The 252,212-nt window shown below is 42.4% G+C and overlaps 12 protein-coding genes across 15 annotated transcripts; 5 read left to right on the forward strand and 7 right to left on the reverse strand.

The window, feature by feature from the left end:
* Positions 1-17,795: 17,795 nt before the first annotated feature.
* gpc5a (glypican 5a) lies at positions 17,796-151,523 on the reverse strand. Its single transcript, XM_084541018.1, has 8 exons — positions 151,327-151,523; positions 127,790-128,250; positions 127,445-127,678; positions 126,644-126,774; positions 126,358-126,483; positions 85,410-85,530; positions 66,653-66,815; positions 17,796-18,693 (listed from the first exon to the last, which is right to left on the reverse strand). The coding sequence occupies exons 1-8, from the start codon at positions 151,433-151,435 to the stop codon at positions 18,536-18,538; spliced, it is 1,503 nt and encodes a 500-aa protein (XP_084397144.1). The 5' UTR covers positions 151,436-151,523; the 3' UTR covers positions 17,796-18,535.
* Positions 151,524-165,335: 13,812 nt separating this feature from the next.
* On the reverse strand, positions 165,336-174,189 carry LOC311486234 (ephrin-B2a-like; the record flags this gene model as incomplete). Its single annotated transcript, XM_084542024.1, has 5 exons — positions 173,845-174,189; positions 172,652-172,935; positions 171,578-171,670; positions 167,608-167,724; positions 165,336-165,730 (listed from the first exon to the last, which is right to left on the reverse strand). The coding sequence occupies exons 1-5, from the start codon at positions 173,949-173,951 to the stop codon at positions 165,336-165,338; spliced, it is 996 nt and encodes a 331-aa protein (XP_084398150.1). The 5' UTR covers positions 173,952-174,189.
* A 16,029-nt stretch (positions 174,190-190,218) lies between these two features.
* On the forward strand, positions 190,219-194,152 carry LOC311485843 (prostaglandin D2 receptor 2). Of its 2 annotated transcripts, XM_084541502.1 has the most exons (3): positions 190,219-190,523; positions 192,098-192,220; positions 192,778-194,152. In XM_084541502.1, the coding sequence occupies exons 2-3, from the start codon at positions 192,125-192,127 to the stop codon at positions 193,711-193,713; spliced, it is 1,032 nt and encodes a 343-aa protein (XP_084397628.1). In that variant the 5' UTR covers positions 190,219-190,523; positions 192,098-192,124; the 3' UTR covers positions 193,714-194,152. The 2 variants fall into 2 exon arrangements, with proteins under 2 accessions (XP_084397628.1, XP_084397627.1); XM_084541501.1 differs by lacking the exon at positions 190,219-190,523 and having other exon boundaries at positions 190,554-192,220.
* A 130-nt stretch (positions 194,153-194,282) lies between these two features.
* Positions 194,283-200,740, reverse strand: cenpq (centromere protein Q). Of its 2 annotated transcripts, XM_084541504.1 has the most exons (9): positions 200,684-200,740; positions 200,385-200,503; positions 200,238-200,295; positions 199,170-199,278; positions 199,000-199,068; positions 196,624-196,753; positions 196,147-196,266; positions 195,608-195,682; positions 194,283-195,306 (listed from the first exon to the last, which is right to left on the reverse strand). In XM_084541504.1, exons 2-9 carry the CDS (start codon positions 200,481-200,483, stop codon positions 195,115-195,117), a joined length of 852 nt encoding a protein of 283 aa, XP_084397630.1. In that variant the 5' UTR covers positions 200,484-200,503; positions 200,684-200,740; the 3' UTR covers positions 194,283-195,114. The 2 variants fall into 2 exon arrangements, with proteins under 2 accessions (XP_084397630.1, XP_084397629.1); XM_084541503.1 differs by lacking the exon at positions 200,684-200,740 and having other exon boundaries at positions 200,385-200,600.
* Positions 200,741-200,891: 151 nt separating this feature from the next.
* Positions 200,892-203,561, reverse strand: mrpl16 (mitochondrial ribosomal protein L16). The gene is made up of 5 exons (XM_084541505.1): positions 203,182-203,561; positions 202,828-202,899; positions 202,475-202,623; positions 202,072-202,365; positions 200,892-201,794 (listed from the first exon to the last, which is right to left on the reverse strand). Exons 1-5 carry the CDS (start codon positions 203,249-203,251, stop codon positions 201,603-201,605), a joined length of 777 nt encoding a protein of 258 aa, XP_084397631.1. The 5' UTR covers positions 203,252-203,561; the 3' UTR covers positions 200,892-201,602.
* Positions 203,562-203,837: 276 nt separating this feature from the next.
* On the reverse strand, positions 203,838-206,458 carry txnl4b (thioredoxin-like 4B). The gene is made up of 3 exons (XM_084574555.1): positions 206,183-206,458; positions 205,923-206,074; positions 203,838-205,350 (listed from the first exon to the last, which is right to left on the reverse strand). The coding sequence occupies exons 1-3, from the start codon at positions 206,312-206,314 to the stop codon at positions 205,185-205,187; spliced, it is 450 nt and encodes a 149-aa protein (XP_084430681.1). The 5' UTR covers positions 206,315-206,458; the 3' UTR covers positions 203,838-205,184.
* Positions 206,459-206,543: 85 nt separating this feature from the next.
* On the forward strand, positions 206,544-208,356 carry trmt10c (tRNA methyltransferase 10C, mitochondrial RNase P subunit). The gene has a single exon (XM_084540851.1). The coding sequence runs from the start codon at positions 206,819-206,821 to the stop codon at positions 208,352-208,354; it is 1,536 nt and encodes a 511-aa protein (XP_084396977.1). The 5' UTR covers positions 206,544-206,818; the 3' UTR covers positions 208,355-208,356.
* A 1,070-nt stretch (positions 208,357-209,426) lies between these two features.
* blzf1 (basic leucine zipper nuclear factor 1) lies at positions 209,427-212,937 on the reverse strand. The gene is made up of 7 exons (XM_084540852.1): positions 212,827-212,937; positions 212,447-212,516; positions 211,240-211,700; positions 210,832-211,031; positions 210,507-210,635; positions 209,737-209,956; positions 209,427-209,614 (listed from the first exon to the last, which is right to left on the reverse strand). The coding sequence occupies exons 2-7, from the start codon at positions 212,463-212,465 to the stop codon at positions 209,429-209,431; spliced, it is 1,215 nt and encodes a 404-aa protein (XP_084396978.1). The 5' UTR covers positions 212,466-212,516; positions 212,827-212,937; the 3' UTR covers positions 209,427-209,428.
* Positions 212,938-213,546: 609 nt separating this feature from the next.
* ercc5 (excision repair cross-complementation group 5) lies at positions 213,547-221,380 on the forward strand. The gene is made up of 15 exons (XM_084540850.1): positions 213,547-213,675; positions 213,804-213,979; positions 214,094-214,209; positions 214,380-214,481; positions 214,665-214,737; positions 214,931-215,074; positions 215,146-215,356; positions 215,677-216,558; positions 216,649-216,920; positions 217,223-217,342; positions 217,948-218,161; positions 218,731-218,875; positions 219,031-219,231; positions 219,323-219,407; positions 219,737-221,380. The coding sequence occupies exons 1-15, from the start codon at positions 213,588-213,590 to the stop codon at positions 220,280-220,282; spliced, it is 3,375 nt and encodes a 1,124-aa protein (XP_084396976.1). The 5' UTR covers positions 213,547-213,587; the 3' UTR covers positions 220,283-221,380.
* A 395-nt stretch (positions 221,381-221,775) lies between these two features.
* Positions 221,776-224,017, forward strand: mettl21e (methyltransferase like 21e). Its single transcript, XM_084541714.1, has 5 exons — positions 221,776-221,958; positions 223,001-223,167; positions 223,270-223,387; positions 223,482-223,579; positions 223,680-224,017. Exons 1-5 carry the CDS (start codon positions 221,907-221,909, stop codon positions 224,004-224,006), a joined length of 762 nt encoding a protein of 253 aa, XP_084397840.1. The 5' UTR covers positions 221,776-221,906; the 3' UTR covers positions 224,007-224,017.
* A 3,656-nt stretch (positions 224,018-227,673) lies between these two features.
* Positions 227,674-230,626, forward strand: mettl21ca (methyltransferase 21C, AARS1 lysine a; the record flags this gene model as incomplete). The annotated part of the gene is made up of 4 exons (XM_084541715.1): positions 227,674-227,875; positions 227,977-228,113; positions 230,027-230,144; positions 230,241-230,626. The coding sequence occupies exons 1-4, from the start codon at positions 227,710-227,712 to the stop codon at positions 230,624-230,626; spliced, it is 807 nt and encodes a 268-aa protein (XP_084397841.1). The 5' UTR covers positions 227,674-227,709.
* A 3,594-nt stretch (positions 230,627-234,220) lies between these two features.
* Positions 234,221-246,527, reverse strand: tpp2 (tripeptidyl peptidase 2). Of its 2 annotated transcripts, XM_084541418.1 has the most exons (29): positions 246,320-246,527; positions 245,291-245,419; positions 245,047-245,142; positions 244,605-244,709; positions 244,361-244,485; positions 244,104-244,267; positions 243,774-243,928; positions 243,599-243,675; positions 243,388-243,515; positions 242,939-243,187; positions 242,723-242,838; positions 242,469-242,640; positions 242,218-242,375; positions 242,046-242,122; positions 241,853-241,959; positions 241,510-241,664; positions 241,305-241,421; positions 241,103-241,203; positions 240,904-241,000; positions 240,676-240,813; positions 240,301-240,545; positions 239,979-240,057; positions 238,061-238,099; positions 237,456-237,607; positions 237,253-237,349; positions 237,012-237,142; positions 236,496-236,742; positions 234,984-235,103; positions 234,221-234,895 (listed from the first exon to the last, which is right to left on the reverse strand). In XM_084541418.1, exons 1-29 carry the CDS (start codon positions 246,482-246,484, stop codon positions 234,806-234,808), a joined length of 3,831 nt encoding a protein of 1,276 aa, XP_084397544.1. In that variant the 5' UTR covers positions 246,485-246,527; the 3' UTR covers positions 234,221-234,805. The 2 variants fall into 2 exon arrangements, with proteins under 2 accessions (XP_084397544.1, XP_084397545.1); XM_084541419.1 differs by lacking the exon at positions 238,061-238,099.
* Positions 246,528-252,212: the final 5,685 nt, after the last annotated feature.

Genomic DNA, 252,212 nt, shown 5'->3' on the forward strand with positions numbered 1-252,212 from the left:
TTTGGAATCACCAATGAACCTAACCAGCATGTCTTTGGACTGTGGGAGGAAGCTGGAGTACCTATAGATATATATATATATATATATATATATATAAAATAATGGGGGGGGGGGGAACAAACAAAAAAAACACGTCGCTTGCAGTTGGTGCAGAACGCTGCAGCTCGTCTTTTAATGCGAGCCTACAGTATCTCCCCGTCCTGGCCTCCCTTCGCTGGCTCCTACCACATTTTAGGATTGATTTTAAGATTTTATTGTTTGCTCATAAATCACTGAATGGTCTCTGTGATCTCCTGCAACCACACGCCCCACTGGGGTCACCCAGGTCTGCTGACCGCTGTCTTCTGGTCGTCCCAAGAACGAGGCTGAAGCACAGGGGTAGCTTGTTCTTTGTCAGCTGCAGTCCCCAAACTCTGGGACAGTTTACCTCATTAGGCAGCCAGAGACGCTGTCTGTTTTTAAATCCCTTCTCAAAACTCAATCATTTTTAATTCTTTGGCATTTAATTCAGTTTTGAGAGCTGCTCTTTATTTTATTGTGTTTTAATCTATCACTTATTATTTCTTTTTACCCTTTTCCTCTTAATTGCCTTTGTTTTAGTGTGTTTAAATATTTCATTTATTGGTACATGCCTTTACTCTGTTCAGCACTTTAGTCAACATTTGTAGTTATTAAAATGTGCTTTATACATAAATTGACACTGACACGTCACAGTAATAGTACAATTACTTTATTGCCACCCTGAAATATAACATTACTTTGAACTAATTACTCGTTAACAATACATTAGCTATCAAATCTTTAACGTTAGAATTAAGTTGGATCAAACTACATTTTTTCCCCACATATTGTTCATGTTAAAATGCTTCATCCGGCATTCCTCCGGTTTTGGAGGGACAGCCCTTGACTGGTTATACTCATGTTTTTTAGACAGAAAGTTTTATGTTACTGTGAATAATTTTAAATCATCTGTGTGTAATATGAAATATGGTGTTCCTCAGGGGTCGGTTTTAGGACCAGTTTTATTTCCTTTGTACATGCTTCCTTTGGGAGGAAGCATGGAAGTTTTTAATGTCATTATAATGACATTACTGAATGAACAACAACTTCCTGCAGACATAACGGAAATGATTATTATTGGACCTCAACCTCTACCCTTGGCTGGTTCCCTCTGCAAGAACATCAGTACTGTTGTGAAAAACCTCGGTGTCTGGATCGATTCTGAACAAAGTTTTGAGTCCAAGACATTACCCAGACAGTTCAAACTTGTTTTTACCATCTGAGGAACATTTCCAAGATCCGTCCCCAGAGACTATTTTACACACTTCTGTTTCATCACGTCTGGATTACTGCAACAGCCTTTTTACCTGTCTGAGCACCGAAGCAATTTCAGGACTCCAGACAGTCCAAAATTCAGCTGCCAGACTTTTAACCAGAACCAGGAAAAGGGATCACGTCACTCCAGTTTTAGCAGATCTCCACTGGCTCCCAGAATATTTTCGAATCGATTTTAAGGTCTTATTGATCACTTGTGAAGCTCTTCATGGCTGTGCCCCGGGCTACATCGCTGACCTTTTAGCACCACACAGGCCTTGAGATTCTTGGGCAGAGGTCTACTGTCTGTTCAGGGGATATTACTTTTATCAGAGAGTCTTTCTTGGTTTTATCTGAGTTGTAAGTGAGTTTTAATTAAGTATGGTGTTGTGTTTTATTGTTTTTCTTTTAACTTCTTCTGTTTCTAAGGCGGGTACTCCGACTTCCTCCCACCATCCAAAGACGTCCTCGTTAGGTTCATTGGTGATTCTAAATTGGCCATAGGTGTGAGTGTGAATGGTTGTCTGTCTCTCTGTGTTAGCCCTGCAATAGACTGGAGACCTGTCCATGGTGTTAGCTTTCTCCAAACAGTGTATTAAACTGTAATAGCTTTACTCTTAGCGGGACAGTGAATGACAGACGATTTAAAGCAACGCTTTTATCACACAGAGCCTAATGGGTTTTATGTATTGTTATCATTTTCTTTTTCCCCCCTACTAACGTTTAAAGAACGTTTGTTTTGCACCCACACAGTCGTCGGTGTAGCCCTCGCTTCGTTAAACAACGTATGAGCAAAAGGGATTTTCTTGGAGTCGGATGAAGCAAAACAACTGGAACACTGGTATTATTCTGTGTAAAACAATAATACTCCAATAAATAGTTTGGGAAATCATAATTGCCTCAAACAGACTGCCTAACACAACGCGCCTGGCATGTCTCTGAGACCGATGCCTTTTAATCGTCCTTCACAACTCGTAAAACTCTGCGTCGCCTCCGAAAGTAGGGTGGTGACTGTAAATATTAAGGTCTGAGGACATTGTTAATGGATTCTCTGATGACACATTTCATCAAGGCACGGATTGTAATTGCTTTTTACATGACAAGTAATAGTGCGAGGGCTTTGGAGACGCAGAAAAGGTCCCTCTGAAAGTAGAGACCTGTGAAATTAAACCTAGGTTTTCAATTTTCCCTCCCACAAGAGTTGAGCAATTAAATGGATTTAACCCAGAACTGTGCAACACGACATAAATAAGTTTTGAAATGAATCTTACGTATCACGTTTTCTCTTTTTTTTTAAAAAACAAATAAGACGCTCATAGGCTCTACTCCCACTCTCTGTGCCCACTCACCTGGATCTTCCTATGATATTCATATGACCTTGTTCTGTATTGCCTGTATTGCCTTTCATTTTACGCATGCGCTTCTGATTATTAAACTGCTGGAGTATCTTGATTGTTCAGTCCTTTGTGGAACTTATTGTCTGTGCAAAAAGAAAAAAAAAATATTCCATCTAACGTCATCTGAAAAAGTGTCCCCTCGTTGATGCCCTAAGCCCTTTGCAATCATGCAGCTGCTCTTCTTTTTTTTCTTGTTTCATACATTAGAGGTTTCAAATAAAATATCCCTCCCTCCTTCTCTCTCTCTCTCTCTCTCTCCCTCTCTCTCTCTCTCTGGATTTAGGATAAAGACTGAATTACACAGCAGAACAGTCCTGGATGGCAGAGATAGAGATTACCCTCCCTGATCTTTCTACAGACAAGAAATAGTTCAGTGCAAAACCCTCCCTCAGGGCCTCGCCACCTCAGTACTGACAGACTGCGCATTAGCATGCATCAGAGAAGAGAAAGGAGCGGTTTTATCCTTTTTGACCCACCACTTGACTCGAGAAAAGGGAGGAATCAAGTGAGCCAATGCGGCGGATGTCAGGCCTGTCACCGCGCTGATCTGTATTCTGGAAAAAAAAAAAAAAAAAGACGAAGAAACATCGTTCCGCATTCTGCCATGTCGAAGACATATGGCACCGGGGCCGAGTACAGGTGTGGCCCGCTGCACCTTTTTTAAACGACAAAAGAAACAGCTCAGCTCCCACAGCGGCCGGGATTCATTGAACACACTTTCTAAGCTTGTGTTGGATGCTTCAAGTAAAGGAATATTAGTAAAAAACAGTTAAATTAAATTAAACCTGCTGATAATTATACGCTATGTGAATTTAAATATTAATAACACTGAGCATGTAATCGTTCGGTATTTGTTATTATGAACAGTAAAAACCAGTATGCTAGAGTAAAAAACTAACAATTACGCATTTTAATTGTTCTTATATGTCTTATATGTCTTGAAGTTTCCGTCAATCCATCTGCCGTCAACCTTTAAGTCAACTTATTTTTTAATAAAAACACAGGAATGCAACAGTACATGTGCTGTATGCATCATACTCTTTTGAAGTTACTTCATTTGAGCATATACTGAACATTTTATACTGCTTTGTATATCTGTTTAAGTAGAAAAAGAGGATTTTAAAATACAAAACATTGATTAATAATAAAAAAAAAACAGTTGAGAAATTAAACTACCAATCATATAAAGTTGTTAAAAATAGCTTCAATAGCTATGACAAGCATCAATAGAACAGAGTACCAGAAAAAGAACATCACCCAAGAGCAAAGGGGAGAGAGAAAAAAAATACATAAATAAAATAAATGGATAAATAATAATAATGATAAATACAAAAATAATAAGTTAGTAGGTGAAGATAAATCAGTAAATAAAGAAAAAAGGAATAAAATAAAATATAAAGGAGGCAAAAGAGAAAAATTAATACTACTAATAATAAATAGTTACTTAAATAAAGGATGCCCAGCATGCTCACTAAAGATTTGATAAGATAAACAAATTGGATGCATCAAATTGATTCAGCTGGAGTCCAGAGACGTGAGGGTGTTTACATATGTTATGAGAGGTTGATCCATCTTTTATAAAAATTGGCTGCTGAACCCCTGAGGGAATATTTAACTTTTTCCAAAGACAGGAAAGACATTAAATCCCTTAACCAAGAAGTAGTGGGAGGAGCGTTCGGGCTTTTCCAATGTAATAGAATACGTCTACGGGCTAAGAGAGAGGCAAAAGCAACAACATCAGAGTTTTTCTTAGTGAGACTAGTTGGAGTACGAGGAACCCCAAAGATGGATATCAGTGGGCAAGGCTCTAACCTGATACTGAGGGCATTATTTAATGATTTAAAAAAACATGACCAGAAATTGGCTAATTTGGGGCAAGAAAAAAACATATGAACATGGTCTGCTGGAGATAAACCACATCTGTCACAGATATCATTTGTGCCTGGAAATAGCCTACTTAGTCTGTTTTTTGTGAAATGAATTTTGTGGAAAACCTTAAATTGGATCAAACTAAGACGAGCACAGGAAGATGTAGAATTGACCCTGATCAGTGCCTCTCTCCACCACTCATCAGTCAAATCAAAGCCAAGCTCCCTTTCCCAACTATCCCTGAGCTTCACAAGGGAGGACATATTCGAAGAAGCTATTTATATTTTCATTCGATTCCCGGAGGTCCAGGCCCCAACCTGCTGCCTGTAACAATCAACGGGGAGTGTAGAGGTGGTTCAGACCTATAAGTACCTGGGTCTACATCTGGATCACAAACTGGACTGGTCAGCTAACATAGACTCCGTATACAAGAAAGGTCAGGGTCGTCTATATTTCCTCAGGAGGCTAAGGTCGTTTAACATCTGCTGCTGGACATGTTCTACCAGACTGTACTCATTGGCTGTAATCCTCCTGTTTCTATCTATCTATCTATCTATCTATCTATCTATCTATCTATCCAGACCAGTAAGCTGTTAAGGTTTAGGAATGATGTTTGCAGCTATTTAAATCTTTGCGGAGGCCAGTGATGAACAGAAACACAACATCTGCAGAATTCAAAAAGAAATAAATACCATCTGCTCGTCTTAACGATTGTATGTTCTTTAAAAAAAAAAAAAAAAAAAAAAAAACATTTCAAACATTTTTTTCATTTGGCACCCGAGAATATCAAACATTAATTAAGCTAATGTAACCCATTTACCTTTGGTTTTGTATGTGTTCTTAAAAGTCCTGAATAATCTTAATAATGCGAGATTCGCATCGACTGCTGAGATGTTTCAAGAGCACCCTGTGCTCATTTTCACCTTCTTTAATGTTATTATAATAAAATCATTTCTCGCAGCTAAAAATACTCCCTCTTCTCCGTCACGGTGCCGTTTCTTGTCATGTTTGCTTTTGTGCATCGGCGGTGGTGGCGAAGTCGCCTTGAAAGTGCCATCCAAGACCCTGATCTGCTAAATGTCTCATTCGTATAAGCTGCTGCTTCGCTGCCTAATTAAGAGGCGTAAATAATACATCGGCTTGTTTCATAAATGGAACTGGCAAGTGCGGCCGCCCTGGATGCAGAGAGACGATGTGTCAGGCCTCAGTCAGGAGCTAAAGAGGACACCCACCTTGCAACAGGAGAACTATGGGAACGGAAAGTGAGAATTGGAAGAGGGGGGGGATGCTAGGCGGCGGTGTGCAGCAGAGGAGAAATATTAGGGAAGAGGTTTAAGCATGACTTATGTGATCTGGAAATTTGAAAATTTGAAGGTTGGCTTCTTTGGCAAATGGGTCAGCGCCCATGGGGAGTGGTGGGGATGGTCTTAGTAGTGGCAGCCATGTTTGTGTGAGCTGAGATAAGTAGGTCAGTAAATAAAATGGAACATCATTGGAAGAGATGGCAGCACGGCTAAACCTGCTGCATGGATTAAATACTACTGATAATAATAATAATAATAATAATGACTCATGTAGAAGTATTAAGGAAAATTAAGTCATGTATTGCCTGCATGGGTAGCATCTGTGTGTAATTTACATCAGGGATAAATAAAGCCCCTTAAAGAAAATGGGGCTTTATTTACCCAAAATGCAAAAAGAAGTAATTTACAAAAAATGAATTAAGGTTCTGGGCCCAGAAAAGAGGTCAAATTAACAGAGCAACTCTGATCAGAGCACATAGACAGAGCACAGAGACAAGGGGAAACAGAAACACACCACACTAACAATTAACATCTAAATAAACAAAACAAAAAAAAAAAAAAAAAGAAAAATCTTCCTTAATTATACAAAGCTATTAATAACAAAAAAGAAATACCAACATTTTATATACTATGAATAAAATAAACAAAATAGCCAAACTAAGTTAAATCCCCCTCCCCCTGAAATGTTGGGGAGTTGGTGCAGTCCAATCAGCCAAGGAGCCTATTTAGCAGGCCCCACCCTTTCCCTCAGCTTTTAAGACGTAAGACATGTTTATTAATCCCACCTATGGGAATTTACCTTGTCACAGTAGCACAGAATTTGGCAAATATATATACAAAAATGCCTTCGACAGGGGAATTTACCAAAAAACACAATACAAATTTGAAAAATATATACAAAAAAGTAACAACACTCTATATAGAGAGAAAAATAGAAATATAAAGACATTCTGTATGTACAGCATGGTGGTGGAAAAAACTAAAAACTATAAAATGGTGAGGTAGTGGTTCGTGCAAAATAAGGCAGTGCAAAAAAAGTATATTTATTTGTGCAAAAATGACAGTAAAAACCACAATGAAGCCAAGTCTAGGTTGATGTTGTACAGCCTGATGGCAGTTGGAATGAAGGACCTGCGGTACTGTTCCTTCAGCAGCGTGGATGCAGCAGTCTGCTGCTGAAGGAGCTGCTTAGGTCCCCTACAGTCTGATGCAGTGGGTGAGAGGGGTTGTCCATGATTGATGTCAGCTTGGCATCCTCCTCTCGCCCACCTCCTCGATGGAGTCCAGAGAGCAGTCCAGGACAGAGCCGGCCCTCGTCTGACCAGCTTGTTGAGTCTAATGTTGAGTCTTATGCTGCAGGCCTCCGGATGCAGCAACACAAACGGAGATTTAAACTGGTTAATCTGCACAAAAGTTAACTGCATGTGAGCACCCAGATAGAACTAATGTATGTTAACCTGCAACAAAAAATATAAACGTAATGTGTGAAACAAAACCCGTGTCATGTCTTTTATCTGTAAACTATATGGAAAGTGCAAAATGAAGAAAACCCATTTAAAGCAAACTAATCGAGAACACAAATTAACTACAAACTAAAGGTGTCGGTGCCGGGGGGTTACCGACTTTTCATTCCGTGGGTGCAGCCGTCACGGCGTGGATGAAGAGGAGACTCACAACACCTTTCCCTCACTCCTGAACCAGAGAGCGTTTACTGTCTGGCACACGTGATTTTTCACATTTGAGGATTAGCGACAATATCCTCCCTCTCGCTCTGTGTGGCAGATTAGCTCTCAGTTGTGTGCTACACCCTCCGCAATATTGCTTTGTGTGGGCAGACGCCAAACTGACCTTCCAAGAGCAGACATGGGGATAAAGACGATGAAGATAAAGAGGACAGCATCCGTCTCACCAGGCTTCAGGCGCATCACGAACAGGATCTGCCTCTAATGTTTGTTGGTTGCTCATTCTCTTCTGGAAATAAAAGGTGGAAAACACTTGTTTTGTCATTTTTAGAACCCATTTGTAAATATCTTTATACGGCTCTTGAAAAGAAATAAATGACAAAATGCCATTTACTCTTATTTGCTCTGCTGAAATCTGACACTAATTTAACACCTTTTCATTTCCCTGCAGTCTTTTTATGCTCATCCGCTGGTGTTTCTCAGCCTTTAACTGTCCTAGATTTCTTTTTTTTATTATTATTTCTTTTTTTTCCTTTTTTAAACCAGGCAGCAGGTTCTCTTGACACCTCAGCAGTACATCAAATAACATTTTCATAAACGGTAGACGGCTGCATTCATATTTCAGGCTTATCTGTGGTCATTTATCCTCACACCTGATCCCACTCCTCAGCTCACGGTGAATAAAACCAACACTCAAGCGAGGCAAATTCTGATTCCAGGTCAAAGCGGCAGACACCTGCAACTGATACGGTGGCAGAAGAGGTACATTTAACTGTATACACCGATCAGGCATATCATTATGACCACCTTCCTGATATTGTTCAGGTCTTCCCTTGTGCCTCCAAAACAGTTGTGACTCATCAAAGAATGGACATGGGCCTTCTGAGGGTGTCCTGTGGTGTTTGGAAACAGCATGTTGTTGGTGGGGGGGCCTTTGAGGGGAGGGGCCTCTGTGGATCATCCCACAGATACTTGATCAGTTTGGGATCTAGTGAATTTGGAGGCCAGGTCAACACCTTGTGCTGTTCTTCATGTTTTTTTTAGTTGTTCCTAAACCGTTTTTTGTGTGTGTGCCTGTGTCAGGCTGCATCCTGCTGGGGATGGCTGCTGCCGTCAAGGAGTGTCATTGCTATGGGGTGGGGGTGCCTGGTCTGGTCTAGGTGGGTGCTACATGTCTAAGTAACATCCACACCAATGAATGCCAGGTCCGACAGTTTCCCAGCAGAACATTGAATTGTCTCAAGATGGTTGATGTTATTTACTTCTCCTGTCAGTGATCATAATGTTGTGGCGGATCTGTGTATATTAGCTTTTATATAGTTCTTTTTGTACATTATAAGAATATCCCTGCTTGATTGTGATTAGTGTTCGTGCAGCGCTGTGCTAGGAAACTAAACTTCACCTTAATGGGAAAGTCCGCTGTGAAAGAGTGAGCGTGAGTGTCAGAGTGATGAAAAAGAAGATGAGTGAAGAGGAAAGCCAGGGAGGGAAGGGATGAGAGGATTTATTGTGAAACCTGTGCTCTAGTCCTGTCTGATAATCTGGGCGCAGTGGTGGGTAGACAGCGGGAAAACACTATATTGATGGGAGTGTTTACGCCACTCTAAGAAAAAAAAAAAGGAAAAGAGAAAGAAGGTAGAAGACAGAAAACAAGAGAGTGGGAAGGCGCAGGCTCTTTCTCCAGGAGGTGGGAGATTTGTGTCCCATTAGGCCAGCCCTTCAGTTACCATTAATACCCAAAAACACACATCAAGAAATGGAAAAATAGTACCCGTGGGGCAGCGGGGCGGCTCAGTTAGGCGCTCATTGACACCGGCTGCTCTCTTTCTGTCTGCAAATGAAATAAATAATAGAAATGAAGCACAGTCATGAATAAATGCAGGTTTTTAACCTTAACCGCTGGATCCAAGCTGTGAATGTTCAGTCAAATACACCTGCTATCATCTATAATGTCTTTGTGTTTTCACACCGTGCAGGTCAACAGCTGCACTTGACCCGAGCTCGACCCGTTGGTATCGGTGCTACTGCTCCGTACTTCAGTCTGTAACAATAAATGTGAGCTCGCGCCGCTGTGTGTACTACACGGACGAGTGTTAGGTTTGTGTAGGAGGGATTTAGCTGAGAGTTCACACAATGCTGCAGACCTCAAACCAACGAGTATGCTGAGCAGCGAGGATTAAAGCAGAGCCATGCTTGGGATTCAAACCTTCACGTCTTTGATGCTTTCTTAGGAAAATAGAGAAATACACAAAACAAGAGTGTACAGCCAGGTCAATGGTACTGTGAGGCTCTTAGGATAGAACAATGCTTTAAGCTAAATGTCTGTAAGCTGTGGTTCAGCAAGTACAATATATGTCACTGTATATATTCTTACTTTAGTGTGTTAACATGCTAATATTTGTCAGGGTTCATCCTTCGGGACCTTATTCGTGCAGCTGGAATTGCGTAAGCATCATGGGTGTATTGGAGTGTACAGTGCAGACACTGGAGATCTTCCTCATACCTTTTAGTAAAGAGCCATGCACAACAACACCCCAACTCCTGGACTCCGTCCCGATCTCGCTTTTGCCCCTCCCCCCAAAGAAACCTAAACACTGAAAGTCTCTTCTTCCCTGGAATAGGTGAAAACTTCCTGGTCTGCTTGTGGCGCTAAATGAAAAGTCAGAGGATCATCCAATTTACTGGGTTCACCTTCAGCAGTCCACGACTGTTTGCACAAACTCAGGTGACACTGTGAGACATTTCAGTCTGAAGAAACGTGAGCTTACACATCTACGGACGGAATGGGGAGATTTGGAAATGTAGCAAGCCAAGAACTTATAAAACAAAAAGTGAATTGGAGTCATTATAAAATTTGCAGTTTTGATACTGGGTGGCACAGTGGCGTGGTGGTTAGCACTGGTGCCTCACAGCAAGAAGGTTCTGGGTTTGAATCCATCGGCCGACTGGTTCCTTTCTGTGTGGAGTTTACATGTTCTCCCTGTGTCTGCGCGGGCTCTCTCCAGCTTCCTCCCACCGTCCAAAGACACGCTGGTTAGGTTCACTGGTGATTCTAAATTGGCTGTAGGTGTGAGTGTGAATGGTTGTCTGTCTCTCTGCGTTAGCCCTGAGATAGACTGGAGACCAGTGACAGCTGGGACAGGCTCCAGTCCCCCCGCGCCTCTCCAGAGGACAAGCAGTTACAGAAAATGAATGAATGAATTTTGACAACACAAGATATGAAAACAGTGCACATTAGTGCGCTAATAAGCTTCCTTTTATTAGAAATGCCCTCACCCATTCATTAATTTTCTGTAAACACTTGGCCTCTGGAGAGAACCACTGCGCCCTCACTCATATTTTGTAATATATGTATCTTCAAAGCTCCCGTGTTCGGAGTAAAGCCTCTGAAAACTCTGTATTCACCATAAACAAGCTGAAGAATGAGAGGAAGCGGTGTCTGTATCTGCACTGCGATGATTAAAGCCCTCCCATCTAAGTCGAGGCTAAACGTTAGCCGCTGTCAAGGTCACGGTAATAGTTTTGAGTGAAACAGAAACCTCAACGGGAATATGAAATTAATCTCTGTATACGTTTAGGCAGCGCTCAGCATTATTCTCCTTAGAAGGTCCCAGGAGCCCCTCCCCAGTATGCAGAGATAAAAGACTCCAAAGACAACGGTTTGTATCAGAAGCTCTACCTCAGAGTCATTTTTAAACACCAAAGTGCATTGTAATTGGACTCACTCCGGCACAAAGAAGCTACTGCAGCGAAGGCTGTTCAGAAGCACCAGTTTTCACATCTTTTAAAATGCAGCAGTTCATTAATATCTCCATTCATTTCTCGGTATGTGTGTGGGAGGAGAAGACTGTTGCATCGCTGTCCACGTTTTTTTTTGTTTTTTTTAAATCCCAATTACCAGTAACAGAACAAAATGCCAAAGGTATCTACAGGGAATAATGGGACTCTGAGAAACTGTCACAAAATGAAACATTAAATAATTGGGATTTTACTGATGCACTGTGACTTCAGTTATTAAAGTATTAAAGTCACATGACATCCAGTGTTCAGATTTGTCACACTTTAAAAAAAAATACTTCTGAAGCTTTTAAACAAGTCAAACTGTGCACACAAAATATTGCAATTGGAATACCTAAATCTTATACCAAACATTTTGTTCTGTATTTGTTCCTAACAGAAGCCATTTTCATTTTTTTTTTGTTTACTCCTGATTGGGTATAAAAGAAAAAGGCCCTTTTTCCTGCTGGAGTCTAAAACAGCTTTTTATCATAAACATGACTACTTACCTTCTGTATAGTATTGCCTTTATTGGCGACGTGCAGGGTGTTTATACACTTGTACATAAAATAACACATTAATACAGTAATAGTAAAACACAGAGAAGAAAACCCCAGAATAGAAAAAAATTATAAAATAATAATAAACAAGAAAAAGAAGTTGTAGTTTATGATCATTAGCTTGGTAGCAGTGGAATTGTGTACCACTGTGTGTTAAAATGTACAGGATAAAGAATAGTAAACTAAAACCATTGTTTAATTCATCTGAGTATACCAATCAGGCATAACATTATGACCACCTTCCTAATATTGTCTAGGTCTCCCTTGTGCCTCCAAAACTGTTGTGACTCATCAGTGAATGGACATGGGTCTTCTGAGGGTGTCCTGTGGTGTCTGGCAATAGAGTGTTGTTAGTGGGGGGCCTTTGAGGGGAGGGGCCTCTGTGGATCATCCCACAGATACTTGATCAGTTTGGGATCTAGTGAATTTGGAGGCCAGGTCAACACCTTGTGCTGTTCTTCATGTTTTTTTTTTTGTTGTTGTTGTTGTTTGTTTTTTGTGATTTGTTCCTGCTGCCATCAAGGAGTGTCATTGCTATGGGGTGGGGGTGCCTGGTCTGGTCTAGGTGGGTGCTACATGTCTAAGTAACATCCACATGGATGAATCCCAGGTCCAAAGGTTTCCCAGCAGAACGCTGAATTGTCACAAGATGGTGAATGTTATTTACTTCTCCTGTCAGTGGTCATGATGTTGTAGTGGATCGGTGTCGATATAATAATTTAATCATATAGTTCTCCACAGAACACACAGGGATTTATTGCTATTCATTTTCATCGGCTAACAGACCATTAGATAGATAGATAGATAGATAGATAGATAGATAGATAGATAGATAGATAGATAGATAGATAGATAAATAGATTAAATTGAATTAAATTACACTAGGCAAAAAATAAATAAATAAATTAAATAAAAAATGTGCAAAATGACCCAGTAACAATGAGTCCATGATGAAGTTCTTTTATAAAACTGCTGGCTGGAGACACGATCATCCCGACAGCAGCTATTAATAGGCTGATAGCATCCGGGGCAGCATCTCTGAAGTAACGAGGCAATGACTTTGAGGTGTGCATTGGAGTGGCAGATAAAGGATGATAAACTAAACAGATAACATAGACGACGCATTTGGTAGAAGAAGGACATGGCAGTCACATCCGAGAGGCACCAATCAGTCTCATCCACCCATGACTGCATAAGGATCACAAGACCAACGTCAAGATACAGACACTGGTTGTAAATGGATAGTGAGGTAGGAGCTGAGCTGTAAATCAAAAATCTAAAATGTTCTGCTCAGTCCTTGTTCCAGCTCTCACCTGTAGACATGACTGCTCCGAAAAGCGTGAGATCACGGATTTGAGGTGTCGGCGGCGTCGAGTGAAGGGCTCGGAGCGCGTACAGCTCAGACCAGCGAAACTACAAATCAGACAGAGAACCCACCAGAACTGGAAAAAGAAAAAGCTGGTCAAACGTAACCAGGAACTGTTGTTTATTACTTTATTGAAAAGTATTAACATGTGATCTGGTGTATATTTAATAATTAGTCAGAACAGAAATACACACAGTTCTCTGGTTAATTTACATATTTTAAAGTCAAGGTGCAGTGAGAACAAACAGTTTTACAACAAAAACATCATTTCATAGTCTCTAAAAAACATGAAGGCCTGCATTATATGCTCCAGCAGGACTGCGAAGATTTATGAATCCCACAGAAAAAGTCCAGGGGAGGCCTCTTGAAGCCACCAGGAGGAAGACAAAATGTCCGCTGACAACCTAAAGTCTCGGCATAGCGCTCCAAAACAAGCTTCAACCTTAATTTTTTTAATCACAATAAAAAGATTTCGAAGCACAAGGCAATGAAACCATGTTTGTTGGACTGAAATAAAAATTACCACTTAAAAAATGCTGACAAAAAAAATAAAACCGAGTGTAAAAGACGTTCAATGGAGCAACAAACACAAGCAGGTTGTAAACGTGCCCCCCATTTATTTAGAGGTAAAACCATAGACTGTATATAAATATGGACTACGTGTCCCCACTGCCTTGCATTGGTCAAACTGACGCTATTTTCCCAGGAATACGGGCGGCGCCATCTTGGGAGTTTGGAGCCAGACTATTTTACGGAGCGGTTGGCATGGCCACTGGTGGTCACATCCTATTTCTACAGCGTCAAATAACTAACTAAAATTAAACTTATCCCAAAAATTGAGACTTGAACACTCGTCAACATTATGTTAACTACCTAAAATGACAGAAACCATCCTTGAAAAAAATATACATTTGACGTGTATTTTAGTGTTTTAGTTCAGCCCAAGTCCCATCCATTAACATGGAGGGGGTAGAGCTTATGACCTATATTGCAGCCAGCCACCAGGGGGAGCTCTACTTGCTTTGACTTCACTTTTGAGGAGCTGTTCTGCCGTCCATCTTTATACAGTCTGTGGGTAAAAGGCAAAGGAAAACACTTTGCACGAATGCATGAACTGAACAGCAGATCAGAGTTGAACCAGAAAAAGTAGCCTGTTAATTGCGTGACCGTTTGGACGACACATTTCCAAAAAAAATTATTACCAGCCAGTGGAAAGGGGATCGGGGGTGGTTGTTTACAACCTCTCTGGCCGTGTTGGTTGCACCATCTGACCTATTTTAACCAGTTACTTCAGTGAGTACCACTTTATTACAGACTCAAGCGCCGACCTATAAAAATAAACCCCAAGCTGTAATACAAATTGGACCAATGAGAAAAAAAAAAGAAAAAAAAAAAGCAGAACCACATGCACTGAAGGGATTTCTTTTTCAAATCACACATTTGCTCTCCAAACAGGATATTAGAAAGTAAACATGTTAGTAAGTTGCAGTGCCGGCAGGCTGTATCATTTGACGCTGGCATCAGCATCAGGCAACTTTCCTCCCTCCTCCAGATAACCGTCTCGCTCCGTGGCGATAATAATCACACAAGACAATGAAATGAACTCCTTCTTTTAAGTACCGCACAACCAGTATAACCTGATAGTTATATTTAGCCTCAAGGCACATTTGTCTCCATGTCTGGTGCCTGACATCTAGTTGGAGATTGTTCTCTAATGGCGCCATTAACACGGTTGTTCAAATGACAATAGAAGTGACTTTGAAGGGGGGGCAACCTGTGAGATAATTGGTTCGGGGTTGCAGTCGTGACTGGTTCAGCAGTCAAGACAGCTGCATGAAGCTGGTTAAAGCGGTGACTATTGTAGTTTTAGAGTCTTAGCAAAAAACAACATTGACAACAATTAAATCCTCTGTTAGAAATAATACATGTTGTTGGCTGAGTATAATGAATTACATTTATAAACCTTATAGCTGGAAAAGCTCCGAACAACCTTGCGTGCACATCACGATAAGTCCAACCTGGTATATTAAAGATGAAAGTGACTAATGGCAACTATTACCGTGCATGGTATTTAACACAAACACAGTACGAGGAAGGTCGCAGGGTTTTAAAATATGATCATATATGATCAAACACAGCTCCTGAGGAGAAAATAACAAGCTGCAGCTGGGGGGGAGGACATAAGGTGAAGATAGAGATGAAATCCAGTTTGCTCTTTGTAGCGTTTGGTTCCACGTGAAGATGAGCAGACATCACATTAACTTTTGTAAGTACAAGTTTATAGCCATATACTTTCGTAAATTAAAATGTCACATCCTCTTAGTAGTAAGAGTGGCATTGCTACGAGTGTCTTCTGTACACTTTAACCTATATAGGAAAATGTAACTGGACTCGTACAAGTTTTTTGAGAAGACGTGTCACCACTCATCTGAGTAGCTTCTTCAGTTCTAGGGGACTGGTGGGAAGTTTGAGGTTTAAATAGGAAACTCTGTGGGTAACACATCAGAAACTTGCTTCACTTGTTTCTGTAACTGTGAGTGACAAAGGGTTGTTAGAGTACCACCACAAGTCAAGCAAGTTTCTGATGTGTTACCCACAGAGTTTCCTATTTAAACCTCAAACTCCCCAGAACTGAAGAAGCTACTCAGATGAGTGGTGAAACGTCTTCTCAAAAAACTCTACAAGTCCAGTTTGCCTTTTTAAAATCCTTTTTGGATATACCATGACCTGTATGATTGAGAACCTTCACAGACCTATACTGTATAGGAAAACTTGAACTTCTGGAATGTCTCGGCTACGCTGCAAACTATTTACAGTGGCTTAAATGTTTTGGCTGTTTTAATTATGACGCAGGGGCGGCACAGTAGTGTGGTGGTTAGCACTGATGTCTCTACTAACTGAAGGGGGGATTTGGAAATGGAGCAAGCTAAGAAATTATAAGACAAAAAGTGAATTGAAGTAAAATTTGAAATTTTAAAAATGGCCAGCACAGTGGCGTGGTGGTTCCGGATTTGAATCCATGGGCCGACTGGGGCCTTTCTGTGTGGAGTTTGCATGTTCTCCCTGTGTCTGCGTGGGTCCTCTCCAGGTACTCCGGCTTCCTCCCACCATCCAAAGACATGCTCGTTAGGCTCATTGGTGATTCTAAATTGGCTGTAGGTGTGAGTGTGAATGGTTTGTCTCTCTGTGTTAGCCCTGAGATAGACTGGAGACCTGTCCAGGGTGTACCCCTTCTCACGCCCAATGACAGGTGGGATAGGAATATTAATGAATGAATGAATTCTGACGCATGTATGTACATTTGGGAACATCAATTGTTGGAAAATAACACCGTGTTTGTTATTTTAGTAATATATTCACTGATACAATAAGCAATTAACATAATAATACATAAAATGTGAATTTCCAATACTCTGGAAACAATGGAATCACCAATGAACGCCTCTGTGATACTTTGCCAGGCCGTCACTGTCGCCGTCTTCGGTTGTTTGTGAGTCTATCTGCCTTTAGTTTTGTCTTTAAGTGAAATGTATGCTGAATCAGCCAGGTTACTGAGTGGGCCGTTGCAGAATATTCAGTTTCTTGTCCTTCAGAAGCTCCAGGATTGCTTTCACGCAACTGTATAAACTGCATAAGGCTGACAATGGAGGACTCTGCCAGTGTTAGCATGACACGAGGGCATAAAAGTGAGCATTGGTTAATGATGAGATGAGAACAGAAAGAGGCATCTGTTATCTGTACATAAGCGTAATCTGTTTACGCTCTATGCTTTGGATCACAACCTCTGTCATTATGGTACATCTGGTTGATCTTAGTTTCATCTCTACAAAGAATTGAACTTGTCTGGCTTTTTTAGGTGTTTAATCTGCACTTCGACAAGGTCTGATCAGATATTTCTATTCTTGAGGCTTGTGAACGGTTCGCGCCATCTGTATTTGCTCCTGCACTTTTGTTCCGTTGAAATAGAGGAGGGGGGGTCTCCAATAAAGAGCCCCTACACCTTTCCTCCAGCTTAGATGTGAATACCATCCAATTAAAACTGCACTTTGAGCCCAGGTTCGTTTTACAACCGTAACGTTAACATGTTTTTTGCAAACAGCAAAAACAACAAAAAAAAAGTCTGAGTGTTCAAAAACAGATGAACTGTATGTCTGCATGCTGAGTATAAGCAGTCACATTTTTAGAAATAAAAAAATGTACAATTTCAGCTCTGACAGCATCTGAAAAGATTTCTTTTTCCCTACAAATCACTCCCCCTCTACATGGGAGCCAGAGAACCAATTTTCAGTACCGCGAGTACTTTTCTCGCTCAGCCTCTGACCAGACATGCATGGCATATGTGAAACAAATAATTTTACTTTTCTCTGTACAGAAACCTGTCAGCAACACACCAGGAGCATGCAGTCAGGTAGCAAGAGGAAGCAATTGGATTCTTCCTCACCAGTGGCTCCAGGAGCTATCAGCCCCCTATCCAAGCCTACGAAGGCAGAGGAGGATTGAGTTTGAAAGATGATAATAGACTCCTGAGGAAACTAATCTATTTCTAAAGAAGAAAGGGGTATGAATCCACTCACTTGCCCCCCTCCACCCGTCCCACTTCCACCTGCCAACCCCTCTCCTTTTACTATTACTCTCAGCAGTACCATTACGGGTCAATTTTACAATTTAAATATAGCAATTAAATGAATTCTGGACAGCAAGGTAGGTGTTACAATTGAAGAGAGAAGCAGATGTTTCAAGTTCTTTTTTTTTTGTTATTTGCAAAATGTATAACCCGACGGTTTATTGTAGGATTCCTGCAATGATCTGAACGCACAATCTGAAGCACATCTGCATAAAAATGTCAACGCTGTTTCATAACAATAGAAGGCCACAAGTATTGCAACTGCAAGAGCTGTGGAGATGATTTACAGCCTGTACTGAATAATGTGATAGGCAGAAGCAAATTAATCCATATATATATTAATACAGATATAAACTGGGTGTGTAGTGATACGATAGAATTAACACCAAGCATTTACTTTTGTCCTGTTATAAATAAGTCATCGTTAGTGTTACTGAATTCCCGGTAGCAGATAAAAAATAATCAATTGCTTTTTCCAAATAGAAATTCCACACCATCATCTTAAGTGTTCGCTCCCGCACCGCGTGGAAGCGGAGGTCCGTGACAAACCGGCGCTCGCTCCGTCCGCTGGCCCCTTTAATTTCTGCATAAATAACCTCGAAATCAAGTCTTGAAAGTTTCCACGCCGCAAGAAGGCAGCTGTTACAAGGCCAGGAGCACGTGTAAACAAGGCAGCACCAGGACCCAGGTGGCTCCCGTCAGTCCGAGGCTCCCGGATCTGCCCTTTATTTCCGAGTCCTTGACAGGTGGGTGATGATAATGATGATGATGTTTGTGATCACCGGCCACATCTGGACCCACTGAGGAGAGAGAGCCAAAAAGCAACATTGCCAGTCAGAAGGATGCTCATTATCGGCGTAACATCATGGAAATACATCAAGACGTCTAGAAGGCAGGTTCACTTGACATTTTAGTCATTGGCAAATTAAAAAAGGGTCAGTGTGACTCTCAAAACTTTCCTGAGCCCTGCTACATACATATATACACATATATACCCTGTAAACATTTATATAGTTTCACCGCAAAGCAAGCAAACATGACTTAAATAGTGATTTTGTTGGGGAATATTTTCAACAGTGGATTAATATACATTTGGTCTTCTAATTGGGATTAATGGGAGCAGGATTGAGTCAACATAAACTACAGTGTCCATGTTCATTATAATGGAACAAGATGCTGTGTCATTAATTTATTCTTGGGTGTATTTATACTGCTTACACACACACCAATATGGCATAACATTAAGACCACTGACAGGAGAAGTGAACAACATTGACCATCTTGTGACAATTCAATGTTCTGCTGGGAAACTTTTGGACCTGGCATTCATTCATGTACCTAACTAGACCAGACCAGGCACCCCCACCCCAAAAATGCTTTGGGAACAACTCAAAAAAAAAAAACCAAGAAGAACAGCACAAGGTGTTGACCTAAAGGCCCACAGGACACCCTCAGAAGGCCCACGTCCATTCTCTGATGACCTACACAATATTAGGAAGGTGGTCATAATGTTATGCCTGATTGGTGTATGCTACATATACAAAACAGAGGAGACTGATGATAGATGGTGTGAATACAAAACAAGTAATTCAGTTAACTGTCCAGGGTACAAACTGAATAAAGTATAAACCGCTCTATGATTTCCTGAAATATTTACTAAATTCCCTGAACCTTTTGAACAAACCCGCATGTCTTGTGTTTTTTTCTTTTCTTTTCTTGATAATTATAAGCCGTAATGCTTCACACATGTGTAACAGCTGCAGTACAGCGCTGCTCCGACTAAGCCATTAAGGGAGTTGGTTAATTTGCCGGTACCCTATTAATAGTGAGCTGATGCAACTATGGAGCACCTTCAGCCTCGCTCTCATCCCCCCTGAGGTGCAGCAGGGAGCGTGTTAGGGCGCTCCTTTGTGTTGTTAAAAACAGAGTGTTTTCAACAAGGTGTTAAGCCTGAACGCATACATGGGCATTACAAATTAGTAAAATAAATAAATAAATAGTATTCATGATAAGAGGTAGTGCAGGAATTATTTATTTTTTTGCCGTTATTGGCATTTAGGAGGATGTGACCGTTTGCACTATTTCGTATTGTCTGCACAAGCTTGCACATGTGCACTTTACGCTCAGTCCCTTGTGTTGTACTTAGCCCTATGTAGCTCCACGGTCCTGGAGGAACGTCCTCTCATCTCTCTTTGTACTGCACCTGCTATATATGGTTGAAATGACAATAAAAACCTCTTTGACTCTTTCATTTCGACTTAAAGCCACAGTGCAGACCAAAAGGCACGTTAAAGCTGCACCAACGGTAATCTGTGTTTGTCCTCACCGTCAGTCCTGCACAAGGTGTTGACCTAGCCTCCAAATTCACTAGATCCCAAACTGATCAAGTATCTGTGGGATGATCCACAAAGGACCCTCCCCCACTAACAACATTCTGTTGCCAGACAACACAGGACACCCTCAGAAGGCCCATGTCCATTCTCTGATGAGCCACAACTGTTTTGGAGGCACAAGGGAGACCTACACAATATTATGAAGGTGGTCATAATGTTATGCCTGATTGCTGTCAGCCCATCACAGCTGGGCAGGTCTGATACATACAGTACTCTATACAAGATAACGAAAAATGGAACAACTGGCCCATGACCCAGCGCTTTTCCACCTCTAACTTTAACATTATATACCGCGAACTGCCTGAACTTGAACTCAATCACCCCCATGTGTCTACACTCTTGGAATTACACCTTAACAGATATCAATTCAGACAACTGCACTACACCAGCTGTCAACATCCATCTTCCTGTTTACATCTCTTTGGAGGCCCGAAGTGTTGAGGGGGGAAATTCAGTGTCCCTTGCCAAGTGAAATAGAGCATTCTCTTTAGCCCTGCTGATGTTACTTCAGGACACCTCAGACTGCATCCCAGTTTATCCCCGCGGGGACGGAGTGATGCTGAACCCCAACAGATGACCGGCTGCTCCAGAACTTTTCGAGTTTTTCACTTTGGCCCGAGGGTCATAATTCTGTTGCAGGCAGGACTAGACTCACCCACACCCTTTGTAAAGTCTATAAAGTCTGTCAAAGTTTATCTTACCAGCAGAATAAATAAGACCAGCTGCAGAGGCTATTTGTACTTTGTGGATTAAATTCCACTTTTACGGTGCAGCAGAAACGTTCTGTATTTCCTTTTCCCGTACATAGCAGGATCCACAAACATCCTCACTGTTGCAACAGCAACCTACAATCACACAGCTATAATTTAATGTAATATAATATAAAACTACAATTTAGACTGTAGCAGCCTAATTATATAATAATCGATTATGCTTTTGACACATGTAAGGAAACACACGTGAGCAACTGTTAGAGCATGCGATCGTGTTCTTAAGTTAACTGCTTATTGATTCACTGCTGAGGAGTCCCCAGGACACCTATTTAAAGGTATACAGCTCGCAGATAGTCTCCACACCCAAGAGGACCGCACTTCAACACCTCAATCAGTTCCTCTGACTTGAAGCTTCAAGGTTTCTAACGCGGCAACAAGCCGTTAGATAGAACGACAGGATGCGTTTCTGATGAATAAACTATCAAGCACCGAAAGCACTCGCGTACAAGGGTACAAGTCGCGAGGCACGAGAAACATTAAGGAAGCAATAAAGAGAAAATCTTTTCAAAAAAAAAAGAGAAAGAAAGAAGTAACTGAAGAGATAAAGGAATGAAATTAAGAAATTAACGTAAAACAGCTTCCTGGAATCACTTAACAGTAACCTTTAAACATATTTAAGAAACTTTAATTAATTTACATTAATCGATTAAGATTAACCTTCATAGTCAAGGTGTACACAGATCAGCCACATCATTATGACCACTGGCAGGAGAACTGGATAACATTAACCATCTTGTGACTATTCAGCGTTCTGCTGGGAAACTTGTGGACCTGGCATTCATTGGTGTGGATGTTACTTATTCATGTAGCACCCACCTAGACCAGACCAGGCACCCCCACCCCACCACATAGCAACGACACTCCTTGATGGCAGCAGCCATCCCCAGGAGGATGCAGCTAGCCAAAAACAGTTTAGGAATAACTAAAAAAAAACAAAAAAAACATGAAGAACAGCACAAGGTGTTGACCTGGACTCCAAATTCACTAGATCCCAAACTGATCAATTATCTGCGAGATGATCCACAGAGGCCCCTCCCCTCAAAGGCCCCCACTAACAACATCCTGTTGCTAGGACACCCTCAGAAGACCCATGTCCATTCTCTGATGAGTCACAACTGTTTTGGAGGCACAAGGGAGACCTACAAGATATTAGGAAGGTGGTCATAATGTTATGCCTGATCTGTGTAACAAAGAATGAAGATGCAACAGTCGCTTTACATTGCTAAGTTTTGTTTTAGGGCACTATTAGGTGCCACATGTATGCATAATCAGACGATGGAAAAGTTGAGACTTGCACAGGGAACAAAAAAAAAGGTTTTAAAATAAGACTATACACACAGCGTTTGAACTGAATTTGTCAAAACAGCACCCGGCTGTGCGTTCAAAAATAATCACTAAAATCGTAAAATAGCATTTGAGCAATGGAGGCCTCTTCTTTTGGCGCCTACACACTGTAGGTGATTACAAACACAGACATGTTACTTAATAGCTCACGTACACACACACACACACAGTATCGACTCTGACTGCTCTGAAGCTATTAATAGCTGCCATCATCTCTGCTGAATCTTCTGGCTATAAGTGGGTTCTTTTTATGAATGATAATGAAGGTCCAGGCGAAGGAGCATATTACCTCTCTAAAAGCAAAGCTGCATCACTCAATATAACAAGCCGACAGAGGAAACAGTATTTCTTGTGCAACTGAAATATTTCCGGCCATAGCAAATACAGTCTTCAACAGCTAATGGCTTTAAAGAGCTGTAATGGTCTCCCTTTTTATGGTCTCAGAGTACGAATGATTTTGGTAATTTGCTCGGAACCTGCTGATGCAATGACGTGTTTTAGTAAACCCTCAGTAGCGAGGTTAGGGGTGTTGGAAAAGGTGCTTGCCCCGAAGAGAGACATAGGTCAGAAAAAGAGGCTTACGCTTGAAGTGAAATCAATACGAGCTGATTCCTGAGGACTTGGACCAACAATGATCAATACCGCACTAACTGCACCTGGAAGAAAAGACGTAACCGCAGTGATGGAAGGAGCCTTTTGTGTGATTACAAGAGGGTCAGCCTTCGAAGTTGTGCGTTCGCGTCTGGCTGCTCGTCTGTTTGAGTAACAAGGTTATTATGAACAGCTCGGCTTTGGCAAACTTCATAACAGCTTCTTTTAGGTTAGAAGTTTTACTACTGTGGAGATTTTTTTTCCCCCCCTACATGGGAATTGTCAGCTCATTATCTATTACTGCAGCGGATTCCAGCTTGGTGCTAAAAACAGTATAACACCAATTATAAACCTGACAGCACACAAGGAAAGTAACATGATAGAGAATTTGGAGAATGAGCTATCACTCTCTGCTGTTTTAGAATTATACCTATAGTGTGGGACCTGTGTGTACCGATCAGCCACAACATTAAAACCACCGACGGGAGAAGTGAATAACATTGACCATCTTGTGACAATTCAGTGTTCTACTGGGAAACTTTTGGACCTGGCATTCATTCGTGTGGATGTTACTTAGACATGTACCAACCACCTAGATCAGACCAGACCAGGCACCTCCACCCCATAGCAATGACACTCCTTGATGGCAGCAGCCATCCCCAGCAGGATGCAGGTTTAGGAACAACTCAAACAAACATGAAGAACAGCACAAGGTGTTGACCCGGCCTCCAAATTCACTAGATCCCAAACTGATCATGTATCTGTGGGATGATCCACAGAGGCCCTTCCCTCGACTCATAGGACCCTAAGGCCTCCCACTGCAATAATATCATTACCAATACTCAGCCCTTTGCACGCATCTTTGCATCCTTTGCACACACTATGCTGCTAATCAGTCAAATGTTTACAGTCACCCTAACTCATTCTCCGTTAGTCTGCTCATTAGTTGGTGCTGCTCTCTCACTGCATTGTCTTGTATTGTTCTGTTGTCTTCGCACCGTCTCTTCGCACACCTTGGTCATAATGTTATGCCTGATCGGTGTAAGCCACAACCATACACATCTCAGGGGAGTCACAGCAGACACTCCTTTCCAAAAACTGACCATTCGTTGAAAATGCTGAAACAGTTAGCTGCGACAGAAATGGCTTTTTCCTTGTTATGAGCGGTGATAAGAACTTTACAGAGAGAATCAATCCCCCAGTAAAATGTAGTCTACAATGAAAGATTGCTGTGAGCATACTTGAAGGTGACACGGCATCTTAGGAAATCAATATTGCCAAAGTCTCAGTAAGGATTAGATTGAGATGTTGGAGTAGTACCCTAGTGAAAACTGACTGCTTCTAAAACACCCATTCAATGAACGCGATTGGACATTATTAGCCTGCTGGTGGTCAGTAAAATAAATACTTTATAACCTCACAATAATGCCCAGTTCTCTCCACCGTAACGCTATCATTCCTCCTCACAGCAGCCTTTGCGTCAGAATAAAAATTAGCCCACGAGTGGATTCTGATGAACACGTGTATTAGATAATATAAGTTTGAATACGCTTCAAGCTGAGGTTATTTTTCTTTTCAGAACGAACCAGTCCAGCTGTGAAAGGGCGAAGACCCTTCAGCTTGCTGTCGGCTCTCATCTGGGTTAGGAGCTTCACCGCCATTTAACCACATTGATTTTTTTGTGTTATTTGACAGCGTTATTAGCCTGCCTGGTGCCAGAAATAAACCTGAGAACTGAACCCGAGCGAGGCCGTGGAATTTTCTTTTCAGTCTTCAGTGAACAGGTAGAGTTAGAATTATACCAGCATGAACACGACTGTATGTTATGAAGATGAAAGAGCAAAAAAATAAGGAGAGGAAATAATAGTCCAGTATACAAATAGAGTGGAGATTTCTGTCTCGATTCTAAATAAGCATCTGACATAAATAAAATCATGCTGGATGACAAAATTAGATTAAAGCAAATGTTCTTGTACTGCATATTTTGTAAGAAATCTGGAGATCTCCCATTGTGTGAAATGGGAGTGTGAAAGTGTGTGCACATGACACTTCAGATATACGGGTAAACGTCTGCATTTTTTTAACCTTAGGTTTTCGCTAAGTGTTTCGCAAAAGTCTTATTACACCCCTTCCTTAGCCTCCTTAGCGCCATCGCTGACAGTACGTTGCGATTGCACAACTGCTAAATAGCACGCATTGCCGTTTTCGTCGAGAAAAATAATCGAGAGTTCGCAAAAAATCAGACGGCGCCTATTGTTGAGACAGAGTTAAGATGCATAACTGCAAAGTGAGAAAGAAAGTGTGACTGTGAAAAGCCTGGAAACGTTCTGACAATTGCGAGGGAGTGAAACGCAAAACGCGGTGGCGATAAACGGGCACAGATGTTTGACGAATCACGCCGCAAATCATAGACATGTCTTCGACACACATTTCTCACTGCTGTTGAGAATATGATGATGATACAATTTTTTTTTGTGTTGTAATGCTATTAATGTGTTGTTCTTTTAGGTCTAGTTATACATTTTCTATGTGGTCAGAGCTCTGGAACAAAGCCAGCACACAAAGAAAGAGATTTAAGTCAAAATATGCATAAAATGAGATAGATAATGGCATAATGGACATTCATGACATTCGTGGTGCTTAGAGGACGAGCTGAATGATCCTGTGACTATAACACTACCATTATCTTGAGGTTGATATTTGTAGCTTTTGATTTAGCATCGTCAGTTTATAATTGGCTTGCCAATCATACTGATCTCGAGCTAATACTTGAAAAAGCTGTAATTCCTTCCTGTCTCTGCTGCTTTCTGTTTAAAGTTAACTACCATTTGAATGCCGGCACGCTAAAGCTTAAACGGTCAGCGCACTGACTGTATATGCAGACGAGCAAACCCCCAGCAACGCCACCTACAGGCTGTACTCCTGGAAGCGGCATTGAAGCTCAACGTGGGTGGCACCCGCCACCGCCATCTTGGATTTAGCTCAGAGCACTGCTATGCTGTCGTTTGTTTGTTGTATTGCTCCTTGCTGAAAATTTAAACCTTAGAATAGCATCTTAGAATACAGCAGGGGGAATAGTGTATTTAATGGGCACTACTTTTGATTGATTGACCTGATTAATACCCATTTGGTGCATAGTGAGTGATTATGGGAGCAGGTGAGTGTACATGTGTGTTCGTGGTAACGATGAAGCATGACCTTGTGTAACACTGTTTCTCTGTTAAGTGTTTTGAGACATCAGGGGAGCTCTACAGAAGAGAGAAATAAGCTACAGCAGTGTTCGGTTACACCTGAAATACCTAAAAGCAGGAATTCATAGTGTGTTTTAGCGTCGGCTTTGGATTTAATAGCAATAGGCAACGTATATCCGAAATCAGCAAGCTCAACTTTAAAAGCAGACATATCTTACAAGTAATGAACCAAAAAGTAAGTAATAAAAATTGAAAAGGAACATGACCTTGTACAAGTGTTTTTCTATTATGTGTTTTGGGACGACGTCTATTGTCGAGACAAAATTAAGAGTTGAGACCGAGCGAAACGCAAAACACGACGGGGATGAACGAGTACAGATGTTTGACGAATCACGGTGTTGTAATGTGTTGTTTTTAAAGTAATAAAAAAGAATGGATGTGGAAAAATACATTATTCTGTTGTGTGTGCGAGCTGTGTATTAAAAGTGTATATCAAGGGGTGTTTTTTTTGTTATCGAAGGTCTGGTTATAAATGTTCTATATGGTCAGAGGTCCGGAACAAGGCCAGCACACAAAGAACGAGATGTAAGTCAAAATAACCATAAAAGAAAGCAGAAACAAGGGGAAGTAAACTTTCTTGAAGATGTTTCGCCAAGCATCCAGGTAGCTTCTTCAGTTCTTGACGACTAGAGGGGGTTTAATTAGGAACATCTGTGGTTGGTGCCCACTTAAACTTACTGGATAGACCTACACAAAATTAGGCAGGTGGTTTTAATGTTGTGGCTGACCTGTGTATTTCAGTCTGGAGCTCAGTGTCTGGACCTGAAAAGCTATGATGTATTCTTTTTGTCTGATGACATAAATTAAGTCCTCTCACAAACATTTCCATTAAAAAACAACTTTTCATATAGTAATATTTAAGATGCTGGTTATTTACCTGAAATAGTTTTATGTCCCTTTTGTCATGGCCATCAAGCTCGCTTAGTTTATGCTTCCCCTTCGTTTCTCAACAGTTATATTTCAGGGTAACGCCGTGTTTCTGTCACGCCTGCTTTTGAATTGTCACGTCGTGGCTCAAAAACGTGAACCGAAGTTTTCAAACGGTGTCATGTGTGACATATTGGGTTGTTGGCATCTGTCGCTGTTGCATTGGTCCTTTTTTGTGTGGGTGGAGAACCTCAGCACAGACTTCATTTAAGACTTTGCCTCACACTTTGTTGCCGTCCTTTCTGGTGTCTCCATTAATCTTGTCGGTAAAGGCTCCTTAAAATAAAAAAAATAAAAAAGGCTCCTATTTCTGGGACTCACACAAATAGAGAAAAATGCGTGTGTCAAAGAAAAAGATCCATCTGTCCCGAATCTTGTCTATCACTCCAGACAGCAAGACACAGATTTATGGTGTCATCATATCTCCAGTGAAGATGTTTATATCTTGTTTTAGCTTTTGGTGCGATTGCAGATTTCCCTCGACCGAGGACTACATCATCAGTTGTACTTAGAAGACACAACAGTTTACCCCTTCAGTGTGTTTATAGAAAAAGAATAAAGAAAAGAACGCATTGATTATCCTTTTCACACTGTAAAACCCACTTACATGCAGGTGATTCTGCATTTATATGCACCAGTTTGCAGCCTATGCAGCTAAGCTTCTTAAAATGAATTTTATTCATAACTGTATAGTTCCATCTACATGTGGCATATAGCGCATGGCGAGCTAAATAAGGGTAAATAATAGGACAAATGCATATTTCCAGCCACTTGCTTTCCCCCAGAATTGTTTTGTTTACACAAGAATGAGATCAACTGAGGAAAGAAGCTAAATGAAGAGAAACCACCTGAGACCTCTTGGTGAGAAGGCTGAGTGCTCCCATTCTCCAAGAGAACAAATGAATATAGCTCTGCGTCGGAGAAGGCATCCCCTTTCAATTAGGCTCAGACACCCACGGAAAAACGGAATAAATTAACTCTTTATCCGGAAAAAAAATCATATTATTTTGCAAAAAATTCATTCATTTACATTGTCTGCCCAATTACAGCGCTTAATGAATAGCCATTTTATGATGATTGATCCACCGTGAATTGTCCTTTCTTGTTTTCTTCTCTTTCTCGGTGGTGACACAATCAACATTTGTCACATCTGAATTTTTCAGCTGCCGTGATGTCTGTGCTCTGTGAGCAGTGCCTCATGAGTAGATTCCTTCCGCAGAATCAAATCCAAGCCAGGGGTTTGCATGCTTTAAACAAAAATATCTTTCAATATAAAATATTGAGGCTGTGTTATCATACATGCAGACTGTCCTACTTCTGTTTATCTCTTAGTTCACCACTTATAGTAGGTTAAAATGACAAATCTTCCTCTCAGATGGATTACCATGAAAATTTGGACATTCATGACATTCATGGTGCTTAGAGGACGAGCTTAATGACTTGAATGTTCCCGTGACTATCCAACTACCATCATCCTGAAGTTGATGTTTGTAGCTTTTGATGAAATGTTTTAACAGCTACTGGATAATTGACCACAACTTTGTTCATACATTTCGTTTAGCAGCGTCAGTTCAGAATCGACTTGTGAACTGTACGGATTTCAGACCAAATACTTGAAAAAGCTGTAATTCCTTTCATGTTAAATGCTGCTTTGTGTTTAAAGTTAACTACCATTCGAATGGTGGCAAATGAAAACGAAGACGATCAGCGCACTGACTGTATATATAGACAAACAAACCCTCAGCAATGCCACCTATAGGGCTCCTAAAAGCGGTATTGAAGCTCAGTGTGGGGGGCACCCGCCGTCGCCATCTTGGATTTAGCTGTTTCACAAGGCTGCTAGTACAGCCATATAGGCGGTTTAGGCTTCTGGGTCAATTTGCGGACCCCACGTAGACCCTAACGCCGTAGCCTGACATGCACCTCCACAGAAATGTAACTACACGCCGCGGTGACACAGACCGCAAGAGCTGCGATTGGTCCGCTTGGTTGTAACGTCTTTCCACTTTAGTATTTCCGACTGCTTCTCCATCTCCGCAATTGAACTGATCAGCAAAGATAAAACACATCGAGGAAAGGTTAATTGATTAGGTTCAGAGATACAAACGTTTGTTTGACTCATCTTCGACGACATTTTGGTGAAATTTCGGTGAAAGCTTCAGTCGCCATTGCTGAAAGTGAAGCAGGAAGCAGAAAAAAAGACACAGCGCCCACTGCTGTTTGGGTGGCATGCTTATAGAGCAAGCCAGACTGACGAGCAAAGTATAAATGGCTTGCACCGGCTACGTACGTAGGTCCATGTCCCGCAGTCCTCTAAATGAGCATTTAGTCTGATTTGTTTGTTGTATTGGTCCCTGCAGAATATTTAAACCTTTAAAAGCATCTTAGAATACAATAGGACAAATAGTGTACTTACTGGGCACTACTTTGGATACCTGATTAGTACCCATTTGGTGCACAGTGAGTGATTATTTGAGCAGGTGAGGGTACATGTGTATTTGTGGTAATGATGGAGCATGACCTTGTACAACAGTGTATCTCTATCACATGTTTTGAGAGATAAATAAGCTTCAGCAGTGTTCGGTTACATACCTAATAGAAGGAATTGGATTTAATAGCAATCGGCAATATATCCGATATCAGCAAGCTCAACTTTAAAAGCAGACATATCTTACAAGTAATGAACCAAAAAGTAATAACAAATTCCTAACTCCCTTTGCCTGGAGGGAACGTTGGACTCTTTGATGGGGAATTCATGGCATGTCTCGTACCCTTACTCAAACACAATCAGAGACCAGCCAGGTTGGTAAACACCAACTCACTGTGTTTACTGACCACACAACACAATGCCAGCTTGGATATTGATGACACAAACAGACGTCCACTGCTGCTTTTCTGGAGCCGTCATCATAGCGCGGTCACTTCATTGTATCTGAATAACTAGAACACAGACAACGCCGTCCTGAGTAAAACATTATCTTGCAGTCCCCTTGAATCTTGCCCACCCGTCCTTTTGTCTTATTTAATTTACCTCCTGTACTTAAAGCTAAAGTATTTGAAATGTCTGGTCCGACTCCCGATAAAACCAGCGTCCGTTCTGTTTTCACAATTACAGAGAAAAGCAGGATCAATGGCATCTAATTTAAGGCAGAGACATTATTCTAAAACACAGAGGCCAGTGCATCTCTGCATGGAGCCAACAGAATGATTAAGTGCCTTGGTTATATCCTGTATGGCTCTGCTGCACATGCCACAGAGAGAGTGTTCATGTCCAGGATCCCATCACCCCAGCCTCTATTACATCCTCAGAGCAGTCAATACTGGGCTCTGACCGCCAGTCAGTCACTCTCAGGTTGCACACACAGGCAGAATACAAATCAGCTTGGAAAACTCACAGCACTGCATCGGCTCTGTGTCCACACCTTTTCTCAGCAGAGTGCTGTTTGGACAGGCGTGTTTTCCATACATTTGGTGCCGCGGAGCAAACTGCTGAAAGTAAAATTAGGCGCAAAATCACTGGACACATGTGCTGTAAGTATTATGAAAGTAAAAATTTGGGGTGATGTACAAATATCCATGAATACATAATAAATAAATATCATTATCGTGCATGAAGTGACGTAGCAGGTTATAATTTGCCAAATGCGGGTGACGGCCAAATATACACTCATCAACCACAACATTAAAACCATCTGAATAATGCTGTTTAATTCTCCCTTTTGCCTCCCACAAAGTTCACGTGCATCGGGATATGGACACAGGCCTTCTGGGGGTGTCCTGTGGTATCTGGCACCAGGACATTAGTATAGGGGAGTCTTTGGGTCCTATAGGTTGAGGGGAGGGGTCTCTGTGGATCATCCCACAGATACTTGAGTTGTTCCTAAAGTGTTTTTGTTGTGTGGAAGGGCGCATTGTCCTGTTGGGGATGGCTGGTGCCATTAGGGAGTCCCGTTGCTATAGGGTGGGGGTGCCTGGTTAGCAACAATGTTTAGGTGGGCGGAACATATCTGAATAATATCTACATGAATACCAGGACCAGATTTCTTGGCAGAACATTGCATTACAACAAGATTGTTAATGACATTCCCTTCACCCGTCACTGGTTTAAATGCTGTGGTTGATCGGTGTAAGTCAGTCAAGACTATGAAGACTGTCGAGACGCATGAATTAGCTGACTAATGTCAGTCAAAGTTAATATTTGCGACTTCTCTGAATATCCATGTTCAAAAAAATCCTGTCACGAGAATGCCACTGGTTCCAGGTTCTCACTGATCAGGCATAACATTATGAGTGTGTGTGTGCCTGTGTCAGGCTGCATCTTGCTGGGGACGGCTGCTGCCATCAAGGAGTGTCAGTACTATGGGGTGGGGGTGCCTGGTCTGGTCTAGGTGGGTGCTACATGTCTAAGTAACATCCACATGAATGAATGCCAGGTCCAAAAGTTTCCCAGCACAACATTGTATTGCCACAAGATGGTCAATGTTATTCACTTCTCCTGTCAGCAGTCATAATGTTATGCCTGGTCAGTATCCATGAGACTTAAGTGTATATCTTTCTATCTGATTTATTATGTGAACAATTTGGAGAAAAGTGAAAAGAAAAAAAAAAACACTTCTTCTCATTTCTTGTTTTCCTTACTGACGACTGATAAACACGGGCTTGGAAACAGCCCTGTTAATATTGTATCAGATGAAGTCAGAGGGTGTTAACAGAAGGAGGGGATGTGTTCAATTTTTCATGCGCAGTTCCCTTTTTTCCCACAGAGGGAAACAAAACATACGGGCCTGATCAAATTGACATGTGCTGGTAAAGGTCTCTGCAAACCTGCCCTTCACCATCTTCCACTTTCCCGTTTTCGTTATAAGCATCGGCTCGCATCTTCAGAGCTGACCCTCGCCGAAGTTAACTTCCTGCAGCAGCGGCAGCAGCAACAGCAGCAACAAACACCTCGGCCGCTACATAAAAGGCACAAGGTCATCCGGCTATTTTATCTCCGGTTTTTAGAAATGTATGAAACTATGGCCGGAAACATGAAGGGCCTTGAAAACGTGCTTCAGTCTGCTGGCTCCTCGAAGAAGAACAGCTGGGCTAAAGTATTTCCTGCATACTTCAAAATGGCTTTGCAGCACTAAAAAGTAAAATGACGTGAGTTTAATGTTTTGAAGACGTCTGACCGTATCATTTCATTTAAGGCCCCATATTTTGTGACACGAATGAGAACCAGAGGTATTACACTCTGTTCAGGTCTTGCAGCACTGTGTACAGGTTAGATGCTGAGCTCAGCTTACTGTTAACCACATCAGCAACCAATTGGAACACGTTTGTCCCAGTTTAGATTGTGTACATAATAAAGCCGGCGCACACTCGCACAGATGAGTTAATTAAAAAAGGAAGCGACTGCTAAGCCGAGCAGCTCGCCGTCACTTCAGTGGGCTTTAATGAAACACCTTGATCAAGACTTATTTCACAGTGTGAGTAATCAGCACGTGTCAGATTCATATAAATGATGGTATTTCGTCGACAAATTGTACCTCAGAGGTGGCTCTGTTTTTACCAGCGCGGAGACGATCTGCTAATTAGTGGTACTCACATCACAGGCAGATATTACCTCTCCAGAAAACACAATTTGCATAATAAGATTTTAGAATTTGCGCCGTTCCCTCTCTTATTAACCTTCCATTAACCTTTAGATAAACACAGGCAGCTTTGAGCATTATTCCCAGGGATCACAGACACCGGAAGCCTTGGCCGAAATTCATCAGACCAGCTGTGGAATAGCTTATGGGTGATTAGGCCACTGATGGCTGCTCGCGTCACTGAAGATGAAGATCTTGTAGAAAAAGCTCGGGAGCATCAAGGCGGCGAAACAGCGAGAACACTGAATCTGCTTTTCTTCTTTTACAAGTGCAATGTAGGGAGATTGGTAAATCAACATCAGAGTAAAAACAGCTGTGACAACATGTTATTTTTTTTTTTAAAGTGATGCCTGGTACTACACACCGATCAGGCATAACATTATGACCGCCTTCCTAATATTGTGTGTGTCTCCCTTGTGCCTCCAAAACAGTTGTGACTCATCAGAGAATGGACATTTTTTGTAAAAAGGTATCCAGTAAAAATGCGTATGTTCTAGTTTAATCTAGTTCGTAGTCTTCTGAATTTTTTTTTTTTTTAAAAAAACAAGTTAGCCTCGGTTTGTCCTCTGACACAAGAATACTCACGAAAAACACGAGTTGAACCCATTTGAAAAAGAAAAAAACGTAGTAAAAGTCATCATATCTTGAGCAATTTCAGGAAAAGAAGAGAGTGCAAACTGAAGCAAATCAAAAATGACCTTGGAAACTTCTCCAGCGGCATTTATTCACCAGAAGATTCTCAGCGTTTCAAAACAAAACGAAAGCTAAAAGGCTTGTGAACAAAGAAGCCTCCTGGAACTACTGAAGTGCCTTTTTGACTTCTTAGAGGGGAAAGCTGTGGACACAGTTTTACTAAGTGAGATTCAAAAGGTTTCAATGAGTCTGCAAAACAATTTTTGATCAATATGTCAGCTTATCAAAAGAAAACGAACCAATTCCATCTGAGGCACTGACTGCAGGAAAGGAGAGAGAACATGCCCCCTGAACTAAAAGAGAGAAGGTATCAGAATCTTCTAATATGAAAACCCTCTTCCAAGACTGGTACATAGACCCATTAAACACCGACCAGCCACAACATTATGACCACTGACAGGAGAAGTGAATAACATTGACCATCTTGTGACAATTCAGTGTTCTGCTGGGAAACTTTTGGACCTGGCATTCATTCATGTAGATGTTACTTAGACATGTAGCACCCACCTAGACCAGGTCAGGCACCCCCACCCCATAGCAATGACACTCCTTGATGGCAGCAAGCGGTGTCTATTTGCTGATCAATCACAGCTGTGGATAAGTGTTATGGTATGGTAAATCACAATTTGTAAAAAAATTGCTTGGATAAGGTCAGAAATCTATCACGTTTGAAAGAAAATTACTTGGTAATGGTTAGAAAGGATCACAATTATGGCTGCAGTAAAACAACAATGACATGGGTGGGACAGTCCCGCATGAGGTTGCTTTTGCAGCGCGGACAAGACCACAGTACTTTTGCCTTTGTTCCTGAAAGACGAGAGTGGAACATTTCTTTCAACATCTACACCACGAAGTAGAAAGAAGACAAGCTGTTTGGACCTAATTTAAGAAAGTAAATAAGTAAAGTGATAACTAAACACAGAGGAGGGTACATATTCCCATGCATGTTTCCTTTTATAGAGTAACAAATGTCAGGCCCGACTGAACAGATGTGTGTCTCTTTTAAGCTACGATTGAAGCAATTATATGCAAATCCTACAGTCCTGAATATAAATAACTTGATTTTTTTTCCCGTTTCTTGTTTAGCACCTACCTACTGTTGTAACATCACAGGCCCGCAGTCTCTTGATTGCTGTGTGCATGTTCAAACTCCATGCAGCACCTACAGCTTCATTCACCACCGTATATCGATATAAGTGTGGAGTGAGTTGTACCAATAACCTGCCTCCTATTGGCTAGGTCTACATTAGCCTATATTTCACACTATAAAGTCAAGCATTACCACAGAAATGTAATTTATATGGTTTTAATTGATTTGACATTGTCCAGTACAGCAGCAGCCCTGTGATAAGTCCAGAAGTCATGAGACCCCATTGATATCCATATAGAACACATTAGTTTTTGCACCTAATGAAATTGACAATACTTGGTGTTTGCTATGGTGGCTTTAAGAAAAGTGGTGTGTGTGTGTGTCCCAGAGGACTCCCGGAGTCTAATGGTTCAACCTATTCCTCCAGTTCAGTCAGGCCCTCCCTGCGGTTGATTAACTTTGTGATCCATTAAGTGGCTCAATCCCCTCAGCAGGAAGAAAGTGCCCTCCATCCTACCCTCGGAGGATTAGGGGGAATCCCTTAGACATCATCAAAAGAACTCCAAGGTGAACAGTTCGCCGGACTTTCTATGAAGTGTCAGTGAAGGGGGCGGCAAATCCAAGGCTGGTCAAATATATACGTCTGGTCTGAGCAGGGGGGGGGGAGGGGGGGGAACAGAAAAAGGGGCAACAATGTTCCAGGATGGCACTTGTGTAGAAGTTTAACTGACTTCCAAGATCCCTTTTATTCCTACACCAACCGGCCACAACATTAAAACCACTGACGGGAGAAGTAAATAACATTGACCATCTTGAGACAATACAATGTTCTGCTGGGAAACTTTTGAAGCTGACATTCATTGGTGTGGATGTTACTTAGACATGTAGCACCCACCTAGACCAGACCAGGCACCCCCACCCTTGATGGCAGCAGCCATCCCCAGCAGGCAAAAAAAAAAAAAAAAAAAAACGCTTTAGGAACAACTAAAAAAAAAAAAACATCAAGAACAGCACAAGGTGTTGACCTGGCCTCCAAATTCACTATATCCCAAACTGATCAAGTATCTGTGGGATGATCCACAGAGGCCCCTTCCCTCAAAGGCCCCCCCCCACAAACAACATTCTGTTGCCAGACACCACAGGACACCCTCAGAAGGCCCATGTCCATTCTCTGATGAGTCACAACTGTTTGGGAGGCACAAGGGAGACCTACACAATATTAGGAAGGTGGTCATAATGTTATGCCTGATGATTGACTTCTGTACTTCCAAGGTAGCTTAGGTACTACTACTCTATGAGGTTTCATCAACAGAGCAGATGATTTTCTCAAAGATATTCTTGTTAAATACTGTTTTCTTTCTTCTCTTTTTCTTCGTTGATTTTCACAACATTCATTAATTAAAAAGAGAAAGTCTGAGGTCACTCGTTAACTAAATTTTAATACCGAGATCAATGAAACTTTTGTTTTCTCGTCACTTCGGGGGAAAAAAAAGTTTCAAATCCATCAAAGAAACCGATTTGTTGCCTTCATCTTGCACAGTTATTTTCAAGGTTGCAGCATCTAAACTAAAAAAAATAAAAAAAATTATGTGTGAGCTGACAGCACGCCGTCAAAAAGCTTTGTATTTTGTAACAAATAGTACACAAGAGCAGTCAAACCGTGAGTGACAGCTGACTTTCAGTTTGTCAGAGTGTTCTTGGATGATGAAGGGCAACTTTTACTCGCTTTTACTTTCGTTCTGTGTTTTTTAAAGGAACCGTTTCAGGCGACTTGGATCCACAAAAACAGATCAGCAGAAACACTAAATACCTGTTTGAGGTCAGGACAGAGGCAAAAACCTCTGGATCATGTATGATTACGAGGACCCTGCAGTTTATGGTTATTATGAGCATTTGATCTGATTGGGGATTTATATATCTATAGTTTTTGTAAGTACGTTTTTGCAGATACAGCTGCATCTACATAGATTTCCTTTCCACTTACCGACTTAATTACTTGAGTTGGTAAGTGAGATGTTATTTCGTTAAATATGTTTAATTTAACACATTTTCTCTTTTAAACAATGTAATGAAGCTCTAAACTAGCAATTAGCTGCAATCATTTCTGTTATTAGATTGTTCTTTCCCCCCGGTACAACATATCACTGTGTGTAAATTTACCTCCACGCTGTTTGTTTTAGTTTTTTCTTGTGCGCTCCGTGCAGAAACCCAAGCCAGAATTCACAGGACCACAACATCCGGCTGGAGCCGAGCAGCGCTGCGAATCGCATGAAGCAGCAAGGCCGCAACTTTCATTTTAACTTTCCCTCAGCAAGCCCAGACAAGGTGTGAATGTGGCATGAAATGAGGTACGGAAGCAGGGCCAATTGATATTTAATTAATGCCAGGCCTGACTGGAGGGCCCAGGCTCATCTGCTGCATGTCTCATCCAATATGCATGATTTACAAGCGGGCTTCTGGCCACAGCAAACTTCAGGAGCATCAGTGTGAAGCAGTGCACATGCAGCCGGCACACAGAGGGGGGAAAAAAGTATTCTAGAGCAACATCGCGTCGCAATATTGACAAATGCCCAGGGGGGAGCTATAAAACATGCAGGATATGTTAAAATCATGCAACAAATAAATGTAATAAACTGTCAAAGGAGCAATCTTTGTATGTCAGGACGGAGATTTGTGTCAAAAAAAAAAAAAAAGCCTTTATAGTTTCACGTGAAATATTTATTAGCAAACCACAGCAGAAACACCTTGGCTGGTTTGGTAAGAAGCAAGCTGCAGAGGACACCTTTTCTTTTTTTTTAAACCGTTTTATTAACGGCGACCTACTACCAGGGCGAATCTGGTATTCTTTCTGAATAAACGATATTTGACATTCGTAGTAATTAGGCTTCTGTCGTTATTGTGGATGGAGGACCACAACCTCGATCTCTCTTTCATGATTTTATTGACTAACGTTACTTGGCTGTAAGCGATGAAAAACTCGCATTTTACAGAGTTCTCAAAGTTAATGTCAAAGAGGACTCTGAATTATATTACGACTACTCTATTTTAGCATTTTTTAATAAAAGAAATTGATAGGTTTCCAGTATCCATTCAAACCTCGGATGACTTTTCAAGGTTCAAGCGTGCAATGAAAAAAAAAAGAAGCATTTTTTTCTGTGTAATCATGGTCTAATTGTGCATTTCTTTATATGAAAGCGTAATCGTGTTCGTACGGGCAATTAGGACTCTAATACAAAAATGATTGTACGGAAAATGCCCAGGAGGAGTCATCTGACGCTCATGATCATCATCCTCCATGCGATGATCTCAGCTGAGTGGGATGGCGAAGACGGCGGCTCGCTGTACGACACGTTTTGCTCACGAGAGTGTGGAAATGCACTTCTGCCGTGCGCTTTACAGACCGTATTTTTATGTACATATTTTATTCATGCTTTGTCTTCAAGTCTGTGTGTTTCCCCGTGATTTAGCAGCCTGGAAGAACAGCGTCCCTTTGGGAACAATGAAGTTAACGTTGAGGCTGAGGAGGGGGTGGTGGTGGTGGTGGTGGGGTTTCAGACTGCAGCAAAACAATTACGAGTAACTGAAGGAGGAAGTATGTCAATTTAAACAGAAGCCCCAGTCTCCAAAACGTAATTTAAAAACGTATTTACATATTACATTTGATTAAAATAGGGAACAAGTTAACACCAAATGCAAATGTAGATAAAAAAGTCTACATATTTAGTTTGCTTTCTTTACAATATCTGTTACTAGACATTTAAATTCGAGTAAATTCGACTGTCAAATGACCGTGTTTTGTTCACCTGACCGCGTCCGTGTGAATTCTGTGTCGTATAAGGATGTCACGCTTCAGCAGCGAATGTAATCCATGCAGTAATTATGCAGTAATTATGCCCGAGGTCCATTTGGAAGAGCCTTGTTAGAGGTATACGGTGGAACAAATTCTGGAGGACAAAGGCTTTGAGGATAGATTTTTAAGATCACTTCTAGTTCAACTGTATTCATATATCCCACCTGGATTAATGTAGGCTTCATTAAGTAAGAGCAGTGGGATTTAGACGATTTATAATCCAATAGTTTTTATTAAATTCTAAGAAATGCACACAAAGTAAAATTTCAATTTTCAAAGCCCTCATTTACATTTATATTTTAATCCCTACAGAGAGTTAAAGGCGGCAATTTCCTTCTCAGGCTTCTTTCTGTCCTACGAATTCAGCAGGCAAAGGAAACGGGACATCATTTTTCCAGCCCGGGCCATCTGTCAGCCCCCCAACATTGCCCGTGTAACATTAAATAAATGCCTGGCTTCTCTCAGGAGTCCACGGCAGTGTTATTAAACTGCCTACCTGTGTTACGATGATAGATCTCCCCCAAACTTTGGACCCCCAGCAAGCCCAGGTTACCCATAAATGCAGAACATAAAGAGATTGCTTGTGCGGACAACCGATATAAGCAATGAAATGGAGCTGCACACACCTGACTGGGCTCGTATTTGAACAGAGGGCAACTGGCCGGGATGGAAGGATAGGATTGGGTAATATGTAGGGGAAAAGTACGAAATAACACGACAGTATATAGTACGATAATAATACTAATAGTACAGCTATATACACCGATCAGCCACAACATTAAAACCAGTGACAGGAGAAATGAATAACATCTTGTGACAATTTAATGTTCTGCTGGGAAACATTTGGACCTGGCATTCATTCATGTGGATGTTACTTAGACATGTAGCACCCACCTAGACCAGACCAGACACCCCCACCCCGTAGCAATGACACTCCTTGATGGCCGCTTTAGGAACAACTCAAAAACAAAAACACAAAGAACAACACAAGGTGTTGACCTGGCCTCCAAATTCAGTCCCAAACTGATCAAGTATCTGTGGGATGATCCACAGAGGCCCCTCCCCTCATCCCATAGGACCCAAAGGCCCTCCACTGCAATAACATCATAACCTATACTCAGCCCTTTGCACACATCTTTGCATCCTTTGCACACACTATGCTGCTAATCAGTCAAACATTTACAATCACCCTAGTTCATACTCTGTTAGTCTGCTCATTAGCTGGCGCTGCTCTCTCATTGCATTGTCTCCCAAGTGTTTGGTACTGTCTGTATTGTACTGTTGTTTTTGCACTGTCTCTCGTTCTTGCACTGTTGACACTATTGGCACTGTCTGCACTGTTTGCAACACTGTTCGTACTATTTGGCACCGTTTTGTGTCGTCTGCATGAGCTTGCACACACGCACTTTATGCTCAGTCCCTTGTGTTGTACTTAGTCCTTTGTTTTCATGTAGCTCCACGTTCCTGGAGGAACGTCCTCTCATCTCACTATGTGCTGCACCTGCTCTATACGGTTGAAATGACAATAATAATAATAATAAAAAACCCTCAGTAACCTTTGAACTTTGACTAACAACATTCTGTTGCCAGACAGCGCAGGATACCCTCAGAGTCACAACTGTTTTGGAGGCACAAGGAAGACCTACACAATAGATATTAGGCAGGAGGTGATAATGTTATGTCTGATCGGTGTATATTACATCAATACATGTGTCTTGAAGTCCTAAGGGAATAAAACATATTGTAGTGAAATTAGAGGATTTGGGGAAATACATTTATTTACTGACATTTGTGATGATCAAAGTAGTTCAAAGTTGCTGAAATAATCACCAGTTTTATTCTGGTAATAGCTAGCACCGTGAAATTACTGTTTTGGCATAGTCTCCCTTTCCCGGGTTTCAATTTCGTCAAAAGGACAAAGGTTACATGTGGCAATAATGCAACATGTAATCCAGTCTTTCTTCTGCTAATCCAATATATATTATTTTCACTGTTGACGCTTTCAGAGCCATTATGCAGCTGTTTTTTCTCCGAACACTTCCTACTGCTGCTTTCAAAAGCACCTAACGGGCAAAAAACACAGGCTGGCTTTTATTGTGGAGTAGTCACACACACAATACAGTCTTTGTTTGTGTGCTTTTTGACAGTGGATCACTTTTGTTTCTGCTTAATGCATGGCTACAGGCGGCATACCTCAGATCACGCTGCTGTTTGTAATAGTATGATCAGCTGAGGCTGATAAGGGATTGACTGCTGTAGTAATTGTGTGTTTGCAAACTTGCTTTTGCGTCGTATTTCTGGTCAAGGACTGTTTGCTGTTACCAGCAGTGACCACAGGTGTCGCCAAATCAAAACAGAATGCTGCTTTAAAGGGAAACTACTGTTTTTTACAAACTTTATTTCTGGCAGAAAATACGATCGTTTACTCACCCGTATAACTTCTGAGTTATTTGGAGTCCTTCGGAAGATATTTAACTCCAGTGCAGCGCCCCGTATATCCATATAGTGGGAGTGACTGGGGCACCAAAATGCAGCCTCTACATAACACATTATCTGCCGCGAAACTTGTTCATTTCACCAATATTTTGTAATGATACACTAGTGCTATTCCCCTATTGAGTCCGGAGTTACCTGTTATCATCATCCGGGGTCTGTAGATTGACCTACTAACTTCTGACCTGGATGATGTCATCTCTGAGCGCCGCACGCACCTGCAGCGGTCGGCTTGTTTACCTGTAATTTGCTACTGCTAGTTTTTTGCAACATGGCTGAATATTTTTCCGATTCTGAGGTTGTGGACGACGACTTTGTTTATGATGGACGTCCTTACCGTTTTGAGCCAGAGTGTATGGATGAGGAGCTCGTTGAAAGGAGGATGCGGAGGCAGAGAGAGGAACAGCTGGCCAAAGAACAACAAACCGCTGCATGTCCGCGAATAGATAACAGGTAACTCCGGACTCAACAGGGAATAGCACTAGCGTATCATAACAAAATATTGGTGAAATGAATGAGTTTTGTGGCAGATAATGCGTTATTTAGAAGCTGCGCTTCGGTGCCCCAGTCACTCCCACTATATGGATATACGCGGCACTCCACTGGAGCTAAATATCTTCAGAAGGACTAAAAATGACACCAAAGTTATATGGGTGAGTAAACGATAGTATTTTATCCCAGAAATAAGGTCCAGGTTGTAAAAAACACACATTTATAACACATTTATAAAAAGTACCTTATAGATGGATTAGACTGTATTAGTCCAACACCTGTCTGGATACATGAAACGCTGTAATGCATATTGTAATGTGTGAAAAAGAGGCCGGGTGAGGGAGCAATTAGGGTGCAAATGTTTGCCCTCTGGGCCCCCCTGACAAGTTAATCCGAACTTGACCACCGCAGATCCTTATGAGTTCCCAGCACGAGGTGGATAAATATTCTAGTTAGGTTAGAGATCAGTTTTTCAACTTATATCATAAATATTCTATTAGAAACAAATCATACACAAGATACACACAAAAAAAAAACCCGCATGCAAATTTAAATCCACAATCTTAATGCACATATTCTACATAAACCCGAGGTTAACTCACACACATTTAAAAAATAAAAACAAACAAAAAACAAACACTCATACATATTCTTAGCTGCAACAAACCCATACAGTAAACCATACTATAAACTATAGTCAATTAATTATGCAAAAGCCTCCAGACAGAAACTGGAGAACCTAAATCTTTCTGCAAAGAATTTCTGCCTCACAGTCACAATCATGTCTTCTTGCCAGTTTCCCCACCAGACCTTAGTGACAAGTCCGTGGACGGCGAGCTTGATAATGAATGGTTCTAATGGTCAAGCCTGGACCACACATTAGGAATCTGGTCGATTCTCAGCATTGCACACAGGAAGTGCTGCCAGCAATCAATGCTAGGCTAATGTGCGAAAAGGAGTAAGTTGAATGTCAGTGTTGCCGATCAATAACTATTCATTTTCAGCGACCGCATTTCCTCAAATAGGACACTTAATATTGTGCGATTGGATAATTACCATGCCCAATTAAGGATGTGTGACACTAAGCGATGGATGGTGGATGGAAAACATCTGCCACAAGGCGCTAATGGAGACACGTGCCAGACTCTGATCGACAGGCGGGAGATGGATCTTGATGTCTGCAAACTGTGGGATGCCGGCTAAACCTGCAGGAGTCAGATAATCCTCTCTCTGCCTCCACAGCACCAGAGATAATGGATGTCCATCCTCTCAGATTCTGCTCAAACAGGAATACGCTTTTCCAAAGGGAACAAGACACAACCACTCCACAACCACTAATCCTACACATATATACAGTATATATATATATATTTTATTTTTTTTAGGGATTTGACAACTTTCTCCTATTGTTGACCATTTCTTAGATAAATAAAATATGGCGTCACACAATGGTCACTTTTAAAACATGTAATTTGGCCAAAAGAGTCGGAGAACATAAGTTGGGAGCGAAGCCCCAAAAGGTTAGCACAGAAAAAATTTGCAACCCCCCTGCAGTACCTTGATGGGGTCACGGGCCCCCTGTTGAAGACCTCTGACTTAAACTATACACATACTGCGTGCCTCGACAATTTAAGTAATTTCCAACATAATAATTTCAAATGCATATCCTTGACCAGTCTACAGAGACAATTGGAACAACAAAAAGTTGGCCCAGACAGTAACTGAGCCCAAAGACACAAATATGATAAATGGTAATTACCATTACACTGTCGTTATTTCCCCCTTTGGGTAATCCAACTCCTCTTTGTTACCGTCAACAGAAATGTAATAACTGGATTAGATGCACGATAATGATCCATATTTCTGTGACTGTGAGACGAGAAGCAGCTTTGCAGTGATAAAACTGTTCCCATAAATATGTTTACGACGCATTGGAAACATAAAGATTAAAATACGTTTTACATTACAGTGGGACAATAAAGTTCATGTCCAAAAAATGTGGAATAATTAAAGTTCTGTTAGGAGCAAAATCATATTTATTTTTCAACCACAACAGTCATCACTTCGCTATATACTCTATTTCCAGTGGTGGAGGACTACATTTTTTAGAAGACTTAAAGTCTTAAAGTGCTTTATTTGTCATTATACAATTGTACATGGAGGGTTAGTCCTGATCCACTGCGACCGAGTGCGCCGCCACTGTGGGCCGACCTGACCCGGCGCCTAGCACCTAGCACCCATGCTTTCTGATGATGGTGGGAGGACACCAGAGTGCCCGGAGGAAACCCACGCAAACACGGGGAGAACATGCAAACTCCACAAAAAAAGGCCCGGAAAACCGAACCCTCTCCACCCAGGGGATTCGAACCGAGGACCTTCTTGCTGTGAGGCACCAGCACTAACCACGGTGGAACAGTGGTTCTGCAACTAAGCCCATAACTTTAAGAGACACACGTTTGAAGGATTGCCTCAATATGTTTTCTTCAGCATAATATAAGCACAAGTCACTAAAATTTAAAAATAAATGTACAACTACTAGAATATCGCATTCAGCGATATACTCTAAAGTGGTTTTAAATTAAACACCAACTTTTCTTTAATACAGACTCATTTTTTGGCACACAGGGAAGCAAACGAAACCAGCAGTTACTTAGTCTTTGGGAACATTTCTTCTCAAAAAGTAAAATATTTGATTTAGTTACATCTATGAGCCATCCAAGTTAAACTCATATCCACTCAATCTTGCCTTTACCACACACAGCCTAACAGCTCAAAGCTGTAGCTGCTGATTTTCATTACTGCTTGAGTACACGGTTATTTTAATCTGACTGGAAGCTGAAAATGAGAAGAAATGCAAAATAAATAAATAAAAATATTTCACTTTTTATTTGAATGTTGCTTTTCTTGAGTATTGCAGGATATGAATCCTTCCATTCAATTCCTGTCAGAAGTACGAAATGTAATAAAAACCTCTTAAGCGTGTAGAGGTTAGGGGGAGTCTATAAGTAATAAATAATAAAGACAATGTCAAGGCTGCTTTCAACTGATTGCCTCAATACGTTTCCTTCATAAGCAACAGACATTCAAATTTAAAATGAATGTATACTAGATACTGTATACTAGAATACATTCATCATTGTATATAATCTGAAAGGGTTGTAAATTAAACAACAACTTTGCTTTAATACGGACTCATTTGGTCACACAGTGAAGCAAACTAAACCAACAGTCACTTAAGCGTGATTTATACCTCTGTGGGACGTAGATGACGTAACTTAGCCAACGCCAGTGCGAGTCATTTATACTTGTGCACTCGTCAGTCTGGCTCGCTCTGTAACAACGCCACCTAAACGCTAGTCGGTGGTGCGTCTTTTTTGCCAGTCGGGTTAGTTTTTGCTTCTACTTCCTGCTTCACTTTCAACAATGGCGACTGAAACCTTCGCCGAAGAATTTCGCCGAAGACGAGTCGTACAAATGCGTGTTCCGTCTTTATTGATCGATAAACAATCGATTCGAAAATTGCGGAGATGAATAAGCAGCCGGAAATACTAAACTGGAAATACGCTACTACGAAGTGGACCAATCACAGCTTTTGCGTAGTTACATTTCTGGGGAGGTGCACGTCAGTTACGGCGCTAGGGTCTGCGTAGCTAGGGGCGAAAAATTGACGCATATAGTCTGCAGGAAAATTTCTCTCCAATAAGATAGAAGAGTTACAAAAACAGAAAATATTTAGATTTAGTCACATCCATGAGGCTATCCCAGGTTAAACTTGTATCCACTCAACTGAAGAATTATTGTTATTCTGAATATTTCACTTTTTATTTGAATGTTGCTTTCTTGAGTGTTACAGGATGTGAATCCTTCCATTCAATTCCTGTCAGAAGTATGAAATGTAATAAAACCTCTTCAGCTTGCAGAGGTTTGGGAGTCTATAAGGAATAGATAATAAAGGCAATGTCAAGGCTGCTTTCAACTGCATAATTCAAAATGCAGTTGGAGACTTAATAGACACTTTCAACATAAGGCTTAATGGAGAATATAATTGCTCAAAACGTTATCTTTGACTTCATTTCACTGTGCACGAAAAGTGTCTCTGAATAGCAATTAAATCAATTTCAAGTTAAACGTCGAGGTCAGCGAGGCATTACTTTGACTCCTTTAAGGCGTTCTGGACTCAAACGACGAGGAACAAGTACACAGCTCCATTGTGTTCGCCCAAGGAAGCAGACCACAACAATAACTAGACAGTCACGACAGCTAGAAAGAAGATCCTGTTGGTGTATTTCCTTCATAACTGCAGCTAACAATGTGTTTATGTCAGAACATTCGGCTGTCATGTTTGATTTGACAATTACCACGGAGTAAACGTTCACCGCTCCCCGACAGAAAACGGGCTGAGGCCATTAAACAGCTTCCACAAACTGACCCTATTAGGAGGTTTTCACTAACGCCCAGAACATTTGTTTTATGGCTGCGCTGTTTCCTCTCACGCCTTTAGGCAGAGGTGGATACGAGTCGATTAATTCGGCATTCATAATTCAAGTCTTTAGGAGACAAAAAAATAAATAAATAAATAAAGTGAATTTGCTATTCCCAAAATGTGTTGCAGCCTCAAAGTTAATTGAAAATGAATAAAGAAAAACCCACTGCAAGAAAGCACAAAAAGGAAAAACCTCTTATGTGCGGCAGTCGGTCGAGGTTTGGCTTTGTGTGGCTTTTTAATGTGCAATCATTGATTCAATGGGGGCAATCAAACGAAAATATGTATTTTGACCTGAGATGGAAAACATGTTCATCACAAAAGCCAGTTAAACTGTTTGCTTTAACGAGGCTCCTACTCCGGCGGGCGGCTCGCGTTTGCTCGACGCGTTGTTTTCCCGGTGCAGGTGTCAGTGTGTTCCTCCGTTAAGGCTGAAACCTGCAGTTATTCTTCATCAAAACCTCAACAAATCAACATATTCATGACACTTTCTGATTTCGCATTGCTTCCCGTCACGACAACATGAACATGAGAGTAGAACTGAACGTATCCCCAAATATTCTGGCAATTAAATCTAGCTCGGCCTGTTGTTTACGTCCTCCGGCTGCATAACGACTTATCAGCCTTTGCTTTATTTAACCAGGTAGTAATTCTCACTAAAACGTCTTTCTTCAAGTGGGCGGCATTGAAAGAAAAATTTTAAAAAAGCAATATATTGTTTATAGCAATAAATACCCACAACAAAAAGATAAAATGTCACATAATGTAAGGTTGCATTAATGTATGCAAATATCCAGTGACTTTTAGGTGGAAAATTAGAAAGTTTTTTCATTCGGCAACCACGCAAACCATTATTCAGCTCTAATTCAAACAAAATCCTTTCATGGCAGTTTTGTACCGCCGCCTGTTTCATGTGTCAGGCGAGAGAAGATGATAACATGCAACCCAATTCTAGCATTTGAAGTTGACTGAATTAAGTAGCGCTGTGTGGACTGTATGTATGGAAAAATGAATAACGACTTCCACTGATAAAAAAAAAAAATTCTTCTTGAGTCTTTGAACAAATATGAAAGAGACAGAAGGTAGAACGGGGAAAGGTCGACTGGATGTTTTCCCTTTCTTTTTGTTTTCTTGCACATAAAGTCTTGATTTCATTTACAAATACAAAATGACAATTGTCCTTGCACTTAATGTGAAGGTAAGATTAGTGTGGCGTCAGTGAATTCATGTGCCGGCTGAGGAGGATCATATCACCTGTTGCCTTTTAAATATTCTATTGGTTGTCGTTCCCATCAGGCAATGCACTCTGCTTTCGGAGTGTTGGCTGCATTGGAAAGGATCTATAAACAAGATATATCTATTCACCGGCTCTGCAAGCTGCGTCAAGAGCGAGAGAGAAGCCTTGCATACGTAACGGACGGCAATCGTAAATCATCAATTAGTCTGACAACGTGAAATGTGAGAGCGATAAAGCGTGCACTCTCCCAGCATCTACCACTGAATTTTTATTTACTGCTGTTTGTGACACGGAAGAAGCGCTCGAGAGATTTAAAGACAAAAGGTTGTCATCCTCAAAAGTAGCCAAGACGGTCACTTTTACTGTGACTCACAACTGTTTTGGAGACATGAGGGAGTCACAGTAAAAGTGTACGAGAATGGACATGGACATGGGCCTTCTGATGGTGTCCTGTGGTGCCTGGCAACAGGATGTTGTTAGTGTGGGGGTGGGGGGCTTTTAGGGGATCATCCCACACGGGACTGGGGTGCCTGGTCTGGTCTAGGTGGGTGGTACATGTACAATTGTCACAAGATGGTCAATGTTATTCACTTCCCCTGTCGGTGGTCATAATGATGTGGCTGATCGGTGTATCTTGTACAGGAAGTAGGTGACATCTCAATCTCAGAATACACAAACTCCACACCTGTCGGCATGGATTTGAACCCTGAACCTTCTTGCTGTGAGGCATCAATGGTAACCACCACACCAGTGTGCCGCCCTATAAGTGCAACCTATTCATTTTAAATGTATTACTATAAATACAAAATTGAATCAGAACTTAACTGTACTGCTTTAAATCAGTTAATTATTACAGAATTCCCTCAATCACTGATGCATGATTGATGCATTAAATCTTAATCATTTTATTTCCCAACACTAGCCTCAACCTCTTAATCCTCAGAAAAGCTTGCAAGTCTTCCCATTTATCCTTTATTATTATTATTATTATTATTATTATTTCTTTTTTTGCAGGTGGACTGAGTGTGTGTGCCGTTGGCTGTCTCCTCGCCCATTAAACGGCTGTGATTTGAGAGAAGCCAGAGTGTTTCAGTATTTGAGAGCTGCACACAGTGTTGTGACACTCAATCACTCCGACGCTGAAAATGAGTAATTGTGGGTCTTGAGGAGGCAAACCCGGGAAAAAAAAAAAAAAAAAGAAAAAGCTGCGACTCCCACAGGGGGATCACAGATCACTGACACATATCTGCTCTCTGATATCTGACTGATACGATCGTGCGGTTGCACTACTGTTGACACGGGTACACTTTCTGTTCCAGATGGTTATCGCTGTCAGATATTCTGTCTTGTTCTCAGTTCTCGGAGCGCCATGTTGTTAATGCTTTTCTGTGGTTTTAAATTTTTTTTTTAGCACAAATACAGGAGCACAGGATGTGATTACGCCTTAACACGAGCATGTAAACAAGGCTGCCGCACTGTTCCGGTTAATCAGAAGAAAGGGAAGGATAAATGCTTTTTATTCCTTGCACATCACATTGTCTACAGTTCGCAGCAGATTGAAATGGTAAAGAGCAATATGCAGTCAGAGGCAATTTGACAGTTGAAAACATTGCATCAGTTATTGAGGTCAAGCAAACTGACAAGATTTGTCAGACAAACAGGAAGGCTACAAGTGTATGAATAAAAGTGCAGCACGACAGCAAGATACAGAAGAGCGTTCGGTGCCACATCTCGTTGAACCTTGAAAAAGCATGGGAACCAAAAGGAACTCAACTGCTTTCTGCAATTACGAAGGAAGCGAGGATACAGAGGGCGTACGCTCAACGAAACTAGACGATGGAGTCGTGGGAAAACATCTGCCGTGTACAAAACCTGTCGCAAATCGCTGCATGAGGTATTCGCTGTGCATAGCACCCTGGATGTACCTAGAGCGCGTCAAGGCAACGAGCGAGCGACGCTGGTGTAATTCCGAGCTTCTTGGCACACACCGGGCCGCTCGAAGCCAAGCGAGCATCATTTAAATGCTACACCATTCTTAGCCGCCGTCACGTTCCTCCACGGCTGCAGCCCACCCTTCTTCAAAAGGATACTTCCAGCAGGATAATGGGCTGCGTAACAAAGCATCCATTATCTCTAGAAGCTTCCAGGAAAAAAAGAAAATATAAAAGAATGACAACGGCTTCGAGTCTGCTCCACTGGTCGTCCAGTTAACGGGGTTCAAGCCAAGCAGAGCACCTTCGAGCTTTGAGCGTTGATGCGTGGCAGGACTGACTGTTTCTAGCTTTGTGGGGGCCCTAAGCAAGAAGCTGTTTGGGGGCCCTTGTGTGTCAAACTACGATGAAGAGATTCCTAACCCTTGGACTGTCCACTAAGATGCCACAATCTATTAGACTTCATGAGCAAAACAGGCTACAGTTAAAATTAAACATCTTAAGTTGAGCCACTCAGGCAAGTTAAACTGATAAAAAACTATAATACAAGGAAAACAACAATACTCTATACATCAATAAACAAAACAGATTTTGAGTATTTATAAAAATGTTTACTTTAAATAAGAAAATACAACAAATTAAAATCTATTTGGTTTGTTGTATAACATCTAGCTAACATTTATCCAAGGCTAGCTAGCCGGCTAGCAGGACAAATAAACAAACTTCACCTCCACCTATCCAGCCCACATCACCAACAAATGCCTTACTTTTATCCTTTGACCGTTTTTCTTACTCCGCGCCGCTGAGCTAACTTCTTTTTGATGCCATTACCGTGTTTGTTTTGTTTAATATTTTCGCTAACGGGAATGATGGGTAGCTAGCTGTCAGTCATTCCCATCATACACAGGGCATTTTAATTCTCCTCAGATGAGGCTGAACATGCAGCTTTAGGGCCCCCTGGTGGCTTGGGGGCCCTAAGCATTTGCCTAGTTCGCCTATAGCAAGAAACGGCCCACACCTTAGAGTTAACTAAATGTCTCATCAGAAGCTACCACCTCTGAATTAATGCCTGGTCAAAAAGAAAAGTCATGCAACAATTACCCAAAATATCAGCTGTATAGCTCTGTATTAGTATTTAGAGTATTTCCTTTGAATGATGGGGACCGTTATGACAGGACTAGTTTGTTTACGGCGTCCAACGCACAAAAAAATTCATTTAGCAATGACTTATGATATGAAAATAAATAAAGCGGCATGCAGGCGATGTTTCTGCTTCTGGTTTGAAAAATGAAGGAACCCATTATGGAACTGATTGATCGTCTAAATTTTCAGGTTTGGGTGAAAAAAAAAGCTGAGATAGTGAATGAATGAAGACTTCATGGTACTTTTGTTTTCTAAATAAACATCAATTTCAGGAATAATCTCACATGACAAAGCAATGCCTGAGTAGAACAGGTGAAATGAAGCATTTCTATAGACGACACTGATTATGGATGTATGATGCACATTTTTATCTGCATTAGGGTAATTCAATTTTTAATCTGGAATGTGTTCGCGTTCATTTGAACAACAGCAAACAGAGAACAAACAAAAACTAGGATGACACAGCTAACACGTCTGGTTTTATTCGTAATTCACTCATCTTCTGTACCCACTTATTCCTGTTAAGGGTCACGGGGGTCTGCTGCAGCCTATCCCAGCTGTCATCGGGCGAGAGGCGGGGGTACACCCCGGACAGGTCGCCAGTCTATCGCTGGTTTTATTCAGAGTATTCCTCAAAATAAAGACGAACTCTGAGCAGGTTTGAAGCTGAAAAGACGTTTCTTGTTCCAGGGCACTTCAGGACAAGGCAATCAAAAGCAGATTATTTAATCTGCATGAATCTATCCGACGCCAGACAAGAGTCCCTTCAGAATTCATGTTTTTAATGATAAATGCAGCTGCCGCGTCGCGAGAAATCACAATCACAACTTAACCCCTCTAAAATATAACCTTCCCTCTTCGCTCAGTCGTGACAAACATAAAGCTGCCGTGCCAGTGTTTTCCTCCTGGATATCAGCCTTTTCCATTATTTCTCATCCATTATCACTGAAGGTCAACACAGAACATCAGTCTGAGTAGATTCAGACACCTTGTTCCTGTTGGGCGACTCGTATTTTCACCGGTTCAAGTGACGTGTTCCTGTCTGCATGAGTGTCGGGGAGGGCGCTTGTCCGAGCACACTGGTGTAGGTGTGTAGATGTGGCTGGGGGGGGGGATTGCGCATACTGTTGAAAAAGAGGGCGAGGCGAGGGCTTTCGCAGCAGACAGAGACATTTCTTTCTGCCTGGCGAGCCGGAGAGAAGGGATGATAGGAGAGTGGTGCGTGGGCCTGCCAAGGCTGCTGATGCACATCTAAGGATGACCTTGGAGGTCTGAGGATGAAGGCTGAGGGAAATTTTCAGAGGACATGAAGAGGAAGGAGACAAAACCTGCCTGTCATATGTCACCCTGTTGACAAGTGGTGTGGGTCATCCAAAGTCTACTTTCATGTTCCCATAGGCTGCTTTACACTATTCTCTAAGAAAGAAGAGACGATTTCAGTGATATTCGATTGCAAATACCTTTTTTCTGAAAGAGAAATAACATTCCTGATTTCTTTATCTTTCTTCTTCTTTTTTTTTTTTTTGCCCAACAGAAAGAGATGATTCATATTGTTAAACCCTGGGTGAAGTGGACTTTAGAACAGATACAAGCACTTTTTGCCCACTCTCAAACATGAAATGGCCTCTGTACGGCAGAGATATTGAATCTTATTTTTTATTTTTTTACTAGAGCTGCACCGCAAATGTTTTCTGAGCCACGCTACAGTTAAATGTGGCTCAGAGGATGGCAGTATTGACTAGCACACCGCTTTGGTTCAGAAGACCCATTAGATGGAATGGATTGAATAGAATAGAATAGATTACTCATTAAAAAAAATTACAGTTAGTATTACAGTTAGTGGGCAACATATCATTAAATCATCCACTGTTATTATTTGCAAAATATAAAAAAAAAAAAAAACAATTTCATATATTTCATGTATTTTTCATTATGTTAGACCAAGAAGATTGGAGAGAAAGGAGAAAGACTTGAGAGAGAAATCTCGATGCATACTTGCAGTGAAAAGGTAGACAAGCTCGCTTTTATGAGCACAGTTTTAAACCAGCCTCCTTTTTAACACCAAGCATCGCAGTAAAACTTTATTTTCAAACCGTCTTCTCGCTGCAACTGGACTGCATTGATCGTTGGGGAAATATTCCATCAAAATGTACCAGCGCCACACTAAGACAGTTATATTTTGCAATTAACCCGCGGTTCACATGCCTGCCAAACTGTGTGCATCCGCTACGTAAACTATTAGTAATCATGTCCTTATCTTTCTTCCTCTATCTGCTTCACTCCTCTCCTCTCCTCTCCTCTCCAGTCTACTTGGCCTGAAATACGTTCGTGGTCGTGTTATGGAGTCAAGTGAAGGAGCTCGTTTTCCCTTCTTGTTGCCACGTAACACGTTATTTTCTTTTTGCGGTGTGGCTTTAATGCTCAGGTAAAAACTGAGTACTGGTCAGTATTGCAAACGATTTGAAGGGATATACTGATCATAAAGCAGCTAGCTTAGCTTTAGATACAGTAGACAGTTAAAGCATCGGGTGTGCCAACAATAAACAACAAAATATGAAAAACAACTGCAGCCTTGTCAATGATCGACACCCGAATAAGGCTTATAGTGATATGTTCTCATAAAATAAGATGTTCATTAAATCAGTCAGTATACGCTTACTTGGCAACATACAGTTAAAAAGAGATGGAGAGAGAGAGAGTGGGAACAGGGTCAAAGTCGACTGCCGGGCCACTGGAGAATAAGTTGTCTAAATGAAACATTCGGCATCTGTGCTTATTGACGGAGCAGACTTTTGGTGGATGGCGTGTGCGCCTGACACCGAGCAGATTATTAAAACAATTCGCACAATGATGTGTGCTTGCCCTTTTCATGGTTCATTAACACAATGAGATGTCCTTCCACATTCAAGCCGCAGCCCATTAAGCCAGCCATTAAATCATGCAAAGTATGAGAAAATGATTGAAAAACGGGAATGTGCTGTTGGAAGATAATGACAACTTACTGTGGTTAAAAAAAAAAGGACTTAAAAAAAAAAACTCAAACACCTGGAAGGGAAATGATAAAGAAAACGCAAGGTTTCTATTATCTTACAGTAAAAATGTCATTATGTTTACTGTGGCAAATCAAAAAGCAATTGCGTTTCATTTTCATCCAGGCATGTTTGAGTTACAGCGGGCGCTGGCGTTCAAAGCACATACACTAAGAGTGTATTTCATCTGAAACAGAATCCAATCTGAGCCGTGACCATATGTTGATACACAGCAGATATTAATCTGTGGGCTTTCATCTGCCTGCTTTGCAGCTTACTGATGTGAAACTGTGCTTTTTTTCCTCTCTATTCAAAAACAAGCAGCCACAAAAGTCTGTTTTTTAAAAAATAAAAAAAATAAAAAAATGACTACCTGTGGAAGAACATGAAAAAAACAAGGCGTCCTTGACTATTTAGAAAGTAGAAGGTAGTCTTGCCACACATATGTGTGGTGTCTGCAGGCTGTGACGCACATTCTTACCACGCAAATTTTACTTACTATTATTTAGATTAAGACTATGCAGGGCTTTATTGGTCTAACCGCAACGTGGCACAACTGTGACTCCGATCTCTGAAATGTTCACGACTGCATGAAAAGGCTTCACAGACAGAATATCTGCCTTGCCTACATTAATTCTGACAGCCAGTGTTTTGATAAGTCACACGCATCTATCTATCATTTCCAGTAGTTGAGAGCGGGCTGTTGAGAAAGGTGCACGATTATCCACATGAGTTAGATAAGCCCACAGCAAACGGGGGAGGCATTCATGATGAGTCACGGGAGACTGATTACATAAAACTAATCCCGCAGTGAAGCTAAAACCTCGAAACAATCTGCGGACGAGTAGGAGGCAGCGGGGTTAATGTGCTGTTTGAGATAGTTTGGTAATCTAGGGCATATCAAGGCAGAATAAATTTAACTGATAAGGCGGCATTAGCATAAAACTCACAACGTGTTCATATAAAATAATAATAATAATAATAATAAAAACAATACTAAAAATGAGTAAACAAAGCCACTCAGGCCCGGTTATAGCTCAGAGCAGCAGATTAAGCCTTCAATGGAGGATTGCTTTTAAGTGTTACGGAAATTTGAGAGTATATTTGCAGGCTTTTGTTATACCGTGTTTCTAAGTACGTAGGAAATTAACAAGTAGGACTAAAACCGCAGTGTTACGCACCGTTTACCAAAGAGACTGCAGTTTTTCAGCTCAAGCTACATCCATTGAAGTATGGGGAATCTTTATTTCTTCCATCAGAGTTTTATGAATCTAAATAAATTGGCTGTGCTATAAAAAAACAAAACAAAACCCTATTCCTTTACATTAGATAACCATCACTGTGATGACTGATTAAGTTTTTTTCTACAAAATTTGCCACTCTGCAGCCTACATCAGTGATGAATCACCACATTTGAGTAGTAGTAAACCCACAATACAAGCCATATTTTATATTAAAAATAATAACCGAGCGAATGTTTATCGCGTGGCATTTGTTCCACGGGGAAACCGAGACTTTCTTTCGAGGATATTTCTTATTGTATTAATAAAAATACGATCTTGTACCCATTTTACCTCCCTTTGTGAAAACACAGTTACAATACCGTCTATGAGGTAAAGTCGACGTCTCGAAAAAAAAAAAATGCTGAACGGAGAATATATCCTCCCGGTCGAATCATTTCCTGCATTAGCCCTGCGCAATGGCAGATGGTGTCTTTTCCTGGCAGTGTCTGGCAGCCACCTCATCTGTCTGCTGATGACAGGAGCCATTTTACTAATGTACTCATGAATGCTTCGTGTGCCATATAGCGCCCTTGACGCTAACCTCAACTGTCTCTAGCTGCAGTAAGTGGTGGACGTCGGATGGATAGATCTGTGCGAGGATTTTCTGTTTATGTTCTATTACTAAAATATAAAATTATATTTTACTTTGCAGCTGAACATCTGACTATTGTTTGGTGCGTACTATATGTAGGTACAGTATATAAGGTAGAAGCCACCATGTACGTTACTGCCTCTACTGATCTACTTAGCCTCCTACCGGTCGTGTGGATTAGATAGTGCAACCCCTTCACTTCTAATTATCCTCCCTCCATTTGCTTCCACCCAGCCACATGTTTCCACTCCAAATGGCTTCCTTGTGTCATTTCTGCAGATCCTCTCGTCATGCGGGTTGATGGGTCGCATGTAGACGGAGTGACTGACTGATGGTAGCCCCCATTACGAGCCTCTACCAAATGTTCGCCGTGGTCTGACTGAAACGGTTAAAGCCGATGCATCTTGGAGACGGTTGGTAAGGAGCGGCAAGCGGTGATGTGGTTATGTGATCGACTTCGAGAGCAGCTGTTATTCTTCACAATTCCTCAGGGTTTCTGATGAAGTCTCTTATAGCGCTGTGGACCTTGTATACTGTGAGACCTTTGAAGGACTCACCAAACTCCAGCTGAACTGATAAGATTTTTTTTATTTATTTGTTTTGCTATTGAACGTCACAGTATTATACAGTGAAATATTCCTTTTATTTTTACTCGCTGATATAATGGGGTGCACAAAAGAATTGTAACACCCATCGGGATGATATTCACCGGAGTGCATTTCTTTGAAAATAACCCAAGAGGTCACTGGTGAAAATAAATCACAGACCACAACTACAATTATTTCTTGAAGCTGTTTAAGTTGGATTTATAGAATAATGATGGTTTTTAATAAAATAATTGAAACTTAACTACTGCATTTGCAGGAACAGAACCTGGTAAAGTAATGAATAGTGATGTGTCATGCACAAAAGAGCCGATGCTTGGTAGTGAATCAGAAGAACCGATTCCCATCGAGTGAGAGCCGGATCCCCACAATTTATTTTTTTCCTTTTGCGTGTTCATCTCTGTTTGTGTCAGGATGGGGTAGAACTTTGTTTTGATGGGCACGCCATGTGGCCAATCACATGTGACGACTTAGGATCTTACCATTATGTGAAAGCAGAAAGGAGGACTGAGTTAAAACACACAGCAGTGAGGAAGTACGGGCATATGTAGTTATGCGTGACACCCGTAAACGAAGCAGCATCTGACTGATATTTAAAGACATTGGGGAAGACAGAGCAGAGTGTCTTCACTGCAAAATGAAAATAATATTAGGAGCAGGTCCCACCACAAACCTGCACAAAGACATTTATACTGTTTGTTTACTGAGTTTGGTTCTGTTTTCGCTTGTGTGGATTTGATTGCAGTGTTCTGTTCATTTGTTTGCGCGATTAAAGTTTCTTTTGTAGCAGAATAACTGCACAAAATTAGACTATTATTAGGCTTTTCATAAAAACATTGAATGCAAAAGGGGCTGTCAACACACAAACCATATGTATTTGTTGTGTTGGGCTAAAATATTAGGCTATAAACGATACTAAATAAAGAGCCGTTCGGGAGCCGAAAGAGCCGGCTCTTCTTGGGAAGCCGTGGCAAAAGAGTCGGCTCCCAGAAAAGAGCTGAACTGCCTATCACTAGTAATGAAATATTTCCCATCGTATGCGAAGACACGGGACACGATTATAAACACACAGAATAATAAACTAAAATTCAACGTGGCAGAATTAAATGTCAGTAATCAGTGCCATGGATAGTGCCAGCCTCGACAAAGCGCTAAGGTAAAGGAACCTAATCCCAAAATACAATAGCACCATGTTTGTTATCTTAAAATTAACAGAATATGTGTGATCTAAACCTCTAATGTCACAGAAAGCTGTACACGGGGTCAGAGTTCCCCTCCAAATCGGCAACAGTAGCTCCTGTAGCATCATTTTCAATTGTGATATTATATATATATTTTACCCTGAAGAGAGCAGGCACATTTGTCCACTTCCATGCTGATAAGAGTAATGAAAACTTGAAAAATATTCCTTCTAATAACATTAAAAATGGATAAAAGAATGTAATTGATATTGAGGAGATTTAATACAACGCGGTTTAAATTTAGGTCTCCTTCATATTCTTCCATATTTCCATTGCAGGGCTTTTATTTGTTATGGAGTCATTTTCACATTGCAGTGCCGTATAATCTGAGCACTCCTTCCACCGCTGTCTAACCCAGACTGTCTTCGGCTTCATCTGTTTTGGCTCGCAGACGTACAGTGACAGCTCTGTCTTCGCTAGCTACTGCTTTGTGCCTCTGGTGTTGTTCCCAGCCCTCAGCTGAGCTTTGGTGGTGTATTGACACGCATGTCCCTTCAGCTACAAGACTCCCGTGTCTGACAGGAAGTTTCCATGTTGGACAGGAGCTGGATGGTGCTATTCCCTTGTGTTAGGCAGCCAGACTGGGAGTCTAGTGTTGTTTAATTGTGCTGTGTAGCTTTAATGTTGCTACTGTGATGGCGACAAGCTTCTGCTTTTGACAGTTGTGATAGCCTGGTTTTTAAAATAAATTCTCCAAAACATTTATTTCAGCACATCTGCAGGCCAAGGCCTAAATTTAAACCGCGTTGTATTAAATCTCCTCAATATCAATTATATTCTTTTATCTGTTTTAAATGTTACAAGAAGGAATATTTTTCAAGTTTTCATTACTCTTATCAGCAAGAAAGTGGACAAACGTGCCTGGTCTCTTCAGGGTAAAATTATTTATGACCCGCACTTCAAATTCTGCTTGCTTTCCACAGTATAACTGCAGCTTTGATCACTTTCTGATTAAACTACGGGGCGGGCCAAGTAACAGAAGGTGCATGCTTTAATCAAATAATGAGTAAAGTTAATAGGAATTCCTCCAAATGGATTATTAATGTGTTCATTTTGACAGTCCCTCTATTCAACACAATGTGACCTACAATCTTCTGATTCACATGGATGAGCCAGAATGTTTCCATGAGCAACAAGTTGACGAAACAATGCACAAGCACATTGTACTTCATTGTTAAACGGTCAATACACACTACAGGTGGTTACACCATCACGCCTTTTGTCAGATGTAACACTACAGTCTTGCAGAGACATAAAAATATATGATGAATTACTCCATTATTAATTAGTTCAGTAGGTTAATTTAACCATGCGATAATGAGGCAACCCTCCATGCAGTGAAGCTCGATGGTCAGAAGCTTATAAGACACTCTGCTGCAAATGATTCTGATCCCATTATTACCGGTGCAGAAGAGGGCAGGAGTCACAGCGGGTGACCTAATTTGATCTCACACTGTAATGAGGATAAAGACCTTTCTAATAGACACAGCCAGGTTCAATCACTATAGGGCCTGGTAGGAAACCTCTGCACGGCTCCCTGTGATAACCCTATGATTGTATATGTCCGACAAATTGGCCTTGATGTAATTCTCCATCCTTCACAGCTCTCCGTTAGAACATATACAACACCTCATCATTTAAGGCAGACAATTGGTTTCATTAAATCCCCCATCATAGCAGTGGAGGAGTTCTACATGCTGCTGCTGCATATACCACTCATTTAGCACTCACCCGTGAGGTGGAAGCTCAGATAACATCAAATAATCCCCTGCTGCGACACTTTTAGTTAATAAGAGTCATGGTAAAGGAGCCTTTCACCTTCCCCTCTCTGTGCTTAGTTGCTAGAAATCGATTTGTGTCTCTCCTGCTGCCACTGTGTCTGACAGATGTCGCTCTGCCATACAGTGCCCACAGTGCACGCAGTCACAGAGTCTGCAGCTAAAATCGTGCCAGGCCAGAGAAGAGGCCTCTAGCTGCTTGCCGGGGTTGGATGTTCTCCACTGCAGGCAATGTTAATGGGTCACAAACATCCAGGATTTAGTGGTGGATAACAGAGAAGTGAGGGAAATCATAATTTATCTTCTTCTAGACTATAAGTTAGTTAGGATTGTGTAAAAGGGACCTTTTGTTAGCCTTGCTACGAGGACAGCTATACGGCTGGCAGTGTCAGTAGGTCAGTATCCAGTCCATTATCCGGAGACATACTGTATCTATGCATGTGTTGCAGGGGTCAGTGAATACCACACACAGCTATAAACCATAGATGCATGTTACAGTCATTAAAATGTACGCAGTGGTGTTAGCAGCGAGCTAATATAGCCTGCTATTAACACGCTCTCCAGCCTGACAAAGACAGCAGAAAACAGGCAGCCTGGTAGAGGGCTGAGAGCATCTTATTCTCAGGAGGGGGAACGAGAGAGCAATCGTATCTTTATTTTTTTGTAAATGACAAGTTTTATTGCAGCATTCAGCACCACTTCATCAAACTCAGTGCAGCAGGATGTGAACGGAGAAACAAAACAAGCTAAAAACAAAACCCAAACTGACAGCGAGGTCTATGCACCAAGCCAATACTAACAACAGTGTTTAAAGTCACGCAAAAGGAGCCGGGTAAAGGAGCCGATGGCTGCGGCGGCTGAAGCCTTATTCATGGACCATAAAGGCGAGGCAAAAATTTTGTGCCAAGTGGCCGTCGTCTGCCCTTTCTGCAGATGCAGCTAAGCGGGACATGACCAAGTGCAGATTGTTTTCAATTCAGTAGCTACCCACCTGGCAGCATTCTCTAACCGTTCTTACAAACCAACAGAGCAAGGTCCAGCTAAGCTCTCAACGGCATTTGCAACCGCATACATCCATATATCCATGTTTTATTTGTTTTATTCACGGTGATGTGCATCCTATTTACAATTCTCCGGAGACAATACTGACGCATAGGCTGAATGCATAATTCTCCAACCTGCCTGTAATGCCTCATATATTCAATCATTATATCAGCTGTTATAGAGCTACTGTTGTCAATAACAGTTTTATGCTCCCAGGCTCTTGTTTATATTCATTTTCAGTCTCTCATGCAACATCATCAGCTACATCTTGTACTCGTATCTCAATAAGATTCGACATGTATGCCTTAGTCAGATGCATGTATGTATGTATGAGAGACGTATGCAGGGTTGGGTAGTAATGGATTACATGTAATCTGGATTACGTAATCAGATTACAAAAATCAAGTAACTATAATCAGCCCGGATTACAATACAAAAATTGTGTAATCAGATTACAGTTACATTGTTGGGGATTACCTGATTACATTTTATCAATAAACCTTTGATTAATGAGCTTTGAAACATTAGATGTGAAAAAATCCTAATATGTTGTAAAAAGAACATGTTCACTTTTGTTCTATGATATGTTTACAGACTTATTTACAGACTTATTTTGAGATTTTGAAAGACATGTTGTGGATATGTTATGAGAAATGTTCAGAAAGAGAAATATGAGAAAAGATAGAAAAATGTTTTAGGAATGTTTTTAGTTGTAAACATTCAATATGATGTGAGAAAAGAGTTAAACAGGTTGATATGAGGATATGGTCTGAAAAACGGATATGTTCAGAGTAAAGAAAGTACTTAGTAATAAATACAAAGTTTTTAGTTAATACAGTTTTTAGTTCATTCACAAAGGAATGCTTTACTGAGAGCAAAAAGTTTTCTTAGATGTAATGAAATAATAAAGAGAAAAATAAAAAGAGAATTCATTGATCAATTCTGTGACGGTGTCTTTTACTTAAGGTGCATATTTATTGAAGTAATCTAAAAGTAATCAGATTACGTTACATGTTTTTGGTAATCCAACTGATTACGTTACTGATTACAAAAATTGCCATGTAATTTGTAGTCAGTAATGGATTACATTTCAAAGTAATCTGACCCAACCCTGGACGTATGTTTATCTCGTTCCTCATGCTGCTCTCCTCTCTCCTTTTTTTGTCTCTACCCGGCCGGCCTCAAGCAGATGGGTCCACATGAGCTGAAGGTTCTGCTCAAGGTTTCGTCTCGTTAAAAGTGCTTGCTGTGAGGGTTTCAGGTCGGGTTTTGCAAAGCGTCGAGAGACAACTTCAAATATGACTAAATACCTGAAAACAGCAACGACATTTCAATCGACTTGCGCTGCTTTTGTGTTTCAGTGTTATGTACGTAGCAAATGTTAAACTGACAGACTCGGTACCTGGTTAACAGTACACCTGCACGGAGCCGCTAGCATGGCTGTGATCGTGTTTATTGTCTTACCTCTGTGTAGTGATTAATAGCTAAATGCCCAAAATGGCAAATCTGAATTTATTACATTCAAAGCCATGTAAGGTTTTTTTGTCTTATTAAACCAGGTGTGTAATTATCTCATCAGGTGCAATCACAGAGAAGGGCTGCAGCAGTAAATCGTCTCATCCCAGCTACTTGAGACTTTTCCACTACACCTTATTTGCAGACACCTAGAATTCTCTTTCCCGTGTTATTCGCAGCACTGTCTAATTACACCGAGATTTGACTTTGCGAAACGAGGTGGTTAGCGCTGATGCCTCAGAGCAAGAGATTTCCGAGTTTGAATCCATCGGCCGACTGGGGCCTTTCTGTGTGGAGCTTGCGCGTTCTCCCTGTGTCTGCGTGGGTTCTCTCCAGGTACTCCAGCTTCCTCCCACCGTCCAAAGACATGCTCGTTAGGTTAATTGGTGATTTTAAACTGGCTGTAGGTGTGAGTGTGAATGGTTGTCTGTCTCTCTGTGTTAGCCCTGCGACAGACTGGAGACCAAACTTAAACCGCTCCGGAATACACCTGCGATACATTGGGGAGTTAATATTCCAATTATGTTTCTTATAATTAGTAATTATGGTGCCAGTTTTGATGCTTTGCAACCAGCTGCAAAACACAACGAGGTTATCTTACAGTGATTTTGACACCGAGGTGCTCATCAGTATTAAATGCTCATTTTGTTTAATGAATGAGTGTGTTGAACCAACTGGCAGGTCTGCACAAAGTGTAAAAACAGGGTCTGATGCTGATGAAAGATCCTGGACGTACACTCTGTCTTTTATGTCTTGCGTTACATTTCTTTTTTCTGTGTTTTTTTGCATTAGTCAGCGTTACCTGATGAGCTGTGCGGAGTCGGTGCACCTTCACATGGAACAGGATGAAGTGGATCAGTCTACTGTTTTCACACAGTGTGACTTTCAATAATTCACACACAAAAAAAATAACCGATCAGCCTAATTTAGTAAAAGAAAAAAAAAAAGGTTTCTTTCCAGAACAGCAGCGTAATGCAGTTGTAATGCCGTGAATACAGCTTTGCTGCAGTAGCTAAATATGATTTAAAAAAAGAGATTTTTTAAGGACGCGTCGCTCACATTGTTGCCTCGTCACATACGTAACATTTTCACACAAACGGTAATTCTGCATAATGAGGATAATCCCCTTAAATCGGGCTCGTAGCGTCAGTATTCAGCTGATCCCATCTGATCTCCTTATCGCACCGATCTATCGTCAGCATGTTCTGCTGATACATATCAAAGACACAAAGGAGAAGGATTATGAATAATTGCAGAGAAAGCAGTCAAATCTAATTATACATGGTCTTTAGGCTCCGTGTAACTGCACTCAATTCACCTTGATAGACTGCCATGCTTGTCAGAAAATGTCTGCTGGGGATATTATACAGTCTTGTGTTTCCTATACAGTCTTAGCATCTTTCTTTTTTTATTATTTTTACTGTACAAACACTGAAAAAATGATCAGAACACGAACCAACACATCACATATTCCTCTCACTTCCCTTTTGAACATACTGTAAATCTCTCTCACTCTAAATATGATTTCACTCGCCTTCAATCAACTCCACAGTGGCACGTTGTTTTTTTCCCGTTGTTTTAATCTCACCTGCGTGCATTGTTTTTTGTTTTTTTTTGTTTAGATTTTATATTTCATTGACGTCTCTGCCGGCTTCCTCTTTTGAAGTGTGGCACAGACAGAAATAAGAACCTACGGCGTTCATTAATACTGTATCTACACCACAGTGATTTAACCTCATGGCAGCCAATTTACGAACTCTGTTGCTACGAGAGGATGTGGGATCTCTGCAGAAGTCGAAACCAGCAGCAAGTAAACAACGGTTCAATTAACCTGGCAGCATTGTCCTTGCTGCTAGTTCCTTTTTTTTTGTTTTTTATCACAACAATGTGTCAAAAGATAATTACTGATGAATCTACAGAGAATTATCAGCTCAACCTGCAGCTCCCCTCGGCTTAACAGAGATTTAAATGAATCTGAGCTTTCTGTTTAGCTCCAACTTCACTCGTACAGCATTTGTAATGCAGGATTCAGCTGTTTACTATGGGTCGAGCAATAAACAGCAGAAAGACATGACTAGAAGAGAAGAATATATGACACAACTCCAAACGAATAAAAGCACTAAAGCTCTTTAGATCCTTTGGACCCTCTTCAGTTTGCGTATCAGCCTCATGTTGTTGTGGATGATGCTGTCATCTACCTGCTGCAGCGCGCCCCCCCCCCCTCACCTGGATGGTGGGAAGGGCTCTGTGAGGATCATGTTCTTTGAATTCTCCAGTGCTTTTAACACCATTCAGCCCTTTCCGATGAGTGAGTAGCTGCTCAGGATGGGTGTCAGCTCCTCCGCTGTCTCCTGGATTGCTGATTACTTGTCTGACAGGCCCCGGTCTGTGTGGCTAAGGGGGGGGGGGGCTCCGGGCTCCCTGTCTGATACTGTTGTCAGTAATGTGGGGGCACCACAGGGGTGACTGTCGTGTCTCCATTTCTGTTTACTCTTTATACCTCTGATTTCCAGGACATTTCTAGGTCCTGTCACCTGCAGAAGTTCTCTGATGACTCTGTGGTGGTTGGGTGTATTAGAGATGGACAGGAGGTGGAGTATAGGACACTGATCATAGACTTTGTGGAGTGGTCCCAGGCAAACCACCTACTCCTGAATGTGGACAAGACCAAGCAGCTGGTCAATGACTTCAGGAGGAAGAGGACACTACCGGGGGGTTTGATTCTCAGGGCCTTTCTGTGATAGATGGACAGTTTGCATGTTCTCTCCGCGTTTGCGTGGGTTCATCATCAAAAGATGGGTGCTAGGCGCCGGGGCAGGTTGGCCCACAGTGGCGGCACGCTCGGTCTCAGTGGCTCAGGACTAACCCTCCATTGGCAGTGAGCTGGAGATGTTTGTCTTAGTGAGGGACAGGAGGACACTGGACAAACTGCTCTCCATCATGGACAATCCATCTTATCCACTACACCAGACTATAGAGGGACAGCAGAGCTCATTCTCCAACAGATTGATCCAGCTCTACTCCCACAGTGAACGCTACAGGACTACTTTCATACCATTGTCAGTCCAGCTGTACAACAACTCACCTTTCTGTTACAGATAACTCCATTTTATTCATGTTAATGGACACTATTGCACCTTACAGTCATTCCTATGTATATAATATATATTCTTCCGTCTTTATTTCTTGTACATCTGTTCATAGACTAATTCTGAACATTTTTTGCTTGTACTATTTTTATTTTATTTTATTTAATCTTTCTTTTACTTGCGGTTCTTAAGAGTGTTTTTTATGTGCAACTGAGCTACTGTGACCAAGCAATTTCCCTTGTGGATCAATAAAGTTTGTCTAAATCTAAGTCTAAGTAGATAGGTGGACAGATAGACAGCAGCCTGTCACTGAATGAGCTTCTCTGTCTGACTATGGTGTCCTGCAGAGGATGGTGGACTTTGTTCATAATGGACCAGATTTTGTTCAAGGTCCTTGCATCTGCCACTGATGTCGGTAAATTATCCAAACATGAGCAGCATAAGTATAACTAATGAACCCAATGTGTGCAGTCAATGTGCATGAGATCAGGCTGAATGAGGCATTATCTGAAATCCCTAAGCAACTATCTTCTGGCATCGGTCTGGTTTTGGAATGAAAGGGTGGACATGGGTTTCTCTGATAGCTACAGGATTCTCATTTGATTACTATTCTGACTGCAACTCCAGCCGGCCCACAGAATCTGTTCTTATCGGCAAGTGTAGAGCAAACAAATGAGCTAAACGACGAAACGGATGGGTGGCGTCCGAGCAGAAAGTGTTCATACATACACCGATCAGCCACAACATTATGACCACTGACAGGAGAAGAAAATAACACCGACCATCTTGAGACAATTCAATGTTCTGCTAGGAAACTTTTGGACTTGGCATTTGTGTGGATGTTATGAAGCACCCACCTAGACCAGACCAGGCACCCCCACCCCATAGCAATGACACTCCTTGATGGCAGCAGCCATCCCCAGCAGGATGCAGCCTCTCTCTCTCACACACACACACACACACTAAAAAATGACTCAAAAATACATGAAGAACAGCACAAGGTGTTGACCTCGCCTCCAAATTCACTAGATCCCAAACTGATCAAGTATCTGTGGGATGCTCTGGAACAAGCCTGATCCACAGAGTGTGTTGCATATTTATTACTCCTACAAATTGATGAGGCGTTTTGGATGATACCTCTTGCATGAGACATTTTTCAAGTTCTGAATGAGATGTGTGATATGTGAAAAATAACAGATTTTTGTTTTTTGGAAGGTGTGTTGCGCTAATTTTTCACACAGCTGTTGCTTGCAATTGTATTAATTAATTTAATACTACACCAAACCCAAACAATACACCTGATGACAACTTTTTGTGGCTGTAACTGCAGATATCCTGTAGGGACTGGCCAGAGGTCCGCTTCAGGAGAAGAATCCTCAGGGTTTGTGCAAGGGTCAGGCTGCAGAGGACAGACACTCGACAGAGGTCACAGCAGACAGTGGGTCATAAATATGGGAGACAGGCTGATCTGGCCTATGACAAGGAAAGGGCGGCTCTACTGTAATGGGTGATAAATGTCAGAGCCTCCCTACAGCCTCAGATGAGCGATTGTTAAGCGGCTTCCCTGAGCCTGAGCTGTGGAAGCCTTGAGTCAGACTGACGAGCAGTAGAGGAAACATTTACACGGATAGAATGGCTTGTTTGGATGACCCCCCGTTCCTCGCTGTCGCCATAGGCAAAATGAGCGAGGTGATTAATCAGGTTGTTAGCATGTTTGATGGAGAGGAGAGGAGAGAGGAGAGGAGGAATGCATGTGCTGAGGGGAGAGTGTGAAAGGTAACAAAATGAAGAGGAGAGCTCTGCCGCTATGATTCATCAGGGGTTACTGATTCACTGAGGAGCGATAATTTTTAAAGTAACAGGCCTTGATTGCAATAATGTCCCCATAGCAACTATTATCTTTAATGACTATTATAACTGCTGTCATAAAATGGAGACTGGAGCAACTCTTATTAAAATATAGCACAGCAACTGGAGATCTATTTGAAATTCTGCAACCTCTAAGAGATGCTTTGTACAAGCTCCTAGCTACTTTCAATCTGCAGACACTATGCATCAAAAAGCAAGAAACACAATCATGCATCCAAGGACAGTAATTTAAATTGTTATACCTCATGCTATGTAATAACAGTAACTCAAATGCTGTATTGTTGCTTTTGCATTTCTTAGAGAAAAGTATGTGTCCTTGTGTAATGAGTGGCTTTGCATACTCAATTGGATGACTGATCAATAAAATCACAAAAGGACGAGACTTACGCTTGGAGACTCTGGAGACTTTCCTCTTGACCTCGCCCCCGCCCGAACCACCGCAACCGTCCTCGTCGTCACAGTCCCCGCTGTAGCGTCCCTCCGCATCCCCGCTTCCCGTTTCAATCTGGTCCAGTGAGCCCAATTTAGGGAAGGATTTTCCTTGCAACAGCTGGTTGCGAAAAACAGAAAACAAAATACGCTTTTAGAGAAAAAGAAAAACATCACCCATTTTTTTTTCCTCTCAAATTTGTATGAATTCGTTTTTTCACTCTGACTTTCTGCATTATGTGTGTCATATTTAAATTCAATAATGACAGCAGAATACGGCGACCAAGGCCCTCTCAGGCAAAGGATGTTATATAATCTGTTTTCCAAAGATGAGATTGAATAAAGACGACAAAATGTGTCAGAGCTGGTCATTGTGTTGCCAATCAGTCACCGTGATCTACTGCACTGCAACAGGTTATTTAAGCAGACATTAGTGCCCTGACATTTGTTGCATCCCATATTTTTATTTTAATTGGATTTTCTAAAAATGCTTTAAATACAAATAAATAAATAAGTTTCTTTTTCTTTTTTTTTGGAATAATTCAACTAAATAATAAAATACACCACCTATGAGGATTAACATTTATCCTGGACATTATCAGTTACTTAAATAAATCCATAGTCTGAGTGACGTGACACATCCCTCCTGGCCACAGCAGCCTGCAGGGCAGCTAAACTTTCCGCTGCATTGCTGTGCAGCAGAATCTCAATCAAAGACTCTGTGAACTCGACACCAGGGGAAATGGATAAGCTAATTGTCTCATTTAAATTCATGGCACGTCACTGGAAACAAGAGAGACTGCTTGGTGTTGATCAGAAAGGTAGTGTCTATGCTAATAAGTTAGCGCTCTGGTTGACTGCAGGGGAGGGGAAAGTTTCGTGGCTGCTGCTGTGGTTGAGCTGGGATAGATCTGAGATGAGCCTGCTAAACGGTGTCATGTTAGAAGCAAAGAATTCCTTCTTTCCATTTCTCATGAATCTGACCAGATGTTTAAAATGCGATGTAGCATAATCATAGCTGTGGTGCCTTAGATTGTCCAGGACTAAATTTGAACGTTGTTCTTCAAGGCGCAGGTGGCAGTGCACTGCTATTGTGCTCAGTATCTCCCAATTTTAAAGGAAACAGCAATATAATAATATAGTTTGCACATGGGAAACAATATGCATCCTGAAATGAATTCACTTATTCACCATCTGGATGAAGTTGAAAGGTTAGGATGCACCCGAGCCCCTTCTTCTTTAAGCACCTTCCACAAGGCTTTTTTTCTACAACTGCCTCCCGTTGATATTTATTGTTATTTATTACCCATACTACCTCTACAATAACATAAATAGATAATCCCATATAGGTAATTCCTGTTTACATTAGGGGTTGTACTGAATAGTCGACTAGTCGACTTTACTGCTGCGCCGTGACACTTTAAGCAGGAAGACGACTAGTCGCTGATCACATGACAATAACAACACGGATGCCTCCTAGAAGACAGGTGAGGAGCCCAGTGGGTCATTTCAGCAAACTAGCAGCGGATCATCATGAGTCTGGAAATACTTCACTAAAGATTAAACCCATTCTACCATGACAAGCAGAATATGTCAGTCAGTTTTGTTGAAATACAGCAAATATACTACTACAATGCACACTCATCTGAAAAAGCATCCGCTAACGCTAGCAGAGGAACGGTCCAAATCCTCTGGACAGCAGTCAGTTAACAACTTCACCAAACGTCGTGCGATAACAGAGAGAAGGAGGCTGCACGTCAACAATTTGCTGGTGAATTTCATTGACTAAAGTTATTAGACAGTTATTAGTTTTATCCCAGCTACATTATCCTATCTTACAACACGCTATGAAGTATTAATAAATGGTATTGACGGTGCTGATATATATGCTACACATATCTGCAGCGCACAGTATTGATAAGCTCATGTAGTTCTGTTGTGTTCTGTTAGTTGTTACTGTTGTTGTGGTTGTAGTGCGTGTTTTTGTTGTCCTTGATGTCAGTGAATGCACCACGCGAGAGCCTTGTGTTTATGGTGCTGATGTGGGCTACGGCCGACAGTAGCCCGTGTTCAGGCTTCAGTAAACTTTCCTCCGTAGCTTATTTTGTGTGAAATGCTACAGTATGTATTCAGGTCAAGAATATAGATTTCATTGGTGTAGTCATGGACTAGTCGACGTTGTCTTGACTTTCACCGCATATTAGTCGACTTTAAAGAAATCCAAAGTCGTTCAACTCCAAGTATACATTTGCACTTTATTCACTTCACTCATACAGTTATGTTTACATCCTCCACAGACGTTTCAAACATTTATAGGATAGTTTTTTTGAACATATTGTGTATTGTTCTATGTTTTGTTCCTTAAATGTGTCTTGTTCTTGCACGTCATGCTGCTCACATGTACCTTAAACTGCCTCAAAGTTTTCTGAATCTGAATCTGTACCGTGTGTCTAAATGAGCCCTTGCTTCTTATTCACAGATGACCGACCATTATTACGTGACCTACAGTCGAGGTCTAAAGCCCTAACTTTTTTCTCTATAAACTTTGGAGGAGGAGAATCACTGGTGACTTGACATGACCTCTTCTTTCTGTGTGAAACTTTAATCTCCTGAAACATTTTCTGTCTTGTTGGGTCTCGGAACTGGGGTGGTTTGACCAAATTTCACTCCTACAACGGTTTGTCTTTGGAGGAAGAGGAAGGTAAGTCGGGATATTTTCCATTTTTCATACTGTCTGCAAGAAAAAAAAAAGAGTGAACCAAAACTTTATGTATGTTCCTAACAAACTTTATAGCCAAAACCTAGTGTGTTGCGTTTCTCTGTGCAGATGTGTTATATGCTACAAACTACAGCTCCCAACTATTCCATTAAATTATTTCACCTTTTCTTAACTGATAGTATATATTCATAACCATTTTTTCCCCCTAGGCTCCAATATATTTCAAAATGAGCCAATGGCTTGAGAGTGGAGTGGAGTGTGGAGTCAGAAAGTATTGGTTCTTATTGGTTTCGGTCTTTTTTCGTGTGGTTTGTGGTCAGTAAATACGGCTATATATTACCATCCTGAAAAATATTACCCCCATAAACATTGAAAAGACTCAAATGGAAGCAGCACATAAAAATGAGTTAAAAAACCAAAATGGCTTCATTCATATTGTGGCTGATGGTTGGTTCTGTGTGATGTTCGGCTGTCCAGCACCTTTTAAATTTTAATATCAAGAATAGCGAGTGCTTTTGGTTTGGTCCCTGGCAGATTATTTAATTTGCATCTAACAGTAGTAATTTTATTAATCATGTCTTATTAGCTAATTATATCTCAAAGCAAACTCACTTGTACCAAAGCTGAGAAAACATTCATCACGTTTCACTGAGCACGTCCGTCAGCGGGGTGCTCAATTCTTTAGCTTTCCTGGGCCAGGAGAGTAGCAGCTCTCCGTTTGATTGTATTGAACGCCGTAGCGCTCCTTCTGACACACAATGAAGCGAGCCTGAACCGCCTAACTGTGTTATTAGCCTCTCTTCAGTGAGTGACATGGGGTTTTGTCTAACAGCGGCAGGAAGACAGGTGCTTTGATTCATTCAAACTCTGGCAAGACCCCCTTGGGCAGGCCTCTGGCTGTTACTGCAGTGTGTGGAGAGTCGGTGACGGCCAAATAAGATCAATTACCCCCCCATCCACCCACCACCACAAACAAAATGTGCTAATAAACTCCACTGCCGCACACTTTGTATGCCCCTCAACTAACTGGGCATCTTCTTCTTCTCTTTTAAAATTGCTGTGACAATTTAGAGCTAATGCTACTCCAGATAATGATGAATACATTATCTGCTAATTTGTGCACTGGCTATATTTCATTAACTTAACAAATAGAAAAACATTGGGTGGTGATTGTTGTAGCATGCACAAGTTTGGGCAACTTGGTGCGTTTTAAATGCCCAGACTGGCAGATACCACAGATTCATTCATTCATTTTGTGCAACTGCTTGTCCTCTGGAGGGTAGCAGCGGGGCTGGGGCTTATCAGAGAGGTGTGGAACACCCTGGACAGGTCTCCAGCCACTGTAATTTGAATACAAAATGTTTTTACCTGAATCAACAGCAAACCTGGAAAGATTTATTTAACAGAGAAGGACATTTACTTCTGATTAATAGATATATTGCTGTTCCGTTTTCTCGGTTAATTTTCCGTGGCTGCACTTCATTGAAAATTCAAATAGCTTTGACCATCTGTTTCATTAAAACACATCTAATTAGAACTAATTAATCAAGGACTAGCCGAAGTTACCGTTTAAGAATTTAGAAAGAGAAACACAGGGAATAGGAACTAATTGCGGCAATCTTATTTCTGTTCCCCCAGTTGCTCTCCTGTTGAAATTCTTTTATTATAGTAAATGTGAGAGGTGACCATCCCTCTGGCACTGGCCAACTCTGGATTACCACCATGCTTGAATGTTATGGATGGTTACAATGCAGGGCTTCCTTAACATAAGCACAGGACTAACGCTGTATAGAAAAAGGATATTATTTCCCCTTTGGGCAGAGATGTGTCCAGACCGACTGCATCCAATGGGATTCCCACTGACGAGAGGCAGCGAGTTCTTTTTGTGCAACACTGAACTACTGGAGTTCACTACAAAAATCTCAAGCAGGGCAGAAAATATCAAAGGACGAGGACAGAAAGACAAAAAAAAAAGAAATGCATACTGTGATTAATCTACTCTGAATCCTTGTCAGTTTATTTGAAGGATTTTGTGCTGTTAGTGACTCTATCGGGTGGTTTTGCAACCACGCTTGAAGCCATTTAGAAATGATTAAGCGACAAATAAAGTCCAGTTAAACTAGTTTATGCTTGTTTTCTTTTCCTTTTTTTTTGGATATAAATCTCATGATGATGAGATGAGGTTTTGAGCGACGTGACACATCCTCCTTGCGGCCATAGTCGCTTGAACTGTGAATTTAATTAAGTTTATAGTTGATAATGTTCAGGATAAATGTTAATCCACACAGTTGGTTACAAATTTATTTATTTGTACTTTTGAGCATTTTTAGAAAATCCAATTAAAATAAAAATTTGGGATGCAATTCAGGGCATGTCAGAGCACTAATGTCTGCTTAAATAGCCCGTTGCAGAGCAGAACGGTGGCGGCTTTATCCATTTTCATTCATTCATTTTGTGTAACTGCTTCTCCTGTGATGGGTCGGGGGGGGGCTGTCATTGGACAAGAGGCGGGTTACACCCTGGACAGGTCTTCAGTCTATCGCAGGGCTAACAGTGCTAACCACCGCGCCAGTGTGCCACCTTTATTAATTTTCATTTTCAGATAGCAGATTATACAACGTCCTCGGCATGAGAGGACCTTGGTCACTGTGTTCTGCTGTCATTATTGAATGTGAATATGACACACTTACAGATGCAGATGTAATGTTTCTTGCAGCGTGGGCTCAGAAAGTCAGAGTGGAAACTAATTCACACCAAGTTTTTTGACAAAATAATCAGTAATAAAAAAATAAAAAAATAACAAAAAAGATTTTAACTGTTACAAAATACTGTAGCTCAGGCTCAACTCTTGTGCTTCTTCTTGCGCTCACATCCAGTATATTTCACCATAACAACCACCAAGACAAAGAATAAAGGTCACTGATGACTGGGTTTCACTACACACTGAAACTCACAGCACTGCCGAGTGCTACCTCCTCTACTGCCAGGACGATTTATAAAAGCTTAAGTTGAGATATGATTTTTCCTTGTCATGCTAACCTTACTGACCTCCGTGATGATAATCATCATTTGTCAGTCCTTCCATTATGCCGGTCTAGACAGATTTTCATTAAATATGGTACAAATATCCATTCTGCCCCGAGGATGAATTTTAATGACTGTGTTGATCCCCGGGCCTCTTCTCCCGAGTCATCGTCAGGTTAAGATGTCACATTGTTCGATGCTTTGGTTTATGATATGAGAGCACACCTGCAAAACACACCCTCCGGTCTTAGCTGTGCTGCATCTTTAGTGCTAATTAGAAGATGTCATCGTACCTGCTGAACATCAGTATCTTTGTAAGAGTTAAAGCTCTACTGCAGGGGGTGTCAAACATACGGCCCGTGGGCCAAAACCGGGCCCCCTGGAGGTTCCAATCTGGCCCGCGAGATGTATTAGCATGAAGTAGCCAAGTGAGAAAATGACATAGAAGACAGTATCTGCAATTTATTTCAGTAAAAATAATTGCTAATCGTAATTTGTCCACAGTTTTAGTAAGAGTTGCGGACATGACACGACACTGAAAGACAGAACTAAACAGTTCTGCAGAAAGAAATTTCAGGCTGATTATAAAATATTTTGTAAAGGATATTTCATTAAATGTTCATATTTTCATAATGTACTTAGAGATGTTGTTATTCACAGGTTATTGTGCTGTTACGTTACCAGTCTGGCCCCCTTGGGATTAAACTGGCACTGTATGTGACCCCTGAACTAAAGTGAGTTTGACACCCCTGCTCTACTGTATCCAAGTGAAGCCACACAGATGTCTCACTGTGATGCATACTGTATAAACAATGATTGATTGTGACATATTTATTGTCTGCATATATTCTGGCCTTCCCTGTTTTTTTGCCAACACTCAATCCCCACCCTAAAAAACAGCCCTTACGTATTTTATAAACTTCTAAACTCACCGCTGTGCACATCACAAACTTCATAATGCCAGCTGCTTCCTCCACCAGCTCAGAAAATCACAACAAAGACTGCAGTTTGTGAGGCGTCTCAAAAGATTTGGCTTGGGAACCGAGGCTAGGCTTAACTTTCATCAATGCACCACAGAGAGTGTACTCTGACAGGCTGCGTTCACAGTATATGGTTAGGCAGTTCCGACTGTACAGGACCGGAATCTGCAGCAAAACACAGTAAAGCCCGCATCAAAAATTTACTGGCACAGACCCACTATGGCTCTGTGATATCTTCATAACCTGCTGCATAAGGAAGCCCAGAGCATCATCAAGGACACCAGTCATCCAGCCCCCACACTTTCCTCACCGCTGCCATCTGGAAAACGTTACCGGAGCATTAAATCACACGCCACCCATTTCAGAGGCAGTTCCTCCCCACAGGTAGCCGGAATAATGAATATTGCCCTCAAACATGCACAGGCAGACCCACTACAACTGTGCCCGGGAAGTGGGAAGTCTAGAGTTTATTTCTCGAGGCTCAGAGCTCCAAAGCGCAGAAGTCTTACTTTAACACACATACTGACATCTTCTTCTGAAGTAACAAAAAAAAAAGAGAAAGTGAAGGTAAAACTGAAATTATTGTATTTTCATCTGTAAATGCACGTGATTAGCGTCCATATTAAAAACAGGAAATCATACCGCTGTTTCAGCATGCAAAACACGGAAAAGGTCATTGTGCTGCTGCTGTCTAATGCATAAAATTTACACTTAGCTGTCAACTCCAATTTGTGACCTCACGCCATTAAGGTACGTACTTTTGCTACAGATACAGTAATGGAGCAAAGTGACTGCCATGTTACTGCATCTTATAAATGTAAGGTCATTATTATTATTATATTTATCCTGCCTACACAACCACATCCAGTCTATATTACCCTCCTCCTCCTCCTCCGTCGACTAAAGTAGATTTAGTCTCAGAAACACTGCAAAGTATCAGAAGAACAGGCGGTGACAAGTAAAAGATTACATTCACCGTCAGATTACATATACAGTATTTGTACACGGTACATACCATAAAGAGGAGCCGGGTGTCATGTGGCAAAGTGAATCACGCTTTCAACGATCCAAGGGCTGAATCAAGCTGTGTGTGGATTTTAAGCCCATTAGTATTCTCTTTGAACACGTTCTACTATCTGTAAATAGTGGGTGGGGGAGAGATCTTACAGTGATCATATTTGCCAGTCACAGAGAAGAAAGTGTCAGGATGTGAGTTGGCTCCTGAGACACACACTGTCTTTTCCAATTTCCCTCTCTAGCAGCACTAGCAGTGTGTTTATCCGGACCAAGTGCAGCAGCAGCAGCAGCAGCAGCAGCAGCAGCAAAGAGGTACCAGGTCAGTGGAAGTAGAAATTAAAATACTGATCATTTAAATGAACAACCTATGACTCAAACTCAATCAGCATTTGTTTTGTTTACGCCGGCAAATCAGGTGAAAACCCAACAATAAAGTGATTTTACTGTCACATTAAAACTAATTCTGCGCTTTCATTTGCAACAGGCCTCTATTCTTGTCAAAACACTATTAAAATTAAATACATCTGGTTGACATGGACCTTCATAACAACATTGTTATTTATCGTGAGACAATTTGCGCATATATCACCGCGCTGCCTTAATTATTAATCTGCCGCTGGAAAAAATAAAAAGCCCCAGACTGATACACTTTTTACCGCTGCTTCTTTTACTGTTGGCATCATTTTTCTACAACTACAGTGCCCAGTTGCTACAGGAAATGGCTTTCCTTTAAAAAGAAAAAAAAAGAAGCTGTTTTTAAAGAGTTACATATATCTTCAGAGCCATTGCCTTGAGGCCGAGTCCTAAACAAGATCAGGAAGTACTGACAGATGGGATTTTAAAAGGAGGTTCTTGAGAGCAAAAAAATGTAGAGTAATGTCAGACTTATCATTTAACCATGGTCACTGTGTTCCTGAAAATCTTCAATTATCTATTTAAATCCATTTTACTCATATATATATATATATATATATATATATATATATATATATATATATATACAGCATCAAGCCAGAACACAACCATGTTAATACACAGCTGGAAACTGACCCTTATTTTGTTACTGACGCATAAGTGACAGTTTTATAACAAATACAGTTTTTAAGTGCAGGATGTCCACTTTAATTTGAGGATATTCACATCCAGTTTGGAGGAAAGGTTTAGGACTGAGAGTAACTGAACAACTGACATAAAAGCAGTTTAAAGAAATGAACATTAAGACAGATGGTGCAGCCAGTAACCAAGACGAGAAACCGATCTAACCATGTCTTAGCTTTAGCAAGGCAGCTATGATAAGAAAAAAATAAACACACATAACAGTGAACATTGTAGGGGTTGAACGATTTTTTAAAGTCGACTAATGTGATGAAAGTCCACGTCGACTAGTCGATGACGTTAAACACATAAAAACACAGTAGAAAGTAATGCTTTACACCAATGAAATCTACATTCTTGACCTGAATATGTAGTTTCTCACACAAAATAAGCTACGGAGGCTTTTCTGCAAGGTAACTGAAGCTTGAACACGAGCTACTGACGGCCGCAGCCAGCGTCAACACCATAAACATCGTCAGTCTGACACTTCTGATATGTGGCTCTCGCTCTGCAAACTCTCAGCTCTTGCATCTCTCTCGTGGTGCATTAACTGACATCAAGGACAAAAAAACACACTCTACAACCGCAGCAACAATGTCAACTAATGGAACATAACAGAACTGAACATAAACACATGAGTTTGTGAATACTGTGCGCTGCAGATATGTTTAGAACATATAAACTGGCACCATTAATAGCATTTAATAGTACTTCACAGCGTGTTGTAAGATAGGATAATGTAGACGGGATTAGCGGCTAATGGTCTAATAACCTTGACAATGAAATTCACAAACAAATGGTTGGTATTTGGTGAAGTTGTTAACTGACTATGCAGAGGATTTGGTTCCTCTGCTCTGCCTTTTCAGATGAGTGTGCATTGCAGTAGTACTTTTGTTGTATTTCAGGACTGACTTATGATGGTAGTATGGGCTTCATCTTTAGTGAAGTATTTCCACACACTTGATGAACAGCTGCAAGTTTGCTGCAACCACCCACTGGGCTCCTCACCTGTCTTCTCAGAGGCGTTGTGTTGTTATCTGTTGTTATCTCTAACGTATATTGAGTTGAGTTGTATGTTGCAGTATGTTGTGGAATGGCTTTATTAAAGAGAGAGGATTATTCTGCTGTGTCTCAAGCTCTACAGTTAGCACATGTAATCACTTGAGATAAAGTTATCTACAGGTACGCAGCTTAGCTCTATTTGTCGTGGAATGTTTTTACTTACTGTAATTACTTTGTGATTATAATGACGGACACAATGAGCGTGTGCTAAAAACACAAATTGTCACGCTGCAGGCTTTGGGATTCATCTCCAATTACTTGCAGAGTCTCGACATTCCTGTGTTTACATATTCCTTGCAGGACACCAAGAGGAATTAATGAAACAAACTGAATTTTGCATGCCACGTTCAGCGAGTATGTTGTGTTCACATCTGGATCCCCGGACTTAACGAGACTTTTAGTCAGATGCCACACTGTGGAATGCAAATCCAGGAGCACAACAAATAAAATGTGAATATATTCTCAGTGTTAATCCTTTAGACTTAAAGGAGAGGGGGCATGAATTATTCACAAGCAAAACTGCTGGTCAACCACCACATCAATGACTGGTAAATAATTCAGCCTGTAGACTGGGCGAGGAGCTGCTTGCCCCTGATTTTGATTGAGAGACACAGGGACAGGGCCTACTTATAGATTCTTGATGGGTTTTACCACATCAAGAGGAGAGGACAGGCAAGGAGGAGAGCAGCCAACAAATAATTCATGGGACAGAGCTGCTGATGAGCAAGATGATGAAATCTAGAGTTTGTACGCGCAGATTGCATGATGAATTTGTCAATAGCTGCATTGCCGTTATGTGTTTTCCTGGCAGTCTTGGCTGCGGAATAAGTAATCACACATTTCCATTTGGTCCTAGGAAAAGGCGTTTCTGCGCTGTGGTTAGTCAAGGTTAGGGGCGAATATATGGAAATGGTGAAGACCGTCTGATATGTAGATGTAAAACCTGGAAATCGGCATTTGCATGGACAAGTCATTCTTGTCCTCATAAAAATGTCCAACAGTGGCGTCTTTAAATATAATAGAATTTCACCTCTTGCCTTCATCCATATTTCAGTGAACACTTCCATCTTTCTCTTGGCATTCATGCACGGATGCGCGTGTTCTTTGAGGCGAGGTTCGTCATGTTAATAAGGTGCACCAACGCCATCATGATTTACAGGAGGAATATATATACAGTGTGGTTTACACACAGATGTGCACACTCACTCATGTGTACAAAGGAATGTGTGTGTGCACTGGTATGTGTAATTGATGCTTTTGCTGATCATAAAATGAGGTGCTACTGACCTCCAACCACAGACACACACACTGTACGTCCTCTTCCTGCAGCCAGTGCACCTCCCACCTCCGCCACACGTTATTTTAATAAAATGAGATTTCAAAGAATCAACGTTCAACGCGAACGCGACAACCAAGCGGCCAGTGAATTACCAGTGCCAGTTCCTGGGACTCCATGCTGTGTAAAGCTATGCCGTAGGCCTCACAACAGGTGCCATCAACACCTTTAAAACAGCAGCGGAATAAAACATCAGTTTGAAATTGATGTTAAATGACAATTCGGGTCAAACACGCCGGCTGACACTCGTGCCGCACTTCGGCGGCTTAATGAGATGCCAATCAGAACAATTTGCAAATCAAAGTCCCAGCGAGACGGTAATGCAAACTAGACTCGAGGACTGTGAAAACACAAGCTGCTAAATGAATCGTAGCAGATGTATGATACAAAGGTCTGCAGCTCGTACACACAGCGACGTCTGCACGGTTTCACCTACCTCCACGAGCTGCAAGTCGGCTCGGCTTTTGTATTTCTTCTGACAGATGCTGTGTAAACTAATTTGCTCTTTTACAAACACTTACTGATTCAGAAATGCCTCAACGCTCTCGGGAGCTGTTTAATTATGATTTCATGCACACTTTCAAACAAATGCAAATAAATACACCCCATTTATTTCTACTAAGTACTAAATTTATGAAATATCTGATGTACAAATCGAAGAAAGGGGCACCTCCTACTGTTAAGACATCTAAAACATAGAGACCAGTTAAATAATTCAGTATTATCTTATTGAAAACAACAACATCATTTCAAATTATACAGCCATCGGTACATGTACAATTTAATGATATATACAAATTACATGTTTCTAGTAAACTCCATGTACTGTGGAGAGGATATTACACTTAGCAATTACAATTAGTCGGACTCAATCTTTTGGTGGAATAACATGCTATGTATGTATATAATAATAATAATCACTGCAGCAGTTCTTTCAATTAAATCCCTTACAAGTCATGCTGTATCTTAGTACTTCCTAATCCATCTTGTTTTCCACCAAACCTCTCCTCTCAAATGGATTTTGGAGGAGAGATTTTAACACTCCACAACTGCTGATGATGTGATTCTGCTCGGGGTGATAATTGCCCTTTTTGCATCAGATTGGCTGTCGCTGATTGGCCACATTTACATGGCTACGCCAACGATGGCTCCCCCGCTGCACTAACAATGTTCCTATTGCCACCAGAAGGGATGCTCAGGAACAGGAAACGTATTTAGTGACAATTTTCCCAAACTACAAGTGGAATATGTTGCGTTTTTTCAACACCAGAAATTCTAAACATATCAAAGGTTTATTTAGAGGAAAAAAAAAAAACATCAATTGATAAAGGAGGCGACACCCCAGTGGCCTCTATTGGTCCCTGGTTGCAAGTTATTGCCTCATAAAAGACTTCATGGCTTCCCGGGGGTAATTTGAGTTTATAGAAGTGTTTCTTTTTCTGCTTTCAGACACATGTGTGCGTTTTCCAAATTATGGAAGCTGACAAACAGCTGGTTTATAGGACAGCAGCAATCAATACAGCAACACCACCACACACGTTGTGCCTTTGCTGGGCCGAGACAATCTGCATGTTAGTGTAGCACTTTCACAAACAATCTCTACAAGTCAAGTTGTCTTTTTTTAAACGCTTTTTTGGATATACCATGACCTGGATGATTGAGAACCTTCACAGACATAGCACTAAATACCACAGCTGGGGTTCTGTGTTTTAATCGAATTAAATCGTAGTGGTGCTATGCCTTATCAGGACAAAGCCCGCAATGTTTTTGAGTACTGTTAGAGTCCATTGTGGAACAGCAATTTGCAGAAAACCTGTTATTTTGCAAGTATGTGCATTGGTAACATGCATGAGGCTTACAAGTCTCACGACAAACCACTTCCATTTGAGAATCATTTTGACCCAGTGATGGAAAGTAATTTGGCTCCCGTGCTCCGCAGATGTTGTACAATTAAGTTTTGGTTATTTGCATCTTGGAATTCCCATGAACCCAAACAAAACCTCACAGCAAGGAAGCGCTCATTGAACACTGATGTGGATGGCTACCATCATGACCACATACAAAACAGGCATGGTTCATTATTTACGCTCCTGCATCTGCACAGTATCTTTAGTTTTATTCCATCTGCGTGCGCTGGAGGCGGTTCTGGCACGGACTACGAAGATTTGGCAAACAGTACTTGTGCAGAGGGGCAAATGTTGTATTTCAGCACAAGTAGGCCTTAACTGCAAAATCACACTGCTGAGGGCTCTCTCTTCCATCTAAAACTGCCTTTTGACCACCCATCGCATTTCAACCAGACACTTCTGGACGAGATTTTAAATTGACTCCACTGGCAAAGAAAATTGAAAAGAATGGCTGTCGTTACCAGCGTCTCCAGAGTTTATACGGAATCATGGTTCACTATAAAACATCCAGTTATTACAATTAGAAATTATTAGGTGAGGTTTGGCTTTATCCATCAAACATAAATGACTCAGTGAAAGTTTTATTCTATTTATGTTTGGTTTCTGTGCCTTTGTTGGACAGAAAGAGGAAGTAATGGGCCAGGAGGAACATAGCCTCAGTTTATGGGCAGACCAGTCGACCCGGTGAGCTACGGGGGCGCCCCAGTCGATGAAACTTTTAAAAGTACAAACTTACTTACTTTCTTACTTGTGTTCATGTGGCTGTTTATGTCTCATTCAAGTATCATTGGAAAACGTTATGGCTTAGAGCGATGATATGTTTCTGAAGATTTACTAAATTAACAATATTGTCACAGTAATGGCCATAGACTGTACATAAATATGGACTACGTGTCCCCACTTCCTTGTATTGGCACTCACTCTCAGCACTCTGTTCTCCCGCCAATAGTTCCTAAGAAACGTTGGATTATACACTGTACTTATTCATTCACTTATTTTTTTGTTGTTCTCACAGTCCTACTGACCGCTTCACAGAGCGGTTGGCATGGCAACTTGTAGTCATCATGATGTCACATCCTGTTTCTATAGCGTCAAGTAACTAAAAGGAACCTTATCAGAAAAATGGGCATTTGAATATGCATCAGTAGTATATTAAGTATCTAAAAAAAATATTTGACATGTATTTTAGTGTTTTAGTTTTGCCCACTAACATGGAGGAGGCGGAGTTTATGACATATACTGCAGCCAGCCACCAGGGGGAGCTCTACTTTTTTTAGCTTCCTGTTTGAGGAGCTGTTCTGCCATTCATCTTTACACTGTCTACGGTTAAGACATACACTCAGTTAAAGGTTATTTTACAGCTAAAACTACATTACTAATTACACAGCCTGCCCACTGTGTTAATCTGTTTAATGAAAAGAAATACAGTCATCCTCTATTTTATCTGGATTCTTTATTCCCCGGGGCTAATTAGCACTATCTTCTGTATGCTGTTGTTTGGGTGATTATTATTATTTTTTTTAAACAGTGTTTGTTATTCTTATTCACCTTTGTGGAAAAGTCTCAAAGAGGATGAATAAAGGAGCCTTATTTGTGTTTTTAACCTCCGCGAAACATGGTTTAACACACCTGCCTCGACAATTTATAATGATGTTATCGCATCCACGCTGACCCCCAGGTCTAAACGAGACTAAAGCCTGTTCACACGTAAACATTGCTGTTCAAATGATCTGTTGCACTTACATCAGATGAGAATAGACACATTTTAATCAGTCAGGTGGCTTGACACATTTTGCTGCACCTGTAAACACAATCAGAAGCTTATTTTTACATGCGTTTTCTCCTGTGTTGATTGTGTGTTGGGCTATGAACACTTCTGTGCCAGCATGCATCTGTGCATCTGTGACTGAGACATCACTACCAGAGCTGATTGGTGTTCTCCTAACATGTTGCTAACGCGTATAAAAGAGTCTAAAAAGCTTAAATGTCTACATGCTGGCAGCAGGCTCACAGAGACAATGCTAACAAGCTGATGTTAGTTCCCACATGCCCACGTGTTTTCATCTTAATTTATGCACTAACATGGTATTTGCTAACAAGTTTGCAACTATTTGATCAGACACCAAAGTGAAACTTAGGTAAAAGTTCAATAAGGAAAATCTGTTAACAAGTCTCGTCTCTATTCCACCATGGTCAATTTAGGCTTTTTCAGCAGCTCCATTCTCCAAATCACTTTTTCTTTCCCACGCTGTCCTGCAGCCCTCCTCCTCCTCATTTTTAGCTGATCCTGGTTGTCCAGGGGGTCTCAACTGAAGCCTCCAACAGCCTTCTACTCCACCACCACCACCACCATCATCTAGACTCAAGAGGCTCCTGCCCCTATCTGCTCCCTATTATCTGAGGCTCACCTTATTAAACTATTAAACTGTTAACATTAGTCCAATTTATCCCGTAGTGGACAAGAACGTGTAGCATATTTCATAACACCGCGTGCAATGGTTGTCAAAACACTTCATTTAAAAGAACAAATTGCAACCTCACTGCGGGGCTGGAGTTAAATGAGAACACAAAAGTCATTAGGAGTCTTCCTCGGGGGCCGTAAAGCCCGTATAAAATAACATGGTGATCGATACGATAGCTGATATTTCAGCGTGGATCAAAGCAGTGGAACGGCTGGCGAACTCGCTAACCTACAAAAAGGCTGACACTGCCATGAGCTACTGCACTGGAGTGACGGAAAACACGTGTTAAAACATGTTTTAACAGCCTGTTGAGCCAGCCACTAGTTCTTCGAAGTAAAAATACAGTGTTAAAGACAATGTCATTGGGTCTTGTTACATTGCAACAGTCGCTGGTTTGTTTTCAGACGTACAGACGTGTTGAAAACAGGGACTCTGACAGACATTTGACATGATAGGTAGAAAAAAAAACATGTTGTTAACCAGCTTTGGTTTCAGTTGCTATGTCTTTTCATTTCATGCAGCCTTTGAAGACAAAATTCTGTAAAAACATTCACATTTTAGTGAGCTGATCTTTAAGGACAACTGAATGGCAGCAAGTCAGTGTCACACATGTCTTTGTTCAGTTCGTTCCACACATTCCTCGTTATCATGCATATTGATAAAATACAAAATTTTATTTCCAAGTTAACTCAGAAGAATTGTTCCTGGTAAAAATTAGGCAGAAATTGTCACGGTCTCTGTGTGCTGTTCCTGGAATTTTAGACGTTGCCATTAACAGAATGTGATTTCAACCCTGAAACACTGAAGAAGAAGAAGAAGAAGAAGAAGAAGAGGAAGAAGGAGAAGGAGAAAACATATTTCTGTGCAGCAGAAATGTTTGCACAAGCCGTGAATGTGAAATGAAATGTCAAACTGTGAGTGTTTTTTGCGAGTCAGGCCTTCCTCTGCGAGTCTCTTCACACGCCAGAGACTTGCCGCTCAGGTGAGAGAGTAAACTGATAACGAGCTTCATATCATATGCGGTGCCCGAGTGTCACTTTTCAACACCTGCAATGCCACAAACAAGCTCACGGAATTTTATTTTTTCCTTTTAACTTTAGAAACACAGCACAGGTGATGCAAAGATGAAAATGAAACTTTGAAAGGGAATAAAGAAGCGACAAGATTAGTTTTGTTCTTCAGCACGGAGAGTTCACACAGATAAACATCTAAATCTATATATTGTGTTGCTACTGATGCAAATGTCTCAAATGTTTTTTTTGAACATCTGCTCTAATCAGTATTTTTTAATTCAGTCAATATTGAATTTTGAACAGCGGATCAGATACCTATTTGTACTGTGCAAGCACTCACACCTTTTGGACCTAAAGAAAACCTAGACAGTCTAAATCTGTAGTCTAGACTGTAGTGGAGCGTTTAGCAGCTAAGGAGTCAAAAATACAACTAATCATCTTAAATTTCAATTTCAGCAAGTGTCAGTGTTGTTTCTACAGTGTGTGGCCAAAATATGAGAATTTGCAAAGGATCTTATTTGATCTTAACTTATTCATCATATGAACCGATCAGGCATAACATTATGATCCTAATATTGTGTATTGTCTCCCTTGTGCCTCCAAAGGGTGTCCGGTGGTGTCTGGCGACAGAATGTTGTTAGTGGGGGGGCCTTTGAGGAGAGGGGCCTCTGTGGATCATCCTACAGATACTTGATCAGTTTGGGATCTAGTGAATTTGGAGGCCAGGTCAACACCTTGTGCTGTTCTTCATGTTTTTTTGAGTTGGTCCTAAAGTGTTTTTGTGTGTGTGTCTGTGTCATTGCTATGGGGTGGGGGTTCCTGGTCTGGTCTAGGTGGGTGCTACATGTCTAAGTAACATCCTCATGAATGAATGCCAGGTCCAAAAGTTTCCCAGCAGAAGACAGAATTGTCACAAGATGGTCGATGTTATTCATGTCGGTGGTTTTAATGTTGTGGCTGATCGGTGTATAAATAAAAAGTAAAAAAGGTCATCTGTTGAAGCTGATGATGGTGTTAATGCATTGAAATCTTGCTAATTAACGGAGATGCCGTCTACAGAGTGTAATTGTAGAGTGTAGTTGTAAGTGAATCACTGATCAATTAGATTAATGAAAATGAGTTAATTATTAAAATAACAGGAAAGAGAACAGAAAATGTGGAGTAAAATAGGTGAGTATGTTCATAATTGTCGTTACAGTAAATCATATGCAGCAGATAAACTATTTCAGGGTACTGAGCTCATGAAACTATCTCTATCACACAGAATGACATTTAAAAAAAACAAAAAACAGCACATTTAACATACAAACAGCAAGAAGACAACACACAGTGAATGTCAGCGAGGCAGATCAGTGGCTTTCAAATGCTTATGATATAGATTTATGTGTTCTGACACCCTGCAGATGGTGCGAATTAGTCAGGGAGGGGGTTGCCAGCATGAGGTCAAGAGAGATGACCTGGCCTTCAGCCTGCCACTTGGGAAACCAAAGCAACCGACAAGCTGCCTCTGCTGCTGCTGCTGCACAGCAACAACCCCAAGGCGGCTACAGCAGCGGCTACTGAAGCTACAGAAGAGAGAGTGTTCCCGTAAATTGCTCTAATCTCATCATCCTGAGAAATAAACAGCACTGAGAGGAGGCACGGCACCACAAACGTGCATTAAAGCAGGCCGGGCGATAGAACAGCTACATTGATTTCAACAAAGAGCGGAAAAAGAATTTTGTAAATATGAATGCACACAAACCAGATCAAATGGGTTTCTAAATGCGTAACCATTGATTTGTTTTTCATTCATTGCCCAGAAATGATTTTGCATTTCAGACTAGTTCTCTGTGACTCAGTGTTTACCAGTAATATGACGGAAGACGTAAGTGAATTATATTGTTGGGAATTAAAGGTAAAGGGATTCAGCTTTGGCATCGGCCGACGAGAAACACCTTTATGTTCCATAAACCAACAAAGAAGAACAAATCAGCTGATCGCCTGAGGAGACACTTACTATATGTTTGACAGGTGCAAATATGGACCCTTAAGAAAGTGAAAAATCCAGTAAAAGGAGGAAATCATGTACAGTAACCCTGTAGGATGCGAGGGTCTCACCTGATTGATGTGTTTCAGTTTGTCAATGATCTGGTTTATAACCGGGTCGTCTCCCTTCACTTTGACTTCGGGGTTGGCGCTCTGAGCTTTGATCCCGTTGCCGACCACGCGGAGGGTGTAGCTGTGAACGAAATGCAGAGGAGAGAGGGCTCCGTAAGTCATAGATCACCCACTCGTCATTTAAACAAACAGAGCCAGAGTAGTATTTTAGTCAAGCATTTCCATTTTATGGCACGTATGGTACATTTCAGAAGAAATATTGTACCTTTTATTCCACTTTATCTGTTTGCCAGCTGTAATCACTGAGCTAGAAGTGATTTCATCTATTTGAAAGCAGGACTAAAGCGATATATTGAAGCGTTAAGGTTTTTTATTTAAATACTTGAGGTCCAATGACATCAGACTTTGAAATTTTTATAAAAAGCAAAGATTAGAGACACTTATAAAGACATCTTTGGCTTTTCTAGCCCATCTCACTTCTCCACACATTCATCTTATGGTCCCATACAGGCATTGAAATCCACTACTAGACTGTAGTAATGAAGGAGTAATTTGACACTAAAGTGCATTTTTACCTTTAATACTTTTACGGTATTAAGTGCTTGGAGTATGAGGCTCAAGTAAAGAATACTTCTTCCACCACAGAGGAATATACTGGTGATGAAAAGCAGACTCGAAACACTCGGGCTGAATTAAATCTAATCTATTATCTCTTCTTCTTCTTCTCGTGGGGGAGCAGTGCTAAAAGATGATAAATATTCTGGACCCATACAAAGGTGACGGCATAATTCATTTGTCGGCGTGGCGTTCCCTGGGGTTAAAGTGGGATTTGTGATGTAGGGGAAACATGATTCACTGCACACGCGTGCACGATTGTGTGCCTCTGCTGCAGTGCAATGGTTGCTATGGCATCTACGGTTTATAAAAGGCGATATAGCAAAGCCCTTTATGTTACGTTCTGAGAAATTAAACTAAGAACACGGTGAGTACGGCGCATTAATCTTTGTTTTGAAGCAGTTCATTGTTGTTATAGCTTGGTAATAGGATCAGTTCACCTCAAGGACTCCTCACTCTTTAGCTTCAATGCAGTCTGTCAGCGGTAATGCCTCTGACCATGGCGGCAATTCACTCGCATCTCAATCCCCGGCATATCATTTAATCAAACCAGTGGATCAAGGCAAAGTCACTTATTGTTGAACGACCCGGACCTCTTAGTGCACGCGTGTTCACGGCGGCTCTGACAAAGCGCAGATGGCGCCATGTCCCTTTGAACCTGATTATAAGAATTTGAGAATTTAAAAAATAAAAACACAAGAACACATTCGACGGCTATAACGAGGTGGTTTGAGGCAGCTGGCCCAAATTGGATGTGTGATCATCAAGCAACGCAAGGTCAGAGAGAGAGAGAAAAAAAAAGTATGAATAAATAAAATGCAGAAGCAGGGAAGCCTAATTTATTTAAAAGGAAAGGTGGGTGGCGGAATTCATATTCAGTCAAGATGTCTGGGTCCTTGAGAGGTAATTTTGATGTTAATTTCCAGCAAATCAAAGCTAAGAGTTTGATTAGTTTGAGGAAAATGCAGCTGCCATTCAACACGTTTTCTTTTCTTTTTACTTTTTATCAGTAGTGAGTCAGTTATCGCCACTAATTTTCCTATTAAGCTCCCTCCTTTCTTTATGTGGCCTCCGTGCTCTCTGTCTCTGCCGTGGCCGCTGTCTGTCTACGAGCAGCTGCGTAAAATTAAATATTAAAGGCGACATTTAAAATCAGTCTGCAGCGGCGGTGCTTTGCTAATTTAGAGAGCAGACACAGATGGCGCAGAAGTATATTTGTAAATGTGACTTTGTTCTGCAGATTTATGTAACAGATTTATATGGTTTATTATCTGTTTCATGTAGGCTCAAATATGCGCGCTTTCCTTGAGATTTAATTTTAACATCAGATCTAAAAAGAAGTGATTAAACTTAGGGCTGTGACACGCTAAGACAGTGTCTGTGGCGTATCCCCACACTGTTGCCTCCAGTCAGTCCCCTGACGGCGGCCTTTTAGCCAATTCAGCATTTTTAAAATGCAGCGACGCACATTGGTAACAAAGATCACTCTGACTGGCTGGTCAGCTTAATGAACCAGTGTCCGAGAAGAGAAACAGATGTGATGAGATGTGTGTGTCGGGGAGTCACACACAGAAGGCTCTTCTTGATTCAGAAGCTGCCAGCTCTGTACATTGGTTTGTGACTCTTCCTCGCCTCCGAGCCTGCTAACGTCTACTTGCCACTTTGAATGGCAAATTCAAACAGACCACTGCCACCTGCTGGTAGAGAAAGTTATTTCCTCTCATGCGTGTGCCCAACCTGTGCCATAGTTGTGCTGCTTTATGGTGTATTCAAGTATCATTTTCTGGTTCAGCCAAAGCAAGTAGAGCTCCCCCTGGTGGCTGGCTGCAGTATAGGTCATAAGCTCCACCCCCTCCATGTTAGTGGGCGGGACTTACTAAAACACTAAAATACACGTCAAATACATGTAATCCTGTGGGATGCGAGGGTCCAGGGGTCGCGTTAACCGAATATTTTCCGTCATTTACCGTTTTTTTTAAAAACTGTGACGGAAAAATCTGAAGGCCATCTGTCATTTTGACAAATTGCAATTCACACCCCTGACCACTTGGTGGCGAGTGACATTATTAATTGGCTCTTGTCTCTAATCGCAGTTTGCATTCTAAATATCACGTAACTTTTATCAGTGCACGATTTGCTGGTACACCGATTATACTGATGCACACGTCAGAGCTCGGCTAACCATAGACATATATACAATATATATGTATGTATGTCTATGTATCTATGCAGCTAACGGCTACCAAAATGGAGATATCGGATGAAAGCACGTTGCTAGGACTGATTACTTTTTGTGCAAAATAATAATAAAAGTTTGCATACCACCGAAGCACTTCAACCGTACGGTGCCATCTAAGAGCTGTTAGCGCTGGCAGTCCCGGTCCGAGTACAGACAAGACGTGTCGGCAACTTGAAGTTAATGAAATTTTAATGAAAATGAAATGCTACTGAACTGCATTATTATCGTGTTAAAAAAATTAAAGTAACGGGTAAAAATAGATTATGACGGGATTTTTATGACCCTGTCAGTTAAAATGACATACAACGAAAAAGGTCTAGCGCAACCTCTGCGAGGGTTTCACCTGATTGTTGTGTTTCAGTTTGTCAATGATGAAAGCAATTTCTGGCAAACACTGACTAATCGACTTGAACAAAATTATATATGATGGGGTTTACCTTTCAGTTTCAGGCAAACCGTTGTATGAACATATCTGATAAAAAGCGGTTTGCATAAAAGAAGTTCATGCATCTACCAGCTGCGTGATGGATTTTAACTGGGTTATTTCAGTGCATGTCAACAAAACTCTGCCATAACACAGTATCTCTGAGTAACTTGGCTTCTTGTGTGCATCTAAACCTTCTGATCGACCGAAACATTACTGCGGTAGTCCTGTTTGTTTGACGTAGCAGGCGCCTGCGGCTGGAGACTGATGTGTTGGCACTAAGCTGCACCTGAACCGTGTACGCTGGAGCTGTGATCCACCTGCCTCCAGCTTTGTTTAATCCCTGGACACACCTGCCGAGATTGAGATTGTGGGTGTGTGTAAGAACTGGAATGAACACAGTCCTCGCTGGGCCTGGTGCTCGTATAAATTGTTAAAGGGGCTGCTGTTAAAATATAAATAAATAAATAAAAGTGAAAAATCAATTTTGAAGAAAGATTACTTGGTCCGTGTGTACTTGTAGCCTTTCATAATCTCATAAAATTGAGCTCTTCATGACCTTTGTTGCTGTCTTTTCCTTCTTTCTGACGGCATATTGAAGAGATTACATCAGAGCCATCTGTGCCCAGTTCCACCAATGATAATATGAAACTCCTCGTGTCTGCATAAAAAGCATGCACGCTACTAAAAATCGTTTTACATTGTGGAGACTACACGCATGCATGAATCTGAAGGCAGTTAAACGTGGAAGCATGTATAAAACATAATAAATAAGCACACACACACGCGCAGGCACCTCATCTTGCATGCATTCAATAGGAAACGTATTTCATTATGCCACTGGGAACCATAATCTGAAATACATACAATTTCCTGTAACATGCTGCAGGAATGGCAATGCAACGCAAAGACTCTCGGGGGGCTGCAACCCCAGAAAATAAGGGTCGGCTCCTTAAAAGGTACCAGAAATAAAAAACATTGATCATAGTCACCACATATTCTTCAAGGTGAGTGAAAAGCACAAAGAAGCATCAAGCACAAACTACAAGAGGATATCAACCAGCTGAGTGATTGCCTGTGTCTCTGTAGACCAACAGGATCCTATAATCCATATTGTTTTCCCCAAAGGGAAGCTTGGTTTGAATCTCATCTCCGCTCACACTGCTTTTCGGCCCTAGATTGAAAACTTCAATCATTTTACTCTTGGTTCTTACCCCTATCTCGCTCGACTATGCTTTACTGTAAGTGCAAACCATTCACGTCTGGGACAAAATAAAATCGTCTTTTGATGCAAAGTTATTTACTCTGATCACAGCGCAGGAGGAGCATGACTCATCTGATACCATGACCACTACAGTGTACTATAATACCATGGTTGTTCATAAAAAAATAAAAATACACAGGGCGTGCATGATTGATGTACGCCTACCCTCGATCCGTGTCTAATATGTTGATCGTATCTGTATCACTTTGATTAGGACGGCGACGAGGAAAGGATGGGAACGTGGCTCAATGTGACCGTCGGGTTTTGTGGAAAATAAAATATCTCGAGGGGGTTTCATCCCACGGCGCTGAGAGCTCAGTGCACATGCAAATGGGCAAAATGATTGACGAAAACCTCTTCTGCAGTCTTGCTGCATAAGCAGTGTAACAAAAGACGCCGCCAATATAGAAAACCAGGCCAAATACAGAAATGATGAAAGGTGCACGGAGGATGCAAAATAGAAAAACCTTCTGGAGTCCAAATACATATGGATAAGGCCAAGTTATAGCCATAGAGTTATATTTCCACCCAGTACTCTATACACCAATCAGGCATAACATTATGACCACCCTCCTAATATTGTGCAGGTCTCCCCTGTGCCTCAAACACAGTTATGACTCATCAGAGAATGGACATGGGTCTTCTGAGGGTGTCCTGTGGTGTCTGGAAACAGGATGTTGTTAGTGGGGGACCTTTGAGGGGAGGGGGCTCTGTGGATCATCCCACAGATATTTGATCAGTTTGGGATCTAGTGAATTTGGAGGCCAGGTCAACACCTTGTGCTGTTCTTCATGTTTTTTTTTTAGTTGTTCCTAACGGGTTTTTGTGTGTGTGTGTGTCTGTGTCAGGCTGCATCCTGCTGGGGATGGCTGCTGCCATCAAGGAGTGTCATTGCTATGGGGTGGGGGTCCCTGGGTGCTATGTCTAGGTAACATCTACCCGAATGAATGCCAGGTCCAAAAGCTGCTCAGCAGAACATTGAATTGTCACAAGATGGTCAATGTTATTTACTTCTCCTGTCAAATCAGTGTTTTTATTTTTCACCCTCGTGGGCGGAGGAAAGACGCTGCAAATACAACACTGACATAAAATCAAAGTTGGCAGCAGTTAACAGATCAAAATGATCATTCATACAGAGATGTGTCTGATTGCCTGGTAAACGCTCTTCGATCCAATAGTCATTCTTGTCCAGGTCTGATTCTACTCCCTAACTATTTCGGTTGCAGAGCAGGTAGTGCTACAGTACGTTCTTAAAGCAGCGCTGCCAGTAGCTGTGTGTGTGTATGTGCGTGTAAAGCTGTGAGCCGGACACAACAATAAGCTGAAATAAAGCTCTGCAAAGCCGGAGGAAGCTGTAGGTTCATCAGCATGTGACCCCTTTTCACGGTATCACACTGCGATTACTTTTTGTCGTCTTGCCACATGTTGCGTGTGTTGGTGAAGATGTTTTCCTCATATTTTTTGTCATTTCTTTTTCTTCTTAAGCCACCAGTTTTGTTAACCTCAAATTCACAGAACTTGCAGAATTGAAAGCAGCACACATGTTTTGGATACGCTGCATATTCCTCCGTTTCCGTCTTTTTGTTGTGAAGTTTTTGAGGCATTTTATTTTTTTTTTTAATGACTGCCAAACATTCACAACATCGCTTAACTAGCGGGTCACAGACTGCTCTTACTGTTTTACATCTGTTCGGATGCTTCTGCTGCCGTGTCAGTCACGAGTTACAGCTGTGCATGCGTGTGAAGAAAGCTGCATTATTGGAAGTCACACCATCTGTCTATAAATTGGGAGTTCACAAGTGTAATTACTGGAGGTGATGAATAAGATCAGTTATTTTAAGGTGAATTTGTCAGTTGTTGTTTTTTTTCTGCCTGATATGCAAAGTGAAGTTCTTAAAAAAAAATGCTGCAATAAACTACAAGCAAGAAAAAAAGGGAAAAAAACCAAAGCTGTCTAAATACAGAAATGTGTTTTTCCTGAGAGAACCTTCATCAAAATGTTATGGAGGGAGAAGCTGAGCGGCTCGGGAGAATGAAGGAGGCAGAGCATGCACACTGTTCATGGTTGGCTGAGTGAGAAACAAAGCAAGCTCGCGGTTAGTGGGCTAGAAGGCGATACCTGCCTTCCAGCTCTCACTGAGGAAACAAAAGTCCTCCTGGCTCGTTGCCGAGTGCAGAGAGGATCTGGGAGAGCCCGCCACTTCAAACCAGCCTGTTCACTTAAGCTCAAAAGGGAAAATACTTGAGGCAAGACAATGGAGCATATGCGGCTTAATGTATAAAATCAACAAGAGGCCCGCGCTTCAAACAAACATCTGCACGGTACAATAACCCTGAGCTGAATATTTTAATAGGTAAGCAGTAACCACGATGTGTTGACACATCAATGTGATTAAATAATCAAGATGTCCTTACCTAATTATTTAATATTTCAGATAGGCTTTCTGACATCTGCAGGGATATTATTTTTATTTTATTTTTGACTAAAGGATCTTTTAAAGTACTACGGGACACAAATGCCATAACCGACGTACGTAGCCTACGCTGGTGCGTGCCCGTTCTGTAAACACGGCACCCAAACACTAGGCGGCACTGTGTCTTTTTGCCAGTCGGGTTCATTTATATTTCTACTTCCCGCTTCACTTTCAACAATGGCGACTGAAACCTTCGCCGAAATTTCGCCAAAGACGAGTCGTACGAATGTTTGTATCTCCGAACTTCCTCGGTTAACGTTTCCTCGATGTGTTCCATCTTTATTGATCAAAAACAATCAATTTGAAAATTGCGGACCAATCACAGCTCTTGCGGTCTGCGTTACCTTTCTGGGGAGGTGGACGTCAGTTACGGTACTGGAGTCTGAGCAGGGTCTACGTAGGGTCTGGGCTGTCGCTGTAGTTTAAACCGCCTATAAGTCCATAAATTAACTGACAATACTTTCACAGACAGGTTCTGTTGAGGTGTTTACATGACGAGTTATTATATTCAGGATTAGAAGGTTTACTGGTTTGTGTGTGTATATATATATATATATATATATATATATATATATATATATATATATAAACTGTGTACCTTTACTGTGAGCTTTGACAGAGAGGATAATATGACAGCAGTCAGCTGTGCCTCTGGCAAAGACTTAGCTCGAAACATCACTACTGCCATGTTTGTTCCAATTACTAAGAAGCCCTGAGCCTTAAGGTTGTTCTGACTTGTGCCAGGGAGACACAATGAAATGAGCCAGACAGAGCCGTTTGAGCAATGTGGCAGCCGTAATTAATGTGTTCTGGTAGTTGGTCGCTGGGCATTTTGGGTCAGGGATCTGTACTTACACCGTTGTACCGAGATGTCGGGGCGTGCTCTTACAAAGAGACGGATTAATTAGTGATTCATGGACACAGTTGTTCAAAAGAAGAAAAAAAAATACTAGTGCACTCAGGAAATGAGTGAAGAAATCTACACTGCGCTCAGACAAGAAGGTTATGATAATGATAGTGTTTTCCTTGCAAAGCAGCTGAATGATTACAGTCCATCTAGCCATGCTTCAAGCTATGCCTTTGTGGCTTATTCACGGAAGTGCAAACCAATCAGCCTCCTGTGGGAAATGCTGTCGGCTAAGGGTATATTTAAGAAACTCCTAATACATCGTTTTTACACTAGCAGCAATGAAGGCTACCAGCGGTGACTTACTACTGAGCGTAGTAAGCGCGGTGAACTGGCCAAGTTTGGTCGTTTTGAAACTTCTGCTGCTCGCAGCATGAAAGTAGCATTAGAGTGCACAAATTTAAGAATAAGAATAAGACTAAGAAGAACCTTTATTTGTCCCTCAATGGGGAAATTGCAGTTTGCAACAGCATGCAGAAAGGGCAGAAAAAATATCAAGAGTAAAAGGAGCAGTGTATAAAAGATGAATAATGAAATAAAATAGGGTAGAAAAAATTGCACAGATGAATTGACGGATGTATAAAGTGTGTGATAGATGGGGACAACTATTTGGTTCAGTTTTTTTTAAAGTGCTATCCCTTTTCTAAACTATGCGATGACTCTGTGTAGCATATATACACCAATCAGACATGAGATTATGACCATACAATTCCTAATATTGTGTAGGTCTCCCTTGTGTCTCCAAAACAGTTGTGACTCATCAGAGAATGGACATGGGCCTTCTGAGGGTGTACTGTGGTGTCTGGCAACAGGATGTTGTTAGTGGGGGGGCCTTTGAGGGGAGGGACCTCTGTGGATCATCCCACAGATACTTGATCAGTTTGGGATCTAGTGAATTTTGAGGCCAGGTCAACACTTTGTGCGTTTTTTGTGTGCGTGCCTGTGTCAGGCTACATTCTGCTGGGGATGGCTGCTGCCATCAAGGAGTGTCATTACTATGGGGTGGGGGTGCCTGGTCTGGCCTGGTCTAGGTGGGTGCTACATGTCTAAGTAACATCTACACCAATGAATGCCAGGTCCAAAAGTTTCCCAGCAGAATGCTGAATTGTGACAAAATTGTTAAAGTTATTTCCTGTCAGTGGTTTTAATGTTGTGGTTGATCGGTGTATCTTTTATTCTGTCTTGTACTTTTCTCTCTAAAATCAGCAGTTACAGCATAATTCATGCTTTTCATTGTTATGTTTACTTAACCGCACAAAGCACAGGAAATCTCAAGGTCTTAGTCAAATACTGACTCGAAGCGTAAAGAGGTCACACTGAATTTTTTAAAAAGTTAACAAAAAATCACTTTCTTTCTTAACTTTGTTTTCTAGAGAAGTCTTTTAAAAGCCTGAACTTACCAAGACTTGGGATACACGACAGCATCCGGTGTTAAAACACTGTGTATTGTTAACATCACAACACTCACATACCACTTCTCTGCAGCACAGCAGTGTCATAGGGACAAATAAAGTATTTCTTGATTATGATGCACTGAATTTGAAATAGTGCTGCCAGTGAGTTTAACGCAGGTTGCAATTGTGCTCCCTCCATAATGTATTCAGGAGAGCAAATTAACCGTGTATACATAAACCGTAATTTGCCAAAACATTAGGTACAGTAGTAAAAACAAATGTAATCTAATATCCTGCTCTAAATCCCATCCCATCATGACTGTTCCGATGTTCAGTTTATGCTGAAACATCGTGAGAAAGGTGGTGATTCAACAGGATGATCATTCTGGAGGATGTGGTTTGGTGCCTGTATTGAATTAAACACAATAGTGTTTCTGTTTAGACTAGCCCACCGTCTAAAATGGGGTTGTCAGAAATGATGGATAGAGCATTTGTCAGCACAACACAACACGACACAACAGTACTACAAACCACAGCCTCCAAAATAAACACAGTTCTCTCTCAGCTGTTTTAAACAAATGCTGAATACCACCATAACCTTTCATGACGCTAAGATTTAGTGCAGGGCTGTTGCACTGGGATGCATTTGTGTGCATATTTTGTATGAATGTGAATCAAGCTTTAAACTGGTTTTAGGTTTTACCCATAAGCCCTATTCGCACGGGACTAGTTTTACCTGGGGACATCATGTGATTCAGAAACGGCAGCATTTAAACCAGCCTCATCTTCGTCGATGAACGCATTAATGTCTGATTTAATGATTTCATCCGTCTAAATGGGGTGAATGGGTCAACGACATCTCGATTTTGCACCCTAATATCTGTCCAAACTTTGATTTACAGCACATCCTTCATCATTCTTAAGTAACAAGAGGCAGAAAAAAAGCTGCAAGTCAAACAAAAGTCTTGAAAAAAGTAAAAACGCACCCCCAAATCACAGAGATGCCGATTCGCACTGGATTGGTATTGTCACAGGACCTCTGTGTTACGAGAAATAGGGTAGGGTAGGTAATTTGCGGTGTAATTCTTAGTTTACAAATTAAGGACATGGCCGATTTGCACAGGATTAAGATCACAGATGACCTCCGCTATTATTACAAATTACTGGAGGCCCCCAGGTAAAACCAGTCCTGTGCGAATAGGGCTACAGACTGTATAAAGATGGACGGTGGAACTGCTCCTCAAAAGTGAAGCCAAAGCAAGTAGAGCTCCCCCTGGTGTCTGGCTGCAGTATAGGTCATAAGCTCCACCCCTTCCATGTTACTGGATGGGATTGGCGCCAAACTGCCTGTATCCACGGGAAAGTTTGGCTCAAGTCCCTGGCTTTTCCCAGGGATACGGGCAGCGTGTCTTTTTCTCCAAAGCAAGGAAGTGGCGACACATTGTCCATATTTATATACAGTCTATGTATTTTATACTTGATTACACTTCTAATGCCTCACGTCCCCATTTAGTCTCTTGATCCTGTGACACCTTAGGAGTGGCATTTCCTTCACTTGGCATCTGTTTATTCATTGATGATTTAACAGCATGCAACACTTGGGGAAAAAAACACAACGCACACTGTGTTTAAAGGGCACAGAGACACAAGATCCCTGCGCAAGAGGAGCCCGCAGAACAGAGAGTTTGCACAACTCCAGGGGTCAAGTCAATACATGAATTTATTCATTCGCCGGCTCTCCTAGTAGCAATGGTACCACCACTGCACTTTGATGTCAACAGATAAACATCAATGACACATTTTGGCATTTCAAATACATGGAGAACAAAGCCAATGTGGAATTGCGGCTGGATGAATATTGACTGCCGTATGTTTAGTTTCATTGTGCCTTCTTGTTTGCAGCGCGGGGGTTGTTGCTACAAGCTCTCAGGTGCGCCAGCCTCACCTCGATGGCCATGACGATTGTATACAACCAGCAGCATCTGAACAGGGATCGGTTTTGTAACATCCACACAGAGGATTAGAAGCGAAGCAATCAAGACGTGACTGAAGCATATAATCACGCTAGTTTGTCCAATTACTTTTGAGTCTGTGATAACGGAGGGACGGCTCAAAATGGCTGTAATTCCTACACAGTTAATTCAGTGTTTTTGTCGAACCACTTGAATAAAGGCGACAGATCAGTCACATCTTGATTGCTTCATTTCAAAGTCCGAAAATACTTATGGAGCTCGCTGTATAAGCAGCATTTTAAGGATATTTACTGAAATGAGTGCCAGCACACGATGTGCCAAAACGACACCAAGCTCACATTCACAGAGATCCATTATTAGGGTTGTAAAGAGCGTGTTATATTGGGCCAATAACTTCCCCGTAAAGCTAAGTGGCTCTGCGTATATGAGCAACTGCATCATGCTCGCTGTTAATGCCAAATAGATATCAGAAGTCCTCAAACAGCAATGGAACTTTTATAACGGCTCTTAAATATTTGATTTTTATGGAAGGTAATAAGGACAAATGGAAAACCCGGCTATCTAGAAGGTACAACGGCGCCATAAAAGCAGATGGTCACCAAAAAGAGGAGCATTTTAAAGATGTTAATGCCTCATAAGGGCAATAAGGTTCAGGATTAACAGATGTTGTAAGAGCAGGAGCGGACAATAAAAAGACACATCAGAGCTTTTATGATATCAGTGATCAACATGCTCGCATCCAAAAGACTGTCCTGCCATTTCTTTTTACAATGCATCTTTTCCATCAGTTTTAATTTAAAACCCTAAATAAATATTCTGCAGAATTTAATGCGCTGATTCCTTGGTCTCAATCCAGTGCAGATTATCCAAATCATCACTCTGATGAAAAGATTTTTTGTCCTGTCTGGCACAAAACTTAAGAGGCTTAGTCGTCTGCGCCATCTTCATCCTCTGACCGGCCTTGTCCAGATCTCAACACCTGCTTCACGAAGACGCTGAGGACAAGCACCGGAAGGATTATTACAAATTTATGAAGAGTTCTGTAAACACGCATAAACAAATCAACAAGCCCACAGCAACACCCCTATTCCCGGGCTATTAAACAGTTGAGGCAGCGAGGATGTCAGGTTTAAAGTAAACACTTGAACAATGATTGGACCTCCTCTCAGACAGCCTCTGTTTCATAACAGGGCGTCTATCCAGCTGAGTAGTGGAGCCAAAGGACGAACAAAATATTGTAATAAGGCTTCAAGATGCATGCTGCAAGGACGCTTGTGTTGGGATATTTAAGCAGGGTATTAACAAGTAATACTATGCTCAGCTGTGCAGCAACTCTCACTATCTGTAACTTATCAGCACTTTACCTTGAAAGGTGGGAGCAGGTGGGGGGAAGGCACATAATCTGTGCAGAAATTTAAAATCAATGTGAGGTCTGATGTAGCTTTGTGCACTTCTTAAATAACAGCACGGTTGGGCAGTGGTTCGCACCGTCGCCTCACAGCAAGAAGGGTTTGAACCCGCCGGCCTTTAAAGTTTGGAGAGTTCTCTGGGCTTCTTCACACATTACAAAAGCTTTTTTTGTTTAAGGTTAACTGCTGATTCTAAATTAGCCATAGGTGTGGATGCGAGTGTAAATGGTTGTTTGTCTTTCATTGTTAGACCTGTGATAGATCAGCGACCCGTCCAGGGTGTCCCCCGCCTCTCGCCTGGTAACAGACAACGGACGGACGGGTAAATGGATGCCTTATAATTAATGTTTTTAACAGTTTTTTTGAAATAACGCTCAATAAAATAAAAATTTTTTGGTAGCTGTGTGTTAGGTGCATTAGTGTGAGAAATCGCTTATTTGCTGGCGTGAAAGAAGCAACACCGTAGTATAAAAGCAATCCATTAGGAGTAAAAGTCATGCAATAAAAAATATTACACAAGCAAATAACTACAAGCAACTAAATATCATAAGATCACTGCCTGCAAGTGTCACATTAGTTTAGTCTGCATAATTACTTTAGATACATTAACCTGTAAGATGTACATTAACTCGTCCATATGCTGGGTATTCTATAACCATACATGACATAGGACCTATTGTAGTATACAAATAACATGTTTTGTGTAAGACTTGAAGTTACAGTAGAGTAAAACCAACAAGATATTTCTCAGTTTGTAAAATTAAATGAAAATACTCAGGTAATATACTTTAAAATTGTTCTTTAAATACTAAATTATCTTACTATCATTTTCCATTAAGAGTACTGCCTTAGATAGATAGATTTCCTGCAGCGTTCTCTGAGACAGCGAAGTTGTCTGAGCCTTCTGGAGAAGGTGCTCCGTGGTCTGTCTGTTGTGTGGTAGAGAGGGTGGTCAGGGTTATCCATGATTGATAACAGTTTGTTGAGAGTCCTCCTCTCCACCACTGATTCAAATGTTTCCTGTCTGCCAGCCTTCCTGATCAGTTTGTTCAGTCTGTTGGCGTCACTGGCTGTAATGCTGTTCCCCCAGCAGACCACAGCAGAAAGAAAGTGTGCTGGCCACAACAGACTGGTAGAAAATGTCCAGCATCTTGCTGCACACATTGAAGGACCTCAGCTTCCTTACAAAATAGAGTCTGCTGCAGCCTTAGAGAATAAGCACAAAAGCAGTATGGCTAACCCTGAGCTTTTCAGAAATGCAACTGCACATCATAATCAGTGTTGTGCAAGTTCACACCAAACAAGAACTTCAGTCAAAGTTCAGTTCGCACAGAAGATAGACAGACAGACAGACAGACGGACAGACGTAAACTAGTTCAAGTCCATAGTTCACATTTTTTAATTTTGAATTAAGTTCATAGACTCCAAAATGAACAGTTTGCTTTCATTTTTTTTGTTTTACATGAGCAGCTTCGAGCTATTCTTGTTCAACAGAATTTCTGACTGACCTGCCCATCCATCCCCAGCCCATGGTATTTTTTCCACCAGGATCTGTACTATTTTTTGAATCACCATTGACTGCATATACTAGGAAATTACTCATATGTTTGTGTGGATCAGCTGCTTCCGCTTCTCTTTCAGCTGCACCAGCCATGCCGTAAATTGCACGTCATCTGACAGCTGATCATAGATGCACCTGGTACAGAGAAAGGTCAGCTTGAGCTGTGTGCGTCTTCTCCTAGAAGCTCCAGTGGTTTTAGAGTCTTGTTGATAGACAGCATGCCGTGGTTGAAAGAAGCCTCAGTAGTCTTCTCGCTTTCAGTAACACACATTCAGCAGAGCCACCTCCCCAGCAAACCTTTCCGCTCGCTTCAGCTGTCACGGCGGAAAAATAAAAGCCGACATTGCATGGAGCACCTCACCAGAGGTTAGACGAGGCAAACCTTCTCATCAACACTCTGTATTTATAAAGGGTATGAAAGGATGCAAAAACGAGTACAGAGAGAGAGGGAATTAAACCTCTGTGATGATGTTCGATCCATTCATGCAGTGTTGCTGCTGTGATATACAAACAGATGAGAGAAATCAGACGCTCATCTATAAATCTGCGCCAGAGGTGTCTATATTGGGACTCCACTTAAATGATGAAATGTCGCAGTCACCTAAACCAAGTAATGATCGGGGCACCGACCCACAGATGAGCAAAGGTGGTGAAGGGAGGAAATATGAAAGGTAGAAACCTGGAGAGGGACAACAAAAGGAAAACATACTACACTGATCAGCCACAACATTATGACCACTGACAAGAGAGGTGAATAACATTGTACATCTTGTGACAATTCAATGTTCTTCTGGGAAACTTTTGAGCCTTCGTGCAGATGCTACTTAGACATGTAGCACCCACCTAGACCAGATCAGACACCCCCCACCCCATAGCAATGACACTCCTTGATGGCAGCAGCCATCCCCAGCAGGATGCAGCCTGACACAGACACGCACACAAAAACACTTTAGGAACAACTGAAAAATAACAACATGAAGAACAGCACAAGGTGTTGACCTGGCCTCCAAATTCACTAGATCCCAAACTGATCAAGTATCTGTGGGATGATCCACAGAGGCCACTCCCCTCAAAGGCCCCCCACTAACATGTCCACTCTCTAATGAGTCACAATTGTTTTGGAGGCACAAGGGAGACCTGCACAATATTAAGAAGGTGGTCATAATGTTATGCCTGATCGTTGTGTAGTATTAGCGTTGTGTCCGGTAGTCGGGCCTCTGTCAGTGAGAGCTTGACAGCTTGGCGAACCAGTGCACAAAAAGAGAAGAGGAAGCGACAGAAGTAAAGAAAGCGACGAGGACATGGGGACACATACAGACTTGGGCGATGTGAAGCAGCGTCACAGTCGGCCTTTGCTGCCAGTACTTCTTTGATGTTGATTTGGCGTGTCGGGGGCCTTTAAAGGATAAGCCTTTTGAAATGTATCTCACTCTCATGCCATGTTTGCTCAGAGAGTTGTGGGTCACAATAATCATGAAGATAGTCCATGAAGAGGATCCTTACTAACACAACTTCAGTTCTATATCTGTATGTGAAAACGGAGACAACAGCTGGGTGATCGCTTGCAGAGATCAATCTATAACAGTGTTTATAGGCCGGTGTTGGTGTTACAGTTTATTGCTCAGTATGCAGTTTCTGATGCCGTACTAAATATTTAAGTTTCCACAAAGACAGCACCAGGTTCGGTTCTTAAAACTCCAGACTGCGCTGCGTGTCCGGGCTTTCGTCCTCATGTCTTTGATTATTTTACCACAGCTGGCAGGAACAAGTAGCCACACCTGCTGCACCTCCAGCCGCAGCAATTCGGATCCACCGCACTGTCTCTGCACCTCTGAGGAAAACACTGCAGATCCGCAGCGGTAAACAACACTTTGGCAAAAGGGACCGGAATACCAACAGTCTAATCACCCCTGTGAAGCTGCTTGTGGATATTTGCTCTCAGCCCCATTCTTCTTTTCGCTCACAGTTCAACAGCGGCTATATGGGCTGAAGGAAAAAAAAAAAAAAAAAAAAAACTGCTGCTAATGGCAAAGCGGCTCATAAAGCTCCAACAGCCCTCGAAAGCTCTGAGGTGAATGACAGCTACAAAGCAGAGGTCGGAGTGATATGAGTTGTCTTCAGATTAAAAAAGAGTGACAGCCATCCTTGGAATATAGAAGTGCAGCTGCACAGACGCAATGTAAATAGCAAATGGAAATGTTTTTGTACGTCAGGAATATCAGCAATGTATGAACATTTTATTATTCATTAATATGCATAGGCAAGAAGGTTCCGGGTTCAAATCCATGGTCCGACTGGGGCCTCTCTGTGTGGAGTTTGCATGTTCTCCCTGTGTCTGCATGGGTTCTCTCCGGGTACTCCCGCTTATTCCTCCCACCGTCGAAAGACATGCTCGTTAGGTTCATTGGTGATTCTAAATTGGGTGAGTGTGAGTGAGAATGGTTGTCTGTCTCTCTGTGTTAGCCCTGTGATAGACTGGAGACCTGTCTAGGGCTTGGATAGGCTTCAGCCCCCCCATGACCCTTCACAGGACAAGCGGTGACAGAAGATGAATGGATGGATGAATGAATGAATATGCATTAAATCAACTAGATTCAGAAAAAGAACCACGGCCACTGTCTTTGGACCCGAGCTTATTTAAGATGGACTGAGGCCAAGTGGGCTACTGCCCTGTGATCTGACGTCATTCTCGTCCTCGTTTGGCCCATCAACTATTCTATGATTGGTCAGAAATTGGAAGTGTGCATGGCCAATGCAGAAACAATGCCATTCTCGCCCTTTTCCGGCTGTGTAATGGCTCGTTTTGAGGATCAGCTGGCCGAGGCGGTGAGAAAATATGAGAACCTGTACGATACATCTAGTGAGGGAAAAAAAAAAAAGACACACAAACTACTTACAATTCGTGGAAAGGATTCATAACCTTCTTCCCAGGAGTTCTGCACTTGAGTTTCTCGTAAATTATAAATGACCTGGCCAGAACGAACTTTGTTTTTGCTTTTGCCACCTCGAGAAAATGAACAAATTTCTCTATTCTGTGTGTAACAGCCTTAAAGAGTGAGTGCATTCGTGCTTGTGACATGGATAACATCTTTTTCAGCTTGTTTTTATCACAACGCCGGCCGTGTTTACATGGACGCTAGTATTCCACTAATAATTACAATGATATCCCAGTCAGAATAAAAATGCCTGGTGTAACAGACCGGCCTGATCCAGCATGAAAGGAAGGAATATTTAATTAGATCGAAGGGGTTGGAGTAAACCTTTGATAATTCATTCAATAGGAAATTGTTGGCGCCTCATAACCATGAAAACAATTGATCCTATCAATTCTCTCTGGCTGGAACTAACCCCATTTAAAGGGTAGATATCCGTTGGTGTGAAATCAGCAAAATCTGTTTTTCGAACAGTGTTTGAAAAAGTGAACAAAGCTGAAATTTGTGGGCACAGCTGCTGAGAGCACGGGTCCATCTAGGTCACCTTCTGCCGCTGTTTGAGTTCAGTGTTGTTACACATATAGAGGAGGAAAAACTGTTATACTTCTATCCGATTCAACGCCCCAACGGCGAGCAGGGCCACTGTGCATGTATGTTGAACACAGAGTGTATATAAATATGGACAATGCATGCACACTTCCTCTAGACTCACTCACGTTTTTGTTTAATAAATACTTTGCTACACTGAACTTGTTTATTTTATTTTTTTTGTTTTCCTCAACTCTCATTGTCCCACGGGACCTTCTTCACGGAGCGGTTGGCATGGCAACTGGTAGTCATCATGATATCACGTCCTGTTTCTATAGTGTCAAATAACTACCAACTACTAACTACTAAACCAAACGTATCAGGAAAAGTAACACTTGAACATGCATCAGCATTGTTGTAACTACCTATTTTTTTGACGCGTATTTTAGTGTTTTAATTTGTCCCATCCACTAACATGGAGGGGGTGGGGCTTATGACCTATACTGCAGCCAGCCACCAGGGGGAGCTCTACTTGATTTGGCTTCACCTTTGAGGGCCCGTCCATCTTTATACAGTTTATGATGCTTAATGATATTTTGGGGCATGCAAACACAAACAATATATCTTAAGATAATTTCATTCAGGGTCTAGGTAAAGTTTAAGGTGGCAAGATTCTGGTTACAAAATTCTTGTCCATGTTAACGTAATTGCTGCCAAAAAACAACAAAAAACATTCTGCACGTGGCCCCAACAGCAGGAGTCCGTGTGCTCAACGGGGGGCTGCACGAGGTTCGAGCCTGTGATCCACTGGAAACATGAGGCGCGTAATAAAAATGAAAAAAGCAACAACTTAAATCCTGTATCGAGCAACAATGGGAGAATATTTCACTTCTAAAACAACAGCTACTGGTCTCGTCGATTCCCAAACGCATACAGTGGTGTCAAAAGAAGAGGTGATGCAACGCAGTAGTAAACACACATCTGTTAACTTTTTGATATGTGCTGCAGACATCATAGTCAAAAGGAGCATTTTTTTTACATATATATCTCGTCTTTGTACCATTTTCAATTGCATGTAGTTTTAACTATTTGCAAATATCTGAACTGTGTTGCATGTAAACGTGGTTGCGGACGTAAAAGTCAGTTTTATGTTTGTGTATATCACTTTTATCTGTAAGTACTGTTTCAAAGAAGGTTTATGAGATGCACTTGCTTTTTCCACACGACCGTAAGTCAAACTGTTGAGTTATGCGGCGCCGCTTTCAGCTTAAACACATTATTTCCACATCACTCAGATTCACTGCTATATTCTAAACATTGACCCACAATAAAGACCAGACCTGGTAGAACTCTTTGAATAGAGATTGCTTTTTTACAATCAGACTGAAAGGTCCATTTCCATCCATCACGGCTCTCGGGGCTGCAACAGAGTAAATGTGGTAAGCTATGGTTTACTCAGCCTCTTAATTTACTACAACAGCCCTGATTTATAGCCTTAATGAAAAAGGATTTATTGTAACAGACTGCCTTCGTTTTTAGCTCAGCGTCGCTAATAAACAGGAGACGGATAGATCTGGTGTTTATCTGGCTACACGGAAAAATGAACTGAGCAACAGAGCTGGGAGAGACTGAGTTAACACATTTTTTATGTTGTTTAACATTTTCCTTGCACGTCATACGCAAATCCTTCTTCAGAGACAGTCAATTTTACAGTTGACTGATCACACAGGGTTCTCTCTCTCGCTCTCCGTCCTCTAATGGGTTTATCTGTGTTTATGTTTCCACACAGCATCTCCAACACACTCGCAGGAGAACAATGCAACAACCCGGACACTTTAGCCCAATTGTGGCACTTTAAGACTACTCCTGTAACCTCCCCAAGGTGCATGACAACTACACCTGCCTCCTAATCACTCCCCATTTGCCTCGAAATCAGTCAATCCCCCCCGGACTGGGGTTTACAGTTTGACTTTCTTTTTGTAATTAAGAAGGAGCCACAGCTTCTTTTGGGTGCTGCGCTCAAAGCTGCATCCATTGTTTGCAAAAAAAAAAAAAAAAACAGCTTTAAAACAACTCATTTATTAAAGCCGAATAAGATTCAGAGGATTCAGAATTACCATATTCAACAAAACATTCAACAAACAGCCTGAGCGGTTTTGCATGATGCGCTCGCACAATTCTACAAAGTGCGATTAAAGTTACATGTTTATTCATTTGAAGAGCACAAACTGGGCTGATCCTTATTAGCACAAACCCTGATATGCTTTCTTTTTGGTTGACTATTCATTTTCCAACAGTCACCCTAGCTCAAACAGACCTTCTGCTAAATCTGTGGAAGATTTTCAGTTGCATTACAAGAAGCACTTAAGAAAACGTTCTGTTTATGAGCTTGAAAACACCTTCATAAATACCACTCCGTGCCCTCGGCATGGCTCGTACGCTGATGGGTTTGATGGGTTCCCTCATTTGGTGAAAAAATAAAAACGAAATATTTTACCAAATGAGTGAAACAAGCCCTCGGGTTGGCTGCAAAGTTTTGCGATTATCATCTGTCGTGTTACTGTGCTTTAACAACATGCCGTCAGAGCCGGCCGCGGCGATTATTATTCAGCCCTTTTTCAAACAGAACAATTTATCATCGCCACAAGGTTCTTACGTGACAGCACCGTGTCAGTGCAATTTAAATGTCAAAACAACGACTTCACCGTTATTTCACACTGGACGACAAAACAATTTGCTTCAGAGTGACAATTAATTCTCGCTTCACAAGCTTGACCCTAAGCGTAAACTGCATTTTAACCGTATTTTTTGTTACTCTTACATTATCGAAATCTGCTTAATTTAATAGAAGACGGACACCTTTACGACACTTTTACACTATTGGACATTGACAAGTTTGTTTTTAAAGTTATTTCAAGTGAATAACATTGACCAGCTTGTCACTATTCAATGTTCTGCTGGGAAACTTTTGGACCTGGCATTCATTCATGTGGATGTTAATTAGACATGTAGCACCCACCTAGACCAGACCAGGCACCCCAACCCTATAGCTCCTTGATGGCAGCAGTCTGACACACACACACAAAAACGCTTTAGAAACAACTCAAAAAAACATGAAGAACAGCACAAGGTGTTGACCTGGCCTCCAAATTCACTAGATCCCAAACTGATCAAGTATCTGTGGGATGATCCACAGAGGGCCCTCCCCTCAAAGGCCCCCACTAACAACATTCTGTTGCCAGACAGCACAGGACACCCTCAGAAGGCCCATGCCCATTCTCTGACGAGTCACAACTGTTTTGGAGGTACAAGGGAGACCTACACAATATTAGGAAGGTGGTCATAATGTTATGTCCCGATCAGTGTAAAAGGTCATATCAAGTCCATTTGATTACCAACAGACATACAACAGCCTCAATTCCAATTCAATGCCAGAGGGGAAACTAGTTTGGAAACCCATACTCAATGAAAAACACCAAAGGAGACACCCATCAGGAGAGGACACAGAAGACATTAAGTTTATAAATATAAACTGCTTCAGCAGCACAAAACCTACACCAAGAGGATTCTCTTGAGGTTTATGAGATCACGTGACCATCCATCTTCACGCTACGCACTTGTAGACGAGCAAAAACCCGTGAAAAACCAGGGACGTGTTTCATGTGTGACAACGTGTTACGACGAAGGCAGTGAGAGGCGATCTGATTGACGTAACAGCGGGAGACAGACGGATGATTCATATAATTTTTTTTTTCTTTCCTCCAAGGACGACCTCTCAGACGGTTCTGAGTAACACAACATGCGGTGCCTCAGGTTACGTGTATTAGTCCAGTTACATTAATGCAGCTCAAGAGACTGTGTAGAGATGTATTTAATACAGAACAAATCAAATCAACTGAGAAATTAAAACTAAAACTATTATTGAGGCTAAGATGAAACATTTAAAAAATACATTTAATTAGAAACCTTGCACAGCTAATTATCACTATAGCTTTCCAGAAGGTGTGTGTGAAACCAGTTTCCTGTTGATCATTTAATCAATTTATCAAGTAACCTTTATAAATCTAAATATGGACAATGCGTCCCCACTTCCTTGCATTGGGCAAACTGTCGCTATTTTCCCGGGGATACGGGCGGAGCCAGACTCTGCGTAGTATGGTCCAAGAGCGGAGCTGCCCACAAATTAATGACCTGTCCACACTTTCTCCAAACTCACGCGTTTTCGTTTAATTAATACTGTGCTCTGCTCTACCTCCACCAGTTATAAAGAGATGTTGGATTCTACACTGTACTTATTCATTAATTTATTTTTCCTACTCTCACGGTCCTACGGATCGCTTCACAGAGCGGTTGGCATAGCAACTGGTAGTCATCATAATGTCACTTCCTGTTTCTATTGCGTCAAATAACTAAAACGAAACTCATCAGAAAAATGGACACGAGCATGCATCACTATTATAATAACTACCTAAAATGACAGAAACCATCCCTGAAAAAAAAATGTTTGACGTGTATTTTAGTGTTTTAGTTTGGCCCAAGTCCCTCCATTAACATGGAGGGGGTGGAGCTTATGACCTATACTTCAGCCAGCCACCAGGGGGAGCTCTACTTGCTGTGTTTTGTTATGTCCGCGACTCTTACTAAAACAGTGTGGCCCCTAGTGGACAATTTAGAATAGAATAGAATAGAATATCTTTATTTGTCATTGCACAAGTACAACGAAATTTAAAGTGCCTTCTCTTAAAGTGAAAAGAGAACTAAAAAAGAGAACATAAAAGAAAGAAAGGACAAAAAAAAAAAAACATACCACATGTATACTAGCATTCACATTCACACACTCACATTTCTGCAGTATTGCACGAGTCATAAATAAATATGGCACAGCAGTTAATTTAATGCGGTTATGGCTTTTGCATAGAAACTGTTTTTTAGTCTGTTTGTCCGTGCTTGTAATGACCTGTAACGTCTGCCCGAGGGCAGCAGTTCAAAGTATGAGTGTCCCGGGTGGGATGAGTCCCTGAGAATGTTTTTAGCCCTCCTGAGACAGCGTGAGCTGTACAGGTCTTCCAGGGTGGGGAGAGTGCAGCCGATGATTTTTTGGGCCGTGTTGACAACCCTCTGGAGCGCTTTCCTGTCTGCTACTGTGCAGCTAGCAAACCACACACACAAACAGTAAGTCAAGATGCTCTCTATGGAGCAATGGTAGAAGGACACCAGCAGTTTCTGAGTGATGTTGTTATTCCTGAGTACTCTCAGGAAGTACAGTCTCTGCTGTGCCTTCTTGATGATGGTCGTGGTGTTGATGCTCCAAGTTAGGTCCTCCTCAATATGAACGCCCAGAAACCGGAAGTCTGTCACCCTCTCCACCTGTTCCCCTCCGATGAACAGGGGCTGAGTGTCCATTTTATTTTTCCTCCTAAAATCAATGACCAGCTCCTTGGTCTTGGTGGTGTTCAAGGCCAGGTTGTTGTCAGAGCACCACACTGACAGCCGCTCCACCTCGTCCCGGTAAGCGGACTCATCCCCCCCAGAGATGAGCCCCACAACAGTGGTATCATCAGCGAACTTGATGATGGCGTTGCTGGAGTATGCGGGGGTACAGTCGTGCGTATAGAGGGTGTAAAGAAGGGGGCTCAGCACACAACCCTGGGGGGAGCCGATGTTCAGGCTGAGGGCTGTGGAGATGTTGTGGCCTATCCTCACCCTCTGGGAGCGGTCTGACAGGAAGTCTTTGATCCAAAGGCAGATGGAGTTGGATATTCCCAGGTCTGACAGTTTGGTCACCAGTCTGTTGGGGAGGATGGTGTTAAACGCCGAACTGAAGTCCATGAAGAGCAGACGTGCATAGTTCCCCTGCCGCTCCAGATGGGACAGAGTAACGTGGAGAGCTGTGGCGATAGCGTCCTCTGTGGACCTATTGGTTCTGTAGGCGAACTGGTGAGGGTCAAACCTGGGTGGGAGTTTTGAAGTTATGTGTGTTCTGACCAGTTTCTCAAAGCACTTCATAATGATTGGAGTAAGTGCTACTGGACGGTAATCATTTAGGCTGGTGATGGTGGTCTTTTTTGGGAGTGGAACGATGGTTGAGGACTTGAGGCAGGGAGGGACAGCAGCCTGAGACAGTGACTGGTTAAAGATCCTGGTGAAAACCCCAGCCAGTTGATCTGCGCAGTCCCGTAGCACCTGTCCTGAGATGCCATCAGGTCCCGCAGCTTTCCTCGGGTTCACAGCCCTCAGCGTGCGTCTCACCTCGTGCTCCTCCACTGTGAGGATGTGGCTGCTGTGGGCTGGTAGGTGTAGCATGGCTGTTTCCTGTGAAGCTACCTCAAAGCGGGCGAAGAAGTGGTTCAGCTCCTCCGCCAGTGAGGTGTCACTGGCAGCAGCTGAGGTGTTGCTGGGTCTGTAGTTGGTGATGTGCTGGACCCCCTGCCACACCTGCCTGGTGTTGTTGCTCTGGAAGCAGTCCTCGATCCTTCTCTTGTAGACAGCCTTGGCCTCTCTGATGCCTCTCTTCAGGTTGGCTCTGGCAGCGCTGTACAATGCCCCATCACCAGACCTGAAGGCGGTGTTCCTCTCCCTGAGCAAGCACTGCACTTCTTTTGTCATCCACGGCTTCCTGTTCGGATAAACACAGATGCGTTTATCTACAGTGACGTTGTTCGTGCAGTAGTTGATGTAGCCCAGGACAGCTGTTGTGTACTGCTCCAAATCCTGGTGTTCAAAGACATCCCAATTTGTTGCCTCAAAGCAGTCCTGCAGCTGTTCAGAGGCACCTTCGGGCCAGGTTTTAACAGTTCTGGTTGTAATAGGAGCACTTTTCCTGAGAGGGGTGTATGCTGGAATTAGGAGCAGGGACATGTGGTCTGACTGGCCCAGGTGAGGAAGTGGTTTAGCCCTGAAGCCCTGTTTGATGTTTGAGTAAACCTTGTCCAGTGTTTTATCCCCCCTGGTAGCACATTTAACATGCTGATGGAGTTTGGGGAGTACTGCTTTAAGATCAGCATGGTTAAAGTCCCCAGCAATGATTAGAACAGCCGCAGGATACATGCTCTGCTGGTTGCAAATAGTGTCATACAAATGTCCGAGGGCCGAGTTAGCATTAGCATCTGGTGGGATATATACAGCCGTTAGCATCACAACATTGAACTCCCGAGGAAGGTAAAAGGGCCTGCACTTAACAGTTACATGCTCCAGGTCCGGGGAGCAGTAACTGCTTATGGTCTTAGTGTTGGTACACCAGCTGTTGTTCACATAAATGCAAAGTCCCCCTCCTCTGCTCTTACCGGAGTCCCTGGTCCTGTCCTGACGGTGTGCTGTATAGCCTGCTAGCTCGATTGCTGTATCTGGAATGGATGAGTGAAGCCAGGTCTCTGTGATGAGCAGAATGCAGCTGTCCCTCACACTGTTGTTAGCTGCGATCTGTAGATTCAATTCATCCATCTTGTTCACGAGCGATCTTGCGTTGGTAAGGAAAACACTCGGAAGCGGCGGTTTGTGTGGCTGCCTCCGTAGCCTTACCAGTACGCCGGCTCTGCAGCCCCGCTTTTGCCTCCTCTCCCTGCGCCGCCTCCGTCGCCTCCCCGCAAGGATGGTAATCCACGTAGAGCCGGGGCGCCTGGCAATATCCTCGGGAATGTCATGAGAGCGGAGAAACTCGGTTGAAACAGCCCGCTCGGTGCGTACGCCTATTCCCAGAAGGTCGTGTCGGCTGTAGATGTTATTCGCCAAGCAGGATGTTGTCGCGAGTAGTAACACTTCACACAAAAATTTAGGAATAGTAGTTACTTTTATTGATGTCTTCAATGTCATTTTCGCAAATTCATTCCGCGGGGCAGATTGGACAGTCTGGCGGCCCGGTTTTGGCCCCTTGCCCATATGTTTGACACCCCTAGTCTAAAGTGGAGCATCTTATGAATTCATAACTGCTCAGTCAAGATGTTGAAAAAGCCGTTAGCAGGAGGAGAAAAAAAAAATAATGAAACTCCTCAGGAAGAAGCGAGCAAACAATTCACGCAGCTTGAGTTCAGGTGTTCTGGATGTGTAGTAATGAGAATTCATCTTATTTTACAACACACACACAAAACAAAAACAAAAAAAAAAAAACATTCGCCCGCTCAATTCTGTAAAACGTCAGAGTGACGAATGGAGCAAGTGGCGTATTTGGGTTTGCTCATTTTTTGACTGAAGCAGGTCCAGGCTATGCAGCGAGCGCCAGCGCTAATCTTCACAACCTCTTCACACTTCTTCAGCTTGTGTCAACAGCACTGTGAGTCAGTTAGCCATTCATATGCTGCTACAGATGGTCCCATCCCTCTTCTTCAGCTCAGCCGCTGACATGATTCATGAGGCTCTGTGTCTTGATTTAGGGTCTCTTTCAGATTTCTACTCGCCCACAGCAGAGAAGCATTTCTCCGAGATACCCCTGAGGCAATGACCCTGGTCTGCCTGGCCTGTCTTCCTGAGAGAGAGGAAAAAAGAGCTCCGCTGGGCAAAACTGGACCCGACACAACACGCACACACAGCTGTACATAATATGCACATAGAAGCTAAAGCGAGTTTGTACGGGCAAAGGCAAAAAAGTCAAATTTCTCACAAATCAGCAACAAAATTATAAGCCAGGGATAAGTGGACAACCGAAATTGTGCAAATAAGCGTCCATTTGTCGCCGCGGCCAAGGTCCCCGCCAACTCATTAACAAAAGAGAAGATAAACACACTCTACCCTTCACTTTCTGCTGCAGCCATTACGCCGCCGTTACCTCCACTCGCGAATCCAGGCACGTCACTAAAAATTAAACCTGCAGTCGCTTGTAATTGTTTACGCACTCAATCTCAGTCTGTTGAATTTGTATAATAATAAAGCACGTTTCCCTTTCTATCTGCAGTCAGAACTCTCCTCCAATTTAGCCTCTATGGGCTTCAGATTGCCTTGTCAGAAAGGACTATAACGAAAGACTGTGCGCACCACTTCCTTATCGCTACCAGTAAATTACCTCAGGATCAGATACAGGCTGCCAACTCGCAGAAACTCCACTCACCAGACGAACAGAGAGAAAGAGAGACGGGGATAGAAAAATAGACAGAGAGAGAGAGAGAGGGGGGAAGAAAAAAAAGTGTCAAGACATGACAAGAGCAGGAGAGTAGCCCCACGGAGACTGATTTCTGCTGCTCTCAAAGGCCATCTGATGTTATCCAAAGATCATCTGCAGTCACCGACACTCTGCTTTTTACACTAAGCTCAACAGCTGGAGTCAAGCACCTGTCAATCAAAACTTCCATAACCTGCAGCCACAACAAAGTGGCTTTCTCTGCTCGGTGTAACTGACCCGGCGAAATAAAATAAGGGGCAGGATGAAGAATAAACATCACCATCAGGGGTTTGTGAAATATACCGTTTGTCATACAGATTACAGACTGAAACGAATAAATAATATTAAGCGGCTCAGCTCTTCACTTTAAATGAGAAAATGATCACCCATGAGCCAAAACAGCTGTTTGTTTTTTTTTAATCAACATTTTAATAAGACCTGCAGATGTCAGTCCTATTACATGGGGTCACTTTCATTATCAGTCAATTTAAAAAGCTGGAAGCAGTGATTTTTGCCACTTTTGATTAAAAACTGACTTAAATGATAATCTGCTGACCAATTTTTTGTTTTTTAATCGTTTAGTTCGAGATTCTGTTTGTGACCAGGAGTTGGACAAACAAACTACGTGTCTAATTTAACAACCTACACTGAGAGTCTGGCTAATCAATTACATCCTGAGTATTGTTTTTGTCAATTATCATTTGGAATCTTAAAGTTGAACTACTGTTTTTTACAACCTGGACCTTATTTCTGGCATAAAATACGATCGTTTACTCACCCATATAAGTTTTGTGTAATTTGTAGTCATTCGGGAGATATTTAGATCTGCGCATATCCATATAGTGGAAGTGACTGGGGCACCGAAACGCAGCCTCTAAATAACGCATTATCTGTCGCGAAACTCGTTAATTTCATTAATATTTCGTTATCGTACACTAGTGCTATTCCCCGTTGAATCCGGAGTTAGCTGTTATCATCATCCGGGGTCTGTAGATTGACCTTCAGACCCCGGATGATGTCTTCTGACCTGGAAGATGTCATCTCTGAGCGCCGTGCGCACCCGCGACGGCCGGCTTGTTTACCTGTAATTTGCTACTGCTATGGTTCGTCCACAACCTCAGAATCGGAAAAATATTCAGCCATGTTGCAAAAAACTAGCAGCAGAATGAACGTGTTTCACGGCAGATAATGCGTTATTTATAGGCTGCGTTTCGGTGCCCCAGTCACTACCACTATATGGATATACGCTGATCCAACTATCTCCCGAACAACTACAAATTACACAAAAGTTATATGGGTGAGTAAACGATCGTATTTTATGCCAGAAATAAGGTCCAGGAGGTTGTAAAAAAACAGTAGTTCCCCTTTAGCTTTCTAATATTTTCAGAGTGTTACAATCAAAATCGATAACAATCTGCATTTCGAGATCAAATCCGAGTGCATTTCTGTTAATTGGTAGAATTAAGCAGAATGTCCCAGCTTCTAATATGTGAGGCGTTGCTGCCTGCAGAGCAATCAAGCCAAAGATCCCACATTAGGCTCTTGGGTGTTTTTACCAATAAAATGTACTAAAAAGTACTAGTAACAAATTTAACAAATAAATGAAATAAAAAAAAAATAATTAGATGCAGCCTAATTTCACATCCAGCTTTGCTCCGGTCAAAACACTAGTCCTCTTACTTGAAACAGACTCATATTTCTTTAAATATCTCCCCGCATTAATTATTGAGTCGTCAGGATGCTGTTACTGCTTGATTCTCCAATGGGAATGAATCCAAATACATAAATACTAGAGAACATGTACTCATTTGATGTATCTGTATGTCTTTTATGAATCTCTTAAGATTCATTTCCGGTGGATCATTAGTTTCCCGTCTCTCTTAACCTTGTGTTTTTAAAACTTTATATTTTCAAGTGCGTGCGTCTGAGGATTTTCGACACGGATTTCTGAATTGCTTTTTATTTAATACTTAGAACCAGACAGGGTAACATTTATTAGCTCAATATTGGCCTTTTTTGGGGAGCTAGTAACAGGTGATGCTGCTTTAAAGTTATTGTTATACTGGTGACCACTATCATATCCGCTCAATTAGGATATATATACATATATATATAAAAAAAATAAATAAAAGGTGGTCTCAGAAACTTGTCACTTCAGTAGCTTTGCGGCGTGAAGGTATGATCAAACTTGCAGCGAGTCATCTAGATGCAGGTGGCGGTTTTTTTCACACGCGCCATGGGACACTCGCGCCGCGGTGCAGACGTGCCTCGACTCCTCTCTGCAGCATTGTGGGGAGCGGGTCCAGCGCGGTGGAACCGAGCAGATGGTGAACGTATGCGGCGCTCATGCATGTCATCATCACCTTCATTAGCTGAAGGTGACATATGACATCATCTGGCCCGCGTGCATTATGGGGGCCAGAAAGAGTTGTTTGCTCCTTTTGCTGCTGCTTCTTTTTTTTTTTTTTTTATTGCAGCGTGGTTCAAGGTTGTTGATGAGAGGTATTGTGTGTAATCACAATATACCCCCTCTCCCACACACACACAGACACACATTTCCCGCCGGCTGCTCCACCTCAAGCCTCCCCCATTCTAACCCCCCCCTCCCGGCATTAAGGTAAATAAGGGCTTCCAGCGGAGAGCCAATGAGCACGGGCCACTGAGCAGAGATGCATGTTTGTGTTGCCTTCCTCCCAGGACCTTGCTCGTTTATCTTGGCTGTCAGGTAAAGGGCAGACTCAGAGAAGGTGAAACTTTTTTCTTTTTTTTTTTTTAATAAGGCCGACTTGGTTTCCATAGAAACTGCAGGACAACATTACGGGGGACAATGATAAGAGAGCAAAGTCTGGTCTGAGGGCATCCCGCGGTGTGCCACATTGTTGCTGGAGACATTTGTGTTTACGTCAAAGAAATGAAAGAGCTATTTAGATTAATTTTCAGGGAGCCTCCAGCCCCAGACCTTTTTTCTGTGGGAGGTGAGATTAATGAGAGCATATTCACACCTAGCTTTCAGCTTAGGTCAGGAGCTAAAAGGGAGGTTTTCACTTATAAAGAGGTGCTGAGTCTTCTGTGGGTACAGACTCCCTGATAAAAGGCAGGAAAAACATCCAACGACTGCCACGCTGTTTTGTTTTTTTGACTGAGAAATTTCACTACCGAGAGTATATTTAAAATAATGCATGAACGATATGGCACAGATTTACAGGCTGTAACTTTTTCTGTGAAGTGATAAAACACGGAGCAGCATAAAGTCTGCTTCCTAAAACTGTCGATATTCCAAATGAGAGCCACCTACGCATTCAGAATAGTCTCCGGGCTAAAAGTGCATAAAGAAGAAACAAATTGCGCAGGTAATGAATACTTAATGACTACTACATTTTTCACTTTGTGCCGGTAAATGGGAAGCATGTTTAGTTAACAAATGAGAGGGAAATCAAAAAAAAAAAAAAAAAAAAAAAAAGGAACACGGGGGGTGCCACGCGCGCCGTCAAAAGCCTGCAGCCGCGAGATAAACCGAGACAATGATACGAAGATACGACGAGTCTTTGTTTCCGGCCGCAATCCTGCGAGAGAGAGAAATTAAGTCTCTTCTGGAGCAGAACTCGACATGGACATGGTCCACGTGTAGTCGAGAAGTCGATATGAAATAAGGGCGCCCTCGATAAGAGCACACAAGTCTAATTCATTTGCAGACGTGCTCGGAGCTACGGCAGGAAAACTCAGCCTTAGGTTGTGGGCTTTTGTTCTGTATTCACTCCGACATTGTGAAAGTCTCAGCAGCAGAAAAATAAAACCGGCTAACTCTTCGTACACATAGCGAGAAAGGAAGTAACAGGAGCTTTATTGTAGATGTCCATTACGGAAATTGCTCTATTAGCCTATTGTTTACCGGCCCATAGTGTAAAATTATTCCTGCTAAGAACCGCGAGAAACTGCTTTTGTTATCAAAACAATACTGCTGTGTCCTTGTGATTAAATGACTTTTTTTTTTTTTTCGATTCTTTAACAATCTTTTATGACGAGACAAATAGGGATAGCGTTATCCCACCAAAGGCGATACCTCTGCTCGCGCTTTATGAGCATTTACTTTCCTTTTTTTTTTTTTGTTCCGTGTTTTTCAGCCGCCTCTGATTTATATCGGAGCTAAAGGAAGAGCGCTCCGTGGGGAACGAGGGTGAGGGTGTGTGTGTGCGCTCTGACAGCTCATCAGTGGACAATAAGGGCCTTGGCTGTTAATGTCCCGCTACCTGGCACACCGCGGGGTCACAGCCTGCTCCAGATGCTGGAGGCAGGCGTCCAACTCGCGGTGGCAGGTGGGGCGGTGCGAGGGTGAGGAGGGCCGGTCAGTGCTCGAGCAAAAAGGAAAAGGGAGTGGGCTCGGAGAAAAAGGAATGGGAAAGGGCGGACACAGACACGACACCACCACCAACAGCCAACTCTCAGTTTACTGCCTCGTCTGCTCTCACTGGCAGTTACTGTAGCGACATCAGGGATAATATCTGAACACAAATATATGAATAAATCTCTTTTTCCCAGAGAGCTAGATTGAAAATTTATCTGTTCAGAGCAATCACACATAATTCGAGAACCAAAATGTGGGTGGATCTCGGGGAAGCGTGCATGCATGTGTGTGTGCACACGCGCACCCGCTGCTACAAGAGGGACTTATGAACTCAATTTAGTCCGCCAGACAGAGTTCTTGATTCTGTCACTTGGGATAATCGTCAGGATGTGGTACTCTGCCCGAGCCCCTGCGTCTAAACCCAGGCAGGATATAAGGTCATGTTGGAGTGGAACTCTAGCCATGCAGCACCCAGACCTCAAGTGCTCCAGTGGTTTTGTGGTTATCTGCAGTAGCCAGCTGTCGCAATACAGAGGAGCTTTTCAAGAACGTCCCCTCTCCTCTTCCTCTGCCTCTCATCTTTCTCCCCTCTCTCTCTCTCTCTCTGTCTCAATCGAAACCGCCCAATCAGCCCACCCACCTCTCCCCTTCTCCCTTTTGTCTAATTTTAGGATGTGTAAATTTGCGAATTTACGGTTTGAGTCGAAGCAGAATTACGCTTGATGTTATCAGCACGAGTACAAGAGACAGAAAGGAGAGGAGAGATATCTTAACACTGAATACAACTTCACAAACTGTCTGTAGCCTTTGAGGTGCTGGGAATTCTATACCCCATTTATTTCAAGTTGTTTTTTTCATGGGTTGGAGGGAAACAACTCTCTTACTTTCTCGCATGAGACTGACTAAGAGGACAGCTATGCATAATATATTTGACAGTGCATGTTTAAAAGGTTATTCCTTTCCGTTCGAAATTAGGTCAGTTCAACACTGCGAACGAACGCAGGAGGAGGAGGAGGAAGAGGCAGAGGAGGAGGCGACGGCGGTGAGACTTGATGTTCTGCAGCGTGTCTGTTTATCATTTAAATTTTGTTTTCTGTCTGTCACTGTCAGGGACAACATGGATAAGAACCACCATTCCATGGCATACATCATCAAAACAGATGCAGAGGAGCAGTGATCAGCAATCTGGCATGTCTCTGGTGTGTGAGCGTGAGAGTGAGTGAGGGGAACTCAAAGTGCAGAGCTCCACCTAATGGTCAAAGACAGCTACAGCAGCACCTGAAGCAGGCCTGACTGCCTGCCCCCCACCCCCCTGCACAAGCCTTTTGCATTCATGGCTATAATGACCACAGTCGCTTTACTGATTGTGACACCACAGCTTCACCAGCAGGTTTATTAATGGATGAAGAGCACCGCGTGGGCACTGAACAAAGATAACCAGCTGTGATACTGTGTTTATCTGCGGCCGTGCATCTGAAGAGCCCTCTAATGCATGCTGTATGAGTTCGACGTCGGATAATTATTTTCAACTCCGCTGTTGCTGAATGCTCCACAGGCTACCATCGTAGGAAAATTAATAACAAATAGATTTAATGTGCTCTTCTCTTGTGACTTTATCAAATCCCAGTTTGAGGAAATGAGATGAACCCTTTCCTTTTCCTTTTCTACAAATTGGACCGAGCACATATAGAAGTAACCATAAAACATTGCTAAATAGAGCAATAAACACTACACTACACTAAATAAGAAAAAAAGTAGTTAGGTTTATATGCAATAAGGGCAAAAAGATTTTATTTAATTGAGGTTTAACTTGTTGTTTAATACAAATTAGTAGTCGACTTCACTGCTGTGCCATGACGCTTTAAGCAGGAAGTCAACTAGCTGCCGATCATGGACGCCTCCGAGAAGACAGGTGAGGAGCTCAGTGGGTAGTTGAAGCAAACTAGCAGCGGTTCAACAAGTGTGTGTGGAAATACTTCACTAAAGATGAAGCCCATACTACCACGACAAGTCAGTCCTGAAATACAACTAAAGTAATGCAGCAATGCATCTGAAAAGACATCCGCTAACACTAGCAGAGGAACGGTCCAAATCCAGTTAACAACTTCACCAAACGTCCTGCGGTAGCAGAGAGAAGGAGGCTGCACATCAACAAACTGCTGGTGAATTTCATTGTCAAGGTTATTAGATCTTTAGCTGATATACACGGAAAAGGCTTCGGAGACACATTTCTTTTTAATCTCCTTTCTTACAACACGCTGTGAAGTACTATTAAACGCTATTGACGTAGGCTAAACATATCTGCAGCGCACAGTATTGATAAGCTCATGTGTTTATGTTCAGTTCTGTTGTGTTTGATTAGTTGACTTGTTGATTGCTGTAGTTGTTTTTGTTTGTCCTTGATGTCAGTGAATGCACCACGCGAGAGACAGAAATTATAGTAGAGCTGAGAGAAGTAGAGAGATATTAGAAGTGTCAGACTGACAGTGTTTATGGTGTTGTACTGTGGGCTACAGCCGACAGTAGCCCAGGCTTCAGTAAACTTAAAGAAAAGCCTCTGTAGCTTCCTTTGTGTCAAAAATACAGATTTCATTGATGCAAAGCATTATTTTTTACTGTGTTTTTATTAGTGCGACCAGTCGACTTTCACCACATAATAGTCGACTTTTAAAAATCTGAATCCTTCAAGTCCTAATACAAATAAACTAATGTGAGACTTGGGAAGGTATCACTGTGTAAAAATGGAGAATTAACAGTCGTCATTTCTTTACAAATTCATGATCAGAAGCAATTAAACTGCACAAAACATTAACAGCAGTGCTTGCCACAAAGGGGCCACACAAAGGGCTTTTATTCAGGGACCAAAGGTTAAAAGGTCAGGAAAGGGTCCGATACTTTATTATTCAACACATGCAATCCCTTGATGGAAGTTTATTTTGCAGCAAGCTTCACACAACCCTCGAATGAGGAAGTATGTTCCCAGAGCAGGCCGTGATATAAGCTCTTGATGCTTCTGCAGTGGATTCCTATTAACGGAGCTTAAACGCTGTCATTTCAGTTAATCCGGGGCAAATCACCTGAGCTTCGAACATAGTGGTGATCTGAAGTGAAAATTAGCCAAATGAAGAAATAAAGGCGAACAACGGTGATAATAGAAAATAAACGAATGGAAGCAACGCGGACCTAGATTTAGAGAATCAACGCGTTCCTCTGCAAACCGGCCACAGACTGTGAAGAAGGCTGCTGTACAACTCCACGGCTCTGATTACCATGTGATTAACCTCTTCAGGATTAACCGGGCAGCGAAGACACGGGGAAGGTGGAAGGTCAGCGTTCAGACAGCCACTCCAGCATAAGGGTGGCCTATTAAACGAAAAGGCCACGCTCAGAACTGCTCTCCGTGTCTCGGAGCATCTTTTTGATACCGACCGGCGGCATTCATCCCACAGACACTCATCGCCACGCGTTAAACTCCAGCAGCACGCAAGGTCAGTTGCCTTATTAACGAAAAAAATACCCCAAAAAAAAAGCTGTTGTAGTCAATTAGAAAAAAGGCACTTTGAAAACATAAACACGCCGCCAGACACCTGGTGTGTGTTGGCAGCCGTGAGACAGACTGCAGGTGGGGAGAAATTAAAGCGAGCCTACACCGGAGGAGGTAATCATGAATAAAACATCGCTTACTTGTTGAGGCTGGAGCTTTTTAGCACCGCTATAACTCCTGCTTGTTTTTCGCCCAACGGTGGGAAGAATGGGGACGAGGACTTGTTATAATAAAATACATCCTAATGTAGATTCGCCACCTTGCAAGGTTTTAAAATCTGGTGTCAAACTGAACCAGCAGGTGAATCTGTGAAAGGAACGAGGATGAGTGTAATCTCTTCCCGCGACTGATGTAATTTTGTTTTTGTCGGTCCGTCACTCCAAACTGGGGAAATAGAAAAAAATGGCAGCAGCGCTCGGGCCGGTGTCATTCTTACCCCAAGACTCGACTGCCACCAACAACTGCCGTATGTGTGTGTGTGTGTGAGTTTTTACAGAGCGATTAACTCACGGCAACCTGCCCTTCCTTCTATGTGTGCGTAGCCATGACAGATGGAGAAAAAGCATGTGGGAATGCTGTAACCTTTCTCCCCAGCCTGCGAGGAATGCGTCTCCAACCTGTTTGAGGGATGTTTTACTGTTTTCATTTTTATCTCCTGCTGTCCGGCGACATAAATCTCCAGATCTCTCTAATCTGTCTTGCGGTGTGACAAACATGGCGGCGGCTTAACAGTCCCTTCATATGAATATTCCAGGGGATGGTTTGCAGATCATCGTTTTTTCGTTTTTTTTTTTTAAGCACCTTCTTTACTTTAAATAGGTTTTAATCCTTGTATTATTTCACATCTACAGCAGCTACAGATATATTTTTTTACATGTGAATGAGGTCACTCGTAGAAATATCACCCATCACTGCATTTCCCCCCTCAGCTATCGGCTTTTTTTAGTATCGTAAAGCTAATTGGTTTTATAGCCCGCAGCTGTTTTGAGCATGAAAAGCTTTAAAATTTCACTGCTCAGCACTAAACAGCAGACAGAAGTTGGCAACTGGCTGATAAACATAGTGGCTAAATAGCCAGATATTTCCTCCGAGAGTCGGCGGAGTCCAGAAACAAAGTTGAAAGGGAGTGAATATTAAGAGCTGCAGGGCGGCTGTGCTCCACGACTCTGCTCGTTGTCTGCTGGCAGCTTCAAATGTTCAACCGTTTCCACTGCCCGTGATGCATTTAGGGTCTAGTGTTTTAACATAAGCAGTCGAACAAGTGAACTTGTCACAATTATGTGAGCCGGTCTAAATTATTTTTGCATTATCGTTTCCATTCTCATTTTTGACTGATGCTGTGTTTTGTTAACTCAGTTGTAATCCTGTTTGGTCTTCCTTGTGCTTCCTGTTCTGTTTCCTGCTTTACTTCCAGTGTTTCCCCTCCTCTCAATGTTTGATTGGTTTCTCCTTATGTGTTCCTCAGCCATTAGGTTCACCTTTATCTTGATAAACCCCTCAGCACATGTGTATATACATATATAAAACTAGTCCTTTGTCAGTTCATCTGTGTGTTTCTTTATTTTTCCTCACCTCGAGTATTTTGTCTATCTGTTTCCTATGTTGTTTACTTCTGTTTGGACTGTTATTTGGACTCCCTTGCCCTGAGACTTCTACACTTTTTGTTCCTGATTTTGTAAAATCCCATTTAAGTTCTTTTGTTTCCTGCTCCCGCCTCCCCTGGTGTCTGCATTTGAGTCCTGCCTCTTCACCACACAGCATAACAATATAAACTGAACAACTGTGGACCCAGCGGACACAGTTTATTATTTTTTTTTACTATGAAGCCCAAGAGAGACTCAGGCCTGAATTGGAGCCATTCTTCAGAGGTATGCAACTAGCCATGAGGACCCCAACAGGAAGGCATGGCCCTCGTGGATAGTCGCTCCCGGCCTACTAACCGCCAGCCTGCTGCAACCCGGCCTGAACTAACACATGCCAGGAAGTCCACCAACCTGAGGTTAGGGCCACTGGTTTATTGGGTTCGAATCCATCAACCAACTGGGGCCTTTCTGTGTGGAGTTTGCATGTTCTCCCTGTGTCTGCGTGGGTTCTCTCCAGGTACTCCAGCTTTCCTCCCACTGTCCAAAGAGATGCTCGTTAGGTTCACTGGGGATTCCAAATTGGCTGTAGGTGTGAGTGTGAATGGTTGTCTGTCTCTCTGTGTTAGCCCTGAGATAGACCGGAGACCTGTCCAGGGTGTACCCCGCCTCTCACCCAATGACAGCTGGGATAGGCTCCAGCCCCCCTGTGACCAGTGACCAGCGACAAGCAGTTACAGAAAGTAAATGAACGAATGTTTCTTGCTCCCACCTCCCTTGGGAGGTAGGAACTAAACGACAGTGGACCCAGCGGACACAGTTTTATTTTTGCTATGAAACCCAAGAGAGAAGACATGTGATGCTGACCTATTTAGACATAATGGTGGACTATTGGAATTGGAGTCATTCTCCAGGGGTCCGCGACTAGCCACGAGGGCCCCAACAGGAGGGCATGGTCCTCATTGGGTCCACTCCCGGCCTGCTAGCCGCCACCCTGCTGCAACCTGGCCTGCATACAACGTGCCAGCGGACCCCCGACCTGCAAGCCACCGACCTGCTAGTCCAGAGTGAGCTGACTCTGCTCCTGATTCTCCTGACCTCCCAGTGTCCCGGTCTGCTGACGCGCCCCCCCCCCCCCAATGTTCCGGCGTCAGAGACCACACAACATAAGAGACGTCATATTTCTATCACTATTTCCACATTTCCTACTGTCTGAGGCGTGACTGGCACTGCTTGGTCGAGTCCACTTTTTCTGTAATGGTTTTATGACACCTAAGTGACACCTTAAGAGAATTAACTGTTTACCTTGAGGCCCTAAACTTCTGGAGACCATGAACACAGTAGTCATTCAATACAGCTGAACAACAGGCATTTAATTGTCAGTTCAACGAGGGCATTCAATCCCAACAGAACATTGTCATGGTATACTGGCGCAAAGCACATAAAACACGAGACGGATTGTTTTGCAGGATTTGTAAAAGGGAATTAATTATTTTCTGTTGCTGTGTGCACGGTAAAACCTCAGCAGCCTGCACGCTGGGTCAGTTCCACGCAAAGATTCAATATGGAATTATTTCAGGTCAAACGCACTGTCACAGAACTGTTAATAATCCATAATACTCATTGCAAAAATTTCTTCTTCTCAAATCTCCCCCCCAGAGAGAGAGAGAGAGAGAGAGAGAGAGAGAGAGAGAGAGAGAGAGAGAGAGAGAGAGAGAGAGAGAGAGAGAGAGAGAGAGAGAGAGAGAGAGAATGTGTTTACAAATTCTCCCCTGAAGCGAGACCCCGTCATCCACATTCACAGAGACGTAGAGATGAAAGCCGCGTGTGTTCTTCCTCTATGATCTTATCTGATTGTTCTTTATCTTTTTGTTTACCAGGGACCCAGATGAGGACGTGCATCAAATCTCCCTTAAATCTCGAGCTCTCGTGTCATGTTTTCTTTCTTTTTTATTATTATTATTATTATTATTATTATTATTATTAAAAAAGACAAAGCTCTGGTGCAACTCACTGCTTCCTTAAGACCATAAAACAATCTGTGCACGCACACACAAAAAGCTGTTATAAAAGACATACACACACACACACACATCCATGTACAGTCGCACACACACACGAGCAGAGCGATTGAACCAATCGTTTAAGGTCTCCGAGGCCTCGATAAGCTTCTGTAAATCAGCCACCATCCGGCAGTGAGTTTTATTCCCCTCTCTCTCGGTGGATGTTGGGTTATGACCCGTAGGCAGGAGGTTATTTATTGCTTTTGTCTCGGCTTGTGTTGACTCCCAGCCACTCAGCTATGGTTCTGGCCTAATAGAAAGCAGCGCAGGGTTGCAGATCGGCAGGAAGCCCGCTAAGCTGCAGGGACTCTCCTCAGAGCCCTGTCTCCCTCGATTCTTAATGTCTCTCAATTCCTTTCTTCTTCTTCTTCTTCTCCTTCTTTCCTGCGACTCGGTAATGACTGAATCAAAACCAAGTCGAGTTGCGAGTCAGCCCGAGGTGAGCGAGCCCCTATCAATAAGTGTTAGTGTAAATGTGGAAAAAGAGAGAGGAGGGTTAAACAGCCGAGAGACGCCCACGGACCATAAACATTTCCCGGGGGCTGCTGCCAGAGATGATAGACAGCCTGCAGCCTTCTGGCCTGCCCCTACCCCACCCCACCCTTTTTTTTTTTCCTCCTGCACACAAGAACGATCTCTATTCTCAGAGATGGCTGCCACCTTTGTAATAGCAACTTTAGGTGTTATGGAGGAAAACAGCTAAAGATGAAGCGTAAATTGTCAATGCTTAAATGAAAGTTAACCTTGATACTCGGTCTCCATAGTAATGCCATTTTGATGAGCAACACCTACCACAAATTCTTAAGAAGTCTGTGAACGTCTCTGGTTGCTAAGAAGGCTGTGAAAGACCTTCTCCCTCCTTTTTTTTTTTTTTTTTTACCGGCAGACATCGGCGTCTGAGAAACAATCTCAACGCGGCTGTCATCCCTTACAATGGACCGTCTAACCTGAACTGGCAACTCCAGCCTCGGCGTGGTTTGAAATAAGAGGCCCACCTGCCGCGTCTATAACGCTGGCAGCGGGCTGACAGTTAAGAGGAACAACCCCGGGCCGAGGATATACGGAGGCGTCCTTGAGTGATGACAGCATAGGTAAGATCGAGAGCTGTGATGTAATGGAGACAAGGCCGCTGACGGATACTGTGAAAGGAGCCAGTTTGTCTGCTCCGGTTCACGACCATTCATAACCAAGATCTATGAACGTGGGCGCAAACAGCTGAGGAGTTCTACATCGTTGTCATCTTGTTTGTGTGCGTGGGGGGGTGGGTGCAGTTTATATGTGGGGAGGGGGGGTGGTTGACCAGGGTCAAGTGGTGTACGAACAACCTATTGATGTCAGGAAAGCACAGTGAGAAATCTCTCTGCAGCTGAAAACCTTTAACTTCACCCCATGCAAACTGAGATTTCACTACAAAGACCTGTGCAAATACACCGGTCAGCCACAACATTATGACCGTCAGGAGAAGTCAGTAACTCTGACCATCTTGTGACAATACAATGTTCTGCTGGGAACCTTTTGGACCTGGCATTCATTCCTGTGGATGCTACTTAGACATGTAGCACCCACCTAGACCAGACCAGGCACCCCCACCCCATAGCAATGACACTCCTTGATGGCAGCAGCCGTCCCCAGCAGGATGCAGCCTGACACAGACACAGGCTTTAGGAACAGCTAAAAAAAAAAAAAAAACAAACATGAAGAACAGCACAAGGTGTTGACCTGGCCTCCAAATTCACTAGATCCCAAACTGATCAAGCATCTGTGGGATGATCCACAGAGGCCCCTCCCCTCAACCCATAGGACCCAAAGGCCCCCACTAACAACATTGTGTTGCCAGACACTACATGACACCCTCAGAAGACCCATGTCCATTCTCTGGTGAGTCACAACTGTTTTGGAGGCACAAGGGAGACCTAGACAATATTAGGAAGGTGGTCATAATGTTATGCCTGATCAGTGTATATTATCCTTGTTAGCTAGTTTAACTGTTTAAGTCAGTCTTGAAGTCTTGAACCAGGAATCAGATCTCCGCCCCAATAATTTTAATGCCTATTTCATAGCAATAAATAAGAATCTAGAACCCAGTTTATTATCCTGACAGCACCGTTGCAATAAAATTATTGAATCCCCTGAGTTGCATTTTCAACCAGGACCATCCTCCAGTCTAGCTATGTTATGTTAATCTCAGATTTAAGGTGAGCACAGAGAAGCTGTCAAAGCAGCTTCCCGGTGTCAAATTCTGCACGTACATCATTCTGCACAGGGGCGCCCAAACATCCCAGCGGAGGAACAATAAGCAAAACATATTTTGAGCGAAAGGGGATTTTTGCTTCTTTCTTGTTTCATCATGTGTACCTTTAAAACAAAGAAACTCTACTCTTCAATTTCACTGTAACATCACTTTTTGGGATGTGAAAGTATATGCATTATCATCCATGTCTGTGAAATGACGATTTCAGACATCAGACACGCAAAGAAAACACCTGCACAAATTTAGAGGCTTCCACACAGGACACAAGGAATACCTTTAAGAAGAAGGTTTTCGATCGCTGATGTTGGTTTTTATTAAGTTTTTCACCCAACGATATTACTGATATCTTTAAAACTAACCTTTTTACAATACTGGTTCCGTTCCAGCAGGATGTCCCGTCACTGGAAGCAAGGTCATTCACACACAGCTGATCGGCCAGGCCGCCATAATACGTCCGGTACAGCCGCAGACTGCTGAGAAAGTCCCTGAAAAAGCAGCAGCCGCACATCGGCACATCAGCACATCAGCACAGAGTTGAACTTGCATGATGAAGTGCTTTGCATATTAATTGCACATTTGACAACTAAAGATTTGAAAGTGACACTTTTCTTTTTCTCCCCCCCACACATCTATTTCTCGATTTACCTTCTCCTGGTAGCGAACGTGTCCCCCGACACTCTGACAGGGGATTTAAGAGGGATGGATTCTCTGCTGCTGTGCTGGATGCTGACTGACTGTGCCGGCTTCCTGCTCGGTGGGCCGCACAGTTTGTCCACCTATTACCCGATGAGACAGACACAAATTAAAGTCTAAACACTGAGGGAGGAACACGCATTTTTTAAGAGCTTTGCAAATCTTGTTAAACTTCACCGGCGCATGACAAATAGGCTTTATTTTGGACGTCTGAGTGACAGATGTTTATACTGAGGCCATTTAGTGCAGCCAAGCCTATCATCTCCAATTTCTCAATGTGCTGCATGTTCAGTCTATTAAGCGGCTGCCACTCTGGTCAGCCACTAGATGGAGCTGTGGCGCCTCAATTAGCACAGTGGCATTCAGGAACAACCTGACAAACGGCATCAAAATAGAAAGAAAGACTTTATGGATGCACTTTTATGGAGGGTGATGATGGATAAGGAGCACCTATAAAAGAGGATAAACTACTGGTAGCCTGAGGAGTAGCTGTTTACTTGAGATATCGCCAGAGTCCTCCCATGTGTGGAGGTTTAAATACTTTCTGAGTGCATCAACGCGGCTCTCGTGTATTTCTGGAGAGTTTTGGCCTTCTCCAGTCTGACTGATATGTGCAATTTCAAGCAACTTATACTTGCTCTTAACACCACATGCGTCTCCGTCCCCCAAACAGATTTGGAGGCGACGCTGGCTTTCGCCTTCTGCAGAGCTCCACCACAGTCTACCGTCATAAACAATGATAATGATTTAAACCTGCGCTGTGAGGCGGGGTCCGTTTTTCTGAGCGTGTCCAATGGCATCGCGGACCAGCGCGTGAACTCCCAGGAGGACTTGCTCGAGATCTTGAGGCCCGCGCATCCTTTCGGACAGACCCTCCAGCGAGCGGACAAATTCCCTCCAGTGGGGGTCGAGCTCCGCCATGCTCGCCAAGCACCCCTTGTTCACATTGAGGCAATAGCCCATGCAGGGCTTGGCCTGGGTTAAGCCCTGCAAAAGTAAATTACTGTGAGATCTGTGCTGCCAGTAAAAAAAAAAAAAACAGATTCACTAATTCATTATTCAGATCAATACACTCGCTTCAGCTTCATGCATCCATACCTGGCAGTGAGGACAGTAGTGCATCTTGAGGAGGGCCCGCCTGCACTCGCGGCTCAGCTGTAAGTGGTCTGTGGTATTGATGACCTCGATGCCGAGGTGCAGCGCCTGAAGCAGAAGCTTCCCAGAGTGGCCCGAGCGAGCAATCTGATCGGCCAGGAGTCTGGGCGCCCCACCGAACGGCCTCACGTCGCGCCTTAATGACCTCACACACTCGCCGTAGCCTGGCGACACGTCGCCGAGGCCCGGGCTGATGAGGTGACTGTAGACCGCCGGGAAGAGGGCGTCAAAGAACCGCTGCACCAGGTCATCAACGCTGAGCTCGGAGCCCAGCAGGAAGAGGCCAATATCGGTGAAGAGCTCCCGCACGGCGCCCATAGCCTGATCGGCCGCGTGGCGGAACGACTCCTGGAGGACAGCGTTGGTGTGATTCTCCGCCTGCCTCATCAGGACCTCAAACGTATCTGTGGGACGGACAACAAGAGATCATGGAATAGACAAAGGATTGCAGAGGGATTGCAACCGTTTCAGCACATTATCATCTACAAAGTCGGGCTGCAGTGGATGTCATTTGAGAATCGAGAGAAAGAGCTGAAAGTACTTTATTGTGCATTTCAGTCCCCCTGTAGAGAAGAGAAGAGAAGAGAAGAGAAGAGAAGAGAAGAGAAGAGACTCTGAGGTTCCCAGCAGGGTTTCGCAGCTTCCTCCATCTTTCCAGAGAGACTACATGTAGGGTAGCAATTTGTTCTCTAATCAGAAGTCGAGCTGACAAAGAAAAATACGAAATAAAAGAGGTTACAGCGCGTTGGAGCAGGAACTGCTGTGATCCAATATGAACACATATATCTCTCTCTCTATATATATATATATATATATAGTCTCTTAACAAATGGACTATTTCTATCAAAGAGAGGAGCGGAGAGGAGGTTAAGAGACGGAAATGAGAGCGAACAGAGGTTAAGAGAGACGAGCGAGCTGGAGAATAGGAGCCTTACATATTAATACCTCAGAGAACCAGACATTGTGATAATTTCTTTTTGCATAAAGCTCATGTAAAATGAATCACCATTACACGAGCGTGGATACATAACTGCTCTACGAGGATAGGATGCTCAGAAGACACAATGAAAGTGGACTTCTCTCAGGCATATGGGACACTAAGTGGGCTGTCCACTCTGACAGATTATAATGCTTAGACACACAGGCATTAGAGTAAAATTCTACGTGTGTGTTTTAGGAGTGGGTGTTTGGGAAAAGTGTACAGATTATATAGGATTACGGCATCTGACAGCGACATAAGGAGGAATAAATGTGCAGGTGTGCCAAAGATGCACTTGAGGTTTACTTGTCAAACGTCTAGATTAAAGAACTGTCACAAAATACCACAATAACAGACGTTTGGACACGAATGACTAATCGCAGCACAATAGAAAATGTGCAGTGAGTTCGCCTTTATCCCTCTGTCTCTCTGTTTTCCCAGTTTTTTTTTTGTCTGAGCTAATACCTGAGCCATGGCCACATCATGTGCTTATCATGAGTTGTGAGGCAACAGTCAGGGTGCGTGGCTGGAGCCGGCCCAGGGGGGCTGAGAGTCTGAGAGGGGATAACCAGTGAGATGAGGGCTTAGACGGTCCACGGTGCCGCACAATACCCGGCGATGTGGAAAGATTGACCGAAAGCCCCCCTGGTGAGGGGCGACCGCGAGGGGGGAACGGACTGGACCGCCTACAGGCGCAGAGTCTCTTAGCGGCAGCGCTCAACACCGAGGTGACGGGAGCCGAATCCGATCTTCTGCGATAACAAGATATCAAAAGACGTCCCTTTAGACGTCGGATGAAAAGGAAAAGAAAAAAACTGCACCTCCTACACAACGAGCACTGTGGTCCAGGAACAGACAAAAAACATAAAAAGAGAGAGAGAGAGACAATGTGTAAAGATCAGCACAGACAAGAGCGGCAGCTGTGAGAGCACATGAAACAGATAGAAAAGAGAGATAGAAATATGTGCTCAAGGAAGGAGTACTGTTAGAGATTATTACAGCCCTCCTCAGGTGTGTGTGAAGCGGAGCCGGCAGAGTTATGAGGGGTCCCACAGGGATTACAACACATGCTTCAGGGATGGGGAGGGGGAGGAGGGGGGGGGGTTAACCACATTCGATTATCAAGTTAATGAATCCCACCTGTCAAAGCACATAACTGATATCTGTGCAGTAGTAGTAAACAAATGTGTCTCCGTTTCATCTCACTGCTTTTCTTCTCGTGCTTCCCAGGGATGTAAATCGTGTAGGGAGATGCTTCAAAAAGTCTGGAGTAATAATCTGATCGGTAACCTCGCCTTCCTAATCTAGTCTGCTGTAATCACGCACAAGTCGCTAACTGTCCTTGCAGCGTGAAGCGGCGTCTCTCACTCGGAGGCCTCGACCAGCAGCCAGGCTCTGGGGTAAGCCTGAGGACGGAATTAACACGAGGGGAAGGAAAAAAATGGAAAAGCTAGAGTAATATAGCGCAGTTAAGAAGAAGAGGAGGAGGAGTAGATATCTTTTGCATTTTTTAATTTTTTTCAAGGCAGAAAATATTTGAATCTTGAAACAAATCTGTTTCCTTAAAATTGCTGGAGCCGGTAAAAGGTGCCGCTCGTGATTCATTGCTTTTGGTTTTTTGCTGGGCTCAGCTATCAACGCTCTCATCTAACAGCACATGGACTATCAGCTGGAAAAGCTCTGATAAATCCACCTCCAAGCAGCGACACAGACACAGAGAGAGAAAGAGATTTCCCTAAAGAGCTGTGATTATGATTCTTTAAAATCCCATTTCCTACAGTCACACACACACCGTGTGTTTCCATCTCTTAAACAGATATAATGAAGACGCCAAAATTAGTGTGTGTGTTCTGAGTGTCAGTGACCCAGCCGATAAGAGGAGAGCAGGCATGTTGATGATGAATACGGAGGAGAGGCTGAGGCATCTTGATGGAAAACACTCTCTTTCACTGTGATTAACTTCACAGCAGCTGGACGCACGGCGGGTACCGTAGGTGATGCAAGGTGAAGAGCTGTTACTGTGTGTTCATGCGCATGTGTGACGTTCACAGAGAATCTAAAGGAGGTTTCTAACATGAAAAAATACCCAGTACACCGATCAGCCACAACATTATGACCATTATGAGAAGTAAATAACATTGACCATCTTGTGACAGTTCAATGTTCTGCTGGGAAACTTCTAGACCTGGCATTCATTGGTGTGGATGTTACTTAGACATGTAGCACCCACCTAGACCAGACCAGACCAGACCCCCACCCCATAGCAATGACACTCCTTGATGGGAGCAGCCATCCCCAGCAGGATGCAGCATGACACAGACACACACACACGAAAACACTTTAGGAACAACTTGAAGAACAGCACAAGGTGTTGACCTGGCCTCCAAATTCACTAGATCCCAAATTGATCAAGTATCTGTGGGATGATCCACAGAGGCCCCTCCCATCACAGGCCCCCACTAACAACATTCTGCTGCCAGACACCACAGGACACCCTCAGAAGGCCCATGTCCATTCTCTGATGAGTCACAACTGTTTTGGAGGCACAAGGGAGACCTACACAATATTAGGAAGGTGGTCATAATGTTATGCCTGATCGGTGTGAAGACAGGTTATGTAAAATATGAATAAAATGGATAAGAAACCCACACTTCTATTGTGACATAGGATAGTTTTTGTGGGAAAAGTAAATCTTAGGTATTAGTATTTAGTATTCCAGCACATTATATTTGTTTTTTAAGAACCAGTTTTGACTGAGGTCAAATTTCTGACTAATTCGAAATTAAAAGAGAAACTTTCAATCCACCCCGTCCTTCATTTGGAGCCTCTACAAGTAGCCATTACAGCATGCCACCAATCAAACTGCACGGATTTCTCCCTCATCTGCTGGACTGGTAAATAAATTTTGATATATGAACAATCCGTGTTTAAAAGGATCCCTGGCTATCACCCAGATATATTGGCTATTATATACCAATCACAAAGCGCCCTCATTTAAATTCCTCCGTAGCCGAGCTTTCTCCACGTCTAAAAGGCTTTTAAATTTGATCCAATTTTCTTCCTTTCTCCCGTAATTGCTGCACTTCTCATTTTCTTTAATGTAGGCTGATCGGGTTAACTGTGACAGGGGTAGCTAACCGGGTGATGAGTTACACTTGAGGTCAGGGCCTCTGGCAGTTGGCACTAGACTAGAATAAAAAAATTAAACATTTTTGCTTATTCCATTTCTCTCCCTGTGTCCCCGTGTACCTGATTGGTGCAGAAGGAAGCAGTGATATTTTGACACAGACAAATAAAATGAGAAGTGAAATGAAGATACATATATAGTTATTCATCATCATAGTTACTATAATACACAATAAAAGTGTTTGAAGAGTTTATGTACTTGAGAATTGTGGAAATGCAGTTGTTGATTCCACCGCCAGAGGGAGACATTTTTCATTTTAACATGCACGTATCAGTGCAGCCTGTTAAAGCAAACAGGCCATGTGCTGCTGCACGCTCCCAGCAGCATATTAATGTACTTTGTACTTTGCTGAGACTTTGAGGTCTAGTGATAAAAGTAATAAAAATATAAAATGTATATATAAAAACAAAAAGCTCCAGTGACAGATCTGAGTCTGAGTCTGACTCTTCTCTCGCTGCTTGTTAGTCAGCCCGATTTGCTCCGGGTGTCAATTTAACGCCTACAAATACCAAAAATGTAACTCTACCCACAGCGCATTCAAATAAATAAACCGTTATTAGATATCAAGGTCAGGACACAGACACAACGTTCTGCGCTAAGTGAGAATAATGTGCCTGTGCATTTTCTTTTATTTATTTATTTTGCAGTGATTAAAAGAACTACAACTTCAACCAAGATATCGGCTGATAAAACGGCCTGAGAAGCACTTCACTGCCAGAATAATGAGTCAACAAGCCTCTGCTTATTTGTGTGTGTGTGTATTTTGGAAAAGGATCAGTCGGCAGGATGAGACTTTTTTAGAGATGAGTCTTTTTAGTCGAGGATGCTTTTAAAACAGACAAAACACCAAAAAGCTCCTGCTCTCTATCTCTATCTCTCTCTCTATCTCTCTCAGAATAAGCAGAGGCATGGCGCACGCAGCAGACGTGCATCCCCTAAATGTGCACCGCAACGCACGAACAAGAACACATCAACATCCAGCCGTTTGTTTGAAGCCCGCCGCGTCTTCAGGTTCCCGAGCGCTCAAATGCCACCAGCCGACCTCAGCCGAGCCGCAGAGCGACGCAAAGATGGCTTTTATTAATGTGATTCATCCGCTGTGAATGGCCGCGACCACAACAGAGGAGCCCTGTGACATCTGATAGGCTGCAGAAAAGGCCACTCTCCATCTAGAGAGGGATGAGTCAGTGGCGCTGCGGGTTCAGCTCATCCCAGAGCAAGAGACACACAATGAAAGTCAACGACTTGTATACGCTGGCACAGTCGGCGCAGTCAACAGAAAACTATGTCTTCATTGTGGGATATCAGAGGGCGGGAAACAAAAGCACCCGCAGCCTTTGATGTTCCAGGATGAAGTTTGATGACAGGAGATGTTTACGGTGACTAATACATATAAAAAAAGGTCAAACGCTGGCAGTTGTACAACTCAGAAGCAACCTGGTAGAGAAACTATTGTATGGCAACAGTTTATTTTGCAGGCCCAACTTTTTCCATACATTTTCTGGAAGATTTCTGTAGAGAACTATGACTTAAATTAGAAAGAAACAGCTCTCACTTAAGATGGTTAAGTTCATTTATCATTCACTTACAACCAAAGTGTGTTTCTGTGTGTAAACTGAATTGCGAGCTCGTCTGTAGACACACTTTCACATGTTCAACTGATCTACCGCACCTCAACAACAACTTGCTATTAGCTAGAATGAACTGACTGGAGGAGTAAGGACTGAAAACACTCTCTGCTTTCTCAGAAGGCAGTAACCATATGACAGTTCTTTCTGGGAAACCACCTCACAGTCATATGCCTCCACCGACCTGTCAAGTTGCAGTTTCTGACAGTTCAGTGTTCTGCTGGGAAACTTCTGTTCCCGGCCTTCGTTGGTGTGGATGTTACTTAGACATGTAGCACCCACCTAGACCAGACCAGGCACCCCCACCCCATAGCAATGACACTCCTTGATGGCAGCAGCCATCCCCAGCAGGATGCAGCCTGACACACACACACACACAAAAAAAACAACATGTAGAACAGCACAAGGTGTTGACCTGGCCTCCAAATTGACCTTTTATGATCGTTACCAGAAAACATCATGTATATGCTAACATTCACTCAGAGCAACCACATTCAGAGGAGAAAGGGTAAACGGTGGTCAACATGAAGCCCCAGCCTTTTAGCCAGAGTATTTATTTCATTTTTGGATAATTATTTTCAGTTTGAGTCATTGTTTGGTTGCGGTTAAGTGACTAAACTACTTTCTCAGCTCAGAAAATATGATCGCTTGGGTCAAAAGAGACGTTTTCACAACATTTACTGCATGAAAACTAACATTAAAGTTTATATTTTTCCTTGTGACACAACTTTTACTGTTGAATTTCTCTTCTTTTTTTTTTTTTTTTGGCAGAGGCAACTCTACCTTGCACCACAATCAGAGCAATGTGCCCACCAAGATCCCATACTGATCCAGTATCTGTGGGATGACCCACAGAGGCCCCTCCCCTCAACCCATAGGACCCAAAACCCCCACACTATCAACATCCTGTTGCCAGACACCACAGGACACCCTCAGAAGGCCCATGTCCGTTCTCTGATGAGTCACAACTGTTTTGGAGGCACAAGGGAGACCTACACAATATTAGGAAGGTGGTGGTAATGTTATCCTTGATCGGTGCACATGTACAGAATACCTTAGGAATTTAATAAAAAGTGACAATTAGGTTAAAAAATATATAATATTTCACAATTAGCTCATTAATTCCAGACCATCATCACAGTAAGATGTGATCGACAAATTCCCATGAGTTCGTCTTTAAGTTTACAGCCAGCGCTGCTGCAGGAGGAAGGCACCTCTCTGACCCCAGCCACCCCAGCTATAGACTATTTACACCGTCTGTTTACCGTCTGGCAGGCGGCTCCATCAGTTTTTACCCACAAGCCATCAGGCGACTGAACAGCTTAACCGCCACACATGCACAATTTCACTTTATTCTGTTTCTATATATTTATCTTATTTTGGTACATGTCTTTTTTTTTTTTTTTTTTTTTTTTTTATTCTATTTCATGTTATTTATTGGGCGGCAAAGTGGCGTGGTGGTTAGCACTGACGCCTCACAGCAAGAAGGTTCTGGGTTCGAATAGATAGCCCTGCGATACACTGGCGACCTGTCCTAGCCCAATGACAGCTGGGATAGGCTCTAGTCCCCCCAACCCAGCGACCCTCCAGAGGACAAGCGGTTACAGACATTGAATGAATGTTATTTATTGTATTTTGCATCAGTGAAGTGGAGTGGGCTCCTTGCACCAAGAACTTCATTACTGGTAATGATGTTGCATTGTTGCAGAGCATTTGACAACCTTGAATCTTGCATCTTTAAGTCTAAGTTGACGTTTGCGCCAAATTTGAACAAATTCCCACAGAGCTTTTCCTGAGATACTGCCTTTATGAGAACGGAACGGACAGACGGACAACCCGGAGACATAATACCTCTGGACACGGCTGTCGCTGCAGCAGAGGCACAATAAATCAGAAATTACAGACCCATAAAAGCAACTGTTGCCACATGTGTTTCTACAGTACCTGATTATGTCAGAGTTTCCTTTTTGGCCTAAAACCAAGAGTCACTATCCCCCCCATCCTGATGATTTACCTTAATTTGTGACCTCCCTTCCTCTGAGGCTGCAAACTAAAAAAAAAAGTGGTTCGGTCTGACCGAAGCACAGTCTGTTTAAGCTGCTGGATGTAGAACGTAAAAATAAACCTGCAAGCAGTCGCTGCAAGACGTGGCGTTATAGTTTCCCAAATTTAAAAGCTCTTATTCACCAAAGTCTGCTCAGTGCAGGACTGTCTGGGTTCTGATAAGAGTTTTAAATAATCTTATTTCCGTTCTTTTCTGCCGTGACAAAATTTTCACAAAGCACGTTAGTTTGTGATGAAGAGGAAGTAGCTCCACTATCAAGAAGCACAGCGCGGAGCTTTCCAGGCTTCTGTTGACAACTCTCACCTGTCTACGTGCAGCTGGATGCTCAGAATGTAAATGAACACATGAAAACACAGAGGAGTGACAAGAACACAGATAAGACGGGTGAATCAGACTTTGCATCACGACAACAAAACAAACATGTGCACACATAGCCGGGAGGACCCAGATTTGGAAAGAGATTAAGGTGAAACACGCACAAAGTGTTATATTCAGTGTGTGTGGGTGAGCCCAGTGTACCTGCCTGCTCTGATTTACATAATTTTATGTATGCGGGTGTTTGTAGTTGCGTGTGGAATCATGTTTGTTTGAGTGTAAGTTTGGCCTATCTGCCGTCTTTTCAACTTGGAAACAGCCGCACCGCAAACAGCAACAGAGTGGCCGCTCTGACCCGCAGGCTGCAGAGAAAACGGTTCCTGAGAAAAGTTATAAAGCCCCGAGATGTTTTCTTTACCTTCCGTCTTCGGGTTTCAATAAAGGGGGCATTGTCTGAAACTGAAAACAGTCGCCTGCTCAGAGGTGTTACAGAGGTTTGCTCTGGCTCCGGGTTTCTCTCGGAGAAGGATGGAGGAGGGTGAGCTGTGATTTATTTAGCTGAAAAGTATGAAAGGAAAGAAGGAAAGGAAAGGAAGAGAAAGAAAAGGAAAGGAAAGGACAGAGAGAGGAAAGGAAAGGAAAGGACAGAGAGAAGAAAGAAAAGAGAAAGAAAATAGACAGGAAAGGAAGAGAAAAAAAGGGAAATGAAAGAAGGAAAGGACAGAGAGAGGAAAGGAAAGGAAAGGAAAGGAAAGGAAAGGAAAGGACAGGAAAGGAAAGGACAAAGAGGAGAAAGGAAGGAGATAGGAAAGGAAAGGAAAGATAAAGGAAAGGAAAGGACATAGAGAGGAAAGGAAGAGAAAGGAATGGAAAGGAAAGGACGGAGAGAGGAAAGGAAAGGAAATGAAAGAACATAAAGAAGAACGGAAAGAGGAAGAAAAGGAAAGAAGGGAAGGAAAGGACAGAGAGAGGAAAGGAAGAGAAAGAAAGGGAAAGGAAAGGAAGACAAAGAAAAGGAAAGGAAAGGAAAGGAAAACATAACAACAGGATAAATAACAAGTCATTCTATCTCCTTTCCCTGCATGGAGTCTGGCTCAGTTTACCACCATCCCTCATCTCTGTGTAATTCCTCCTCCACATCAATAAACACTTGCATCATACATTAGCAGTTGACAAACGTATATTTAGCCAAAGCAGATTCAGCCGTCTCACAACTCCCACCTGAGCTACACAACAAAAGACACTTCCCTCAGTCTGTCTGTCTGTCTGTCTATCTGTCTCCGTGTGAGCCATGCTTCTCTCCATCTCTCTCTGCTTTATCTTTCTGTGCTCCCTCTTTCCTCCAGAAGGCTTAAAAGTCAATATTTGAGGATCTGTTGCAGCCCTTGAACACTTCAAAGAGCACAGAGCTCCGCTGTGAACATAGCCTTTAATATGCCGTTCAGGAAAAGAAGCAGAGAGGGTCAATAAAGTGGGGCACAAGTGCTCCTTGTAGGGGAAGTGTGAGCGTATGTACTTCTATTACTCACGTTGTGAGGACATAAATCTGTTTACACGCTCAAAATGCGGGGATCGGCCCACGTTTTGGGCACAAAAACCAAGTCCCCATATCAAAATGGGTATATAATGAAGGCTTTGATAAATATATGGGTTAGGAAGGTAGCAGTTGTGGTGTGTCTCCCTAGAATAAGGAGTGTGAATCATTGCATTGCATGTGTGCGGTAGGTTTAGGTCAACGGCCCATTCATACGCGCTGCACGAGCAGAGACACACGTCAGGTCAGAGTCGCCGCATACGTAGAAATCCAGGCGAAATGAGAGGGCGAGAGAGCCGCCGCCGTTTTTTAAGAGCGGGAGTGAAAATAATAATATCATAATAAAGCTTTCATTAGCTTTCAAAGGTGGCTGTGTGTGTGTGAGGCTGTTGAGGGTTTCCTGTGGCTGCCCTCGGGGAGCTGTTAGACGCGAAGCGAAGGAGCCAAACAGGGCTGTCATAAGCTTGAAAAGAGGCCCTAATGCACGCAGCATGCCAGTGATTACTCTATTGAACTGGATAATTACAAAAAGATGATATGGAACATTAAGTTCAAGGGTCTGGAAAGCTGTGTAATTTCGCCCTGTTGACCGGCCAACAAAAGAAGGGGGCCATTATGTTATGGATGAACTTCTAATTACAGCAGCAGCCACTAGGGGTTGCACGACTTCAGATTTATTAAAGTCGACTGTTGTTTGATGAAAGTCAAGTCGACACTGACTAGTCTCTAATAAAAATACATATGCTGAGAACAGACAGCTCATGAGCTTCATACTGTGCATTGCAGAGATGTATAGCCTGTATAAAACAGGCAGCAACTCAGCGCCATCTTTGGATCGTTCCTCTGCTAGCGTCACGTGGCGGCCCGGAGCTCTCCAGTCTGAGAGCGGTTGCCAAGCCCATTTAAAAGTTTACAAAACTATCATGCAATGATGAATGTGAAAAGACGAGATGCTGTAATTGTCCCATTATGCCTGAATTATCTGGATCAGACAAAGGAAAACAACATTTCCACGGGACTAATCAGAGAGGGATTAAGATGTTTTTATCGGGCGGCCTTATCAGCCGCACCGAACAGCCCATCAGAAACCAGACTCCCGGCAGCGAGAAAGAGAAACACAACATTCATTTGTCACTCATGCCAGGATACTAACGATAAGCAGAACAATTATGCTCTTATTTCTGCCATGTAGGGAAGAACGAGGAGGATGAGGAGGAAGAGAAGAGCGGGGGAGAGGGGGCAGACAGTCGTCGGCTTGGTGTGTCGCTGGGTTGAGGATTTAAATGCCGAGATAACAATAACATAATCCCTAAAGGCTCCTTCCTTACTTGGGAAATACTTCCTTCCATTTGACTGACATAAAAAGAGATTTGCCTCCAAACTACTACAAGCACAACCCGGAGGAACTAGTCCTAATAAGATATTGGAGGGAAAATAAGCATAATGATGTGTTTATTAAAGCTGCAGCATGTTTGTGGTGAAATCCCAGGAGTTTCTGTTTATACCCGTAAACTGGACATGTGAATTATTTAAAGAATCCTGGTTGCGCAGTACTTCCAGAAAAAGAGCCTATTACTGCCCAAAACATTCACTTAACATACCACCAGATTAAAGTAAAATGCTTTGGGTGGAAAGTTCTTCCAGTTCGGTCTTTGCTGTACACTGTTAACTGTTTTTTTTTGGCTGCACAGTCAGCTCTCCTGCACAAACATAACACTGGCATATTACCCTGCTGGTCTCCACACCAGTCAACTCTATGTAAATGTCTAAAAGGAGAAAGAGAAAACTGTGTATATCTGTCAAAGAAAGTTCCTGTTTAGCCACATGCTGTATCGTCTAAACTAGGAAAATGGCCTTAAGACAACAGCCAGAAGCCATAAATCTCCATTTCAAACAGGCACACAGGAGACAGTGTAAAGTGCTGACAAGTGTGTGTGTATTTTTAGGGGCTCATCTCTATGCGGTGAACGGCTGCAGTGCAGTGTGTGGCGAAAATGTCTGCGTTTCAGAGAGAGAGAGAGAGAGAGGGGAAAATGTAAGACGGTGAAAGTCAGCGTGGGTGCGTGTTCACGTTGGCGAGTGTGTGCGATAGCTAGCGTCCATTTCCGACACGGAAATAGTGCAGGGACTCGAGCTCAAGTGCGCCATGCGAAGTGGATCTCGGTGAGCAGCAGTGAACTGAAAACACGTACAGTGATCGGGAGTCTGCAATTAGCTTCTCCATCTGACACCAACATCACTCAGTGGTTTCTGTAGGAATGCCAGATGAGGATCTTGGCCGTTACAAAGTTATCTATGTAAAAAAACAATATAAAAAGGCTTTAGGTTTGTGTTCTGCAAAGCATTAAAAATAAACAAAATCTCAATCTCACTCAGAAATCGGGTTACAGTCGGTGATACTGTGGAAGAGTTAGTAACTTTCTTGTCAAGGTTAAACCCTGGTCACACCCGGCACCGATGTAATTTTTGTATTCATACGATAAATACTTTTATTCATTCATTCATTCATTGTAACCGCTTGTCTTCTGGAAGTTCGCAGGGGGCAGCCTGGACAGGTCTCCAGTCTATCACAGGCCTAACACAGAGAGACAGACAACCACGCCAATTTAGAATCACTCATTTGGGCGCTGGGACGCAGACACAGGGAGAACATGCAAACTCTAAACAGAAAGGCCCCAGGCAGCCGATGGATGCAAACCCAGAACCTTGTTGCTGTGAGGCATCAGCGCTAACCACTGCACCACTGTGCCGCCCAAATGCTTTTAAAAAAGGCGAAACATATAGCTTGGGCATTTCCGTGCACCCAAAAAAGTACGCGAATACCCACCCATCACCGGAAACTGATGCCTGCTCATACCCCATCAGCTCGTACCTGGCTGGCTAAGCGTCAATCACATCAGCAGTGTTTGCAGCTCGTGTTTTTTTGCACAGCTGCATTGGCACCGCAGCAAACTTAAAAAAATAACCACGAGTTTGGACTTCTGGTAGCACAGACACGGACACCCATAGGAAAACAGTTCAGTTTCAACTGTTGAGGCAGTTCTGCATGCAGAGGGTGGTGCCGATGCTTTTATTTTGATAGTTAAGGATGGCAGCGGTGATTGTGCAAAGAGGTGCATACGATAGTTTGGGTCAAAATATGATCATTTTAAAGCGACAATACAATATTTCTTCATTCCCCATGTAGCAACACTGCCTTGCACTAAAGTGCATCTCGGGTAATCTGATCAAGTACGTCTCCTCACACCTGGCATTGTGCGTCTCAGCCACTTGTGATCGGATCTCGGCTCTCTACAAACATGTAAACATATCCATCATTTCGGGAAGCATCCACGTAACTGATGTAAAACCGAAACAGAAGTACAGTCAGTACAGACTGAATATTTTAACTTTGGTAAAGAGATCTGAACTTTACAGGAGCCTCAAATAAAAAGATATCCTGACCGCTGTTATGAAGAAAAGGAATTCAGGTATAACTTGGAGCCTACTGCTGTATGAGGCTGCAGGTATTTAAACTCTAGTCGTGTAAAAAGCCAGATGACATTAATTTCTGGTGAATTTTGTTAATCTCTTATAGAGTCTTTATCTTTATTGAAGCGGACTTGAATTTTTATAGACATTTAAACCTGTAATAGACTGAAATGTCTCCCTAAAAATGACTTAACCGGCGATATTACCCTTTGGGCTTCGATTGGACTAAACAGGTGCTAATTGGTGAGATTTAGAGGTTCTGCAGGGCACATTTCTTTTAGCCAAGGAAGAAACAGATTGATTTCCTGCTCAGCAAAGTTAACCAACTGCCGGTTGTAGCTCCAGGTGTAAGTGGCAGATATAAAAGTGGCATCAATCCTTGAGCTTTCTGCAAGAAAAACAAATAAGTGTATTTGCCAAAATGTCAAACAAATACCTGCGAGTACAGGGAATGGCAACACGATTAGAAAAGTGCAACGCTAACCAGCATGTCTGAGACAGGAGCTGACACGGGAGATGACAGAGAGGGAGAACAGCCTCGGTTAGTCTGAATACATTGTTTCTCTGCAGCGGGCCCAAACTGCAAAAGGAGGGTATTGACTCTGAATAATCCCGCTTCCCTCTAAATCCTCATCCTCTGACTTCAAACAGTGTGCAAAGACTTTCAATAGGATCTGGCGTCCTCCCAACTTTCTCTCCTTCAGTCGGTCATTCTTCTTCTTCTTCGCATTCTTTTTCAGCCTCTGTCCTCCCCTGGATCAACTGTCCAGCCTTGAATCACAAAGCCAAGCTCAAATTCTGTGGGAATCTCGAAGAGAGGCCCCTGCGATGGCTGACATGCACACACCCACACCCATACGTATACCCGCACTCACAACTCCTAAGACTGACAACAAAGAAGGGACGGCTGCAGACCTGGCGGACAAAGAGTCTGCAAAATGAAAGGTCCTACACAAAGAACCAGAGTGGAGGTTGGATTTGAAGACTAGTTGTGAGAATTAACCTATGAAATCTTCAAACAAACCCAGCCGCCAGTCATTTTATTCAGCTTATGCACACGCTTTGATCACACCTTCATCATTACACAGTCCACAAGGTTAGTTGGAATCGTTTCACTAGCAGATGTTCTCATCTTTCACTGCGCACTCACAAAGATTGATTCATACCTTTTTTACGTTTGACAAAAAGATCTTTGTGTATTCACCGAGAGTTTACAGGCGTCGTGTTGTGCTCTGTGGAGCTATTCTCAGGGACAGGAGTGCCCTGAGATAAATGCTAAACAAGAGCTAACATGCTCACTGTAAAAACACCTGCGTGATGATGTTCAGCATGTGTAATGTTCACCGTGATCACGTTAATTTAGCATGTTAGCATGCTAATGTTTGCTAATGTGAAACATACACAAAATACAGTGGAGGCAATATGTTAAGTTTTGCAGGAATTTGGTCGTAAACAAAGTACTTGGCAAACAGAGACTCTGATCCATATCTAGGGGCCGGGCTGCAGACAGCAGCCAATAAATAGCCCTCTCTATCCAAAAATGTAGGAGACCCTAGCGTGGTGGTCTGTGAAGCTAGTGTTTGTCAGTTCTGGGCTACTGTAGAAACATTGCAGAGCATCACAGTGGACTCAGAGAAAGAAGAACCAATTTCAAACTCCTGTAACCCAGTGAAAATACAATTATGACCACCTTCCTAATATTGTGTAGGTCTCCCTTGTGTCTCCAAAACAGTTGTGACTCCTCAGAGAATGGACATGGGCCTTCTGAGGGTGTCCTGTAGTGTCTGGCAACAGAATGTAGTTAGTGTGGGGGGCCCCCTTTGAGGGGAGGGGCCTCTGTGGATCATCCCACAGATACTTGATCAGTTTGGGATCTAGTGAATCTGGAGGCCAGGTCAACACCTTGTGCTGTTTCTCATGTTTTTTTTTTTTGTTGTTCCAAAAGTGTTTTTGTAGGAAAGTGTGTCTGTGTCAGGCTGCATCCTGCTGGGGATGGCTGCTGCCATCAAGGAGTGTCATTGCTATGGGGTGGCTGTGCCTGGTCTGGTCTAGGTGGGTGCTACATGTCTAAGTAACATCCACATGAATGAATGCCAGGTCCAAAAGTTTCCCAGCAGAACATTAACTTGTCACAAGATGGTCAATGTTATTCACTTCTCCTGTCAGTGGTCATAATGCTGTGGCTGATCCGTGTATATGCCAATGTAAACATCATTATAAAAACAGAGAGACAGGCAACCATTCACACTCATACCTACGGCCAATTTAGAACCCACGCAGACACAGGGAGAACATGCAAAAACCACATAGAAAGTCCCAGAACCCAGAACCTTCGTGTCAGTGATCATGAATTTCTAAATATAATTTGAGGGCAGTTCATCCAATAGTTGTTGAGATATTTCAGTCTGGACTAACGTGGTGAAGGCACTGACAGACAGATTCTAAAAAGCTCCTAACTACAGATATTTCTACCTCTAACGTTGTAGTATTAAGTACTGTTTCACAACTAGAAACCTCTTTTTTGGACACGACCAGTTTAAAAGCAGCCTGGCCGTTTCTGAGAGGAGCACGAGGAATGTTCGTTCCCGAGACAAAAGATCCTAAAATGCAGAGTCCTATAAAAAGCTGCATATTTTCCCCCGACTGAGGCGAGCGGCCAATTTGTGACCAACATAGAAACTTTACTGGAAGCAAACACTGCGTTACTGTAGTCAGTGATGCAGCGCTGGTCAGAGCTGGTCGCGCACAATATCTGTTTTTTACGGCTTTGACATTCTTGGAGGAATGTGGACTGCAGAGGAGCCGTTCGTTAAACGTGCGCGGCTGCTTCTCGGCCGTTACTTTTAGAACGCCGATCTCACATCGCATGAGTCATGTGAGTTATTAGCAAACGGGCCAGAGTCGGCATTACGCACATTAAAGAAAGACGCACGTCTCAATAGATATAAACACTCAACATACCACCAACTAAGAGGGTGCAAATATTTTAGTGAAACCTGACAAACTACAAGCAGCTTACGAAGAGCACGGTTAACACCAGTAACTGCAATGATTTAAAGAGGAATTATTGTTTTTTACAACCTGGACCTTATTTCTCGCATAAAATACGTTCTTTTACTCACCCATATAACTCTGGTGTCATTTGGAGTCCTTCGGAAGATATTTAGCGCCAGTGGAGCACCGCGTATATCCATATAGTGGGAGTGACTGGGGCACCGAAACGCAGCCTCTAAATAACGCATTATCTGCCACAAAACTCGTTCATTTCACCAATATTTTGTTATGATACGCTAGTGCTATTCCCCATTGAGTCCAGAGTTACCTGTTATCTATTCACGGACGTGCAGCGGTTTGTTGTTCTCTGGCCAGCTCTTCCTCTCTCTGCCTCCGCATCATCCTTTCAACGAGCTCCTCATCCGTACACTCTGGCTCAAAACGGTAAGGACGTCCATCATTAAAAACAAAGTCGTCGTCCACAACCTCAGAATCGGAAAAATATTCAGACATGTTGCAGAAAACTAGCAGTAGCAAATTACAGGTAAACAAGCTGACCGCCGCAGGTGCGCGCGGCGCTCAGAGATGACATCATCCAGGTGAGAAGTTAGTAGGTCAATCTACAGACCCCGGATGATGATAACAGGTAATTCCGGACTCAACAGGGAATAGCACTAGCTTATCGTAACAAAATATTGGTGAAATGAACGAGTTTCGAGGCAAATAATGCGTTATTTAGAGGCTGCGTTTCGGTGCCCCAGTCACTCCCACTATATGGATATACGTGGATGTAAATATCTGACAAACGACTCCAAATTACACCAAAGTTATATGGGTGAGTAAACAATCGTATTTTATGCCACAAATAAGGTCCAGGTTGTAAAAAACAGTAATTCCCCTTTAAGTTCTCATGCACTGGTTTCAAGACAAACTAAACTAATAAGGATAATAATGATATAACAAACACTATTATGGATTCCAGCCTTAACTGACCCTTTGGTAATAAATACAAGTTGTGTTTAGATTTTTTATGATGTTTTACACCACAACCGCTCGGGGCTCTAAAGAGAGGAGTGTCCAACACTGTGTAGTTTCATAACTGGCTCTCTGAAGGAGAAGTAGAAATATTGCAAGAACCTGCCTTAAGGCCCAAACAAACATGATGAATGATGAGGCTTCCAAAGGAAAGGAAATAAAGGCACAGATGCCTCAAAAGAATAACAGTGTGTTGCAGTATATACGCGGTTTTTGTATGACGGCAAACTGGCTTTGCATCAACCTTATTCAATATTTGTATGTGACGTACAGTATACAGTAAGTTTTGGCATTGTGCACAGTTTCCTATTCTAGTGCTTGCACACAACTGACCTCTTTCTTTGTTGTTGGTCACAATTAAAAACCTAATTCATGCTCCTCCGGCATATTTGGAACTTGCCGACTGACATCATCCATTGTGTCTGTTTTTTTAAGAGAAATCAAAAATATTCTTTTATAGGATTCAAACCCAGGATGCTGCGGTTCACATGGGCGTCAGCCAACAGTGGAGCGGTGACTTTACTGGACTTAACCAGCATTTATGCACTGAAATAGAACGTCTCAGTGGAGGCTTACATCATCTGCCTAATCGGCAGCAATCAAAAAAAAAAAAAAACTTTACATCCACCTTCTTTATCGAGAGCTCCTCGTTTGTTGGCACAGAGTGTTAGTTAAGTTAATTTGACAGCTGATTGTCGAGCTGAGGGGCCGCCGGCATTCAGCTGCACTCCTTTTCAATTTCAAGAGTAAAAGGATGTAAAAGGACGTCGCTTTAAAAGCTGGTAAACAGAAATTGGCATTTATGAGGGCAAACTGCAAGTCATGAGAACGACAGGCTGGGTTTCCACTTCAGCGATACCTGCAGTCAGCCCTGCAAGTTTAATATTTCACTCATTCATCAGCGCTGCTCGAGTCAAAACAGAAGCCTTCAATTAGAAGCGAGAGGCTTTTTGACTGACTGTGTCTGCCGGATCCTCTCGTGTTCTCTAGAAATTTTTTCCTTCCCAGGCTAGAAACCAAAATGACACACTGACTGGAAGGAAGACCTCAAGCCACAGAGTGTTAATGGTCACAACAGCTTCGTGACACACACATTAAAGGAGCAGGAGAAGTACATTTATAACAGCCAGTCTGGACGTGCTCATCAAGTGGTCATGTAGAGCTGCCGGAGGCTTTGAGATGAATTATGGGTTGTTATTTTTTTTTATTTTGTTTTATTGCTCATCCGTTTTTATTTTAACACGTCACTAAACTCTTTGCCTTTGTTCTTAGGAAACTGTGACTACATGAACACTTGTGAGTTCCCCGTAAAATGAGGCTGCACGTAAGAAGCTGATGACTTTGCATGCACGGAGGCAGGAGTTGAATAGCCTAGCTTAGCATACGCACTGAAAGCACGCAGGAACTGACAGCCTGCCTCAAATCCTACCATCAACACCGCTAAAGTCTACTAATTAAACCTTTGTATCTTTCTTTTTAAATTCAAAAATAAGCAAAGATAATCTGACAACCTCTCACAAAGCCTCCGGGAAGTAATGGCTCCGGGTAACACAATACAGCTCCCATTTCTGTCAAGATCAAATAAACTAAATATGGATTATTGTACGACTCACTGTCAGCCCCTAATCGGTATTTAATGAGTTTAGAGCAACAGTTTGTTTGAGGTTTAGAGGCGACGGCAGGTGGATATGTTTACCTTTGGACAGAGTTTTCAGAGCTAAGCTGAGTCATCTGAGAGTCGATTCAGTCTTCTGCACAGAAGTGAAGGGAAACAGTTCTTTAGAAAGATCTCAAGCAAAGATTACCGCGATTGCACATTTTATAACAACACGCGTGATGTAACTGCACGCAAACACGTAGACTGAGGATTTATTCCCAGCGAGTGTGTGCAGCAATGCGCGTTCTTCAACGTGTTGCTGGTTTCAGGTTCAATTAAAAGAATGCAAGATCTGCAGGGATGGACTTATAATGAATTCCTGAATATATTATCTACAAAAACCAGAATATCCTTCAGTTCAAGTGCTCAATTCAATGCTTTGCTCTCCAAGTAAATCCCCAAAATCAAAGCTTCTCCCAGGCAAGGGCGAAGCTTTCATCTGGTGATCTCAGAGATCACTTTGCTATGATTTGAGAAAAAAAAAACACTCTCACGGGCGTCTCAACAGCTGATTCAGAGCAGGTTTCGAGTTTTATGCGACTCCAACCCTACGGGGCGCTTTGGACTGCACAGGTCGGTTGCCATGGATGTAAGACAAACCTGCACGAGATGAAAAAGGATCTCCCCCGAAGCCCTGCTCAGCGGGCTGCATATTTGTGCGTTGTTGGGACGGAGAAGCCTCGCAACCAGCCGAATGAAAACAAGCAGTCCTGAGAGACTTACTGACAGACTAGGAGTGGGAAGGGGAAATAAAAAAAAATAAAAAAGCGCTGGAAAGCTGAAAGGCCGTCTCATGACAGCATGCCATCAACTCAGTCCTTATTTTTTTTTTTTTAACGTAACAGCTGTCGAGCTATCATTTAACTGTGAAATGACCTGAAAGACAGCAGTCGGGTTCGTTTAAGGACGAGATATTGAAACCCTGTGACACATATCTCTGAAGAACAGAGTAAGATCTAATGAGCCGTAACAGCGGGATGAGCTTTGCTTTGAAGCTCTGCTCATAATTAAAAGCTCAGTCGCTTGTTTTCACTTATTTGCGCTGCTTATTACGTTAAACTACCTTGCATTTTCTGCCTTAAAGATGCCCTTAAAGTTTTTTTTTTTTCCAACTGTGGCGCATTACAAGCAGAAAAACTCAAGCATTAAATCCCCCACGGGGACAAACAAAAACCAAAAAAAAAAAAATGCGTTTTAAATAGCATTTTATGGTCGTGCTTTATTTCTCCTTGTCTCCTGAGTGTTTCAGGCTGTTATCCAGCTACATTCCTTCAATTTTTTTCACCCCCTCTCCCCTCAGCTAAATCATATAAAAGATGCCTAATTGAAGGCTTTGCAGAAAACAAATGACCACATTAGCCTGCCCCCCTTTTAACTCGTCCTTCTTCCTGTCTGTGGTTGTAATGCATTATACACTCTGCTTGTTCTCCGTTGTCTCTCAAATTACAGTGCGGGCTGCCAATCATTTGGAGACTAAATCTATAGGGCTTGTTTTCCGCTAAGAGACACATCTTTCCTGTCCATTTTGCCTCCTACGCACCGCAAAACTGGTGAGTGTTTTGAGGGCACCCGGGCAACGCTGAAGTTTTATTTCAATTTCAAGGCGGCCTGTACGCTTGTTGGCCCCTTTCCACTTTCATTACAATCTGAAAACACCCTAAACAAAACCTGCAGTCACTCAAGATGTATAAGACGCAATTCACTCGTATTAATTCGGCGTCACTGAACACTCCCTAGATTGGAGCAACGTGTTAAATGCTTGACTTGTGATTCTTTTACGTCTGCACATGAGATCGTCTGTTGAGATCTGAGATGTTTCTGTCCCCCCCATGCTTCCCTTACACATTGTGCCGCAGCGAGTTTTGTCCGTGTGACAAAGCCTCTTAAAACATCTACAGCCAAACAGAACAATGCCACGTGGGTGGCTCCGCTTGCACGTAAACAGACTGCAGGCTGCGAGCCAAAGAGTCTGCATCGACGTCTGAACGAGTATCAGCTTTCATCAGCGCAGATTTACTCAAATGGTGAAGAGGGATACTTAGCAAGTAACTCGGTTTGCGACGTCCAAATTGGTCACTAGGCTTTAGTGATCTCTCTAAACGATCTAAACAATAACAGGAGAAGAGGTGATCTGATTACGGCTGAAAGTATAAAGTCGGTTAAGGGTGGCGTCCTGTAGATGTGGAGATGATTTCATCGGCCAAGCAAGCAAAAACATCTGCAGGGTCATCTTGCCGATCAATTCATCTGTTCGCCTGATGGACAGATGGTGGCGGTAGTGCACCAACACGCCACCAACAAGTCAGTGAAGACGCAACAAAGCATGTAAACGCAGCAGTTTTTAAAAAGAAGACAAATGAGTTAGGGTATACATTTTGACGCACCTGGTTGATCTCATGCAGCGAGAGAACTGAATGTGTCCATACACTGATCAGCCACAACATTAAAACCACTAACGGGAGAAGTGAATAACATTGACCATCTTGTGACAATTCAATGTTCTGCTGGGAAACTTTTGGACCTGGCATTCATTCATGTGGATGTGACTTAGACATGTAGCACCCACCTAGACCAGACAATGACACTCCTTGATGCAGGATGCAGCCTGACACTGGCAAACGCTTTAGGAACAACTCAAAAAAAACATGAAGAACAGCACAAGGTGTTGACCTGGCCTCCAAATTCACTAGATCCCAAACTGATCAAGTATCTGTGGGATGATCCACAGAGGCCCCCTCCCCTCAGTGGCCCCCCACTGACAACATCCTGTTTCCAGACACCACAGGACACCCTCAGAAGGCCCATGTCCATTCTCTGATGAATCACAACTGTTTTGGAGGCACAAGGGAGACCTGCGCAATATTAGGAAGGTGGTCATAATGTTATGCCTGATTGTGACAAACTGTTTTTGTTACTTAAACTCCACTATGAATCCATTTGCCCTTTGAAGCTTGCCATTTTTCAAGCAACAGTACAAAAAATTATCATGTTCATTCAGTGTTTTTGTTTCTTAGATGGTTAGACTTCAGGGGAATTGAGCATTTTTCACCATTTTCTGAGATTCAGACACCAAAAATAAATAAATAATACATGATGCAATTGTTTTCCGCAGCCCTGGTTTGGTCTGCTAAAAAAAAAGGGCATCGCAAAAACAGCTTAACGCACCATAATGATTTAACACATCTAATTTTCGGAGCAGCTCCACTGCAGCTGTGACTCTAATATGCTCCCTAAATTACTGAACGTCTGTTGCCACTTGTATTACGCAGCCTGGATGTTGGAAGCAGCCGCCTGTGTTTGTTGACTGATGGAAGCCGGTGTTGACGGGGAACTCTGTTTGGTTTGGCAGGGTCGAGGGGGGCGGGAGGAGCGGGAGGGGTGGGGGGGGGCACACTGGTTGCCATTCCACAGACGAAACCATGTGAGTGCTGCTTGTTTTGTGTGGATTTTCGAGCAGCTACCAGCTCCTGCAGCCTTGTTTGACTTGCTGCCTTGTGAGCCTGTAACCTTAAGGCAGTTTCTAGAAAAAGACCTCTTCAGATTCTCAGACTGCTTTAAACAGTGGATGCAGACGCTGTAGCTCGTTTTTAGTTTGATCCCAGAGTCACCTTCCCGTTGGCATAAATACCCGGTACATTTCCAAGCGTGCATTAAACTGCGCCTAAAAAAAATTAAAGTCACAACAAATCAATCTTCTTTAAATAATGCTTGATGAGGTTATTCCGTTAAGTGAAAATACCTGACCCACTTTAAACGGCTTGTGCGTGGACGAACGCCAAAGAAACAGTTATCACAGCTGCAGAGCCTGAACAGTCGCATGAAACACCCGACGAGGGAAGACGGGGCATTGCCCCCGCAGACTGCAGCTAAACTACTGTGATCACGCAAGACTCTCCTATAAATCATTTTAGAGTCAAGGGGGAGGATAAGAGCATGTCTTTAAACTGAGAGACGTCGTTAAAGTGAATTGGTTTAATGACATGTCTAAGGCTGTACATTGAAGTCAAAGGCTCTGTGTTTGTTGCCCACCTATTCCAGTCATCATACGACGGGATAGAGTGGAGGAGACGTCCCACACCGGGCAAGGAGAGCACAGAGAAAGAGACAGAAAGAGGCAAGTCGCTACCTGTAAGCCACTGCCGAGTGAATGGACGGTGAGGAATGGAAAACAATAGAAATGCGGGGATGGATGTCCACTTGACGATGAGATCATCCGTAAACATGAGGGTAAGATGAGGGCTTCATTTTATCGGCAGGGCACAGTTTATCGGGACAGCTTGCACAGGGAGAGAGTTTACTAGTAGAAGCCCCAGGTCTTATCCCTGACAGACGTTACCCTCGCAGACGGCCTCTAACAGGAACAGCGAAACTATCTAATCTGAAGATCAGATGGAGCCGGGAGATCTGGAAGGAGGACAGACCCGGCTCTGTTTGCTCTGAAGTGGCTCCATACACACACACACCAACTCATCCACTGTTTTTACAGCACCCACACAAACCCTCAAAGTATACTCCGGCTCGGGAGTACACACAAACACACAGGTTTTTACGATGACATCTGCACTCAGCACGCGCTTATGAACGGCGATGCATAAACAAAGCAGCCAAATGGTACCTTGAAAAGCAGCCACGTTGCGCGATATGAGCAACTTGAGGCTGGAGCTGGACGTCTGGAGGAGGTTCTGGACGTCTCTCCGGGCCGCCACCTGGTACTTTTCCTCCATCTTTTTGGTGCAGCACGTCAGGTTCTTGGTCGTGCAAATCTGAAGGTCTGAACCTGAGAGAGATGAAAAATAATCAAATGTTTACATCATGGACAGCGGCTAGGAAGACAAGAGTTACATCTTACTTTATGAGATTTCATCAAAACCAGAAAACTTTATTGATCATTCAGGGAAATCAATTTGTTACAGTTGCTCCCATAAAGTGACAGCTGCAACGAAATGGAGTAAAATACAAAAAGTGCTGACACTATCGCACAAGGATTACTGTGAAACACACACCGATCAGCCACAACATTATGACCACTGACGGGATAAGTAAATAACACCGATCAATGACAATTCAGTGTTCTGCTGGGAAACTTTTGGACCTGGCATTCATTCATGTGGATGTTACTTAGACACGTAGCACCCACCTAGACCAGACCAGGCACCCCCACCCCATAGCAATGACACTCCTTGATGGCAGCAGCCATCCCCAGCAGGATGCAGCCTGACACAGGCACACACACAAAAACGCTTTAGGAACAACTAAAAAAAAAAGCATGAAGAACAGCACAAGGTGTTGACCTGGCATCCAAATTCACTAGATCCCAAACTGATCAACCCATAGTACCCAAAGGCAACCCCAACTAAGAACATCCTGTTGCCAGACACCACAGGACACCCTCAGAAGGCCCATGTCCATTCCCTGATGAGTCACAACTGCTTTGGAGGCACAAGGGAGACCTACACAATATCAGGAAGGCGGTCATAATGTTGTGCCTGATCGGTGTAAAGCACGTATAATTAGCAGAGGATGGTTACATTCAATTATGATAAGTATATATTAGTATAATAAGTAGCAGGAGGAGTTTGTTGTGCAGCCCCAGTTTGGGTCTCTCACATATTACTATTATAAGTTGAGTTATAAGTTGAGTGAAAGATGAGTCATAGTAATATTAAACACACAGCAAAGTCATTTAGGATCAGGAACTTGTGAAATGGTTGGTAATCTCTTGGGTTTAAAAAAAAAAATAAATAAATTAATATATATATGGGAAAAAAACAAAAACAAGCGCTTACCTCTGTGACTCATATTTATTGCAGAGACATGAAAGGCATAAACTGGGTTAAGGATTTGCAAGCTGTCTTTAGGGCGCCCCACTTTCATTTACTCATTCCAAAGACAGGGTGTCAAATCAGGTGGATTCTGACACCGTAGACGGCCCGTGGCTATGAATAAGTGTCTAGTCTAACCGCCTTTCCCGGCTTTAGCTTTTACAGGCAAAGAGAACACGCTGTTAGCTAAATGCTAACACACTCATGATCATAAACGAGGCTAAGCAAGAATAAAGTCTGATTTTGTCAAGCTGTTGGTGGGAAAAGAGGAAAAGCTAGGGCATCGCTAAGGTCAGTGGGGTTTATCCACCGGGAATCATGAAAAAATACATTTCAGTTCAATAATCTACACTGGAGCAAAGAGTTGGGGCCACCTACACCCATCACAGTGGCTGCTGTATCACAGTGTGATCACATGTACGTGATGATATTTGAATGAACACTAGGCCTGCTGTTTACAGTGATAAGGTGAGGTCAAGAAATGTGTCATATCCACGTGAAACATCAGCACCTGATTCTGCTAACATGAATTACTTCAAAGTGGCAGACAGCTGAGAAAGACAAACAACGCTGGTGTTTTTCTAGCAGTGAACACGTAAGAAGAACGCCTAAGTGGAGCAGGAAAACCAAAACACACCGACGTCCCGGGGACGGGGGGCGGCAAGCTCTGATTCAAAGCCTTATCGCCTCTCTCTGGACTGATGTCTTTCAGATTTTTTTCCGCCACGAGCAAATGTAAGCAATCTGCACACATGCGGGACAATCCAAACATCTTCAGAAGCGTCCCGAAAAGCCTCAGCCTCCCCGACATGCCTGGGCAGAGCGAGGCGGGGCTGCTGCCAGTAGACGCTATCAGCCGCCTGGCGAGAAGCGAGGAGGGAGCAGAGAAGAGCAGAGCAGAGCAGGTGATGGCACACGTGGAGGAATTCAAAGTCTCCCAGATAAGACAGAGAACATGAAAGCGCCCCCGGGGGCCTTGCTTCTTTAACCCAAATCCTTCACAGAACTATTTCCACTTCCAACGCTGCAGATTTTGGCCGAGGTGACGCACCTCTGACTTGCTGGACGTGGACTGAAAGCTGGTTTGGCTCTTCTTATCAGAACGTGGAAACAGCTCTACCTTCTCTCAGATTCCTGGAATGTCTGGAGGCCATTTTTTTTCCAAGACTCAATTATAGATAAACTCCTCAAATCACATTTAAGGTCCAAACCATAGCTTTCGTTTAATCTCCCATTACGCTTAGTGATGTTAAAGAAGCACTATTCTATGTCCATCAAGAAAATGATTTACATCTTCTCATTATCAAGATGCATTTGGACTTGGAAACCCCTTTTAGGCTGCGAGAGAGCTCTGCGGTAGTTTTACACAGCAGCAGCAGCAGCAGCAAGTGTCTTCACAGGGTCTGGCGTCTTCTGAATCAGGAGCTTATCGTCGCTGAAGGAGGCCTCCGCCGCCACACAACTTATCTCGGGAGAAAGTACTTCCCCAGTTTGCAATCTTGCACTGAAACAGCACAGGGACTTAAATCAACACGGGCCCGTTTATGGGGCAGGAGCGGTGGCGATGGCATTACAGGGGTTATTTAGAGGTTTAGGAGGTATTTGAGGGTTTTCTGTCAGCTGAATCCTCGCAGCAGCAGCAGGGAAATTGGAGTTTACAGGGAGCAGTTTGTGGCAGGATGGCAGTCAACGCCATTAAGATTTACCAAGTCAATGACAGCCCTTGCGTGAAATTTCCACACCCATAATTCCCCCCCCCCCCCGAAACCCTTCCACAGAATTATCGTGGGTGGCGTTCAGAAAGTTAAGTGAGGCCCAGTTTACCTAACTTTACTCGGAATAATTCCTGTTTATCCCAGAAAGCCACTTATCTGCTGTAAACGCCCGAAAGGAGGGAGGGCTGAGTCACTTCTTCTTCACCAGGACCAGTGAGTAATCTCAGCAGCTTTAGTTTCGGGGTCAAAACAACAGGGGTTCTTACAGCGAATAAGTTTTTGGTATGTCTAGAAACTATTGCTCAGAGGGCAACAGTGATCATTTTGAGCATAAATTAAGAGCAGATATGACTTTTATTCAAAAATTGACTTTTATTCTGCACCAAAAAAAAAAGATGCATTGATCAGCATCCACTCCTCTTGTTCCACTGTCTGTATTATCATTATTATGATTATTATAAGTGCACATACATTTTTTTATAACTACAAAGAGAACCTTAAAAAGAAAGGTTAAAATCTACAAAGCAGTTAAAGATCTTAATAGGAAGGTGTTGAGTTTCTCTCAATCGTTGATTTGTTGCTATGAATAAATAAATATATGATAAAGAGAATGAATAAATAACATATCTGCATTAGTGTCCCGTTTTGAGAGGGGTTTAACTGCTCAGCCTTGGAGCAAACACTCCTAACATACCTGGTCTGGGACTCGAAGGCAGCAGCTGCATCGGTCCAATTTGCCTGAGTTGGAAAACTTTGCCCACTTCGTCGCATTTGTTTGGGATCCCGAGTCCAGATCCGAGGCAAGACGCCAGGAGGAAAAGGCAACCGGTCCACAGGACACCCATTTTAATAAAAATCCAGAGTAAGCGATCCAAGAAAGAAAAAAAAAATAAACGGATAAAAAAAAAAACACGCCTGTTTGAAAGTGAAGGTTTCTCCTAAACCCCTAGACGCCAGGTATCAGGTGAGTCCGCATGACAGGACTCAGGATTCAGGATTCAGCGTCGACCCTGGTGTGGAGTTTGTGTGAGGGGGTGGAGGAGGGGTGGAGGGGGGGACGCTCCGGTTAAAAAACCTTTAAATCCAGACTGGTTTAGAAAGTTGCTGCGGTGTGACTTGTCTGTTTGAGAGCAGCATGTTGTCCAAGTTGGTTGGACCGACAGGAGAGGCGGTACCGCAGTGTTACCTGCACTAGGAGGCTGCATCCGCTGCGCAACTGCAGTCTGACAGCGCCATCTAGCGGACAAGCCTCTGAACCGCGATGAATCATGACTGGACATTTGTGAGACGTTTATCTTATACGCTCACAAGATATAAAAAACAGTTTTTGATATTTATATTATTATATTTTGGGCATTTTTACTGGGAGTAAATTAATTAAAACGAGTAATCTGATTTTTTCTTTACATTCATACAAAAATACATAATGTAAAATCGTTTTCTCTTCATTTCCAAGCTTGGTGTTATATATTTCATTTATGTCCACCATTTAATTTATAAAAACAATGTAAGGCTTTTGAATGCGAAAATAAATTTCGTGTCCTTCAACAAATCCAAACTAATCTTAAATCAAATTCATTCAGCTTAAACAGACATTTAACTTTTAGAAAGTCTTGTTATACACCTATTGCCGCCCATTTAATAGTTTTGTATGGATCTGACATACTAAACTAAAAAAAATATTTAGTATGTAGCTGCAAAATGTATTGCATATCTTCATAAAAATTAAAAACCTTCAATATACCATTTTTTGACACCAGTCTATGCAATATTACAATTCAACCCATGCAATATTTCCATCTGATTCTATTTCATTATCTTTTATAGCTACTCTTTTTGCTCGTTTTTTTATTCTGCATTTTCTGTAAGCTGTTGTAAACTGCAATTTCCCCATTGCAGGACTAATAAAGGGTTTTCTTATTCTTATATAAGGTCTAAAGAAAACTGTCAATGACGGCACATTGGTTTGTTGTGTAGAGGTAGTATACACCTAATGTAATGTTAAAAACAATAATGCAAACCTATATTTAGTTTATTTCAAGGTTGTATTAGTCATATTATTAGACATTGGCATAATAAAGTTGACAGGAGGAAAAGAGTCAAAGTTTTTAATGAAATTTCAAGAAACATTACAATTAACCAATACACAAAAAAAAGATGCAATATATCGATGATGTAGAATAGACGAAACACTACACAGTTCAATGCGGTCCTTTTCTTTTTAAAACGAAATCTAACATGCGGGTCAAGATCCGGGTCAGCTCCGTCTCCTCGTTCCAATACAGGCCGGGACAAGTGCAATACCCTCCAGGTACACAGCATTGCTACAAATCCCCACCTGCACAGGAAGGGACATTTCCAGACATTGAAGCCACGTGCAGAAACCCACCACACGCTCCCAGAAAGAATTAAAAAAAAAAAAAAAACGAAGCCCACTTTGGTAGGAAGTAGCTCATCAACATAGTCAGTTTTGCATGGATTTGCACAGCAAACATCTGTTAAAGCTGAATGCAAACCAGCAAAACTGACCAGGCGATGATTAACAGGTCCATCCTTGTTGATTTCTTCCTTATACACATCTGGCTTTAGAAAGATGCAGTTAGAAATACTTCAAGTGCTTACATTGCAGTAGATAGGAGAAACACACTACCTGCACTATAAGCACTTTAGTACTGCTGAAACTGAGATCAACCAATGAGAGCTGGCAAACGCTCCTGTTTTTTTTTTTTTTTTTTATATATAAACATTACTGGTGTATTTTCAAATCAGATTATGTTTGATGCGACACCCAAGAAACCAAAAAAAAAAAATCTTAAAGACAGGTGGAGAGCAAGCAGGCCACCATCAGTTTTGCATAGATTTGCACAACTCATCTATTCTTGTAGTGCAACTATGCAAAACTAGCAGAGAACTGCGAGATATTAAGAGCCCAATTAGAGATTAAAAAAAAAATAATTGTCTGGTGGCGCATATCACAGCCCCTTATGCCAGAAGGAGCACTTAGGGCAGTAGGTGCTAGTCTATTTCACTATCTGCACTAGATGCACCTTAGCACAAAGACAGTACTTCAAACGACATGTAACATCAAAGCGTGCACACACACACACATCAGTGTCTGGATATTGCTGTAAGTGCCTCCACTGCAGTAGGTATTGCATAGTACTACCTGCACTGTAAGCACTTTGACAATACACAGACGGATTACAGCAGGAGAGATGGTCCCTCTGCTCCATGATGAAACTGTTTGGGGTCCTGAACCTCGTGGTGGATCTGAAATTTAAAAAAAGATAAATGATAGCTGGTTAGATAATGATTAGGTCTATTCAGCACGGCAACAAGTTACATATACATGCTGATGTGTGGGCACGTGTGATCCGTTTTTAAATCCAAAACGTGGACGTCGGGTTTCCCCACCATCAGAGCTTTTTATCACTGGTTCATTAAATAACGAAAGTACGAGATTATAATCGGGACACGAGATGTTGTGGTTTATTAGATCAACACGAGGTCACTGAAAACATGAATGAGCAGCACAACCTGCGGCCCGCGTTCCCTGCGACACGATAGCGCATGCGCACAGAACAGTGTTGTTCACCCCTCCCCCACCTTGTTTTAACATGGCGCCTCGAAGTGCGCCAACCTTAGCATAAACGACTGTTAAAAGCAACCGGGCTAAACGTAAATGTGATGTTGCACGGTGATAATACGCAAGTTTGTGTGTGGCTCACCCACGAGGGGGGCGGGAAAACATGGCTCGTGGTTTCGGGCGTGCTAGAAAAACACGGCTAGCGTCCGTGTAGGAGCAGCGGAGGCTAGCAGCTAGCAGCTAGCAGCAGCCCTTGCTTGAGCAAGGTAGCTTAGCTGCTGTTGTAGTTAGCGTCACGAAAACATTACAAATCTGCCCCCCATTTAACTACCACTAGGAATTGTGCAAGAACAGTAGAGGCTGGTTCTATTATAATCTATTAGCTCGTTTTAAATGTGCTTTATAAGCTAATAAAAACCAGAGTTTGACGACACTGATTAGCCGTTAGCCAACAACAAACGAGCCCCCACGTTTAAAAAAAAAAATAAATATACACCAACCGCACCACATGTGGCGTTAGCTTTCTTGTCCTATCCAAATCTTACAAAGACACACAACTTAATAATGATGTGTTTTGGTCCCACTCCGCTCAACAACAACTTATGCGGCTAAGCTAGCTAGGCTAAACCGCGCGGCCTGTAGCTGCCCCATGTGCTGCTGCTTTGTTCTGGGGGGCACTTTAACTCACACACCACTGCACTCGAGACCGAGCAGCAAATTGACCGCATTTACAAACTAACTTTTCAAATACGCGAGCGGCGTGTTTACTCCCGAGCCGCGTGGCGTTACCGGGAGGGCAAAATATTTCCCCCCCAACTAGTTGCTAGGAAAAAAAAATTAAAAAAAAAAGCGCAGAGGAGAGAGCTCCAGTGCAGCTTTTTCAAATCTCCCTCATTCCCTCAATGGTGGAGCCGAGGGGGCTGCCATGCGCCTCACGCTATACTGTTTTCATCGCCAACATTATCATTCCTCCCGTTAACGTTTAGATTATCCACGCAGGTGCGGTAAAGTAAAAGAAGCTGCAATGCGCCGGGGGGATTACATTCACTAAAAATTAAATAATAACCCCTTCTTTTTTAAAAAAAAATAATAATAACAAAAAAAAAAAAAAAAAAAAACGACTTCCTTGCCGATAAACATGCGCTCGGTAGACACTCACCAGCCGAAATCCACCATCTTCGCTCACTTGCTTGGGCTGCCGTGTAGTCTCTCGCCGACAAAAAGAGGCGAATAAATACGCAACTATCCCGCAAACTTTTCTAGCGGCGGACTAAAACGACACGTAAAGTGACACCCGAGCCGACCGTGGGTCCGTTTGTGGCCCAGATACGCTGCTTAAAAAGATGATTGCGGGGTTAGGAAAGTGGCGCGAAGGCGACCAGTTGGTAACCATGTGGGTGAATGAAGGGCGGCTCCCACTGAACGTAAATATCTAGCTACAACCCCCAACTCCCATATTAGCATACATAAACTACGGTACTTCCGACCCACATCTCCAACCAAACAGCCTCCACCTCTCCAGAGGAAGGAGAGGGAAACAGACGCTGCTGTTTTCACCACCCATTAATATAGAAATCAAGCGCACGCATAACGGAAAACAGACAGCTTATTTATTATACACCTTATGGCCATTTAAGTTTTTTTTTTTTGCATTGTCAAATATATAATCTTATACCATTTTATTTATTTATTTAAAAAAAAAAAAAAGATAATGTCGCTGATAGGAACTAATTAGCTAATAAAAAACATATAAATTAACCTGTTGCTGCTTGGAAATGAGCTTAAAGTATGTTATTTTAATACACATCAACGTGTAGCTCTACGATTAAAAATTAAAAAAAGAAAGCAGCTTTTATTTCTATTCTCATTCTAAAATTAAACATGTTTTTGTGTTTAACAATGCTTAACAAATTATTCTACATATACTAATATGCAAACATAAACCAAATAAATATAATAAAGACAAATCCATACATTTATTAATTACACATCATAAACATAGTTTATGTGCAGTGAGTTAAAGATAAAAGTTGCCTTTTATGACAGTGGCAGCAAAACATTTAGTTTTAAATATTTTTTCGTCTTTAAATGTCTTTATGAACATTATATAGTCAAAACAGATTAAAGTGTCCAGTTACTATTCATTTAACTAATAAATAAGTCTCTGTTTATTAGTTAACTTCACTTAGTTTTAGGAAACTCTTAAACAAAACTTGTAATTGAAATTGTAGAAACTGATTTGCACAAATTAGTTCAACTTATTCAGAATAACATATATGTAACATATAATTATGTTAGAATAATTAAAACAAACTATTGGTTACACAAACAAATTAAACAGGCAAGGATTTTGGTGACAAATTAAAGATGTTTTAAGTTAACATTAATCTGTTTGTTTGCGTTAGAAATTGTTCGAGGTAAACTGCAGCCTATCAGTACTTTTCTTGCAATAACCCGAACGATTAAAACTTCACGTATTTTGGTTTGGACAGTATAAACAATAACAGTAATTTAGAGTCGTCGACGTTCATAAAATCATTCAGGATCAGGACTGGCTCTTGTGATTTTATGAGCTCCCACGTTTTTACTGTTCACACACACTTTGCTTTCTTCTCGGGATTTAAAACAAAACAGCTGGATGTTTTAGAGACTTTACACCAATGAACATCAAACCACATCAGAGGAGCAGTGGAGTACTGCAACAAATTCAGGCCCCACAGACAGACAGGATGTAGGACTCCACACTGTTTTCCTGCATCTAGTTAAAACTTTAATCTCTGAGCACTTGAGAGGAAGATTTATTTGAATATGTGAAATTGTTAAAACAATAATTAACAACTTTTCTGCGTTTAGAGAAATCAGAATGATTTGTGGTGTGACATTTATGTGGCCTATGTCGAATAAAAGCTCCCAAACTCTGATTTTTTTTCTTGTTTTTTAATTTGTCCGTGTTGAGAATGATTAGTGTTTTAAATTTGTTCCTGCGCTAGGCACAATCTTATGGATTATTTTACCTGGTAATACGATTTAGGCCATCTCCTTTTAGTTTAGGATAAATGCAACATGCAAGTAAAAGGCCACACCTTGCTATCTCTGACCCATTTTCAGGTGGAAAAGGAATAAAACTACAAACGGAGGAGAATCATTTAGCAAAAGTACTCAAGCACCGAACAGTTTTGAGGCATTTTGAGTACTTTTACTTTGCATTACTTGCATTGCATTGCATAGGGACACAATTCTTCGTCTAATAATAATTATTTTTCTATAAAAAACAAATATTAAAAACGCAACAAGTTTATAAAAGGCAAATACAAATATCTCGTGCCACATTTCAGGTGTTTCAACCAAAGAGACATTATCACCTAGTTTCATTTTAAGTGAAATAAACCGACACATTTATTGTATTTTAAAATGTTCTGTTCGCTCAATTCGTTCTTGTGCCACTGAAAAACAGAGGTACGATTTCCCCTTGCAGCTTTAAGAGCAGGTAAAAACAACCAACGGTGATTTCTTTGTTTACAACAGAAACATGTAAACTACACGGTCAAATAAAACCACAGAAGAAGTCCTTTTCACCCAAACCAAACCCAATGCAATGGAGTTTTAATAACAAAGGAAGAAGGGAGAATCCTTTCCAAATCCGTTACCATTTTTCCCTGATTACACCCGAACCACTCAGCGGTTGAGACTACAAACATTTGAAATTTGAGAAAATGCATTAAACTGTGTTCTTTTCAGATTTTCAGAGCAAGGTGTAAGAACTGCAGCAGCTCGTTGTTAATTTGCATCTCACTTTTGAGTGACAGATGTGCGTTATGGTTTTAAAAAAAAACATGCTTTCTTCATGTCTTTCTATGATCTGTTTAAATATGTCAAGTCATTTAAACATTATGAGCACGATACAGTATAGGAGCCGGCCAGCAGAGGGAACTATAAAACTAAATACTGTACTGTAATAACTCTGCAAGAGGAAGCACTAAACACTTCCCTGTCAGTTTCTGTTGTCTAGAAAAAAAGTTGGAAGCAAACATGCACTGCAGCTTATCGTGGGTTTAACATTTCCTTGTACGTTTCCTGTGATGTTTGCCAGTGTTGGTGTATTTGAAAGTCCTCTGTGCAGCTTTTTGTCAACTTTATACATATATATATATATATATACACACATAAACATATAGCTGTTCTCCTCCACTTCTCTGAGCACACTGTGGGAGTGTTAGCGCTCAGTCATGACCCCCAACCCCCCACACAAAGAGAGTAGTTCCTCTGCATATGGAAGTGAGGTGGGGGGTGGGTGGACACAGGGAGGTTGTAGACCTCACATCGTCCCATGGGGTCAGATAAAAGCTTACGGCCCTCCTTATTAGACCTCCCCCCCTCCGCTCCATGCTCAGTGCTCTCTGCACAAATGATAGCTAAAGGTTTGTGCACCAGAGCAGGTATCACACTCAAAAGCATGTTAGGACCCTTTTGATATCATACTTTATACTGTTTGGGATGCAGATATGGGGAAAAATACTCGCTGCTAAACAGTAACACACACAGCGACGGGGCCATTTGGTTATTTTTTGCAGTGTAAAACTAGAGCTGCTAAAATGGACATCTTAAAACAGCACACTGGTCGCACTTATCCTATTCAAGCCTGTACTTGAGATCCAAAACTTCCCCTTCTGATGCAGCACCACTTGTGCCCCTTTTTTTCCCTAAGATGGCCTACCATATCTAAGCCCCTCCCACGGCAAGGGGCCATGAGCCCGGGGGTCTCTGTTTTGTTCTTCCTATAGAGGCCCGGCCACCATTGTCTCGCCGTGACCCCGGGGTCAACTGAACTCACCTCACCCGACCGTGGCCCATTCAGCTGCGGAGCTTCACACAGGACAAAAACATCTCGCAAGAGCAGGGATCACTTGGAGCGAGGGGGTGGGAGGACGTGCACGGAGACAACGAGCATGCTCTGCAGTGTTTTTCGGAGTCAGAAGCTAATTTGTGGTTTATTGTTTCTGCACGACGTTGGAGCTACGTAACGAGAGGTTCAAAGTATGAATAACATGCAGCGTGGCTTATTGTAGTGAAGTGCATTGAAAAAAGTTTGCACCGGACAAAACATGTTGAGTCTATTAGAGAAGGCAGTTATAGGAAGTAGTAATGACACATTTTTCTAACAATTCGATCCCCTAAATTTTCAATACACAGCAAAAATTACATTTTGCTGCTGTATAACAATGAGGTAAACCATGCCTGTCATCAGCAGCTCTTTACTAAAGCTTATGTATGCAACATGGAGGATATATAACCTAATCCAAGTATTCCTGCAAATTTTGTCAAACAAAACCTTTTAATTTCGCTTTAAAGAAAAAGTATTTTAGATGAGAAGTTTCCCCCGTTTGACGCACGGAGCACATGTCCTGAAGATCCTCCAGTCTTGGCATCTTGCTTTGAAAAGCAACAGTGTCCCTGGTGGAGGGGAAGCTCATGGAAGCTGACAGGTTGAAAATGTGCGGCATGATGTGGCTGAAGGAGCATGAAACACGTTCGCCCACGGATGCCTCGCACCGCGCCACAGGAGAGACTCGGGGACAATTAAATTTTTGCGTTTACAGATAGTTTGATAGCTCAGAGGCGCAGGTTTGTTGTCTTGCAGAGACAAACTGGTCTGTTCTGGGTTTTTTTTTTTTTTTTTTTTCAGGAGTGAGAGGTTCAGGGAAAATTGGAAAAGAGATGCTTGTTTTTCCCCTAATATTACTATAAACTCTGCTATTTGCAAAATATTCTCTTCACTTTCCAAGAAAATTTATCCGCTTGTCGTTATTATTTTTATCCATTCAGCCTAATAGGACATGGTTTAAAACTCACAAAGCTGTTGACTGCATGACAATGGCTATCCCTGGGGCACCATTAAAAGTGTGAGACATGCTCAGCGGGTTCCAACACCTCAAAAAAAATATCCAGAGGATCGTCTTGAACTAATTACGTTAACGTGATCTGCAGCTTCAAGTATGCATCCACATATCCAAAGACAAATCCACAAGAAAGATTTGCAGATTTTGAAGAAGCTACTTGGATGAGCAGCAAAATGTCCCGTTTGCTTTGTCTTTGGATACGCAGTGATGTTGGTGGCAGAAAGCATTCACAGACGATATTCAAAACAAATAAATGTAATATAGTGTCTAATTGGACCATAACAATATGTCTGCAACAATAAGCGTGCACATACTTGTGCTGCTGCAGACATCATGGCCTGTGCTGCTCAGTAATTCTGGCACCATAAATAACACAGAGGGAGTGTACTGTGATTTATCTGCGTCTGTTCTGATTCAAAAATGTATTTCTGTGCATTTCCGGTCCGTGTCTCTCACTTCTTTCATATTGCACTTGTTGGAAGAAGGAAAACAGACCAGTTTTACGAAGCATCATCATTTTTGAATTGATCAAAAGATCATATCTATGTAGAAATACGAACTGATCAGAGAGACTGAGTGAATCCCTTTGAAACGGTTTTACTTGAATGAACGGCACAAAAATCATGATTTTTCACTTCACAGCATTTCAAACAAACTTCACACAATTCAGTTCTGAAACCTCTACACACCGATCAGGCATAACATTATGATCACCTTCCTATTATTGTGTAGGTCTCCCTCGTGCATCCAAAACAGTTGTGACTCGTCAGAGAATGGACATGGGCCTTCTGAGGTTGTCCTGTGGTGTCTGGGAACAGGATGTTGTTAGTGGGGGGGCGTTGAGGGGAGGGGCCTCTGTGGATCATCCCACAGATACTTGATCAGTTTGGGATCTAGTGAATCTGGAGGCCAGGTCAACACCTTTCGCTGTTCTTCATGTTTTTTTGAGTTGCTCCTAAACGTTTTTTGTGTGTGCGCCTGTGTCAGGCTGCATCCTGCTGGGGATAGCTATGGGGTGGGGGTGCCTGGTCTGGTCTAGGTGGGTGCTACATGTCTGAGTAACATCCACATGAATGGATGTCAGGTCCAACAGTTTCCCAGCAGAACACTGAATTGTCACAAGATGGTCAATGTTGTTTACTTCTCCTGTTAGTGGTTTTAATGTTGTGGCTGATCGGTGTATATAAGAGGCTGTAAATGTTGTGTATTTAAGTGCAATGTCAGTGTTTTTTCACCCCAAATTATCAATAAATTAAATAAAAAACACACATTTACTGTACACCTGAAGCCGCCACATGTGGCGACGCACGCTTCCACACATATCTCACAAAAAAAGAAAAACTGAACACAGCTACTAACGATATGTCATGACACGCCACTTTCCTCTCTGAATGTCTCTTCACTGAATCAAGACAACAAATGGTGTCCTGGAGTAGCGTTGAAGAAGAATAAGACTGGCATTTGTCCGTTTAGAGTGCATGAATAGGGCAACGCAGCTCTCAGATGAGCTCCCCACATTTCTTCACACTTGTGGAAGAAGTGGACTAAGTTTGTCCACGTTGGCTGAGATTCAGGATCACCACCATGTCAGCAAAAGACTGTCATTAGACTTTATAATAGATGTTGGTAGGAGTCTGAGGTGAAATCTCCTGAACTATGTAAACAGGGGGCCCGTAGTCGCTGCTCACACGCTCATAGTGTCGACAGATCATGGTGTCAGAGGCCCGCAGAGGAAAGACGACGTCGCTGCGGTCTGAGCCCTCGTTGTCGCTGCTGATGCTGTCCCGCTTCGGCACAGCCAAAGTGTTGAGGGACATGGAGGCGGACCGCTGGCTATCTGGGACGCAGCGGCGCCGATGGTACCTCCACATCACGGCCAGCACGATCGTGATGACCAGGAGGAAGATCACGCAGCCACACGCGATCCACACGAACATCCCCGGCTCTGAGCCGCCATCGCCGCCGCCGGCGTTAGTTTGTTCGTCGACTGAGCCCACATCTGTCACGAGACACAAAAGGAGAAACTGAGATAAAAGCATGCGACATGGAGATTTAAATGCCCTGGGACAGGCTAAAAACATGCAGTCAAAGCTGGACACAGGAGAATATTCTCTAATCTTTAGTGTCATACTGGTAAACAGCCTGGTGCCTTTCTCTGGCACATGACAGCGAGACGAGAGCACTGGAGGTTTGGATCCAGATTGGAAGCAGCAACAGAGTCAAAAAATAAAGACAGTGTTTCTTGATCTAATCTATTATTACCATGAATACTATTTGTGGCTATGAATAAAGGGGCAAGTCCTTCCTTTTAAGGAGCAAAACACTTTTATGTGCATTTATTTAGGCCCACTTAACTAAACTTGCTTTAAAAGCCAATTTAAAGCACATTAAAATATGCGTTTTAACAAATTATTCTGTAGGAATATTGAGCTAACAAAAAATACATCTGGAATATGTTGAAGTCAAAGTTCCCAAACAGAATGTAATTTAATCACATGAGATTGAACACCCTTCATATAGTCCAGTGTGCAGCTTGCAGCGGAGAATGTGACTGACGACTGAGTGGAGAAAACTCATATAAAAGACAAATAATAAAAATAAATCCAAGATGAGAATTTTGAAGCCTTAGAATAATGTAGGCGTTTGTGTTAATTAGTCTCTTGTTGCTCATTAATGGTTTGGGCAAAAACAAAAAACTGTTAATAAAACACGAAAAAAACTATGTTCTTCAAAATGATGCTTTTTGTTAGTTTGTTATATAAAAAGGAAGCTAGGATTCACTGTAGAGCTTCTTCAGATTGGTGTACCTAATAAACTGGTAACTGAGTGTAAAGGTTGAGCAGTTATAGGCGGTTTAGACTTCCGCGTTAAGTTGACGCAGAAGCTACACCGACAGCGCAGACCCCTACGCAGAGTCTACGCAGATCCTAGCGCCGTAACTGAAGTGCTTCTCCCCGGAAATGTAACTACGCGTCGCGGCGACGCTGACCGCAAGAGCTGTGATTGGTCCGCTTGGTAGTAGCGTGTTTCCTCTTTAGCATTTACAGCTGTTTCTCCATCGCCGCAATTTTCAAATTGATTGTTTTGGATCAATAAAGATGGAACACATTGAGGAAAGGTTAACTGATGGGGTTCAGAGATACAAACATGGCTCGTGTTTGGCGAAATTTCGGCGACAGTTTCAGTCGCCATTGTTGAAGGTGAAGCAGGAAGTGGAAACAAAAATCAACCCAATGGGCAAAAAAGACGCTGCTCGGACCGACCTACGTACGGAGCTTACGGTGTCTACGTCCCGCAATACCCTAAAAGAGGGGTTCCCAAAATTTTCCATACCAAGGCCCCCCAAACAGCATTAGTTTCTGGCCCAGGACCCCCTTTGCAAACCCACAGACAATGCTACAAAATATGTAAAGAAACATCAACTTTTAGAATGTTTTTTCTTACTTTTATTCACTATATAATAATATAATAATGATTAAAAATAATTAAGATTACATTTTTTTATTTTTTTAAGTTTTTTTCTTATCTTCCCTCCAATTGTCTGAGGCCCCCCTAGCGCCCCCTGGCGGCCCCCACTTTGAAAACCACTGCCCTAAAAGACCTCTAAAGCAGGGGTCTTCAACGTTTTCCAGGCCACGGACCCCCAAACTGATGGAGAGATGGAGCAGGGACTCCCTACCAATGTATTTGTGTATTTAAAGACATTTAAATTTATGGAAAAAAAATCTTGCGACCCCCCTGCAGTACCTCCGCGGACCCCCTAGGGGTCGTGGGCCCCCTGTTGAAGACCTCTGTTGTAAAGGTTGTTGAGTCTACTTTAATGTTTCAAAATATCCAGCGGTACTGGTGTGCAACATTTTTAGTTTGTCTTTATACCAACTTTACTTTTTATGTCCTTTTCTTTCGCGGCGGCGTCCTTAGCATTGGACTTGGGTCGCGTTGGCGGGAATCTGGTGGGGGACTCCTGAAGCGTTGAAGATGGATCTGAAGAGTCTGCAACGTAAACACATGAAGATATAATGTCCTCAGACTCACTGCATCTGTGGGGTTATATATATCACATTAAATGCATCTACTGCAACCTTTCCTTACATCAAGCGTCTTCCTTTTCGGACTATTTGTTTCTGCACCAACAGTCATTCAGTCATTTAGGCTAAAACGCATCGCTGGAGAAGCAGGGAAACCATTCATCTCACCCAATCAGACCACAATAGGGTAATTTTTGTTTTAGTTTGAGTCACAACTGGGACTCTCGTTGCGTTTGTTTTTCTCCTCCCACACGCACTTAACGTGCAAGTGAATTAACCGGTATCAGTTTTTTCCTTTGGGTTTTTCCAAAAGGAATTATGGGAAATGCACATCACTAGATTTTACAGTTGCATATTTTTCTCTGCGGTTCTGGAGGAGTGTCATCAAGCGAGTTTTTAAGTGATTAAAAAGAGGAGACGTTTGAAAAGTAACTAAGTAAAAATACATTTTATTGAATTAAATGTTTTTATTTAAACCAGGAATAGTCGATTAACTCTTTTGCAAGAAGTCCTGACCTATAACATGATGTCAGACTAAGTGGAAATGAAATTAATGAATCAAATCATGTACAGCCATTTTAAACTTTTAATGAATTCAACGAGACCACCCTGAGATTAATTTAAGATTAAAATTTTAACACCCCTTTTACTAATTCAGTAAAAACTGAAAGGACAGAAAGTCTTTAACATATTGAAAAAACATAACTATAACTTGGAGGGAAATATTTACCAATCTCTAGAGCTGCTTTAACTACTTAGCTACTATGAGCCAATTAAGGGCAAAGAAAATATTAAAAATGAAACCATTAGTTTCCAAGCTTTTTTGACTCCTGACTGCATGCATTCAGTTCGTGCTGTAATGTTTTACATGTCTGAGTTGAAACCTGAAACTTAAATCTGAATAAGGGTGGTTTAGTAATTACTTAGTGGTTAGAGTGCATAGCACATGAGGATATGACTACTGTCAACAGCCAGTCCCTGGTTTGATTCTAAAAAAAAAAAAAAAAAAGAATTAAAAAAAAAAGAAAAGAAGGCTAAAATACCCCAAATAATGTTTAATCTAATTAACTGTTCACGGCCTACATGATTAAAAGTATTTAACCCTCGTGCTACCTTTGGGGTCTCTGGGACCCCAAGCGAATGGACAGACAGAGAGAGATTATGCAAGAGGGTAGCACGAGGGTTATAAAATAAAAAAATTGGTCCAAAGTTTAAAACATTAATACAGATTTGAGTATGATATCTTTTTACTCTTTCTCCCTTTTAATCAAGTCCGTCTGGACAACTACTATAGGTGGTTTGGACTTCTACGTTAAGTTGACGCAGAAGCTACGGTGACAGCGCAGACCCCTAAGCAGGGCCTACACAGGGCCTACGCAGGGCCTACGCAGGGTCTACACAGGGCCTAGCGCCGTAACTACCGTACATCTCCCCAGAAATGTAACTGCAGACCACAAGAGCTGTGATTGATCCGCTTGGTTGTAGTGTGTTTCCGCTTTAGTATGTCCGTCTGCTTCTCCATCTCCGCAATTTTCGATTTGATTGTTTTGGGTCAATAAAGATGGAACACATCGAGGAAAGGTTAACTGAGGAAGTTCGGAGATACAAACATTTGTACAACTCGTCTTCGACGAAATTTCAGTCGCCATTGTTGAAAATTGAGCAGGAAAGTGAAGCAGGAATAACAAACAAAAACGGACAAAAAAGACACAGCGCCAGCCAGACTGACGATCGCACAAGTATAAATGGTTCGCACCGGCGTAGGCCACGTATGTAGGTTACGGCTTCTATGTCCTGCAGTACTCTAAAAGCACCTTTAGAGTACCAAGACCCTTATATGCAGTTTATGCTTCTGCGTAAATCTGACACCGTAGATACGGCATAAGCCCAGACCCTAACGCCATAGCCTGACCAACCCAGAAATGTAACTAAGCGTTACGGGGACACAGACCGCAAGAGCTGTGATTGGTCCTCCTGCTTCTCCATCTCCGCAACTTTTAAAATTGATTGTTTTGGATCAATAAAGATGGAACACATCGAGGAAAGGTTAACTACGGAGATATGAAGATACAAACATTTGTATGACTCGTCTTAAGCGAAATTTCAGCGAAAGTTTCAGTCGCCATTGTTGAAAGTGAAGCAGGAAGTGGAAATAAAAATTAACCCGACTGGCAAATAAGACACAGCGCCGACTAGCGTTTGGGTGACGTTGTTACACCGTGAGCCAGACTGACGAGGCACAAGTATAAATGGCTCGCACCGGCGTAGGCAACGTACACAGGTTACGCCGTTTATGTCCCACACTACCTTAAAAGAGCCTTTAGTTTGGAAACCAATGGACATCATGTGATAACATAACTAAAGGAGGAATGTTTGAGGAGATGCGTTGCTAAAACTTCTTTTACCTTCGTGGAATATTCAAAGATTTTACTTGTGTTTAAAGATTAACTTAAACGTCAGTAAAGAATCTGAATGTGTCTCTGCTTTTTAAGTCTCTCAGCTCATTGAACATTTAAAACGATGTGTGCAACTAAAACTGAGCACTAAATAATATGGTATGTAAAAAATCACGTGTTCTATCAAAATAGACTCACATATACAGTATGGTCTCAGAGCAAGTGAAAAATAAACTAAAGTAAAATGTTTTCCTTACATTTATTAATTTACGAGGACGGCGCACGTTTATTAGAATTCCTCTATGCGCCAGTGTTGGTTGTGTAATTAGCTTACTTTACACTGATATCTTTTAAGTATTTTTTTTTCCCAGTGCATTATTATTCATTCATTCATTTGCATGAATTTTAAAGTACTCACTCCACATTTGCCCGCGTACAAAATAACCGCACGTTGAGAGTTTTAGAGGCAGAATCTGTAAATCCAAATCCGACACAGCCGACTCCCAAACTGATTGACAGGATTTTTAATATACGTCGGGATTAAAACAAGATTACAACCAGATCCGAGTTATTAATATTCTCTCTTGCTGTCAACGGTTTGTTTACACCAATAGTGTTGGTAAACACAGCGGGGGAAAAAAAAAACTAAAAAAAAACAGCCCCATGTTCTCAGTTCTGATCATTTGAGAAACATGCGAAATGCTGATTTATTATTATTTATTATTTTATTTCATCTCTAGCTCAAACTCATGAATAATTCAAGTTAATAATACTTCACATTTCTGAGTTTTTTTTTTTTTTAAATACATCCAGGGTCTTTCATTGATTTAGCTTTTAAGGTTTTCGGGAAACATACAGGAACACGGCATCTGTCTAATTTCTCTGATTATCTGGAGTTATAGACAAAAACCTTCATATTATATATATATATATAAGCTCATATAAAGTCTAATAAAATGAAAAATAATGATGCATTGATGGAAGATCTAATCATCTCTGTGTGATCCCCTGGACATTTAAAGTACGGGGGGGAGTGGGGGTGGGTGACAGCTTTATTAAATTTTAATATGTGTGACAGACTTTTGATGGAAATGGACTATCGGCTATTCTGATGTTAATACAGAAAAAAAAAGACACCGACTGCCCCGATCGCATGCGAGATAATGCTGATGGCTTTAAGCTGCTGCTGGTTTTGAATTAGGGATTTGAGATAATTCACGACGGCAATCTCTCTTCAAGAGAACGAGTGGGGTGATCGAGATTATCTGACCACTTAGCAAATCGAGGGAGGTGATAAAATTATTGCATTACACGTATAATACACCTCGGCGAAACTTTTTTTTTTTCCACGTACAGGAGCTGTTTGCGTGTCTCTCATCGTCACACACCAGCTTTACACGTGCACGAACACCAAGTGCTTACTCTGGCCGACTCTCAGCACCAGCTTCATGGAGTTGGTCCTGCACGCCCCTCCGTTGGTGTTATCCAGACCTTGCAGAGTGCCCGTAGATGTGGCTGATAAACAGAGACAGAGGGGGGCAAATTATTATTTTTTTTAACTTTCCAGTAATCACCTTAAGACACGTCTATCGAAGCAATCCGTGGTTTCATTAGGATTTCTTAGCAGATGGTTCAGCCAGTTGCCAAATCTTGCATCACTTGTGCAAGAAAAAAAAAACGGCACACACAGCACAAACGTGCAGCATATGGATAATCACACACATGCAACTAAGGCTGCAGAGAAAATACTTCAACAGAAAGCATCGTAAAGAGAGAATTATGACAAAACTGTTAAGTTAGGCTGCGTGTTAGCTCGGTTTTCCTCATAAACTGGAAACCGGGTGTTATATTCGTGTTGAATCGACCAACCGATGAATGAATGAATAAAATATTTTAGCCTTTTCAAGAAATAAACTAAACTCGCATTCAAAACCTCACACCAAGAACTCTGGTTCACCCCTGTCACTCTCGCACACACACACACACCCGAAGACTTGTTAGCAGCATTTAGGTCAGATAACCACATCACAGGCTACAAGCTACGTTGCCATGAAAGCCCCCATCAAATCTGCCTGATGCTGTAAAAGCCTTGTGTGATTTGGGGCATGTAAGCCCCTGGAATCACACTGGCCTGCCAGGGCAAAGTGTGCTGTCAGAGCGTGGCGAGGCGGGTGAGGCTACATGGTCAGACTTGCTCTGTATCTCATGCATCGCTTGCCACTAAGATGCTGGTTTAACCGACAGCGGTCCAATAACAAGGCCCCATTTTTTTTTTTGACTCTCACACAATCTGACAAACTGAGAGCGAGCCGAGGAGGATGATGAGGCGTCCTCTTTACCCATGAGATATAGAAACAGTTGCAGGCACTGAGCCAATTGCTGTTCCACCTGTAGGAAGCAGCAGCTTGTGTTTCTATCCTACCGGTTCTAGCGCCGCACATGCATCGCGCACTGTGACGTGCATATGAACACGTGCAGCGGCTTCACTTTACTCACAGGTGATATAATAATCCCTCCCCTTGAGGAACTCCAGACCCCAGAGGTTGGGGCTGAACTCCTGAAACTTGAACGTGAACTTCACATCCCGGTACGGCTTGTCACAGTTCAGAAGAGGCGTGTCCGTCTTGTCGATGGCGCAGCTCTCCAGCTGACCTCGAGAGACCAGGAAGACTCTGTAAAACTCCTCCTGTCCCCCAGAGGAAGCATCTGCCCGGGGACACACAATGTCCATCTTGTCTCCTATCTGAGGATACAGGATGAGCCCACGACCGGGAGTAAATCTGTGTGTAAGAGGAAAAAAAAAAAGAGGAAACAATTCTACTTAAAAAAATAAATAGCCTTAAACAATGCAATTGTTGTGTATTTGCTTTACAGTACAATATGTGCTTTTCACCAATATTTTGAGGCTTTAGATTGTGTAAAATCTTTGAGGATTATATGATAAATCAACAATTAGGAAGCATAAAATGGTGGAAAATGTCCCTCATGACATCTTAAATGGCTTTTTTTGTCTTTGAAGAACAGGGCAAAACCCAAAGATGTTCAGTTTTTAAACTTTAACATAAGGTGATTTGTTGATCAACATAAAATTATTAAGCAATTAGATTTGCTAGGGGAAAAATAAATGCCAACAATCCTGGTTTTATACTGTAGATATTGTGCTGCAGAATCTGCGCATACCCTGCTGTCAGCGGTCGTTGTGTACACTGGAACATTGTCTGTTTTAATTCAGTTTAAATCCATATACATATGTGAACATATGTGCATGCTTTGCAGGTCTGGTAATATGCTAACTGTATTTCACTGTCCTGTACTTAAACACTTGCAATGACAATAAAGCTGAATCTAATAAGAAGCTCAATATCAAACAGGACATCATTTTTGGGCTTAAGAATTTTTGACAAATGCAGATAAAATAAGTAATGATTTGGTTGATTTCTTAAGTTTAACATGGCATAAAACAGCAAATCCATGCATTTGAGAAGAATGTGAATATATTTCTTATATCTAATCCCTTTTCAAAATTGTCATTCACCAATTATCTGTCAATCACACAATTAATTAATCCAAACTAAGCTCCACTCAGTGATACTTAGATTTATACCCAAACTGTGGCTCTTCTTCAGACATAACTCGCACAAAGCAGCAACAGAGAGTTACATTCATCAGAAACTGATTTATCCACTAACTTTGCATTGGAGTTACTCCAGTGGATGGACTCCAGAGTGACGGCACGACACGAGCAAATGACGGCCAGCAGGAACCCGGCACCGCAGCTCCATGCGCTTCTCCCCATCACAGGAATCAAATCGCGGGCACACGGCGGCTCAGTATCATAAAACACAGTCAAAGCTGGGTAAGGTCTGTCGCCTCTGCATGTCTCCGGTGGCTCCGGTGGCTCCAGGTGCGCGCACGGGACACATTCCTGAGTGAAACCCCACCAAGTTGAGAGTCTTCCTCCTGCGCTTGCATGAGATTTTCCACATTGTGCGTAATTGGCCAGAAATTCATTCGTGTGACGAAACCCATGTATTGAGGACAGAGATTGTGTGGAGTATTTTAGGCATCAGCTGACTGACCGGACCGCCCATGCACAGGCTGCAAGGCTCGTGCGTAAGAGAGACCGGGGACCACACTGATTGGTAAATGTCTTCACATTAACATACTGACATAGATATGAAAATTAAAAATCACCATTTTTTTTAATGTAAATGCATAAAGTTAGTATTTATCCTCAAAAAAAAAAAAAAAAGATTTTGAAAGCACGTTTATAGAAATAAAATCATATTTTCCAATTTTTTTTTTTTTTTTTACAAATAGGCCTAAACATTTTTTTCTTAATAGAAATGTTAGTTTTTTTTTTGTTCTTATTAAATGTCTAAAGATAAAAAAAAACTAAAACAGATTTATGATATGAAGAAAGGTGAGGGATTTACACATATAAGGTGTTTTGTGCATCAAGAAATCTGCTCTTTTTCTTGCATTAAAGATGATTTCTTATTAATTATACTCCGACGTTTTCAAAAATATTTTCTTTTATTAGATGAGATTAAACTTTATTGTCATAACGTGAGATCTATACATAAAACGCCAGATTAAGTTCAGTAAATTAAGGGATTTCATTCAAATGAACAAACCATTTAAATTGAACTGAAACAGATTTCAGTCAACTAACACACAATCAACATGGGTTATTTGATCAAGATTACGTTAAGGCTACGTTAGAACCACATTTTGTATTTGTTCGCCAAACATAAAATCTTAAGGCAGCCCTTTACTTCATATTTTTATGTTCGATTCGTTCGTCTGATGACTCTGCAGTGGTTGGGTGTATTAGAGATGGACAGGAGGTGGAGTACAGGACACTGTTGAGAGTCTTCCTCCTGCGTGGAGTGGTCCCAGGCAAACCACCTACTCCTGAATGTGGACAAGACCAAGGAGCCGGTCATTGACTTCAGGAGGAGGAGGACACCAGCGGAGCCCATCACCATCCACCTTTTGTTTTGTTACAGCCTTATTCCAAAATGGATTAAATTAATCCCCCCCTCAAAACTCTACACACAACACCCCATAATGACAATGTGAAAAAAGTTTTCAGATCGCTCCAGAGATATTCAATCGGATTCAAATCTGGGCTCTGCCTGGGCCACCCAAGGACATTCACAGAGTTGTCCTGAAGTCACTCCTTTGATATCTTGTGCTGAGGGTCCTGCTAAAAGATGAACCGTCACCCCAGGTCAAGAGTGCTCTGGAGCAGGTTTTCATCCAGGATGAACCCCACAGCATGATGCTGCCACCACCATGCTTCACTGTAGGGATGCTATTGGCCTGGTGATGAGCGGTGACTGGTTCCTTCCAAACATGACGCCTAGTATTCACTCCAAAGAGTTCAATCTTTAATAATAATAATAATACATTTTATTTATAAGCGCCTTTCAAGACTCGCAAGGTCACTGTACAAAAACATAAAGACACAAAACAAGACAGAATAAACAAATGGAACAGTGCAATCAAGGTGGATAGGCTATCTGGAACAGGTGGGTTTTGAGTCTGGATTTAAAGAGAGGGAAGGAGTCAATGTTTCTGATGTCCGGTGGGAGTGAGTTCCAGAGTTGGGGAGCAGAGCAACTGAAGGCTCTGCTCCCCATGGTACTGAGGCGAGCCGAGGGGACAGAGAGGTGGATAGAGGAGGAGGATCTGAGGGAGCGGGAGGGGGTGACAATATGGAGGAGATCCGAGAGATAAGGGGGGGGCGAGGTTATGGATGGCCTTGAAGGTGTGGAGAAGGATCTTGAAGTTGATGCGGGATTTGACTGGGAGCCAGTGGAGATGCTGAAGCACAGGGGTAATGTGGTGAAATGAGGGGGTTTTGGTGATGATGCGAGCGGCTGAGTTCTGGACCATTTGGAGCTTATGGAGGGATTTGTGGGGGAGGCCGAAAAGGAGAGAGTTGCAGTAGTCGAGGCGGGAGGTGACAAGGCTGTGAATAAGGATGGAAGTGGTATGGGGGCTGAGAGAGGGGTGGAGCCGATTTATATTGCGTAGGTGGAAATATGCAGACCGGGTAACGTTATTGATGTGAGATTGAAATGACAGTGAGCTGTCGAGGATGACACCCAGACTCTTAACTAGGGGGGAGGGGGAGATTAAGGAATTGTCGATTGTGAGGGAAAAACTGTCAGCTTTGGAAAGTGTGGATTTGGTGCCTATGAGGAGGAGTTCTGTTTTATCACAATCTTTGTCTCATCAGACCAGATAATTTTGTTTCTCATGGTCTGAAAGTCCTTCAGTTGCCTTTTGGCAAACCCCAGGCTGACTGCCATGTGCCTTGTACTAAGGACTGGCTTCCATCTGGCCACTCTACCATACAGGCCTGATTGGTGGATTGCTGCAGAGATGGTTGTCCTTCTGGAAGGTTCTCCTCTCTCCACACAGGAATGCTGGAGCTCTGACAGAGTGACCATCGGGTTCTTGGTCACCTCCCTGACCAGGGCACTTCTCCCTTGATCGCTTAGTTTGGACGGCCGACCAGCTGCGGGTCGGCCGAACTTCCATTTAGGCCACTGCGCTCATTGGAACCTTTAAAGTGTTTCGGAGGTCTACAGACGATTCCTTTGACTGGTTTGTGCTCTGACATCCACATGTCAACTGTGGGACCTTACATAGACGGGTGTGTGCCTTTCCAAATCCTGTCCAGTCAACTGAATTTACCACAAGTGGACTCCAATTAAGCTATAGAAACATCTCAAGGATGGCTGTACATATATGTGTAAATGTGATTTCTTAGTTTTCATGTAGAATCATCCCAGAGTGAAAGTCTTCTGAGTCTTCTGAGAGGAAGTTATGACTACATTCAAAACAAGAGAGTACACGTTTGATTGATCACTTCCTTTGAAGTCCTGGGGGAAAGCACTGATGTGGTGACAAAACTCACTCAGTGATCACCTCAAATGACCTCCAAAACTCAGTGATCACCTCAAATGAACCTTCCCTATCCAGGACGCACAGACTATAAGGAGGTCATAAGGATGACGATAAAGTTTTACAGTAAAAGGTAGATGAGTTTGTTTCAATACGGATCATTACATTAAAAGTCTTGTATTTTCTGCATATATGTACGGAGCCCAGGCCATAATCCCCTCGTTTTCAGGGAATCTGAATTAATGACAAAGTGGTTTAAAAGATTACACAGGGCTTCTGTCACAAGACTAAAGCGCCAGAAATGTCTGCGTCTCTGTTCGGCAACAGACCGGGCTGCATGCACGCGTTCAAAGAGCTGGCAACATCTTTTCATATTTATAATTCATTTAAAACCTCGACGTGGACTACACAGAGAGAGAGAAAGAGAGAGAGAGAGCAGATGCAGAAATGTTTACTCATGTAAACACAAATTTGTACAAGTCTGAATTTTGGCTTTGCTCAAAAAAAAAAAAGAAAAAAGAAAAAGCTTCAAACACACAAGCTTCAGATGTTTGTGATTGATTTTATTTTCTCATCATGCATTCAGATCTACACGTGCACTTAACAGGCAGCGTTTAAACATAACACAAGTGGAGGCATCACCGCTTTTCAGCTGATCCGTTTACTTTAAAGGCATACAAAATAAATGGGACACGTTTCTGATTTCTCCTTTTCCTCTGCAATTTATGATACAGGCATCTCTGATGGAGGGACATTCAACAATATTAGAACTTACCTTAGTATTTGATTTATTTTTAATGCTAAAAGATTTAATTTGGGTGTCCTCTGTGTGCAGAGGCCCTGCTCTTTTTGGCTTTAATGAATCTGTCATCCTGGATCTGGCCAAAAGCAAATACAGTAACTTTTAATTCATATTAAACGCTCAGACCTCTTCTCAAGTTTACGCACTTCTTCTACAAAATGTCTTAGACCATAGAGCTGCATGTGCTGTGGTGGAAATGTAGTTAAGCAGACTTTGTATGATAAATCAAATCTTTATAGCTGGAATATCCTCAGTGGAAAGATAAAACAGAAGTTGGGGAGACGTCAATGAAGGAGGTCTGCGTAAGCCAGAGAAGATGTCTAAGTGTTTACTGTAATTCAAACACCAGATATCCTAACTTGGAATCAAAGGAAAACATTCAAGTATCACCATCTTGCAGAACAGCCTTTTGATAGCAGTGAATCAGTGTTAGTCCACTACACTCTTGGTCCGTGCAAGCGTCGTAGTATTCCACAGCTGCACGGTGAGTACATCTCTCCGGTACTGGCTCCGCCGGAGGTGGCTGCAGTCTCCCACGTTGAAGCTAATGCTAACATGTTAGGTGTCTGGTAATGAAAAACCCCTATCACGATTAGCATTAACCTCAACCCGGGACTGAAGTTGAAGGCGGTTGCGTCACTGCCATGCTTGGCTCACTGATGCTGTTGAGGACGTCCTGCAGGGGGGGACAGACACTCATCAGTGGTTGGCTTTGAGAGGGAGAGCATTTGAACAGCAGTGTTTCATTCATAACTAAAGCTACAGAGCATTAACATTATTGCAAGTGAAAGCCATGCCTCTTATTTTTTTTTTTTTTTTTTTTTAAATAAACATTTTAGTGAGAAGGGAAAACCCTGTAGGTCCTGTAGGTCTAGATTTTAAACTTGGGTTTTAAGAAGGAAAGACTCATTTTTAAAATCTTAGGTTTAGCACTTGACAGCTTTAGTAGAAAAGAAATTTACCCATTGAGTCTGTGAGGACTGTGAGTCCACAGTCTGAGTCCATGGTATATATTCAAAAAGCTAAAACCAAGGTAATTGGGTTTGTTGAGTTTTATTTAAGACACCCATCCCACTGATGTCAGTACACATGACTAATAAAAACCATTACTGCCCATTAGTCATTCAGAACTGAAGTGGCTACTTTGACAAGTGGTGAGACACCTTCAAGAAAACTCAACAAGTCAAATTCAGTTGGTTTTAACTTAGTTTTTTGGAGACAGACACTGAGCTCTTTGAATCTTCTCACCACCGTCCTTACATCTACCGTGGCGTACGAATGATTCAGTTCGGTATAAGTCGACATTTAAATCACAAGTTTCTCTGAGTTTGAATTACATTTGTGGGAAGCGATACAGAGTGCAGTTTAACCAAACACCTGGACGCGTTTCAAAAAGAGTGATAGACTCCTGGTGTGAGACCGCTGCGAATATCTGTGAGGTTTTCTGTGTCTGCTGCATCTCTCCAGAGACAATAAGAGCAATAACAGGATGTAACAGGTGGAGTTTTGTCGGCTCTGGTTAAGAGCTAAGATACAAATCTAAGTTGAGCCGTTGTCAGGAAGCAGGTCTCTCTCTCTGTGCGTTTGCTGCAATGGTAGTTAGTTTGCTACTGACCTGTCTCCACATCAAGAACACTTCCTCTTTCAGCAGCCGGTGTGTCTCTCTCTTCGGTCTCTTCTCCTTTCTCTCCACCCTCTGTTTGTCTCTCTCTTCCTCCCTCTCTCTCTCTCCCATTGAACAGTAAATCAGCATGTGGGTTTACATGTCTTTTATACACTTGGTGTGACTCATGTAAAATCCCCTTCTAACAGAATGACTATTAAATAGAAAAGAAAATCACGCAACAAATTTGCAGTAAAATGACATTTATCTTATGTAAATGCTGCCTACAGACGAAAATGTACAGATATTTCTAGGAGTTAAAATGGGTTACATAAAACATTTGTGTGCTGTGATGACGGCAGCGCGGGTTGTCAAAAAGGAAATGGCATGTTTGACAACATACATTTGAACTCAATTACGTATTCAAAAAGTTTAAACACTTTAAGAGGAAAACAGTTGTCATGCGTGACTGGGTCTGAGTGACGTGTGTTAGAAAAATAAAAAAACGAACTTCCTTCCTCGTCCCCACGCGGGTTTTAAACGTGACACTCGGAGAGATTTAATAAAGCTGGAGGTAATTTTGACTTCAAAATGGATGGAGACATTATAGTCGCACAATAAACGGATCTGGAGATAACGGCAACTTTGAGATGTACGATAGTTTTGAGCCCGTGGAACCAAACTCTATTAGCTCAAACTGCCCAAAGCTTATGTTCAGTGTTTCTTGCCTAAAATGTTCTGCTGCTTGAATAAAGAGATTGGATGGATAAGATAGAGGACTTCAAACAACATTATGTAATAATTTAACCTTTACAGAGAGAATGACGCCTCTTTCATTGTATTTTGTGCCTTGAACGCTTGTTCCGACACTATTTTAGCTGGATTCAAGTTCCTAATGAGTCCAAATTAATGGCCTTCAAACCTTTGAAATTTTCTGCATCTATCTCGAGTTGCGGCGCGTTCGCTGCCGAGGCAGAAGGTCACTTAACAAGATGAAAAGAGCCTTTTTCTTGGGTTGATATTCCCTAAGGCCCCATCCTTTCAGTCCACCTTTGCATTCACGACATTAAGCGACCAGTTCGTTTGACTTATTAAACTGTTATCCTCATAGACTGTAAGAAAAACAGGTGTACAATGCGTCTCCAGTTCCTCCCACTGGTTTAAAGTGAGGCTAGATCTACAGGGATATGGGTGGCGCTTCTCAGTCGGACATAGTGGAGGCGGCGATGAGACCAAAGAGGAGGTTTATGGAGGTTGGACAATATTAAACCTCACACTTAGTCGTTGGCCAAGCTGGGTTTCATGCTGCTTGACTAGGAAGTAGCATCTGTCAGCTAAGCAAAGTTAGCCCATGTCACCAAAGGTTTAGCTGCTGGTCTAACAGGGCCTATCGGGATGACTCATCAAGGCATCCTGGGTACCTCCCCTTGGAGTTTTTCATGGGACACAGTCAACTGGGAGGATAACCGACTATCACATATCTCAACTAGGCTGGGAAACCCATGGGACTCCTCCTGAGGAAGTAGGCTTTACTCGGAAGAGTACATGCGTGATATCATGCTTGGCCTGTCACCATCCAACCCAACTGCAGACAAGTGGAACAAGATCCATCAACATCTCACAAATTCTGCTCTATTATGTGTTTGGTTTTATTTGAGGAAACCCTTTTTTTAAGGATTCTAGCATAGCATTGAGCTAAATGCATGCATGATCAAAGTCAAGATGCGAACAATGGCAATGGCAATGGGAATGCTGGTGTTTAGCAGATGTACTGTCACAACGGAGAGAGATGAAAGCACCTTTAAGGTATTTGGTCACAAACTTATTACACACGTTAAACTCTTGACCCGATGATGGCGCTAGAATAGAAAAAGAGTTTGCATGTTCTCCCTGTGTCTGCGTGGGTTCTTTCTGCGTACTCTGGCTTCCTCCCACCGTCCAAAGACGTGCTCATTAGGTTAACTGGTGATTCCAAATTGGCCGTAGGTGTGAGTGTGAATGGTTGTCTGTCTCTCTGTGGTAGCCCTGCGGTAGACTGGAGACCTGTCCAGGATGTACCCCAGGATGTAGTCTCAAGAACTGTGACAAAACCAAAAGTTAATTGGGTAGATCATCTGGAAACCATGAAAACAAACTTTCTCCAGTCCTTCCCAGAGAGGTTAATAAGTTTCCCTGGTTGGTTAAAAAAATGCCAGTGGCTTTTGGATTCACTTTCTTTTGAGACTATGATGTATGTCACTAAAAATAACGATGTTAGAGGAAGTGTTTGGTAACATTTTAAACTTGGACAAAAAGAGACTTCTCAGGTCATTTTATTAAGGTTTCTGTCACTCATTTCATAGAAATCACTTTTATTTTCAGAATTACACTCTTACGGATATGTCTGATATTAAGTATCAATTTCTTATCAAGCCCCCCCCAAATCACTGAACATTATGACAGTGCAGGGTCATGAAATGAATTGAATGAATTTCATTTTGTCAGTTATAGGAATGTCATCAGTGGGGATTTTGAAAGACCCTGTTGCACTAAATGACTGTGACCATGAAATCCTCATTACACACTACAGATGCCACCAACAAACTGGGCCAGGTTCATAGTTCCTGCTTTGTTTGCGTGTTGTAACCCAGTAACAGGGCAAGTCATACCACTCAGTTTCTGAGAAGACAGGTGCCGTCCCATCCTAACCACGCTACGCTAACCAACCCCCCCACCCCCCCTCCACACCCATCTATACCCATCCATCTCCAGCACTGGCATCAGTGCCCCATCTGACTTAGTGTCTGCACATTTAGGCTAAATGCAATCTGCTCTACTTACATCCCTATGAGTGTGTCAAAAAGGACACACAAGCTCGAGATTAGTGATGTAGTAGTTGAAGGGAAAAGGCTGAAAGTACATGAGGAGGCGGGGGAAGGAGTTGCAGTTGCAGCAGGGGCCCCCCCCTACACATACTGGAAATTCACAATGTGTTTCAAACGCAGTCCTCACTTCTTCTGTCTGGCTTTGTGTCGCCTCCTCGCACAGATTACAAATTTAGGAAGACATAAGTTTCCCCCTTTCGTTTTTTTTTTTTGTAAAAAAAAAAAAAACATTTGCATGTTCTCTTCGTCAGAAAATATCTTATCAGGTGAAAATACAGCTCATGTTTTGAGAGACAGATGATAAGTGTGTCTGTCACATCAAAGAGAGACTATTTAGGTGTTCACTCGAGAGACTGATTCTAATCTTTCTTGAACTTTAACTAAAGGGACAATACACACGTCTTAAATATTGATCACCTTCACTCCTAAGCTCACCTAGTTTCATAAGCTGCTAACGGGGAAACCAGAAATGAAAGCCAGCGTATGCCGTTGTCCATTAGAGCAAGAGCAAAACATACTTTCTTTTTCTCTGTGCTTCTGCAGTGCAGCGCTGTGTTTCCACGTGGGCACCAAAAGTGCCTGACTTCACTGTTTTCCTGTCATGTGTGGGATATGCATATACGTACACCCGACAGACAGACGTACAGCTGATGATCTGATAACATTTCCAGTTCTTCTATGCCGTCATCCTGTCTTGGCCTGTGTATCCTCAAAGTGTGACATACAGAGCATCGCTGGGAAAATTTCAGAAAAACCACACTGATGGGAGATTCTTTATTCTTCAAAAGGCATAGATTCGATTTTCATTTCATTACAGGCATCTGTTCTAGAACAGCAATGCAAAATTATTGGATTAACCCAATGGCCAACAAAAGCCACAAAGCAGACAGATGTCGTTTATTCCTGTTCTTTCACACACTTGCACTCGGTTTCCCCCGATCAAAACCCCATGCGTCTAAAATTAGGTTTAAAGGAAGTGTAGGTGAGCTTCACAAGTGGAAAGACCGACGTTGGTTATGATTCAATTCCACAAACTGCTTTAAATATCTACATACTTCTCATTATTCTATATCAACTGGTTCCTTGAAGATCAACTTCGGTATAAGTATTATAAACGGCTTCCACTGTCAACAGAATAAAAAACACAACTTGACTCTTGACTGTTGGGGAGGTGTTCTTTTCATTCAGACCTCACCCTTCCTGCACCAGACAAACGGTAATGCTGAGAAGTGGGATTGGTCACTGGTTGGAATCCCAGAAACGATGTGTGCGGGACTTCTGCGAATAAGCAACGCTTTCCCCTAAACATTTACAAGCAAGACACCCAGCCCCCCAAACTCAAGGGGTGGTGCATGCAGCAGCCCATTGCTTAGAGCGTGCTCACTACTTTGTGTACATGTAAATCGATGGGTAAGATGCAGAGGCCAAATTTCCAAGTGTGCAAAATCACAAAGACGACGTACGATCTTCTTCTTTTAGGTCTCATCGCTCCATAAAAATCACACAGTTCTATAGGTTTATCCATCTGTTGACCTGTATGAAGGTAATATTTACATGCTATTTGTTCAGAAGGAGTACAACAAGGTTTCCAGACATGAAGTCCTTTCTTTTTTAATGCTCTTCTTGTAGTTTGTAGTGATTCTTTCATCAGATCTTTCTCCAAGTCTTTGATGTTAATACTTGTTGATATACAGTGCGGCTTAAAAGTGTGACATTTCTGCATAAGAATTACTCAAAACATCAGCAGACTTTCACACAAGTCCTCAAAGTAGGCAAAGAGAACCCGAACAAACAAACAAAACTGAAATGAGTTTGTTTATTCAAGAAAATGAATGTCTGTGAGGTGCAAAAGTAAGCGAACCCCTGTTTTCAGTATCTGCTGTGACCCCCTTGTGCAGTAACTAAACATTTTCGGTAACTGCTGATCAGTCGTCTACAGCAGCATGGAGGAACTTTAGCCCATTCCTTGGTACAGAATTGATTCAGTTCTGAGATGTTGGTGGGTTTCCTCACATGAACTGCTTAATTCAAGTCCTTCCACAACATCTCTATTGGATTAAGGTCAGGACTTTGACTTGGCCGTTCCAAAATATTAATTTTGTTCTTCTTTAACTGTTCTTTTGTAGAATGACTTGTGTTCTTGGGGTTGTTGTCTTGCTGCATGACACAGTTTCTCTTCAGATTCAGCTGTCCTGTCTTTTAAGTAGTCGTTGGTGTAATTCAAAATTCATTGGTCCATAAATGATGTCAAGCCGTTCCGGCCCAGACGCAGCAAAACAGACACAAAGAAGGACATTATGAGGTTCTGTTTCTGGAGTTCAGTGTCGTTTCGTCTCCGGACATGACGCCTCTCATTTAAACAGTTCCTCTTTGGTCTCATGCGTCCACAAAACATTGCCCCAGTAGTCTTCTGGCTTGTCCACATGATGCTGATCAAGACGGGAAGAAGGGTCTTTTTGAAGGGTAGTGTCTTTGTCCTTGCCACTCACTTTACTTGCCATCACAGCATGGTTGTTCAGTGTTCTCCTGATGGTGAATTTATGAACATTAACATTAGCTAATGCGAGAGAGGCCTTTAATTGCTTACAAGTTACCCTGGGTTCCTTTGTGACATCTCAGACTAATGCGTCTTTGTTTTGGGGTGATGTTCATCGGTGGACCACTCCTGTGGAGGGTAACAGACTTAAATCTCCATTTGTTCGCAATCTGTCCGACTGTGAATTTGTTGATTTCAAACTCTTTAGAGATGGTTTTGTAATCTTTTCTGTCCTGATGAGCAACGACCATCCCCTTTTCTGAGCTCCTCAGAAAGCTCTTTTGTCCGTACACTTTTACAAACGTGTTGTGAAGATCAAACTGAAACAAATCTTTGATTATTGTCAGCAAAACATGGCACTGACCAACAACTGAGTCTCAATAAATTGATTGGAAACACTTCTGAACAGATGGACTCTGATTCGGTCTTGAAATTAACTTGTACTCCTAGAGGGGCACTTACTGTTGCACCTCACAGATATGTAATATTGGCTAATTTCTCTGAATAAATAAACACCAAAGTGTAACATTTTTTATGTCATTTGTTTGTTTGGCTTGTCTTTGTCTACTCTCGGGACTTGCTTGGGAAAATCCACTGAAGTTTTGAGTCATGTTCATGTAGAAACTTCTGAGGGCTGCAAATACTATATTAAGTGACACCATATGCTGCTTTATCTAAGTTTAGACAAAAGTTCAATAGGGAAGATCTGTTCACAGGTTCTGTTTCTATTCTCTTCAGTTATATTTACTTTCACAAGTTCTTCCTTTACATCCAAATGATCTATATTTACTGAAACAAGTGTTGTTTTCAAATGTCTGATTGCCCTCTGAGGAATGTTTCACATTCTTCCACATTCATTAAGGTTTTCTGTTTAACAATTGGTGTCATTGACCTGTTCTTTTTAAAGCCAAGAGCTGAAGCAAATTACCTGATGACATGAAGTTCCCAAAAGCTTAATTATGTCTTGCAACAGTGACAGTAAGTGATTAAAAGATAACAATATCACTGAATCTTACATCCGTGTCACTGCCAACATAATCTACAAAAATTCAGATGTTGAATTTGCGTCAGTTGAATTGAACGAAATGGTAATCCCAAAAAGTTTGAAACAGAATGAAAGAAAACATTGTTTAATAAAAATGCATTTTATTTTATTTTTTAGCATTCTTTTAAATAATTCAGTAAAAACTATTTTAAATTGTAATTATTTAGAATGAGAGTAATGATGCTGCTGGGTTTATAGTCATTACACCTGGAAACAACTTTGATTTAAAGTCTTTTAAACTTTTGGTTTTAACAGACCAACTTGTTAAACTGTTTGGCTGTAGAGTTAACAAAAAAACTAATAAAACAAAAATAAGAAAGTATGAGGTTTTATCACGTTGATATGGTGTCGTCACGGCAAGATTCCAGCTACACCCATTTCTGTTCCATTCATCATTTCATTTATATCTCCGTTTGCCAAAATCTAATCATTACAGTTTATTAACTATACGTATGTGTGGCTGTTCCCACACATAAATATGGCTTTGCATAAATTGGAAAACTAACCCCAGCACTTTTCTCAAACATAATTTCCGTCCATCTCTCCTTAAGGGTTTTTGTCTTTTAGTTGCTTTGTAATTATTTGAACAAAAGCCGCAAAACAAACACAGAAATAGTCGTAGCTTTGTTCTTCATCTTCTTCATGTGAATTACTGAACAAAAACAAGCAGATTAATGCAACGAAAAAAGAATAAATCATCATAAAAACTCGCCAACATTTTGTCTGTATTCATATATGTATTGAACTGACTTTAAATTAACTTTATATAATACTACTTACACTAATATTGCAGCACTGATTAAATGTCATCAATGTTTAAATACAATTAAACAAGGCTCTAATGTCTTTCAGACTCTGTAAATTGTCAGATTACTCCTTAATTAACACATGAAGCCAGAAAAGACTAGCAGTTCATTCTCTCATGGTTTTAAACTTAATGAGCTGCACTGCCATCTTCTGGCGAGGACCAACTATTGCATGTTAAAATAAAAACATCAGAAGCTGCATCTATGAATGAATATTGTACAGAGCAGTCAGCTGTCATCCTTTTAATGTTAAACCACAACCACAGAAACCATCCTTAACAGACCAAATATGAGTCTGTACATAGTCTAAGATTAACTTTACTAAATCTTATTATAATCCTAAACAAGGGCAGCGTTTTGTTAATTCTGCCTAGGTCAGCTATCAAATAAAAACAGTTATCATTGACACGAGTGGCATTCCGCTAATAATCATAATAACAGCCCCATGGGAGCAAAAATTCCTCATGTAACCACCTCAGTCAGAACGGACTGGCCCATTAGGAAGGAATTTTCAATCTGAGGGCTAGTGTGAACCATTTGACGGAATGAGTAACCATGCAAACTCTTGGATCTAATCCTTTTCTGGAAAGAAAAACAAAACACGGTGGTAGGAAAACAACAAGTGTTTGAAAAGAGGGGCGAAGTTTGAATCCATGTAGGCCGCGTTCTGAATGAGTTTAATGTTGTCAATAAAGACTTCCTAATCCCTTTCTGACAGATTACATTTTTCATGTGTCAAAAAAAGTTGTATTCTGATAAATGCTTCGGGGCATGTGAACACACACTTATCCCTTCCACTGAAGCAATGACATGGTGGTAGATTTGTTACTCACCAGAGGCCTGTTAAGAAAAGATGAGACTTCAGCATCAAGTCATGAGGCGTGTTAGGTTTCCTCAAAACCAAACCCAAATGCAGACACTACACACCACCAGGGGATAGAACAGTTCATTCATTCATTCATTCACTCATTTCCTGTAACCACTTGTCCTCCCAAAGGTCACAGGGGGGACTGGAGCCTATCCCAGCAGTCATTGGGCGAGAGGTGGGGTACGCCCTGGACACGCCCTGGACAGGTCCATCGTCAGGCTAACACAGAGAGACAGACAACCTTTCACACTCACACCTACGGCCAGTTTAGAATCATCAATTAACCTAACCAGCATGTCTTTGGATGGTGGGAGGAAGCCGGAGTACCCGGAGAGAACCCACGCAGACACAGGGAGAACATGCAAACTCCACACAGAAAGGCCCCAGTCGACCAAAGGATTCGACCCCAGAACCTTCTTGCTTGTGATTCATCAGTGTTTAGAACAGTTTAACAGAAAGAAGGTAAAAAAAAGAGGTGGAAAATGGTTGGAGATTGGTAGGTGGTGGTTGCACTAGGTCTGGAGAAAGCAGGACTGAATAAAAAGGTTGGTACAGGTTGATTTAGGCTCACCCAAGTAAACTGGAGACAGAAAAAAACAAGGATCAAAAACAGGGTCAAGCAAGAGGCAGGAAGTCGAAAAATTTGGGTTGCAGGTGAGTTCAACCAACCAGGGGAGAGGGGAGGAGAGAGAGAAAGGGAGGGAGCCGCCCAGGGATTAGCTGCCAAGGAGGGGGAGCTGAAGACAGATCCCTGTCAAGCAAACTCAAGGTTTACAAGGTGGTAGTGCATGGCAACGTTAAAACACTGACAGCTCGCCCAAAGGTGCAGCTTAATGGAGACAAAATGGAGCTTCTATGTTTGGTGGACACCAAACACATCACCACAAACACCACATCCCCACTGTGAAGCATGGTGGTGGCAGTGTAAGTATAATGTTGCATGCTTCTCAGTAGAAAGCCCTGGACAGCATGTAAAAGTAGAGGGGAAAATGAATCTGACTCTTCCAGCAACATTTACAGGGAGGCATACAGGGAAATCTATAGAAAAACAAGGTGAATGTTCAGGAGTCATGTATGAGTCAAAGCCCAGACCTCAGTGGCAGGAATTGAAAAGGGCTGTTCAGAGCTTGAGCAGTTTTGCAAACAATGGAGTAAGATTGTAGTTTCCAGATGTCACAGTGCTGTGAATGTGGACAAAGGCACGTCTACTAAATACCGACTTCAAATGTTTTTAATTAATTAGTTTTCACTTTGACAGGCTTTTTTGTGTAAATTCTTGTCATAAAGTCCAATTCTAATGACCATGGAGGCGAGTACTCTTTATAGGCACTGTAAATACATCAAGTTTATTTCACCGAGAGACAGAAAAGCAACTTTATTTACAACAGAGACAAGAAGTCCTGTCAATAGAAGGACGTTGACTCAGAGGAATGAGTAGCACGAAGCCACAAGAAGTTGCTAAGACATGGCATCATTTCACAATGTATTGATAAAAGCATTTTTCACTAATGAATGAAAGTCAGATCTGTGGTGGTGCCGCACAAGAAGTACAGTGGGAACATTCGGGTCTGGGTGTGTTTTAGCAGTGGGACTCTTGTACCAGATCGACTCCCCTCGGATCAAGAAGCAGGACGATATTGCATCTTCGTGGAGAAGAGCCGACACCGCTGAAGGATAATGTGCCTAAACACACAATTGTGGAGTCCATGCAGCTTGAGTGCTGCTGTCATTAAAGATGTAGACAAGAAGAAAATGCATAACGGAAGCGGCTTAACTAGTGGTTTCAGACTTTTGGTCTTCTCTATACACAGTAACTGGGCCAGAGGGAGGTTATGTCAGCCCAAAATAAAAACCATGCCAGCCATACCAACTCTATCAGCTGGTTAGAGTTGTGTTTCAGCAGCATATACTAACCAACATTACACATTGTTACTCAAGTACAAGCTGGACTTCACATCCACAGTGCACTGTTTCCAAAAGACTAATTAGAAGTTAAAACAAACATATTACTACTAATAATGATGATTATATTAACAACAAAATGTATAAACACGTTGAAAGGAGTGAAAGAGTCGACTCAACAGTCAGTGCCACCCGATAGCTGAGGGCAACACCTTTGAAACAAAGGAAGCTTGTGGCAACTTGTTTAAAACCACATTTTATAAATTTGATTACAATTGAGCAGAAGAAAGCATGAGAAACAAATGTAAGAAGTTAAGAGGTCTAAAAAAATTTAAAAAAAACTGCGGAAATGTGAAAACTCAATAGATGCTGATAATGTCTAAGATGCTGATTATGTAAATGGAACATCCTCGGTTCAATAACAGCTACAGGACGTTCCTGTCACTTCCTTCCTGCCACATATTTCATCCTCTTCCATTTAATAAAAGTAAAAAGCAGCAAAAAAAAAAAAACATTAAAAAAAAAAATAATAATAACACTTAAAAATTAAGAATTATTATAGATTGGAGGAATTGAAGCATCAAATTCTGGGAACAAGGAATGTGAATCACTGAAGCTAGCACACAAATAAGGCTCTTTGATGCAGAAAAACAAACAAACAATAAAACCATTAATAACAGAAATCTAAAAGTGAAGTTTAAGTTTACGTCCGTTTAATGTGCATCCTTTCGTTGCCTTTACATTTTATGTCAAAAAGTGACAAAAGTGGTTAGGACACAGAGGAAACAGTATTTCACTGGTTGAAAAATAAGATGCTTGTAGAAAGGAGTGTTGCAATTACAGGAAAGTAAAAGAGAGTGGGTGAGAGGGTGTGAGAGAGAGATAGAGAGAGAGCGAGAGAGAGAGCGAGAGAGAGAGAGAGAGAGAGAGAGAGAGAGATTGCTGTTATAAGGGCTCGCAGGCACTCCCTCTATCTTTATCGGCTTCTCCACTTCTCCCACAAACAGCGCAAATAAAGGAGGTAAGAAGAAAACTCTTTAAATTTGCATCCAAATTATGCGATGTTGACTTTTAGGACATGGATTGTGAATCCTGTTTCCTAAATGCCTTGGTTACAGTAGCTGCTGGCAAACTTTAAGAGCTTTTGATCACTATGCCACATCTGCTAATCAGTAATTCTGGTTAATGCTGCTGCGCTGAGGAAATCAAATAAGGTGTGTTCATTAACGCAGGAATGTTTGCATGCAGCTCAACAGGCTTGGTCTGGGTGTACTTTCATGCAGGACCCTGGGGCTATAGTAAGACAAAAAAAAGAAAAATTCCTGTCTCTTTGCTCATCAATGGTATTACACCTGACACAACTACTGCATGTCTGTATATGACCCGAATGTGCTTTCATTAGTCATGTCATGACTACAAAACACCATCACATGGTCGTCGTTTGGTTAACCATTCAATTTTCATCAGGATAGGGTTTTGGGGTAAGCTTGCAGTGGTTACGGTTAAGGTTAGTCTCCAGCAAAAAACAAAAACAAAAATAATAAAATTCCTTGTAAAATTAATAAAAACGTGTGCGCTGATAAGATAGGACACAGGCAGGCGTGTTGCACTTGTTTTATCTCTTACTGTTAACAGTGATTCAGAGGACTTCGCAGAATAGAAAGATACTGAACAAACGCGAGGAAGGAAGTCTGTGGTGTCATGTGGATGTGTGATGTGGACATTGTCAAAAAAATAAAAGTCGCCACATGGATTTAACTCAGCAAATAGGTGCAAGCTTCCTATTGGATAATTACTGCATGGGTGATTATGTTTCAGCTGGCAACAAGTTATATAACCCCAATGAGTAGCTTCTCAGGCTCTCAAGGCTCAAATTATTGGCATGCATCAAGCAGAGAAAACATCTAAGGAGATTGTAGAAACTACTAAAACCGGGTTAAAAACTGTCTAACGTATTACTAAAAACTGGAAGGGTAGTGGAGAACCATCACATCAGGGTAAAAAGAACCTGTGGGGGCAGTGCTATGATCTGGGGTTGCTGCAGTTGCTCAGGTCTCGGTTCAGCAACATTATGTGTCCAAAGAATGAGGTCAGCTGACTACCTGAATATACTGAATGATCAGGTTATTCCATCAATGGATTTCTTCTTCCTTGATGTTCATGGGCATATTCTAAGATGACAATGCCAGGATTCATGGGGCTCAGATTGTGAAAGAGTGGTTCAGGGAGCATGAGACATCATTTTCACGCATGGATTGGCCACCACAGAGTCCAGACCTTAACCCCATTGAGAATCTTTGGGATGTGCTGGAGAAGGCTTTGTGCAGTGGTCAGACTCTCCCATCATCAATACAAGATCTTGGTGAAAAATGAATGCAACACTGGATGGAAATAAATCTGGTGACATTGCAGAAGCTTATCAAAACAATGCCACAGAGAATGTGTGCTGTAATCAAAGATAAAGGAGGTCCAACAAAATATTAGTGTCAGAAGCAAAGTGTTTTTTTGTTTTTTTTCTATTTTGTGCCAACACAACAAGGTTCTGGTGAAATTTTGCATATCTGTGACATGAGGCTGTCATCGTTTGTGTTTCAGCTCATCCCCTGCTTGACCATCGCCGCAATGGCAGGGAACCAGTCTCTAAACGGCTCCAGCAGCTCCTGGCAGGCAGACGTTTCGAAGGGAGTCCAAATCTCAGTCACTGTACTCATATTCCTGGTGAGAACCCCTCTGAAGGTTGCAGAGCCAGGCTGAGCTAGAAATAGTGGACAACACCATTGCACCCATAATGATTCAACAAAAAACAACTGGGGTTTAATGGCCACAAACACAACCCTCATTACCACCTCGGACCCTGTCAGATTAAGTGCTCTTTTATCGAGTCTTAAATAAGAAGATCAACACATCGACTTCTGTCTGAGGAGTCAATATGTTTGCTACAACCAGCAGCTGGTTAGCTTGGCTTATCAATAAGACTGGAAGCAGAGGAAAAGCTAGCCTGGCTTTGTCCAAAGGTTAAAAACAAATCCTTTGTCTGAGTTTATATGTGAGACAAGTCCTTGCCTGAGATTTCCTTCAGACTGGTCGAGAAAATGAGACGTCCTGTATTTCAGTTAGTGATCTTTAGAATAGCTGGTGGGTGGACATTTTTACCTTTGAATCAGGTTTGTTGGTGGCTCTATCTTTATACTTATTTTCACACCTCTGGACATCTGTGTGGAATCTGAAATTAACGTTGAAGTAACTGTTGCCTGTTGTTCTGTTTCTAACTCAAGGTGGGCATACCTCTGAATGGCCTGGTGGTTTGGGCGCTTGGATTTCGGAGCCACCGAATCCGGATGCGCAGGGGCAGCAATGAAGAAACGCGCGCAGCCAGCAGTTTCCGTGTCTACGTCCTGAACCTGGCCCTCGCCGACTTGGTGCTCCTCCTGCGGACCCCCCTCATGTTGGGCTTTCTCATTCACTACAGCTGGCCATTTGGAAAAGCCTTCTGCCACGTGATCATGTTCCTTCGAGTCCTGGGATTGTACGCCTCCGCTTTCCTACTCTGTGCTGTGGCTCTGGAGCGATGCTTGTGTCTGCTGAGGCCCGTGTGGGCTCGACTGCGAAGGCCTTCCTGGGCCGTTCCTCTGGCCTGTGGCCTCTTGTGGCTGGTAGCCACAGGTCTGTCTGTCCCGTACCTTTATTTTGCTGTCCTGTACGAAAGAGAAGACGGGAGGCTCCTTTGCCTGGAGAGTGGAGGGTTTAACATGGGTTTGTTTGTTACAGAAACTGTTGCAGGTTTCATGTTGCCCCTGCTTGTGTTCCTGGGAAGTAACCTGGCAGTCATGCTCACTATTAAGCAAGTAGTGCCCTCAACACCAACCTCCTCTTCCCCTTCCATTGCTCGTAAGATGAGCAGAATGTACCACGTACTCTTCATCACCATGCTCCTCTTCCTCACCTGCTGGGTACCCTATTTTGTTTGTCGGTTCGTGCAGGCCTTGACCACTGAAGGGACTCCAACACATTATTCAGCAGTTTATGGCAGATACATATCGCTGTACTTGGTGTACATAAAAAGCGCCCTCAACCCTGTGCTGTATGTGTTTGCTGCCAGAGGCTTAGGACGTGCCATCAAAGCTTCACTCGTCTCCACAGTTGAACGGCTTTTCCAAGATGACTCCTCAGAATCCATACGAAGGAAGTCACTCAAGAACTCACAAATGTAGCACAAAGATCAACGCTGTTTAAATGTTTTGAAAATGTGAACTCAAGATTTCAGCTCGCCGATTTATTTCTGTAAATTGCTCATATATGTTAGATGTGTAAATAAAATAAATGCTTTATTATAGTGACTGTAAATATGTTATGTTTTTTTATTATTTTATTTTTCTGTACAGCACTTTGGTCAGCTGTGGTTGTTTTTAAAGTGCTTAACAAATAACATTGGATTGGAATTGGATGTTCTCCAATAGGTCTGAAAGTGATAGGAAATTAAGAAGTAGGTTTCTGTTGTATTCCATACGTGTAGACATGTGATCCTGTTGACTGATTCTTGCATAAAATACCTTGATCATGAATGGAACTCAGTTTGATAGCACACATTTTTTGTGAATTGGGGCAATCTGTCCGAGGTAGCATCCTTGCCACAATAAAGTTTGCTTTAAAGACAGGACTCTCGTGATTTGTCCGTGCAAAAGGAAGAGCACACAACTCATCAAACAAGGAGTTGGGCTAAGTTTCTACATTCTACAGTGAGTCAAGAACAAAAAGATGCCTCTGTTTGGGCATGCTGAAGGCAGGGCCATAACTGTCCACAAGAATTAACTCATGAATCACCACGTCCAATGGTTCATTGGCAGCAAACACTTGGCATGGTAAATTATAAACCACAGATGACATGCCATTATTTTATTGTCAGTTTCCTGGCGTGGATTCATTCAAGATGACGCACCTTATTGCCCCATTCCAGCTAACTAGGCGACAGTCCAAACTTCTGAATTCATGCAAAAATAAATATATACAGTATCGCACCTAATCAGGCACTAAATGTTCTGCAAGTATGTACAACCTGAAGCAAACGGTAGTGAATATGTTGTAGAACTCTTATCTCATTGTGAATCTATCTAACCCCCAGGGCTGGACTTGACTTTATGCACACAGCTTCGTTGTACTTTGTCCAAGCATGACTTGTCTTTCAAAAAACTCCATCAGGTATCAAATAGCATTTCACACATTGGATTATAGTATCAGAATGGACATGTTTGCCTTTAGTTCATACTCAAAGCAAAATAAAGTTGTTGTGTTTTTATTTGCAACATCAACAGATTTTATCATTCTGGCGTTCCGGCTGAAAGGATGTTAACATCTAAACTTTCTATCAAAAGATTTGACTTATAAATAACTTTAAGGTTGCACGGAGCAACAACCAGGTGCATAGTGTGCATAGGCTTGTAAGAAACCTCAAACAGCAACCACAGAAGGGGGGGGGAGTGACTGATTTTGAGATAAAATATTGACTGTGCAATTCTAGATAATACAAGATTACAGGTGGGAACTTGCAAACTTTAGACATCCGTCAATTTTGTTTTGAAAAATATTATTTCAACCTTGTATATGGAGAGAATTGTCTACGTTCTCTCTGAACTAAGTGCACCGCTGTTGTATATTGAGCCAGGGTTGAAGAGCTGAGCAGCGTGTTTGTGTGCCTGGAGGAGCAGCACCTTGTCATCCTGGACGGCCTCAGGTTGCTGCAGGATTTTTCCCAGTTTCCGGGCAGTGGCCTCAGCGACGCTATCTGGCATAATCTCGCTCAACCGAGCCTGAGGAACGCAAGAAGTAGATTAATAAACATGTAGTATCATGGCAAAATACTCTGAAACAAAAACTTTTGTCCTGTAGTTGATACAAGCAGCGCTCACAACACTGAACCAAATCGTCATGTTCTGTCTGCGTGTTTTCGCAACAGTTTTCACAATATTAAATGGAAGTTGCACCACGGGTAAATGTTTAGACGTTCCTGTTACATTTTAGAGGAAGTGCCTGCTCTGACATTTTTATTCATAAAAATAGTTGAAACCAAACTGATGCATTCTTTTAATAGTGTGCACCACTCAGGCTCACCTCTAATGTCATTTCATCTTCTCGTGCAGGGAGAGGTGGAAGGTTTAGAACTGCTTGTTCGGGTATTTGTAAAATCTGTTTGAAGACAGGAAGAAAGGCTCTGCATGAAAATGATTTTGTATCTTTATCTCATCATCGAAGTGTTGAGGTAAATTGAAACTCTGCTAATCTCTGCTCTGATATGGTTCAAGTATGTTGTTAACATTTGCTTTACTTTCCGGTTCAGACATATTTTCTCAAGAATGTGTTGTGTCAGATCCCACACAGGAGCCACACTCCAGCCGCATTTCGCCATGCTGTTCAACAAAATCACCAAGAATGACACATATGCATGTCTGAACACTGTGTGGGGAAATGCTATCGAAACTAGTGTTTTTGGGTCACTTACACTGCAATGTCGGCATTAATGAAATGGTCTATGTGGAAGTAGAAGCTTAAGACTCAAAAGTTAAAAACTACGATTATCACTAATTCTAAAGATGATTAGAATTATAATTCTTGAGTGAGTGGGGCCGACACAAAAAGAAGAAATGTTGCACCTTTTCAGCTCTGTTCTCCTCCTCCTCTACCTGGTCTCTCAGTATACTGCACGAGTGCTGTAAGGACGCATTCTGCTCCTCTGTCCTCTCCAGAGCACTGCCAACAGCCTTGAAATCTTCCTGGAAACATAAAAACACATCACGTGATTAATTAGCTTGCCATGCGCTCTAGATTATTTTCATCACTTGTACATCCGCTGATTATTTTTGGCATCATGAATTTGTTATTTTATTCTATAAAAAGCCACAAATACAGAGAAAATGTCAGACAGGCTGCTTAAGTGTTCTGGTGAGTTTTGCAAAACTGTGGTACTGGGCTCTTGACACATACAAAGTGTGACTACAGCTTCGCCACAGCAGGCAGAATGAAGAGACCTGTGCTATAAAGCAGTGTGATGTGAGATCATTCATTGGGCCAGGAGGTGACAAATTGTGCAAGATGTTATGATAAGGGGACCAAACCACAGTGGTTATCACCTCCAGTTTACTAAGAGTCTTCTTTGCAAGCACTGACTTCTTGGTCTCTTCCTGGTGCCGGCGAGATGAATGCTCTAAATCTTTGAGTTTCTGCACTGGAACTTTGAGCTGTTCGCACTGAGCAAGGAACCTAAAAGAAAAAATATTTCATGTGAGTTAATCAGATTTCACTGGAGTCATCATCACACTCACACAACCACACCCTTATGTCAACATCATCGGGTAATCTGATCAAGTAATTGTTGCATTAAAGCTCCTGCATCAATGGAGTTTGGCCTCATTCATTCAGGAACACAGGACCGCTATTATAATTGATCACCTAAACACTGTGATGTTTGTTCATTAGTAATGAGGGCCTTTTAAAATATTCTGTCCTTGTAGCTGTCAACTTACTAAAAAAATAACTACATCTAAGTAAGAATTTACTAATTAAAGTATTTAATATGAGATTTTAAAGCAAGGTCTGAACAGGCCCATTGAGTCACAGAGGCACATTAATGTCAATTACATTAAAGCTCTTGCCCAGCAAGGTCACACTATACTTATTAAGACAACCAGTAGCAGATAAATCTACATAAATGTTGTGGTATGCAAGACTTTTAAATACGGCGTCTGTTGTGACAGTCCTACACCAGTAGCAATTCATCTTACTTCAACCAGAATATATTTGTTTGCCAGAGCTAAAGGAGGGAACAACAGCAACAAGCTGTGTGGCAGAAAAATCAGAGTCACGGTCCAAGTTAATTCATAGGAATTCACCATTTCCGGCAAAAAAAATGGAACTGAAATTCCCAAAAGAGATGTGCAAGATAAAAATAAAATCTGCATCCAGAGCAAGGGTTATATTGACAGTGAGGACACACAAGTTTGTTTTAGTGAAGTTTCCCCTTTTTTTTGGAGAACGCTGAAAGAATATAAAACAAAGAAATATAACAAATATAACAAAGAAGTGCTGTTATATTTGTGTTAAAATATTAATTCATAATTTCATGATGTTAAATAATTGAGATAAAAACAATAGATGAGCAAAATCATTTCACCTTGAAAGGTGTTTGTGTGTTATAAGACAAAACATGAGTTAATTTCATCGTGTTCATGAATTTGTTACATGGGTGCTGTTGTGTTTTGGCCCGGAACCAATGTTTATTACCTGTGCGCTGCCACGGCAGGATTAATTGATGCTATACTGCTAAGCATGGACTGATGTGTGTCAAGAACCTCTCTTCATGACAAGCGGCTAACGAGGTATTTTCTTTGTATTAGCGATGCATTTTGTTTATGTTCACAAAACACGACATTTATACTTTTATTTACTTCATGTACAGTCTTTGTTATGAGCTGATATATATTTGTATTACTGTACTAACAGTTCTCACGGCATGAACGATGGAAGAAGAGTCAAATAAATGCCAGTAAAAGAGAAACCGATCCGTGTCTGTCGTGACGAGAGCTACAGAAGTGAAGGAACTAAGTAACTACAGAGACTGTAGGGATGTGCTGACACTTTGTGCAAATCATTTATTTTTTTAAAACCCAAAATAAACATGTGTCAGCCTATCTAGCACAACAACATCTGATCGCGTAGGGTTTACAGCCGCCTGAAAACACAGAGGCCAGTGTTTGATTGAGGAACTGATAACAAACTAAAATACAACACATTTATTTTTAGTTTAACAGACTGAGATCTGAACAGAGTTCACTCTAACCCTACAAGAAATTACTCATAAAGTATGTATTTCCTTTCACATTCATCTCGTTCTATAAATGAGTGGCATTAATAGTGGGATTAATATATTTAAGTTGATGTAGATCTTTTATGGGAAACTTTAGAAGTAAGATACACGACTTTTAAGGCTGCACTCCAGGCAACTCAACTTCCTCTTATCACACCATGAATTGATTATCTACACATATTTGTTCACAGTGAATTATTCATCTATACCTCTGACAGAATAATGGGTGTGGTCAGCTTCAGTAAACTTACTTTTATTGTGTAATTAAGTGTCATTTTGAAAGTAAATTTGATATTTTACTTAATTTTATTCAGTTCATTTACATAGGTGATTGCTGTCCATGTATGTATAATGCAATAATTATTACTGATAATAATTTGATTTATTTGCTTGTTTTATATTGTGTCGTAAAATAGAAACCCGTCTCACTTTATTATTTAACTGACACATCTTTCAAAAACCTTCATAAACTAGCATGAAAACATTATTTTTCGCTTGATGACTGTTGCAGCAAACCACAACTAACAGGGCTCCTAATCATTACTCCTAATAATGTGTAAAGGGAGGATTTAGTAAATGTGTAACTCTTTGACGTTAGGTCAGTGCAGTCCGTTTACATTTTAACTTCTGCCTCTTTGCTCACCTGTTCTTCATTATGTTCAGATGCTCCTGGCTCTCTTTCTTATTCGTTTGCCTCAAAGGAAGAGTTGCGCTGTGAACAAAGACGTTTTTGGTTTTTTTAAGTCCTTACAAACATTTTGACCACTATTCACTGACTAAAACAGTCTCTTCCAGGTTATTAGTCAAACTCACAGTATTGACAAGTCCATTATGTTCTCCAGAGCAATGATGGAGGACCTTGGCATCGGCTTCCAGTTGTCCTGAACTCTGACTTTGTTGAGTGAAGATGAATCTCCTTCAGCTATCAGGGAAAGGATCAATTAAGTACAGGGTTGGGTCAGATTACTTTGAAATGTAATCGATTACTGATTACAGATTACATGGCAAATTTTGTAATCAGTACCGTAATCTATTGGATTACCCAAAACATGTAACGTAATCTGATTACTTTAGGATTACTTTTTACACAACTTGTACAAGACATACACAATCTTATTTTCCTCTGTCTTTAATTCAAAGTCGTGGCGATGTTGCCAAGTACTGAACGTATTTTTGCCGACTGGAACAGGTCTATTCCCAGATAGCAAGAGGCTGGCGGACCACCGTCAGCCCACTGGGGATAGACCTGGCAGTCCGCTGGAGTTTTGCTCATCGGTTCACTGGCGGTCCGCGAGCGAGTTGTCGTCAAATGCCCCAATATTTTGTCACTATTGGTCTAAAACCTTTTTCATTTATTCAGTTATACTTCATCCATCACTTTAATAAAATTTCATGTATTTTCTTAATATTCATGATAAGTTAAATTTCAAGAGACGGTGGACCACAAGTGGCATGCCACCAGCGGTCTGCTATCTGCCAATCTGATTTTGCTATCTGGGTTGGTTGACGTTGACGGTTCCTCCATCTTGGGTTTTGATTTGAACCTTTTTCTTGTCAAGAAACTACACAGGCAAATGGATGATAATGACATCTAGTGAACAAACAAATGGGCTGCTTGTCAAATGAAAACACTGGCTAGGCTATCATAAAAAAGTTGCATTGTTTGCATGATAAAATGTAATCAGGTAATCCCCAACAATGTAACTGTAATCTAATTTCGCATTTTTGTATTGTAGTCTGGGCTGATTACAGTTACTTGATTTTTGTAATCTGATTACGTAATCTAGATTACATGTAATCAGTTACTACCCAACCCTGATTAAGTAAAACACAATGGTGTAGTTTTCTTTATACTTAGTAAAATTAAAAGGTTGTCCTAACCTTTTCGCTTCTGTGTTGATTTAGTTCGCATGGTCCTCTTGTCATTGAACTCCTGGTCCTGAAGTAAAATCATTATTAGACTATTAGAGTTAGCATCAAGTTAACCTGAGGAACATAACAGTTTATAGACCAGTAAATTATTTTTACCTGTTTGGTTGTTGCCCCTAGTTTCTCTTCTGTCTTTTTCTTGTTTTTTAAGTTGGGTGCTTTCGATGGGGCCCGGTCAGAACCTCGCACAGGTTTCATTTCTGCTAGCTAGCAACCGGCTAGCAACAATGTCAACACAAAGCAAATGCAACGTCAACGTCTGGCTAAGCTAACATCAGTAAGACACGAGCAACAATGAACGAAAGCTTTCTTATCGCGAAAGTCCAGACGTAAACTAATTTTATAACGTTAAGACAATGATGTGGTTCACATTCAAGTGTCTAAAATCGAAAACTAACCGTGTTATTGCCAGAAACCGACCTCTATTTTCGCGCTGCTGATTTCGAACCGTTTATTTTACAACGCGCATGCGCTTTTAAAAGGGTTATTTTAACCCGGAGTCACACTTGTCAGGCAGAGACCTGAATTACATTGCCATGGTCAAAAAAAGCACACACTTATAACTCTAGTTATATTTATTTTTTCCTTGACGTATCAAAAAGCACAGCTAACTTTCGTAAAATGGAAAACAGACCAATATGGTAAGAAGTTTTAATTGAACGTTACCTGTGAGAAATAACACAGGGTTAATTTTACACCCCGTGTGATGAAAGTCATTTTTGAGGAAATGCGCTTTATCACATGTATTTTTCAGGTATTTTTATAACAGAAGGTTGTTTCTGTTTGGCTTTCTGGAAAAACAGAACAAACCTCTGGCCAATATCTGAATTCCAATCTCCTGGAGATGGTAAAATTTGAAACATTAGTTCTTTAAACAGTGATACTATCTTTTGTAAAAGTTTCTCACAACAGCAGAGTCAAGCAGAGGTACAAACACCTACAAAGTCTTTCTTCTCTGTATACACATGGTTAGATTTTACCAGGAATTCACCTTCCTATATCATGTGCCTAAGTTGCAATCACTTTTACACCTTAAATCCAGACGGATTGTTCTTCATTACATTCAGTATAAGTGCTTTAAGTACTCTTTGCTAATAGTTTTTCACTTCTTTCACATTTTATTTGCTGCTAATAAGACATAATCACTGTCAAATTTAGTAGTACTTAAATAACCTGAGCCACCAAGCAAAACTGATATACATTATATATTTTTTATGAGCAGGGACAAGACAAAAATATCTGTCAACTTCACCAGTCAAAGAAAGAAGTGAAAGAAGATGCACAAATATGACTGAAAGTTGCTGTCCTTTCGGTCCATCACACCCTGTTTGGGAAGTAAAATTTGCCCGTGTAGCGTCCATGGTTGTGCAGGTCGAAGGGGCTGGTCACTTTTCTGCAACCCAGCATGTTGCCCTGCACTATATGCTTAAATGTCCAAGGATTCTGGTTGTTCTGCTCCCTTTCTGCCTGCTCCTGTTGCATGGCTGCAAAGCTCTCTCTGCTCACAACCTGAAATAAAATAAAAAACAAACAAAAACATTATAATACGCAGAAACCGCTAATTAAAAAAGTCCATTCATATCAAATCAAATATGTTTTTATTATAACAGGAATATTTTGTTGAGATCAGAGCTTTATGAGACATCAGCTCTCTTATAAAATAAGTTAGAACTACTACTTTTATTCATTGTATATATACGCTATAGTCAGCTGTCAGTTTATCGGGTTGTTAAAACTAATACAGTACAAGCAGGAGTGGCAAAGTGTACACTATCTGTGTTCTCACCTTGGCAGGAAAGGGCAGCTTCTTTGCCACTTCAGTCAAAAAGCTCTCCACCTCCGCCAGCTCCACCTTTCCTCCCACCTCCACGATAAAACGGCCGCAACGGACTGGCGTCACATAATGGTCGATGGCTCCTTTGCCCCCACCCATGCGCTGACCCAGGCCTTTACGTGTGATGGGCTTATCTGGACCATTGATGCGCCACTTGGCAAAGGTTGACCGGGAATCCATCTTACGATTGATGGTAAGACGCATCATCTCTATGTGACCCCAGTGGATGTATCCTCCACCCAAGGCCTGACCATCACAGAAATAAAGAAAGAGAAAAGTCACTTTAAATCTTTGTAGACTGCAATGCTACTGATATTTCTAAAGAGCAGAGTCTGCAGAAAAGAAATGCACTCACCACAATAGCATACTGTCCTGTAGTGAAGGTATTTGCTCCCTTAGCTGGACCTTGGATATCCCGAAGCCTCTTCATCTCTTTCTTGGGGTTTTTAAAGTTGGGCACCTTGTTCATAAACTTCAACTTGCGTTTCTGCGGTAGCACCACATCTATGAAGGTAACAAAAAAACAAGTAAAGAATCATGGCGTACATCTACAGACAGTATCAGGAAAACATGTTCACTCGAACAGATTCGAGAACCAAACATAAATGTGGACGTGTTTAGCCACGTCTTCACCTCTACTGTACACATGCATACATTCAATATCACATCTTATAAGTAATACACAAAAAAGAGGAGATAAATAATTACCGCTGTAGTCTGGAGGGCTTTCATACGTCTTCAACCCAGAGGTTATAATTTTCATGTAGCTGTGCAAAGGACCTGTGGAGAACAGAAAGTGATGCATCTTGGCATGATGTTTGGCATAAATAAACGAACAAATAAATAAAAACCTATACAGAAACATAATTTAATGCTGCTCAGTTAAAATGTGTGACTTATTGTGTGATTTTCTGCAACTCAGAAACAGACCTTAAATCTTTCTTGTGTTTGCTTTTAAGTCGATTCGTTTTTTATGTCTTTTTAGCATGTAACCTGGGACAAGGGGTTAAAATACGGCTTTGGTCAAAGTGGTAATGTCTCTACAACGTTAGCTAACGTTACCTTGTTGGTGGCCGTGGGCTCTACAGACACCGTTCAGTCCGCTGACAGCTGCCTTAATGAGGGAATTCATGATGCTAACGCTGAAATACGAACTATAAACACGAAACTATAACTTGATGTGGTCCATATACACGCATTGTAAGTGGTTCTCTAATTAAATTGTTACGAACTCCACGTTTAGCACAAGGTCGATGCCATTTTTACGCTACTTCCGGTAGCGAAGAAGAAACACTTCCGGTAAATCTCGTTTTCACAATAAAAGCGCGTTTACAACAAATCTACAACATGACATTTATTTTATGTGCTAAATGACTCGTGACCATATTTCAGACTATTTTTTTTCCTCTATTTTAATTTATTCTAAACAATGACGAAACGGAAACTGATCTGCAAAATGTGAAGAATAACACAACAAAGTCCATCACTTACTGTGTGTCTATTGTGGTCCTTGATGTAAAGTCAGGTTTGATGCATATGCAACGAACACATCAAAGTTAAAAGACAAATATAATTATTTAAATAAGCTAAAATTATGAGCCAACACGACAACTTACAAAAGAAATTCAGTGGCAACTTGCTTTAGTTTCTTGCAACAGCTGATCTTAGGAACCTTTGCAATCGCATGTCTGCACATTTAAAATGAGCCATGAACTGATTATATGGTAGGAGGAAGTGACTGGCATGTTCAGTGATGTAACTCACACTATTTTGTAAGAGGCTGTTGAATAACACAATTTAACACTTCGCAGAAATGCATACTCACTATTATTGCAATCCAAGCAAGTCTTACAATATTCACCCTTTAACAGGAAGCTGCTATTGAAAAAGTGTATCTGCGGTTTCCTCTTGTTGTTGCTCAAGTAGTGCAGTAATCCATCCTGTCCATCTGCTGCCTGGCACCGTATGTGACATGTCAGTTTCCACATACTTGTTCAATACCATAGACATGGAAGTGTTGCCCTTCTGGGATGAGTGTCAGTGTTATTTTTTGCTCAGGACTTCCTGAGATTAAGATCACTTAATTAACAAGTAGCTTGTATAACTTTAACACATATTTACTTAATTAAATTCACATAAACAGCCTGAGACAAACAGAAAATCTTCCAAAGTTCTTCTTCGCTTCTGTAACTTTTTTCACCATGGACCACTCATGCTCACATTCCGCCAGTTGAGAGACACCAGCGTGCCTCCTGTGGGAGGCAACCACAGCAACCACAGAAATCCCACACAGATACAGAGATAACACAAAGAGGATGCATGCAGGTTCAAACCCACTGTAGAACAAACTAAACTCACAGAAAGAGGAAAGACATTTTGTGGTTCAAATTTTATAATATTAACAGGAAAGCATGTGCACTGGATAAATTAAGTTGTATCTCTCTGCTATCTACAACTGTTTTCCATGGGAAACATCAAATTGGTGCAAAACATTTTCACAAGAAAAAGAAAACCTCATAAATAAAGTGTGACGTTGTTAGCCAAAATTCATAACTATCGAACATGCGACACAGAAGGCCCATTATGAAACTTCACAGTCAAACTTGCAAAACGTACACACTGTGAAACCCTTGCATGACACTGTGAAACCACTTGTTAACATATTCATTTACAGCTGTTTGACTGTTTATATTTCATGTTAACAGGAAGAACCAACTCAATGCATGTCCTTTCTCAGAAAACATTTGCAAAACCACTTATTGTTAAAGGTTTGCATCTTGTATTACTCATATTGTTCAATGTCATCTGCATGCAAAAGAGGGACACACAAACAAAAAAAAAACATTCCTCAATGTGCTCAGGATGACGAGTAAAGGCCAATGTCTGTAATTTACTCTCTAAATAAAAAATAAATACAAGTCACTCATTCTGAAACACATTAGCCTTGAAAACAAAGCTTCTTCAGACCGTTGCTTAGTGGCTGAAAGTCAGAGCTACTCCTCTTTGATAATCAACAAGTAGCAATCTCAGCAAATCATCATTTTGACACAGTGGAAGTGTTGATTCTAAATCCCGTGGTAGAGGAGATCATATTTGGGAATATTTTGCGGATCTATGGGACTCTGAACGATCATTTTTCCTCGCATGGCTCCTCTGTAGATCACCTCAATAAGATCCTTGAAGTCTTGCTTGGTCTTGAAGCTGCCGACAAACTTGGTGTGATCTGGAGAACTGAAAAAAAAAAAAGCACAATTACTCTTACTTACTTTATCATAGCAAATATATACCAAGTATATAAGCATTTGCCTTTAAGACCTTTGAGTTTTGGACAGCTGGTTGGCAAGCGATCGAACATCATGGACATTCTCAGTGCTCTGTCATTTTATAGACTGCATAATTAATCAGTTATTGATATATATCAAAAAATCACTAGCTGGCAACTAACAATGTTTTAATTACTGACCCACTGACTGCATTTGTAGCGTAATGCACAGAGCACTTTTTAAACTTTAAGTTTTTTAAAGCATTTAATAAAACAGATTTCTCTTGCACCTTGTTTTTTTATATATATATAATTTTGCTCTTTGTAGGTTTTATATTTCTTTTATTTATTTAGTGTTGTTTAGTAAGGGAGACTTGCAAAGTAAGAATCTCTTTGTAAAACTGCTGTTTTTACTGTGCATATTACAATAAACATCTTAAACCTTATTTTCCATTTCATTTTGGAATTAACTAGAATGGTTTGGTGGTGTTGGGGCCTTTTGTAGGCCACCAAATAATTCACAATTCATTCATTCACTCACCCATAATCCACTTTCATGTGCTGCCCGTTGAAGAAGAAAACAGTGGAGGGGATGTAACTGATGTCAAAATATCTCGTGTAGATGGGAGCTTTATCCACATCGACAATGTAGATGGATGCCATGTTGCTCAAGTCGTGTGCAGTTTTGGACAGCTGCAAAGAAAAGAAAATACACCGAAAAGCCAGATTAGGACAAGATAAAACAATAATAATAATAATAAAAGTCGTCTATTTATATTGACGTTATTTATATGGACTTACAATTTCATCGATCTGCAGACAAACCGAGTCTTCGTCTCTGCCAAACCTCAAAACTAAGACCTTTTCTGCGACACCTTTGATAACTTCATCTATGTCTTTTTTGCAAGTTAATTTGGGCAAAAACAAACTCATTTTGGTGGCTAAAAAGCTAGCTTCGCTTTCCACTAACAGAAAGGAAGTTACGTAATTTCTGACGTCCTATAGCATAAAATGTCCGTCTGGAAACTACATCAATTGAAGCTTCACAAAACACAGCTGCTATAATTCAAACCGACTTCTGACAGAGAAATAAAATTAACTCACTGTTGTAGATTAAGAAAGATGTTGTTTTTTTATTCCCGATAAACGTACAATTCCAGATAACCATGTCGTACCATGTACCAACCGGTACCACGTCGATGCGTTTCACTACGGAACATTAAAGTGTAACACCGTGTAACAACGTGACCTTCCCCCGGTAGTTGATATCCCGTAACATTGACACACATGTTAGCACAACTTGGGAGTATTTTGCTGGTCAAGATGCAGATATCACTTAATTCATAAAACTTGGACTACGTGTTTTTTGTTTTTTTTTTCTCCTGAAACATATTTTTATTTCCTGGTTTTACTTTTGAAGCAACTTTAAAATAATTTATGGCGATGTTGCGGCTCTTCACTCTCCATGCTTGCAATGTATTCCGAAATTGCAGTCGTTTTTCGGCATCCCGTGTTACCAAGAGGCAAATGTGCGGTTTTCTCCTGGTCGACCGTGCCAGTCATCACAGAGTATCCGTTCTTGGTCGCTCCCTCAGCACGGAGGCCTCTGTGGGGAAAGATGCTCTTCAAATAGAGGAAGATAAATCCAAGGAAAATGAGACATTAGATTTGGACAGATGGAAGTCTGTAATGAGATCCAAAGCGGCATTTGAGAATAAACAAGTCAGCAATGAAGCGGAAGCAAGTGATGATGATGATGATGATGAAAACCTAAAAGAACCAGAAGGTGACTCAACGGAGAGCGCTTCCCTGGAGGCAACTCGAGAACTTGTCGTGATGTGGCGGCAAGCTGGCAAGCTCGTACCTCAGGAGATGACTGATGAAGAGGTTCAGTCGCTGGCACAGCTCACCACCAAGTCCTCAAGGAAGAAGTACCTGAAGTACCTGGCTCTCAGGGAGGGCCACAAACTGGCTCGTAAGGCGAAGCAGCAGAAGAAGAAAGCGGAACGAGAAGCTTGGTTGAAGGAGAAGAGAGGATGTGAGAGCGATGCCGAGGAAGGGGATGATCAAAGAGGACAGGGGTTAAAAAACACATTCTTGCGCCAGTTCTGGAACCGCTCCCTGGACACTCTGCTGGGCTGGAGGGGCGTTCAGGGCATGCTGTTCGGTCAGCCGCTGGTGTTTGACATGAGCTACGAGTCCAACATGGCCAGGCGGGAGTTAGAGAACACCGTCTCCCAGCTGCTGGAGGTGGAAGGGTGGAACCGGCGTGCCACTGACCCCTACCACCTCCATTTCTGCAACCTGCAGCCAGATGGAGCCTACAAGAAGGAGCTGGTCAAACGATATGGCGCAGAGGCCTGGGAACGCCTATTGATCACCAGCACCGACCGCCCATATATTGATTTGTTCCCCCGTGAGCAGCTTGTATACCTCACAGCAGACTCCCCTAATGTTCTCCGCACCTTCGACCACTCCAAGGTCTACATCATCGGAGCTCTGGTGGACCGGTCAATTCAATCAGGGTTATCGTTGGCCAATGCCAAGCGCCTAAAGCTGGCCACGGCTCGTTTACCGCTGGATGAGTTTCTCCACTGGGAGATAGGAGCCAAAAATCTGACTCTGGATCAGATGGTCCGCATCATGCTCACTCTTAAGGAAACAGGGAGCTGGGAAGAGGCGTTGCAGTTCGTGCCTAAGAGGAAGCATGATGGCTACCACCAACAACAGACACAGAAAGTGATAACACCTAACCCGGTCAGAGGTGAACCACAAAAGGATGGTGACAAGCTGAGGCCAAGTGGAAAGACATTTAAAAGCCAGAGTTTCTTCAAGTCCCTTAAAGAGGCTGGATTCACTGGTAGCGACAGAAAGACTGGACTGGTCAACAAGAGAGAAAATGCACAACCTGCAACCAAAGTACGGACTTCATTTAAGAATGACATGGAAGGAAGGAAACGTGCAGGCAAATAAAAGATGCAGAGACATGATGAGTACGGTCAGCAAAGATTAAGGTTAAGAAAGACATGTATGTTCAAATGAAATGTTAAAAATAAAATGTTGTGCCATGCTTTACAGGCTTCACAATGTACAAACTACTTTGGTCTTTTAATAAGTCGTACATGGAAAACTAAAGATGTACCAAACATTTTTTAGTGTACTTTCACTGTAAATGATAGTCATTACTGAGAAGCGCAAACTTTTTCATACAGATGAAATAAGCCAAAACATTATACAGCTTTAAAGACATAGGTTATATTACCATTCAATTCATGGTAAAAGTCCAAAATGTTTTAATATAACCCGGCTCAGTGAAAATAAATAGAATCAGGTCTTTCTTTGAATGATACCACTGCACAATAATAATCTATTGTAGTACTACAAATCCACTTCCAAAATACTGAATGTATATTATTATAACCCCTTTGCAGTATGCCATATACAAAACACATTAATACATATATTCATACATTGTTCTCAAATGCGATAGCACCATAATACGGAGGAACTGGAGGCTCCATCAGCATAAGAGGCACCCTGACTTATTTTCAGTCACAGTGCATTATTCTTACAACAGACTGACCAGTCAAGTCTCAGGCTCATACTGTGCATTAAAGCCTTTTTTTGCTCAGTAACTTAGGAGTAACCCATGTTCACGTTTCAATGCACACGCGCTCGTAAAAGTGTCCGTTTGCCGTGCTTAAACTCACTTCTCAGTAATAAACATCACTCTCCGTGGTTTAAACGGCTCTGAAATGCATTCAGTTTTATCGCTAACACATCATGATTCCCTAAACAAACAGGTCAAGTTCCTTATTTTGCTCTTTAAAGTCAAAGACCGCAAAATAAACAGCAGGTTGATACAGTTTAAAACCACCACCTGAAATGGTGTGTAACCGTCACGGTTGCTGTGAAATAAAACCACAAGCAACAGATTTACAAGCAGCCAGAAATCCCCAACACACAGCATCAACACTCAGTCATTTGAAATAAGCTCTGTGGCTGCATCTGTGTCAGGAAGGGACATCGTCTGGCTTTCTTGGCCCTCTACAGCACCAGGATGTCTCCAGTACAGCGCTCACAGCAGTTAAAGGTAATGTTCTCATAGCGGGTGTAAGGGTGGAACCTGCCGATGCTCTTCTTACTGCTCAGAAAGTTTGAGGGAGTGGAGTCGCCGAGCGGAGGCTCTGCTTTGTCTTCTGAACAGGAAATTGGATCTAAAATCTTCAGTACCTACAAGAGAAAACAAGTAACACATTTGTGAAATGCTCAGTTTTATTCCCCCAAACATGAGGAAGTGAAAATGTTAATTCGTATTTAGACAAATATCTTTAGGGTAAGATTTGAGTTGGTACCTTCTCAGCCATCTTTTCAGCCGGTGTGCTGCAGAGCTGCTCAACAGCTTCACTGCTGCTTTTGCTGCTGCTGCTGGTGTTACCCAGCAGGTGGGAGTTAATGGCCTCTGCCAGCTTGTGGTTAGCTGCCGCCAGCTCTCCAGTACTGAGTGGCTGTGCACTGGGGTAGTATGTCTGCTGTCTGCCCCACTGCAGAGACACCAGAAGCTGCTCCAGAGATCTGAGGACACAAAACCAGTTACCGCAAAGACTATCATCATCATTATCACATGTGGGATCTATCTGGCCTTTTCAGTTGTACGTAACAGTTCTCTGAAATGGAGCATTGACGTTAGTTGCTTACATCAGCAGACAGGTATCACTCTTTCATTCATGATTTAGTATCAGTGCCACAGCTGTGAACCTGAAACCTGCTGCTCACAACCTTAGACAGCACCTTTAATCAGTAGAGCCTTTGATTTAACCTGCTCTAAAGATTTAAACGAACAATGTATTATAGTGCCAAACTAGGAGTCTTAGTTCTCATATAATAACAAACTTCATTGTGCAATTTCTCAATGACACAGAACAGCAGAACTATTTTCTTAAAATGCACTTTCATGCAGGTATGATGCAAGTGAGGTGTATTGGTTAACTTGTGGCTGCAGATGTTCTGCTCAGCCTACATTAGCACCCATTCAGTCCTGATGCACTTAGGTTAACTGAGTGTCCTGTTTTTGTCAGGAGCTGTTATAATAAATACTTAATTTAATGACTGGTGGCTGTGTTACCTGTGGGTAAGCATCATGTCTCTGGAGAACTCTTCTCTCTCCAACAGCAGGTCTTGAATTGCCCCTTGTGCCTCTCTGGTCTGTCTCTGCAGAAGCGCTCTGGCATTGGTCAGTTCCTCTGCCATGACTCTGAGGAGACAACAATGATGCGAAGTGTTTATTCAGCTGGAAGAAGGGAATCATGTCCTCTCTTATTGATACCAGTAAAATGTATGCGTCTTACTCTAGCTAGATGGAATTATCTTTTACAAAATCGTAAGAGATGACAGTAACTAATGGGGCTCTGAAATAAAAACAAAATCGTATCCTCTTATTATTTTCATACCTGCTGGCCAGGAACTTGCTCCTCCAAACGTCGCACTGGATACTCATTCGCTCCAGCTGCTCGGCGGTGTGTGCCAGACACCGGCCCAGAGCCTCGTTCTCCAAAATCAGCTGGTTCTTCTCTCGTGCCATACGCTCAAAGTGGTACTGAAGGTCATCGCCCACCGAAGCCACCAGCAGCTTCTTCAGTTCACGGTTTACCTGACACACAGAATTAGTAAATGTTAATAACCCGTAAAACAAACACACAGTTCACTCAAGAGACAATAAGAAGCAGGATTATATTGTATTGTAGAAAGATTATTCATGTTCACTGTTACACTTATGAATACTTTTTACATAAATAAAACATTATCACCCGATTGTGTATTGCTTAATATTATATATGTCCATGTCATTGGGGCCTTACCTCAGTCTGCACACGGAGCTGATTGGAAAGGCCTTCCTTGTCCTGAAGCAGCCTGCGTTCAGAGTTCTGCAGCTTCTGCAGCTGTCCTCTCCAGTCCTCCACCAGTGGTAGTGGAGGAGAGCCTTGCTCCTCAGACTGCTGCCCAGCCTCCCCCTTCCCCTCAGCAGGTCCCGTGCGGCTGCTCCGGCTAATAGCAGACCGCGGGACGACAATTCGCACAGCTTCCACTTCTGTGCAAGCCTCTCGACTCACCTTACCCAAGTGGAGCACACCAAGGGGCTGGTGGGCAGCAGGGTGTGCGCGGTGGGTAGATTTTGGGCTGTGCTTTGGGCTAGCTACCTTCAGGAGGGGAACTTCAGGCGGACTCGGAGGTAGTGCATCTGTGCTAACCTCCAGGGTGGCTGCTGGTTTTTCTGTTTCCATGCCATCGCCAGCACCTCGGACAGGCACGCGGGCGGGATCTGAGAACACAAATTAGGCCACGTTTACACTTTGCTCAGTTGGAAATGGGCTGCACTAAATGCTGATGTTATTATTCCTACAACATACTCAAATGCATGTGGCACGCACTGAATTAAGGACCTTTCCAGGGACAAACAACATAGTCAAAGACTTTATTGTGTCAACAAGATGCCGAAGCACAATCAACACAGTCTACCCACAAAACAAAGTTAACTCAGCTTGTTGGGTTTCTTGCAGCTGTTTTGCAACTCATCAAAATAGCTATATCACTCTAAACGACTAGCAGACAAGCAGGTTTTCAGTTTTAAATGTTTAGTAGGGGGGTTGGGTTTTTACCAGGATCAGAGAGGACAATAAGGAAACTCACAGATTACAGGATCCATTTGACTCTAGTCATGTGAGTTTCAGGGGGGAGCCACTCACAGATGATCCTAATAAAAACCTAAACTCTCTACTTGTTTTTTATTTAACACCATGCCCTGGATGACCAAGAATCTTCATAATCAACACAGTCAATATATCTGTTGCTCTCATTACCTTGTTGAATCTGATTTAACTAACCATGTTTACAGTTTGGTGTGTATAAAAGTTTAGCAACAATGATGGTCAGAACAAAACATGTCTCGTACACGGTAGACGTTTTAAAAGTGGTTGCTAACACTTTCTTGCTGCTATCTTAACGGGTAGGAGATAAAATACCAGTTTGTATGTCGAATTTAACAACAGGAAATAAAGCATTACGTACTTCTCACGACAGCAGTCATGGTGGAGGTGGTGTTAGCTGAGACGGAAATCTCTGCCGAAGACCCTCAGTCCTGTGGAAACAGCGATAACAATATATTGTTGTCAACATTTGTTTGTTTTTGTGTGATAAAAGAAAAAACCGCTAGTCAAAGGTCAGGGTTAAAAGCTGAGGCGCTGATAACGTTACACGATAACGGTTGCTAGCTGCTAACTCGCTAACCTTAGCTACGTGTTTAGCCGAAAAAGAAGCGGTTAATAGGAAGTTTATGAACACGAGTTATAACTATTGTGAACGCTATCAAGACAACTTGACAGAAGACACTCCCCAGTATACGTGGGGACAAAATTTATGGGTTCAGACAAAGTCCTGTGTTTACATACCGGGTAATAATCCTGCTAGCCTCCTCCTCGGTTAATTCGATGTAAGCAGCTGGCTGTTTATTTTGTCACCGGACACAGTTGGCCTCTCATGAGCGTCCGAGAGCTTTTTTTAGCCCTGTGTTCAGTCTCTCAGGCAAAACTTCCTGTCAACACACAGCTCTTCTCTTTAACACCAACAGCCACATTCAACGCGTTTTTGGTAGATAAAAACACAAATTCACAATTATAACCTCAACTATGAATATTTCCAATATTATATAATAAATGTCGTTTTTCGCGAAGCTTTGGGACAGTACAGGTTAGCCTGATAGACCAGCAGAGGAAAGTAGAAAACCCAAAGTCAACCTGAAAAGCCTGTCTCGTGAATGCCACACAATACAGATCTGCAATCAGTCCCTATACTACATAGCCTGTATCTATACATATATTTAAATTATACAGTATATTGATCCTCACGCTAGCAAAGAAATATTGAACCAAATAAGAATCAGAAAATTGATTCAGTCATCAAAAGCCGGCTGTGTAACTGTCTATTAATCCCCGACGTGAATATCCCGGAACCTTTGTGCGTCGTCTGTATTTTCTTTACGGATGAAAAACACTGTTGCCACCAGCGTTTAAAAGTTCCGCTGTGATGTTATGTGATGTTGCTCCAGGGGTTGTGCGGTGAATGTAGAGTTTATTAAAACACATTGAAGTTGTTACTGTGTTTTTCATTTTTTATTTTTATTTTATGAATATTTCGGCGGGTTAGTGTCATCATGGGAGTGCACGGACTGTGGAGGCTGCTGGAGAGCACCGGCAAACCCATCAACCCTGAGACACTAGAAGGAAAGATCCTCGCTGTCGGTATCCTAAACTGAGGTGATCTATAATTAGGCTTTTCTAGCAGGGTCCCGCCGCTTCTATTTAATATGTGAGATGTGTGTTTCTGGCTGGTGTTAAGCCTCAGTTTAACCTTAACTAGACCCCCTCAGACATCAGTATATGGCTGAACCAGGCAGTGAAGGGGGTGAGGGACCGCGAAGGCAACAGTGTCCAGAACGCCCACCTCCTCACCCTCTTCAACCGCATCTGTAAGCTGCTCTTCTTCCGCATCAAGCCGGTCTTTGTGTTTGATGGGGACGCGCCACTGCTGAAGAAGCAGACCTTGGTAAGTCGGATGTATGCTGAAGAAACAGATTTTTGGATATTATTACCACTGCAATGCTGAGAGTCTCCTGTATCCCGTCGTCCCTCATCGCTTTCCCCTGGGGCTCTCCTGCAGGCTCTGAGGAGACAGAGGAAGGAGGAGTTGACCCGTGAGTCCAAACAGACCAACGAGAAACTTCTCAAGACCTTCCTGAAGAGACAAGCCATCAAAGCTGCGCTTGGAGATCACAGGTAAGGAGTCATCTTCCCTACGTGATCAAATCGAGATGCACACATAAAAGGAATTTGTTCTCTGCACATGACCCATAAAAAGTTAGCACGGGGCAGTCGTGCAAGGTGGTAGAATCATTGAGTTCTCAGTGGTTTTGTCTACAGTATCCCACATTTCTTCTTCTCCTCAGTAAGGATCCTCTGCCCAGCCTCTCCAGCGTGAGGAGAGATGAAGTCGACGACATGTATGTTCTGCCAGCGCTGCCACCTGCAGAGGAGGAAGACAAAAGCAGGTCAGACCACAAGACAAGTTTTCTTTTTCTTTGTTTTTTCTCTTCTTTTGCACAAAGCACTGACTAAATTATCTTTTTCTTTACTTAGCGACAAGTTAATCTTAACAGTGCATGAAGGAGCAATCGGTGAAATGTGTTTTCACCCTAAATATTGGGCCTGTATGTGTTCCCTGCTCTTTGCAGCTCAGAGGAAGAGGAGGAGAAAGAAGAAGAGAGAGAGTTGGGGGACATGGTTGACGACTATCACACGTGTCAGGTAAAATAATCACATCCTCAAAAGCATCATCTTGTACAGAATCATCACTGCACGTTATCTGTTGTCCTATTCTGAATGTATTCATTGTCATTAACAAAATATCATTACTCCTCCATTAATATGTTGGCAGCTTTTATTCCTCAGCCATTCTTTGTACTTGACATCTGAAGCCAGATTTCTCATTGTGTCTCAGGGAGAATTTTTTGACAACCCCAACTCAGTGGACATCAACTCAGAGGAGTTTGCCAGCCTGCCTTCTGAAATGAAACACGAGATACTCAAAGACATGAAAGAGTTTGCTAAAAGACGCCGGACCATGTTTCACAAACCTCCAGAGGTACAGTTCACTCATAATTCCCTGTCTCCTCCTTGTTACTCAAACACTGACTCCTCTGCGCTCCCTCACAGCATTCAGGCGACTTTTCACAGTACCAGTTGGCCGGGCTGCTTCAGAGGAACCGTCTGAACCAGCGTCTGGAGGGTGTGGAGAAAGAGATGAGCCAGCAGCGTGCCGGCAGCGCTCCGCAACTCTACGAAGAGGACGAAGATCAGAAGAGTCGCAGCGTAGAGTCACATCGACTGGTTTCAGAAGACAATTCGCACTATATTCTTATTAAAGGTGGGGAAGCTATGATGATACATTTACTTCAAAACAGGAAAACTGCAAATTATCAACAAAAGAGTTTCTTTATCAGCTCTGTGTTATTGCACAATGTGTGTTTGATATAAAATGAAGCACATGAATTAGTCAGTGCTGTAGGGGCCTTATGTCAGTCCTGTTTAAATGTCTGCAGAGACCAAGGTGGCCTGGAAAGCTGGATATTTAGTGTATATAGTGTTAAAGACAGTGGTCGGGAACGTTTCAAGACTTTTGAAAATAAGCTTTGCAATTTAGGATCAAATTAATACGGCAAGCTCTTCTTTGTTTTCACATGCAAGGCTCCAAAAAGACTGAGACTGCCCCCGAGAGCCGCCCTGCAGCTGCACCCTGGTCTGGGAGCTCCCTGTCGGGCTGCAGGAAACGGCCAGCGGACAAACCCGAGCCCCTGTGGCGTCCCGTCTGTGAGGAAGAAGAGGAGGAAGTGCGGGCTACCACTTCAGAAGACGCCAAACCCTCTGTGTCAAAGCCGCCTCAGGAAGACACGGCACCACCGTCGCCTCGGACCCTCAGCGCCATCCAGGCCGCCATGAACGACAGCTCGGACGAGGAGAAGGCGGAACCCGATGAGAAGAATGGCGGCGTGTCCCCGCGCACACTCCTGGCTATACAGCAAGCTCTGACTGAGGAGGAAGAAGGAACAGCTGAATGTTTGAACAAGACAAGTAGCTCAGCCACCAAACTACAGGCGAATATTCATCCTGAGACACAAGTGGTCATCAGCAGCTCAGAGGAAGACGAGAGGGAACCCAAAGAAAAATCTGATTTTAATAACAGCTCAGCTGGCAGAAGTTTGCATGTTAAAGACCGTTTGTTTGTTAGTAGTTCCGAAGATGAGCTGGAGGAAGTGACTGGACAGAGAAACAAAGCAGAGATGGAGGCAGAGGAGGAGACGGAGAAAGGACAGTCCATGGGGACTATAAGGACAGGAAGTAGGGGACAAACTGAGAAAGAAGAAGAGCTTGAGAGAGGAGAACCACGGAACCATCAGAACACATCAGCCATCAATCTCTCCCCTGGGCTATGTGGAAAACCTCTCCGTGCAGAGGCTGAAGTTCACCCTGTACTCTTAGAACGGGAAAACAACAAGTTCACCAACGCTTCAGAGGAGACGAATGGAGACGACATGAAGTCAGAGAGCAGCGAGGAGAGCGAGTCAGAAGGTACAGTTACAAACGCTTTAACCCGCTGCTCTCATCCCCTCTTAAACCCGCAGACGGTTTAAAATGTGCTGCTTGTACGTGTTTTCTCAGAGAGCTTCGTGGAGGTGTCGGAGGAAGACTCTCGAGAGGAGGACGCAGACGATTCACTCGTAGTAGTCGGAGAGAAACCGGCAGATGATAAAGATGGTGTTAAAGATGAAAGGGAAAGTCTGGCGGAGTGTGACAGCCACCCAGCCACAGCTCCGACTTCAGAGGAAGAAGAGGACAAAGGGGAACGAACTGAAGAGAACGAACTGAAAGAGGAAACGGAGAAGGAATCAAAACAATCTCCAGCGGTCAACGAATGGGAACAGTTTGATTTGGTTTGTAGAACTGAAACTTTGCTGCTTTTCTTTGACTTATTCCCACGTGCCAGTTCATTAGGTACATTAGTGGAAATTAAAGCATCTAATATGACAGTCCTTCACTACATCCCCCTTCATAACTGTTATAATGTTCAGTTTATATTAAAACAGCCTCTGTATGACTATTTTGGAGGATGTAGTATGTGGTGTGGTTATTAGGATACATTTCAGATAGTAAATTTCAGTTGGCTGCATTTTTAAGCGACAATTTAACATGCACGAGGCAGCGCTGATGCATATACGTGTGTGTTGTCCTGCAGGACGAGCTGCAGGCTCTGGAGAGCTCTCTGCGGGTGCAGCAGAGCAACCTGAGGGAGCAGAAGCAGCAGCAGGAGAGAATGGCGAACACAGTCACCGGTCAGATGTACCTGGAAAGCCAGGTGAAGCAAAGTCACCATCCAGACACCTAAAGACGCAAATAAAACCACACACGCAGGGCTAAACTCACACATACCTTTTTAATAAAATACCTGACAGATGAGCTTTTACAAGAAAAACATACATAAATCCTCATGCATGCGCTCTGTCACTGGACGGAGATGTGCCAGAGCAGGTTGGGGGGATACATTTCTCTGTCGCGCCTGTGCCAGACATTCCCGGAGCCGTGACACGCAGTCGGCGTCAGCATTTCCTCCCTTCACAACATCACCACTAAAATAAAACCTCCGAAGTGGCTGATCTCTGTTAATCCCGTCAGGTGTTTTGATAACGAGAGGCTAAGAGCGAAGGAATCTCTCCGGTGGATAGAGAAGCGTGTGCACATAATCCACATAAAGTTTGTTGTTGTTCAAGGAATTGTAAATGTGCCATCGTAGTTCAAAGCTCACACTGTAAAATTCTGGCAAAAGAAATCAAGAAAACTCTCAAAATGCTGTGCCATAGCGACAGATAAATGCTTCTGTGTGCAGGCCAAACCACCAGCTTTGATACCTCGGGCGTTTTTCTTTGTTCTGTGAGTGACAGTTGTTTATTTTTTTAAAACCAGGAGCTGCTGCGGCTGTTCGGCGTGCCGTTCCTGGTGGCTCCGATGGAGGCCGAGGCCCAGTGTGCGGCCCTGGACCGCGCCGACCAGACGCACGGGACCATCACGGACGACTCGGACGTGTGGCTGTTCGGCGGGCGACACGTGTACAAGAACTTCTTCAGCCAGAACAAATACGTCGAGCACTACCAGTACAGCGACCTGCAGAACCAGCTGGGTCAGTGGCTGCCGTCGTCGGTCCGCTGCGTGCTCGGGTGGCGTCGGTTCATTCCTTCCCATCCAAAAATAGACCGCATTTGACATCATTTGGTTTGCTTTCCCCGCAGATTATGTTTTGGTCATAAGTCAGTCTTGAAAATAACACACCATAGCCTATTTGCTATCTTGCATTTGAGGCAAGTCATGAAATCATGACATCTACCTATTAAATATCAGTCTGATAGCCTCTGCAGACTTACTTATTGCATGTGGATCTGTATGTTACAGCTGTAGATATAAGTAGTTTTATCCTCATCTGCACGGTTGCCGCTGCAGCCGGTGTTATTTTTCTGTGCGTAAAGTGTTCGAATAGTGCGAAGATGACACATCACAACAGGAATTTGATAAGCTAATATTGCACATGTCAGAGACAGGTGTTGGTGTGGGCGCTGATTAACAGGCAGCTAGATCACGTAGCACACGGTCTTATCTCTCCCTCTCTTCCTCACTCTGCTTTTTTGTTTTTCTTTTCACCGTTTCATCACCTCTTACCTCACCTCTTTTTATTTCTCTTTCTCTTTCTTTCAGGTCTGGACAGGACTAAAATGATCAATCTGGCTTACCTGCTCGGTAGTGACTACACAGAAGGCGTGCCGGGAGTTGGATATGTGACTGGCATGGAGATACTGAATGAGTTTCCAGGGCCGGGGTTAGAGCCGCTAACGCAGTTCAGGTGCGTGGGTTCGTTTGTCCAGGACGTTCAAATATATAAACTACTTCCATTTGCAATAAATATGTGTTTTTTCAGATTCACAAGAATATTGCACGTCTCAGCATTGATGGTTTTTTATTTCTAAAGTCCTGTCTGGTTTCTATTCCTCTCCGTAGTAAATGGTGGTCTGAGGTTCAGGAAAAAAAGCGCCTTGTGGCCGATCCTCGACACACGAAGGTTAAGAAGAAACTGAAAGACCTGAAACTGCAGCCTGGATTCCCCAACCCGACTGTGGCCCAGGCTTACCTGCAGCCTGCTGTCGATGAGTCGGACAGCTTCTTCATGTGGGGACGCCCGCAGCTCGACATGATCAAAGAATATCCTCTATCTGTGTGTGCGGATGTGTGTGTTTGGGTGTGTGTGCGTGCGCTCATGAACGTATAAAAGTTTCTTTAACCACTCTTTCACATTCTGTCTGAGTCGCTTTGGCTGGAACAGTCGGAGGACAGAGGAGACGCTCCTGCCTGTGATCAAGCAGCTCAACACTCAACAGGTAACTGGGAGACTCAGTGAGTCCTCCCCAGGACGTTTCAGACGGGACACGTCTTAAAATAGTGATGTTAAGATTTAATCAAAAATATAGCATCCAGGTATAAGTGATTCTGATATTTGTCAGGGACCAGTAAGCTGCCCAACCTGACAGCGGTTAACAGTGTTTATGAGCCGTTTATAATCACCACCGTGCATGAGTACATGACTACAACGCTGTTACATCTTTAGTCCAGTGTCCAATAAGCACATTAGCATCACTGTCTCTTATTATTATTTTGAAAAGTCAGTACTGTAAAGAATAAAACAGCCTCTATATACTTTCTGTTTTAGACCCAGCTGCGGATCGACTCGTTCTTCCGCATGGAGCAACATGAAAAGCAGGCGATCCGCAGCGAGCGACTGCGCCGAGCGGTCACCTGCTTGAAGAGAAAGGAGAGAGAAGGAGGAGACGAGGATGAGGAGGAAGACAGCGAGGAGGAAATGCCTTCCCCGTCCAAGTTAAAGAAAGGGACTCCAAAGAAAGGAGGAGCAGAAAAGAAAGAAGAAGAGCGGTTGGCAGCAGGAGGAGGGTTTCTAGGTTCAGAGGTCACTGTCGAGTTTCCTCTTACGTCTCTCAAAGACGTCAGCAGCCCCAGCCGGGAGTCCCTCCCAGTAAAGACCGTCCCTCAGCCTGCTAAGACTCCTCCTCAGAAGTCAGCGATGAGCAGCACCAGCAGCTCAGGGGAGGACAGCGATGGTGGTCAGCAGGTCGCCATGGTCACGGCTCGGTCCGTGTTCGAGGGCAGCCGCCGAGGCCGCGGGGCGAAGAGCACCAGAGGGAGAGGAGGCGTGAGGGGAAGCGGGAGAGGACGAGGCAGGGGGAAGAAGAAGACGTGAGGACGTCCAACTGAACACAAACATGAATTCCAACTGCAAGTGTGTGTGATATTATATTTGATATTTATGAGATTAACCGATGAACTTCTCTGTCATATGAATATGAATTTCGTAAACTATTATTGTCACTGAACATATTTTTTCGGGTTTAGAGGTAAAGGTAAAAGAGGAAGGGCATTATTTTGCAATAAATCTTTATGATAGCTATTTTGAGAGTTGCTATTTGATGCATCAGCGTGTCAACAGTGCGCCACACATAAACACGTAAATGTTATACAAAAAGCCGAACCAAAAGATCCTCACAAGCTAGACATCATGCAGAGATCCAAAGAAATTTAGGAGCAAGTAACTGAGATCTATCAGTCTGGAAAAGGTTACGAGGCCATTTCTAAAGCTTTGGGACTATAGCAAACCGCAGTGAGAGCCATTATCCACAAATGGCACAACAACATCCAAAGAAATGCTGCAGGCCTCACTTGCCATTGTTAAGGTCAGTGTTCATGATGAAAGAGACTGGGCAAAAACAGCCTTCCAGAGTTCCAAGATGAAAACCACTGCTGAGCAAAAAGAACTTAAACGCTCGTCTCCGTTTGGGCAGAAAACATCTTGATGATTCCCAAGACCTTTGGGAAAATACTCTGGCTTCAGGACCTGGAAGACTTACTGTGATAAATGAAACCATGAATTCTGCTGCCATACCAAAAAATCCTGAAGGAGAATGTCTGGCCATCTTTTCGCGACCTCTGCAAGCAGGACAGTGATCCAAAACACACCAGCAAGTCCACCTCTGAATGGCTAAGGAAAAACAAAATGAAGACTTTGGAGTGGTCTAGTCAAAGTCTCAACCTGAATCCTATTCAGAGGCTGTGGCGTGACCTTTAAAAAGGCGGTTCATGCTCGAAAACCCTCTGATGTGGCTGAATTACAACAATTCTGCAAAGATGAGCGGGCTGAAGTTCCTCCACAGACGCTTGATTGCAGTTGTTGCTGCTAAGGGTGGCCCAACTAGTTATTGTGTTTAGGGGGCAAATACTTTTTCACACGGGACCATGCAGGTTTGGATTTTGTTCCCAAGTTTTAATAATAAAAACCTTCATTTAAAAACTGCATTTTGTGTTTACTTGTGTTATCTTTGACTAATATTTGAATTTAGATGACACCACTGTATATTTCAGTCACCTGTCACTTCTGCAGGCACTTCAATGCAAACATCCACAAACATCTGCTTCTGTTTCTGCGTCATATTCTATTTTAACTTGTTGGTAAATTGTAGGTATTTTGTTGTTCCGTCTGTCTTGATTTAAAAGCCGTCACTCCTCCCCTCCCCTCTCCAGTTCCAGCTCAACATCCCACCAGGGCAGCTGCTGCTGTCAGTCAGGTTTTCTGCTTCGGATAGCGGTTTTAATGCGTTGCCCACAAGCGGCTAGAAATATGGGGTGGAGTTGAGGCTCGGCGTGGGATTGCTGGAGAAGAAGTGGGGAAAAGCTGTATTTGTGTGTAACTTAAAACCTGCTGGAGGTCAGGATCCACCGTGACCCGAATCCAAAGAACTTTATTCTGGACCACCGAGGCTCCTATAGGCTTCCGCAGATCTCCTGATTTGGGGCACTCCTGCGCTTCTGACATGGAAACTCAGCAGTCTAAGGCCATGGAGGACTCAAAGACCAAACAAGAAGGTGAGAATTTGTAGTAATGCTAAACAGAAAGCTCGGTGCCATTAGTTTTTCCTGACAGCAGCTCTGATAGTTAGCTTGCATGCAGAAAAAATGGAAATCTCATGACAGAAACAGAAACATTTACACACACACAAAAGCATAACATGCATTGACTCTTAAGCACTTCCTGGCTTCATTCAACTTGGATCGTCGCTCTGCAGGGCTCCCCTGACCTTCTCTCTAAACCAGCGTTGCATAACTAAAGTTGTGGGTCACATGCTTCTAGTAGCAGTAAGCTTTGACATATGGCTGGAGCTGCAAACAAACAAGGCCAGATCAGAGGGGGCATTATAAACCTGGATGTGATTTATGGAGCAGAGAAACAGATGTTACCTGTAATGTGATACGAAAAGCAAACCTCGGTTACTCATTGGATTAGTTTAAGAGCGCATCAGTGCCAGTTTTAGGTGACAGTAAAATAAAAAGAAACCGTACCGCCGCTGCACAGCTGTACTGAAATCTGATCATGTTGTTGTTTCCTGTATTCTTCTCTTCAGAATATGCAAATTCCCTGCTAATCTAGATGAATCACTTTGGCCAGTTTTCATTCGAGCTGTTTTATTTAATTACTATATCCCATCAATTTCTATGCACGTTACTGACTGCTCAGTCACAAAATAAAAGGGACCATAACCAAGTTATTTTAAATGAAAGTAAAATGAGTCAGAGGCAGAAACAGTTGCCTCACTACAATATAATGTGGCGCGCAGAAGACTGGCAAATCTTTCTCTGTAAAACAAACAGGAAGTGGCATAGATAAAAAAAAAAAAAAGGTGTTCAAATTTGATTCTTATCGAAAGTGAGAACAGGAATGTGTGATCTCAGTGTGAGAACTTAGTCTCGACAACATCCGAAATCACATTATAGAAACTTGTATTTTCTGTATCATGCAAATAGCTGCTTTCACCAAAAAGGAATTCTCCTGCTATGACATCTGTGAAAGAAAAACGGTCTTCTGATTTATCACACTTATAAAATATATATCCTCTGATAACACCTGTAGATGCGGCGGGGGCTGCTGAGGATGCAGAGCTAGCCAAAGCCATCATGGCTCACAATTTCCACCCGTCTCTCATCGGCCCGGAGGCCTGGGAGGGATACGTCTTTTCTGACATGCAGATCCGCATCAAAGAATCCACAGACATCTACGGAGCCGTGCTCTGGCCCTCGGTGAGCCCTCAAAACCTTTTCCCTCCCGTACAGTACGTACCTATTTGTTATTTTTAAACCCCTTCCAACTGAAGTGTAAACTTTCATTCATCCCGCAAACAGGCGATGGTGCTGTGTCACTTCTTAGAGACCAACCGAGACAAATACAACCTGCTGGACAAAAATGTGATTGAACTGGGAGCTGGGACTGGCCTCGTCACCATCGTAGCCAGCCTGTTAGGTACAGGATAAAAACAATCCTGGCTTCATTAAAAGATTTGTTTCTGTTTGCATCTCATTTTCTTTTAACACTCAGCTGCTCCACCTCTCTCCAGGTGCTAAGGTGACCTCCACTGATCTACCGGATGTGCTGGGGAATCTCCAATACAATGTGACGCGCAACACCAAGGGCCTATGCAAGTACATCCCTCTGGTAAGTTTTATATTTCTCACTGCAGCTAAACACCAAAAGATTGACTTAACGCGGCTTTCGAATATATAATCAATCAACCCTGACTCGTTTCTGTTTCCAGGTCACAGAGTTCGTCTGGGGTCAGGGCGTGGATCAGCGTTTCCCGCGCGCCACGCACCGCTTCGACTACATCCTGGCAGCCGACGTGGTGTACGCCCACCCTTACCTGAAAGAGCTGATGGACACCTTTGACTACTTGTGCCAGGACAACACTCAGATCCTCTGGGCGATGCGTTTCCGCCTGGACCCAGAGAACAGCTTCGTGGACCGCTTTCGTCAGCACTTCCACGTGGAGGAGCTGTATAACCTCTCCAGCCTGAGCATCAAACTGTACCGAGCGTGGAGGAAGGACAAGAGGACCAAGGACAGCAGAGAGGCGGCCGCGTGAACGCTTGATATTTATTGTTTGTATGTTGGTGTGTCTGTAACTGATGAATAATAATAATAAAAAAATTAAAAGAAAAACACCTGGAGGGCCACATTCGGGGATTTACTTCTGATTGGGTTTCATCCATCGCCAGCACGCGCTGACACTTGAGGCTCATTTTGTTGTTTCGGTCCGGTGAGCTCACAGCGCTGACAATGTGGGCAAACATTGCTCTGGATTTTTCCAATGGATTTGTGATGACCGAGTAGATTTTAAATAGGGGGTCTGTTGCTGTGTGACTTTATGCGTACAATGATCAGGTTTTATCACTGCTGGAAGATACCAGAAACCCAGCAGAAGCCTAAATCCATAAAATTTATATTCACCAGTTATTGTCCTAAAGGCCAGAAGACGCAACCTTTCACCTTTCGTCTGGTGCCATGCACCCTCAGACCAGTAGCGGGTTTAAAAATCTCCTTCCATTCCATTTGGCAATTTTTCGTTTGTGGGTATTAAGAAGATATATAAGAAATGGAGCTGCCATAATTTACATAGTGCATGTGTAACAACTGTATATCAAAGAACAATGATTGTGCAATTGTGCTCATATTGTTGTATTTGCAGAGACATGAGTCTGCAGCCGTCCTCAGTGTCACAAATCTTTGAGTTACTTATTCGTTTTCAGCTAAAGCCGCTCACCATAATTATGCATTTTGCAGATATTTACGCACGTCAACAGTCAAAAAACAGCTGGAAGAGATTCGCACAAGTGAATAACTGCAGCATATCGTCTTAAAAATGGATGATATGTCAATGCTGGGTACCCACTTTCCACAACAGGCCAAAAAAAATCTATTATGGCATGTTCTTACAGGACCACTGCGTGATTTTAAACTTTCAGTTTTGTGGTTTTATGATTCACATCACATCAAATCCAATTTAAGAGCTGGGACAGCGACATAAAGAGTATAAAAGCAAACTAATGCCATGGCCAGACCTTCAAAGAATAGGTTTTAAGATCTATAAGTTACAGAAATATGCGTTTCTCCCTTTTCATAGTCTATCACACTGGCGTAATACAACAGGAGCTCAATAGTCACCTGTGCAAAGCTTCCATCAGCGATGGGCAATTATCAACACACAGACAGAAAACTTCTGTTGACGCCACGGTTTTAGCGTTGCTCCCACATGTGACTTCCTTGGTTTCACCTGGAAAACATTTTAAGGAGGTCAAACTGAGGTTCACAGCCATGTTGGGCAGTATGTGCTGCTTGAGTGACATGAACACCAAAGTCACGCAGAAAATGCTGAGGTTTTGGAAACTCACCAGTTAGCTTGATTATCTTGGAAAGACTAGGTAAGAGTCACTTTCTATTCATGTGACCTATTAAACCTGATATCTATTTCTGATTCCAAATCCTTCCAGCATTTTCTGGGCCCCGTCATGTCGCCCTGACATGTGCTGTTTGGCTGCGGGATGAGAGGAGCGGCGAAAGGAGCTGGATGAAAGAGGAGGAGAGACATTATCTGAGCCGGTGGCAGCGAACGTCGCCAACATTGTCAAGACAAACAAACGCGCAGCAGCTGAGAATTGTCTGCGTCCTCGCGGGGATCTCAGTTAACTTTATCGCTCTTTTCGACAGCCTCTTAAAAGCAAACAAGCTTTCGCTGAGCTTAAGAGCCGCGGCTGTCATCGGAGCGTAAAGAGTCTGCTTCACATCAGTGACACAGCTGGACAGTGACCTAACCACTGTGCACTGCCTGTTAAAGTGCTGGAACACCCCAAGGTCCTGGATGAAGTTCACATCTTGGGATGTGAGTGGATTTAGTCAGACGATACCTGAAACCGAGAGGCGATACTTTATGGACAGAGGCCGTTTAAACGCAACCAAGGGAGGTCTAATTGAGGTTCATGTTGCTGCAGTGGTCGTCTTTTTTCAGAGGCTTGATATATAGGGGGTTGCATGCCAGTCTGATCCCGTTACCTCCCATCTCTGGTGAAGCCACGGCCTGAAGTCATTTGGGGCCAATGCAGGAAAAGCAAGCAAGCAAGGGCACGTCATTTTAAATAGACTTTTTTTGCTTGATGAGACATTTTTCTGTATTGCTATTAACTTTAAACCTCTCTATTTGTCATTTATAAGCATTTAATTAGCATTTATAACACTATTCCATGAAAACATGCTTCATACGACCACAGCTGCTTTTTTGCTATTCATTTTCTATTTATGCTGCAGCTTCCACTTATGGGCGTCCACACACGTAAACATATCCTCCTACAACCACACTATAGGGTGTTACAAACTATTTATTAAATGTGCATAGGCAGCTTGGGACTGCTGAATAGAGGGATTACCAGAATCAATCGACATTGTGGGGCCTGTATGCTTGAAATTCGACAGCTCTCTGCCAAGGTGCGTCCATGCCAAACACAAATCGCATATGGTCCTGCTTTCTCAGAGGCTTATCTTCCAATGTGCCCTGACCCTGTGACTATTTTAGACTGCAGAGTAAAACTGATGCATTAGAAGCATAACAAGTCACAATTGTTTCAAAGCCAAGTTTAAAGGTTTCGTCTAACTTTATATCCTGCGTGAGATTACAAACCGTGGAGGCTTCTGCAGAGCGCCAGCCGAGAAGTCCACAAACATCACAGGAATCGTGATCCACGTCTGTTGATATCATCGCATTCCCGCCGTTCTCCCCGTCTCCCTTTGGCGCCCCCCTCCTCGACCTCCATCTTTGTTGTGTTAATATCTACGTGCGCTCTGCCCTCATATCCAGCGTGTGTTGATTTTCGAAGCAAGCAGGGCTCTAAAAATAAACTCGTGCCCTTGTGATGATGTTGATGGGTGTGTCCTGCAGGATGCTGAGACTCTAAAACCTCGGCGTCCGAGGTCTCCAGATGCAGTCGAGCTGCTCCTGATATCTTTGGTTGAGGAAAGTCAAACGCGCGAGTCAAAGGTCACAGGTAAGGAGCCTGGATTTGAAGTTTTCGCTGTAGAAATCGTCGGGGGGGGGGGGGGGGGGGGGGGGGGGGTACTTGAGGATTTAACTTTTAAAAATGAAACTGAATAGTGTGTTGGGGATCATGAAACATGTATGATAATGGCTGTGACAACCTTAATAACTAAGAGAGGTTTAACGCTTGTTGTGCTGCATGAACATAAAGTTAGAATCAGCCACAACATTATGACCACTGACAGGAGAAGTGAATAACGTTGACCATCTTGTGACAATTCAGTGTTCTGCTGGGAAACTTTTGGACCTGGCATTCATTCGTGTGGATGTTACTTAGACATGTAGCACCCACCTAGACCAGACCAGGCACCCCCACCCCATAGCAATGACACTCCTTGATGGCAGCAGCCTGACACAGTTTAGGAACAACTCAAAAAAACGTGAAGAACAGCACAAGGTGTTGACCTGGCCTCCAAATTCACTAGATCCCAAACTGATGAAGTATCTGTGGGATGATCCACAGAGGACCCTCCCCTCAAAGGCCCCCCACTAACAACATCGTGTTGCCAGACACCACAGGACACCCTCAGAAGTCCCATGTCCATTCTCTGATGAGTCCCAAGTGTTTTGGAGGCAACAAGGGAGACCTACACAATATTAGGAAGGTGGTCATAATCTTATGCCTGATTGGTGATACAAAATCTTGCATTATTTGAATACAATGTTGTATTCACCCTTTCGTTGCTTTAACAGAGCATTACATATGGATACTTTGTCCACACCTGTTGAGGAGGAAACCAATGCTATGAGAAAGGAGGAAGAGGAGGAAGAGGAAGAAGAAGAAAAAGAAGAGGAGGACGAGGAAGAAGAAGAAAAAGAAGAGGAGGAAGAGGAAGAAGAAGAAAAAGAAGATGAAGAAAAGGAACAAGGTACGACGAACGATTGTCTCTTGCATGTTCGATTCAGACGACGCAGATCTTGACTGTTCAAACTTTATATCTTTAAGATGAGCCGCAGCCAGAGGACTCAGACGTCCAGAAGCAAAAGAAACCGGCCTGGGCTCCCAGTTACTTCTACCGAGTAGGTAAAGAGGTGCACAACTACGTCGGCCAGGAGATCGTCATCGAAGAGGGTCTCGACTCGTACGGGGGCATGATATGGCCAGCGGTGAGTGGTGAAAGCATCATTGCAGATCAAACAGAATGGATAATTTGGTCTGATCTCAAAACTTCGCAGCATATTTGTTTTTGCATCATGCAGCTTGCAACATTTGCACACACACACACACACACCCACACAGTACTGGAGCTTCCTGGAGCTTTATACCACATTTCATCATTGGCATGCAAGCTCAGTAGCTGGAAAAAAATGTTTTTAAATCATCAATTCTCTGTCGAGAAGTAGAATATCTCCATGACGGCTGAGCAAACCAGCTGATGAAGGCTGTACGACGGGGTCAAAAAGCTCAGGAGAAAGATAGAAAGTAGGATTTGAAAGGGAATTAGTTCTGTGTAATCACTGTTTATAAGGTTAGCAGTTACTTTCCATGCAAAGCTTTATGCTGCAAAAGCAAATAATGCAACTACTGAGGAAACCAACCCTCTGATCACACTACAGGGAGACAGGGAATCAAGAAGGAAAGGAAATAAAAGAGGTGAGAAAACATCCTGGAATAAAAAGAAGAGAACCTCCTGAGAAAAATGGAGAAATTTGGGAAAGGAAAGGAGAATATATACACACCAAGGAAAACGAGAGACAGGTGAAACTAATCCAGGAGCAGCACATGGGAGATAGGACACAGGTGAACACAATAAGGGAGGAGGAGACAAACCAAAACTCACGAGCGAGAACTTAGCTTCTGTCTCTTCAGTTACTAAAACTGTCTCCGTGATGTAGAGATCAGGGATCGGGGCTCGGTGGCGGGGGTCAGGCCGTACGTCGCAGGGCTTCTTGTTCTTCTTGAGGCTGAATAAAGTTATTTTTGGCCCTGGAGGAATGTCTGAGGTTGTTGCAGGATGAATTCGGGACGTTGCTGCGGCCGAACGCTCCTAAAACCACGCACTGCTGTATGTTTTTGTGAATTTTGTGTGATTTTACAGGGTCACTAATTGTGACAGTGGACCAGCTATAAAGAAGTGTCTGATGGGTTCATCACTAAAAGTCTCAATGCCTTGGTGTCCATATTATTTATTTATTTTTTATATATATATAGATTAGATTAGATTCAGCTTTATTTTTCATTGCATATAGTACAGGTACATACACAACAAAATGTAGTTTGGCACCAAAAAAAAAAAAATAATCATAGGGAACAAGCTATGACTATTGTATTAAGTAATAAAGTATTTTACAATAATACCATATAAAAGATGTAATACTAATATATAGATTGGTATATACAGTATGAATATCAGTATACCAACATATACATACATACATATATACATACATGTGCCTATACACACACACATATATAAAATATATATCTAAAATATACACCAATCAGCCACAACATTAAAACCACTGACAGGAGAAGAAAATAACATTAACCATCTTGTGACAGTTCAGTGTTCTGCTGGGAAACTTTTGGACCTGGCATTCATTCATGTGGATGTTACTTAGACATGTAGCACCCACCTAGACCAGACCAGGCACCCCCACCCCATAGCAATGACACTCCTTGATGGCAGCAGGCATCCCTGACACAGGTACACACACAAAAACACTTTAGGAACAACTCAAAAACACATGAAGAACAGCACAAGGTGTTGACCTGGCGTCCAAATTCACTAGATCCCAAACTGATCAAGTATCTGTGGGATGATCCACAGAGGCCCCTCCACTCAAAGGCCCCCCCACAAACAACATCCTGTTACCAGACACCACAGGACACCCTCAGAAGGCCCATGTCCATTCTCTGATGAGTCTGTTTTGGAGGCACAAGGGAGACCTACACAATGTTAGGAAGGTGGTCATAATATGTTGCCTGATCAGTGTATATGACTATGAAATTGTGAAATAATGTATCAGATTATATAGATTTTTCTATATTTGACAAACTTTAAACATCGCGTCCTCAGGCTCTGGCTCTCTGTCACTACCTGGAAACTCATCGTGATCAGATGAGTCTGGTGGACAAAGCAGTCCTGGAGATCGGAGCAGGAACCGGCCTGTTGTCTGTCGTAGCAGCGCTCCTTGGTGAGTGACGAGAGACGCACCTGTATCCACACACACACGCCTGAGATATGTTATGACTATTGTTGTTTGTTTGTTTTGTTTTAAACCCGTCTTCAGGTGGCTGGGTCACAGCCACAGATCTTCCAGACATCCTGCACAACCTGAGATACAACTTGAGCAGGAACACCAGGGGCCGCTGCAGACACACGCCCCAGGTGGCAGCTCTGTCCTGGGGCCAGGACCTGGAGAAGAACTACCCCTCATCCGTGTACCGGTACGACTACGTGCTGGCGGCCGACGTGGTCTACCATCACGACTTCCTGGCCGAGCTCCTGGTCACCATGAAGCACTTCTGCCAGCCGGGAACGACTCTGCTCTGGGCCAACAAGGTCAGGTTTGAGACTGATTTCACCTTCACTGAGAACTTTAAAAAGGCCTTCAACACGACTTTGCTGGTCGAAGACGCAGAGATGAAGATCTACATGGCGACGTGCAGAGAGTGAAAGATGGACGGGGCTCGGAGGAAGCCTCTCAAGTAACTGTTTTTAACGTTTGTAGCATCTTTTTGCACATAAGATAATCCTCTATTTATCCCACAGTGGGGACATTTGAGAGGCTAGAGGACAGCGCACACAAGAGATAAAAAATTAAACATTACAGAAGGCCTCAGCTAAAAAAAAGAGCTCTGCTTTAAGCTTATTTTCTTGATGTTTTCTATATTCTTTTGAATACAGTTTTATGTAAAGAATCATTTTGAATCTGTTGTTGCAGGAACTAATGGGTTTAGAAAGTCTAGCTTTCAACACCTGCAAAAACAGAAATTTTCAAAATGTACCATTGTCAGACATTACTACAGATCGTTGCAACAGTTGTGACTCATCAGAGAATAGAAAATGGGCCTTCTGAGGGTGTCCTGTGGTGTCTGGAAACACAATGTTGTTAGTGGGGGGTGCTTTGAGGGGAGGGGCCTCTGTGGATCATCCCACAGATACTTGATCAGTTTGGGATCTAGTGAATTTGGAGGCCAGGTCAACACCTTGTGCTGTTCTTCATGGTTTTTTTTTAGTTGTTCCTAAACTGTGTCAGGCTGCATCCTGCTGGAGTGTCATTGCTATGAGGTGGGGGTTCCTGGTCTGGTCTGGTTTAGGTGGGTGCTACATGTCTAAGTAACATCCACATGAACGAATGCCAGGTCCAAAAGTTTCCCAGCAGGACACTGACTTGTCACAAGATGATCGATGTTATTCACTTCTGCTGTTTTAATGTTGTGGCTGATTGGTATCTCTGGTTGAACTTACACTGAGCTTAATTTTAGCTTTTAATTTTAGAATAGATCGTTAAAGGCAGATAAGAAAAAAAGGGTAAGGAGGACATTACACGTCACAAAGATAAATCTGGTAATTTCTTCTGTAAACCTGTGACTACTTGGAAATACACAATGTTTTCTACAGGAAATCATATGAACGATCTCAGCGTAGTGCTAAGAAAAGATCTGACTCATTCGTATCCAGGAACTCCTTCCACAACACATCATTTCTGTCAAGGTCATTAGTTTGCAACCTAAGTGGGACACGTTGTATATAGTGTAGCACACGCCTCAAGTATGAAATGTCTTCTTTGGTTTGTGAGTTTTCTTTTTTACATTTTAATGTCTAATAAAGTTTTTCCTTTTACTACAAGTGGTGCTGGAGTCTTGACCTTTCTACAGTTTCTTTGTCTCCTCCATGCACTTTGGTCGCAGAAGAAGTTACGACAAAAATACAACTTTTTCTACATTTTAATGTTTAAAATCTCATAGAAAATTAAGACAAGCGAACGCCTCAATTCTTCCAAATCATTTTATTCATCGTGATGTTTTTTCCTTTTCTCTGGTTTGTGACTTAATTCTATGTGACCACAAAATAGTGTGACAGTAGCTCGGGTCAACGAGGAAGAATGGGTATAAAATAATACTAACAGCATACAACCATGACATTCTTTAAAATATTGGCATTTTACTTTTCTCGTGACTATAAATATAAACAGTCAACATCCATAAGAAGCGTTTCTGAGGTCTTTCCTGACACCAGCAGAGTGGGAGCCAAAGACATGAGGAGAGTCCGTTTCGGCGCCAGAAGTGGACGGAAAAGTCCTGTGGTGAAAGTTAAGGCCATTTTTTTTTTTCAGAGAGACCGTCATTGGCAACGCGTACTGGAGATAGCCGAGCCCTGAACGCAGGAAAGCGGAGAACGAAAATAAAAAGGGGACGAAGATGCAGGAGTAAAACACATGATGATGATGATGATGATGTTGTGCATGATTCCATCAAAAGTCAAACCCGGCAGATTCCAGAGAACCCCTCTCTGCGACGAGGCCGCCGCAGAAAGCGACACAAGCCGCGGCTAAAAACAGAAACACAAAGACCCCCCGGGTAAAAGAGCACGGACTCACTCCCAGAAAAAGATTGTTTTACTCCCACGAGGACAAGAGACGTGGAAACAGCTGCGTTTACATTCTCAAGTGTGTGTGTGTGTGTGGACCTTCCACATCCATCTCTTTCCTCCTATCGACCGAATCGTGGAAAAATCATTATTTAATAATTAAGCTCAAAACACTTACACACAATTTTATGAATTTAAAAAGGGAAAAAAGTAAATGTGAAATGTAAAGACATAAAAAATAATGTAATTAAATCTTATGCAAAAAAACAACAACAACAACAGATTTTCTTAAACAGTTCAAGCCAAATGTTTTAAAGGACCGTACCAGTGTTTGTGCCATCAGCTAAATCACGTATCATCTTAAACATTTTTATGACCAAGTAAAAAAAAGCATTTCAACATGAAAACAGGCTTAAAAGGGGAAATAATGATTTTACAAGCCTCTTTGCAGGTCTTGGGGAAGTTTTGTTGCGTACAGCCTCTTGCTAAATGACAAAAGAGCTGTGCCAAGACCAAAGTTGAGACTAGTTGACTAGTTTGAAAATGAAATGCATCCGGGGCCGAGGGGTTTCAAGGAAGTGAGCTTAACAAATCCTTGTAGTCAGCTCTTTTTTTATTTGTTTGAGTCTAGATTAGCTGATAGCGGAGATATCAGGCCATAGGCGCCGTGTGAAATATAAATGTATTAAACTTCACACGTTTCAAAAGCCTATCATCTTGTAAAGACAAATGAAAACAAACAGCTTCCTATGAATTCAAACCATAATATGTCATAGGAATAGCCGATGTATGTGATTTGTCGTAAAATGTGATAAAACAAACAGAAACTCTGGTGTGGTCCTTTAAAGCGAGAACAACGCTGTCGTTTCAGTTTCAGTCGGATGGGGGGCAGAAAAAAAAATGTTCACGGACAAGAAAAATATGCACACATGTACACGTAAAGTCATTCACAAACACACACTCGTGGAAATAACACCAGTGGATATTGTCAGCTTCTCATCTCAGATTAAAAATCAGTCAAAACGAAACAAAAACTAAAATCTGCTTTCACATAAAACTTAGTTTTTTTTGTTTATCCTCTTAAATCTAACAGACATGCATATATGCAAAATACATCGATTAGAATAATATTTGTATTATATACCTATTGCATCTTAATATTCCGTATGTTACGTGTGTATGTACATCATTTTATGACACTGTGTGCAAGTACAACATTCTGAGCGCTGCACGGAAACATCCGTAAAGAAATCTGATCCTGAACGTCCTGCTGCTGCTGCTGCTGCTGCTGCTGCTGCTGCTGCTACCCACATCTGCATCGTTTGCGTTGGTGAGGTCTGGTAGATGGTAGTCGCATGCGCTGCTCGGGCAGGCGGCCTTCTGGAGGACACGTCACGCTGCCGGTGTGAGCTGTGAAGCCGCATTTGACCCTGGAGGTTGACGGCGCGGACCGGACGCTACTGAACCTGCAGCTTCCCGAGGTCAAAAACCCCTCGCCGCCGCCGTTCTCCGTCCCATCAGATAAAAGGTAAGGTACATGTAGAAAGGCACCTCAGTACTGTTTTTGTGGTATGAGAAATGTGAGCTTTATCAACCCGGCCTGGCTGGAACAATTAAAAAACAATAATAATAATAATAATAACAATAATAATGAAGAAGAAGAAAGAGGAGATTAAGATCAGTCCAAAGGTTCCCTTTTAATTCAGGGATCAGGCAGACTCTGTGCGCCTTCGTATCGTGCAGCAGCATGTCTTTCTGTCTTTCTTTTTTCTTTTTTTCTTTTTGAGTAGATGGGGTCACAGACTTGGGAATCGCACCCCTAGAGTCCACACTGGTCCTTTTTACAGTATTTACACAAGAGAATGAGGTTATTCATGTGATATGGAGTCGGGATAGTGGAGGATGGGGGGCATGGGAAAGCCTCCATGAAAATGTAATTGACGACAAAATAAAGGACAACACCGAACTAAGACGAGCTACAGTTTAGTTTTTGTGTCGGCGGCATCAAACCAACAGCTGCGATGCCCCCGACCTGATATTTAAAGGTAACCTTTCCCTCGCCTTGGACTTCCAACCATTTTTATGTGGTCCTTTATTTTGTCGTCTCACACTCACATTTGGAAAACACAAACGGATCTCGGGAGGCAGCTGGTGGGTCAGATTCATGGACAATGTGACCCCGAGGGACATGATATCAAAGTAATGGACCGTGTGTGTGTGTGGTCATGCTGCCCATGCATGTGTGTGTGTGTGTATGTGTGCCTAGAAAGGTGTGTAGTCTGCAGGGTACATGACCGGGAGCCAGTTCTCGCTGAAGGTGGCGCAGTGCGTCCACTGAAGGTGACGCATGAGCTGAAACACGAGGAAAGTGGAAATTAAAGTTTTGTTTTTCTTTTGGAGACGAAGCAGTGAGAAGACTTTTAGATTGAACGTCTCGTACCTGGATGCAGTTCTTCATGTTCTCTTTGCTGGGCTTCTCCTCCACCATCTTTGAGGCGTATTTTAAGGCTCGGCCGTACATCTTGTTCACCAGAGCGTGCTTGTATGAAAACATTAACACCTGAAAAGCAAAATGTATGAGCTTAACATTCACTGAATTAGTACAAAGCCTTACTGCAACTACATATTGCACATTATCGGCGGAGAAACAAGAGGAAAGCACATTGGATTTTGGTGCAACCGTCAAAAAACTGTGGTCCTTAACAGCCAGTTTAGACTACGGTGACAGCGACGTAGCTGACATGCACCTCCCCAGAAATCTTTTAAAATGATCGAATCAGGCTTCCGCCAAGCTAGATCTTTTGTAGATAATTATTTCAGGTCTGCCATGAACTAAAACCACATCCTTGTAGCGTCAAAATGACTTATCCATCTTCGTTTCCTAGTGTTCGAAGCTGCCAAAAAAAAGCAAGAAGAAGACTTCTTTTTGTTTAACTGCATAATATATTAATAACGGACAAAAGAAAGCATCTCATGAAAAGATCAAATCATCAATGAATTGATTCCACTGCGCACTGTTGCATTAGGTTGTCAGGTTCCTTCGTTACCATGAACACGGGCGCCATCCTGCTGCTGTAAACCCACATTACAGCAACAAATCATCAGTGGGTTAACCCTCCCGTTACCTTCAACACCTTTTATGCTGGGATCAAGTTGACCCCAGCAATTTAAACCTCCAGAAAACAATTATAATCAACAACTTCACTATTTACTTTTGTGTGTTTTAAACTACAGTACCCAAAAACAAAATATTTAGCCTGTTTTGAAAAAAAGATTATCTTATTCATTGGTTGTTTTATAAAGATTCACGTCTTCAGCAGGAACTAGTGTCCTTGGGGCTGGCAGCAAGAGAAATGAGAAATAAGAATACATAATTTTTTTGAGGGGACTACTGACAGCCTTATGCTTTTAATTTCCCACGCAAACATAGCCAACCAGAATACTAACAGCAGCTCATAAAGACAGGAACTAGGGATGTCCCGATCAAGCTCTGACGCTTGCCAACGACCACTAAAACAGAAGAAGTTTTTGCTGCTACTGGAAAGTGGTTTTGGTTTACGTCAGACTTAAAATAAATAACAAAAGATTGGACTTGGCTGAAGCCTGATAGCGACCTGGAACAGCAAGATACTGATCGGGACGTCCCTAGTAAGGACACACCAAACTGACATCAAAGAGCTACCACCAACAAATGCTGACAGTGACGTCACCTCACGTCGCTGGTGTCTGAGACTAAAAGTTACACAAAATATTCATGTATTTAAATGTACACATTAGATGAAGCCTTTTGAACTTTGTCATTTTGCTTATTTTCATGCACTGGTTGTCTAAGCTGTCAGGGTTCTGACTAGTGACCACGCAACGTGACACACCAGACAAAAACCAGGGTCACAAACATATACCTACAGCCTGACTCCAGCAAACACCTATAATAAAACAACATCTTGCTCACCTTGGAGTCCGTTAGCTCCGCCCACTTCTGCACCTCCCAGAACGTATCCGTCAGGGCTTTAGCCACGTTGGTGTCGTCTGAACTGCTGGAAACCTGCTCCACGGACTCCTCTGCTGCTGCCGCATGTCCGGTGGCGAGAGCGCCGGCGACGTCCGGGGACGCGGGGGGCAGCAGGAGCTGGTCCGCCAGAGCGCAGCCCTTCCTGCACAGGGCGTCGAGCAGAGATGACTTCTGCTTCTCCATGTCGCTGAAACACAAGACGTGGAGACACAATCAGAGATCAGGTTTTCAAGGTTCATCAGTTCACAAAGTTTTATTCACACGGGGAAAAGAGGAGATTTTCTTGTTGTTTTAAAGAGACTGGGGATTGTAAAGGCTGTCAAATAGAAACTAAACTGATTACAAGGTGAGATGTTCCAGGATCTAAGGGTCTCCTTACCTTAGTTTAACAATTTCCTACAAAAATGCCTAATAAGAAGTTTCTACTAATGAAACTAGTCTTCGGTGCCAACTTACGTCTTGATGGAGGCGGCATCTGGCCGTGGGTCTGTCTTCATGGTGAGGTAAACGGCCAAGGCTGTTTGGTCGATGTGGGAGATGACGATGTCTGCAGCCGACACCACGTCCTTCAGACGTTTTACTCGCTCCTTAACACAAGCAAGCACAAAATATTATTAGATTCTCAACTCTGAAACAAACATAAGTCAGTGCTCCTGAGGTTTCCTTCCATCTTCCTCCATCTGGTGCACGCCCTCACCTTTTCTGAGTCCAGCTGGTGAAGTCTTTGCACGTGCAGCGGGAGATAATCTGCAAAGGTTTCCATCAGTTCGTCATAGATGGAGCTGGAGTCCAACCTGAGCAGCACACGTGACAGATTGTCAAGTGAGAAAAAACAAAAAACAAAAAAAAAATCGCAAAGCTCACAACGTGTTTGCTGAACGAAAACAGACGCGCTCTCACTTTGTCATCCACTGAATCTTCAAATCTCTCATGGCTTCCGCGAACTCCTCCTTCACATCTTTCTCCTTGTCCCCCTCCTTGTCCTTCTCCTTCCCTCCATTCTTAGTCTTGTTGGGAGCAGGGATTAAGTGGTAGATGACGGGAGCAACATCCTGCGCGGACACACATTAAAAACATTAAGCGATGCGGTCGACAAAATCCACAAGCTCCTTTTTTCTTTCTACTCTGCAGCAGCATCCCAAATGCTCACCCTCTTCCTACCAGTGTCGTGTCCTAGGACACCACACCCCATGTGGCTAACTCTGTTTAAATCAGTTTTAAAAACAGCTTTAACACCCAGTTATAAAAGTTGTACTCGTTATCAGTGCATATTATATATTATAAATTGTACTGACCACCAGAAAATTTTTGACTGCTTAGTCAAAATAAATATTACGACATATTACGAGTACAGAAATATCAACATGCTTTGACATGATTAATGTGGATGTGACAAATCCTGTCATAAGGTAAAGAATAAGCCATTTCCAGGCAGTAGGAGAGCAGTGGACGCTCTGTTGTACAGTGTTTTTTTTTGTTTTTTGTTTTTTTAGCTCATCCAGTACCTTTTTAAACTTTCCTTGTCGTTTTGCAGAGGCCTGCCCCTGGTGGTCAGAATGACAAACAGTAAGGAGGAGACAACACAAACACACCAAAAAGGATTCTCTCAGTCTTCATTTTATCCTTTAACCCCGTTCATCCACCTACCTGTAGCCTACTGAACACACACATGGTACAATGCTAAACAGAGGTGTAATCCTTGTTGCAGAGAAGCTCAGATTCCTATCTTGGGTTGCACGTCCATCAGAATCAGTTAATACTGGAGTAAAACTACTGTGTGTGTGTGTGTGTGTGTGTGTGTGTGTGTGTGTGTGCATAGGGCTCAAACAGTAACAAGATGAAAAGATGTTGATCTGTAAATGCTGAGGTCTGAAGATATTTTGCTTTATAGAGATGTATAGATGAGAACTTGCACCTCAAGAAGAAATAAAAAATAAAAATAAAAAAGCCCAGGAAATAAAACATTTGCCATTGCATTGTTTCTAACAGTAGATTTTACAGATATTATTCTTATTTAATTTGGAATTTTTGGCCCAAAGTTAAGCAGCATTTGCTCACTAATCAGTGCCTCGACTAATATTTTATCTGCTCTGAAGGCCAACAGAGAAAAGATGGTTCAGAAGAAGTTTCAGTTTGACCCATCAAAGGCAAATGAATGAGAAAGAGGAAAAACAAAGTCATGCATTAACTAAAAAGGCTGCAGTCAGTTGTATAAGTGACTGACTAGTCTGAGCCTGAAGGTAGTGAGAGCTGAACTTGAGAGAGTTTTTTAAAAAGGACAAAAGATAAAGAGCAGACAAGCACAGGTCTAGTCTCGTCTTCAGGACCGCAAATATTTCTGGAAAGGATGCACTTTCAGATCATTAAGCAGAAAAAAAGGAATGGCAGGTGAAAGTAACCCGATTTATTATGATAGACTGATAACAGGTTTACAAAGACATGAGTATCCCGGTTATGATCGAGTTTTTCATTTTGGTTTTATTTATATTGCATCCAGGCTCTTTACAGAACCTGGAGCCTGAAAGTCCCGAAAAAGTATTGAGGCGACAAGTGGTAAGGAACAACTCCCTGTTAACAGGAAGAAACTTTAAGTGTTTGTACAAATGTCATATCCTGATTTCAGAAACCTGGATAAGCACTTTTTCCTAGTTTTGTGAACTTCCAAAAGAAACCGGAATAACGTTGCATGTATACACATTATACAACCCTTATCACAGTTTCTGACAGTTGACGCCTATGCAGGTGTGCCTTCAGCTAAGTAACTTAACAGAATCATGCTGGCAGTGAGAGTAACTCACTTCTGCAGAGTTGTGTCCACGTTAGGTCTGAATTTGAAAATATCAGAAATATCTCTAAAGGACTTTATATTGAATCAAATCGAATCAGGACCCTGTGAACTGAGGTCAATACCCAGCACTAATTTCAGTAATGACAGAACTATATCTACTTGTCAGCATACACCAATCAGGCGCAACATTATGACCACCCTCCTAATATTGTGTACCTCTCCCTTGTGCCTCTAAAACAGTTGTGACTCCTCAGAGAATGGACATGGACCTTCTGAGGGTGTCCTGTGGTGACTCTGTGGATCATCTCACAAACACTTAGTCAGTTTGGGATCTAGTGAATTTGGAGGCCAGGTCAACACCTTGTGCTGTTCTTCATGTTTTTTTAGTTGTTCCTAAAGCGTTTTTGTGTGTGTGTCTGTGTCAGGCTGCATCCTGCTGGGGATGGCATATCCAGAATATGATCATAACCGAGATAAGCCTCATAACCAAGGTACTGGTGTCCATGTAAACACAATAATTCAACCACTGATTAGGTAAGGGTGGAAACCAGCAACGATTTGGGTCCTGATGAGGACTGACCATTGCTCTCCCAACGTCTAAAGCGTAGACTTTAAAAAGTAACAGAGCCACTCACAGCTTTCTTGCCATACTCGCTCTTGGGCACGACGAGAGAGCCGGAGAGATAACATCCTGGACTCGTCCCCTTAGGGATCCTGAAAAAGTGAGTTGAGAAAAAAGAAAGACGGAGAGTAACAGAGAGGACAGAGTCTCAAAATTACACATCTGATGATTTCTTTCAAAAACAAAGAATGAAATAGTGGAGTTGAACTGGAATATTTGGGGGGTTGAGTGTCTCAACATCTATTCTGATGAGGGAGTCATGCTATTACTGCAAGTAAGACTTTTTGTTTTGCGCATCATTCCTTTCTGTTGTGCCTTCCTCTACTGTGACTCACTTGTCGTCTGGCAGGGCTGTGACGTAGAACGGCTGCGTGGCACCCGGGCACAAGGTGACAGAGTTCGCTTTCTTCTTGGACATGAGGGCAGAGCGGTGCGACTCGTAGACGTCCAGACTGAGCGTGGTGGACAGACGGTGGGAAACGACAAACGGCAGGTCCTTGAGGCGCTCCAGCTCGCTCGACTGCTCGTGGCGGACCTGCAGACGCACGGTGTAGTCCCCCTTCTCCAGCTTCAGAGAATACTGGAGATAAAACAGAGCGAAGGGAGGCGTGTAAGCTCGGGAACACAGAATCCAACCAGCTCCAGATATGAGAGAGTATCTGGGAATTAATGAAATGTGCAACCCTAGGGGAGAAACATCTTCATGGTACCTGGTGTGGGTAGGCGTCCCCTGAGCCCAGCAGTCTCTTGTTCTGATCAAACAGCATCCAGAGCTGACTGTCAAACTCTGACTCATACAGCAGCTCACACAGCATCGGGCAGCTGGGTGTAACCTCTCCACTCTTGGGCTGAAGACAGATAAAAGATTAAAAAAAATAGAGAATAATACAAATAGAAAAACAGAATCCCTGTTTTCTTTTAATATGTTTTGGCCGTACCTGGTGAAAGCTGTAGGTGAGGACAATCTCATAGAGTTGTCTGTTATTAGGCAGAACGTCCCTCATTCCCAAGGCTTTTATCTTTGAACTCAAGGGCCTGCAGCAGGAAAAAACAACAACAACAACGACGAGAAGAGGGATCAAACTGAGAACTTCATCGCTGTTAAAGAACAAAGTGTGCGCGAGCCTGTGCGCTAACCTCAGAGGCTGAACCCACGACTTGAGGGTGATAGTGGGGGACACCTCCTCGTATCTCAGAGGCGACGACACATCGAAACTCGTCACTCCCTCCGAGGCATGCTGAGCCGAAGACAAATGAGAGTCACAAACAGAAGAGAAGCGATACTGTCTGGCTTGGAGCGTGGTTTCTGATGTTGCTGTGATCTTTGTGCTCTTCTTACTATATGCAGGGGTGAAGGAGAAATGTTCAGTCCGTGGAAAGCGATGCTGTAGTCGACCGTGACGTCGCCCAGGCTTGCCCACCAGCGCGCAATGCAAAACTCTACCACTCTACCCGACTGGAGAGAGGATAAAACAAAAAATGTATGCAGCAAACGACTTCCATCACAGTTTCAAGTCAAATAAATGCATAAATTACATATATACCAGGACGGGGAAAGCCTCAGTTAGCGAGCCTCTTTCCAGCAGCGAGGAGAACTTGTAGAATTCGTTAGCTCTGTAGGCCTTCTGTTTCACCAGGTGCACCGCGTGAAGGACAAACTTTGACGACACGTCTCCCGAGTGAGAGGTCAGCGTGATCTCTGCAGGAGAGAGACGAGAACAGAAGTGAAAAACGGGAAAACAGGGTGGTGGGCGGAGCGTACGCGAAAAGCAGGAGGTGAAACCAGAACGTGTGGGAGGAAGAGGCAAGGAAGCTGAGGATTAAAAACATTGAAAGTGTCACATTTAGGTGATGCACAGCCGTCTACCGCAAGAGAGCGACACTGACCTGCCCACGAGGCTCCCCGGGGAACGGTGATGAAGTGGCGTCTGATCTGTCCTGGTCTGAAGTGGACGTCTGTGAAACACACCTCCTGATTACGACAATCTGTCACTCTGTCAGAAGCGAGAGAGACAGAGCTGTCAGACATTTTCATAAACGTCTTAGATTAGATATATGCTCATTTGATATGGGAACTTACTTGGCAGGGATAATAACTGTGATAGGAACTCTGAATAGGGGACCACAGCTGGGTGCTGCTGTATCGTAGCCACACACCTAAAAAAGGAAAAGCCACATTCCCAGCAAACATTAACACGCACAGAAGAAAGATTGCAGCCCTTTCTTTCTTATCTCTGTGTTTTCCCCCCTACCTCTGTATAGTGCACTCCCTCTCTCAGCCCCACGGGGTCGATGCGGACATTGACATGACGACACTGGTTCATCAGCTCTAGATGGGAGGGGCACTGGACCCACGGGGCGGCGCACGTGAGCGCCAAGTGTAGCTGCAAGGAGATCCGCTCAGAGTTTCCTGTGACGGATGAAGAAGACGGATGACAGATGAAAGCATTTTAAAACAATAAAGTGTTGGAGAATGCTTTTGTTTGATTTTGTTATCAAGTACCTGTGTTCTCCGGAAAGATGGGCTCGATTCCTACTCCGTGATCTGAAGGTGCAAGAACGTGGGCTGAGTCCCTGAGGTAGATGCCTCGCTGTGATCCCACACTCACCGAGAAGCCTAGGTGGCTTGTGGGTAAAGAGGCATGCTGAGTGAGGTAGTCTAATGCCTTGTCCACCTAAGAAGAAAGAGAAGCAGATTAGTGGATGGTACTGGCAAAAAGAAATAAATATATGAGAGAGCAGCTATAGTGAACTTACCTGGATTATTCCGTGGCCCTGTGCAAACACCTCAATGTCATCAACCTTCAGAGCTGTGTTTTCCAGCGCTCTCCTCACAGCAGGAACAGAAGGATTGATCTCGTTCTGCTTCAATCCTTTTATCACATATAAATCACAAATTAGCATCTGATGTGCCTTAACATACACACACATGCAATATAGTCCCACATCTAGAGTCGACGACCCTGGACGCACCTGAGAGGACGAGTGCTATCCCTCCACAGGCATTAGGGGATGACATGGACGTGCCGTTCATCAGCTGGGTGCCACGAAGGGTCCAGTTGGGTACAGAAGCGATGGCGCCGCCGGGGGCACTGATGCTGACGCCCAGGGCGCCGTCGGTGCTGGGACCCCTGGATGACCAGGTGTACTGGTTGGGAGGCAGCTTCTCCCTCAGGGAATACTCTGCCACCATCATGTCTGGGGTCACATACGCTCCAACTCCTGCGGAAAGACGGGAGCAGAAATTAAGCTACATCTGCATTTTTTAACATCACAAGTGTCCAGATTGTATTTCTACAGCCACGTGTGTACACAGCTACATAAAGAAAACAATATTTTTCTACAAAATAGAAAAGAAAAGACTTGATTAAAAGTCTAAAATAAAATACACGTTTGATTTCTCCCCAGTTCAACCAACGCACCTATGACGCTGCCGGTGGTTCCTCCCGGGCAGCCGACTGTGGAGAGACAGGGGCCGTTGTTTCCTGCACTCGAAACAAAAATGACATTGTGCTTCTGCACAGCTTCTGTGATAACCTCGCAGATCCTCCTGAAATGCAAAACGACACTGACAATCAGTAACAGGGTGCAACCTCAATTTGCAACAACTGGGACAACGAAACAATCTCTTACCCTGAATTGGGCCAGTGAGTGGCTTCCCCATAGCTGTAGTTTACCAGGTCACACTTGTAGTTGATTACTTCGATCATCTTAAAGTGACACAGAGATAGAAAGAATAAACAGACTTTAATAACTTATATGTGACTGTTATTTAATGTACGTTTGATAAAAATGTTGAGGATCATACCGCGCGTATGAGCCCTGTGCCTGTTTCCATGGTGCTGAGGCGGGTGTCTCCAATCTTCAGAGCCAGAATCTGAGCACCAGGGGCCACGCCGTTACGCTCTGGTTCCTCTGGGAAGTAACCCGCTGCAATGCTTGCTACGTGTGTCCCATGAGCCCCTTTAAAAGCACACAAGAATACACCGTGGACCTTAATAAACAGTGCGAGAGGTGGCATTATGCAGCCTTAATTGCAGAATCAGCGATAACTCCGTGTACACAGAGCATCTATTTGCGTGAACCGAATCATACGGAGTGTTAGACGAGGTGGATTTCATGCTTTGAGGCAGCTCACCTCCACTGGTGACGATGCAGAGTGTGTTTCCCTCATCATAAATATTAACCGAGTAGTTAAGCATCTCGGCGTTTCCTAGCGTTGCATACTCTTGTGTCTCTTTGTACGAGCTCAGCACAGTGCACTGGGACAGTTCTCCGCACTCTGAAGTGTCGACTACAGCCCTAAAGAGAACAAACGATAACATACGGTGTGAACAGCAGATATAATATTGCCAAACAGTGGAAGATAGTGAAGAGTTAAGTATAAAGACTTACTTCCATGCGACACCGTCATGCCAAAGCACGCAGTCATATACAGGCCCGGGGTCACTGTACTTCTTTTCTAACGATGCCAGCAGCTCTGACTGACTCTGCAGCTCTTCCTTCTGCAGCTTCTCAATCTGGTCATGAGGAAGCGAGGTAAACGTTAGTGGGAAGAGAAATCAGATTAAAAGAAGAGCACTTTCCTGCAAACAGCAACCGCAGTGAAACACCAAGAGCTGCAGGCTGTGGGTCGGACCTGTGAGGGCGTCGGATGCGCGAGGTCAAACTCTTCTGTCTTGCGGGACACCTCGGCAAGCGCTGCTCTGTGCGGCGGGTCCCACATCTTCTCCTTTCGCTCTTTCTGGAAGGAAAAAAACAAGAGGAAGATGGCAGCAGATGTGAAACAAGTATGTGCTGTATATTTCAAGGTACCTGTTGATTAATTAAATTCACTAGGACAGAATAAATAACACTGCAGCAGTGTTTCCTCATTGATTGCCTATATTTTTATTAAGTGTGTTACCTGTAATGTGAAAAATAATGTAAAGTGTCCTTAAACTAGACCGATGCACAGGGTGTTTTGATGTTTTTATGTCCATGCTGTTGTTAAATCTGTGCACAGGTCAGCTGAGCACTACAATTTAAAAAAAAATAATAACTCTGACAGACCTATTAAGAGTAATGTCACATCTTCCCACCTGTATTCTTTCTTTAAGAGCCTTAGGGAAGAACTCATAGCCATTTTTAACTCCAATGCGATACTTCCCCGATGGATTGACCCAGGCAGGAGGGATCTGGAAGACATAAAAAGCCACAGTGTGAGACATATCACCACAAAAATGACTTTCAAGATGTAGGACAACGCCTGTAATAGAACACGCGACGGCTGCTCTTTCACTCCTTTGTGTTTTGTCAGACTGGATGTTAAACGGCGTCGCCAACCTTAAGCGTCCTCCCGGAGAGGCCGGCGATCGTCCCGTCTTTGGGTTCTGTCACGGTGCTCATGTTCACGTCACCGCTGCCTGTTGTGTCAATGATGTCGACAATCTTTGGCTTCCCCTCTGTTGTGATCTGGAGAGACAAAAGTCCAGGAGGCACAATCAATCACGGGGTATTCAGACAGACACACATTCTGTAACTTCTTCAACTCCTGACAGCGGAGGGGGCTGCAGACTTGAAACTAAATAATTCACAACGCTGTCGTTTTGAATCTGAGCGATGCATAAACGATCCTGAAGAGTGAATATACTTCCAGTGTCCTGTAACAGCAATGTAACCCTCCACACAGATTTGTTTACCCACGCTGAAGGAGTCAGATTCAGTCTCTGCCCTCTAAGGTTCCAATGAAGCAAGGTGACAGATTAAAAATAAATGGCTGACGTTACAGCAGCATGAGGATGTGCTGTCTAACCAAGATACACAGACATAAATATAGAGATATTTAGCAGGTTTTTATTAGCCTACTTAGTATTGTGTAGCTAGCTAACTAACTTTATAGCTGTGTGACTGGGCAGTTAATTTAACACTCACTGCAGGTTTGTTTGGCTTGCTAATGGAAAACATGGTCACAGTAGTTGAGAAGCTAAACGACTGACAAGCCAAACTGGGATCAAAGCGAAGGCTGAAGGAACTTGAGTCGGGACACGTTCAGCTGTTAGCTCCAATGCTATCATGCTAGCTTACTAGCTACCGTTAAGTATTTTAACGGTCCACGGGGTTAGCGCAGAAACACAATTTAACAACAGGAGATTGTACACGTCATTAGGTACTTTGTGTTGATTTGGTTGTCACAAAAGCTGTGAAGCTAACTGTCACTGTTTTTGTGTGTTTTTTTCTGCGGGTGCTAGCATGCTAGCAAGCTAGCTGTCACCCGTTGAGTAACGGTGCACCGGTCTGTGTGAATGAGTCGGGCCTTTAGCTTCATGCTAGCTTCCACCAACTAGCTAACACGAGGCAGCCGGTCAGATTTACCTGCATGCCGGGGGCCCCGGGATCCACGCCGGTGTCGAGGATAGCGATAAGCACCCCTCGGCCATCGTACTCGGGGAACCTGGCGAGGTAAGAGGCGGCGCCGGTTTCTTTTTTGGGGAGCAGCCCGTGGAAGGGGAACGGTTCTTCGGTAGAATGAGCAGCCATGATCGGAGGAGCGACAATGAAAACAAAGCAGCGAAATGGGGAAGAGAGCAAACACGGTGGGAGAGACGGGGAGGAGAGCTGGTTAAAGGGGCAGTGCCTGCGGTTCTCCACCCGGCCACATCTCTGCGTGACCTCAGGCCAAAGAACAGGCCATTAAAAAAAGATGTTCCACATAATAAGCCACATTATTCTGCTGCTTTCACACTGTGACTGTGGACAGAGCAGCGTGCGTGCAGCAATAATGCACACAGAGACCCAAAGAAGGCCAAAGTTTGACAGACAGACTGCAGGTACAGCAAGTGTGCACAGACGGCAATTTCACTGCATTTGGTCAGCACAAAATTAAAATGCACAGCTGTACACTGGCTAGGAATACAGGATTACATTAGTGCAAAGTGCAACTGTCAAAAGAACCTGTGGATTTGACAGGAGTGCAAAAAATTTTCATACACCGATCAGGCATAACATTAAAACCACTGACAGGAGAAGTAAATAACATTGAGCATCTTGTGATAATTCAGTGTTCTGCTGGGAAACGTTTGGACCTGTTACTTAGACATGTAGCACCCAGCTAGATCAGACCAGACACCCCCCACCCCATGACCCCAAGCAATGACACTCCTTGATGGCAGCAGCCATCCCCAGCAGGATGCAGCCTGACCCAGGCACACACACACACACAACAGAACAACTAAAACAAAACAAAACCCTGGCCTCCAAATTCACTAGATCCCAAACTGATCAAGTATCTGTGAGATGATCCCTCCTCTCAAAGGCCCCCCACTAACAATATTCTGTTACCAGACACCACAGGACACCCTCAGAAGGCCCATGTCCATTCTCTGATGAGTCACAACAGTTCTGGAGGCACAAGGGAGACCTACACAATATTAGGTCATAGTGTTATGCCTGATCGGTGTATATTATCCAGCAAGTGAACATTTTGTCCTCGGGGCTGATGTGTTCGAAGACAGGGTAAAAGGGGCAAGAGGAAGGATTTGAGTGACTTTGACAAGGGCCAAATTGTGATAACAAGGGTCAGAGCATCTAAAAAATGAAGCTTTTGTGAGGTTTACTGTTGACATTACCAATCAAATGCGATCCAAAGAGGGAAAAGCGGTGAACCGGCGACAGGGTAATGGGCAGGAAAGGCTCAAAGGTGCAACAACAGTCGAGCTGCTGCAGCTAAAATCTTACGGGAGAAGGCGTGTACCTACAAAAATATCAGGCAGCCGGTCATGATGTAAGGACGGATGCGAGTATGTGTGCAGTGTGCAGCACTGACTGGTGTACATCTGTTAAAGCACACTGGGTGGTGCTATAATACCATTATGGGGTTGTGCAGCAGTTACTCGTGCTTTTTCACACCAAGCTGACGCTGTTGAGGCTGAAGTTTGGCACTTCTGCAGCTGCAATTCATAATAAATGAGCATGCAACACATTCAGGGACGAGTTAAGCAAAGCAATTTACATGTTAACATTATTATAATGATTCCACCAAGCTCCGTGAAAGGAGACTTATGAAACCAAGTAAATAATCTTGATACTTAATGCATTTGTTGGTTTGGGTCTTAGCCCTGCGGTCATGTGCAGTTGCACAGCTGTCACAGGTGGTTATTACACATACTTATCCTTATATATATTTATATTTTTCTGTCTTTCCTTATTTACTTCCTTCTTTCTTTTATCATTAAATTAGAAATGTCCTCTGAGTCCCTGAATCTTACACAAAATAATCTTTTTTATCCTTATTTATAGTCTGAGACTGAATAAAAGTCTTTAGCTATTTAGATCATTGTTGTAAGTGAAAGGATCTAGAAAGCGGTATCAGCATTTCTATATATATCATATTTTGTTTTTGTTTTTTGTTTTTTTGACCACACTACTATTAGCCTACCGCATGATTTCTGTTTTCTGCTCTTTGTATTTCCTACAGACGCAATGCTGAGAACGTAGAAGGTGGGAAGCGATCAAACCAGACATATCAGATCTGCTCAATACGTTGGATATATTAAAGATGAAGCTTCACTGGTCACATGCCAAGTTACATACATGTGGATTTGATCCTTGCTGTATTTGTAAAGCTTTTATTTGTCTTCTCCATAATACCAGGATTAACTTTGCACATGTCAATCGCCATCTGTTCGACTCAATAGTCCGTGTCTCTCTCACATTTATCAAATCCTTGCACATTGAATGCTACGTTGTTTGCTTGTATGGCAAAAAAAAAAAAAAAAGCACAAGCCAGTGTTTGTTGTTTAGTGTGCCAACGCCCTGAGACCTTGTTCTGACGCTTGGCTTGTGCGCAATAAACCAACAGTGAGCATCCTTTCACTAATCTGCTTATAATCAGCATCTGCCTCTTCCTCTTTCAGTCGGTGGCTTTGCATTGTTGCACATGCATGTGTATGCTGCGCCCCTCCTGCGCGTTCATTGTTTGATGTCACAGTTAATAGGACGCACATTTTTAATACCTTTTGTTAATTTCTTTTTATAAAAGACGAGGGGCTGGTCTGTTTCTCTGTTTTCACACCATTAACAGACACGCATCCAGTCACAGTTACACACACACACACACGCACACATGCGCTCTTGTGGTTCACCACAGGGCGTAGTCTCGCTTTTGCTGAACTGAAATAATGCATGTCATAAACATCTTTAAAGCTTTATTTCCCTGTGTGATGCCATGCATGAAATACAGCTACAAAAAAAAAAAAAGAAAAAAAAAGAAGACTTTATTGTCCGGCTCTCAGCTTTGCTCACAGATATGTTAGCACTTTGCTTGGTTTATCCTGATAGTGGCAACCTTTGAGTCTTGCATTGGAGTTTTATATGATGGTGATTTGACTGGGCTTACATGTATGCATGGGAATATAATAGTTATCAATTCACCTGCTGTGCTAAATCAACTTTCAATGAAGTCAGAGCCAAGTTGCTCAGCCTTATAGCCGCTAGATGCACAAACATGCAGCTGACAGGATGTGGCCGACATGAAGGGCTTATTTCTCTTGAATATAATCTCATCTTGAGAGAATACTTAAACAGCACGGGCAATACCATGGTTATTATCTATGAAAATAAGCACAGAGTTATAGGGGAGATAGTCAAACGCTTGCAAACTGTGTTGCCAATTGCGTCACTGATACGCACCCATGGACACAATATGCACATTCAAGCCGCAGTGGAAAAAGTTGAGCAAGGGACTATTTGTGACCACTTTACACTCTACTTTGTAGTTTTCTGTATATTTTCCTCTGTACTTTAATCACAACACATTTGTTAATTATGTTTTGTAATATTTATTTGGAGTTGTGTAAGAAATATTCTATTCTCTTTCTTAAATTAACAAAGTAAAGAGTTTCTGGTAAAAGTCTTCTGTTAAAATTCCCACAGAGGTATTAGGAAAATGTACTTCAAGTATCAAAAGTAAAAGTCCTGCCCTGCGATAGACTGGTGACCTGTCCAGGGTGCACCCCGCCTCTCGCCCAGTGACAGCTGGGATGAAAATGAATGAATGCTTAAGTCCTTTGAATGCACTGTTAGTTATTTTTAGTTGTGTTTCATTGTGTAAAAAGCATTTCACTTTTACAGAGGTAAAAAATAAAAGTTAAGTTTTGTTTATGGCCTTTTATACTTTTATTTGACGGCCCGCATCAAACAGACGGAATCAAACCTGCTCCGCTGCAGTGAGGGTTAAGGATAGCCCCAGTTTGTGGGGTCGTCTGCTCACCAGGTGAGATATAGTAGTGGTTCCCCAGACGGGAGTCATTTTATATACACTTTTAGTCCAGATGTTCCCACACAAGGGGAACAAAGCTCCTCAGAGGAGTCATTAGATAAATCTAAGGGGTCGTGACATGATCATGTGAAACATGACAAGAGGCCTCATCTGGCGTCTCAAGTGGTTACTAGTAAAAACTGGATTCAGCTACAGAATAAGTACCACAAACTTGTGTTAAAATAGAATATGGTTCCACCACGGATGATACAATATGAAGCTGTCAGAGTCTAACAAACTAAAGAGTACAATTTTGACCTTTCAGATGTATTGAATAAAGTGGCATAAAATGAAAATATCCTCATTGTCTTATTTAGGTTTGTTCATTTCTACAAGTGTGTTCAGTTACAGCAGCGTATACATGAGCGTCACTGATGTGTGTGTATTTGCTCTTCTTCTTGACGAGGGTCTAACGCACCAGCAGGGGCAATGAGACACATTGCCTCATAATTAGATTTAGAGCTGTTCTAAAGGAGTCACCGCTAATCCCAGCGCATTCAACAGAAGCGGCAACAGAGAGGTTGTCCGACTGTTCTTTAGCCCCACATCTCTGCCGGCGGGCTGGGCTGCTGGGCTGCTTGGCTTGCAGAGCGTTCGAGGCCAGAGTCGGGCTATTTTGAGGAATGTGGTCAGTGATCTCAGAGGCGTGGCCCAGTAGGCTTGAGTGTGGCCTGATGATGATGATGCACCATTCACCTGAATAGATCTTAAATCCTGTCAAGACATTTCTCCCGCTGTGTAGGCCAGCCACCTTGTTCGTTCTTCCATCTGTTAAATTTGGCCCAAGATCAGCGTCAACAGGAAAACAGGGACCACTTGCTCTTTCCAGGCCACTGCAGTCCCGTTGTGGCCGCCTGCAGACACATTTCTAATGTAGCTCGATAATTACCTTGGCAATAGAGGTTAAGTTCCCATTAGCTTTGTTTGCCTCCAGGACTGGCATTTGGAGTTGATTCAAATAAATTATGAGCAGTTTAACTCATATCTGTGGGATTCAGAAATGGATCAGATAAAATTAACTCTGTGTCCAAGGATGTTTCCTCTCTTTGAGGTTCATCAGCTGGTGATCTTCAGGTCTTGAGGGATGTTTTTAATTTCATTTTAATTCACACTATACCCCGAGCTTGGTGGTGTCCACACATTACAGTTGTAGTGAGAGTAAATCTAAACCCTTGTCCCCCAGAGTCTTACCAACCTTATGATGCTGTTATAAATGTATGAGGGGCGATTAATACCACACAAGACCTAAAAGATTAGGAGTCACTATTTCTGGCGCTGGATGATACTTGATACAAGGTTTTTTTTTTGATGGGCTAGAAGCTGCCACCAGAATTACAAAATATGAAGTTGCTTCAAGACAAAATTAAATTAAAAGACTTAGATTAGAAGTACTTTTAAAAAAAAGAAGCCTTTATGAAACTCAAGGGGAGGAATTTTTGTTTATTTAAAGAGGAATTGTCGTTTCTTACAACCTGGACCTTATTTCTGGCATAAAATATGATCATTTACTCACCCATATAACTTTGGTGTCATTTTGTTTGGAAGATATTTAGATCCAGCGGAGCGCTGCGTATGTCCATATAGTGGGAGTGACTGGGGCACCGAAACGCAGCCTCTAAATAACGAATTATCTGCCGTGAAACTCGTTCAGTTCACCAATATTTTGTTATGATACTAGTGCTAGTGCTATTCCCCGTTAAGTCCAGAGTCACCTGTTGTCTATTCGCGGACGTGCAGCGGTTTGTTGTTCTTTGGCCAATGTTCCTCTCTCTGCCTCCGCATCCTCCTTTCAACGAGCTCCTCATCCATATACTCTGGCTCAAAATGGTAAGGATAAACAAGTCATTGTCCACAACTTCAGAATCGGAAAAATATTCAGCCATGTTGCACAAAACTAGCAGTAGCAAATTACAGCTAGGTCAATCTACAGACCCCGGATGATGATAACAG

The sequence above is a fragment of the Chelon labrosus genome (assembly GCF_963514085.1).
Source record: "Chelon labrosus genome assembly, chromosome: 3".
Lineage (NCBI taxonomy): Eukaryota > Metazoa > Chordata > Actinopteri > Mugiliformes > Mugilidae > Chelon > Chelon labrosus.

Excerpts from the sequence above, each read along its gene's own strand:
- tpp2 (XM_084541418.1), bottom strand. The coding sequence starts at position 246,484 with ATGGCTGCTCATTCTACCGAAGAACCGTTCCCCTTCCACGGGCTGCTC. Across the intron at positions 242,376-242,468 it reads CATCTTTCCGGAGAACACAG|GAAACTCTGAGCGGATCTCC; the intron begins GTACTTGATAAC and ends CATCCGTCACAG. Across the intron at positions 241,665-241,852 it reads CCGGGGAGCCTCGTGGGCAG|AGATCACGCTGACCTCTCAC; the intron begins GTCAGTGTCGCT and ends TCTCTCCTGCAG.
- blzf1 (XM_084540852.1), bottom strand. Across the intron at positions 211,032-211,239 it reads AGCTCCGTGTGCAGACTGAG|GTAAACCGTGAACTGAAGAA; the intron begins GTAAGGCCCCAA and ends TCTGTGTGTCAG. Across the intron at positions 209,957-210,506 it reads GACATGATGCTTACCCACAG|ATCTCTGGAGCAGCTTCTGG; the intron begins GTAACACAGCCA and ends TTGTGTCCTCAG.
- ercc5 (XM_084540850.1), top strand. The coding sequence starts at position 213,588 with ATGGGAGTGCACGGACTGTGGAGGCTGCTGGAGAGCACCGGCAAACCC. Across the intron at positions 215,075-215,145 it reads TGTTTCACAAACCTCCAGAG|CATTCAGGCGACTTTTCACA; the intron begins GTACAGTTCACT and ends GCTCCCTCACAG. Across the intron at positions 217,343-217,947 it reads AGATGTACCTGGAAAGCCAG|GAGCTGCTGCGGCTGTTCGG; the intron begins GTGAAGCAAAGT and ends TTTTAAAACCAG.
- LOC311485843 (XM_084541501.1), top strand. The coding sequence starts at position 192,071 with ATGAGGCTGTCATCGTTTGTGTTTCAGCTCATCCCCTGCTTGACCATC. Across the intron at positions 192,221-192,777 it reads TCACTGTACTCATATTCCTG|GTGGGCATACCTCTGAATGG; the intron begins GTGAGAACCCCT and ends TTCTAACTCAAG.
- trmt10c (XM_084540851.1), top strand. The coding sequence starts at position 206,819 with ATGGCGATGTTGCGGCTCTTCACTCTCCATGCTTGCAATGTATTCCGA.
- gpc5a (XM_084541018.1), bottom strand. The coding sequence starts at position 151,435 with ATGGAGGAAAAGTACCAGGTGGCGGCCCGGAGAGACGTCCAGAACCTC. Across the intron at positions 127,679-127,789 it reads ACTACTGTCCTCACTGCCAG|GGCTTAACCCAGGCCAAGCC; the intron begins GTATGGATGCAT and ends TTACTTTTGCAG. Across the intron at positions 18,694-66,652 it reads AGTCTCCAGAGTCTCCAAGC|TGGGTCCAGATGTGGCCGGT; the intron begins GTAAGTCTCGTC and ends CTCTCTCCTCAG.
- mettl21e (XM_084541714.1), top strand. The coding sequence starts at position 221,907 with ATGGAAACTCAGCAGTCTAAGGCCATGGAGGACTCAAAGACCAAACAA. Across the intron at positions 223,168-223,269 it reads GAGCCGTGCTCTGGCCCTCG|GCGATGGTGCTGTGTCACTT; the intron begins GTGAGCCCTCAA and ends TCCCGCAAACAG. Across the intron at positions 223,580-223,679 it reads TATGCAAGTACATCCCTCTG|GTCACAGAGTTCGTCTGGGG; the intron begins GTAAGTTTTATA and ends TTCTGTTTCCAG.
- mrpl16 (XM_084541505.1), bottom strand. The coding sequence starts at position 203,251 with ATGAATTCCCTCATTAAGGCAGCTGTCAGCGGACTGAACGGTGTCTGT. Across the intron at positions 202,624-202,827 it reads AAGCCCTCCAGACTACAGCG|ATGTGGTGCTACCGCAGAAA; the intron begins GTAATTATTTAT and ends TTACCTTCATAG. Across the intron at positions 201,795-202,071 it reads AGCTGCCCTTTCCTGCCAAG|GTTGTGAGCAGAGAGAGCTT; the intron begins GTGAGAACACAG and ends ATTTTATTTCAG.
- txnl4b (XM_084574555.1), bottom strand. The coding sequence starts at position 206,314 with ATGAGTTTGTTTTTGCCCAAATTAACTTGCAAAAAAGACATAGATGAA. Across the intron at positions 206,075-206,182 it reads GTCTGCAGATCGATGAAATT|CTGTCCAAAACTGCACACGA; the intron begins GTAAGTCCATAT and ends TTTTCTTTGCAG. Across the intron at positions 205,351-205,922 it reads CACATGAAAGTGGATTATGG|TTCTCCAGATCACACCAAGT; the intron begins GTGAGTGAATGA and ends TTTTTTTTTCAG.
- cenpq (XM_084541504.1), bottom strand. The coding sequence starts at position 200,483 with ATGAAACCTGTGCGAGGTTCTGACCGGGCCCCATCGAAAGCACCCAAC. Across the intron at positions 199,279-200,237 it reads ATCAACACAGAAGCGAAAAG|CTGAAGGAGATTCATCTTCA; the intron begins GTTAGGACAACC and ends TTTCCCTGATAG. Across the intron at positions 196,754-198,999 it reads CTGAACATAATGAAGAACAG|GTTCCTTGCTCAGTGCGAAC; the intron begins GTGAGCAAAGAG and ends TTTTTCTTTTAG.